Raw genomic sequence first — 260316 nt, forward strand, 5'->3', positions numbered from 1 at the left:
GGGAATTTCCGATATTGACGTCTAAAAAACACTAGTTTAGGTTATATATGGGGTCTATAAGAAAGGGGCTCCTTGTGGAACATTTTCGACATCGAAGTTCGGAAAAAGCAATTGCAGATGCTTTTGGGTAGCGTTAAGAGTATGCGCTAACCGCATATTAAAAAGTCAAGTCAGGCGGCTCTTCTCCAATAGTTTTCAAAAATGTCCAAAAAATGCGATTTTCGGTAAGTTACCGCCCTATAGCCAGGGCTTTTGTTTGGTAAAGTGAGGGGAAATTGGAACAAGAATATTGTGGCTCCTCGTAAAATTTATTTCTAACCTGACTGAGCCAATTTTTAACTACTTGTGCAAAGGAAGGAATCTGGGGCTGTCCTGCGGGGGTTGATAAACAATTAGATTTTGTTCTTTTTCTATTCTAATTTTAAGAACATTTCCCCGAGCAAAATAATCATAAGATGGACGAATAAATGACCAAGTTATCATAATGTGGAACCGTAACGTGGGCAAGCCAATTGGCGAGAAATTCATAATGCATTATTTGTAACTATACAGGGGAACCAAAATACCTTTTAATTTTCTACTACGGGCAAAGCCATGCGGGTGCCACTAGTCATAAATACAAGTGCCTGACCAAGAGATAAGAAATAACCAAATTTTTTTTAATACTCGCATTTACTACTCTGCTTCTGTATGTACATTGAAACTATGACTTTTGTATATATTTATCCAAGAACATTCTTCACACTTATTTTTGCCTGTTTCACGTATTAACTAGTTATGCACGCAGAACTATTAATGCGGATTCCGTAGCATAATATTCCACATAATGCGAAATGCAAATTCCATTAAGTTGAGCAAAGCTAAACCAACGCTGTTTGATACAAACAATATAACTACCAGATATCAAGACGCGAATTTAAATACGAAAAAAAAAAAAATTGCCCGAGGTTTTTTTGCCCCAAGAAAAAAATTTTTCCCCAAAGAATTCCCCTCAAAACCCATTTCCCCAAAATTTCCCCAGAGAGCACCAGATTTCCCCAAAATGGGGAAATTTCCCCCAATCTGGCAACACTGCAAAAGGCTCACACATCGCATATTTGTAACTGAAAGAAACTTGGTATATTTCTATTTAGATTCATGTGTGACTTATTGCAATATGTACAGTAGTTTTGAAAACATAATTTTTTTCGAAATCGGTTCAAGATTTGTGCTTACCCTGTATACTGCCATGGACAGGTAAAGAGCACTAACTGCAATTTTTTTATTTTTTTATTTTTTTTTTTTGCATTTTTGTTCATCTATTATGCGTTTAGCTTTATTATATACAAGCTTGCTCATTTGGTTTTCGCTAAAAAAAAAAAGAAAGAACGAAAAGAACAGTGAAATTTCAACATTTCCCAATTGTTAGTTTTGAGCCCAAAATGCGTTTCTTCAAATACCTCGAATATTCATTTCTGTAGATACTGCCGTTTACCAGTCCAAGGCAGAATTGTTTTCACTTGATCGTAGTTGATGCGCTATCCTTATTAAGATCCACCGGTCTCTGCTCGAGGGTGCTCATCCAGGGTGAGGGGGGGTGGAATCTTAGTCCATGTCTCAATGTCTCACGAAACAGACTTTGTACCCGACTCTCACGACTTTATACAATCCTCTTTAGACAGAAACAGCATTCAACACACAACATCTGGTATCCATCCCCCGACATTAATTTGAATTTTGACGTCTGGAATTCAAATTATGTTTTTCGAGTTATGATTGCGGTAGGAGCCATTTGTTAAAACAAGAAACCCAACGAGTAGGGCTCGATCACAGTTCGTGATTTCGAAAAACATAATTTGAATTCAAGAAGTCAGAATTCAAATTAGTGCTTGCTGCTTGGGGATGGATGCTTAAGGCTGAATACTACAAGAATTGTAAATTAAATAGTGGCAACTTAACTTTGAAACATGCAGAAGGGCGGGTATGCGCAAATAGGATATGGGGAGCGGTGAGTTGGCGATGTTATCGATGTGTAGAGTGCAAAAAACAGTCGATCTGCTTAGAAATGTAGTTGTTGTTGTGTGGCGTTAAAATGAGGAGTTTCGTTTCCATTACTCTAAAGCATGTTTTCAATGCCTATGAGCCTGAATTAAAGCGTCAATCAAATGAATGGTATCACCGAAGTTCGCCACGTCCACAGAAATTTCGACAATTATTGACAGGATCCCAGTCATATGATGGTTATGCTGATTGTAGCATACGACTGGGATGGTGTTATTTTTACACACGCTGACATGCTGTACCTGAAGGACAAACTGTCAACGCAGATTACTACTGCCGATTTCTACAGCACCATTTGCGTCCGGCTATGCGGCGCAAACGTCCACGTTTATTGCACAACAATCCCCCTATCGGATTGCATGACAACGCTCGTTACCATGTCGCAAAGTCATCCTCCTGTTGCGACGGTGGCAGTGAGAAATCCTGGAACACTCTCCCTACTCACCCGACATGAGTCCTTGTGACTTCGATTTGTTTCCGAAGTTAAAGGAACACCTCCAAGGTCACCGATTTCATGACGCACTCCAAGCAGTAGGGCGTTCGGTTGCTCACATCAACAATCAACACCTTGCCACTGGTCTACAATGACTTCCCGACATTTGGCAAAAGGTTATAAGCTTTGCTGGTGATTACATAGAAGGAATGTTATGCAATTGTACTTGTAAGTTCATGAAAAATTGATTTATACCTATGTTGCCAATACTTAATTTACAACCCACGTAGATGCTGTGTGCTCGATGTTTTTGTTTTTGTTTTAATTTAATCAATTTTATTGTTATTTTTTTCACTGATAAATGTACATCGATTTTATTTAAAGCAAATTTGAAGCTCTGCGAAAATTATGTGAGGGGAAAAAATGCTGATGGGAAAGAAAAAAATATTTTGAAGCTCGGCTCATGCTCAAAATCTAGCATTTTTCAAAAATTACGGTATATCCTTACAATGGGTGTGTGGTGGGAAGGTGGGCGGGGGTAAATTTATTTGCAACAAATGAGTTAAAGCCGTTCCTCGCACCCTCGCAGTTTGATAGCAAATCCTCCCAATCATTGGATCCAAGTCAGCAAATCTTGTTGAAACTAGCGACAAATCCTTAACAGGTAAAGAGAAATACAAAATGCAAAACTATTACATGAAAAAAAAAATAATCCTATCCTAACGAATAATCCTAACGAAACGATACTGAATTCTTTCTTTAACTACCTTTAGAAGTCAAGAACATAGAATCCAGCCAAGCATATCAGATTATGCATTGGATGAATAATATTCTGACTTTCAATGGCTGATGGAAAGCTGCGCAAAACCACCTCCTTACAAAAGACTATTCCTCCTCGTAACCCAATTTCTGAACACCTGATCTTTCAAATGCTTTCTTCTCCTTTCCCCAATGTTATTGATCAGCAAATGTAACGCACCTAAATCTGCAAGAAAAAGGTGCATATTTGACAGCGAATGCCAATCTAGAAAAGCGGGTCGTTGCTGTTTGATCAGACCTTCTGTAGATGAGCTCAGCTGATGAAAAGTGGTTCTCAGAAGCTTATTTTTCCGTCAAAAGTGCAATAACTCGGTTATTTCTTTTTTTGTAATGTGCTGTGGCTTCTCCAAGCTAAGCAGCTGACATGTAGTCAAATTGACTGATAGAACTTAAAGTTATGTATTTTCTTGGAATGTGATTACAGCTTAACTGTGAGTAACTTCAGACGCTTCCAAAATTAGACCTTGATCGCATAATTAATTGAACTTTCGTTCAATATATAACAACAAAGATGTTCGTCCACAGCCAAAATAGCCCAAGTTCCTGTATGCCAACATTGACTGTGTAACATAAGCTCTTTCTCTCTCAGTCTCTCTCTCTCTCTTTCTCTTTCTCTCTCTCTCTCTCTCTTTCGTTTATCTTAGACCCCACCAGGTCCCGATTTAGAACAATATTAAAAAAATTTTTAGAACAAACAAAAATTTTGGAACAGTAGGCTAGACAAATCTTTACAGGGGCGAGCGCAGAAATTTTGGGGCCCGTCACAAATGACTTTTCCGGGCCCCTCTCTACATTGTTTACTCCCATTTTTTCACCCCGAGTTTTAAAAATATTGGGTCCCCTACAGGTTCTTTCCGGGCCAACAGGTTACAATCTAACAAAGTGTGCTGAAGACATGCAACTGCACAACATTTATGTCACTACATATATAGGGAAGCTCTTAGGGGAAAGGGACCCATTCCCCTAAGAGTGATGGTGAACGCTTAATTACTACAGACCTTCCCCCCTCCAAAAAAAAAAAAAAAGGAAAACGAGAAGCCCTCGAAAAAAAAAAAACCCTAAAAACACCCGGCATATGCTACATGGCATATGCTACAAATTAGGGTACTCTGAAGGTGTAAACTGCCTCCTAAGTAAAATACTAGACGGCTAAAAAAAGCGTTGTTTTGATTTAAAAGCCATATCGTTGTGCTCTTTATGTATCAGTTTTGGTTTTAAACATCATAAAAAACAAATTAAAATAATAGTTTCTTTTAATTTCTACATTTTTCATGGTCTATAATTCTGTCCCTACGCCCCATCCCAAGGTGAAGATCACTAGGCAGGCTCTGGACTTCACATTGATTTAAATATTCCTTTTAAACTGTTAAAACAATTATTTCCCCCGTTCCTAATTAGTCGTTACATTTAGATCGAAAGTTTTACCCTAAATTAATTGCGTTGAACACTTTTGTACAAAATATTAAAACTGATGACCTTAACGATTTTATTAAAGCCATTTTCAGAGATTGCAGTGTGCTATGCTATATGAATCGACAACATGCAGTTACCAAGCATTCCCTCCTTTTAAATCAGTGCTAAATTAAATTCATAAAAATATGTTCGATATGCTTCGAACAGTAATCGCACAAAAACAACCTTCTAGCTATTGAATCGTGAATTCATTAGATCGAAACTGATATTTCTGATATATACAGTAGGACTTTTTTTTTATTCGAATCAATTGGAACTGAAACCCATTTGGACAATAAAAAAATCGGATAGTTTGATTTTGTCCGAAAAAAGGGTAATAAATTAAACATTGAAAGTATGTTGAAAATGAGAGAAAAAAAATCTTTTTTTTTTTAAAGAAAGAAGTTTTGATTAATCAAATGAAAAGGCAACAGTTTTACTAGTTAAGCGTACTTAAAAGTACTGTACATTAGTACAGTATGTACACACACACACCGTACTTTAAATGAAAGTCATTGCTTGCTGAATATCTCTATCAAAGTAAACTGTTTGACCAGTTTCACGGAGAGATAGTGCGTAGGCAGAATCATTATTTTGCGAATCGTAATTCTGAAAACGATTCGGATAATAGGAGTTCGGATTTGGTGCTCTACTGTATTAGCGGACGAATCGTTACAAAATGGAGGCATGTCTTAAATGTGTGAACTCTGGATTTATGAAACTGATATATCGCTGATTTAAGGAGGAAAGCAGGGAATGTTTGGGAAGGAAATGTGGTTACTTGACAACGTAGCATACTGAAATCTATACGGAAATTTTCAAACAAAATCACAAAATTATCAGAATCAATAACCACGAGAAGAGTATTCAAATGTAATATCTGATTTGAGACCCAAAGAATATTAGGGAAAAAGTTAAAGCTACTGCAGTACTCGGGTGGCTAAGTAATGATGCGTAAAGAAAACAAATGCATGATTAGTGCTTGAAAAACAATATATAACTTCAAAAAGTAGACTCTAATATGTGGAAAGTCTATCTTTGAATGTTAAAAAATAAAGGTGTTTTTGTTTTAAATCTTTTTTCTGAGCGTAGATGGAGAGAGATGTCAAGAAGTCACCAGAAGGTTGGCTTTATCATCACACCTAACCACTAGCGCAGCCAGGTATACCCTCTGGGAGGGGGGAGAGGGTGATCAAAAATACCCTCTGGAGAGTGTTTTTCGATGAAAAATACCTTCTGGAGGGGGATTTTTGATCAAAAATACTCCTGAGTTTTTTTTTTTTTTTTTTGATCAAAATAGTCCTTTCATATGATAAACTACTGTATTAGAATTTGCCTTTATGTTAAACCAATGGCTTTTTTTTGGGTGGGGGGGTTCACCTCCCCCCACCCCTCACTGCGCCACTGCACCCAACTGAACTTTCAAAAACGGTCCAGTTCCAGAACCACATCTTCAATTTTCTTTCTGGTTACCACAGTAGCCAGCAAACCCTTTCAATGATGCACTCTTCTAGCAGCAGATTAAAATCTAAAGCCAGTCGTTTCCATTGGAGCAGCCACTCACCGAGAGTGACTTTAAAAGCCCGCCCGCCCGCTTTGTGTGTGGGAAGATCCCCTCCGATCGGATCTGGAAGCGATGAAGGTTGCTGATAAGTTCCTCGAGACAATGGGAGGAAATCATCGGATTTCGGATTCGAACGATTTTTGCGTCTTGCATGGCTTCGAGGCTCTTTTTCGACGTTCCGACCACCCTTTTGTCGTCATACTTGTCGTCGGGATGCGCGTTTCTCTTGTCCTCTTTCATTTTTCCTCGTGTTTGATCGTTCGTAATTACGTCCAATTGTTTTTATTCTACGGTCTGGTTTGGAAATGAGCACGTGATGCATCGTGATAAGGTGTCGTGGGGTTCTATAAGTCTGTATGGAACAATTCATTGATCTCTGGATTTTTTTTTTTTTTTTTGCTACTTTATATTCTAGGAATGTCGATGACCAGCTTGAAGAATCACTCGAAATACTTAAATCCTGAAATTCGCAACTTTTTACATTGAGGCAAAAATTTTTTGCAACCCCGAAACACGTGTGTCACCATGTGCGAATACAAAGGATGGTAATATGGGCGATCGTCCCCTCCTTGAACCGAGATGCAAGAACTACGGCATATTTCCGATATTGAGATTCCTGAAACGAAACTGATCTTCGAGGAAGTTAAGAGAAAGGGGGCTCTCTACCGGAATTTTTACGGAATTGAAGTCTTGAAAACGTAATTATAGCCCGTTTTTTACTACTTTACGGATATTGATCCGAACTTGTTGCGGGGATATTTTTAAACTGAATTTTAAAAAGCGCAATTGCAGAAAATCTTTGAGGACATTAGGATAGGGTACACTCCTCTGGAGTTTCCAGCGGAAAACAAACGGAATTTTCATACAATCTGCCATGCAAGGGCGTTTAAAAGGGGAGGGTCGTCGGTCATGGCGGTCATACCCCCCCCCCTTAAAATGGTAGTGATTCGGGAATGTATAAAAGGGTAAGTAACAGAATTCCACCACCCCCTCCTTGAATATTTTCTGGATTCGCCCTTGGTTTGCACATCCATCTTGTGAATGTGAGGATGTGCACATTGAAACGTTGATCATTCTAAATTGTTTATACAGCAGCTAATCAGCTTCACATATATAGAGGGCCGCGTACAAACCGTCATTGCCTCCGAACAATCACAGGAAAGATTTACGACAGAAAGAGAAGGCAATAACTCTCAGAGCACCGGTGGGAATCGAACCCACGACCTCCACTTAAGCAAATTTTCTACCATAGAGACACGAAAAAACTTTGAACATTCTTATTTTTTGGCCAATGTTGCCAGAATGAAACTGGAATCCGCATCTCATTTTTGTCGCCCGATTTGCCTGGTAACAAAAACTTGGTGACCGAAAGCTTAGCGATGTATCGCCAAGCAGAAGCCAATTTAATAATGGCATTACGTTAGTTTGCGTTGAAACTAACATTGATTTGCCGAAAGTTCCTTTTTGGAACAACGGAACTTAGCCAAAAGGGAAAGACGTAGACACCGGTAAAATTAACTAACTTGAATATTTAGAGTGAGAAAAAATAATAGAAAATAAGGAGTGGATATTCGTTCATACTAAAAAAGCGAATTTACAATGACACGGTGTGGAAACTACCGCCTTCAGAGATGCTAAAGGTGTAAATGTCCACCCAGGAAGCCTTTTCTTAGAAGCCAACAAAGAAGCCGATGCTTATGTCCCACAATTTGCTTCTGAAAAATCTCATGTTGCTAGCAAATTGCTCGCGTTAACTCATAGGATATTTTCTGCTAGTGAAAAATTCACGTAATATCCGTTTTGTGTAAAGTAAATCGCAATGCAGAGCAAGAGCGCGGTATCTTCAAATAGAGGCCGTGGTAACCTGATCGGTAAAAGGCGTCGGATCCGTAACCGAAGTGTCCCGGGTTCGATTCCAGCCGGGCGAAGATCTTTCAGGTTAGTTAATAGTGACTGAGACACGTTAAAAAGTCGTGGTCACAAAGTCCCCCAAGTGAATTAACCTCTGGAGATGAGTTGCTCGGCTTCTGGTTTGGATCAAAAAAAAAAAAAAACAGAGCTGTCTTCAGGGTCCCACCCAACCAGTTAAACCACAAATAGTGTTAGTTACATAGGACCCTGGAGTGTGGTGTGTTGTTTCAGGGGTTTGTTCAGGATTTTTCACAGGCTCTTATTTTTGTAATTAAAAAAATATGTGAAAAATCAAATTTTTTGGGGGAATTTCAAAATGTAAACCAAAACTTATCCATCAATATAGATTAGATTTATGGTTTGCATACTCATTTATTAAAAAATTAGTCTTGAAAGGTCAGATTTGGAAAATTGAATTTTTTTGAAGGTTCCATTTGGTTGATCAGAAATTTGTGAAGGGTTCTTTTTAACTACAGTAGAACCTCGATTATCCGAGCTAATTGGGACCGCTAGAGCCTCGGATGTCGGAAATATCGGTTAGTAGAACCTTTGTATAAAAAATTGCCAGGATCGCAAATTTTATAACGTTTTAGTTAAAAATACAATAGAATATTTTTTAAAGATGAACTTATAAAAAACAATGTTTTAGTTAAAAAATTAAAATGAAAAGTAAATTGTAGTAAGTTTTAAAAAGTCAATTGAATTTTTTTTAACAGAACAAGTTACATATTGAAAGATGCATTAAAAAATACAAGTTTCTAGAAAATATTTTTATTTTCAAACTGAAAATTCATTTTATTAAATTTACATAATTAAAAAAAATATCCTTTATTATCGGCTCGGTTAATAGAAACCTCGGTTAATCGAAGCTCGGTACACCGAGGTTCTGCTGTAATTAGTTTCTTGTGAAGGATCCTTAAAAGGACCTACATTTCCTCTAGCCAGACCCTTGTGTTTCTTCAAATATGATTTGAAATCCAATGAATGGATTGTACAAAATTCTCGACGCTCTTCAGTAACTATAACTTCCGGTCATCCAAATAGAACAAAGCAATGCTCACACTTAAAATTCCCCTCATAAAATCTCAGCAATTTCAACGTTTTCATCAACCTGATGGCCCATTGCATAACTCTGCAACTCTTGCATCAATCATTAATTGGTTCACCGACGTGATAGCCCGCCATCCTACGATCATCAAAACCACCACACAAGACTCAGGATCAGATAAGAGACGAAGCACAGAGCCCTGGAATTATACTTTCTAATGCGGAGGGGGAGACATTGTTTCTGGGGGTAACAATGACTTAGAAATCGAGATTCCCTCGGATTTGTCCGAAGTGAAAGCGGGGTCGGCTTTTATCGCTCGCCACACTCTATTTATCAAGAGAAATGGATAGCCTTCCAAAGGAAATAAGGTCACTCGATGAAGCGGTATAGTGTCCGGTGAGAAGCACATGTTAACCTGGAGAATCGTTCAAGGGTTGACTAAATACAGTTAACATCGGATACAGCCATCGGATATCGCAGCGAAGGGGATTTAAGGGCAGGTGTGCCCACAGGTGGAGGGGGGGGGGGGGGTTATGGCAGAAGATTTTATGGCAAAGTATATGCCAAAATTTGAGGGGGGGATTTTTTAATTTTGTTTATTTATTTAAATTTATTTATTGATTTATTTTTTATTTAAATTATTTTTTTATTTTATTCTGTTTATATTTTATTTTATTTACTTATTTAGTTTGTGTGTGTCTGTGTGGTTGTGTATGTCATTGGCGTAGCACAGAACTTTTTTAATAAAATAATAATAATAATAATAATGGCAGTTAAAAATAAATAAATAAATAAAAAATATTTAAAAAAAACAAGAGATAAAAAAATAAACAATAAAAAAGAGAAAGAAAAACTGGGGGGGGGGGGTTGCACCGTTGAACTTGGGGGAGGGGTTGGGCACCCCTGATTAAGGGGGTTATACCTTTCCCCTATGAAGCATTAAAATTATACACACACACACACACGCACACACACAAAAGTTGGTTTTCACCTCTGGTATGCATATATGTAAGTACATGTGTCCCTCGTATAACACGGTTAATTCGTACCGTGAAGTATCGAAGCCGTCTTATACGAGACCTTTTTATAAATAAGTTTTTTACGAATTTGTTAAACTAATGAATCATGTACATAACTTAAATCAGTTAAATATGTATCGTGTTGTATCGAAACTTGTTTCGTGTTATACCGAAACCGTGTGACACGATACTTTGAAATAATGTATAACCAAGTCTTAAGGTGCAAATTAAAAAAATCGCTGAAATTTCGGTTCATTAAAACATACAAGCGAAAACTGGAAACCGAAACATACAACGGCCCCATTGATCCAAAATTAGATTTGCTACAAACGATCCAACTTAAAATTAAAACTATTATGCACAACAAGAAGATTTTCTTTACTAAGAACGAAACTCATATCATCAGAAGAAAATCTGATCTTTTCTGTAGCAATCAAGTTCGTCTGAGCCAGTGACGTCACTACGTACCGCAAGACTCGGCAACGCGGGGCGTCCAGAGGGAAGAGGCCCTAAAAATTTTTGAGCTTCAATTTTATTCTTTTAATAAGCTTTTCCATATTAGTCGTACTTAGTAATCCGTATTAGTAGTAAGTTCCGTAGACTTAATTCGAATGGTTAAATCTGCTTCTAAAGTTGCAAAAGTTTACACTGCTTGGCAGCCCGGCAGAAAAGGACAGCTAAGAGAAGTTTTTAGAATCTGCAGGATTGGGGTACCCAGATGTCAGTATTATGCCCCTGACTCCTACACCGTCGCGTATTATTAAGAAAAATATCACTACTCATTGAGAGATATATGCTCGGGAAATTTTGTCAATCTTATTAAAGGCCCGATTAACGAGTGATGATGCTCTAAATCTAGTAAAAGTAAAGTAAAATTAAGAGTGAATAGTTCCCCTCTTCCCGTATGTGTTTACTCGACAACACACCTAGTGCTAAAAAATTGATGTAATCTTTGATATGATTTCTACGATTTATTTCTATTGTCCTATAAAAAATTCAATACTGTTGAAGCTGTGTAAATGAAGTAGCTATCTACAGCTCCATTTCAAAAAGAAAATCAGTAAATATTTCGAAAAAAAAAAACTACTGGGTTCTGTGTAAAATGACATAGGAATGATGTGAAATTATATTAGACTTTTTATTCGAATTAAATCTCGCGTTATTTTAGTTTTACAAGAAAATTTCAAAGTATACGAACACTTTTAGGAGCCACTGTACGTAAGCTTTGTTCTACGAGCTTGCTCATTTGGTTGCCGCTGGAAAAAAAAAAAGGAAAGGAAAGAAAAATCGCAAAAGAAAAACGTCAAATCCAAACATTTCCCAATGGGATCGTTTCCGAAATTTTTCAAGTTTTTTTTTTTTTTTGAAAGAGCATGCTTAAAAACACAGGATTTTACTATTTAAAAATAATTTGACAAAGTTTACTATTTTTAAAAAAGTATTTTAATCGGTGCGCAGACTCAATTTTATTTTTTACGTTTCCGCGTATGACATCACAAATGATGAACTGCCATTCACTGTTGACATTAGCGTAGAGCGCAATATTTATTTCGCTTCTTTACTCATATCTACTGGCAACGATATGGTTGATAGCAAGCGCAGAGCGCAATATCTCATTCGCTTCTGAATTATCATAACCTGGAAACGCGGTAGATAGCAAGAGTACACTCAGCTCGCCAGTTAGTAACGCGCCAAAGGGCAACACTTGTAACGTCATAAAGACCACGCCTTGTTTGAAAAAACGGATATTTTAAAAAATAAATTAAAAAATTAAATGTGGGAAAATGAAAGTATTTTCTGGATAAATGTTATTTTTGTTTGCTCATTCTATCAACTTCAGTGAATAAAAGTAGTACTTTTGACTGATGGAAAGGACCATTGTTAGTATTGAATCCAAAACGTGTTTATTCAAATATCTTTAAAACTAATGTCTGCAAATACTGCCATTTACTTGTACACGACAGTATAAGGGAGGTTATTTCGAAAAACCCCACCCAGAAGGAAATTTCTCGCTGTGCTACTGCTTACATCTAGACTACCTAAAATTAATCCGAATTCAGTTCCTTAATTCTTTGTTTTCATGTGTTCTAGCAATGTATCCAAAACAATTTTTATGTGTTGTAATTCTAAATTTTGTGTAACTTCTTTCTTTTTTTCATTTGATAACCAGCTTTAGCAAGTCCCCATTTCCGATTTTCCTACTTAAATTGACCTCATATGGAAGTGGGAGGAAGGGGACAGGGTGTAGCTTGGCATCAATGTTCAAATGGGGGCGCATGGCCAGAAAGGTTAAGAACCCCAGTGCTAAAATACCATACAAGGGAAAAAACGTAAATAAAGCACAAATTCTAAAGCACTCTGTAAAAGTTGTTTTGCTGCTAGCGCAGTATCATTGCAGAGAAGAATCTTTTATAATTGCGAAAAACTGTTTGAAGGTAAAGATGAAAAACTGCAAATTTTTTTCATTTGTTAACATTTTTGTCCTCTAATGTACGAAAGCTTCATTGAAAATACTTGCTCATTCTGTTGAAAAAAGAAAGCTAAAAAAAAAAAAAAAAACCTTCTAATTTCAACATTTTTTTTCCCTATTGTTAGTACTGAATCCAAAGCGCGTTTCTTAAAACATCTCGAAAAGTTATTTCTGCAGATACTACCTTTTACCTGCCCGTGGCCAGGCCCCTTGTCAGTTTGGTCACCAGTCCTGCTAACGCAGTAAACTTCTACTCCGATCCGGGCCCCTTCAAGGGCCGGTCACCTAGTTTACTATTAGGCTGACCAGACCTCTCTTCGATAATGCCCACGGCAGTATGACTGTATGAAGCAAACCACATGAGGGAAGCAAACCACCAGGGCCCGACTAACTAGAAATGTGGCCCTGGGCCCGCAATAATTTGGAGGCCCCCTGAAGACCCTATAGCAGAAGTCAGTGGTTGATTTACATGTTTGGGGGCCCGTCAGAATGCATTTTGGGGGCTTCTTTGTCTATCACAGAATTTTGTATCAATCATTTATCATATGATTCTGAATCCCCTTCATGGCTCCTCATAATTGTGACACCCTGAATTCGTTTACTGGCAGATTGAATAAAACTTCTCCTTTAAGGAAGTTTTTTTTCCAGTTAACAAGTCATAATGTTTTATTATTATTTTGAAAATTCATGTATTTATCATATAATTGTAATGCTACGCATAATTCTTTAAGTAATTTGGGGCCTCTTAAGAAGATGGGGCTCCATGCTCAGGCCTAGTTGGCCTGCGCGTTAATCAGGCCTTGCAAACCACCCTTCTCCCATGAAAAGCTTCTTCCTACACCACTTTATACAGCTCCTAATCGGTTATCATGATTTTTACTTCCTTTTACAAAAAAGGAAGTATTGTATTCGCGAAAAAAATTTCACTCAAAAATCGGCCTTATTTTCCATTTTGCTCACCCCCGAATGAATGTTGAGTTTATTTTTGAACCCTACCACACGTAGATATATGCCTAGGAACGTACAGACACCCGAAATATCCATTTTGACGATCCCCGAGTTAATTACAACGAGTTTTCTCGTGACGTCAGTATGTACGTATGTATGTGCGTATGTGTGTATGTGTGTATGTATGTCACATAACTCGAGAACGGAATGTCTTAGAAAGTTGAAATTTGGTACTTAGACTCCTAGTGGGGTCTAGTTGTACACCACCCTTTTTGGTTGCATTCGGATGCTCCAAAGAGGGTCTTTTGCGCCTTTTTGGGTGGAAATCATTGTTAGTTTCGATGTAAACTCAAGTGGTGTTATAATTTGGAGGGGCCTAGGCGATATATCGCCAGTCTTTCGGTCGCCAACTTGGAGACAAATTTGGCGGATTTTTTTTTTAAATTTTTTTAAAAATCTGGTTTTAAGTTGGCCACTGTTGGTGGTATTTAGAGAATAAACTATTGGATCACATTAAAACTGCCAATAATGAGAAAATGACATTAAATTGGAGTAAAAGGAAGTCATGTGATGAACACATCAGCTCGTTTTCATACTACTTCGGTATGTAATTGAGGAGCTTACTTTCAAAACGGATTGTATCCACGTTTGGGGATTTTTTTTCCCGTTTCCACAATCTCTAATATAAGCCCTATCGACCCGTGAACTTCTTTCTTCTCGAAATGGTCTTATCTATTTTCAAAAATTAAGCTTACTCTGGTATCTAATTGCTATTTTGAAGTTTTTGGAGCTATTTATAAAAAAAAAATCAAAAAGATTCAATTAGTATTTTAATTTTTAGAAGATTTATTTTTAGATGAGTTCAACAATTCGTAATCCTCAAACACACTCACAAAACATATCGGATCGTTTTAGAATGGAATATTTTCTCCCATATATGTATGTTTTTTCCATCAGAATTTAAACGCAAATCAGAAGCATGAAAAAAAAAAATCGCTAAAACACTAACATAGATACCAAAACCCAAATTAAATGTGTATAACCGGAACTTCACGCGTTAATCTGTACCAATTTTACAATTATCAATAATAAGGATGCAGTCTTACGTGAATTTAGATTGCCTCATTCCAAATCTTCTCACTATACAACCATCCATCTTCGAAAGTATACTACAAACAAATTATTATTCTTTCCCGATCGTCTGCGTTTAAAAAATTAAAAAAAAACGTTAGGTTTTTTAATAGTGATGATAAACGGATCTTGTAAGTGACAAACTGATCAGTTTCGAACGCTTTCTTTGACACTTCTAAAAAATATGACACAGTGTTCTATTTCCGAAAGAGAATCTAAAACAGCGAGTGCCAGGGGCTTCCTTCGCGATGTAGGTTTGTATGCTGGAGAAAGGAAAAAACGCGCCTCACCCAAATCTCTTTTCATAATGAATTTTAAATTGCAATCTGGTTTTCTTGCGGTGGCAACAGCAGCTTGTTTATGGTTTTTATAATTATAGTCAATGATGTTAGCATGTAAGCAAGAAGTGATAAGATCTGGAAAAGATTTACAACTCTTCAGTAGTTCTGTAATGCGTTGAAAACTACTTCTCAGTGCTAATGAGTTTACCTCTGAAACTTGGATGTTTCAAACGGAGTTAAGTTCTTATATTTATCTACCTCATTACAGGAGGGAGGACATGTAAGACACACCCCTTTTATGCACGTTTTAAAATGGAAATAGAAACACAGAAACATACATTTTTTGCACGAACTTCAGCAAGGAAGTGCTGTACTCATGTATCACGTAACGTAGCAGTTTTAATTTTAGAGAACGAAATCGACACAAATGTAAAAACTAAATAGGGGAGTAAGAGCACGTTGGCTCATTTTTCTAGCTTTTTTTAAAATCTCATCAAAAAATAATTTAGCCTGATTTTTTTAAAAAAAAACCATAATACTAATCGCATATTTGTTATCATCCAAGCTCCCCGCTCCCCCCCCCCCCCCGCTCCTCCAATGTTCTGATTATAATCGTTTCTTATATTTTTATACATAAATGGCTACTTCTGTGCGTATGTATGTACAGTGCTGGCCAAATAATTAGACTAAAGAGTTTTTTTTTTTGTTTTTTGTACACTATTTGTACTAAAATACTATTTACTTTAATGTTAAAATACAATACATACTGTACACTGATTATTACGTTATTTTAGCATAATTTAATGTTTGCAGTTGACAGCATTGTCTGCTTTGTTTATGTTCTTTGTTTATATACCTACCATGAACATAACGTCAATCAGCTTAAACAGTCCACTAGTTCTTTTTATTAGTGTATTCTGTTATATTTAAAGTTAGTTTTAGGTAATTAGTGAGTATATGTATGTGAGTATATAGAATAGTGAGTATAAACAATTTTTTACCTCTTTTTTCAAAAAGTTAAGAAATGGTGTAAACCTTCTGAAAAGTATGTCAAAAAGACTTAAAATGCTCATCAAGAACAAGGGAATGCATACTAAATATTAGATAATTATTTCATTGCTCGTTAATGTGTCTATAGGTATGTAATCAATAAAGAATTTGCTTTTAAAACAGTCTTAGTCTAATAATTTGGCCAGCACTGTATGTATGTCCGGAGTAATCTTCAAAAGTACTGGACCGATTTTAACCATTTTTTCACCATAGATAGCTACATTATCAGGGAGCAACTTAGGCTATAATTTATTCCTAAAAAACTTAGTTTAAAAACATTATAATGGAAAACAGTAAATGTCATGTAATTTTCCCATTAATCTTTACTAATATTAAAGCTGAAAGTCTCTCTGTCCGCAGGATGTCTGTAGGATGTCTGGATGTCTGGATCTCTGTGACGCGCATAGCGCCTAGAATGTTCGGCCGATTTTCATGAAATTTGTCACAAAGTTAGTTTGTAGCATGGGGGTGTGCACCTCAAAGCGATTTTTCGAAAATTCGATGTGGTTCTTTTTCTATTCCAATTTTAAGAGCAAAAATATCATAAGATGGACGAGTAAATTGCGAAATTATCATAACGGGGAGTCTTAACGTGGGCACAAGCTAATTGGCGAGATACGAAATTATCATAACGTGGAACCGTAACATGGGTACAAGCCAATTTGCGAGAAGATTCACCATACATTACTTGTAAATATACAGGCGAACCAAATGACCTTTTAATTTTTCTATTACGGGCAAAGCCGTGCGGGTACCGCTAGTGATTAAATATAAAACCCATTGTTACGAAAATTCGTTGCCTTACAACAGCAATATTAAAAGTAATCATAATGAAAATTTTGAATCAAGGTTTCTCCGGAGCAAACATGAGTTTAAAGTCATTTAAACAGTTGGAAACTACTTTTTGCACACTTAGGAAAACATAGTAGAGAGCTTTTTTTTTTTTTCTTTGTGTGTGTGTGTACTATTTAATTAAATAAAGTGCGCGTTTTTTTAGTGATCTTTGTGTTTGTTAGTTCATATTTTGGAAATTCTTCAAATTTTTATATGCTTCAATTCGTGCTTTCGTTTCTAAATGAATACTTCGTTCGTTCTTTATACTTATAGCTATTTTACTTTTATGGGTAAGGAAGAAGCTCGATTTTTAATTACGTCAAAGCGGTGTGTTTTGAGTTCTTTCAGTTAAAACAGAAAAAGAAATAAAGTAGCGATTGTTTCTCACAATTATTACTGGTCCAGGCAACGCCGGGTATTTTTGCTAATTTATTTATAAAAAGAACCATTTAAAGGGAACCAAGGTGCCCCATGCTCGGGGTACGTTGGTCCACCCTTATGTACTATGGGGTACCTCAGTCTTCTTTATGCCGAACTTTTGTTTCTAAATTGCTAATAATACATACTGTTCAATATGGAAACTTTTAAAAGAGACATTAAACAACACTTACAAAAAGAAGAGCTTATCCATAATGGGATTTTCTCTCCTAAGAGGTCAAATTAATGTCCCAAGCCTATGTCTCGTTAGTTCATTTTTAAAATAAATTTAACAGGCATGCACAACATGATGTTTAGAAGGTATTTTGGTAGTTTTTATAATTCAGATACTTATAAAATAGTAATTTATACTGTAATTCAAATTAATCATTAGTCGCTTCCTTGTACTGTCCTTGCACAAGATTTCAACTTTTAAAATTAATTTCTGTAGTATTAAAATATGAATGTGTTATTTATTTTCAAATAATTTGGTTTTGCTTTCAAATGGGGACTAGAATATGAAATTCTTAATATTTTTATTAAAAATATTAACTTTAATATCACAATATTGAATGTTATTCCCAATTTCTTATGTCACTCCCAACCTGGCCTTTAAAAATGCCTCTAACTGCTACTAGAGGGCGTATGAAGGTAGTAGATGGAATGAGAATATTTGAGTAGCAGCACATTGAATAAAAAAAAGTAACTTGATTTTTAGTTCTATTGGTTTCAGAGGGAAATTTTGACAGAGAGTGAACTGAAAGTTTTTTTTTTTAATCTCATCAACCTATACTGAATACAGTAAAATATTAAAAATTTCTTGTTACTATTGATTTATAAGTATTTAAAGTCCACCAAGCCTAATATCATTTCAAATAATGGGGTCGTTTCCAAAATTTTAAAAGTATTTTTTTCTGAAAGAGCATGCTTAAAAACATAGGATGCGACCATTTTTTAAATAATTCATATAAGTTGAATATTTTTAAAAAAATTACTTAAATCGGTGCGCTTTTATTGCTTACGCTTCTGTCGTGTGACATCACAAATGATGAAATGCCCTTCAATGTTGCCATTGATAGAACAAAATATTTAATTCGCATCTTTACTCACGTGCATTGGCAACGATATGGTTGATAGCAAGCGTAGAGCGCAATTTTAATTCGCTACTTGATTATCATAACGTGGAAACGTAGTAGAAAGATGCGGTAAAGTGCATCATTTGTGACGTAATCAAGACCACGCCTTGTTTGAAAAATCGGACATTTAAAAAAATTAATTTAAAAAAACTGTTGGGAAAATGAAAGTATTTTCTGGGTAATTTTTTTTTCTCATTCTATCCATTTCAATGACTAAAAGTAGTACTTTTGACTGAAGGAAACCACCCCATTGTGAAAAATAAATGGCCATTTTCTAAGATTCATCACTCCCTCACAATCACTTTCTCACATTCTCACATAAGTGAGGGAGTGATGAATTTCAGTTATGGAATTAAAATTAAATTATTGCTGTTTTAAAATAAATTCTAATCAACAGAATCTTTTTTTGTTTTACCAACAAAATGATGCAAACAATAAAGATTATGATAGGCATCTCACTCTCTCACTTATCACTTTATATTAAAAAAAAAAGTAAGGTCAGAGAAATTCTGAAAGGAAGCCTGTGGCAGCACTGTTAAAAAAAATTCCTGAAAATAACGGAGAAAGTACCGGCAGCAAAGTTGCCGTAAATATTACGTTTACGTTCAATGACTTTCCGTGATTTAACAGAAGTTCCATTTCTTATTTCTCCGTAGTTGTACTTTTCCGTTTATAAATTTCCCGTGACTAAACGAAAATTCCATTTCTTATTTTTCCGTTCATTTCGATCTTTCTGTGTTTTAACAGAATTTAGGTTCCTTATTTTTTCATTGTGATATTTTTTCTATTTCTCACTTTCCCGTATTTAAGTAAAAAGATTTTATTTTCAAAAAAATATTTAAAAAGTTGTGTCAAGTATTGACTTTTCATTTCATCAAAAATTTAGTTCTTTAAAATGATATATAATACAGAAATAGTTAACTTTCTAAAATTATTACTTTTTTTTATTTGCATTTGTTACTCAAAGATTTTTTAAATTAACAACTGGACAGAGAACTTACCTAACACAATTTCTACTCCGAGCATCCGTGACCAAAACTTTTTATATCAACTTCAGATGAATCAAATTAATCAAATAGTACTAGCAGAAAAATTGATGGATTTAAATATGACACCAATTATCCCTGCTGATACTGTTCGATATTCCCTTCCTCGTACAGTGTCTGGGGTGGCATGGAAAAACATACATGAAAAATATGATATTTTTATTTGCAGAATATGTCAAATAAAATACTATTAAAAGCAGGTTGACGTTATCATTTAATAATATACCTGATAGAGAGTACCGCATATCTATTGTATTTAAAAACAGAATCATTGACATGCACGTGAAGAATTTTTGATTCAGATGCTGCATGCCTCCCCCCCCCCCCAACGATATCCCAATTTTTCACTCATTGGAATCGCAACATAGATTTTTAGTACATAATCATCATACTTAAGCATATCAATATCAATCAGTTCGTTTTACCTGAACTGTTTTTCCAAGAAACTTGCAATAATCTCAAATAAGTTGTTGGATAAGAGCCTAACAAATTGAATTAAGTACTTATTGTTGCCAAAACTTTCATTGTATTTTCAAAGATCATTAATACACCTTTATTTAGAGATTTAAAATAGTGACTTTCAGTATTCCAAACTGTGAAGCGAAAAAACTCCCCCCAAAAAACTAAGTGATTTTTCCTATCTTGCTCGCACACCTCTCCGGTAGATACGGCATTTAGCGTTAATGACTTTCAAGAATGCAATGCGTTAGAGCAATAAAAAATAACTTTATAATAGTTCTATAAATTCTAAATAAGCTAACATCGGAATTCTATCAAATGCATATTAACAAGAAAAATACATTTGTATATTAACATGTACAAAGATATTCAACAATACTTACATGTGACCAGCGGTGCTAAATTTAAGTATCTCCATTGCATCTGGATACAAGTAATCCAATAAATAGCCTTTATTTGAAATGGATAACACGAGATCCTAAAACTATTCTCACCGCTCTAGAACACACAATATGACTAACGAATAGAATTGTTCAAAGTAGTGAGCAAAATATTAAAACCACAAGGATATTCTAATCAGGGCTGTGGAGTCGGAGTCGGAGTCGAAGAGTCGGAGTCGGACTGATTTTGGGATAAAGGAGTCGGAGTCGTTAGAAAACATGCCGACTCCGACTCCGACTCCGGGCTTCTTTTTTCTTTCCTTTTCACTGACTCTCCTTGCATTTTTTAAAAACTGATTACCAATTGGTTCGATTACATTTATAAAAAGATACTAATGAGAAAATAACTGCCATTATGGCAATTAGCTAGCTTGAATGCTTACCGAACTTTCTGTAGCCGTCCCCTAGTTTGCTTGCTTTTTAACTTAACTAATAGCAACTGTCAGCAAACGGTTTTGTTGCCTAACATTTTCAAGTAATCACTTTCAAATAAAAATGAAATATAGTGTTTTGTTCGATCTCACTTATAAAATAGTAAAAGAAACGTAACAAATTAGTAAGTCGACACCCGTAGCTAAGGTTGAAACGTTTAAGTGTGATCGGCAAATTCAAAGAAGTTCTGGCGCGAAAGCACGAATCCAAAAGATTCGATGAAATAATCTAATGTTTTTTTCTTTATTAAGACTATTTCTGTAAGCTTGGTTCTCACTAAAAAGTATGGAACAAAATAAGTAAATGATTTCTTGATTACAACACTCAAGAATTGCAGTTAATCTTAAAATCTTCATATTTAGGTTAATTCTAAAGCAGCCAATAAAATTTAAATTAAAAATTTAGCGAAGAAGAAATATAGGTATAGTAAAAGTTATTCGTACAAATTTGTATACCGCCGCGTTTTATGTAAAATTAGCTCCTGACGTATATGTGCCCTATTTTCGTTGAAATTTTTTTGATGAAATATAATTTAAAATATATTCGTGAAAATTTTCAGAATTAAAGTATTTATATTTTTTATAAACTCTGAAATTAACTTTGGGTGTCATCTACCAGATGGGTGTCACCCGGGGCAAACCACCCCCTCTCAAGAACTTGGATTTAGAAAAAAAGTTTTTTTTTCTCTCAAGTTACAGCTTTCAAAAATTGAAAGCACACGATTTGATCAATATCTATTTGTTAAACATTAAAGGGGGAAAAATTACAGATAATCCTTTTTAAAATTTTTAAAAGGGAATTTTAAGTCATCTCACTTTTTAACTCGTAACTATTGGAAAGATTGATTTTTAAATTGAATTTCTAACGTTGTATGGCGTCTTGGGTTTACAGTAAAACACAAAATGCGAAATTTTCATAAAAAGGAATTAATATTTCAATCTGTGTTAAGAGGTTTTCCCCCTTCACTTGAATGGAGAGAAGGAGTTGAAAAAATACAATTAAAAAAATTTAAAAAAAATCGGAGTCGGAGTCGGGCGCTTCAAAATCCAGGAGTCGGAGTCGGGTCGGAGTCGGCCATTTTCTTTCCGACTCCGCAGCCCTGATTCTAATACTGACTCAGTAAAACCCACATCAAATCACCAAGACGATCAAAACACATCTGCCAGTCTAAAAATGGCGCCGACATTTTTCCAAACCTACAAAGCTCAAAAGCGTATAAACAATTTTGACATACGAGTACTATTACTCTCTAGACATGAAATAGCAAGCTATCTATTTTGTCTACAGCAACGGAGTTGTTATTCTAAATATGCTTTTAATTAGCAAAATGTAACAGTGCGAATTATAAGCACTATCAAAAGTGATGTTTATCATGACTTGAAGGCTAATCAGAGCGAAGTACAGCACAGCGGCAACCCTAGAGATGGAAAAATTCTGTTTTCGTTACTTCTTTTCGTGATGTTTCTGTTATTATAAGGAAAAAATACGTTTTGAAGCATTACGGAAATATTCTGTTAAAATCAGTCAGAAAACCATCTGAATTTTCAGTTTTTTTTAAACAGTGTAGAGCCCTGATGGTTTGCACCTGGGGTTTTGTTTTTTAAATTTCGAATTAGTTTTTTTTTAAATTAATTTTTTAAGCTCAAATTTCGCGTAGATTGCCTGTTAAACTGGTGAAAATTACTTGCACATATTAATATCATACATCGTTGGAAAGGGTGGAATTTTCCACGTTCGACGCAATTTGTTTCAATGCTCTAACTTAATTACGGCGGGAGTTATTTGCGTTTTTTGCTCGAATTTTTTTAGGCTTAGCTGAAATTTAGGCACTACTTTCTTCCTTAAATCTACCGGTAACAAGTGAAAGAATTGTCCCACAGTTTTCTTTTTGACATCACTGGAAAGAGCGGCTTTTGTTACTAAAGATCTATCTCGACTATGGTCGAAAAACTAAGCTTCTATCTCCAAAGGGGAAAAATGTTACAAGCTGTTTTAATAAAGTTCGAAAAATCTCATCTCTGTTCAAATTATTGATGTTTCATTTGGCGCTGCCATGCTTACGTCTTTTAGATTCGTTTGTTTCTTCTTTCTTATTCACAAATTTCAAGAGTTTCGATTTTAACGGAAAACCTTAGATTCAACTTAATTCAAGCCCCGAGCTAAAGAGCAAAATATAGTACTAGAGACCACGAATATGAAAGCGACTTTTCAAAAGTACAAAACTGCAGTTTTGCACAATGGTACAAGTTATTTTGAAACCCGGGGAAGGGGTGCTTTTTGTTCCAAAGGGAGCTCATAATGCGCTTTTAATCTGTTTCTTTTTAATTTACGATTTAAATCTTTGCGAATCAAATAAGATTGTGAAGCAAACTTCGGTGGTTGGTGACCGTTAGCGAACAGGGGGTAGAGCCCCCTAGAATTTAAAAAAAAAAAAAGAAAAGAAAAGAAAAAAAAAATGTGCAAAAAATAATATGATTGATCATGGTCAATATTTTTCTTACTACAAATGAGATCAGATTAACTCATAAAAAAAAATAAATCTTTGGGTTTTCACAAAGTTGAATTCTAATTTGGTCTATTTGGAAAGAATCCTCCAAATGATGTTTTTTTTTTTTCAACAAATTTGACCCCCTCTCCCACAAAGTCACACTTCACCTGATCCCCATCCCTTGTCACAAGCTGTTTTTCAAGAGCACACTGTAAAAAAAATCCGTAAAATTTACAGAAAAAAACTGTCAGCCCTGACGCCAGTTTTCTTCCGTTTATTTTACAGAAATCTTCCGTATTTTTATTATTTATTCAAGCTGATTTATTATTTTATGAAGATTAAAAAATGAAACTATACTTTCATAAATCCATTTCAATATTTATTATACTACTACGAAATACATGTATACAAAGGTAAATTTCCGAATATGCCTCTGTAACAGATGACAAAAAAACATAATAATAAAATATTGATTAGGATGCAATGAAATGGAAGTTGCAAACGATTTAAGACTTACTCGCTTTAAATAAATATAAGATCAAAAACTCGAGCACGAGAACCAAAATCCAAACACGCGGGCGAAATTTCGAAGATTCGAAGAAAAACAAAGTATAACCGGTTACAGATTCAAAAAAACAGAGAAATCCTGTATTTTATTACGAACAGTTTTTTTCTGTAAAAAATACGGATAACTTCTTCAAAATTTAGTTTTTTTTTACAGTGCATTTTCCAATAAGAAATGCATGATGTCGCTCTCCCTATTGCTCCCTCTCTTCCCCCGTCACCAACTGTCACAATTTCTTGACCCCCCACTCCCCCTTCATCGAGTAACATCATTTGTGTACGATGCCAAAGGTACATAAACTGTGTCAATGCTGCACAATTTCTTAGTTAGAAGATGACAGAACTCAAAAAGGGTATTTATTGATGGATTTTTATTCTTTACTAGTGGCAGCCGCACGGCTTAGCCCGTAGTAGAAAATTAAAAGGTCTTTTGGTTCGCCTGTATATTTACAAATAATGTATGATGCATTTCTCGCCAATTAGCTTGCCCAAGTTACGGTTCCACGTTATGATAACTTGGTTATTTACTCGTTCATCTTATGATAATTTTGCTCGGGAAGATGTTCTTAAAATTGGAATAGAAAAAGAATAAAATCGAATTTTCGAAAACTCGCTTCGAAGTGCACACCCCCATGCTACAAACTAATTTTGTACCAAATTTCATGAAACTCGGTCGAACGCTATGGGCGTCACAGAGATCCTGACAAACAGACAGAGATCCAGACTGAGAGACTTTCAGCTTTATTATTAGTAAAGATAAAGATGATAAAGTAAAACTAGAGAGAAAACTTAATTTTAATAATAACCAAGAAAAAAAAACAATAAAAGAAAGAATTTTTCTCTTTAAACATCCTTTAGAAATATAAGAAATCGATACATTTGACCTACTTTTTAAGAAATATTTGCCACATCTTTTGACATACATAATCCATGAAAAATACCACAATATGCGTCACAGAATGACAGGGGGAACCATTCTTTTTTTGCAATGGAGTACTAACTTGGGATCCGAAGATTCTGTTATTTATTGAACTATTGAGCATTTTCCCTCGTTCTTAGCGCATTCCAGCAAAACACTCCCTAACTAATAATTGCGTTTTACCAAAAGAATCTTATAGTTTTCGTTAAAAAAAAAAAAAAAAAAAAATTGGATAAGTAAAATTCTTTGTGGATACGCATAAGCATAACGTTTTGATACCTTCACAATTGCTGATTGTATTACAAATTTTTAAAATTCTCATGGCTAGTGAGACAGTAATACCAATAAAAACTCTTTTGAAAAGGCAGGAAGAAAAATCTTTAAATTGGAATTCACGTATTACTAAGGCATGAAGAAACGTGTATTCCAATTTAAAGTCAACTGCCTTTAAGATTTTTCTCCTGGCCTTTGTAAAAGAGTTTTTATTGGTATTATTGTCTTTAAAGCCATCAGAATTAAAAGAATTTGTAATGCAATCAAAGCCTTCTACCAAGAAATTTTTTTGCTTAGAAATAAGCTCATTTTAAATAGCTTTCCAATCAATCTCGTTAAAAAAATTATTTTTTAATACGGTAATAAACATTTTGCTTCTTTGGAGCCATTTAACTGAGAGATTGGGATACGGAGACCCTCTAACAGAAATTCCGAAGTCGGAATCGAAGTCAAAGTTGTTTTTTCCTAAGACCCCACAGCCCTGGTTCTGGTGCGTTCCGGCACAAATTCACCCCTCTGGTTCGCAGAAGCGATTCCTTTCGACATTTCGTTGCTTTGAAAATCATTTTGTAGGAGCTAATAAGTATTTAGGCGTTAGAGCCGTGACTAATTTTTAGGCTTCAGAATTCATCACAAAAAGATTCCCCCTTTTTTTTTTAGTTAAAAAAAATGATTCACACTATTACGACAGCAGAGCTCTTTTTAGTGCAAAATTAATTTCCCTTACAGTTAGTTTCCATCAATCTTCAACCGGTTTTCTTGAGCGATTAATATTATACCTTCAGTGATAAATTCACGGATTTTCAAGGAAAATATTATCGGTTATATGTAATCGGTTTCAAATAAAGAATCATCCTTTTTCACATGGAGTTTTCGACCTTTAGCTCCATCATTTACCTTTTGTAAGCAATAGTTTTCTGACACGTTTTCTTTCGCTTTTCTAATATTTCTCTTTGCTTGAAGATTATCATTCAAATTTACGCTACAAACACATTAATATCATCAACTCTGCAAAAACGGAACAAAACAATGCGGTTTTATTACATTTCTAACACCTCAACAATCTTGGGGGGGGGGGACTGAACTTGTGTCATTTTAAGATAATTTAAAAACTTAAGGTGTGTTGAAACTTAAAGTAAAAGGTGTTATCCCTTTTACTTTATATTACTCACTCCCCACTCAGAGGTGCCCGCCAAGAGCAAGGAAGCACCCCCCTTAAATTCCACAAAGACGCACACAAAAGCAAGCCCCATTAAAAAAAAATAAATACCCCCCCCCCTCCGCCCACAGGTTGGGAAATAATACAATGCGCTTTTATTACATTTCTATAACCTCAACAATCTTAGGTGTGGGGGGGGGGAGAAGACTGAACTTCTGTCATTTCAAAATAGTTTGAAAACTTAAGGTGTGTTGAAACTTAAAGTGAAAGGTGGTATCCCTTTTACTTTATATTACCCACAGTCAATCCCCACTCAGAAGTGCCCCCAAGAGCAAGGGAGCACCCCTCCCCCTTAAATTCCACAAGCACACATACAAGACCGAGCCCCCATTAAAAAAAAAAAATAAATAAAAACCTCCCCCACTAGGTCCCCCCCCCCCTCTCCCCACTGCACGCTCCCGGAAGTTTTCTGGAACCCGTCATGCACTCTGCAAGCAAACGAAACTAAAAGAAAACCAAAACCCGCTGTCAACCAAGAAACTGGAAACTCAACTCAACAAACATAAACAAACAAGAATAAAAAGCGTTCGCGGACGCCCCAAGTTCAAATTTCTGCACTTCACGGATTCACCGCAGTCGGAGTGGGATTGGTTCTTTTCCCTTTTGGATTGGAGTTTGCTTTCCGGTGCCCTCTTTCATTCTGCGACAGGTGGGGAACAACGCCATCTGGTGCACCGCTGGAACAGCTGGAAAGGACCGGACGTTGGGAGCGAGCCATCAAAACAGTTCGTGCCTCAGTGCAGCACACATGGATAACCTGAATAAGGAATTACTCCGTGCTGATTGTTATTGGTGAGTGAAAAGTTTTGTTATTTCAGCAAGTCGTGTGGTATTTCGTATTGAAAGTAATTGGGGTATCGAAATATTGTATGAAATGTCAATTTAATTAATTTTTTTTCAACATTAAATGACAAAGTTATAATTTTTTCCCCATTATTTTCATAGATTTTTTTTGTTTAAATGTTTACATTTCATATTTTTACGCTTTTTAAAGAATTATATGCTACAGTTTTATTTTAGAGTAACGAATGAGTTATACACGGATACTCTTCCCCTGTTCAAGAAATGACATATTAAAGAGCAATGGCGCAACCCCCTTCGGAATGAGAGTCCCCCAAAAAAGAATTTACTCCTAAAAACACCCCCTAAAATTTCTGCGCCGTGCACGCTCCTTCTCGTGAGCATCCCTGAATTACAGGGATGTATTCAAATACTTGTGGGACGAAGAAATACTTGTACATAAAAGTTACATGAACTTTTAAAAACACTGTACATCCTGTCATGTCCTACATACAAATACAGTATAGTGATATCATAAATTAGAGCATTTGCACAGCCAGAATTCTTCTTTGGCCAGAATTTTTAATAGGGGGGAGGTTTTAAAGAGCCAGAATTCTCGCTTGGGATTGGGAGGAGGGGGGGGGGCATTCACAGACCTTACATGTAAATATTAGGATTCTGGAGGGTTTAACCTTTAACAGACTCTTCTCCCGATGTTCCCTGGACCATAGCAAAAAAAAAAAAAAAACAATTGTATGAATATATATATATATATATATATATATATGAACTATATATATATATGAACTATATATATGTTCTATGAACTATATATATATATATAGTTCATAGTTAGATTTTTTGGTCTTTTGACCATATTTATTGAATCCTCCATTGCTGATGAGCTCTGGATTCATATATTGTCTTTTCCTATTAAATAGCTGTTTGCAATTTTCCTTTTCCTCAACTTTTTTTTTTAAATAATTTGTTTAATATTTGGTATTCGGCTTGCATATTTTATATTTACTTGGCTTTGTTGTTTTGCTGCGTTGCGCATCTATGGGCTTTTGGTGTGCTCTTTTCAATATTTTTCACTTTTATTATATATATATATATATATATATATATATATATATATATGTATGTATGTGTGTGTGTGTGTGTGTGTGTGTGTGTGTGTGTGTGTACATATATGGGGAGTATGTTAGGGTCTGTATGTGTAGTCTCCAGAACACGATGAACTTTTGACACTTTTCCAAAACCTGAGCTGTGATCAAGACCTTTGGAAAAATTTAATATCCATAGACATGAAAATAACAACAACACTGAAAATTCTATTTCTGTAAATAAGTTATCACCTTTCAATGATACGAATTTTATGTTTGAAACGAGTCAGAGAAAATATTAATGACATTATTTTTTTCTTTCGATATGACTTTTAGAAATGAGATTAAAGGGGATGCCCCCAAATTGATTTTAATGTTGTATTTGAAAAGAAAAAGAGAGAGAGGGAGAGAGAAAATTTTCGCAGTGCTAAAAGTAAAAAAAAAAAAAAAGGCAAACGCATCAAAATGACAACATGAATTATTTTCTGCACAAGTTTTATCAAAAATGCATTTTAAAAATATTTGTACCCTTCTATATAATATGTAATCTACGAATCTGTTAATTTAAATTTTAAAAATGAAAGAAAATTGGATCTTTACTTGAAATAGAGGATGAAAACGGAAAGAAAAACATAAAACGCGAAGTCGAAAGATACTATTATTCAAGCTGATTAATGTTTTTCAATTTCCTAGAATTGGAAGAATTAGCTTTATCCGACACAACTAATCTAAACGACTGGTTGCGCTCATTCATTACGTCAGAGTCTTAGTGAAGATAATGTCATCATGGATTTGGAACATGATATTTCAGCAAACGATATTGTCAAAATTATTCACAGACGACAGACTTGCAAAAATATTATATTTAAATTCATTTTAATAGTGTGTAAATGTAAAATTATTGAATTATTCTATATCTCATTATTTTTTCGATTTCGTTATTCTTTTTGAAAGAGAATTAACTTGGAAGGAAAAAGAGAAGAATCTGTTGTGTGTCAGATTAATAATATTTATTTGCATTTTTTAAATGAGAAGAAATATTTTTGTAGCTAACTTTGCTTATCAGTTTGTTTATTCTATAGCTTTTATTTATTTATTTTTTTCCTTTTATTATTATTATTATTATTATTTTAAAGATTTTTTTAATTTGCAATGTTTTGAATACATTTTCCTGATTGTATCAGAGAGAATTATTTTGTGTACTAAACTGTTCGGTAGCAAGATTTCAAGACTTGAAATGCTGTCAGTAGTGATCGAATATTGATGTTTCTTTCTCATTCTTTCTTTCATTCTTTGTTTATTTTTGTCTTGAGAGAGAAAAGATGAAAGCTCTCAAATGATTAGAAGTGAAAATAACTTGTTCCGCATTGTTAGAAGTCGTTTTAGGATACATTACTTAATGTTTTTTTCTTAAATGACAGGTATTGATGTTTATATATGGTAGAAATCGCTAAACAATCATGTGCTAAAAATATAAGAAAATGAGAGTTGAGTTGTGATTGTGCTTCTGTCAATGAGACTGAAATTCCACTTGATTTATGTAATAATTTATATCATTTTGCGGCCTCGCGTTTTCTTGTTTTTTTCTCAGTTGTTGTTAGGATATAGTTGAGATGTAATTCAATAACCAAAATATTTTTTTTCAATCCCTCGCATACATTTTGCATTTAATCTTTCGAGTGCTAATAGTTTTAGCTATTCATAATTCTTTTAACAATTTTTATCTCTATTAACAGCAGAAAATGTTCCCAAGCTACATAAAATGATTTTATCTATTATGCTTTTTATTACGAATACTGTTTTATAGCATGGTTCTGACAAGTTGACTTTCAATCCGCTGAAGCTTAAACGATTCCATTTGCTGAAATTGGGATGAGGAAAGCTTTTTTGCGTTGCGATAACGATTATTGGTGGTTGCGTCAATCTATAAAATTTCTCCTCTTTCATGAAAAACATAAATAAGCTCGTCCAAGATCAAGCTACCAGAGCCACACTATGCGTCTAGTTGAAGTCTACCTCATTTAAGTCACCAGTAACAGATCATTGATGCCATTTAAAGCGGCATAAGCGGATGATCGATGTCATCATTTATATTAAAATAGTAAATTAATATTGTTGTTCAAGCGACTCGTTTTCAAAGTCGAATTTTTTTTTCTGGATATTAGATTTTTGATACATTTCTCAATACTAGGGTTTAATTATAAAAGAGAATAGTGACAATACATCATAAAACCAGGTAGTAAGAATCTATTTCTATTAGGTACTTGCTCAATCCTTTCCTGATTTTCAGGGAAATATTTGGAAAATGTCAAAATCCTTACTTTAGTCCGAACGTATACCAATAAAACGTTTTCTATTTTACCCTAAGTTCTCGTAGAAGGATAATCTTCATATATATATATATATATATATATATATATATATATATATATATATATATATATATATATATATATATATATATATAGCCAATGATCGAGTAACGCGCGTGTTTCAGCAATGAAACTCGCGCCACGGCATGATAATTGGATAATGTGTTTTGGTAATGTTTAACATGCAGGGACAGGCTTTATTGTGACAAGGCTTAACTCGATCCGGTCACTTAACTGTTTTACTGTCAAGACTGTGTCATTTCAGGGAAATGAAGAAACGAAAAAGCGGTCAACTATAAACGCTACCTACTGGAGTATATGGTTCATCCACTGGAGTTACGGTTACAATTCCAACTATCAAAATATCACCAAACAGGCAATTGCTTTGTTAAAATGTAGAAAAAGAGAAGCAATTTTCACCCGTCATACCTTGACTGGAGACTAGTTTATTAAGAAAATCAGTTGATTATAATAGTTTAAACATAGTTAAAAACATAGTTATTTTGCTAATACAAATTTTTCATTCCAGAGACAAAATTTCCTGACTGATGCAGGGGAAGAAAGTGTCCTAATTTTTCTAAAATTCCTCATTTTTTAAGAATTGTCCCAAAGTTTCAGATTACAAATTTCCAATGCTTTTTTTCAATTTAAGTCATCAGTTAAAAAGCATTTCTAAAATCTTTTTACTTGTCCCCTTATACAGTCGCTCCCGTTTATAGCGAAGCCGCATATAGTATATATGTGGCTATAACGTCAAAAAACTTCAATTTCCGTCCTGCTTTGCTGTGTATTATTGAACTTTTTTAACGAAACTACGGCTATATCGAAATTTTTACTTGAGAACTTCGATTTCGCAATAAACGGACTTGTTTTTTTTTTTTTCCTTCCTCGGGTAGTTCGACGGTTGCAGCAGAAGGAAACGAACTTCTCACATTTAACTTGATTTTGGAATGAATTTTGATAGAGCTCGATATTTAAAACATGTTAATATCATAAATTTACATCTCAAAAATTTCCCTGAAATTTCCAAACACAGTTGAACTTGCTTATAACGAACCCTGATTTAACAAGAACCTGGATTTAGCAAGGAAATTATAAATATTTGCTTAGTACAGTGTGAAATCTACGGAACCATATTTCGCTTTTAACGAGCAAATCCGTAAAAGCGAGTAATATTTTTTCTGATTCATGAAATTTCTATTAATTCGTCCCAGCTCAGCGTATCCTTTTTTGAAAAAAAAAAAAAAAAATCCTTCATTATTCTGTAATCAACGGAAAATTAGTGATTAGTAATAAATCCTGAAAAAAAAATAATGACGCTTTTTTTTTAATTGGTTGATTAGAGAAGTCTTTGAAAATTATAGGGAGGGTGGCCCAAAGCGGGTAGGGCTTCGGATGCCCTTCCCCCTCTCTGGTCTGTAAGCGGCGATGCATACGTATGTCGTGTTTAAAAAACACACACACACACACACAAAACAAAATGATACATTTCTTTTTAAAAATAAAGTTTTGTAACTTGTGATTAGTCGAAGACCAGTTTATTTTTTTGACTGTCAATAATATTACGTTAGTCTGACACCATCCACCTACAAATTACGATAGTCACTTCAATTGCACCTTTTTTTAATTGAAGGTTATAATTATTGAAACAAAAAACTTGCCTTCGGGCAAAGCGGGTATAGGATTTAATCATATATATATATATATAATTCCTTGACTCGTGTGTTGACTTAGATTTTCTATTTCAATAGGATGAGTATAACTTTAAAAAGTTATTTTTTAGGATGGCAATTAATTAGTCTATTAATTTTTTCAGTTTATTTTTTATGTTTTATAAACAAATGTGCTGACTTTAAATTGGATAAGAACAATTTTTTTATATATTTTTTTTATAATGGCAGGTGGTAGCTGGTCAATTATTTTAATCATTTATAACTTCATATTTGATTGGCAAATATACCAAATCACAATTAGTTAAGCTTACCCTCTTTGAGCTCCCTGGTAGGGCAAAGCGTGTTTTTCAAATGTTTGTAAAGTTTGATAATAAATAAATATGGAGCTTGAAATATTGCAAAAATCACTTTTTATTTTGAAGTTCAAGAACACTGCTGGGAAATAAAACCGAAATTGTTGTGATTAAAAACCAAAAACTACAATTTTCGAGCGTTCTTCGAAAACCTACCCGCTTTGGGCCACCCTCCCCTGTATTTGTTTACTCTAATGTTATCACTTCCGAGGACAGGACATTGTAGCGCGAACTCAATCAATAGCAGGTGGAAAAAGAAGAAAATTCATTTGAATTTTGACGTTTTGAATTCAAATTATGGTTTCGCAATCACGGATTACGATAGGACCCTACTCGTCGAGTTTCTTGTTTCTACAAATGGACTGGAAAGGAAATGGAGAAGAAATTCACACCTGCCATATTATTACTGGTGATTTTCTAAATTAGGTAATACGAGGCATATCTATAAAAAAAGAAATGGTTACTATTAGGATGCGATAATAAATATCTGACTATTATGGAAAATTTGCACCCGTATACTCATCATAAAGATTGAATTTTCAGTGTGAAAATACCTTTGTGGTATTTTTGTTTTCATCAATTTTAAATGATTGAGATTTGTAATCTGAAATTTTTGTATTTAGAGAAAATTTCGCTTTTTACGTTCATCTATGTTGATGTTTTTCCTGAAAAAAATGTGATTTACATCTCCCTTTCCCCATTTTGAAAGTAAAATCTGCTTAATTTACGCTTTGAGTGAATGCAAACGATTAGTAACCATGGCAACGAAAATGTGTCCTCTTAATAAATGCTAAAACAACGACCTAGACTTATTCTCGGCATCATAATAATCTGAAAAATCAGAACAACATCAACCTCGGTCGAGAATACAATAAGCAATCCGTTTAAAAAAACAAGCATGTATGATTTTTTTACAAACTCTCTTTTCGCGCGCAGTTCGTTATAACGAGGAAATATCCCTTCTCGTTCGTTATAAGCGAGTTCGACTGTAAGACTTTCTCTCTTACTTTTGCTTGCGCAGCAGCAGAGTTCCCCTTTTTTGCGGAGAACATGTTTCTCATTCAAAATCAGAATGTTCTCTCTCTCTCTCTCTCTCTTTTTTTTTGTTTTTTTTTGTTTTTGTTTTTGTGGGTTAGAAACGTTACGGAAAAAATGGAATCTAGTCCCAATTCACAGCAATAAAACATGAGAAGTGAACCATAATTAAAATTAGCCTTTCCTCTCAGAAAAGTTCACTTTGCCGCTTTCCCTCTGGTTATCGAAACATTCTTAGATTACAACCGTAATTGAGGTTTATAATGTCTAACTGTTTTTCCTCTGCAGTGTAATATTAACTGCAAACAACAACAACACATCAGCTCGCAAACGATTTCCTGGGGGCAAATTATGGTTAAATACTTGTAACTATTTATTGGCAACATGTAAGCATGTTCTGAATGCACAATGATCAGCCACGCTTCATTTAAAAACAATTCCTCTCGTTCTACTTTTACACTTGGGTTGGGGAGACGATAAATTTTATCTTTATTTTCTACCGCGATTTCAGTGACCCCCTTTTTTCGTCGTGAAATCAAGGTCATGTGGCCCAATCAAGTTAGAGAAAAACTTATCTGGTTCATCTTGGTGTCTTAAAACTTTTCCAGCGGTTTTCAGCCATTTGACATACATTTGGAACGATGTGATTTTTAGTCATTGACGGAGTGAAGAATTATTGTTGCTAATAGCGTTTTCCTGTAACAAGAGAGTTATATTTATCTATTTATTCCGCTGTTGAGAACTGGTTTCGCTTCGGCAAAAGGAAAAGACACTATTTTTGAAAATAAAATTTTAAATGTTTTTCATATGAAATAGTCTGTTGTATGCATTTTAATGACTTCATTTGAATATCTTCTTGAAATTTAGTATTTATTTTTAGTAACAGCTAAGCTTTCATTTTTCTTTGGATGGTGGAGGGCGGGGGGGGGGGGATAATTTATACACATAGAGATGATCATTTTTAGGAGGTATATTTCATTGTTAAAAGGAAGCTTTTGTTTTTACTGAAACATTTTTCTTTTTTTTTTCATTTTACACGGATATTAAAGTTCGTGTACTTAAATATTAAGACTCTAAAAATAAAATACTCATGCATGTTTGTGTTAAATGTAGCCTTTGGGTTTTTAAGCTTATAAAAACAAAGCATATTTACTTGAAAGATTTTTTAAATGAATTTATGTTATTTTTACGTGTTCAAAAATGAGGCCCTTTTTAATTCAGAATTCCTCTTTTGTTGCGTCAATTCAAGTCAAAAAATTCTCTTATAACGGAGTTGATGATAAGAAACTCTACGTGCATATATATTACCACGCTTGGCTTGGCAATGAAGAATGTAGCTCAAAATATTTTTCTATTTGTATGGTCCATGAATAGGTACCGGACTCAAACTCCTGTGTATGAGGGAGGGGGATAGAGACAGAGCCCCCGCTCACCCCCCATCATTCTTCTCTGGTTAAACTTTTTTTTTTTTTGTGCATTCGATAAGTTGTTGTAAATAATCATGCAAATCCGTAGTAGAAGTTGCATTAATTACTTTTTGCATAAAATTATTTCATGAATTTCTGCAAGGTCACTGGACCTAAGAAACAAAGTTATTTTTCGTTCACTATAAGAAATGCCGCAGAAGTTTCTTAAATCATTTTTTAACGGACAAAATATTATCAAAACTAACAAAAAATACTCATGTCACCTATCGACTCCTTGCAGAGGTGCCCACGGCCCATGGCAAACTGCGCCATTAAAATTTTTAGGGGGTTTATTTTACAGGGTTTTAGATCTCATTTGGGAGGCTCTTGATCTAGGGTGAGGGATGCTCCGTAGCATTTCAGGGGGTATAAAATCGCCCTTGTAGTAATGGGTCTCCTTGGCTACTTGTAATTAGGTCTTTTTTTTGGACTTCTCTTACGGAGTCGAAATTGAAAACAAAATGCACCAAAAATCAAAATAAATAAATAATTAGTAAAAATGATACTCTTAACGACAATAATAAAATAATAATAATGTTAATACAATAATATTTAATGCAACAACAACAACAATAATTGTTTTCATAATAATATAAATAATAATAATTATTTACATAATAATAGAAAAAATTATTATTATTATTTTCATAATAATAGAAATGATAATAATTATTATTTTCATACTAATAAAAATAATAATTATTATTATTTTCATTATTTTCATAATAATTGAAATAATAATATAAAATAATTGTAATAATAATTGAAATAATAATAATAATAATAATTTTAATAGTAATTGAAATAATAATGATAATAATAATTTTAATAATAATTGAAATAATAATAATTGTAATAGTAATTGTAATAATAATAATAATAATTTTAATAATAATCGAAATAATAATAAAAATAATTGTAATAATAATAATAATAATAATAATAATAATAATAATTGAAATAATTGTAATAATAATTGAAATAATAATAATTGTAATAGTAATTGTAATAATAATAATAATATTAATAATAATAATAATTGTAATAATAATTGAAATAATTGTAATAATAATTGAAATAATAATTGAAATATAATTAATAATAATTGAAATAATAATAATTGTAATAAAAAATTGAAATAACAATAATAATAATTGTAATAAAAAATTGAAATAACAATAATGATAATTGTAATGATAGTAGAAATTTCAATATTAATAATCCTCATAAAAATAATAACCAACTCACTGATTGAGTAGCAATGACGTCATCAACAATGAAACTTGTACTATAGCATGATAATTTGAAAAACAAATTCTGGCAATGTTTGACATGCGGGGAAATGTTTTATTTGGACAAGGCTAAACTGGATCCGGTAATTTAACTGTTTTACTGGTAAGACTGTTATTTTAGGAGAATGTAAAAACGAAAAAGTGGTCAACAATGAACGCTATCTACTGGAGTTTAGAGTTAATCTACTGCAGTTAGGGTTAAAATTTCAACTATCAAAAATCCCTAAACGGGCAATTGCTTTGTTCAAATGTAGAAGCAATTTTCACCCGTCTTCCTTGACGGGCGATTTTCTAGTGAAAATAATAAAAGTGAATAGATTAAAATAATAACAATGAAAGCAACAATTAAGACCACTATTATGTGTTCTAGTCCTTCTTAATGATACTTAACCAATGAATCACCACACTTTTTGGCTTCAAAAGAAGCCATTCTCCCCGTTATTCCGTCTCTTCCTCGTCAGAACAATTGTGGAGTACAGTGGAGACAACCAGCAATTGCACCATTTTCTCCAAGGCCGAGCGAAGCGGGGTAAATTGTTTTAATCGAACGCATTCCAGGCCAGGGCGCGTGTTGGCGTTCCTTCACTTCCTGAGAGGTGGACCCTCGGCGTGGGCGCCCTCACTCGGGCCAAGTCCAAATAGAGAGTTCTCAGCGTGAGAGGGGGAAGTTGGAATCGACAAGTTCAACTTCACCTCCAGAGAAGAGAGATTGGAGGAGTCAAGGCGAGTTCGAAGATATATTGGAAGGCGAGGGGGGGGGGGGTATCCAAATATCGGGACAACTCTTTTTGGAGTAAATCAAAGATTTAAGAAATAAATAGACACAAAATGGAATGGATGAGATTTTTAATTATTTTTATTGAGACAATCAAGATTGCTCATTAATTTTACTATGCCGAAATTTGGTTGGTTCTCTTATTCGCCTTGTGATTTGTAGAGAGCGACTAATGTGTTCTATTGCTTTATGTGATGAGTGGACCTTAAGTAAGGCGATGTCGTGTCGCGGGGGTGGAATTTAATTCCTTTTATTAAACTTTGAATGCTTAGATACGTTAGTTATGGATGAATAGTATTTAAACCATACCTAACTTAAGAAAAAGGGGAAAATGAGAGAATTTACTGAGAATGTTTTTTTATGTCCATTTTTTCTGCGTTAAAATGAATCGGTGCTTTTTTCCCAAAGTATCTTTTCTTTAATATTAGATTTGTGCACATTCTTTGCTACAAAGATAATTTATTTTTTGATGATTGTATTATAGTACAACTTTTAAAATACTACAATTTATAAGGGTACCTTTTATGTATTAGGTATGATTAAAAATTTCGAGAACTAGATTGAAAATACATTAAAAAATTTAACTTTTAAAACACGATAGCAATTAACTATAGAGCATGGAAATTCGAAAGGAAAAACAAAGGAATGTTTCAAAAGAAAGAAGGGTAGGAAAAAACAATTTTTCGAAGAATTCTAATGCTTGAGGACAAAATCCTACCGACAGAGGAAAACTTTCATGAGAGTAGAAAAAACTTAAATAATTTAAGAGAATTTTTGATGAATAAGTTAATAAGTCAACAGAAAATAAGTCAAAAAAGGACTAAAGAAGTTGTAATGACCTAGTGAAAAATCACAATGGCTGAAGAATTAAGCCGTATGCAGGTAAAGGGCAGTTACTGCAAAATTTTCATTTTGCATTTTTGTCATCTATTGTACTTCAGCTGTATTGTACACTAGTGGTACCCGCACGGCTTTGCCCGTAATAGAAAATTAAAAGGTCATTTGGTTCGCCTGTATATTTACAAATAATGTATGGTGAATTTTCTCGCCAATTGGCTTGTGCCCATGTTGCGGTTCCACGTTATGATAATTTCGTAATTTACTCGTCCATCATAAGATAAATTTGTTCTTAAAATTGGAATAGAAAAAGAACCACATCGAATTTTCGAAAAATCGCTTCGATGTGCACACCCCCATGCTACAAACTAACTTCGTGCCAAATTTCATGAAAATCGGCCGAACGGTCTAGGCGCTATGCGCGTCACAGAGATCCTGACAGACAGAGGGACTTTCAGCTTTATTATTAGTAAAGAAAAGAAGCTCGCTTATTTGGCTTCGGGTGGGGGGGGGGGGGAAACCCCGTCTAATTCCAACATTTTCGTATTGTTAGTATTGAATCCAAAACGCGTTTCTTCAAATATCCCGAAAAGTCATTTCTGCAGATACTGCCTTTTACCTGCCCACGGTCGAATTCTTAGGGAAAAAGCTAATGTCTGAGAGGAAAACTTAAAAGATTGTGAGCTTAATTCAAATGAATAAGGGAAAATCCTAGTCACAGTGAAATGAGAAAGAAGTTAATGTGACAGAAAAAATACTTGGGGAAAATTTCTTGTCTGAGGGAAAATCCTTATGAGTGAGAGATCAAGATCCCAAAAACGATAAATTTTATTTTATAATTTTTGATTTTTTTTTTACCAATTAGACTAAAATTTTTCACAAATACTTAGAAAATATGGGTGAGGTGTCAGTAACAGGGATTCTAAATCGCTGATGGCTTGCAGACTGGCACCTGCTCGAAGAAAAAATTAATGATCCATAGAGATTATTACCTGTCCACTTTAAAAAAGATTTTTTTTTTCTTCATAAAATAATGATACTATTTGATACCATATTTTTTACTTTAAATTTTGTGGTAACGTTTTATTATTTTCTATGATTTTTCTTTAAGGTTTATATACTTATGAATAACTAGAAAATCGCCCGTCAAGATATGACGGGGGTGAAAATTGCTTCTACATTTGAACGAATCAATTGCCTGTTTGGTGATATTTTGACAGTTGAAATTGTAACCCTAACTCCAGTGGATGAACCCTAAACTCCAGTAGATGACGTTCATTGTTGACCCCCTTTTCGTTTCTACATTATTCAAAAATTAGTCTTACAAGTAATGCAGTTCAGTTACCGAATCCAGTTCAGCCTTGTCAGAATAAAGCAATTTTCTGAATGTCAAACATTACCAAAAATTATTATCAAATTTTCATGCCGTGGCGCGAGTTTCATTATTGATGATATCGGCGTTACTCGATCATTGGCTATTATATATATATATATATATATATATATATATATATATATATATATATATATATATATATATATATATATATATATATATATATATATATATAAGGATAATTGTTATCAATACCGAACTTTAGTTTTAAAACTATATCATCGGAAGTAAATCGTTTTTTTCCCCTTCACATTTTTATCGGACTGCTGGAGAAAAGGGGTTAAGAAATTCTGTTCCGTAAAAGAATTATTACACTCTCACAGCTTGAAACTGCGATTTGAGAAATGTGTGAATAAGTGGTGGTCGCTTTTGTGGAATAAACCTACTTTTGCTTGAATGTTTCAGAAATATGTGACGAAATTTCTTAAAATTGCATCTTCGAGGAAGAAATAGCTTTTTATAAATAAATAATTTTATCGGAAAGGCTCATTGTCTGAAAAATACAATAACATATTTGCATGTAATTGAGCCTCCCACATAATTCACTCAGTTTTTGAACTGTTGCGACAGCCGTGATGTTTGTTCTTAGAGCCTCCTTCGCGCTTTGAAGAATTCGACATTATTCGCATTCTGAAAGCATTGAAATTTGCACAAATAATATTTTTATGCGATATGGCAAATACGAGAGTTCTGTGCGGTATAAACTGCGTGGAGAGTTGAGAAAAGATTGAGTTTGTCTAAGGGGTTGTTCATAAATGTTGTCTCTCTCTCTCTCTCTTTTTCCCCCAACATATTTGACCCCTTTCAATTTTTGTCACTAAGTGTTGCACTTCCCAATAAAGTTCCGATGCACAAATGTGCGATGTGTCAGCACATTGTGCACAATGTTCGATTACAAATGAGGCAGGAAGAAGCAAAGGGATGTAAATGACACAGTGAAGGGGGGGGGGTGAAAACACCCCTCAGAGGCATTGGTTTTAACATAAATGCAAATTATAACACAGTAGTTTATTCATATGAAAGGGCTTTTTTTAATAATAATAAAAAAAAAAAACCTTCAGAAGGTTTTTGATTAAAAAATCCTCTTTAGAAGGTATTTTTAATCACCCCACCCCCATGGAAGGTTTTTCGATCAAAAAACCCCTCCAGAAGGTTTTTTGATTTAAAAAAACCCTCCAGAAGGTATTGTTTGATAAAAAAAAAAACCCTCCAGAAGGCATTTCTGGCTGCGCTGGTGAAGTGACAAAATTAAAAATTTGGAGATAACCAGTACAAGTGGTAGTTGAACCTCTCTTCTGTCTTGGGGCAAGAGATAATACAAGCAGCCCTGGTAGGTTCTGTTATACAGCATGATTTAGAAAACAAATTCAATGAAAGCCTACCCAGGACCTTATCTTCAAACGTGTTTTACTTAAATCTTGAAAATGTCCATACATCCCTTTGCTTCTCACTGCCTCAAATGTTCTATGCTGGAGTCTTCTGTTACACGACATTATCTAAATCTATACTGTTAAAATCTGTTCGCATGTGTGTGTGATCTTATCTCCTCCGGAGTGGCTACGTCTAGCTGGTCAATACTGTTACCGTTGGACACAGGATATCCAGGGGAAGCCATTCCGCCCTGTCTCACCTCTCTGAACCTAAAAGGACAGGACATCCAGTGCTAAGGATATTCTGAGGACATACTCACTCCTGAATGTTTCGAGGATATCCAGGGGTAAAGCATCAAAATCATCAATTGTCATCCGCTGTAAGTAGCTAAAGGGGGTTGGCAGGGGGCGAAGCACCATAGTCTGTAATCATGGTTCACACTTTTTTTTTAAGGTTTCACGTTGTCAACAGTTCTTATTATTGTATAAATGTGTTCTTAAAGATTTTGTTATGTTTTCGACATTGGGAATTGATAAACAGTACTTTTGACCATAAAAAGAAATCACAAGGCGTGTGGCACGAAATGGATGACAGATTAGACGTTTGTCTTGTAACAAAAGGCTCACACATCGCACATTTGTAACTGAAAGAAACTTGGCATATTTCAGTTTAGGTAGTTTTGAAAACATGATGTTTTTGAAAATCGGGTCCAACATTTGTGCTCACCCTGTATACAGCCGTGGTCAGGTAAAGGGCAGTAACTGCAAATGTTTCTTTTCTTTTTTTTTTTTTTTTTTTTTTTGCATTTTTGTCATATATCATACGTTAGTCTTTTTTACAAGCTTGCTCATTTGGTTCCCGCTTAAAAGAAAGCACGAAAAAAAGGTGAAATTCTAACATTTCCTTTCTGTTAGTATTGAATCCAAAACGAGTTCCTTTTAGGGGAGTCGGTACCTCCTATACCGTCAATGTTAATTTGCACAGGTTCATGTACCTTTTTCTGAAAATCTATTAAAGATACAATTATGAATTTTTTTCTGTAATTTAAGCAGACTCTTTTCTCTATACTGAAATAATATTTTTCAGAAAAAAAGCTTAGTTTTTTTTAAAAATTCTAATGTGTAAGTCACTGTATTTTTTTTCAAAAAATGCTATTTTTCAACACGAAATCAAGTTTGAAAAAAAAATATTTGGATTATGAGAAAAATTTTACGTTAGCACATGCAATTAGATGTATAAAATTGGTGGTAAAAATTTCAAAGCCTAATACTGTTTAGTTTCTGAGAAAAAGAAACATTTAGGTTCAAAAATACCATTTCGAGATATATTGCAATTTAAAGGGGGAAAATCGTACCTCATCAAAATAGGTTTACATTTCTTAAAGCTTGTTTTTACTTACTTCTAATATGAGCACCATCAAGAAGTTTGTATAGTTAAAAAGGTATTGAAATGGAGTTTCAAAATATATCAAAATCAAAAAATTGAATTTTTGAAAGGATTTAGGGTTTCTAATTTCCCTCAAATACCTCAAAAACTCATTTCAGCAGATACTGCCGTTTACCTTTCTACTGCAGTATAACACCTCCGTCTTCATCAGTAACACAAAAAGGTAATTTTTGTGTATAGTGCATACAATGTATATTATTGTTGCTTGCCTATAAACGATCTTTCCTTTTGTCCTATATTTGCTCAAAAAATGTCCTATATTTTTTGAATAGGTTTTTTTGAGCCCTATGTAGCTTAAAACCTTTCACGTGACAAACTGAAACTGAGGTCATTTTAGGACTCGGAGGCCATAGGTCAGTCAAAAGCAAGTCACAGAGGACTCGGAGGCCATAGGTTAATCAAAATAAAGTCATAGATCTATGACAAACCAAATCGCTGTTTCCCGGTGTAATTAGCATTCGAGAAACCAACGGAAATATGTCGATGCAATTTTGTACCCGTGTGAATTCAGTCGAGAACAATAGGCTTGATATTATCTCTCTTGTTTCGTATTTGCTCCAGTTTAAGATTGGTTTGCTGAAGCAATTACAAGATAATTGCACTAAAAAACATTTTTACTTTCTGTTATAATACAAACATTGAAAATATTTGTAAAATATTCGCTTTCTCTATCATAACTCTCCGGAACCCATCGATTCCAAGCAGTATTGCTGAAAGTACGTTTGGTTGGAAATAGTGAAACCTGTGTAAGTTGACCACTTGCAGTGCACCACTTTAGTGGTCAATTTAAGCAGGTGGTCAATTTATAGAGGTTGAATTATATGATACAGTAAAACCTGTAAAGTTGACCACCTTTGTAAGTTGACCACCTGTCTAAGTTGACCGCTATTTTAAGGCACAGAATTAGGTATACAGTGAAACAAACCTGTGTAAGTTGACCACTTGCGGTGCACTACTTTAGTGATCAACTTAAACAGGTGGTCAACTTACAGAGGTTGATTTATATGATTAGGAGCTAATTCCGTGCTTGAAAAAAGCGGTCAACTTAGACAGGTGTTCAACTTCACAGGTTTTACTGTAATTCATATAATTCAACCTCTATAAGTTGACCACCTGTTTAAGTTGACCACTAAAGTTGGGCACCGCAAGTGGTCAACTTACACAAGTTTCACTCTAAGATATAATTCTGTGCCTGAAAATAGCGGTAAACTTAGACAGGTGGTCAACTTACAAGGGTGGTCAACTCTACAGGTTTGACAAAACAAATAAACGAATAAAAGATTAAAAAACTTCTGAATTTTATACATTCGTTTGTCAGTTGTGCATCGAATTAATGCGTAATAGTTTTCAAAACACAATTATTTCAAATTTGTGTGGCTAACTTACATCGCGCAGGAACATTTATTCAGAATTATGACAACAATTACAATCGAATTCGCTTATAGGAAAAGCGATATTTTCTCGTTATAACCGAGTGCTTGTAAAAAGCGAGTTCGTGAAAAAAAAACATAAAAATTCATCATATTTATGCTTTTTTTCTTCTTTTTAATCACTACGCAGTTCCAAATAAGTTGGTTACTTTGCTTTTAACTGTTTGAATGTATCTTTCTTATGTCATTGTTTTCCGATATACACATACAGTAAACTCTCGATCATCCGCGAGCGGTTTATCCGCGGGTCGGATTATTCGCACGTCAAACAACAATCAGGAACGTTCATTTTCGAACAAATAAACTTATACCAATACTGGCTTTTTTTTTTTTTTTTTTGCCGAAAAATTATATAAACTCAATTGTTTTCGCTTTATTTATTTGTCTGCTTATTTATTTATTTATTGCGCTTTCTTCTTCGCACGTACAATTCTTCTTTATTGAAGTTAAATTCTGAAAGTGCAAAAATACAAAACATTTTTACTGTATGTATTTTCATTGTTTGTTAGAAGTATTTTGTATCAATACAGCCAAGTTTTTGAGGAAGAATAATTTTTACCTTATTAGTCCTTCACTTACCTTTTTTGCAGTTTATCCGTGATTTTTATTATCCGCGGCACTTGTGCCACCCAATTCCGCGGATAATCGGGAGTTGACTGTATGTACACACATATAAAATTTTTGAATGGTTCTTTACTCCACAAATGAAAAAAAAAGTGCTGTCATGGCTTGTTCTAAGGATTTATGATTTTTCAAACTTTGGTTGACTTAAGGAATGTCAAAGAAAATTTACCAAAAAAAAAGGATAAGCTGAGCTAGAAGTCAACAGAAATTTTACGAATCACAAAAATATTGCTCGCTTTAAGCGGGGTTTTCTCGTTAAAAGCGAGTTATGCTCCCATAGCCTTAACATTGCACCAACCTAGTATTTCTGATTTCCTCGCTAAATCCGGGTTCTCATTAAAACAGGGCTCATTATAAGTGAGTTCGACTGTACTACAACTCGATTAAGTGAAAAATTTGCAAAGGGAAAAAATGGAAAAAATTCATACGCATGTTATTACGAGGTGCATATTCTTCAATGCAAAATATATCGATAGATCCAAACATAACAATTTGTGAAGCTATTTCTTCTTGCTCTTTTATAAGCTTACAGCTTGGTTTTGGATGCAACGTCAAGTTTACAAATACACTTGTCTTAACTGTGATGTGGTACTTGTATACCCGATTTTCAATCCGTGAAATATACTTACAAAAGCACTTAAAATATCTCTTTATCTTTATCTGTTCTATAAATTAAACGCTTGAAGTTAGTAACAATTTTTTAAAAATTTTTCAGCTTGTTTATTTTATGTGAAGCGCAGATCCAGAGCAGGTGGGGGGGGGGGGGTCCAGTTTGAGGGACTTTTATTTCGAAAAATTCGCCCCAGACTCCCTATATGTGCCTAAAATTTACATTTTAACACCCCCTTCTGATAATAACCCCCTTCCCAGAAACACCAAGGGCCAAGAGCGGACCTAACACCAGAAGTTGGATCTGCTCTTGGCTAAAGTATTGGTTCTTAAAACATACTTGCAGGAGCTCTTACAAAAAAAAAAAGAAAGAAAAAAAGAAAAAACAATGCGAGGATCGTATTAGAAGGATACATCATATCACACCCGAGGGTCCCCTGTTCCAATCACAGTAGTGACTTGCCCAGATTAGGGACCCTCGGGAAATTGCAACCTTTTTTTATTGAATTTCAATGTAACAAAACAGAGAACTTAGAAAACAGTAACAGAACACGGAATAGAAATAACATAATACAGAATACAAATAACAGAATACAGAATTTTGAACATTTTCAAATTCTAACATAAAATATAAAATACAATAAATATAACCTAAATAACAAGTTGTCAATACACTATGAAATGAATACCAGGAAAAAGGGCCTACGTGGTACTCTGGAATAAAAATCCTTCTGAAGACAATAATTTGAAAATTTCATTCATTCTCCGCGTGCTGTGTGGGTGAGTGATTGCTTGTTTAATTCTTTGCTGTCTTGAGATATTTGTGGGACATCGTAAATGCAGGCGATCTGTCAGTGTACAATCGAATAAATAATGATATTATTGGAAGGATACAGTGAGGAAATAAGGCACGATGCCTTTTTTTTAGTAATGATTTTAATTTCCAAATGAATGTATTGAGATCTCCATACTTGAAATTCAGAGCTTGTTTGTTTCGCGGAGCGTTCGTTCAAGTTCGTGCAAGCAACAAGATGATTAGATATGCAGCATAACTAACAAACATGCTCTAAAAACAATTGACAGCTTTTGACTAAGTACCGGAGATTACTTGATTTATTTGTCACGTTGATTTTGGCATTGGAATACTTAAGTGTAATTAATAAATTGATACACACTCGAGGAAGAAATGAAGGAAAATAAATAAGTAAACCGCTTAAATAAATAATTAATTAATAAATAATTAATTTTTCACATAGAGATTTCGCTGAGAGATGATTCGTTGATTGTTCCACACTAATTATTTTCTATTCTCAACCTTACAATGACAGATCTGTTGTTTTACGACTATTGGTTGGTAATTTGCGAACTTCATGTGTCTTAGTTTTTTTTCCTTTTGTTACATAAAAGAATTTCTAAATGAATCGCTTACTCGTGTTGTTATGAGCGTTTGGTTATTTACCGGACATCATACATGTTGTACTTATTCATTCGGGCATTGAAAGGATTTTCGACTTGTTTCTTTTTTTTTGTGAGGTAGAAATTTGTAAAACGAAAAAGAAAAAAAAAAACGAGCTGATGTGTGCATCACGTGACTTCATTTTACGCCAATTTAATGATAATAGTAGTGCCTTGGAGTAAGCAAAGAAACACTCTAAATGTTTTTGCCCCAAGTTTGTTGCGAACTGAAGCAAAAAAAACCGTTTTATACGGATTAATTTTCCCAATATAGGGCATTTTAATGTGATTCAATCTTTAACTCTCTAAATATCGTCAATAGTAGCCAAAAAAGAAACAAATAAAATTTTTTAAAAAAAGGAACGCCAAATTCGTCGCCAAGTTGGCGAAAAAACTTGACTACCAAAAGTTTGGCAATATGTTGCCAAGTGTTTGCCAAATTGTAAGGCCACTTGAGTTTGCATTGATATCAATGATTTCCCCACAAAATGGTGTATAAGACCCCATTAGGAACATCCGAATGCAACCAAAGGGAGAGGTGCACACTGCACAACTAGACCCCACTAGGACTGATACGTACCAAATTTCAACTTTCTAGGACAAACCATTTTTGAGTTATGCGAGATACATAGGCACATTATGTGCGGCACATACATACGTGCATGCAGACGTTACGAGAAAACTCGTTGTAATTAATTCGGGGATCATCAAAATGGATATTTCGGGTGTCTATACTTTCTTAGACATATATCCACGTGTGGTCGGGCTGAAAAAAAAAATTAATTTGAATTCTGAAATTTTGAACTCAAATTATGTTTTTCGCAATCACGAACTGAGACAGGACCCTACTCATTGGAGTTATTGTTTCTAGAAACGGCTCCTGTCCCCCCCAAGCCTGCCTCTCCTCCTGGGCGGTTACTTGTGCATAGTTGTGTGTGTGCGTAGACCTGTGTGTATGCACGTAGGTATGTGAAGACTGTGTGTGTATGTGTGTGTGTGTGTGAACGTGCGTGTGTGTAGGACATGGACGCCTCCGACCAGGAGAAGCGGATAGCTCAAAACCGGAGCAGCCGCGCCGCCAGCAGAGGACGGTGGGCGGTGGTGCTGCAAAGGCTTCTGGTCCAAGTTGAAAAAGGCACGGACACCAAAAACGGTCAAATGAGAACAATAAGCAATCGTGATTGCTCAAAAAACTCAACATTCATTCGGGGGCGAGCAAAATGGAAATTAAGGCCTATTTTTGGGTCAAAATTTTTTCGCAAATACAATACTTCTTTTACTTCGTAAAAGGAAATAAAAAGAAGGAAAAATAAGCACTGTACTTATGAGTACAAGAAGAAAAAAGAAGATAAATTCCAGAGAATGGATTTCATTAGCCAAGCTGCAATGGATCACGTGACTGACTCGCTAGCTACTTTTCACAAAGACAGCAAATTTTTAAAAACCGTCAGGTCTTGGGAAAAGTGACAGAATCTTGATTGCTCAAAATAAATAAATAAATGACCACCGACGACCAATGTTCTTCACCAAGACGACCTGAGTTATATCTTCGACGTGGAACATGGGAATGAAGTCATTAGCAGCTCTCTTGTCCTACCTGGTAATTCTGAGGCTTCATGCCGAAAGGTGGAGAGTTGGTAGGATCATCTTACTAGAGCTGTACTATGCACTTTATGTAGGCCGATCATGTTCATGTTCACTAGAAGGACCTTTGTCATCCGTGTACTTTTTGGTAGAGTGTTCGTGTGTTCAGTAAGTTACCGCCCTATAGCCAGGGCTAAGGCAGAAATACATGAAATACACCGCCAGCTCAGTCAATTCCAGCGGAGGACTGCAGTTTCGTGCATATTAGCACTCATCAGCCCGGCATAGGATTAACTGAGCTGGAGGTGAAAAACCTCTTAAGGAAGCCAAGAGTGCCAAACAAACTGGTAGCTAATATAGAATTAGCATTGACCAGACGAGTGACCGAAACAATGGTTCGGTTCAACTCGAATATTGCAGGCAAGGCAGGTATATTCAGTAAATTTCCGCCCTATAGCCAGGGCTAAGACAGAAATACATGAAATAACCCGCCAGCTCAGTCAATTCCAGCCGAGGACTGCAGTTTCGTGCTTATTAGCACTCATCAGCCCGGCATGGGATTAACTGAGCTGGAAGTCGAAAACCTCTTTAGGAAGCCAAGAGTGCCAAACAAACTGGTAGCTGTAACTTACTGAATATACCTGCCTTGCCTGCAATATTCGAGTTGAACCGAACCATTGTTTCGGTCACTCGTCTGGTCAGTGCTAATTCTATATTAGCTACCAGTTTGTTTGGCACTCTTGGCTTCCTTAAAAGGTTTTCCATCTCCAGCTCAGTCACTTTCCTATGCCGGGCTGATGAGTGCTAATAAGCACGAAACTGCAGTCCTCGGCTAGAATTGACTGAGGTGGCGGTGTATTTCATGTGTTTCAGTGTTCGTGTGGTTGAATTTTGTTTGCGTTCACCAGTTTATTAAGTCGGCGCAGGGCTTGCTTCCTTGTCAGGGCTTGACTGTTACTCATTTGCGTTTTCGATACTGGAAAATTTATGAATTCTCCCCCGATACAGGACAGTGCTTTGGCCATGGGAGGGGGTGGAGGGTGGAAGAGGTATTTGTTCGTGCAAGATGGACCATCTCTTCCGTATAGTATCTTGTAGATGACGATTTAATTTGTGACGGGATTACTCAAGTTCAGTGGCGAATTCACCATGTCGCAAGTCTGCAAGATTAACTGATATTAGTTCAATCGTTAAATCTAACCGAGCAACAATAAATGTTCAAAAGTTAGTTGTCAAACTTGAAAAATGCACGAGTTCATGTGTAGAAAAAAAAAGGCATTTTTGCCTCTTTTTCCCCCAACATTTTGCCAACATTTTTGTTGTGAGTTTGGCACACTTCGAATTATTTTTTTTCAATCTTGTGTGTATATATAGAGAGAGAAAGGAAGCGGGTTGAGTTTCTGATTCAGAAAGGGATCATTACTTGAATATGAGCACATTAATCAAGAGATTTCGTCAATTTTCCCCAAAAATAGTCTGCAAGATTATCTAATGTTAGTTTAATCGTTAAATTTAACCAAGTAACGATAAATGTTTAAAAGTAAGTTATCAAACTTGAAAAATGCAAGAGCTCATGTGAAGGAAAAAAAAAGGGCATTTTTACTTTGAATGTAATAAGCAAAAACTGCAGGTAAAGATAAGAGTAGTTCTAGTTTCCCTATTATATCTTCTTTTTCAAGACGTGAAAATGCTTGGTACAGTTTCTTTAGTAGTCCATATCCCACGATGCTGAATGTTTGTCGTAAATACAAAGAAGAAAGTACGATTGATTAAAATTTTTGAGTCTTTTTTTTTCCTCTGATTTTTATTGGAGCGGCGGGGACGTGAAATACGCGTTTGTAGACACGATAAAAATGAAACGCACCTGTTGGCGGCGTCTCATAATTATAGGGATTCACTCACCGATCTGTTCTGTGGTAGACGAAATATGATTTCAAATCTTTGCTGCTCGTGGATTAAAAGAAAAAAAGGGGGGGGGGGGAGGGAATAGTACTCTGGTCTCGGGATGTTTCAGCAGAACAATGACAATAAAGTGTTGCTGGGTTATTCTGGTTACTCTCCGCCCACGGTATCCTGCTCTCTAGATCCAAGAAATCAAATAATTCTAATGACGTTATTTTATTCTTTATAAAAAAAAAATGTTGAAGACTTTTCCAGGAATCCTAAAAAATAAAAGCAGGTGAAGGGAAATTGTTTTTCAGAAACTCATCAACGTTGAATGCAAAACCTGTGCAACTATTGAAGCTGCAAGGAAAAATAAAAACGCATTCATGAGAGCAATTTTTTACTCTTTGATTTTGCTACGAAGTTAATAGCTTTTGAGATAGAATTGAAGCAGTGAAAAAAAAAAAAAAAAGTATACCTAAAATCTAAGTTGATGGCGTGTTTCCTTTTGGTGTCGAACTGAAATTCCTAAGAGCTATGGGGGGGGGGGGGGAATCATGGATAGGAAGGAGAGGTGAGGGCGATCCCCACCCCGAAGGGAATTGATAAAACTGGGAGCAGAATTTTTTTAGCAGTCTGCTACGTAAATTAAAAAAAACCCAAAATAGTCAGCAAAATGAACCGACATTAGATTAATTGTAAAATCTAATTCAGCACCGTACAATGCTTAAAAATAAGAAGTTAATATTAAGAGCAACTAGATCATGTTACCAGTGCATTATACCTTAGACAAAACGTAGAAATCTTCGCTCGCTGAAATATTAGATAATTTTAATCAATAAACTTCCTTTTTTTTTGCCCCATCTAAGAAATAGTCTGCAAACTTTCTCAAGAATCGGTGTACGTCGCAGCATCACTCTTTCTGCAACTGGCTGTAAAAATATTAAATTTTCAATGCTAGGGGTTACAATTCACCCCCCTGATCACGCTAAATCAGTGCTTCTCAACCTTTTTTACTTTGCGGCACACTTAAGAAATTTCTAGATCAACGGGGCACACTGAAGTTAATTTCGCAATGGTAATATAGAAATGTTTTTATCATTCACTGGTAAAAAGACGGGGGGGGGGGACACCTTTTTCATATGAATGAAACAATTATAACAAACGTAGTGTATTTAAACTTATTTAGAAAGCAGAAATCTTTCGAATGTATTGAGGATGATAATGAACAACAAAACTATAGCTATTTACAGAAAATTATGCTTCATATGTTTCAAAGCATTTCTGTCAAACATGTCATAAAAGTGCAAAAATTGAACAATTTATCAAATAATGTTTCAAGAAAGAAGCAAGTAAGAAATTAAAACCAAGCTCCTAACTTTTGCAAAGACGTTTGATGTTCGCTCTCTATGCTGGAAAGAGCTACACGAAGTTCTTGATCCAGGCTCTTAAGAGATGATCTCTTACTGTTTTTTATAAGTGTGAGGGCTGAGAGGCTGAGTTCGCAAAGATATGTAGTTGAAAATGGTAGCAGCACATCAATAGCAAGACAAGAGATAGTGGGATACTCATTTTTAACCAGCAACTGAAATTCGTCCAGAGGCACTTCGCTCAGCTTAAGTTTTAGAGTACGGTCGCTCTTGAGGTTCATAAATTATTCTCGCTCCTTCAAAGAAAGGTCTTTAACTGATACATCCGTAGATGAAGAGAATGGATCGCGAATCCAGTTATACTGTTCCCTGTTACTATTCTTGAAATAGTGCTGTAACTTCTAGTGAAGTATGACTAAATGTTCTGCCACCACATTCAGCAACTTCTCTTCTATGCCATTTTCTTCACATACCATGTTGCGGTCCGTTTGAACATGTCCGATGAGCCACGAACTACTTCTTCTCTCCACAGCTGATTTTTTTTTTTTTTGAATTCGTTTGGCTTGTCTATACATGCAACCCAAATTCTCTCCTTGTCCTTGCATTTTCCGATTCAATTCGTTAAGATTTTCAAAAATGTCAGACATGTACGCTAGTTTTGCCAGCCAATATTTGTCTTGCAACAAACTGACGTACTACATTTCGTTTTTTGAAATCAAAACGTACCTCGTCCCTCAATTCGAAAATTCTTGATAATACCTCACTACATGTAAGCCAACGAATCTCTGTATGAAGAAGTAGAGAATGGTAATCTGCCCCCATTTCTTCACAAAGTACGGAGAACAGGCGAGAATTACGTGGCCTTGATTTTATGAAATTCACGACTTCAGCCAAAGCTGACTTCAGCTCATCTGGTAAGTTCTGCCATGAGAACTTCACGATGGAGGAAACAGTGTATGGTTTTAATTTCTATTTTACTAAGTCTCAGGATCGAACTTTGAGAAACTACGATAAAAGGAAATTAGTTTCGGAACTGGTAAAGAGGAAAACAAAGGCTAAAGCTGGGGCTGAAATTCCTGAGAGAGGGGGCAATACTCCCGTTTGCAAAAGATTAAGAAAAAATTCTGTATAATTAGTTGATTTCCTGGAAATTAAAATCCGTTTTTAAAAAACTGAAAATAATAGGATCACAAGAAGTTTAAAAGAGGTGGGGCTGCAAATCCCGCCTCTCCCCTTGTTGGGTATGTCTTATTGCACATGATCGACTGGGTGCATTGAGAAGTTACAGAACAATACAAACGCTATTTGGTCGTAACTTTAAAATAAAATACGTCAAGGCTCTTTCTTTTCATATAACTACGAAAATACCGCGGCACACCGGGTTCCTTGTCGCGGCGCACCAGTGTGCCGCGGCACACCGGTTGCGAAGCCCTGCGCTAAATGACGGGTCTGCTTACATATGAGGAGAAAAAAAATTAACAGTATGACATAACTTTTGGCAAATTGCTGTAAACGCTTCATTTTCGATTGCTTTTTGTACATCAAAGAAGGACCATCGCTTGTAATAGTTCAGCAGCATTTGGTGAGCATTAACTCAGCCCAATGCCCCTGATATCTGCGTTCCATTGTTAAGATATTTTGGTGAAACCTTTCCTCATGCTCATCTTTCTTAGCTTCAGTTTTTAAGCAAAATGTACTAGAGCAAGTGAACAAAATAGAGTTTCAGAGACATATCATTCATCAATGGCCACAGAACTTCCGTAGGGATTTTTTGACCAACTGTTCTTAGTTCTCATCTTCTCTGCTGCTTAAAAATACTTGTAATACACTCTCAATAGCTTCCGAGATGTTTTTTTCTTCCTTTTCAATTTTTTTTAAAACTGATTTTCATAATTACTCGTATTTGAAGGGCCGTTAAAAATTCTCTCCTTAACCTTAGCTTCAATACATCTTCGAAATTTCCCTCTAAGGTATTAGAAACCCGTCTTTATTAATAGTTTTCAAAAAGTTCTTCATTATTCCGAGCAGAATGAGCGTGGGGTTTAAGCAGAAAGTGGGTAGAACTACTAGAGGCTTATTTTACACATTTTTCTTTCCAGAATTTAAATTTCCTGAAGTCCATTTCGATTTTATGTAGTGATATTTTCTATCCCAATCTGGAGTCAAAGTTTAGCAGACAGTCAGTCACATGAGGGGGGGGGGTTCTTTCTGCCAAGAAAAAAGAGCATTAGTGACAATTCACTATTCTAGTTGGCTCTGTATCTTGAAAACTAGAGCTAATCTCAACTTTTTATGGTGATTTTCGTGTTTAGCTAGGCAAAATACTTCGGACATAGCTATTTTTGAGCCGGATGCATTTTTTGTGTTGAGTAGTGTTTCTTTAGAACTACTTTTGGAGTTTTCACTGCATTTTTTAGAATCTCTCTCTTTCTCTCCATTTTAATTTCTATTTGAAACAAATTTTGGCTACCTATGTTTTTTCTGCAGTTTGCTGTGCTTTTTTTTTTTTATGATATTGTGAACTTTGAAGCATTTAAAATCTTAGCATTCCGGCTGCCGCTGTAAAGCTATCATGTTTATTTATCGATTCGGTTTTTCAGACTGAAGCTTAACATGGGTTTGAATAATGTAGCGATTATTTTTGCTTTCGTTAAATCAATTTGTCGCATACATTTCGGCAATCTTTTGTTAGGTAATCTTAATAAAACAGATCCTCAGATATCTTATATAATTAAAACCTGAGCTTATGTATCTATGTATGTACCTATGTATCTATGTAGTTATCTATGTCCAAGTTTCTTCACCCGAACGACAGTGGACTGACCATCGAACCAGGTATCGATGGATTCGTAATCTTCCAGTCTTTATGTTTGGCTATTTAACATAATCCTCCGATAATAATTAGCGGAGATATCAATTGAAAACTGTTAATTATGACACTTAGATTTCGACATAAAACCCCAATTTTTCGAGGGCTTTCCTCCATTCAGATTATTATTCAGTGCTTTCATCTCAATTTTCCGCAACAATGCTTTCATTAAAATTTATAGCGTGAAGAAAAATCATTGAGACGAAAGATCTGTTGCCACTTTGTGTCTCGAATATGAACAAATAAAATTCTGGGTTTTGTTTTAAAGGCTTCTCCTGTAATCGGAGGATTTAAAATGTTTACTTTTTGGTAATTTTTCCGACATCTGCCGCAAAATTTTACTGTTTTTTTTTCCCCAAGCCTGATTGTTGAACACGCGTCACTCGACATAACTTTTATTTTCGAGGTGGACCGTGCAAAGCTGGGCGACGTAGCTAGTTTCTTAGTAATATTTTAAAAATTCAGATCTTTTTTAACTTTACAGAAAAAAAAATCGTATTTTTTTCTTCATTTATTCATTTAATTTCCCCTCCCCCCCACCCTTTTTTTTTTTTTCAAATTTTATCTCTGTGAAGATCTTTCCACTCTTTTTTGCACCAATAAAATCGAATTTGCGGCCCTTGACAAAATTTCACGAGCATATCGTCACCTCAGAGCAACAGTACGATATCTAAGCCTGAAAATAACAGTAAGATATCCTACTGAGCTTTGAGGTGACGATATATCTTTCAATGAGTCGTGTTATTCTAAAAAATACGTGAGGTGTAGGAGTCGGTGGCATTATACTGGGGCACACCAATCAATCCTACATCCTACAGATTCTTCCTTAAAATGCCTTTTATGGTTGTCCGTTTCTGCAGTCATAAACATTCGAACTAAGTCTGATGTCGGAAAAGTTTAATAAAAGTAATAAACATAAAGCTCAAAAATTTTCGAGTCCCTTCGACTCCAGATCCCCCGCGTTGCTGGGTCTTGCGGTACGTAGTTACGCCACTGGCGCCCTCCAGGCTATGCGCCCTTGCGCCATTAAGCCTGAACACCTTTTTTTATTTAAAACTAGTGGTGGTACCCGCTCGGCTGTGCCCGTGATAGAAAAATTAAAAGATCTTTTGGTTCGCCTGTATATTTACAAATAATGTGTGATGAATTTTCTCGCCAATTGGCTTGTACCCACGTTACGGTTTCACGTTATGATAAGTTTGTATTTTGCCAATTGGCTTGTGCCCATGTTACATTCCACGTAATGATAATTTCGTAATTTACTCGTCCATCTTATGATTTTTTTGTTCTTAAAATTGGAATAGAAATAGAACCACATCGAATTTTCGAAAAATCGCTTCGAGGTGCGCACCCTAATGCTACAAAATAACTTTGTGCCAAATTTCATGAAAATCGGCCGAACGGTCTAGGCGCTATGCGCGTCACTCCTGACAGAAAGAGATCCTGACAGACAGAGAGAGATCCGGAGAGAGAGACTTTCAGCTTTATTATTAGTACAGGAATGTATTTTTTAATTTTATTTTTTTGTACAAATTCCCCTGTTTTTTTTTTCCGCACACAAACTTGTGCGACTTTATAATTCGCTTTCTTTTTCTTTTCTTTAAATTCGTAAACCTGTGTACCATTGTTCCCCCCCCCCCTTTTGTGTTTTTTGGAAGCCAAGGTTGGCGCCCTCTTTCGAACCCAGTCCCCCCCCCCCCTGTTGCTCAGGCCCCAGACGTAATCGAATTGACTCTCCGCTAGCAGCGGTCTTCGAATTTTAAACATAGTAGCTGCCTTAAATAACTTCCTTTATTCAAAAATAAAATGAGAATTTCAAGAATTTTATCATACTTCAAAGAAAATTTTTTTTTTTAATTTTTCAATTTCGGAAATTCCTGAACCAAAAGCACTGAACTTGAACTCCATTCCAAGCTGACGCGTGTTCTAAAGAGAAAGAGAAGCACCTGTTATACTCGACGAGATTTTCTTTTTCCCTCTTCGTCTGCGGTCAAATGGACATTTTCGTAAAACTCGCATATGAAATTACACGTGTCCCAGCACGCTTCTGCAAGCGCATGGGCGCCCAAGTACGCCCTAAGGTCATGGAATAAACTCATTATTTACCACCAACCTGGCAAATTATTCAAAGCGGGGAGGTGAGTGAACGATGGGAAGCAATTAATTCGGCCCAAACGGGAAAAATTGCTCGTTCCGATTAGTTTTCGAATCGAAGTCCATGTCCTCTAATTTGTTTGCAGCCCACTCACAGGTAATTTTGTTCCTATCATTTCCTTTTTTTCCCTCTCTTTTTTCTTTTTAATGAAATTTTACGCAACGGAAACGGATTGCCATGTGGGGAGTCCAATGCTTCCAACTTAAAACAAATTTAGATTTTTTTCCCCGCTTTTCCGTTTTCATGGCATTTAGATGCGCCATGTATCAATTAAATGTATAGAAAAAAATATCAAGAACCCCAACGTTTTTTATTTATTAAGCTTCTTTATCGTTCTTTTTTAGAAATTAAACCAAAAAAACATCTACTCTATTTCTTTCTTTTTTTTTTTTTTGACTTCTCTTTCCTCCCCCCCCCCCTCTATCTCTCGACCTTTTTTTCTTTTCTTCGTCGCAGTATTTCTAACTTTTTCTTTCAAAAATTTATTTGCAAGACAAGTACTGTTTTATTGTTTGGTGAGTTTTTATAGCGCGAGCTAATATAAAATTGCGACAAAACTTACGGTCATGTTCACCTGACGATTCGATACTCGGTCAAACATCCGAGAGCCGCCGAATGGAGGCTTTTTGTTGATTGATGAAAGCTTCTATTGTCGGTTTGGTTGTCTGATTCAGAACGTATAAATAATTTTTCTTTAAAAAAAAACCTCTTTAATTATTTGATATATTAATGAAAACTTTATGGAGCTCACGACATCTTTTTACTGAAATAGTCTTAGTAGTCCTGAATCCGATATTTGAGAGATTTTCCCTTAAATTACACGTCTGATAGGGATAGTAGAGGGTTACTTAACAGCGATCAACATCAATTGGGTCTGTTTGAGTGTAACGTGATAAGACACCAAGCCGCCGAACTTCAATAGATTTACAATTATATTCATCGCCTTTTTTGAGCAATCACGATTGCTTATTGCTTTCATTTGACTGTTTTTGGCGTGCTATTATTTTTCCCACCGGCGCGACGCCACCCTCTGCCAGCACCACCCGTCGCGTCGGCCGGCCTAACGATGCTGCTCCTCTAGCGAAAACCGTCTCCAGGTTGCGTCCACGTCCCACACACACACACACACGCATACATACACGCACACACAAACACATACACACACATACACATACACACACATACACAAACACATACACACACGCATGCATACAGACACCTACACATACGCACAAATACACACAACTGCCCACACATTCATGCCTGCACACAGACACAAACACACATGCCTACACACATACACATACCCCCCCACACACAAATACAAACACACACTCGTGATTGCGAAAAACATAATTTGAATTCAAAATGACAAAATTCAAAAAAAAAAAAAAAAATTTTTTCTTTTTGTTAGAAATGTTTTGCACGACTTGAGTTACATTAATTAAACCAATACAGTAAAACTTCAATTTAAGGATGCCCGATTTAACGATTTCCTCAATTTAATGATACATTTCACTGGTCCGGATTTGACTGCATTTGTCTATGCTCCTCCATTTAACGGAATCCTTGATTTAACATTAACATTTTCCACTCCCTTGACAATCGGTAAGTCGGGGTTACGCTGTATTAGCATTTGGCCAAAGTGGTGCGGTTCGTATCATACTTCATGGCAGGGGTGCCCCCCCCTAAGAGCAAGGGCGCACCCCCCGCTGAAGATCGTAAAGATCCCCCCAAAACAAAAGAGTCCTCCCCAAAAAATGAGAAAAATACCGCTCAAAACAACCCCTAAAATTTTTTAATGGCAGACCTTGCGCCATGACCCCCCTCCCCTTCTAGGTCTGCATCCCCGCTTCATGGGGCTTCAGGTTCTCACATTAAGAGGTAAACTCCAAGCTGGGCTGACACCCAGTCTGAGATCTTCCCCGGCGCAACGTACCACGTTCGCAGACACCGTCGGCCTCCGTATCTTCGCAGACCTCTCGAGTGGTGCAACCTAAGGCTACACGTTAAAAGGTGGGGAGGAGTAGAGAAACATATCGGCTAATGATCGCCAATCGTACCAAGAGGAATGTGAAGATCTGTCACGTGTCAATGAAGAAAGCGTTGATCTTCGTGTAATATTTCTCGTGATTCCGAAAGAAGATTTTCTATATTAGTCATACTAATGTACTATTCTCCTGTTTTTCCAGAGCATAACCCTCGTTAATGCAAAGTTACTAACTTTTAACTTATTACTTTATTAAAGAAACTGCCTAGTTGTCGATGCCACGTTTTGGAAGTTGCTATTTTTTCCGAATCGTATTTCTTTATCATACTATAAGCTAGGTATTGTCTTTTTAGAATTATTTCTTTACCACCATGATTAGAAACTCAGTAAAAATCTTTTATGCATCCGTGGTTTTCCTCTTTTTTTCCACTTTTATCTCTTATTTCCGTGTATTTCTCAATCAATCTTCCTGTCTTCATTCCGATTTTCGTCAAATGACTTTCAGACCTGCAGCTATTCTCGGCACAATCATCTGTGATGTCTAAAATGACCAACTAAAAAATCGTGTTATCTTCCATTAGACACATCAATTAATAAAATTTCAATTGAATTCTAACCAAATCCTCAACAAACTACAATCGCTGAAAATAAGTAGTCTTTCGGAGTAACTTTGTGCCGCAGTTCCTCTTGTTTAAACTGCCCCTTTCATAATGCTTTCATTCAAGGACGGATCCAGAAATTTTTCAAGCAGGGGCTGTTAATTTTTTAACTTATCTACGTATTTAATTAAAACATGCGTGGGGGGGGGGAGAGAGAGGGGAGTCACAACATTTTTATCTACCAGGAGAAATCTCCACACTCCTTTTTCGTAACATCACCGAAAATTGTCTGATATTGTATCTCTGAAACTTCAACTCTGAAAAATTTACAAGAAGGAGGTTCTAATTCGAACCTCATTTATTTCCTTAACGTCGTCAAATATGGCCTTTATTTGCGTTTTAAGATTTCAATTCGGAAAATTTGCCGGTACGGGGTCCCTCAAGGGAGAGGCGATCGCCTCACTCTTGTATCCATCCTTGCTTTTATTGTATTTTAGTATAAAACGGAATAAACACTCCTAAAGTTATAGTATAGCTCACAAAAACCACGAAACATAAATACTTCTTTTATTTTTTTTAATCCATTAATAATTAGCCTAATGTAAAGTTATCCTGCCATTTACAAAAACTTTGAGAAATGTCAGAGATGATATGCAAAATAAATTATTTCAATGTTTTAATAAATTAGTTTAATAATATTCATCTATTTTGCTAATACCTATGTATTTATATCCATCTGTTGCTTTTTATTTGTCTACTAGAAAGTCGCCCGTCAAGGTGAAAATTACTTCTACATTTGAACGAAGCCATTGCCTGTTTGGTGATATTTTGATCATTGAAATTTTAACCCTAACTCCAGTGGATTAACCCTAAACTCCAGTAGATAGAGTTCATTGTTGACCCTTTTTTCGTTTCTTCATCCTCCTAAGATGACAGTCTTACCAGTAAAACAATTAAGTGACCAGATCGAGTTCTGCTTTGTCACAATAAAGCATTTACCTGCATGTCAAACATTACCAAAAAATATTATCAAATTATCATGTCGTGGCGTCAATTTCATTGTTCATGACGTCAGGAGCGTTACTCGATCATTCGCTATTATGAGGATTTATTTAACTATCTATTTATTTCGATTACTCAATCCAGCTCAAGTCAAAATTCAAAATTTCGGGAATAAATTGCAATCACATTCATAAAAATATCATACCCGTGCAAATAGATTGAGTACGATATATTCCTGTTTACATATCTGCGTGTCTGTAAAAATTAGTGATGGGCATAATCGAGTTCTCATAATCGAATCACTCGATTATCAAAGATCACTCGAGAACTCGATTATCCCGAGTTCTCGATTATCACAACTCGAGTTCTCGATTAACGTATCTCGAGTTCTCGATTAACGTATCTCGAGTTCTCGATTATCACATCTCGAGTTCTCGATTATCAGAGATCTCGAGTTCTCGATTATAACATCTCGAGTTCTCGTTTATAACATCTCGAGTTCTCGTTTATAACATCTCGAGTTCTCGTTATCCGTTCCCGAGTTCTCGAGCGATGACTGCTCGAGTGCTCGATTATCACTTTCCGAGTTCTCGAGCGATGGACTGCTCGAGTTCTCGCTTTGTGAACTTCTCAGGATGTTGATTTCTCGAGTTCTCGAGCGGTGGACAGCTCGAGTTCTCGCTTTGTGAACTTCTCGAGATGTTAATTTCTCGAGTTCTCCAAATGTCAATCACTCGAGCAGTGTACTTCTCGATCGATTTGATAATCGAATAAACCTCTCAATAGTTGACTTCTGAAGGGATTCAGTTACCGGGGCAGATCTGTCGTCATTTAGTGAGTCAGAGGGAGGGGTGCCCACCTAGGTGGGGGAAAGGGGTCATGGCGTAGGCTGCGCCATTGAAATTTTTAGGGGGCTTGTTTTGAGAGGTATTTCTTACTTTTTTGGGAGAGCTCTTGTTTTTTTTGGGGGGGGGGGGACTTTGCGAAATTTAGGAAGGGGGGTGCTCTTGCTCTTAAAGGGGTGGTCACTCCTGTCAGAGGGCTGGCTTTGAAAAATTAATGTTTTTATTGTTTTCCAAAAAAAATTATCCAGGGAGAGAAAGGGGGTCATGGCGCTCTTAAGGAGGGGGGGGGGTGTTTTTAAGAGGTGGCGCCAGCACACTTGAGGAATGGATAAGCCAGTGGTCTAAATGATTTTATGATGAAAGATTTGCCTCTGGAATATTTGTTGTAGAAGTTTGTGTGTTGTTCTTGCATTCGAATAGTGTTGTAATTAATTGCATGCATCATGCTGCCGAATGCCTGATTATCAAATGATTCTTTAGGATGATTTGGTAGCCCAATGATATGTTTTTGGGAGAATGGTGTTAACGAATGAACACATTGACGAGTCTATGGGTGACATGGGTTGTGTGTCCCGGTGGTGGAAGCAAAGGTCGGGGGACGTTAATAAAGCTCTAACTTGAGAGAGGCATTAAACTAAAATTAAATTTCATGCAAAAATTGGGAATACTTTAGTTAAAACCTGAGGAGACCTCTTCCCCCTTACGTCCACCTTCGACTACACCATTGGGTACTGAAACCCGAGACACGTGTCTGCAGCAATCTATATATTTGCGCTACAACAGTTGGTTATTTCCTGTTACTTCTTGGCACAAAGGTATTTATTTCTTAATGAAGCAAGTAGTCTAGTTCTCGTGTAATTCATTTGCAGGGCGTGACAACCAGGAGAGGGGGACGGGAGTTAAGACGCAAACTGCGGGATTGTAATTTTCAGGGGATTTTGTCTCTTTTCGGGGCAGCGCTCTTGGGGGAGAACTCCATACGTGAAGGGGCATGCACAGGGCGAGGGGCAGAAAAGGGACACCTGCAGGCCCAGACCTGAGCCTGAAGGGGGCCCGAGATTTTTAAAATGAGAGGTGAAATATATTAGGGACGTAGGGGTAAACAATATGGAGGGGCCCTGTCAAAGTTATTTGTGCAGAGCCCCAAAATTTCTGCGCACGCCCCTGCATATGTGGTGCGTCATCGCTCTTGGAATTGTTGGATTTGGAATGGTTTTAAAATCGAATGATTGCTTCTTGCGTGCTTTATTCTGATGGGGTTATAATTGAATGTTTGGTGTCGAATTTTCAATTATCGAGAGATCTCTTTATGATCGAATGATATATTTTCGAACGAAAATTATTAAGGAATTATCATATCAGCGGGTTAATAGGGGGCATGGGTTGTGTATTCCGTTGGTGAAATCTTGAAATGACAAATACAGAAATACTTTCCATATTGTTTTGCACTTGACAGTTATTTAGATCAAAAAAATAAATAAATAAATAAAAAAGTGGGGGATAATGATAATATGGACATGGGTTTGGGCAACACAAACAGGTTTGAACTTGAGAGTTGTTTAAATTGATAATACATTGAAATTAAAAAGTGGGAACAGTTTAGCTAAAAATCGGAGGGGACACCTTCCTCCAACGTTCCCCCCCCCCCTCGAAATAGACCCTGTGAAATTGAACGAACCTCTACGAGTGATTCATTCACAGAGGTTATCGCGAGGAGGAAGACGTTATTTCCCAAACCGGGTAATTGAAATTTTTGAGGGGTCTTTGCTCTTTTTGGGACCATCGTACTTGGAGGGGGAAGGTGATTGTCACAAGAGGGGTCCCATTGCTCACAAGAACGAACGGACATCCTAATTTTGAAATGAACAAGAGCTTCTCGGGTGCTTTTTTTAAATGGGGTTAACCAGATAGCACACTTCATTGAGTAAACTTTTTAAAACGGATGTTACTCTGTAACAACCATGTTAAAACGTGTATGAAACGTTTAAACGATGTGTGTTTATAATACCAGGGTGCCTATCTTCCTAAGGGTGAGGAAACCCACTACTCAAATTCGACGGAGAACGTCCAGAACAAGAGCCTCCTAAAGTAAGACCAAAGTCTTCTCAAGTAACCCCCTCCCCATTGAAACTTCATTGTGGCGCGGTCTGCACCATGGACTGCCCCCTACCCTCTCGTGGGCAACCCTATGTAATATATTGCTTGTTGTTGAAGTTCGTTATCGAGCGACGCTCTCGGATGATTTGAAAATCGAATAATCTGCTTTTTTAGAGCAACTTGTTAATCAGTTAACTCCTTTTGAGGACCAACGCAAGGAAAACGAAGTGCAGCCACGGGACCCAAAGTTTCGAAATGGACCGTTGCCAGCCCAAGCAGTTTCAGCAGTTTTTAAAAAATTATAAAATAAGCATCTCAATAAAATGACTCCAAATTTTTAAGTTGAGTAAATAATGTACTACTAATCAACATTTTAAAAGTATAGTGAATATAACATTATTAGAATATGCGCACGTGAAAATAAATGATACGCAAACAAGAATAGTTACAAATATACGTATGGAATGAAAAAAAAAAAAAAACTGAACAATAATAATCTGCATGTAATGTAATTTTAATTAAAAAATTCTGCCAAAGAATGTTAGCTAAAATTAATTCCACACGACAAGTATTAAAACTTCTTTATGTACTGAGAAACATCTCAAATTCACTCCCTGCACTCACTGGTTATTAGATTTTTCCCAAGTCAATAACTGAAAAATAAAAATAAAAAAGAGCGAATCATGAAAGAAGCAAAGTAATCGATTCCACTTGAAGTTGCACTATTAATGCGCCAGGAATCCCAATCCTCCGTAATGTCGAGAAATATTTTACCCTCCCTCCCTTCTCCTTTTTTTTTGTCAAGTACTAACCCTACTCTTAACAGCAACTGCAAAAAAAAAAAAAAAAAAAAGCTATAAACTAAAACAAATGAGTCCTTTTGCGCAGAGCTGCGATTTCTAGACTTGTTTACACTATCAACTTCTTGCTTAATAAGCGTCCGAAATCATTCGAAATAATCACGTGGTAGCTGAGATCATACATCCCCTGAAGGCCGCCGAAATCAAGTTCTCGTTGAATCTGCATCCCCCAAGAATTGAGATCCACAATGAAGACTATTAAATTTATCTATTAAATTTATCCCCTAAAACAGACTCAATAAAAAACAATGCAAAATTTATCGAAAACAACCAAAACTAGTTTCACTTGAATGTAAAATATAGAATTTTTCAAGGATGGGGGCGAGAGCAATTGAACCCCGTAAATTGAAGTTTCAGTGGCTACATATGCGTCATGACTCTCAGGCCCATAGTTTAAATTTTACACTTGAGGGGGGGGGGGGGGTTAAAGGGCATATAATCAATGCATAGTATTCCTACTAACAGCAAAAACTTCATATAAATGCAGATAATCATTTCTAAAAGCCAGGATGGATCACCCCTTCTAAATGGTACCCCTGTGTTAAAAAAAAAAAAAAAAAATTAATTTGAATTTTTGGCATCTTGAATTCAAATTATGTTTTTCGCAATCACGAGCGTGTGTGTTTGTGTAGGCGCATGTGTGTGGGTGCGTGGGTACGTAAGTGTATGTATGCATGTGTGTGAGTGAGTGTTGTGTACGTGCGTGTGCGTGTAGGTGTTCGTGTGTGTGTGTAGGCGTTCGTGTGTGTGTGTGTGTAGGCGTTCGTGTGTGCGTGTAGGTGTTCGTGTGTGTGTATAGGCGTTCGTGTGTGTGTGTGTGTGTGTAGGCGTTCGTGTGTGTGTGTGTGTGTGTAGGCGTTCGTGTGTGTGTGTAGGCGTTCGTGTGTATGTGTGTGTGTAGGCGTTCGTGTGTGTGTGTGTGTAGGCGTTCGTGTGTGTGTGTGTGTGTGTAGGCGTTCGTGTGTGCGGGACATGGACGCCACCGCCCAGCAAAAGTGGATTCCGGGGGACAGTGCTCAGGACCAGCCGCGCCGCCGCCGGTGGACGGTGGTGCTGCAGGCCTGGTCCAAGCTGAAAAAGGAACCGTAACGCCAAAAACGGTCAAGTGAGAACAATAAGCAATCGTGATTGCTCAAAAAAAAATCGATGTTATAAAAGTCGAGGGCGTCCCCCCCCCCGCCCCCAGGGCGATGGTGAACCCTCTCAAATGTTACGGAGCATCTGTGTAGGAAAAGAACGGGCGAACCCCCTCCCCTCCTCCGAAAATTGAGATAAAGTCTTAAAAACTACCCATAAAAATTTCAGTGGCGTAGGCTCGCAAAAGTTCAGCCCTATAACCCTCCCTTCTAAGGATTGAAACCCTTCTCCTTAGAAAGAGATAAAAAAAAACTGACCCCCATAAATAGGTCCATCCAGGGTGAAGCTTGGGGAAGAGGGGCGAAAGGTATGTACCCAGTGCAAAATTAACAGAAAAACTACAAAAAGCACGTTCCCGTACATTGAAAAGCATCAATTTTCAAAACCGGGAAGGCAATTGACCCCTCTGGTCAATTGTATCCCCAACGGGCCTGCTCCAAAGTTGCAGTGACAGAAGTACACGTCATGATACTCAGGCCCGTTACTTTAAATTTTCCAGGAGAGTGGGAGGGAATTGGATAAAAGAATATATGTACTCAGTGCTTATTATACAAATTAATGATAAACCCTACCCCCACATATGACAGTACAATTATTTTGAAAACCTGGGAGAGGGGGAGAAATTGCCCCTTCCAGACCCCTAAATTACGAGCTTGATGGTACCCCATCCCCTCGTGCGCAACCCTACAGAAACAATTCGAGAAGTCGATTAGAAGTCAGAGTTGCCCACTCCCCCGACCCCTCAAGAGCGATGTGGCGCACCCTCTCAAATATTATGGAGCAACTCCTAGGACAAAAGCTCCTCCCCCTCCCCGTCAAATTTTTATTAGCGTTGTGTGTGCCATGGACACTTTCAGCGGGCATCCCTGTAAAAGTAAACTTAATTCTGGAACTCAGGAAGTCTAGATACTGGTCAAAAATTCGATTCAAACATCTCGAGATCTCGAGTTAAAACATCTCGAGATCTCGATTCAAAAGATCTCGAGAAGTCACTTGCTTGAGTACTCGATTCAAAAGATCTCGAGAAGTCAATCGCTCGAGTTCTCGATTTCAAAAGATCTCGAGAAGTCAATCGCTCGAGTACTCGATTCGGAAGATCTCGAGAAGTCAATCGCTCGAGTTCTCGATTTCAAAAGATCTCGATTAACAATCGCTCGAGTTCTCGAATTAAAAAGATCTCGATTATCAATCACTCGATTATTCGAAGTACTTGATTCCCGAGATCTCGATTATCAAAAGATCTCGATTATGCCCATCATTAGTAAAAATGAGTGAAAATTCATTCAATGAAAAATGTATCCCTACGCCAGGCGAACATATTCAAAAATTTATGAAATGATAAACATTTTCTAAAATGGCGAATGCAAAGTACCAACTATTTAAACGACAGTGCAAATGCATCGTTCCCATTTAACAGGAAATTATATCCTTAAAGCTCAACAGATTCGATTATCTCAAATATCGATTGCCGTTGAATATTTCTTTGTTGCGTGAGAATGAGTTCAAACGATACAGGATGTTTAATATCCTGTAATATGTAAGTTACTTTGTACGGAAATATGCCCCGAAATAAATCTGGGAACGTTCCGCATTCGTTATTTATAGTTGTTATTCCAAGCTGCGTAACAAAAAACGGCACATGATGTTGTAGAATTATTTGATGAAAAGATATTTATGTATTTATTTTATGTCCGTTTATCTTGTTTTTTTTTTTTTCAATTTTGGAAAATATATTGCTTTATATACATCAAATGCTCCTATATCCATTTTACATCCTTAAAAGAGAAAAGGTTCTGTGAAAAATGAGTAGTTTTTGAAAAAGTGATATTTTGAAAAACCAGTTTCACTCATGTGTGTCATTCAGCTTTTATAAAACTTTGAGGGAAACGTAATTTTTAGATCAACGTAATGCATATTTCGTATTTTTTATCTCAAATGTGTTTCGCTACATTAACTATCTAAGTCAAGTAAAATTCTTTGCTCCGTTGTATTTTAGCACGTATAAAAGCAATAAATTACCGAATGACAGTAAAAATTGTTGATAGATTTCGAGGTTGTGGCTACTTTTCACGGAGAAATCTGGGAGGCCCTTACATGGCATAATTTAATGTAAATGATCATTTCGTGCGTTATTTCTTGTCAACTTTCTTGTGATGCACTTGGCTCAAAAAAAAAAAAAATAATAATAATAATAATAATAATAATAACAATAATAATAATAAATAAAAAGAGACCTGTAACCCACTTCCCCCAATTAACTCTAATTTGAATTCCGAAACTTTGAATTCAAATTATGTTTTTCGCAATTACGAGTTGCGACAAGACCCTACTGGTTAGAGTTATCGTTTCTAGAAATGGCTCCCCCCCCCAAGCATGTCCCTCTTCCTGGCTGGTTACGTGTGTATAGTTGTGTGTGTGTAGGCTTACGTGTGTGTACGTAGGCGAGTGTGCATGAGCATGCGTGTGTAGGACATGGACGCCACCGCCCAGCAAAAGTGGATTCCGGGGGACAGTGCTCAGGACCAGCCGCGCCGCCGGTGGACGGTGATGCTGCAGCCCTGGTCCAAGCTGAAAAAGGAACCGTAACGTCAAGGATGGTCAAGTGAGAACAATAAGCAATCGTGATTGCTCAAAAAGACACTTATAAATGGTACTATGGGAAAATAAATATAATGGGAAAATAAATTATCCATGCAGTTTGAAATGTGGGTCATCGCAATAAAAATGAAAGTCAAAAAACTAGTACATTTATTTTAAAAAAATTAAATACAGTAGGATCGTCTGTAAACTTCAGAAAAAAAACCCTGCAACTAACGTTTGCGGACCCCCCCCCCAAAAAAAAAAAAAAAGATTCAATACGATGCGAAACGATTTATTGTCAACAAAATAAATAGATTAATAAAAAATAAATAAAATGGATCAAATCCCATAGCTACGGCAGAACATGAATTTAAGGCCACACGCCACGTGAATCAATGGACCACGGGACTAGCTATCTACCAATCACAATTTTAATAACAGCCACGGCCAAGTAAAATCGATTAACTGAATGATCAAACTTAGAATAATTGCTTTTTTACTGTTTTGAATCCAAAAGTTTTTTCATGAAATTGACCGGTTAAAGATTTAAAAAAAAAAAAAAACGTCAGAAAGAAAGTACCTTTAGTGTCAAAACATAAATAAATAAATGCAATAAAAAATGCATTTTATCAGATGGCAACGGTAGAAACGCTTATTAAGAACCCAAATCATGACGTAAAAACTACCATTGCGTTAATTACCGCCTATGTAATGAGGAAGTAATGATTTTATTCTCGATTTAATTGACACCGAGTTAAGAAGGACATATTTTTCCTCCAGCGAGGTCAGTGAATGGGGACGGCTTTTTACTTTTTGTGGTCCTAACGGCAATATTGGATTACTTTTCGTTTTACAAAAACTTAAGAGGAAAGTTGGATATTTTTGCCATTGGGTATTATTGTTCGACTGCTTGTCTGAACTGTATTTGGAGAAGGTTTATTCACGTCTCAAGTTGACTAAGGTTGGAACGAAATAGATACAGAAAAAAAAAAAAAAAAAAAAAAATCTAACCGACGTCTAGAATCAAGGAAAACTTCGAAAACCTGGATTATTTGCACAATATCTGAAGTCTAAAATCCACAAATCTACGGTTGCTTAAGTTGAGCCTTGAAATTAATTTGGTAACTGTATTGACAATCATCTGTGTGAAATCTGTGTGGTGCAAAAAAAAAAAGTTACTGATTTGGTGTCGAATTTTCAATTATCGAGAGATTCCTTAATAATCGTACGATATATTTTCGAACGCAAATAATTAAGGAATTATCATATGAAGAAATTTATGTGGAGGAAGGGGAGGTTCTGGTGGTGAAATCTTGAAATAAAAGGTAGAGAAACGCTTACCATATCGTTTTGAGCTTGACAGTTATTAAGATCAAATATTTATTTTTTCATAAAAAAGTAGGGGATAAGGATAATTTGGGCTGGTCTTTGGGCGATATTAACAGATTTGAACTTGAGCTGTTTCAATTTAAAATATATTTCAACTAAAAAAGGGAAACACTTAACGCGTTAGAATCTTGTTTGTTACAATTTATTCTCCTACACAAAGGGGTGCGAATAAATTGTAACATACAAAAATAATAGTTTCATTTTCTTTGAGTAAAAATAGGGTTAGATTCCTTGTAACTCCAAAACGTTAGTTTCTTTTTCAAATGTGCGCCAAATCACTTCGGATTCTACAGTCCATACAGGATAGTTCGAATGACTTGGCTGATCAAACATAAAATTATTGCTTATTTACTGTTTTAAATATAAAAGTGTTTTCATTTAAATCGGCAATTAAAGATAAAGTTTAAAAAAAGAAAAGGAAATTATCTTCTGTGTTAGAACACAAATGAAGAAATGGAATGAAAAAAGGATACACAATGATAGTTATTTCAACATACATTCATTGTTGACATAAACTTGCATTGTTAACACATAATGTAGACCTAAAAGCTCAGGGGTGCCCCATCCCCCCAAGTTCAATAGTGCGAATCCCGCCCCCACCTCCCCCACCCAAAAAAATCTCAACCCTCTGTCCCTTTTTTATTTTTTAGCTCTCTTTTTTATTTTATTTATTTTTTTAAAAATATTTTTTATTTATTTTTAATTATTATTATTATTAATATGTTATTAAAAAAGTTCTGACTTTAAATGACACACACACCAACTAAATAAATAAATGAAATAAAATACAAACAGAATACAATAAAATTAATAATTTAAATTAAAAAAATTAATAAATAAATTTAAATAATTAAATTAAAAAAATAATAAATCCCCCCCCCCCCCCATTTTGATGGCGCAACTTGCGGCATAATCCCCCCTGTAGGCACCCCTGTAAAAGCTTTTAGTCTTGTTCAGACAAACAAATTTAGCAGTAGAACTTTCGCATTCGGCAAGTTGTCTAATTGGAGTTGGAGAAAATCAAAAAATAGCTCTTACATTTGTTTAAGAGGTACGATGCTTTCCTTATTATTTAATGGCGACTTTTATTAATATTTTCCTTATGTGTGAGGGAATCTTTTCCTCGTTTTCTTACACAATAACGTTCACATACCTTTAGTAACACGGTTAATAGGCCATCTTTTATGTTTATTTATGTGAAACAAAATTAACTTCGCATTTTTTTTTTTAAAGGTTACAGTTATAAAATGGAAGAATGAGAAAAAATGGGAGTATCAGTTACAGAAAGGTTTTATTTTTTCTATTTAAATTTAAATAAAAACCAAAGCTCGTTTGGCGGGGGAAAAAGGCAAAAGCGGGTCAATTAGCAATAACTGCTCTGCGTGCAATCTCAAGGAAGATAGAGGTTTCTGAGAAGCATATGAGTAACAAATCACGTTTTAGATAATCGTTGTGGAATGCATTTGAAAAGAAAAATATAAACACCAATTTATGCCTGCGGAATATTTCTGGATCACGAGAAATCAAAGTATCCCATTAAATTGTAATTAAGTAAATAAATGTATGATTAAATAACTTGTTTACAATAAAAAATCATTTCGATTTGTTATTTTGAGACATTTTTGATTGGATGAAAACAAGATTTTGTTGCAAAAACTGGCAACGCAAGATGATCATGCTATGTTGAATCGTGAAAAGAATTCTTAAGCGTTAATGACTCTACATTGGATTTAAGTTACGCGGTTAAATTCTTCCCTCATTTGTAGTCTTTAAAATTGCAATTATGAACTTTGATTTGTTAAGCAAATTGTATTGTAACGAGTTCGACCACTTCAAGAAATTCTTTAAATGATGACACAGTTCTTGAGAAAACACTGACTTATTTACAACTATGTACAAGAAATATCGTTAACTGCTAAATTAACCATAGCAATTACGCAAATATCAATCAACAACGTAAACTCAACGGTAGCACGCATATTTATATCAAAATACGCAAAAACACAGCGCAAAGACTTCACGATAACAGAGCATATACAAGCTCTCCAGCGCAACGACTGATACGATTAAAAACCGAACTATCTCTCCTCCCATTCACACGACGCCTGGCTATTTATAATCCCAGAGAAGTCTCCACAATATTCCACGCGATTCGATTTCTTTCTCGATGTTTTCTTTTTATTCCATTCACAAATTTTAGGAAGGTGACCATGTACTTCTATCGAATATTAGGGGGTTGTGTATTCATTATAAGAAACTATTTACAAGTTAAGTTACTGCGATAATTTTGGATGAAAATTAATGGAACATACGCCAAATTTAGCCAGATTACAACAAATTAATCATGAAAATAATTACTATTTACAGAATTTGTGACAGTATTTTCTATTTTTTCCAAATCCTGTTTTGCAATGTATATTTCTATTTGCACTGTTTTTTTTTTTTTTTCACCTGAACTTTTGCATTTTTTTAAAAATTTTTATTTATCATTTGTACCAGGAAAAAAATCATGGAATTCTGATGTACTGATGTGGAGCGATGGGTATAACGAATGCAAAAAAAAAAAAAAAATCCCTAGCTTAAATAAATGTAGATACTTTTTTGAGCCATCGGAATCGACTTCATTTATACCCAACCCTCTCGACTTTGTACAATCCTCTTTAGACTTCCAGCATCCAGCCCGTGCCATTGATTTGAATTTTGACATCGTGAATTCAAAGTAGGTTTTTCGTAATTATGATTGCGACAGGAGCCATTTGTAGAAACAAGAAACTCAACGAGTAGGGTTCTAAAACAATTCGTTCTTGCGAAAACCATAATTTGAATTCAAGATGTCAAAATTCAAATTAGTCATTTTCTGATTTGATTTTTTTTTCTCATGGTTGCATCGTAGCGGGTTATTGCCTTGAAGGAGGTCAGACAGAATCACTCAGAACCAGTGGTGCAGCGAAGGGAGGGGGTGAAAACACCCCGCAGAGCCATTGGGTTTTAACATAAATGCAAATTCTGATACAGTAGTTTATACATATAAAAGAGCTGTTTTGATCAAAAAACCCCTTCAAAACGTATTTTTGATGAAAAAATCCCCTTCAAAAGATAATTGTGATCACCCCCCCCCCCCTCCAGAAGATTTTTTTTATCAAAACAACTCTCCAGAGAATATTTTTGATGAAAAACCTTCTCCAGAAGTTATTTTTCATCAAAAAATCCCCTCAAGAAGATATTTTTCATCAAAAAAAAAAAAAAAAAAACTTTCTAGAAGGTATTTCTGGCTGCGCTAGTGCTCAGAACAAAGTCGTAAGCTGCTATAGTACTTCTCAGTCAAGTGCAATTTTGTTGCATTCCCATCTCACCTCAAAGTCTGGCACTTAATATTTCTGTGTAGCACCGAGAAACTTGAAACATTCCAGAGAGCGCATCGTGACAGAGGTTCTGGAAAATTTTCTGGCATCTAGGTTTTGTTGCAATTATCTCCAACACTTCCAAGAAAAAAAAATCTGCAAAAGAAAATGAAAAAGGTTGAAATATGCTTTGCGTTTAAATATGATTATTGAAATGGAAAAAATATGTAAATGAAGTACTAATTCTGTTCAAAGAAATCTGTAAAAGTTGTTTTGCTGTTAGTGTAGTGCCATTGCGGAGAAAGCAAAATGTCATTTATTTTTTGCGATACAATATTAAAATTTAACATTTCTCAGTAGGACACCTGTTGTGGGTACTTTTGTTAGCCTGTACATCCAGATGCCATGAGGAATGGTTGGTGTGAAGAATATTTCGACACACTTCTAGCATTAATGACCAACCAATTTTATTTTACTTTTTCAAAAAAATTTAAAAAAAAAAAGTCATTTTTGGCATACTATTATTTTTTCTTAACAAAATTAGAACACTCAAATGGAGTGCAACCATCAGAAATAAAATGAAATTTCCCCAAACAGCATTTGTTCAAACATTATTTTTTCTTTTTGCTTTACTTCTCAAAAGCATTTTATTTTGTTTCGTGCAAAGCTTTTTTTTAGTCCACAGGCATGACTCGGGATTAACTTGCTTTTTGTATTTATCATTTCATACAGAATCAAGGGCGGACACAAGGGGGGGCGATGGGGGCGATCGCCCCCTCCCCCCTTGAGCCAAGAGATAAATAACCGGGCACCTACCGAAATTAACCAAAAAAAAAAACTAAAAAATATCTGCAAAACAAAATATTCTTCAGAGGCAAAAGAACATTATTTCTTGCCTTTATAGGAATAAGAATTTATAACATTTTGTTCTTTGTTGGGATTGAATTTTGGCTTGAAAATATGATGAAACAGAAACCTCAAGATCTTCACCGAGAACGAAAAAGTCTAACGGGCTAAAATGCAAATCATAAAGGGGAAAGGGGGAAACATAACCTTCGCAATCAGACATTCAGAGCCGCCGATTTTTTGATGACGCCAGTCATTCTGTCTGTAGAGCCTCACTCTAGGAAACGGGGAAATGTCATCATCTAACTTCCAAAAGTTGACTATAAGTCCAAAAGAAAACAAATCAATTTATTAGGATTTTTCAAGAAAGAAGACGAAGATAAAACCCATGAAATTGGTGAGCTACCAGATGTTGTTAGACAAGGTACATTTATGTATTTTGTATTTTCTTTTCGTTTTTTCTTTTTCTGATTCGACAAGTTTTTGGTCTGTATGTGAGTGTGAATGCATACATATTTTTAACGCCTCATTAACACATTCATTAAAAATCGAAAAGGACGGCTCAAAAAATATTGTGAACTGTAATTGACGGTTTGTGTTTTAAGCCTTTGAAAACCTTGTTGTAGCCTTTGAAAACACAAAACCTAAGTTCCGGGATGATAATATTCATCAAAAATTTATTAAATTAGAAAAAACAAAATTGAAAATATTGACTAGGGCCACTCTAGCTTGGGTTTTATATTTTCTCTATGTATTAAAAAAAAGTAAGGTCAAAGAAATAATGAATGGAAGTCTGTGGCGGGCTTGCGTCCTGGAGACCCCATAGCACCTACAACCTTGAAATTTTGTACAAAATTACTTCGAGCCCCCTCCCCCCATTGTTTGCACCTGGGGTATTATGTTTTAAACTTCGAATGAGATTTTTTGTAATTTTAAGGCAGAAATTTCACATTAATTGCCTATTACCGGGATGAAAGATTTCCCATACCCCCTAGCATTCGATGTCGTTGGAAAGACATTTTTTTTTTCTGAATCAGATTCAGCTTGTTCCAATATTATCAATGAATTAAAACAACTCAATCAATTTTTATCACATTTGTATTTGTTTATATATATATATATATATATATATATATATATATATATATATATATATATATATATATATATATATATATATATATGGGGTAAATAATAAAAATCTATCGCCCCCCCCCCCCCCCTTGAGAAGTTTCTGGATCCGCCCTTGTACAGAATCTATGATTGTATGCATAGAATTTTTTATTGAAATTATGTCTTTTAAAGAAATGAGCAAATAATGGAAAACCTTTTTCAAAATCTGCATATGAAATCTCTTGAGCCCGAAATCTTTTGGGCTGACCAAGATTTTTATAATACGCTACTAGTGTCGTCGTGTTCAAATACTCTACAGTTCCAGATACCATATCCGTAACCTACCTAGCCTCCCAATAATATTGAAAATAGTATGGGAATGTGGGGAAAAGTGAAATAGTGGTGCATAGTGAAATGGTGAAATATTTACTCTGCTTTTTCGCGCCACCTATCTAGTAATATTTTAACTATGCAGTAACACATGTAGCCTTTTCAAGTCAAGAAAAAATTAACTCTGAAAATCATAAAATATGATAATACAAGCAATTTTTTAAAAATGATACTCATATTGTAATATTTTGTTGAAAGTCAAAAATTATTTATGGTATTATTAAATATTAAAGTTCTTGTAATTAACATTTGAAATATCAATTGAGATCTTCAAATATTCGGTGCAACATTTATTTTGTTAATATTAAGCATATTTGCATTTAAATTATTTTGTACCATTTGACAAGAACATGCGGGGCAAAGTAAAATAGTTAATTTCGTTAAATTATTCAATCATTTTTTGAATATCTTACGTATTTTTAAAAAATACTTTATTAACATACCGTAATTTAGTTATTCTCTTATTTATTTATTTATTCACTTATTTATTTATTTATTCACTTATTTTCTTATTCATTCACTCTTTTACTCACTCGTTTATTTGTCTTCATACGTGAATTAAATTATTTATTTAATTGTTCCTTTATTTTTTTCAGCATCTTTTCATTTAATCATTTTTCACTGATTCCCTTTATTTTTAATTTATTTACTGATTTATTTGATCAAAAATGTTTTTTTTATAATCGAATTGAAAACATTTCATAACAAAAATATTTCATTTTTCACTTTGCCCCATAAAAAAAATTAAGTGCATTTTTTTTAAAGCGAAAATTCACCTCCAAAAATAAAAAATACTATTTCGATGCACGTTTTATTATAAAATACAATGTTCTTTCTTTATGTACTGCAATTTTCAAAACAAGATCCAACTTTTTCATTTTGAAAAAGCTCAGTCATCTTAGCCATTTCTTAATCAATGACTTAAAGGGGAAGGGGGCAATTTCCCCTCGGTATCCATTTTTTTTTTTTAAATTATAATCTTTTTATGACATTTAAAGCTTTACTTACGACCAAACGGCACGACCTTGAGGGTCACGGATTAGAACAAAATTCTAGCTATAGGTCCATTCCCTCTTGGTATGAGCGCAGATAAAGCGGTTTGACTGCAACGAGGGTCCAAAGTTGCTAGTTTGGCCCCGGAAATGCAATGGCTTTTCCATTGGAATTTCAGACTTCGACACTATGTTCGATCTCCCAACAATTTTGGTATCTTTTGTTAGTAAATTGAGTATGAGGAGAATACGTATTTATTTATGGGCACTATCTAAGTTATTTGAAAAGTCGAAACGATCTTGTATTTTTTTGTGTGTGTATGTATGTGTGTGCCATGTGCAATAAATCAGTGCTTTTTCTCTTCTCCCATTTTTTGCTTATCAGTGTGAGATATCTTTGACAGCAGACGATAAATATCCAGTTAAAGTGAATGTTTTTATTAGCAAACGATAAATACTTTTTACTAGCAGACGATTAATATAAAGCGAAAATAATTAGTTTCATTTGCAAACGATAGATATTCTGTAACTATGTTATTTTAGCATTCAAGTTATTGAAATTAAAAGTAGCAGCAAATTAAAATTTGAGAACCGCTTATTAAAAATTAGTATCTAACATAATTAATTCAAAAGTAAGCATGCAAATAGCTCATATTGCAGTACAGTAGCAGAAAAGGGGATAAAAATGGTAATTTTAAAGGAAACTTCATTGCATATCCTGGGTACAAATTAACAACTTTGGACCCCTGTTGCAGCCGAACAAGGGCCTATGCAGTCAAACCGCTTTACCTGTGCTCATACCTAGTGGGAATTGACCTATACCTAGAATTTTGTCCAAATCCGTGACCCTCAAGGTCGTGCCGTTTGGTAGTTAGTTTTGCATATTACAACATTAATTCAAAAATATGGTTTCAGTGCAATCAATAATTATAACTGTTAATCGCATAAGCATCATCAACACTGTTACAGCACTGTTAGGCAATAAAAGCAGCGATGTTTTTAATGCAATGTAAAAATTAAAAAAAAAAAAAGTTTTTACGTTTGGAATAAAAAGGAAAGAAACAGCTCAGCTTTTTAAAAAAAAATTCGTTATTTTGATGATAAATGCGAATAGATTTTCGTCCTTGGGTTCAAGTGGCCTTGACAACAGAGATTCAGTTACACGAACGGATTCACAACAAAACGTCTAAAACTCATACTTCTGCGAAATAAGATATATATTTAAATCCCACGCATTCGTTATGGATTGTAGGTGTGTTTCGCGCTTGCATAAACACAAGAACACTATATTCATTCGGATGTTTCTATTTAATTGGTTGAAAATCGGCAAAGTTCTATTTTATTTTCTCGCTCGACTAAAACCTCATTTGACACTCATCGAGTCACGGGTTATTTAAAAATAGTCACTCCATTTACACAAATTTGTGATTAATGATTGTTATTAGGTAAACCATAGATGGCAAAAAAGAATTGATCGAAGAACGAAAATAGGTTTACATTGAAATGGATTTGTTTTTGAAACCCTGTGTAATTTTTGCTTCTAAATGTAGTCTCGCTCTCTTTCTCTCGTATTCTGTTATAAGTTATAAACAAGTAATAAATAATAAACATAACGTTCCTACATTCTATTTATTAGTTATTGCATATTTGTTTCTTTTGAAAGCTCCATAAAGCATCATTACATCATTTCGACACGTAGAAAAAAATATTCTTCAAGTAGTTTCATTTACTTACTAGAAAGTCGCCCGTCAAGGTATGACAAGTGAAAATTGCATCTACTCTTCTACATTTGAACGGAGAAATTGCCTGTTTGGTGATATTTTGATAGTTGAAATTGTAACCCTTACACCAGTGGATGAACCCTAAACTCCAGTAGGTAGTGTTCATTGTTTTCGTTTCTTCATTCCCCAGAAATGACTCAGTCTTACCAGTAAAACTGTTAAGTGACCGAATCGAGTTCAGCTTTGTCACAATAAAGCCTTTTCCCTGCATGTTAAGCATTACCAAAGCATATTATCAAATTATCATGCCGTGGCGCGAGTTTCAACGTTGAAACACGCGGGTTACTCTATCATCGGCTATTATTTACATGAGGATTTGATTGATATTTTAATTTTGAGACTTTTCTTTTCACAAGTTAAGTTTTGTACGCGTGTCCTTTAACTGCTTTTTGTTGATTTAAACCATAATTCATCATATTTTTCTTCTGACTTCGTTTTAGATTGAAGATCATTTTACGATGGTAGAAGTCACATTCTGAATTCCATAAACGTCTTTTGATGTCTCAAATTATTCTCTGATGTCAGAAACATAATTTAATGTCTAAAAATATTCTCTTTGACATCAATCGTCTGAAAAACCGCTTAAAAATTATCGTTTGCGATGTCCAGAAAAGTAAATTTTTTTAACCTTCTACCGATTAACAAATCGTTTAATCCAGGAGCACTCTTTTTTTCTCGCAGTATCCCTTCACTTATAAATAACCTATTTCATTCAGGCAGCAAACATTGGAAAATAAATAGTAAAAAAAAAAAAAAAAAAAATTCAATCTTTTTATTTCATTTATTTATGAATATTTTGATTATTTGCTAGATTTTTACTAGACTCATTGCAGTTGCGTTGAGCCAAAAATTTCGGGCTTAGAATGTACCTCGACAAAAATAAGCTTCACTGCTAGTCAAGTTCTTTTACTGCACTTTTCGAAGCTTCGGCTGGCCGCATGCAGTCCGTATACAGCAGATTAAAAAACTAACTGCTTAGCAGAAAATTAAATATTGAAAATTCTTAAGCAACACGTTCTTTATTAATCATTTTCAAATCTTCACAGAATCGCTGCAACCGCAACTGCGCTTTTGACCGAGAATGTTAACCCAGTTTGCGCGATATCATTGTTTATTAACGAGGCGCTATTGTGCGGCTGTCGTAACTGTCGCGCTTATAAACGCCAAACTTAGCGATGCTACATTTTTCACCGCTGTACAATATATAATGAAAATGTGACAAGTCTGATAAAAAAAAATCCTCCTACTGAATAATAATTTCACATTTAGTCGGACCCTGCTGTTTCTCATTTGGCGCAGGAGGGATCGTGCTTTCCAAAAAAAGAAAAAAGGACACGTCAGGAAATTTATGAGTTATTTAGAATCATGTGAGGGGTGTTTGTGAAGTGAAACCGAGATCACGTATTGTTGGAAATGGAGTTTTGAATTTCAGCTTCTCGGGTATCGGTATAAATGGAAAAAGGTTGTGCAATGCGATAAAGGAAATGTCTTTTTTATTGATTTTATTTTTTATTTCAATAAAAAGGTAACAGTATGTTTTCTGAAAAAGAAGGGCTTATTAATAATAATGGTGCTATTTTATGATGACGATTTTGATTTCTGAGCACGGATTGATGGAATGGTAGCAAAAGAAACATAAAGCTGTTTGATTTAATTTTATTACATTGGCTCTTGTGTGCTTCGAGACCACTGAGAATAAAAAATTAAGGTAATGATAAATAAATATAAAGTGTGATTGTTTTTGGATGAGCTTTGATCTTAATCCTTGGAATATCGTCTGCTTTTAAAAATTTGAAGTAAAAATAATAAAAAAATAATTGCATTAGAAAATGCTCAGACGGTCGGATCAGGATATCGTTAGCGCTTAAAAATAAATTGAAATAGATAAGGAACGAAATGATTGAAATAAAATGTCTTTTGCAGAAAAAAAATTGTAGAAGCGAGCGAAAGTTAATGTATAGTTATTTCTCACTTATTCGTCGAGGCGAGGGACAGGGGGAAAAAAAAGACTCATGAAAAGACATATAAATGTATTTCAACGTTGTCTTAAATCATATTAAGTCGAAAAATAAATTAATAACAGAAAAATATTAAAATGATAGGGGTTTCACAAAAATTAATGCGCTTGTCAAACACGATTTTACGGGATTTTTTTTAAAATACAATTCACATGATTTACATTTTTCAAAAGCATTTTAAAAGAGAAATTGTCTTTGTTTTTGCGCACTATTTAAATTTTGAAATCCCCATTTTCAATCATTCTAATGTTCATGAAGAAACACAAAGAATATGTTACCTAAAACTATTTTTGAAAAAGAGAAGTGGCTTTATTATCAGTGGCAGATTATTTCTGTATAGGAGACGTTTTGAAAATAAAAAAGAAGTACAGTGTGAAATTTTTAGAAAGCTAAATTACATTAATGCTTTGCATACTTTTTGGAAGGGCCGTTTGGAAATCAACGCGCAATTGCATAAAAGAGATTAAATATAAAAGAGAGGTTACTCTGCTCGAAATAACTCAGATTAGAGTTTTTCAACTTCTTTTGACCCTAGATCTGGGAAAATCTGTGAAAACATAAGTCAATCGATGACATAAAAAATTTTAAAAAAAACTACGTATTAAGGAACTATTACTCAAACAAATTGAAAAGGTTTTATTATGATGTACTTAATATAACATTTAAATGTAGAGAGAGGTAATTATTACTATGCGCAATTAAGTAAATAGCTGATAAAAATCACAAGAAATTGAGAACTGTATTCAAAAATTAATTTTTAAAAAAAGACCCCATAAATCATTATTACTATTACAAAAAAAAAAAAAAAAAAAACTTTTAATGCGGACAGGAAAAAAATATCAAAGGACAAGTTAAATTTTTCTACAATCCGGTACCAGTTTCCGGACCTGCAGTTGAAAAACCCTGACTCAGATGATTGTGCTGGAAAAATCGTCTGGGAATGGGAATTAATATACAAATTACTCAAAATACTCTGATGATTCTATCGGAATATGGTCTGTGATTAAAAATGAATTTATAAGCATTATGACTTTTCTCAAAATTTGACAGTAAAAATGACAATTTAAAATATCAATTCTTGTTGAAGTCTTTGCCATATGAATTTTTTTTTGGTCTCCATAGATCAGTGGTTTGACCACTGTCATCGAGCTTGTTTTAGATCCTATCAAGAGGACTACATTAAAAAGAGATGACGGAATTTGATTCAGAAAAGCGGGCAGAGGCGAAATTCAATGCTCAGTATCAATGATGCTGGGATCGTGATGTGAGAAACTCTGAGCTAAACGATAAATCGGATCGGACATTGTGACGAAAATAACAAAGGCAAAAACGATTATCAAAAAGTTTCCATTCTGTGTGAGTTTCCTGTTGAAAGTAAATCCATAATCCCTTCGTGACATTGAATTAAAGGGGACGATTTCTATTCAAGGCTTCCTTCAAATAGTTTCACGAACGACGCGTTTATTTGGAGATGGGGTTTTTGACATTTACATTACTGAGCATTGCGAACCTAATTTAAATTACAGCGAAACCTCTTTTCTACATTTACCTCTTGGTACAGTATCCCGCATGTTAGCTTTTTTGGTCATCAGATTGTTTTACTGTTGCTTTTTAACTTGGGCTTATATGGTTTTCTGCTTCGAAAGCGCATTTTAATGAAGCTTTTATTTTGTTTTTAGTTTACAAGGCAACTGATTTTGATTAAAATTCTTCATTGATTCAATGCTTCTATCATTTTTGGCTGCTCCTTTTTATTTCTCTTTGCAATTTTTTTCTTTATTTTTCTTTATTTTTTTTCTTTTTGTATATCCTTGAGCTTTTCCAATGATGCAGTAGGTATCCGCTCAATCATTGCAACTCTCCGTCCTGTCGTGGGTCTCTTTAGTTTTGGGAGCAGGAAAAAGTCTCAAGGGATATCCGGTGAATATAATGGCTGAGGTATGGGTGTGGTATTGTTTTTGGCTAAAGAACAATACACTGAAAGAAGTTTGAGAAGAAACTTCGGTGACACACTTCTCAATCAGAAAATATTCGTTAAAATTGCTCGGCACGAACCAAACGAGACGCCGACAGTCACAGTGATTCAACGATTCCCCTACACTATTTTCTTCTACTCTTCAACGTTTTCATCAGTTAATTTGGTAATCGGAGTGTAACCGGAGCTTCGTCATTCGAACATTTTCTCGGCCTTCTTAAATGATCTTGTGCCACTTATAAAAATTCTTTTTCACTCTCAGAGCATGGCTCATCGGGTACCACTGTAAACATTTCAAGTGTTTTGAAGCACTTAATTCCCTTTTTACCCAAAGTTTAATGCAAATTCTTCTGGAAATTGCTGAACACGCAAAGCACTTCTACTTCTAACCTTTATGCCTGTACACTGTAAAAAAAAAAAAAACTGCCAGTTTACTTTAAAATTTCATGGAAACTGGGAAGAAACCATAATCTATACTTGCTCTCACGGGAAACATAAACTAAACTAGATGTAAACAAAGAATTGCGTCATTTGGAGACCTCAGTCACGTGCTTGGCTTGGATAAGAGAAAGTTAGTACTAAGCAGAGGGCAAATGCGAATTCTATTGGCTATTTTTTTTTTAATTCTAGAAAGAACCCTAAAAGAGTGGCACAGCGGTAAAACTATTGGAAACCTTTTTGTTTACTTTCGGTCCAATGACAGTCGAGTCTCGACTTACGCGAGGGATGCGTTCCAAGACCCCTCGCGTTAGTGGAAATTTCGCGTTATGGAAAACGGTGTGTACATACGAATTTCTTGTCAACATACCTAGTTATTTTAGGCATTTGTAAACACTTCTCAAACTGTTTTAAACCATTTCTCAACTATATATATATATATATATTTGTTACATAAAGAAGTGATTTTTTACTGTATCTTAAAAAAAATCTGTATTATTCAACAAAAAATATTGCTAAAATGCTCAAAATAAATGATCAAGGGACAAAGAGTCACATAAATTATTTTTAAATGAAAAAAGAACCGACTTCAAAAAACAAAGAGGAACTTAAAAAAGAAAAAAATAATTGCTCATACTTGCATACGATTTCCTTCCCAAACCTATAAATCAAATTTATTTTACAATTACAGTACAAAAATCAACTAAACACCCAATTATAAAAGAAACACTGATTTTAATTACTACACGATGAATTATTTTAATACCTAACTAATAATACACGATCTCTTAATTTTTAATAACCTTTTGAAGTCGGGGCCTGCTATAAACTACTACTGAACGTAATTGAGTAGGTTTAGTTTTAAAGACTAATTTCGCGTTTAGTTAAATTAGTGTTTAACTCAGGATTCGGAGGTTGTTAGTTTTTATTAATATAGTACTTTATTAACTTCCTGCTTCAAACATTTTGACAAAAAAGCCTCTTTTTCTCCCCCCACCCTCACATCAGTCCGTTCTCTTTTCTGTTCTTCAGCTAAAACCAACTAGATACGCTATAACACTTTTGACTATAAATAACATGTGATCATTGCTGTAGTTTGGGGGCGAACGCATCACGGACATATTCGATTTTTTTATTGTAAAAATAATCCAAATGTTATAAGAATTCTTTTCAAACCACCTTTTTACTTTCTTCTATATCTAATATATAGAAGAAAGTATTGGATTCGTGCAAATTTTCGAATTTCGAATTTTGACGGATTCGAACGTTTTGAGGTGTGCTGAGTCCATTTCGACCATTTTTGGAAAATGTCTGTCTGTCTGTATGTGTGTGTGTATGTGTGTGTGTATGTGTGTCACGTCTGTGTGTGACCAGTTTTTTGTGGCCGCTCTACAACAAAAACTACCGCATGAAATCGAACGAAATTTGGTACACATATGTGCCCCTATGTGAACTTGTGCCCATTAGTTTTTGGCGCGAATTCCTCCAAGGGGGGTGGAGCAATGGGACGTTTTTCGAGTTACGCGTGCTTGCTATTACTCAGGAAGTAACTGACGGAATCAAACAAAATTTGGTCCATATGTTGGTATTAACAGGAACAGGTGCTGATTCAATTTTGGTGTCAATAACGCAAACGGGGGTTGAGCTATAGAACGTTTTTTGTCGTCAATTGTGACTGCTGTATCTCAAGAAATAATGAACGGAATGAAAGAAAAATTTATCGGCAAGTAGCCCTTAGTGGGTATAAGAACTGATTTTATTTTTGTGTCAACAGCTAAAAAGGGGGTAGCGCAATCACCCGTTCTTTTTTTCCATTTTGAGTGTCCTATCTCAAGAAGTAATGCTACGTTCTGGTTGAAATTTGGAATATATGTGAATCCATGTGTAAACAGGCTTTGGTTCAATTTTGACGCCGATCGCTCCAAGAGGTGTTGATTTTTTTTTTTTTTTTTTGCGAATAAAAATATTTTTATTAATGCAACAATAAGAAAGATAAATCGTAATAGATTGTCGTCTGCGTATTTCTCGTGATTTTAATTGTATGGAAATGATAGGAAATATTATCTCAATGATTTAAAATTTTTAACTGTTGCCATCTTATGTTTGTTAACAAATAAAATATTTGTAATTAATTCAAGCAAGGCTTTTAAAAAAACTTTCAATTTTCGCTCTTTGCTTTGCTTTTGCAATAATTCAGACATTGGGATAGTCGTCAAGTTTTTGCATGTGTAATTTTGTTTTTGTTGGGAATATTGCTTCCTCGTCAAGCATGGGGAGGGATCAGAAAAAAAAAAAAAAGAAAAATATAGAAGAAAGTTTCGTGATGGCCACAACATACTAGTTTATTTTGGCGAGTTCCCCCAAACAAATTGTTTCCATTTACTGATCAACATGCTTTTAAACTTGCATAGAAGCTCATTTGAGTCAATAAGAAGCAAAGGGATGTAAGTGACAAAATTAAAAATTTTGATGTAATCTGTACAAATGGTAGGAGAACCTCTCCTCTGCTTAGGGACAAGCGATAGACCTAGTATCCCTTATAGGTGCTGCTGTTCAGCTGGATTTAGGAAAAAACTCAATGAAAAACCAAGGATTTGAACTTCAAACGCGTTTTTCTTAAATCTTTAAATAATCCACTTACATCCGTTTGCTTCTCACTGCCATATTTCACGTTTAATTTTAAGTGGATCAGTGTAAGACTGTCTGCGTAGCAGTCACTTTTATAAAAGGTAGATTTTCCCTCTATTACACTAAATAACTTTGAAAATGAAGTTTGTAAAGAAAGAAACTTTTTTTTTAGTCTTTAAAGAATTTTATTTTCTGTTTCCTGGTTGACCTTGACTTATTTGAATGCATTCTTCAGCGTGCACCAATTATGGCGGACTCATCCACTTAAAAATAGGCATTTTAAATGATAACGTCCAATTCAAAGTAATAAAAGTCTGTCATCAGGGCATTTTGCGTGAATACTTGCTATAAAGGCAACGACGATGCTCAAGGCTGCTCAAAATAAATTGCGATTATTAGGACTCGGGGTAAACGCTTTTGAACCATTACGGGAACACGGAAGAATGCGTCCACGAAACAACAATAAAAAGGCACACAAACCTCCTGAAACAAACCCACAACCCCTCACAAAAACAATGCCGCTCGATGACAAAAGCGTTCGCAAAGGTATTGGGCGGAAAAAAACATTCCACGTTCCAATGATGGTTCATCAAAACGATTCCGGAATGCAGCGTTTACAGGGTTGCTTTTTATTTTCGATGAATTTTAATCATTTTGGCTTATGTTGAGAGATTATGAAAATGGGGTCGTTTCCGAAATTTTAAAAGTATTTTTTTCTGAAAGAGCATGCTTAAAAACATTGGATCTGACCATTTTTTTAAATAATTTGTCTAAGTTTAATATTTTTAAAACATTACTTTAATCGGTGTGCTTTTATTATTTACGCTTCTGCCGATGACATCACTAATGATAAAATGCCATTCACGGATGGCATTTGCAGAGCACAATATTTAATTCGCTTCTTTACTCGCATGTGTTGGCAACGATATGAATGATAGCAAGCGTAGAGCGCACTATTTAATTCTCTTCTTGTGTATCATAATGTAGAATCGCAGTAGACAGATGCGCCTAAGTACATCATTTAGGACATCATAAAGACCACGCCTTATTTTCAGAGTTGGACATTTTAAAAAATTAATTAAAAATTAAGCGCTAGAAAAATGAAAGTTTTCTCTCGCTCCATGTTATTATTATTATTATTATTATTATTTTGCTTATTCTATCAATTTCAGTGACTAAAAGTAGTACTTTTGACTGAAGGGAACAACCCCATTGCTTTTCGTAATTAGATTATTTAGGTGTTAAATATATTAGAATGTTTCCATTAAATAGTTGCTTGTTTCTTGATTTACTTTAGATCTTGCGGGTTACTCTTAAATGGCTCCAAAAAGAGTATTCGTTTCCTTCCGGTAATTTCGTTTATTTTTTCGCTATCTAAACCAGTATTTAAACACCTAAAACCAATTTAATTTTCAAAAAATTATATCATCGTTAATAACTATAGAATTTGGTACTTGAAATTGAAAAAAAAAATGTCGATAGGTGGAATTATTAGGAAAAAACAGAGTTTTTGTGGCTCTGCTTCGGCCTTTTTTTAGGGGAGGGGGGAGTTTAATCAATAAAAGTGTAGCAACCCAATAAATGAAGACGAATAGTCAGGAGACAAAATTAACTTATCGAACCAATTCCTTTTTAGAATTGTGTAAAAGAAAATTTGCTAATTTATTTTAGAAAAAACTTTTGAAACTTATTTTTTGAAAAAATAATTAAATAAATAAAAACAGCTTTTCATTCACTTGCTCGAAAATGCAGGGTTAATCGAGAACTCTATTTTAACGTTTCGATTTCGAACGATTCTTTGGATGATTTTATAAGTCAGTAATTATTTTCAATGATTTTTATAATCGAATGGGTTATCGAATGGTTCTCTTGCGATTAATTTTACAATCGAAAGAGTGGTTATGAGTGATTATTTCCAATGATTTTATAATCAAATAATTCTTACGCGAAAACTTGCCATTGCTCGACTGGTTAGTGAAACTTTATTTGAAATGATTGGTTAGCGTGTGATCCTAATACTAGAATGTTTTTCAATGAGGTGGTTTCCAAAATTTTAAAAGTATTTTTTTCTGAAAGAGCATGCTTAAAAACATAGAAACTGACCATCTTTTAAACATTTTAACTAAGTTTAATATTTTTAAAAACTTACTTTCATCGGTGCACTTTCATTCTTTACGCTTCTGTCCGATGACGCCACAAATGATGAAATGTCATTCAGTATTGCCATACACAGAGCAAAATATTTCATTCGCATCTTTACTCGCGTGTATTGGCAACGATATGGTTGATAGCAAGCGTAGAGCGCACTTTTAATTCGCTTCTTGATTATCCTTACGTGGAAACGCGAAAGAAAGATGCGCCAAAAAGCATCTTTATGACGTCATCAAGACCACGCTTTGTTTGAAAAATCGGACATTTAAAAAAAATTATTAAAAAATAGCTGTTGGGAAAATGAAAGTATTTTTTGGGTCCATGTTATTATTATTTATTTATTTATTTATTTATTTTTTGCTTATTCTATCAATTTCAGTGACAAAAAGAACTACTTTTGACGGATGGAAACAACCCCATTATGAAGTCATTTGAAAGAATCTTTCGATTATGCAGGATCGTTCAATAACTTGATTTTGAAATTCCAACTTCAAATGATTTTTCATAGTTTCATTATTAATTGTTTTTCAGATAATAGCATAATCGACTAGTGAGTTATCTAATGTTTTTTTCAAATGGTTTCATATTCGAAGAAAAGCTTACGGGTTCTTCTTCCCAATGATTGCTCAGTTGAATGATGGGTTATATAATAAGGATTCAATCAATTATTTTTAAAGCTGGAGGAACTCTTTCAAGTGATTTTCTCCAATGATTTCATAATCAAGGTTTTACAATCAAATGATCTGCTACTGAAAGATTCTTTCAAATGATTGGTTTTCGAGTGATTTTGGGGATGGTATGTTTGTCAATTCTAAAATCATTCGAAAGGACCATTCGATTATTTAATTCTGAAAATCTATCGATTATGTCCTCCACAATAAAATATAAATAAATAAATAAAAACAAACGCAGTAGGGTAACGGCGTCAGTAACAGACATGCTTACGACATCGCTTTCATGTTAACTCCATTTTCTGAGCCTTTTGATGTATTTAGACTTATAAAACTATTTCTTTCTCATGCAACTACATCTCATCTAATGTTCGGCTGCTTCTGGATCCTCTGAATGAGTTAATTCTATTTTTATTTGCTCAATTTCGGAAAAAGGTTCGAACCCTCGTAACAGATACCGAAAATTCCGATGCTACCCAGCAACACACAGGATGAGGAAAGGATGAGTAATGGACAAAATTCGCTATTTGTCTTCAAAATGTGCAAAAGTTCTTTATTTTTAGGTCTAAAACCTTATTAAATTCAAATGAACATGAACACCGGCAGACCTCGTGGTAGCTGTTCATAACCTTCTACCACTGTCTTTTAAATACCAACTGACTCATAAAATTCACTTTAATAACACTAGATGGCATGGGCGTCCACATGGAAAATTGTAAGGTGGGGGCTCAGATATATTCCCCATGGTTTCGCAGGATATTTTCCCCATAGAATCCGATTTCAGTAGATTAGAGTTATTTAAAAAAATGATTTTTAATAACTAATTCATTAATGACTGGAGAAGAAATGTTTTTACACTTTTGCAAAGAACAAAGCACTAAAAGCAAGGAAGATCTAACTAACAAGTGCGGAATTGAGCCCCCACTTGCCCCCCCCCCCCCATGTGGGCGCCTATGCTAGATGGTTGCAACGGATTCATGGGTCACAGCAGCATCACTTTTACCCGCCTAAAATTCTTATTATTTACATACAAATACAAATGTGACTACCAGCAACAGGCTCTGTGCCCAGCTAGGCTGATCCTAGTTAATTCATTAGTCCCCAATGAAGATCAATGGCCCTCTTAAAGCTATCCACCCCTTTGCTCTTTACCGCCTCTTCCGGTAAGCTGTTCCAAGTGCCCACAACCCTACTAAAGTAGTAGTTTTTCCTTATTTCCAGGTTAACCCGAGATTTGAATAGCTTAAAACAATGACCCCTCGTCCTGCTTTCCTGCAAAAATTTAATCCATTAACATCATTCATTTTGATAAATTTAAACAACTGAATCATGTCCCCTCTGATACTCCTTTGCTCATGTCTATACATATTAAGCCTATTAAGTCTGGTATCATAATCTAAATCTGAAAGTCCCCTTACTAGTCTAGTTACCCTTCTTTGAACTCATTCCAACACAGAAATATCTTTCTTCAGATAAGGCAACCAAAACTGAACAGCATACTCCAAATGGGATCTTACTAAACTCCTACGACTGTCTGTTGCTGGACCCTTGTCTGTTACTAGTGCCGTTACCGCAGACGACAAAAATGCAAAAAAAAAAAAAAAAAAAATGTAGTTACAGCCCTTTACCTGCCCACGGCAGTATTCTTGTAGTTACTGCTTTTTTTCTTCAGTGTACACGGCTGCGGCTGTACCTGTGACAGCTTAACCCCACCTTTTCGCTGCAAATGCCAATGTGGCAAACCCGCTGCTTGGCAGGTATCATTTTTCATAACCGGAAAGGCATTGAGTGGGACTGGGCCATGTTTCCGTTGTGAAAGTGAGCGCTCAATCATGGGCATCGACCTAGGGGAAGAGAGAGAAGTCGCGCTTTTTCCCGAACGCGTGTTCCCGCGAGCGAGGAATAATAATTCTCTTCCGTGCACTGACAATAAAATAGACACTGGCAAACCGACTTACAACAATTGATCCAAATCTATAAATAAGTGCTCGCCTAAACTAGTTGAGTGACAGCGCACGACACTATTCACCCACCTGTACTTGTCAATTCATTTATAACATAAAATATAGGTTTTTATTTTTATTTTTTAATTTTTTACTCTTAAAAGCTCCAATTTTTTAAAGCCTTTTTAAAGATATTCTTTGGGTTTTAGTTCTTGTTTAAATCAAAAGAAAATTGCATAAGTAAGAGCTGTACCGCCGCGGAAAGGTAAAAATGCAGTATCTGCAAATTTTTTATTTATTAATTATCAATATTATTATTACACTAGAAAATCGCCCGTCAAGGTATGACGCGTGAAAATTGTTTCTACATTTGAACGGAGCCATTGCTTGTTTGATGATGTTTTGATAGTTGAAATTTTAACCCTAACACCAGTGGATTAACCCTAAACAGTAGACAGCGTTAATTGTTTTGGTTTCTTCGTTTTCCTAAAATGAAAGTCTTACCAGTAAAACAGTTAAGTGACCGGAACAATTTCAGCCTTGTCACAATAAAGCCTTTCCCTGCATGTTAAACATTACCAAAACACATTATCAATTATCATGCCGTGGCGTCAGTTTCATTGTTGAAACACGTGCGTTACTCGATCATTGGTTATTATATATATCAAGATTTTTTTCTTTTTTTTGCTTTTATGTCATCAACGTTATTTTAGCTTTTTCTTCAAGTTACTTATTTAGTTTCCGCTAAAAATAAAGCACGAAAAAAAAAAATAATAAACGTCAAATTAAATCATTGTATTATTGTTAAATCTAAAACGCGTTTCTTCAAATATCTCGAAAATTTATTTTTGCAGATAGTGCTATTCACCTTTTACATCAAAAAAGTCATTTTGCAATATTGAACTTGAGCTAGAAAAACAAAACTTAACTCTGGGAAACTATTTATAACACATTTCTATTGAGTTTGGATTTTTTAGCTCCTTAGACTTGGCTTTATAGGCATGTTAAGTTCAAAATTGTAGTTCGTTTTCTTCTACAAAATAAACTGATTGAAATTAAGTGTTTCTTTCACAAAATATTATTACTATTTCTAGAACAAATTTTCATTCACTTTATTGTTACGGCAAAAAATTAAACGAAAAGTAAGGAATGTGTAATAAATCCGTTTCAATAAATTTCAGTAACACAAAAAAAGTATTTTGTGTGTGTGTTATGTGCGTAATTGTTGAGTCCTTAAAATTTTTTTTGCCTATATTTGTTTTCAAAAATGTACTATATTTTGTGAATTGATCGCTTTAAACCCCTCATGTAGCTTAAAAACTTGACAATATCGGGGTGCCTACCTAGGGGGGTTATGGCGCAGAGTACGCCATTGATTTTTTTTTTTTTTGGGAGGGGGGGGGGTTGAGGGATATTTCTCACTTTTGAGGGGGCTCTTGATTTGGCGGTGGCTTTGTGATATTTAGGGGGTGCGCCCTTGCTCTTAGGGGGTAGGTGGCACCCCTAACGATATAGGCTAAAATTCAGGTTTTTTTGGTCTCCGAGGACATAAGCTAGTCAAAAACTTATCAAAGATCTAAAACAACCAAATGGCTGCTCGCTAGTGTGTGAAATATCCTAAAACATTGGTGACTATTGTAAAAACAAAAAACACTTTACTCTTCGGGAGGTAAATTTTTATTCAAACAAAAAGTACCCAATATTTTCCTTCTTTTCTCTTTCGAATTTTTTTTCTTTCTTTTTACGGCGCTTGATTTTACCGTAAGTGCTTCGCGAAGTCAGTGGCATTTCTCCCTGTTCAAGTTTTTTTCGCACGGTGCTTGAACCCTTTGATCTCATCCACTTAGAAAGCTACTTTTTCGTATACGCGAAGCTTCACTTTCTGTTATTTCTTTAGGTATTACATTTCGCGATGGGCTCTATTAACAATGTACTTACCCTATTTGAATGTTTCAGTCATTTTTCTGTTGGTACCCATGAAAACCTCAGGGAAATTGCACCGAGAAAATCATACACACCCAAACCTGTTTTTGTGCAGTCTTTTTTTGTGCGATTTTTTTTAAGCGTTTTTTTTTTTTTTTTTTTTTTTTCATTTTTGTGCGGTACATGAAAGTTTCAATCAGATTGAACTCTATTGGTGACACTATTTTTAAACAAATGCGAGGTACTATCTTCAAGTGACGACCGGGGCATCCCGATGGGAAGTCACTGTGATCTCTCAAAAATTTCCTTATTCGGGAAATTCTGTCCGACTATTCGGCAAAATTATCACCACTTGGTTTACTTTGATTTCGTTGAAAGATAATTTTTTGGGGGTATTTTCTACATGAGACTTTTTTTGTGCGGTCCCTATCCACCGCATAAAAACAGGTTTGGATGAACGTTACCATTTATTTTAATCGTCGTATCAGGAAATACCCAATCCAAACATTTTTCAAAATGGCTTTCCTAAGTTTGGAAACTATAGAAAGTCAAGCAACTTCTGCCAAAGGTTTTCTGAAATGATTAGTGAAAATGTGGTGAATTCTTTAAATCGTGCCGAGAATCTGTCACAATTGAAAAATCCCCAAAATAAGTAACGAAATATGACGGGTTTATAAGTCACTATTTATTTTAACTCTGTTTGTGGTTCGATGACCATATGAAGAAGGTTGAGTGTGATGTTCCAGAAAAAAAAAACCCTTATTGGATAAGTATATAAGCTTAATTTTTTCATTCTGACAATTCTTCAATTTTGCATCAACTGCATTGTTGTAGTTTCATTTCTTAATTTATATTGTTCTTTATCAACTATAAAATCGCTCATCATGGTATGACGGGTTTAAACAGTTGCAACATTTGAGCGAAGCCGTTGCATGTTTAGTGATATTTTGATAGTTTACATTTTAACCCTAACACCAATGGATTAATCCTAAACTCCAGTAGGTAGCGTTCATTGTTTTGGTTTCTTCGTTTTTCTAAAATGACAGTCTTACCAGTAAAACAGTTAAGTGACCGGATCCAGCTCTGCCTTGTCACAATAAAGCCTTTTTCTACGTGTCAAATGTTACCAAAACATATTATCAAATTATCATGCCGTGGCGCGAGTTTCATTGTTGAAACTAGCGGGTTACTCGATCATCGGCTGTTATTTATATGAGGATACAGTTTTAGTTTTGTGGGCTGCAATAGAGCTTTGCAATCAGAGCTTAAGGAAAAAAATCAAGAGTCCTATAGTCATCAGATCATTTTTTGCACTTAAATAGGCTGAATTTCGTCTAAAATATTAAAATTTACATAAAACTGAAAATAAATGCAGAAGCTCAGCTCCTTTGAGCTCCCACGTAAATTAAACCCAGTTTTCAACCAACCAATTCAGTAAGATACGTTTCGAGTTATTTTTATTAAGAAAACAAATCTCGTACGTCCAGTGCAATACCGCCATTATTGCAAATTTTTAAGTTTTGATTTTATAGCGGTATTGCATTGCTAATGTGCTGTATTTTGAAATGAAATAGTCAACAGTGAGGAATTTTAATATAGTATATGCATCAAGTTTAAGTGTAATTCCTCCCAAACTCCAACACCAAAGTCCTTAAAATAAACTAGCATGTTGTAGCCACCACGAAACTTTCCAAAAATTTCTTCTACTTATGAATTCTTGCATCTAAGGTATAACCGCTCATGTAATCATTACTACAAAATTCTGCTATTTGCAAAAGCAGGAAGATTTCGATAATTGGGAAATTGGCGATCTTAATTCACTGTCGTTAAATTTTTGGAACCAGTGCCTCCGCGAGAAATATTTTTTCTTTCAATATGCAAACAAAGAATAGAGAAATATCTATTAGCATAGGGAATTGGCGCCAAAAACAAATAGGCACCATTTTACATGAGGGCACACATAAGTATACCAAATTTTGTTCGATTTCATGCAGTAGTTTTTCACTCTAGAGCCGCTTCATAAAACCGGTCACACACGTACAGGCACACAGACAGACATTTTCAAAGAAAGAGCAAAATGTCACCTCAAAATATGCAAATCCGTCAAAATTCAAATTTTTTTACGAATACGATACTTTTTCCTATGAGTTAGATGTAGAAGAGAGTAAAAATTATGAACTGGCACTTATCTTATAGCCGTATTGAACTAGATGTATGAAATAAATAATTACTGTTTTCACAATAATTAGGGTAACAGCACCAGCAACAGACATGCTTATTGCTTAAGACATCGCTCTCAGGTTAACTCAATTTTCTGAGCCTTTCAATGTATTTAGACTTCTTAAACTATTTTTCTCTCATGCAACTACATCTCATCGAACGTTTGGCTGTTTCTGGATCCTCTGAATGAGTTAATTCCGTTTTTATTTGCTCCATTTCGAAAAAAAATCCGACCCCCAGTAGCAGACACCGACGATCCCGATGATACCCAGTAACAGGTAGGATGGGGAAAGGGTGAGTAAATGGACAGAATGTCTCCTTTTTTATTCAAAATGTGCAAAAGTTCTTTATTTTTAGATCTGAAACCTTATTAAATTCAAATGAGCATGAAACACCGGCAGACCTCGTGGTAGCTGTTCATAAACTTCCACCACTGCCTTGTAAATACCAACTGGCTCATACAATTCACTCTGATAACACTAGATGGTTGCACCGTATTCATGGGTCGCAGCAACATTAGTTTTACCCGCCTGAAATCGTTTTTATTTAAATCCAAACTAATGACTACTGGACCCTTGTCTGTTACTGGTGCCGTTACCTACTGCCCAGCCAAAAAATGGCATTTTACTAGCACACACATGTGTGTGAACGCATAGTGTGTGTGTGTGTGAGTCTTATAGAAATCTGTTTCCTTTTTATTTGTTTGTTCGTTTATCTGATTCCAAATGTGAGTGAACTTTTTCGGGCATTGCTTATTTTATCACTGTGACCTGCAGTGACTCCAGGAAGGAAGCCGAATTTCTTCCAGACGTTCGATTTCGATTGATTTAGAAACAATAAAATGACAAATGCGAAAAAGTTTTTCCAGCTTTTGTGTTACGCTACATCGAGCTCCTTCTTTTTTCGCAGCACTGTGATCTATTGTGATAGATTTTTTTACTCTCCCATGATTGATTGGTTATGATTTTTTTTTTTTTTACTTTTTCCTGATCATAACTTTTCTTTTTTTACTTTCGGCAAAATTTTCTTCCTCAGCTCATAGTTTACCTGGCAAAATCATTAATCAGCATATTTTTTTTCCTTCCACTCTCTCCGTTCTTTCTCTTTCTCTTTGAGCAATCAAGAGTGCTGATTTATTTCGATTCGACTCTTATTTTATTCGCTTTGTGATTGGCCGAAAGCAAGTGACATGATCCTTTGCTCTATGTGGCGATTGCACCTTAGATAAGGCGATGTTATATCGTTTACCTTTGATATGAAGATGCGAAGTTTTATGCAAAATAATTATCCTGTGAATTATGCATAACTTAATAATTTCATAATTTCTTAACAGCTGTATAAAAGTAAATTCATTCAGTTTGTTTTTTAATTTTCATTTTGTCTGCTTAAAAAAAAAAAGTCCCCCCCCCAGTACATTGAATTTTTTTAATATTACAATTGTGCACATTTCTTAGCGCATAGATTATTTATTTTTTGATTAATGCTTCGTGTATTAGGATATAATTTTGAAAATATTGCGATAGTGTTTTTTTGTCTGATATATGTAGTAGGAATATAAAACCTTAAAAGATTGACTGAAGTTATAACTTTTAGAACACGAATCAATCAACTATAGAGTGTAGGAGTTCGAAAAGGGGGGGGGGATTTCTAAAACAGAAAAATCACCGTTACAAAACCTCAGTGCAAACTTTGACAGCGAAAATTTTAATCTGTCAGAAAGAAAATCCCTTTTTTCTCTCTCCCTTCCCTCCCCCAATCTTCTTCATTTCGGGTTTTGCATTTTTATCGCCTGGAGAGAATTTCAGAAACAGGAAACTGGAATTTCTTCCAAGAATAAGTTCTAGCCTAGAGCATTTTGCCGTTGGGATTAAAAAATGTATTTTCCTTTTCTATAATACTGTCGTGGAAAAAATGGGATTAAATTTATGTTTCGGCCTTTCGTAATTTAGATCTTGTAAATGCTCGAGGTGGTTTTATCTAATGCAGCTGCCATAAAATTGAGGTTTGAGTCTTGCGTTGTGCATTACTTACTTATTGGTACTTTTTATTTCATCATTAATCATTATTTTCATCCAGAGTAGCGTGATTTGCTGATTGCGCTAATGACGTCATTTTCAACCAATAAATTTCCGTTATTAACTTGATAACTCATAGCAACAGTATTACGGAAAACGTATTTTGTCACTGTCACAATAGGTTTGAATCCACCGAACTGGTTTTCAAAGTAATTTCCCTACCAATAATTAATGTTAAAAATTGCGCCAAAATAAGTTTACTTATTTAATTTTTAACCTTTGATTTCTAAAGTATGCAATCTTCTTTTATTGGAATAATCATTACTGTTATTTTGTTTTTACTACTGAGGACAAAAGATGTCATTGCAACAAAAGAATCGCAGGAGAATGTTTAACAAATGTAACAAAAACATATCCCGGATTTCAATTGAATTGGAAGGAGAAGCAAAAAAGAATATCGCATCTCATGTTCTTTTTGACACAAAATGAATTGTAGGATATTATTTAAAAAATATGTCGCTCGTAATATTCCTGTTTTTGAGTAGCAACAATTTTTAAAATGTAATCCAAGGTTGTGTGAATGTATTTTTAAAGGGAAATTGTTACCGAGACAAAATGAAAATTGATATCGCTTTTTTAATGGAGTTATTCCATAAATTAGTTGTAACAAATTGAATTAAATTGTATTTCGTATTATTTTCAATGCGGTAAGCAATGCGGATTCTTTTAAAAAATATATCCAAGTATTTTAATTTTAATCCTCAAAGAATTAAACTTTTAACTTTTATAACCGAATTTTCATTTAAAGAGAGTTAACTCTTAAATGCCCCATATTTAAAAACCTATTTTTAAAAGACCTTTGGGGTTTTATTTTTTGTTTAATTTATGGGGAACATACTTTAAAAAGTCATATTTTAATTTAAGTATGCGGCTTACGGTTAAAAAAAATGTTTAAGGAACATTGAGCTTAAACTGAAAACACAACTATTGCTTCACACCAAAATATCCTAAAATTTGAATAAACATTTAAAAACATATTTTATTTTTCAAGAAGTACATTTTCATTTGTCATGGAAAAAATAAGAAGTGGGCATTCTCACTAACTTCGGGTTCAAAGCTAAACAAAGCCCACATACGACAAATGGTGAAAAATTAAATGGAAAAATATTTTTATTTTCCACTAGCACTAGAGCTGCTTTATATGAGTAAAAAGTTGATTTAATAGCATCTTCAATGATTGTTTTATTGGACAGCGAGAAAGCTACAATTTTTGTACTTGTATTATTTTGGAAGGATAAACTGGGCACGTTACTAAACAGAAATACGCTGCATTTGAGGGTTGATGTTAGCGAACTGTTGTTTAGTACAACCTTGTGAACATTAATAAAATCAAGCCATTTTTTACAAAATCACCTTTATTCACATCATTTAATTATAAAATCAAAATCATCACTTAGTAAGCCGCCCCCCCCCCCCTTTTTTTTTGTCCAGCATCATTTTTACTCTACTGGGCATAGAGTCAACTAGAGTTTTGCACTTTTCTTTAAATTCTTGATCTCTAAACCATGTTTTTAGCAGAGCACAAATCATTTTTTCTTTTCTTGCGCAATCAGATTTTCACTCAATGTCACAATGGCCTGTCTCTCCCGTGGAGAAATATCCATGGCTAACAAAAAGATAAAAAGTGACCGAATTGACAAGAAACAGCAAAAATATGTAAAAATTTATAACACTTAAACAAAACACAATATTTATGACAAAAAAGTGAGGTTGTAGCGCCTAATCAACTGGTAGGCTGAACAACTGTTATAAACAAAGATTGAACAACATAAAAAAATCGAAAATTAAAAATTCCCAACTTGATTCCATTAATTCGCACAAGGTGTAGCACTAACAATAAAAAGTTTTTTTATTTTAATTTTGATTTTTCGAGTGAAAAAATAGAGAATCGTTTTCTTCATATCATGTTGAAGTCTATGAAGAAAAACATAATGTTCTTCTTCGCTTTTTGAAAACCTCTTGCTTGCATGCTGCACGTGTGCAATAAATTGTTCTCAGCAACATAACCACTGCTCCTCTGCAGTTGCGATGATGTAGTAATAGCCAATTTTTCAAAATCTCGGAGAACCTGTTTTCATGGAAGCTGATGACTCCCTGAAGACAAAAGAAATCCTCCGTTCTCCTAAAAGCGACCAGGTCTCGAGCACTTTGTTTCATATTCGTGAGTTTTAAGGGTTCCAAGTCAGTGCACCACGAAATTGCCACCTTTGACCTCTCGGGCAATATCGATATTCTTTCCGAGACCCCCCCCCCCCCCCGCACACACAAAAGACGTCACCCATCGCTGCTCACGACTCAAGGTTAGTGGCGAAAAAAGAGCTATTCTTACGCACAAACAGAAGGAAGATTTCGCTGGGTTGTGTTGGTTTTAATTTATTGGAGTGGCGTATGCTTTTTTAATGGTGCTCTAAGAAGTTTTGCAGACTTAGTAATTAAAAATTCGCTTCTTTCTTGGGCTTAGTTGCATTTACCATTGTTGTTTTTTAATGATGATTTTTTTAAAGCTAATTTCGGTTAATGGTCTGGTTCATTAAACATAATGAGGAAAGTGAAAGCAATTAGGTGGATTTTAATTTAATACAGCAATTGAATTTTTTGCTACATTCTCTCGCATCCCACTTCACGATCTTGAGTTCGCTTGATCAGGAGAACCGCTTTCTGTATGTATTTGTGTGTGTGTGTGTGTGTGTGCATGCATTGTAAAGGCAAGGGTCTGTCTGTGACAGGCCCGTGTCCAGGATTTCATAAAGGGAGGGGTTGAAACCTTTTCCCTTTGTAACTTACGTTGTCAAAGGAAAACTAACTACGCGTGTTGAATAGTTCATTTTAGTTCGATAACTAGGCTTTTTTTTTATATACGTTTTGCGTTTTTTTTTTTTTTTTAATGAAATCTTATTTGTACAGTTGAACATTTTGTAAAACACACATATTTCTTTTATGCCACCTCATTTTCCTTCTTTTTTTTTCTTTTGTTTTTCCATCAAATAACATTGAACAGGAATTGAATGAAAATAAAAATTTTATTTAAAAAAAAAATTGTTGTTTCGCATAGAAACATTTTTTACAGTGTGAAACGACTAATTCATCCAACACTAAAGGCGTACCATAAAAAAAACAAAAAGCAAAGTAACCATTTTCCCTGCCCCTAAGTTTTTTTTGTGGGGGGGGGGGTACGTCATTGTCTAATATTCTTTTAAATAATTTTCCCCTGCATGCTTACAGCATTGCCGGACCATTCCATTTTTTCAAGAACTTAGCAGCGAAGGTGCTTGGGAATCCTACACTTGAGGAAAATGTTAATTGTTAAAGTTGGGAAAATATTAAAGAGGGTGAATACTGTATCAGAGTGTAACTCTAAAATTAATTAAAACTTAAAATACGTTTTGGAAAATCGTTTAATGATTCATTGATTTTTTTTTCAATGGGAGGGGTTTAACCCCTAAAACCCTCCCCTTGGACACGGCTCTGGTCTGTGAATTTCATGAATAGAATAGCTTTCTGAAAAAAAAAAAAAAAAAAAAAAAAAAATACAAACTTTACAAAAAAAGGACCTTGGCAAAAATTTAAGATAGACCTCTGTATGTGTTTGTTTGGGCGTGAATACATTCTAAAAGCAAGGGTCTGTCTATGGATTTCATGAAAGGAAAAAGTTTCTTAAAAAAGAATACAAACTTTGCTAAAAAGGGACTCTGGCCAAAATTTAGGATAGACCTCCGTATGTATTTGTGTTTGTGGGGAGGGGGGGGGGGGGGTGCATGCATTTTCAATTACAGGTGTGTAAGACATTGTATAAAATGTATAACTTTCTAAAATATAACTTAAAATTCACGAAAATAGATAGTTTGACCAAAATTTGGAATATTCCTCTGTGTGTGCTGGTATACAGGGTGTTCCGTTTTAACCTACAAGACCTTTATTTTCGCAACCGTTAGTCCTAGGTGTATACTTCCGAGTGCAAAAATGTTCAAAATCAGATGCAGAGTTAAGAAGATTGAAGCAAAAATAAAAATGAGTCAAAAAATACAAAATTTAACTTTGTATACGGGTCCTAGGTCCCCTAACTAATATTTAGAGAAATGATCTTCATTGAAAACTATGACTGACACAAAAAACTTGACATTTGTGCGACCAAACCTCAAAGAGATATTCCAGTTCAAAGTTTTAAGGGACCATACAGAAGATGAGATTGGAACTTATCGCCCTTTCAAAAGAATGATAGGTCGTCAAAGTAAGAAAAACAAGGTATTATATTTGTCATTGCTATTCAAAAATAAATGCAAATGTTATGCCGTGATACGCAAAAACACACTGAAAAACCTCGAACAATTTGAAAAACCATACTCTATGAACATATGTAATTTTAAACACTTGTTAATCGCTATATTTCCCCCCAAAAGGTGTTATTGACGGCGAGTGAAAAGTGGTGTAAGTCACAATACGCTGCGTTTCACATCTCGGTGAATACTGGTCTTACTAATTTCAAACTTTTTGTGTTGGAATAATTTTTCATTGGAGATTATTTCCCTAAATATATTAGTTAGAAGACCTGAAACCCGTATGAAAAGTTAAATTTTGTATTTTTTGACATTTTAATTTTTACTTCAAACTTTCAGTGTAACTTTGCATCTGATTTTGAACATTTTTGCATTTGGAAATCTAGGACTAACGGTTTTAAAAGTAAACGTCTTGCAGGTTAAAACGGAACACCTTGTACATAACACATACATACATTAACACAGATTTTCTTTAATAAATTGCAGTTCTTATTCTATAACCATTAACTTATCTGATCGACTTTTACACTTTGAGAATAAAGTCAAGTATGTCTAACAGTTTATATTTAGGCTGCTATATATCTTAAGGAAATAAAAATTATTCTTAACACATTTGAGAATAATAGTGTGTGAACTAAAAAAATTTCGATTGGCTAAACCATTTTGTTTTTCCTTACAGTCATTGCTATGATCGATTACTTTCTGAGAATTATTTATTTAAATACGTTTTAATCTTTTGAAAACGAAATATCTTCCTTTTCCTCCTCATGTCAAACACGCTATTCGTGAAAAAAATTTCCTTTTCAATATCTTAAAGTAATATCTAAGTAATTTCCTATTTAATAAACCGGATTCGATTTGAAAACTGTCAGTTTAAAAGTTCCAACGCAGACGATTGAAGAAACAGTATTATTCTTTTGAATGTCTTTGATTTGATTTTGAATTTGTCCTCAATATGTTAAAAGAAACTGGTTTCTGCAATCAATACCAATAGTACCTAAAAAGGCTACTTTTCCGTTTCATTCAAGAATGATTAAACCGTGAACTCGATTATTAACTGTTAATCAATTTTAAAACTCTGTTTTACCTCAAAAACATTTATTGTCTGCAGCGTTGAAAGCAATCGATAAAAAATTAAGTTAAAAAAAAATGAATTTCAGAGGACAACACACAAGACTTGTAAAATAAATTGCATACACGTGATAAGGGTTTACAAAAAACTCTTTTACCTTTTCAACAAAAAAGCAGTAAACTTTGGAGTAACAGTTATTTGGGTGAAGTTATTCAAAATTCTAATGCACGTGGACGTGAATAAAAATTCTCTGCGTTACATCGTTCTCTCGTATTCTGTTTCTGCAAAACGGAAAAGTCTACTACTATCATAATGTAGTTTGTGAAAATTTTAACACTAAACATATCACACCATGGCATTTAAATTAAATATGTTGTATTACTTAAGTTGTTCTATTTGATAAAAACTTTTAAAAAAAGTGATTGCATATAGTAAAAAAAAGGGAAAGTTTAATGCAAAATTTACAAAACATCGCAGAAACGTGTTTTGGGGTTTCAAGAAACCTTTTCTTCATTGCAGAAAGGCGCGAATTAATGGATGTAAAGGCATCCGATAAAAGACTAGCCGACTATGGGTTTGTTGAATGACTTTATATCAATAAACTACACCTTTTTGCATGGAAATGGGGTTTCTTGACACCTCGAAACACATGTCTCTATTATAGCCAAACGTTTCTGTTGCATTAATAACAGCATGCTTCCCAATTTTAAAAAAAGGGGGGAGGGGGTTTCAATACAGGAATTTCTTTTTAGAAATTAATGTTTACGTTCATGGGTTAAATTTAGAAAAACATGATTTCTGGAACTTTTTCAATTTTTGAAGTATGTCTTCTCAAGATACAGGAAATACATTCCTATTTTTCGCAAGCTGATTTGATTGAACACTCAAAACATTTTGAAGTTCTTTGATTAAAAAAAAAAAAAAGACAGTCATGTTGCTGGCCGACAAAAGTTATGCTTTAATTGAATAACATAAGCTTATTTCAGTAATACAGTTAAATCGATCAATTCAACATTAGAACCAACTTCAATATTAGAAGCTTACGTTATTCAATAAAAACATAGCTTCTGCCTGCAGGCAAAAAAAGGCAATCGGCGATTGCCTTTTTTTTTTATATATATATATATTTTTATTGCTTTTTAGCATTTCTCCCCAATGCTTTTTACATTTAGCAAATTCTCCCTCTCCCTGGTGGGCTTGAGCGGCACGTCTCGTGAGGCACGTCTTTCGGTAAACAGCCGAAGCGCTAGCCGATTGCACCTCGGTGGCTTCGCTACAGATGAATTGTTAAACAATTTCATGTAAACAGAGCATTGCGCATGAGCGTCGGCAGGTGGAACGTTTTTTTATGTCGTTTTCTTTCGAATTCATTCCGGCCGCAGAACCTCCCATAAGAAGCATAGCTTTAAGATGTTTAACTTGGATTCATACTCCATGTTCATCCTGGGGTGGATATGAGGAGGGATTCATGATCCCCCCCCCCCTCTAAATCGTTGACAATCTCATCGATTCACACTGGGCTCAAATACCTTATGAATAAGATGTGAACGAGTGCAGTAATATTTTCAAATCTGTAACTATATTTAAAACTCTACTTCCTTTCATTGCTTGTAAAATTAATTTGTGTCGTTTATGGCCTACTAGATGCCTTATTCCTGACCGATTTGGTGCTTTTTATCGACATTCAATCAATTCAACAAATTTTTCACTCAAAACTCTAGATTATTCTCCAGCGTGATCTCCCCCCCCCCTTAAAATGGTAGTCTGTAAATCCACCACTGTGTTCAACCCGTCCCATCAGTCCGCTCTTAGTGAAGTAGCTACTCCGTTCAATGATCTGAACGAGCTATATATTTGGCATTGATACATTTTAATGACCAGTTTTACTGACTGAAGAGTTGCAGCTGATAACACAAAATGTATTTTTGGGCACAAACATTTAGAATATTTTTCACCGAGACATCCGCGTAGCCAATTTGAAAAGAGCCAACCGGGGCAGCCTCCAGGGAGTGGAACATATTCACAAAGGGGTGATGACCTAGACAAGTCCTCGCAGATCGCAACTTTTTCGCAGATTCGGCCAACTTCAGAAAACGGGTTAAAGCGAAAGCGTGCTCAATGTTTTTGATCCCAAAGGGCAACTGCCAGCATACTGGAAGAAGAATAATGACGGGCAACAAGAGAATGCAGGTCGTGGTGAAGACGGTTGGGATTGAGGTTTTGTTTTTAGTCTGCTAGAGGAGACCTTTATAGAGGGGTTGAGTCGACCCGGAAGTGACCTTGAAATCACTCTAACCCGGTTATCTAATGCTCGAGAAAACGGGGTAAAGCGAAACTCGATGAGTTGAAATTTAATCTGGAGGAAAAAGTGTTGTTCACTGGACCTCTACGGATGCAAATGGAGAGTTCGATGCTTGAAAGTTATAAACAAAGTAATTTGCTGGAATCGTCGGAAGAGAACGCATTTTTTAACTCGGATATTGCAAGTGGATTCAAATAGATTATTTTCATCAGAAGAAATAAGTACACAGTTAAATTTCCTGTGGGAAGGAATTAATAATCCAGGGAAAAATATTCTCTTGACATAAAAGCTGGTAGTAATGAATATGATCCGACATTTTTTGACGCATTAATTTGAGACTACCTACTAGAGAGCAAAGTAGCACACCAAAAATAGTTCGGTAGAGTCCCAAAAAGCAAAAACTAGGTTTAATGTGGACCAAAAGGATAACTGAGGGAGAAAAAATGCTTGGTTATCGGGGATATCGCGCAACAGGGTTAAGTTTGGGATTTTTTCGCCCTGCCTGGATGTGGCCGAGTTTTCGGTACTGAGGCTGGTTTATTAAGTACCGGCTTTTCAGTACTCTACTACAACAGAGCTCTGCTCCCAACCATAAAGGATCAGATTCGTCACTAGGGATACAGCTTTTTCTCGTTCAAGAAACTGGACTGTCCTAAGATAAACTTACACGTTTACGGCATACACACGAGAATTTTTATTTATTTTAAACTTACAACAGAATTGCAGATAATCGAGCGTTTAGTGCAATGCGAAATTGAACGTATTCGATAATCCCAATATTCGTCCTCAGAGTTACTTCATTATTTTCTTTTTAACAAAATATAGCCTTATAAAAAAGAGCTAGTAGTTGTACTCTAGAAGAGTTCGTTTTCCAGCAAAAGCAAACTCCTATCACTTGAAAAAGTAAAGTCTTATTCCTCCTACTTTTCCAAACAACTATTTAGCGTTTCCGCATTGTTTCATTAGCGTAGCGCCATTGAATGAGAGAGAAAAACGCGGGAAAGTGTTTTCACCTATCCTTTCAAAGCCTCTAATTAGCTTTCAGTTTTTGTTTATTCAAGATCTAATTCACAGATCCCCGAGTATCATCGACCCTGAGTTCTTTGGCGTCGGTTTTTCGAACCTTCAGATCGCCGTTACACTTCTCTTACTCGAGCGACCTTGCCTGGGTAGCCTTGTCCCAATAAATTGTGCTGTAAGAGGGAAGTGCAGACCACTCTAGGGTTTTAGTTGAATTTGAGGAAACGCCTATGTCACCACGTGCTTTCAATTTGCATGCGACGAGCTGCAGACATGGGTGCAAGTTTTAGGTGTGATTTTTTTTTCCTTCATGGAGCAGAGTTTGTAGTGAAAATACAAAAGTTATTTAAAAATTTTTAAATCTTCCTCGAATTCAATGATGCATCAATCCAGAATTCTGTCTTCCTTGGGATTACCATAATTTTAATTGAAGGGCGATAGCTCTGATCCGACCCCTTGTTATTATTTCCTGAGCCAATCGCTGGATGCCAGAGAAGCAGACAAGCCAATGAACCGAGTTTGATTTTCGAGTTTTGCTTGAATGTTAAGTAACTTTCTAGTGCGTTTTTAGGGAAGGAACAAAACTCGTTTTCTATTTTCAGGAAACTTAATGCAACTCTTTTTTTTCGCGTTATATTTTCATCCTTAAAATATTTTGCCAACATTGTAATGTTCCCAAAAAATGCATTGTTTTTGTTATCTTGTCCGTTTTTCACAAGAAGGCAATTGACTCCTCCCTCGCCACGTGGTATCCGATGTTTCTATTTCGCTGTTTTCGGCAGAAGGTATACTCGGGTCATAGCATTTTGTTGTAATAGCAGCAGTTTTTGAAATGTAAGAATAACTAAAATGACAACAGACAAGTGAAGCAAGTGATGTAAAGGACACTTAGACTTTTTTGCACATTAAAATGCATGCCCAAGTTAAGGGTGTCTGGTTGTCTCTTTCAGAAGCGCGTGGATTGTGTACCAATCACCCCCGCGTAAAATGGAACTCTGAGATCGAGGGGGTGTGGCGAAGTGCCTTCTCCTGAAAAACGGACAATACATTATTGCTACAGCAGTGCACAAACAGTGACATCTTTCCGGATTCGTTTCACGTCACAGAGCTATCAACAAATCATGATCCTCTGTATGAACACAAATTCTAATGATGGAATAAATGACAGCCAACTAGTAAGCCCGAGGGTGTGTTAAAAAAATTATGTAAGCCCAATGACGTACTTGAAAAGGTGGTCAGAGACTTCATCGTTCTCTGCATCAGTGTGAAAACATCATAGCTGTCAAAGTTCACCGTATTAGCAAAAATCTCACAGGATTTGCTTAATAATTTGCCTTTTTTTAAAAATAGTTATTTGACTTTTACTTATTTTTGGCATCAAAAGTTGTTTTAAACTATTTTGTAGCTGTAAGCATGAAGAGCATTACTCTTACATAAACATTCTTTTATATTAAAAGAATTAACTATTTCTGAAGAAGTTAAAGAAAATTAGTTCCAAAATCAAGAATAATAAGCAGATGAACTAGGAAAAGATTCAGAACTTAAACAAGACGGTAAGTTGGTGCATTTAGTTTTGCACCAACTCAACCCATATCATTTGTTCCGTTCTATCTCAACTACTAACAAATTCAAAACTAGTTTTATCCTCCCCCTCATTTTTAAAGCACAAACTGCTTTTAGATACGCAGCCGAGTTTCATGCAAATGTTTATTTTCTGAAAATGATTCACAGGTTAAAAAAATATGTTTGACCTTTTCTATGTCACATGTGGCCCAAACTATCGTGGGCATGAAATGACCTTGAATATCAACCTCCACAAATTTGACCGGAATGGCAGTGACATTTTTTAGCTCCTAACATCTTCCCAATCAGAGCTAAGTTTTTTTTTTTGAAAATCAATCAATTTCGATCACTAGGTTTTCTGCATTGCTGTTTTCGTCCTTGAAGGATTTGCGTAGGAAATGTACTTTGGAAGCAAAAATATTTTTGAGGACGACACATTTAAAAATCTTCAGAAGTATCTACCAGAAGAAAGGTAAATAAATAAAACACTAGTTCTGTAAATTAAGACATTTTTCAGAATGGGAAAATACTAGTGGCAGCGCGGTCGTGCAGTAATAAAAGTAATAAGCAGTGCAGTAATAAATCCAAGTTCAACTCGTGGCCTATCCGAACCGAAATTTTCTCAGGCTCTAACCACGGAGTTGCAGTCGTTTCTTTGAGAAATAAGGAGGTGAGGCGGTGATTGTAGCACATTGTCAAGATTTCATTGAGTTGCCTGATGGATGTTTCCTGATTTTCTATTATTTGCATGATGTGGGATAGGCACCATTGGAAGCTCTTCAGGATCGCAAGTTTCCTCCAAGGTTACTCTGCACCAAAAAAATCACGGAATAAATTTTGTCTGGAACAGACTGTTGCATGAGTTGGTTGGTGTATGCATATAATAGAGAAAGTGCCGGCTTGCTCTCCAGTCACCATTCACCAATAAGAAACAGGTTTTTGTTTGAGTGTCCTTTGACAGTCCTTCGTGCCGCCGCATTCTAATGTATGCATAATACTATTTATCGCTCCTTGACAAGAAATGCTTTGCATAACTCAATCTACCATAATTAAACCAATGTTTTGATCGCCAATGAATTATCACCAGTGCTGCCGACAGGGAAGAGGAAAAAGGTAAACTCGATCTCCTACTCTTTTGGAAAAGTACTGAAAAAGGAGGAGGATTTTGGGTATGGTTAGCTGGGAAGCTCGCATGTCAGTACCCGCATCCTCAGGCCCAGCTAAGCTCTTGGAGACCTTGACAATGAAGAAAATGGTTAGTTTTTCAAGAAGCTTTTTTCGTGATTCCAAAAAGGAATACTCTCTCTGCTGGCATGCTTTCAGTGAGAATTAAATATGACACAAGCAAACCCACACAAAAAGATTGTTTGTAACCCCCTCCCCCAACCAAAATAAGTTCTGGTTGGGTACCTGAGCTCCAAAAGAAAGCTTTACCCACGTACTCGGCAATGTGCGAATATCTATAGCACAAATAAATTCCTCTTGACGCGTAGTTTTGGATGTACGCGTGCCATTTCTTTTCTTCACGACTCCATGTGTGTGCGTTCTTGTCATTTTATTCCCTCCCATCACGAATCTCTGCCCATACATTGCGGGCCGTAATGGTGTTGACCCACCTGCAGAAGACAGCCCGAGTCCGCTTTATGACATATTACCGAGTACTATGGACGGTCTCTGAATCAACAGATTTCAGTCTTCCAAGAGACCCTTATCGAAGGATACAAAAATGTCTGCCGCTTTAAAACCACCTGTCTCGTATGAATTTATTTTATTAGGGTCCTTTGACGTAAACAAGAGGTGATGTTTCAAAGAGAACGTCTACCTTTCGTCAAAAAAAAAAAAAAAAAAAAAAAAAAAAAGCCAATTTGCTTGTTATTGTCACTGCTGTCAAACAAGGAATGTTTTGTGGTGGAGGTCTAGTGTCATGATGCTGTGATTGGTTGGTTTAAATGGTTTTAGTGGTAAAAGTCTTAAAGGTCTGTACTGCACTAAACAATGAATGTAGAATGAGAAAAGACAAGAGGTAGGAAAACGAATGAAAATGTTTAAAAAACGAGAGAAAAAAAATATTTCAAGAAAGGAAAAATTATCTAAATACAATTGAGGAAAATGTCTCAATAACTAGATAAAACGTCCGAATTCTGATAATTGAAGGAAAATATCCCAATGACTAAGTAAAAAGTTTTAAAGATTAAAAAATGAAGTATAATAACTGAAGCACAAATCCTAATATCTAAGTATAATATCTCAATAACTATAGACAAAACGTCCGAGTAGATAATGACAAATTCTGATAACTGAAGGAAAATATCCAAATAACCAAGTAAAATATTTTAACGATTAAAAAGTAAGATATAATAATTGAAGCGCAAATCCTAACATCTAAGTAAAATGTACCAATGACCAAATGAAAGATGGTAAAAACTACGGAAAAAACTGTTTGACAAGCATGAAAACTTGCGAAAGTTTTAATGACTACAAGGAAAATTTAAAAGCTTCTTTTTTCTTTTTTAAAATTTTTACGGTACATTTTTTACATTTAATTAACTAATTTATTTTTCTGTCTTTTTTTATTCTTTTGGCTCATTTTTTATACGAAATGCAAGATTCTACGAATGATTTTACTCTGTATTGCACTAAATTTTTTTTTTACATATTCCTTTCGTGAATCCTAAAAGATCGTACTCATAAAGATAAGTAAGGTTCTGAAGAACTAGAGTTTTCAAACGCAAAGAAAAAAAATCATCTTATCTTACAGGAGAGACTTCTGAAATTGGAAAAGAATAGTCAGTGCATGAGTCATTTTCTTTTAAATGTGGAACAATCATATCTGTAAATATCGAAGGAGCTTTTCGAGATATAAATATTTTCTTTCAAACTAGAGCCGTTCTTTCAGATATGAAATCATCAAAAAACATTTTTAAAATAATGTAATGAAACTGTGATCTTGCGTTTTTATGATGTTTTGAAATACATTAAAATTCACAGAAAAAGATTAAAGAGAAAGGTATCAATATATTTTTTAATTCTTCATCAGATCTTCTTATTGTTATTATTATTATCATTATTATTGTAACCATCATCATTATCATCGTTGTTATTACTATTACCATTTTACATTTGTTTTAAACTTTAATGTACATGCATTGCATCAATTTCTTTCAATGTATTATAATGCAATTACGATTTTCAAAAAAAAAAGTTTTGATTATTGTTCTTGCTTAATGGAGTCGTTTCGAAAATTTTAAAAGTATTTTTTTTTTTTTTTTGGGAAAGAGCATGCTTAAAAACATAGGATCTCACCATTTTTTAAATAATTTGTTTAAGTTTAATATTTTAAAAAAAATAATACTTAAATCGGAGCGCTTTTATTACTTTCTTCTATATCTAATATATAGAAGAAAGTATTGGATTCGTGCAAATTTTCGAATTTCGAATTTTGACGAATTCGAACGTTTTGAGGTGTGCTGAGTCCATTTCGACTATTTTTGGAAAATGTCTGTCTGTCTGTGTGTGTGTATGTATGTGTGTGTGTCACATCTGTGTGTGACCAGTTTTTTGTGGCCACTCTACAGCAAAAACTACCGCATGAAATCGAACGAAATTCGGTACACATATGCGCCGCTATGTGAACTTGTGCCCATTGGTTTTTGGCGCGAATCCCTCCAAGGGGGGTGGAGCAATGGGACGTTATTTGAGTTACGCGTGCTTGCTGTTCCTCAGGAAGTAACTGGCGGAATCAGGGAGGCTAAAAGGAAGGAGGCTCATCTCCTTTGGCAGCGGGGCGAAAAAGTGACCGGATTATTCCATCGCCACTGGTGGCGCTAGTGTTCAATCTCTCGCAGTTCGCTCGCCTGATTTAAAGGGAAAGGAGATTTCGCTTCACCGACCCCGAGTATTCGACTGGGTGGATGCCGGCAATTAGCTAGTTTGGGGCCATTGATGCGAAAAATTTGTTGGAACTCAATAATATCGCGCGGTCATCACGATGGACCTAAAATTACTTTCTTTCTTATATTTGTTCTAGAATTTAGACATTAATTCTGTGTTTTAGCCATTAGAATTATTTTTTTTTTTAATTTTATGAATTTCATTAAGTTAGATTTCACGTACCATACTTGCTTAGTTCTTTTACTCCAATTACTTTATTGTGTTACCTCGATCTTCTTTCTCCTTAGCTCTTTTACTCCAATAAATTTATTCTGTTACTTCGATCAATTTTCTCCCCCTCCCCATAAATTTTGCGTGATATAAGCTCATTTAAAATTAAATATTTCACAGTAATATGTGCAACAATATTTAGTTTCTTTTTCTGTTTACTTCTGCTGAAAAAGCCGTTTTTTTTCCTTTTTTCTGTTGGATTTATTTTTAAAAACGATAAGAAAAAAAAATCAGTAATACTTTGAACATTGAAAAAAACTGCTTTTTCGTTAGTTGATTGTGAACAATTAAAAAAGAATCTTACAAGAAAGTGCTATTCAATTCAAGCGCTAATCTAGTTTATTGCTTATATTTATCAAGCTAAGTTTCGTTTTCACTTACCATAATTACTTGGTTCTTTTATTCCAATATTTCGTTCTGTTTCACCGAGTTTCTTTATCCTGCACCTCCCCCCCCTCATACACACAAATTTCGTGCGATATTAGCTCATATAACTTAATATATTTCACTGTATTATGTACACCAATATTTAGTTTCGTTTTTGTTTAATTAATTACTTTTGCTGAAATAACCTTTTTTTTTTCTTTTTTATTTCGTTGGATTTATCTTTAAAAACGATTAGAAAAAATATTAATACTCCGTACATTGAAAAAAAAATTGTTTATCGTTAGTTATTAGTGAACAATTACAAATAATGTTACAAGAAAGTGCTATTTATTACAAGCGTTGATCTAGTTTATAGCTTATATTTATCACATTGTGTTTCGTTTTCACTTACCATAGTTACTTTCTTTCTCCTCCTCCCATACATAAATTTCGTGTGATATAAGCTTACATAAAACTTTATGTATTACATTTAGTTTGGAATTGTTGCTCTGCGCTCGATGTAAGTGAAATTTGAAGATAAAAAAAGCAAAACATAAATATTTTGAGGAAAATTATATGTTAAACAGTTCAATCTTAATTTCAATTGAATTCTCTACCATGAGTGCGTTCCTGAGTTTTTCTACTACAGTGGAGTTTCTATTATTCAAGTTAAGCATATGTGAATTTTAATAAATAAGAAGAAAAAGGACATGGAAATATAACTAGAAGAAAACAAAATTAGTGATTTAAATTCCAAAACTTTAGTTGTTCATTGCTACTCTCTTTCTATTTTTTTAAATGAATAACTTTAAAATCAAGTCCTCTCATTTACTCTTAAAATCAAATGCATAGTACTCAGAAAAATTACGAAAACCGGATCGTAATCTACGGGTTTTATTGGGAGAAAATGTTTTTAAAAGTCAGCTAAAATCATTTTTAGTTTCATGGCAAATGAGCAGAACAGCCATATCAAAAACAATATACAAAATAGAACACAAATTGCACAACACATAACAAGAATGAATGCTCGCTAAAGTCGTAGCAGAAACACAAATTAAACACATCGAATGCAAAATATGCCAAAAACCTAGGGTGGAGTAAAGTATTCTATGCTTCTCTGAACAGCTTTCATGGCGAAAGTAGTTTAATACTTCCAAATATACAGGTGACAGTTTTTAAAACACACTTGTTTACACTGCTTCGCTACGAGCGAAAAGATATAAACAGTGCGAGAGATGACACTGTAGCGGCCTCTGGCGGAAGTGGAATTTTGTTGCCAAACTGCTAACATGGAGATTCGTCTCCTTCCTTTTACTCCCTGGGCGGAATCAAACAAAATTTGGTCCATATGTTGCCATTAACAGGAACAGGTGCTGATTCAATTTTGGTGTCAATAACTCAAACGGGGGTTGAGTTATAGAACGTTTTTTGTCGTCAATTGTGACTGCTGTATCTCAAGAAATAACAAACGGAATCAAACAAAAATTTTTTGACAAGTAGCCCTTAGTGGGTATAAGAGCTGATTTTATTTTGGTGTTAACAGCTAAAAAGGGGGTAGCGCAATCGCCCGTTCTTTTTTTCCATTGTGAGTGCCCTATCTTAAGAAGTAATGCTACGTTCTGGTTGAAATTTGGAATATATGTGAATCCATACGTAAACAGGCTTTGGTTCAATTTTGACTCCAATCGCTCCAAGAGGTGTTGATTTTTTTTTTTTTTTTTTTTTTTTTTTGCGAATAAAAATAGTTTTATAAATGCAACAATAAGAAAGATAAATCATAATAGATTGTCGTCTGCGTATTTCTCGTGATTTTAATTGTATGGAAATGATCAGAAATATTATCTCAATGATTTAAAATTTTTAACTGTTGCCATCTTATGTTTGTTAATAAATAAAATATTTGTAATTAATTCAAGTAAGGCTTGTAAAGTAACTTTCAATTTTCGCTCTTTGTTTTGTTTTTACAATAATTCAGACATTGGGATGGTCGTCAAGTTTTTGCATGTGTAATTTTGTTTTTGTTAGGAATATTGCTTCCTCGTCAAGCATGGGGAGGGATCAGAAAAAGGAAAAATATAGAAGAAAGTTTCGTGATGGCCACAACATACTAGTTGTTTACGGCTTTTGCCGGTGACATCACAAATGATGAAATGCCATTCAGTATTGCCATTCACAGTGCAAAATATTTAATTCGCATCTTTACTTACGTGTATTGGCAACGATATGGTTGATAGCGAGCGTAGAGCGCAATATTTAATTCGCTTCTTGATTATCATAACGTGGAAAAGTAGTAGAGAGATGCGACAAAGTGCATCATTTGTGACGTCATCAAGACCACGCCTTGTTTGAAAAATCGGACATTTAAAAAAAATAATTAAAAAAAAAACTGTTGGGAAAATGAAAGTATTTTCTGGGTCTGTGTTATTTTTTTTTTTTTTTTTTTTGCTTATTCTATCCATTTCAATGACTAAAAGTAGTACTTTTGACTGAAGAAACCACCCCATATTACCATTTTTTAACTTTTAGTGCACTATTTCTTACTTTTCCGGTAATTTTTAAATATTAAAAAAAGAAAAAAAATCGTCGACATTTATACCCCAATAATAACCAAGGATCTCCTCTAAATTATTGCGGGAAAAGAAAAGTTGTCACGTGACAATGAAGCTAGTTACAGGTCTTCGCTGTGCTCTTCTTCCAATGCCAAAATAGATTTACTCTTTTTTCCGAATCCAAAACATTCCGAAAGATTTCAAGGCTATAGGTGCTGTGGGGTCTTCTGGAGGCAGGCCCACCGACGACCAGACTTACACAATTTCTTTGACGTTATTTTTTTTAATACATAGAGAAACTTGTACCGTGACGAAAAGAAAGTTAGAAATCACTGTAATAAACATTCAAAAAGCAATATTCAAATACTCTGTCTTTCTTCAACCATCATACATTTCAAAATTATAGATCTGAAAAGTGAGTTTGAACAAACGAAGGACGAAGCTCAACAGTTTCTTCTCCTGCAAATGAACTTTTTATGAACAACCAAATGTAATTGTCTTCACTCCAGGGCCCCCACTCAATTTTCGCAAACCATTTCGTGCTTCCTTGGTGTACCCTTTAAAATGGTTGATCAGTGAAGAGTGTCAGCTTCGCCAGATCATGAAACTGAATACTGAAAGCAAAATCCACCATTTTGGCACAAATGTTAAGGGTAAAATTAGCAGTCGCCACCGGCCACACGATAACTAAATGAAAAGAGGAGAAAAAAAAAAATGCCGATTAAAAATGAGTTCTTGATCGCGACGTCACAAAATAAATTAGAGATCTTAAAATGTACTGAAGGAGTTGTAATTGGTAAAATCTTTTATTAAAAATATACTACGTTGACCAGTGGCGTACCTCAGAAAAAACTCATTTTTATTGATATAGTATAACAAAAGTTTAAATTAAAAGAAAACTATGAAACCATTGTAAGTAAACTTTGCCCCTGACTAAATGTAACCACCCCTCCCTGTTGTATTGCGCTCCATTTGCCGTCAAAATTTGATAGATTAAATATAATTTAAGATATATTTAGAGAAAATTTCAGAATTGAAGTACTTATGTCTTTCATAAACTTTCGGATCAATTTTTGGGTGCCACCCCAGCAGGGTGTCACCAATGTGGCTTTTAGCATCAAAAACAGCTAATTTTGCTATCGAGCATGACGCTATAAGTAGTTTACAACCTCAGTACACATCAACCTGTACTAACCTGTAATAAAAGAAAGAGGGCGGTTGCATTTCCACAATATTTTCATCGATTATACTATTCTAGGGATGGGGGGGGGGGACAAGGGCGTGCACAGAAATTTCGGGGACCGTCACAAATTACTTTTCCGGGCCCTCTCCATATTGTTTATCCCTATATTTCACCCTTAGTTTTAAAAATATTGGGCCCCCTTCAGGCTCGGGCCAACAGGTGTTCCTTCTCTCCCCCTCCCATGCACGCCCCTGGTGGAAGGTTTTCTTAGAATATGTCGAACCTACTCTCTTAAAACTGTTAAATCGAGTTTTGTTACCTTCTATCGCGCAAATTGGTAGTGACTCAAAATGGCGGGTGGATGCAATTCTTTCTGCTCCCCATGCGAAGGGTCTGTAGAGCAGTGAAGTGTGTCAGCATCCATCTGGCAGCTCATGTCCACACCCGATTAACGGTCCGTGCAACCAACTAACGTCTTTTTTTTTCTCTCCTCTTTTGCAGAAACCTCCACGGTCCGCCATGTCTGTCATCTGCCAGACGTTTGTGCAGAATGCATGGCGCAGTGACCTCTGCTCCAACTGCTTCAAGTCCTTGGCGGACCACACCGACTCCGGAGGACGCACCACCACCTGCGACAGGCTGTCCACCCCCAGATATGTGCCCCAGGCCACCTCACTCTACCAGGTAATAGATCTTACCATTTTCCTCACCTGGAATCATTGGAATATGCAAAGGAGTTTCGACTCCGGACCGATAACCTTACCCTCTGCAATGTTATTAACCCCTCCATGCCTCTCGTTCGAGGCAATGATCCTTAACCTTATATAGCCAACAGCCCAAAACCAGCAACGGATTACTTCACGGCTCATGGGTTAACACTTGTCTGATTGTTTTGAAAGTAAAGAGACTTTTTCTGAACGTACCATGTAAACAAAAAGTTAGGTTTCCTAAATTAGCAATCTGGGTGGCTCAGTAGGATGATTTTTATCGTATGATCGAAACGTCAATATAGTGTAGTTTGACCAGGTAAAGGAATACGTAAGCTCAGAAATTCAGAACATTGTTTAAAATTGTAGAAATTTGTACAATTAAAAATATTTTTATTGATGTATATTGAAAAAAAAAAGAACAAAAAAGCGAACTTTCACGGTTCTACATTAGGGCGATTCTCGAAAAAATGTCCCGTGCGTAACGCTAAGTTTTTTATTTTATTCAAGTAACTATTAATTAAATATGGGATTAATTGTTATGCTTTGATAGGAAAGCATGTATTTTTTGCCCAACAGCATTATTTTTTAAAGGCTTTGGTTAGCTGTAAAAAATAAAAAACTTAGCTTTACGCACGGGACATTTTTTCGAGAATCGCCCATCAGATGTTTTTGAGTATTAAAATGAAAAGTGCAGCAGCAAACTAGTAAATGAAAATTAAATAGCCTCTCTAACTGTAATCTATAAGATGATTGAAAACAACGTCAAACTAGATTAAGGGTTTATGATGTTAGTTTGATCACAGACGAGAGTTGCTATTAGTTTGCTGAGATGCCAGTTTGCCGTTACAGATGTGTGTAGTGTGTTAGTCTCTAAATTAAGTAGAGTCTCGTTGAAATGAACGAAACACGCGCGTCAAAACTTTCCTAATCTCCTCATTCAGACAGAATCCTCCAAACTGGCTCCTTGCTTATTCATGAAAAGCGAGGTAGGGCAAGAGTTTTACAGGAGCTAAACTTTCCTGTCCTTTTCAGTTTTGTGTGACGGTTTCATGTCTGGCGATATTCGAACTATTTTAGTTTCAAAATATGCCCTAAAAAAACTAGGTTGCTTCCATATTCCTTTTCCATTTTTTGTTTCAAAGAAATTAATCTCCGATGTATGTTATAAACATTTTCTGACGATTTTTAAATGAGTGCCGAATGCCAAAGATATTCTCCTGCAGTTTAAATTGTTGCTCATGCTTTGTTGACTTAAAAGGGCCACAAGAATTCAATATCTTGTCGTTATTATTGCCTTCAACTTAGTTCCGCAAAATCCTAGGGTTCTCGCTGGAACTTTGACAAGGGATCCGCAAGGTATCACTCTTTCCTCAAATGGATCTGCTTTCATCGTTGATGCTTTCATCAATGAAAGCATCAAAACTTAGTAAATTTTAATTTTTACAAGAGATCGAACTCTTAAAGGTAATTTGCTAGCAAAAATAAATACTTGATTTGTTGCTTTTATCGATAGAATATACTTTAGAAAACCAACAAACTAACTCATTTACTAGCTTACGTTCCATTATCTTATTACGATGTTATAAATTAATTATCATAATAAAAGAAATATGCAAAAAAATTGTAAATTTGAGTAGGATAAAGTTTTGATATCCTATTTTTTCTGCCCTATGTTCAAAAGGTTCCTTCCGGAAAACGGCAAGATTAAAGTGTTCCTCAAAGTTTAAAAGGTCGAATACCCTTGCTCTAGACAATTTCTATGGCTTTAACACTCATCACCAAATCATACTTTTGTGTTTGAAAGTAATTACTAAGGTTGGAATAAATCACAGCCAATCAGCAAGCAAAGGGAAGTCAACGTTAATTAAAGTAATTAGAGTCAATGTGTGAAACAAACATTTCATCACTTAAAACCACCATTAAGTGGTTTTACAGGAAAATTAGTACTCTAGACGTTGAAAACTGACTGCAGATCTTAATGTCAAACGAAGTTTCGATTTCAAAACAAAAACAGGTGGCTCGACCTCTAATTTGCAACCCGTGAACGATTTCGATTAATCTCTTGGAAGCAGTGAAAGGCTTTTGTGGATGCTTAATGAGCCCGGCCTTCATTAGTGCAGAGATGGAACGGGTATTTAGCTTCCACAAAGAAAGCGTTTTGTTCCAAAGTGTAACCTCTTCAGGTCAAGTGGTATTGTTGAATTCAGAAAGTATAATGAATAACAGCATTTATATAGATCAATTGTTTCTATATAAACGCTGTTTGCCCTTCCTTACATACAATTTGCTTCCAGTGCATCTATTCTGTTCGCACAAAAGAACTTTATTTCTTTTCAGCGAATCTCGAAGTAACGAATCAACCCTTTATAATGCTTTTTTAGAGGAGAGATTTTCATGGAACATTATCCATGAAAGACTACCGATTATTCGTTGATCTTTTGAGCACACTTTATTGGTCTATTTGACATAAGTAATGTCATAACAGACACGTCCCTTGGTAACTACGGGGGGGGGGGGGCATTCGGATTTTTACATGTGTTTATGCTTGAGTAGGATATGGTAGACTGAGTCAAATATTTGTCAAAAGGAATGGAAGGAATTGAAAGATTATGAAGGGGTATATTGACTTAAAAACGGTACTGGAAAAGCAATAATAAGAATAGGGGAACCACAAATTAAAACATATAGAATTAAAAAATATTTTCTCTGAGCTTGAGAGCGTTTAAGGAAACTTCTTACTTACATTATTTATTGTTCTTCTTAACCAAAATTTTATGTTTTTATGAGACTTAGTTACGTTTTTTGATTTGTCCATACCTTTTTAAAGACTAATTAAAAGGGCAAAATAAAAAGATTTTTTTTTTAACTGGACATTTTCTGGTTCAAATGCATTATTATTGTTACATATGAGGCAGTGAAAAGCAAAGGGATGTAAGTACATATTTCCAATTTTTGAGTAAAATGCGTTTAAAGATAACTTCCTAGGTAGGCTTTCATTGAAATTTTTTCCTAAATCATGGTGTACAGCAGCACCTACCAGGGCTACTAGTACTATCTTTTGCCCCGAGAGAGAGGAGAGATTCACCTACCATTTGTTCTTGTTATCTCCAAATTTTTAATTTTGCCACTTACATCCCTTCGCTTCTCTCTCACTGCCTCATATATCTTCTCTCTTAATTTCAACGAAAAAAAGTGAACCAGGCCAAACCGGACAAAATGTAAAAGTAGTTTTTTCATTAATTTTAAATCTTTTGGGGCAGAGCCCCTTACTCGTTGTCGCTCGCCAACCCCCAGAACTACGTCCGATCATTTCACCGTCGGAACTCGTTTAACAGGGCATAGTAACGTGGTGCTTAGAAAGATGAACGTTAAATAATGGAGTTTTGGCGGATTATTTTACATTTTCATGTTACTGTTGATGTAATTCATGTGTGTGGGGGGGGGGAGGGTATTATTTTTTAGGGAACCACTTAAAGTTTTAATACAAATTTTAGTGACTTACTTTATTCATTTACTTGGCAAATTTTTCACATTTCAATGGAACATTTGAAATGGGGCTGTGGAGCTAATAGTTTTCAAAACTCGCCACTATCACATACGATAACGGTAATATTTTAGCTTATGCGTTTTTCCAAGAGCAGAAAGAATACATACTCAGCCAAAACTAATGTTTTTTCAACTTTTCTAAATTTCTTGTAACTTTTCAAAACTGAAAATCATAAATGGCGGCTGAAAGAGGTAAAACAAAAAATGCCGTTTCTTATAACCTGTTTTAAGCTTACAAAATGACAGTAATTTTTCATCATGTTTATAGGGATTTTTCTTTTCTATTCTTTTGATATTACACTACACCAAAAACTGTCAGAAGTCTGTATTTTACAACCAAGGAAAAACATGGTACGGAACGTTTTACCTCTTTCGGTAGTTTCTTAAATTGTCGCAAGGTAGCGTATTCAAGCTCTAGAATTGCGTATTTATAGAAATCAATATCACACTCTACCAAATCGTCTGCGCTAAAAAAAAATCATTTTAGTTAAAGTCTTAATTTGGCGACAAAAATGGTTCAGTCAAAAAAGCAATTCGCAACTCCAGAGCTCGAATACGCTACCTTGCGATGATTAACAATACAACTGAAAAAGGTAAAACATTCCGTTCCACGTTTTTTCTTTGGGGTAAATTAGAGGTTTCAAATAGTTTATGATGTAATGTAATTTCAATGGAATAGAAAATAAAGCTTCCCACAAACACAAAGAAAAATTACTGTCAGTCACTAAGTTTCAAAGTCAGTTATAAATTACGGCATTGGTTTGTTTTACCTTTTTCTTCCTCCATTAGACATTGGCTGCAGCGCCCCCTTTAGTTGATTGGAGCTGCTAATTATAATTTTCTTTTTCTGTAAAGGTTTTCTTATTCGTATTACACTTATAATCTCTCATGGCCAAAAAATTCGACATGTCAAAGACATTCATGCCTAGTTGAAAGTATTTATCTTTTTAGTCCAGAAATTGTTTTTACAATATCGTCTGCGCTACAGGAAAAAAAACATAACAGCTAAAATCATCTTTTTTGTGGCAATAAAAGTAATCAAGCCAGGAAGCCAATTTTCTTCTTTGGGAGATTAAGAAGTTCATTTCTACTCTTTTCAGGTAGGAGAACTGATAAATGTTTTTACCCTATCGCTTTTTGGTTAAAATTTCAATTTTTCTCAATGCGGCGATTAAATAATCGTGCTGAAAATCTTATTGTAATTCAAATTTTTCTGTGGGAGAGCTTTTATGTATCTCGTCTCATGTTATCTCAGTGGGCTAAACACTTTGGTCATTTTATTTTCATGTGTCTTTTTTATGTATATGTCTCATTTCTTTTTCCAGAGCCGGGGTATCTCAACGAGCTTAAAATGGCGACTGAGCGATTCCGTATATGAGAGGGTGTCAAGAAGGGATTTCGGTTCCCAGACGAAGATGAATCAGCTGCAAGAAACGTCCATTGACGGTGGGAATCGGGGAATCCTTGTTCTAAATACTGCAGAGAAAAAAGCACGCAGGTGAGTCAGGAGTGACGTGTTCTATCTTTTGCTGTACTTTTACTTATGATTTTTTGTGTTGGTTTGGTACGCAAGAATCTACTGAAGAGACCTGCTTCTGTCTTGAAGTTGATTAAGGCGAACAATCTCATGGATCTGATCGGATTCAGAACAGAGAGATAAGTAAGAAGAAAAAGAAGACTTACTTATATGATATGCCCTAGTGCAGTTAGAGTTTAACCTTCTGGGACAGGCGGCTATAACAATCTTTACTCGTATTTTACCCCAAGAGCTACTGCCATGATTATTTTGAAAAGGTTCTGCCGGACTAGGTGACCCTAAAGGGATCCTCACCTAAAAAGACTAGCACGTTAGAATTGGCAAAAGTGTTAAATACAAGGACTCTTCGGGGGTCCTCCTATCGCCACACGGAAGTAACTTTCTCATTTGGAAAGTATTCAGAGAATATGTTTGTCAAAAAAAGGGAAGAAATAGGGTGCTTTTTCATTATAGGTTTACCTCTAGAAACTTACCTTTGACGAATTTTAAATCTTGGCGGTGATTTTCATATTATTTATTGCTTTTCTGTTTGTTCAAAGTTAAACACAAATTATTTCTTGATGATTGGCAACATTTTACAACTGTGGGGAAACCCTAGTATTTCTCCCCCTGTTTAATCAAAGTTGCATGTAAAGACCTTGTTTGTCAACATTTTAAATTATTTTGCCCTTTCAATGTATTTTCAAACAAAATTAGTCATTAACATAACGTGAAAAGCTCTAATAGAATGGAAAACAATCCGCTAAATTAAAAGAATTAAACAGCACTTAAAACTCTAAAAAGAGTTGCAGAACGTTGCTTGGTGATACTTCATTATAATAATCACCAAAATTAAAAATGATAAGACAAAGATTGCCGTAAAATTTGAATGCGTTAGCACGGCTTGTCGCCTAGTGGAAATGTCGCCAACCCGGGGATTGTAAGTTAAAATTAGTTGCTAAAATTTGCTGCCACAAAAAATATTAATGCATAACATCAAACAACATTTTAGAGGGAATTATCATACCGTGGAATATGATAAATTGGCAAAAGAATTTCCCATCGCTGAAATAGCTGTTGCCGTTTTTGCTCCTCATAATTTAATTTTAGATTTGAAAAGAACTTTTCATATTAGTTAATGACTTATTTTTCCTTATTTGGAGGTTAATTTTATATTTTAATGGTTTATTTTAACTATTTGGCGGATTTTTTTTTTTTTAATGTAACTTTTTCTGTTATTTGGCTTGTTGAAAAATGAAACATAAAACTTTAAATTTCAGCAACATTGATTTTGGCAAGAAGCAGGTAAGCGTTTTGTTTTGATTAGTTTGGGGAAGAATTTCTGAAAACACGCCAAGTGTTCTACGTTTTGATAACTCCCTCACATTTTATAATTTTATCAAAAAATAATAAATTCGGTTTGACATAAGTTGACGTTACCAAGAGTCCCTATATGAAAACGTAGTTATTCATGTAAGGACTCGAACGTTCCAGCTCTCTTTAGCCGATAAACCAGAACACATATTGCGCGATTTCAAAAAATTTCGCCAAATTAGAAATTAAAAATTTAGTACTTATATTTTAGAACAAAACAAGACTAAAAGTTACATTACAACAGAAAAAAATCTATTAAATCATAAATTAAGCCATCAAAATATAAAATAATAAGTCAGATATTTGAAAAAAAAAAAGTCATAAATTGTTAATATATTTAAAAATTTCACGACATATTATTAAATAAAATGAGCAAAAATGGTAACAGCCATTTAAGCAATGGGAAATTTTTTCGTCAATTTGGCATGCTACTTGCTATGATAATTACCCCAACAAAACAATTACCAAAATCTGGAATTATCTATCATACAGCACTACATTTATTTCGTCAACTAGAAAACCACCCGTCAAGGTATGACGGGTGAAAATTGCTTCTACATTGACTGTAGGGTGATAGTTTGATAGTTGAAATTGTAACCCTAACTCTAGTGGATTAACGCTAAACTCCAGTAGGTAACGTTCATTGTTGACCATTTTTTCGTTTCTTCATTCCCCTGAAATGACACAGTCTTACTAGTAAAGCAGTTAAGTGACTGGATTCAGTTCAGCCTTTTCACAATAAAGCTTTTCCCTGCATGTTAAACATTACCAAAACACATTATCAAATTATCATGCCGTGGAGTGAGTTTCATTGTTGAAACACGTGGGTTACTCGATCATCGGCTATTATTTATATGAGGATGGCTTAATTGGAACGGCTTTCTTCTTACCGTGGATATGATGATATTATTGATACCACAGCGCTACAATCCTCAGTTAAAATCACACTTATTAGAATTCTTTGCTGTAATGACGTTGTTTCTTAACCATTTGTAACGTATTTTTGATAAAATCTTTTCTAGGAATCAGGTTTATAAAATATTGATTTGTTTTTCATCTGCATTCCTTTGATCAAACTTCAAATTAACGGGGGGGGGGGGGGGGGAGCGGAAGCTAAGTATTTGAATTGAAAACACAATTTAAGCATCAAGAATAAGAAAAGGCTGAGGGGTAAAGGCATTAAATAGATTATCGGAAATTCATACAACTCAAATTCGAATTAGAAGGAGATTATATTTCAATAGTATATAAGGATTGCTAAAAAATAAAACTCTCTCCTCTGGAGAGGGGAGAGTTCAGAGGTAGACCCCCTCCCCTGTTCTCCTTAAAGAACAAAACTCGGTATATTCTGACTTTTTTCACTTTCGAGAAAACAAGGTACGTAATTTTTTGTAACCTAATGAAACATAATTATATTAATACATTCATTGACGTACTTTAATGTGTTTGTATTATGCGCTGCCGGCTGTGTGATTCTTTTAACCTTGTCTCTTTCCTTTCTCAACCTTTTATTACATTCCTGTAACATAACCGTTTCTTCTCTTTCAGTCGTTCGAGCGTGGACTTTGCCTCGGAGGAAGCTCTGGTGATTGGATACGGCGGAAACGATTACGATTCAGATCACTCTCCTTGGGAAATGGGATCGGATGATGAGTCAATCGATCTGGATCTTCTAGACGACACCGACGAAGACAGGAAGATCTCGAAACTCACGAAAAACAACACAGAGTTCAACTCTTTCAACAAGAATCTCCTCTCCATCGACGAATCTTCGAGTCAAGCCAAGAAAGAGGAGGAAAAACTCAACAGCATCAACAACAACGCCAACAATCCCGTGAAGAACACAGACAAGGCTTTGAATATTCTCGGCTGCGTGACTTATAACGACATTCAGTCCGAAAAGCCTGAAAAGAAATTGAATCAGTATTATTTCCCGTCGAGTACAGAAGCTTTGAAGTCCTATCTGCATGGGAATAATAACATAATTCTGATTGAGGATTCGCTAACGAAGAACAATAACGAGCGGTCTGATTTAAGTGATAATTTAAAGACGGAAAGTTCTACGAAAGAGGTGACCAAGTGCAATGGCTCTAATATTCTACTGAATGAAGATTTTACTCCGCTGAATACGAGGACTTATTCTTTTGTGTCGGAATTGAATAAAAATACCACAAGCGCTGAGCAGAGTTCAGATTCTGATTACTCTACTTGTCGCCACACTGCTGGTGATTCCACGGATTCGGAATCTTTCCACGATGCCGAGGAAAGAATCGCTCCGTGCAATTCGTTTCTTCATGGATCCTTTTCCTCCGAGAATTCCCGAACCTTCACTGGACAAGAAATACGATGCTGGATCATCAACATCTGGGGATGTTTCAAATTTTTCGGATGATTCAGATACACATGAATCCAACGAGAGAGCTTACAAGTCACGAGCTGTAAGGAGCTCTAAATCATCGCCCACATATGATTGTGCTCGCTCAGTGCCTCAAAAAGAATCAGATAGTAAAAGCAATAATGATGTTCCGATGAAAGACAACAAACAGAAATCATCGGTAAAAGACGTTAACACGTCATCAGTCACACCCCAGAAAAATCGAAGCTCTACTACTGTTCAAGTAAACAGAAATAATGAACCAGTTTCTAATAATAACAGCAAAAAACAAGGTATAACCAGCAAATAACAGTTCAAAAAGAAAATCTAGCAACGTCATTAAAGGCTCAGTCTGACTCTAAACTTCAAAATGAGAGTGTTATCCACAGTCCACAAGCGTTTAACGCAGCAGTATCAGTAAATCAAAATACCCGAAGTTTAACTGAAATAAATAAAACTAATAATTCTGGGGCTTATCAAGGTAAAGTTTGTAAATTAGCAGAACCAGCAATGGATACAATTGAAGAAAATATTCAGAAATATAACGCTAAAGAATCGAAGGAACGAATTTATGATGAACAGAATTGCGGAGAATTACAATTTTCAAAACTGCGACCAGAATTTGGATTCTGGCTTTCGATCATCAGATGAATCTCGTCAGGAATACGACGAAAATATGGACTATAATAAATCTCCCGATGTCATTGTCGACAGGCAGTCCAAACTCGCTGCTTTAGCTTTAGAACTAGAGTTGGCCCGCAGAAATTCGGCGGTGAAATCCACAAAAGTGAATTCAGTTCCAGAAATACCATCAGTCCCGCCTGAAGTTAAAACGAGATGTATTCCACAAGCTACTTCTACGCCAACGAATGCTTCCGAAAATTATCCAACTATCAAAAAGAATACAACTATAACTTCCAGAATGTCTTCACTGCCAGATGTCTTGCAAGAAACACCGACAAAGCAGAAGAAGAATAAGTTCTCTCTGAAGAAGTTACTCAAGAGAAACAAAGACAGCGCCAATTTCTCACTCACGAGTAAAGATCTCAATCCAAAAGCTTGGAAAAAGCAGACCTTTGATCGTTCCAGGTTGAGCCTGGAAATAGTACACCCGATGGACATGACCAGCGATCCGCCCACCAGCACAGAAAGCACTCCATCAGAAGAGCATCGACAAATTGTATCGACCCACCCTCGGCGACTTGTCTTCAAGTCTTCAAGCCGTGCACGTAGTTTGTCTGCTTTGCCACAACTTTCCAATGAGTTCTCAGATGATTCTGGTTGTGCTCTGTTGGAATGCCGAAAAATGGATACAGTTCCTGCAAGGAAAGCCGGGACGGTGGCCGAACGAAAGAAGAACAGGGTAAGAGTACGCTTAGTATAAATTAACAATGGTGATAATGACTTTTATTTGAAGTGGGTGACAATCAAAAATTCAATTTCTAAATTTTAGGGCTGTCGTAGGTTTGTAGTTTCACCAATTGCTTTAAGCAATTTTTCTATTGTTACCAAGCTAGAAAGAAAACAAAGTCTCCAGATCAAGTGACTTATATTTAACGGAAAAGTACTGGAACGTTTATACCGTCACGAATTTGCTTCTCCCCTATTCGCACAAGTACACTATTTTTGCGCGAAAAAAATATAATTAATTAAGCATAGGGAAAATGAATATCTTCTTAGTTTTTTGCTTTGAGGAATAGAAAAAAAAATTGAGTTCAAAACGAAATTCATTTCTACGCATGCTTAATATTGAAGAAGACAAATAATTGATTAGACGATTTGATTCAGCAAATTTTAACAGTTGAAATAAAATTAACAGCTTAACTTAGATACAGAGGTAGCTAAAGTTACAAAATCGAAATTGGTACACAGATAGGGCTGCCGGGACTCTAGTTTTCGATTAGGCTGACATGACCTCTTGCCTGCCCATTCGGGAAAGTAAGGTCGTTTATTTTTGGACCATCTTGTTGTGTGTGTGTGTGTGTGTGTGTATATATATGGTGTTTTTTTTTTTTTAAAAGAACATTTCAAGCATTTTCCGTCAGAAATATTTCACAGAAACAATCAAGTCAAAATATGCAATTGTGAACAATATTTATAAGGAGTACTGCAATAAACTATCTGCGTTTAATATGAAAACGGCAAGTAATTGTAAGCAAATACCGCGTGTTTTATTGATAACTAGCGGTACCCGCACGGCTTTGCCCGTAATAGAAAATTAAATGGTCATTTGATTCCCCTGTATGTTTACAAATAATGGATAATGAATTTCTCACCAATATGCTATGTTATTTGCTCGTCCATAGGATGTTAACGTCCATGGTATGGTAATTTACTCGTCCATGTTATGATAATTCGCTCGGTAAAATAGGCTTAAAACCGGAATAGAAAAAGATCAAAGTCGAATTTTCGAAAAATCACTATGAGATGCTCATCTCTACCCTATGCTACGAATTAATTTTGTGCCAAATTTCATGAAAATCGGCCGAACGGTCTAGGCGCTATGCGCGTAACAGACATCCAGACTTTTAGCTTTATTATTAGTAAAGAATATTATTTAATTAACTTTTATAGTCCACAATGTTAGTTCTCAGTGGGACTTTTGCAAGAACTTACCTACGTACACTCCAAAATGTAATTTCTTTGAAATAACATTAATTGTCGAACAGTTATGCTAAAAAAAGAAAGAAAAAGTTACAAGAAAAATAAGCATAGCTGTGGTACATTGCATAGTAATTTTATTTATTTAAAGACGTTCTACTCACGTGCTAAAAAAGAACAGCAACAAAACTAATGAGAACAAGATACAAGGTTATTTTTAATAGATAAGCGATTAATTAAATTTAATACTTTACAAAGCAAAAAAAAAGGCGTTCTGTGCGGTGAATGTCTAATAAGTTACTTGTTCCGGTTCACTGAAAACTGTTACTACATTTTATTGGGGTAAGGAAACAGTAACAGTAGTGTCTCGGTCTAATTTAAAATCGTCTTCGAAGATCTAGTTTTCTAGCCGTCAAAACCAATGAATTGAGTTAACGATCCACCTTGGAAGAAGCAATATCAAGCAGAATTAAAAGGTTTTTTTTTTCTTTTTTGAGTATAACGTTACAGAATGAGCTCTCCAACGCAAATAACAAGGAGCTAATTTATGCAAAGCATTTTAATTAGGCGTTTTCTAAAGACTCATTCAACTCTAGTTCAATGATTTTTTAATATGATTTATAAGCGTTTGGTTGTTGCGCTTTTAACAAGAGAACATTTAATTATTATGAAAGGGCTTTAGAAGTTATATCCTTGTAAAGATTAGTAATATCCGGCAGAGCGTCAAAACTCTGGACTAATTGGGACTATTTGTAGTTCGGATTAGTTATCAAAATGGAAATTCAGAACAAATTTAAATTGGACACCTCAATGTTAGCGAAGGGAAAGGCATGGGAACGTCTTTGGAATAGTGGATCCACTGTTCGGGACCTCCCACGAAGTACTGATACCATTTTTCGTCTTATAATGGAACACGATGGCCTCAATGCCAATCTTTTTAAAATATGACTGAAGGACTCGCCGGCCTGCAGTCTATGGAATTATGGTCTCCAAATGGGTAGTTGCCATTTAGACACGTGCTGTGTACTTAAAAATTTTAATTGCATTGCTCAAAATAGAGTAAGAGCCCATGACAACCATACCTACGTCATAGTATAAAGGTCCAAAAATTTTCTGCGTAAGGACATCACTGCAGGTCAGAAAGGTTCGTTATTATTTAAGCTGAGTGGCGCTGGCTTTGGCAGGAAACAGCTAGTCAAGTTGCGTTAAAAGCTGAGTCATTCCATACCAAGTGACCTCGTCGTCTCCACCCGACCATTTCCGATTTGAACGAAATTTTACAAAGGTGCAGACATGCCTTTGAAAGTCACTTGTACAAATTTTCATCTTCCAAGACCCAAATCCTGAGGATCTAGGATCATTAAAAAAAAAGGGTTTCAAAATAACGGATCAGCTTTGTGAAACGAATTTCCATGTTTGGCACGGTTTCCCAATTAGAGGCGATTTTGGTGTCCACTTTTTTTTTTCCTTTTTAAGGTATCCTAGATGCTCATGATTTGTGTCTTGGAAGCAGAAAACTTGCATAGGTTAGTTTCAAAGGCATGTTTTCACCTTTTTAAAATGTCCTCTAAATCCGAGCTTGTTGGATGGGGACTACTGGGTCAAGCGACATGAAATGAACATGAATCCATGATGTTCGGCTTTTTGCAATCTTACGCACCTTTGCTACTTGTTTCCTGCCAAAGTCAGCGCGACTCAGCTAAAACAATAGCGGATCTTTCTCACCAGCCGTGATGTCCCTTACGCAGAAAAAAAATTGGGTCTTTATACTATGACGTAGGTCTGGCACTCATGGGTTCTTGGACTATAAGAACTGGGAAGCCAGAAGGCAAACGACTTAAGTATTTAAATCTGGCATTTGTATAAATGATCGTGAGTATTCTTAGCTTGTTCTGCCTAATCTATAGCCGGCGGGTCATATTGATCTCGGGAAGCTGATCCATGAAGCCTGTTGTTATTGCTTGAAAGGTGAGAGGATATCTCCGATTCCAAAGAAATCGAGGGGGATCTCAGCATCTCCGCTAAGATTCATTTGAGTCTGATATTTTTTAATTTGGTATTAGTTCTTGTTTTATATTCTCTATTGAATGATACTATTTTGTTTTCATTGTTTTCTGGTTCACTTTTCCAAAATTCTTTCTTAGAACCTATTTTTCTCCCCTTATTTTCCCCCCCTTTTTAAATTGCATAGAAGAAAGCTACTATTGCCAATACTTCCAAGAAAAAAACATTTGAAATCTTTTTTAAGTAGCTATTCGTAATTACTGTGTGTTAGTTCTCTCAGGTCGACTACGCTACATATTAACCAAAACTGGAGGGGGTATGTAATTCGTAGTAAGAGGCTGTCCACAAATGATGTCATGCTTTGAAGGCGGAGGGGGTTCGTAAAATTGTGACAAGGCGGAGGGAGGGGAAACAAGAAGTGTGACAGCATTCATTTTTCAGAGGAATAGGTTGATGAAAAATAGCTTGACATGTGACAGACGGAAGGAGGGATAAGGTGAAGTGGGACAAAGGGCGGAAAGGGTCGAAAATCGTGAAAAAAAAAATTAAATAAATAAAATAAAGAGCCTCATTTATGGACAGCCCCTGATTGCGGGATCGTATGCAGAGAGGGGATGTTTTTTTTCCCTCCTAAAGAATGAAGGAATAAAAACCTGGGGAATCGGAATGGAAAAAAAACCTAAAGTTTCACCACACACGATTTGTTATTGTTATACTTTTCGCCTATAGCGTCACAACGTGAGGTTATGAGGTCTGGTAAGCTTACTTCAGCAGAACGCTCATAGTGTGAACGGTATGTGTCACCTAGGCGTCAGGGCCCGAATGAAGGAAATTGGACCTAAACACCATCCGAATCGTGCTGACAGATGAGCAGTCGTGTCGCAACCTATGACGAATGACCCAGATCTGTCGGGATACGGAATTTACGATCGTGGAGACAAAATATCGTCTGCCAAAACCGCATGAACACGAACACGCGAGGTGGGTGCGCTCGATTGAAGCGTATTTGGCGGATCACTCAGTCGGCAAATGATGGAAATTATTGTAATTTGGGACCGGTTGGTTTTTTATCTGTAGACCTAGTTTGCTATCGTGTCGGAGATGAAAAATGTCGTGCATGAGTGTTTCTGGGATTAGAAAATAGATTTATATTGGTATTTGTTACGCGTTTTAAATTTAAGGATTTCGAATGGTCGGCCGTAAACAGAAAACGGCACTTTTGTTGTCATTGCTGAATTTAGATACCACCAATTCGTAATTATTTCACGGTTAGCAAAAACATTTTTTTCTTAATTCTATTTTTTTTTAAGTCCGAAGCCCAGGACTTTTTGGGTTTTTTCAAGAAAAATGTAAAAACCCAGTTGTTTTTTGTTGCTTTTTTTGGGGGGGGGGGGGGGGAGGTGGTTCAAAGAAAACTTTTTTTTTTTTTTTGGTTTCTTAAGGGAAAGGTAGGGGCATTTTTTAAGGAAAATACCAATAAGATTTTTTTTTCTGAAACATGTAGAGGAAAAGGCGTAAATATGGTCACCATCTCTTTTGACCATGGCTTTTAAACTCTTTCAATTCGAAAAAATTCTTCGTTCTAGATTTTTGTCTTTGATCAACAACTACAACATGTATGTGCTACAGCATAGAAACTAGAAGGCAAAACAATGATTAATGTCAAAGATTTCATTTCAAAAACGATGATTTACAAAAAACATTGAAAAAAGCCTCAGAAAAAAATGGGGTATAAATATGGGCCCCCTTCAAAAAAGTCACAAAAAATAATTTTAAAACTAAATAAAACTATGCAAAATGGTAGAGAGTTTATTTATTACATGATAAAAAATATTTACAGAAATCGCAAACATAACTGACTCTTTCAGGACCTGTACAATCTAAGTGTACCCACATTTGGCACATAAGACGTTTCAACAACACCTCTACCCGAGTGCCTTTAGAAAGTTTTCCATTGCGAAAGATGCAAGTTGCATTGCTTGAGAAATATTTCTGTTGTTTAAAAAAAAAAAAAAAAAAAAAAGAAATGGCACTGTTTGACCACGGATTGTATATAAAGGCAAACATCCGTTTTACAGGCGAAAATAGATGAATCTATTAGTTTTCAGGGATGTCAGCTTTTGGAGATGTAATTAAGCTGAGTCTCATTCAGATGAGCAGAACACGAGCATCAAATTTTTACTTTTCCTCCTCATTCAGATAGACTCATTTTAACTGAACGTTGGCCAATTCCATACAATCCATGGTTAGACAGTATAATTATAAGAAATTGTATCCGGGCTAACTGAGGGCTGAAGGCAAACTGATGAAAATCTGGATAATTCGAGTAATAAGCAAAAAAAAAAAAAAACACGTTCTAAAATAAATAAGCGGACTTCTCTTCTGAAACAGCTATAAATAATACTTCGCAACAAAATTACATAGGATTGTTTTGGGCAAACACTTTATTATTTGTCAGCTACCGTGCTGTAGGACTGACGTTTCAAGTACGCCAAGCTGTTTGTTAGATTATTATAATGTATTGTACGATCTATGCAAGAATTGTACATTTAAGCAAAATAAAAAGCGAAAGTCCGACGTACTTACAGTTCTGTATTTGCCACCATAATTTAAAATTATTATTTAAGTAAACATAAAACATTTCTAAAACTCTACAACTTTGATCCGGATTAACCGGAGATCCGGAAAAACGAGGTTCTACAGTATATTTTATTTATCTATTTATTGATGTTTTGCAACTTTATCCAGTGCTATAACAAAGTTTTTTTTATCCACAGCCATCTCTGGTGCGAACGCCATCTTGCTCAGCTCTCCCTAACAGGCCGGTGCTCGCCAGTCCTCCTCCGCACACGGAGAAGACACCGCCGCCCAAACCACCGCCACCACCCAAGGGTAAAGTCACGCAGCCGCCGCCACCACCGCCTCCGCATGTGATCCGGGCTCCCAAGTCCAGCCCGCCCCTTGTCACTCCGGCTCGACCACCTCCTCCAAAAGTAAGTAGATCCTTAAGGCCTGCCTATTTTTTGATTTTAACCCTTTTGTGCTAGCATGATTCCGAATGGAATAGTTTTCGATCGTGAATCACAACACCTTGCCAAATGTTAGGGTGTTCATACATCGTGTATTAAACATTTTGCCCCAATTTTAAACAGTAATATTTTTTAATAAGAAAGTATGACAGTAATAATGTTACAATGTTACCCCAGGGGTCCCTCGTACCTACAATTGGATGGTTTATCAGTTATGAAAGTAATAGAATAAGAGTAAAAAACTCACTGAGAACTCAAGTTTCACCAATAAATATTTTATGCATTGACCACGCAGCACAGACACACGCGTATAACATAAAGTTGAATTCGTCAACTCAACACTTACTGCAAAACATTAATAGATTGCCACTGTTTCTAATTACTTGTGTGAATTTTTCGGAGGAATTGCGTAACGGAACGTGTGATTTCCTGCACACATCAGTGAGCTAAAACGCGTACTAGAAGCAGTGGCTCTGTGGCATTACCTTGTAGTATGTAGAAGATATTGATAAATTTAACTCGTTTTGATGCTATGTGTGTGCCGACGGTAGTTACCTTAAAGATTTATAGTTCCACAGAAAGAGCTAAAATAGTGTGTTTAACAGTGTGATAATAGTGTGTGTGCTTGACTGTTTTTCACTTTGTTCTATTCCTTCCACTAAAAAAAAAATATTACGGGTTAAATCGGGTTATTTCAACTTTTCAACGGTATTATATTGTTTCTTATGACTGAACAAAAATTGAATTGCAAATAGAACAAGATCTACAGAAAATATCCCCAACATTACATTATCAACATGCTGATGGTTAAACATCTTAAAGCAAATCCTTATAACTCTTCATCTTAAACCAAATTTTTAATAAAAAGAAACCAGATACGATTCATATTTCAATGAATTTCAAAACATGAACACAATCTCCAATTAATGTCGATCTACGACTTTTCCGGAACGAGATAAAGAATTAAAACTACCACTTTTACCCATCTTTCTTCAAGTTTTATATCGTATTTTAACGAAAAAAAACACACACACACACACACACAAATAAGATGAATTAGCCACCCCCGAGAAATTGCCGCTCGGGGCAATTTCTGACTCCCGGCTTGCCCCCCCCCCCCAGACCCGGCACTGTGTCCACTAAAACAATTACAGTAGAATACCTTTATAATTCCGACCCACAAAACGCATAACTTTTCAGAAGTAAACACAGTTAATCAGTTTATTTATATATATTTTTTAAGTACTTTATTTTGCTTTGTAAATAAAGTTTTTAATAATAAATAGTATTTACAGAATAATTTTAAATAATAATTAGTATTTACAGAAAAAAGTACCGAATTGGTTTAGATTAGAAAATGCAGCTGTTATGCAAACCATTAAGCTAAGGAGGCGTTAGCTAACCTAAGTGAGGGCACCAAAGTACCCTTACCTTCTTCTGATTATGAAACATTTATTTGTGAATGATAATATGCATATTTAATTGCATAATTCGAAATTCAATACTTATTGAAGTACAAACTTATTCTCATGCGCAAATATATTCATATATTCTGAATATCATTTTCTAAATTTGTGAAATGATCTGTATAATGCCAAAAGCTATTTTACGCAAAACTTCTAGACTCAAAGTGCATGTGCATTAATTATAATGGTCAGACAGAACAGACAAAATGAATATCGTTATTTTAACTACTTACTTTTCTATATTTTTTTCGTATATTGGTATCAACTATATATAAAAATTATTTTCTCATTAGATTCCAGAACTGAAAGCTCGATCAACGCCATCTGGTGATTCTTCGAAGCAAGAATCGGTGGAGCAACACAAAGGAGACAAAGAGTATGCTAATTTGGGTAAGATTTTCGTTCCCTTTCAACTAACCTTGACAGAGTTAGTTGCGCATCAGCAGTGCTCGGCTGAATTCGTCTGAAAACGAAACTGGCGTTGAAATCGAACTTAAAGCAAGAATATAAACTTTTTGCCATCTATGTCCGTTGGTATACATCGAAAGGTGGGACTCTTATATTGAACAATAACTGGCAAAACCACCTAAAAATGGCTAACTTTTGGGCGCACCTACTTAATGAGCATCGAGCATATACTCTATATCGTATGTAATTGGCGGTCTCTATGGCCTCAGGCATCGAACCTGGGATCCTCCGATCAAGAGTATGACATTCTAACTACTAGGCTTTCCACGGCTCGAGCTGTAAACTATCTAAAAAAAATTCTAGATATCAACAAATGGCTGATATTGAAAACCACAGCTAATTACTAACCACAGACAAACCACTATGAAAAAAATTTCATACTGCTCTTAGTTTTAAATATTATAATAATAAAAATAAAACTATACTTTATTAACCGAAAACCATATTGAGTTCGAGCCTCGTATGATCGTATGTCTTATGGTAAATCAGGCACTAGAGATGTCCCTTGGTTCTTCAGCAAATAAGACGAAATCATGCTGTTTGAGTTCCCTAAATAGCTTTTATTTTTGTAACATGAACTAATGCAGCCATTTTCTCGTCGAATACTATGCTCAACTTGCAGTTGCTTTTGGCAGGAGACATCCGTTCCTTGTTGACCCCGAAGAAGCCCCAACGTCCATCCGCTGTCTCTGCCGTCAGAGAAAATGAGATGGAGACCAAGAAAAGTCCCGAGAGGATCTACGAGACCTTACAAGTCACAGAAGAAGAGGAGGACCATTACACTTACCTTGATGATACGGAGGTAAAAAAAAAGGAGGAAAAGCGGTAAAATTATTGTTTTGAAAAAAGTTCAAGCTCTGGGCAAAGATTCGCGAGTTCTCTTCATCAGTATTTTTACTGGGATAGCAAAGAATTGTCTACATAAGAAATAACACTTTCAAGGGTTGGTGTGAATAAAACCATAACTTCCTGGGTTTATATAGGAAATGGTCAGGGCCGCGCCGTCCCTATGTGCAAGGTCGTGCATCGCACGAGGGCGTTAGACTCAAAAAGGCGCCGAGCTCTGTTAGGTTTAAACTTATGATGTTGGGGTAAAATTTTAATTTCTTTTAAAAAGAAATCTTTGAACTAAAGTTTTTCATTAGTTATAGCTAATTCCTTTTCTAGTTCGCCTGATATGACTCCTCCGAATCTCTTTCCCACACCAAAAGCATTACCGAGCATCAGAAATTTTGTTTCCAGCTCTTTAATTATGCAAAATTAAAAGGAATCCCGAATACCAAACATAATCGCTTGAAACTGCGTTCAAAAATCACCTAGAATTGCGTTTTTAGAGCTTCAATTTCGAAAGATTGCCGGCTCTAATGTTACTAAATATGGTCGTCATACAATTGCTTTTTTTAGACTTCAATTTCAGGAAATATTCGGGCAAGGTCCTTCGACCCGCTTTCCTTTAACATTATAAAAAGCCTTTGAGAACCTCTCCTCCTAATATCATGAAATATTGCTTAGGACCTCAATTTTGGAAAAAAATCCAGGGGAGAGCTCCCCAATCCCCTTCCCGTAAAAATCTTCAAAGTTGTCTACAATTGCATTTTTGGAAGTTAAATTTCGAAAAGTTGAAGGGGAGAGGAGAAATTGATTTGTATCTATTTAAAAAAAAAGATCGGAGAGAGCCCCCGAGTTTCATCCCTTATTCTAAATTTAATAAATATATCCTACAATCGCGTTTTAAGACTTCAACTTCTACAAAATTCCACGGAGCACCTCGTACCTTTTCCCTCAATAGCACCACCACAGACTGTCTAAAATTGCGTTTTTAAAGCTAAAAGTTTCAAATTTTTTCCGGAGTTTTTTTTTTTTTTTTAATGCACCAAATAAAATATTTTCTAGTTGCATCACTGCTCCTGTTGTCATGTTTTTACAGTTATAAAAGTTTTTCAATTAGAGATAAGATAATATTCAAAGCGCCGTGCCGTTAACTTGATTTTTTTTTTTTTTTTTTCCAAAACGCATTATTTGGATATCAGTGGAACTGCTGAACTCGAAATAATTTCGAGATTTGAAGTAAAAATGTGCACCATATTCCAAATTTAAACATTCACACAGTATTTTCTGAATAAATTAAATGCCAAACGCATTCTTTTCCATTTTATATCTGTCTACAAAACCTCACTCCAGGTGCTTACTATATTTTTCCCAAACGCCAGTGCATAAGGGCGCTCAAAAGACATTGCACGACGGCGCCGATCAGGCTTGGTGCGGGCCTGGAAATGGTCCATCCTGGATGTTTCTAGTTAAAGTTTTAGCGACATATCCACGTTTCTTCTGAAAGCCTACACACAAGGAAAATTGCAGCACAATATATGTCCACAGGTTGAAATCTTTTTTTTTTTTTTTTTTCTGTACTAAGTTAACCAACAAGCAAAGGCGTGCATGAAAATGAAAACCTGATTTTTGTATTTATTTTTAAATGAAGCTCGCATGCTGAAAGCGAATAACATTTTTGCTCATTTAAGTCTTTCAAACAATCTACTTTTTAACTTTTTCCCATTGTCAGCAAAATTTCAGTTTTTTTTTATAGTTATTTTTTTTACGTTAGAACACTTTATCTTATTTTAATGGACTTTCGTTTTTATTCTTCTTTCAGCTCAAGACATCTAAGAAACTAGAAGCAGGAGCTAAAGAAACTACTACAAGTGTTAAAACGAATGGTGAAACTTTACCTAGTGGAAGACCATGGTTGGACCTGCAAACAAGTTATGAAGCTATTGCAGCAGCCAATTATGAGTCATTGGCAGAGCTTATTACGACGGTAAGTTCAAAACTCTTTCCTATACAAATCAATGACTTAGTCCAATTTAAGAGAGAATGCCATAGACTATTTACAAGGGGTGGATTTGGGCGTAAAACCCCCTTGAAAGTCAGAAATGTTCCTTTTTTGGCCATAGAAAAGAACTAAAATTAACCATATCTCTCTCCGAAATTTTTTCATGGCGACTGCTACTCAGTACAGTAGTGTAGCTACTGCTACGCAACTGTATTTAGCAACATAAGTTGGTAAATACAGTAGCGTAGCCATGACTGATTCTTTTCAGTAAGTTTGTTAAGGTTCAGGAGATGACATTCCCCCCCCCCCCCTTGTTTGAGGGAGGGGAGGACATATTGTCTCTGCTCATGAAGAGTGAGTAAGTTTTGTATTTGTAATGATACAATGAAAACAATCTTAGCCCCACTACTATAATCCGAGTCTTCTGGTATCCTACAAACTGAACATCCAGGGCCAGAGAAATACAGAAAGATTGAATACTTTAGCAGTAAATTGACGTCTTTAGCTATTTAAAAACCTCCAACCAATAAGCTCTAACAGTAAATTTTGCTGATTTGTAGCAAATTTATGAAATGTGACTGTGATTATGAAGTAAGTTAAATGTAGGCTGACTTAAAATTTTTTTTCATTGTTTTGCAGTCACTGACTGAAGGAATAGAATACTTCCAGAAAGCTGGTCGATCATTCAAATGGAATGATTTTGTCATGGAGGATGAAGAACCATCGCAAATCATCAGGGAGCGTTTTATTTACAATGGATTTTGTAAGAATGAATCTCAAGATAAAATCACTTTAATGGTAAGATTATTATAATTATTTCAGTACACTCACTGCTTTTCATTAACATTAATTCAAGACAATCAGGGGGATTCTTGAACCAGGTAAATTTCTGCCGATGCCATTTCCAACTAGCCACGTAAACGAAATCGCATCCCATTCACAAATCAGATGTGAAACTTACTATGTGACTGAGTTAAAAACAGCAGCAAAGTTGAAATAAAGGCATTCGAGAACTGAAGGTTACTATTCTATTAAGTTATAATAATAGAATCCAGAGGGTTCATTAAAAGTTTAGGGGGGAGGGGAAGGGAGGTTAAGAGGTTTTGTCTCATTTGGGGGTGGAAGGGGGGAGGTACTCCTTAACATTTAAAGGGCCGCGCCAGCTCTTTCTTGAAGTGATGGGCATCTGTAGAATCAGTCCAGGTTTCTACAGCGTGACTCCCACATGAGGCACAGGAGAGGGAGGGTTAAAATCCAAAAGACTTCAAATTCAAATTCTTCAAACGACAAACAAAAGTGCTCATACAAACAGGGCTTAATTTGCATGGGAGCCCACAAGAGTTCAATGCCTGTACTGGTTTTCTATTATATATGAATTTTTATACAGCGTGTCTCAGTTTAAACTGCAAAACCTATATTTTTTGCAAACGTTAGTCCTAGATGCATACTTCTAGTTGTAAAAATGGTCAAAATAAGGTTCAGAGTAAAGGTATTGAAACTTTGAAGCAAAAAAGAAAATTTGTGAAAAAATATGAAACTTAACTCTTACATGGTTCTTAAGTTTCCTACATTGCATTTAGGAAAATCACAGCATGAAAAAACTATTCAAACACAAAAAAATTGACATTAGTACAACCAATATTCACCGAGATATGAAATTATGCATTTTGGGTACTTACAGCACTTTACATAAGTAGTCAAGTACACCTAGGGTTTAAAACTATATGTATGTGTAGAGTGATTTTTCAGACTGTACAAGCTTTTGGAGTGTTTTAACGCATCACAGCATAACATTTGCATTTATTTTTCAATAGCAGTGAAAAATATTTTGACTTAAACAACGTGTCATTCTTCTTCTCTGAAAAGGGGGAACTATTCCACTCTCATCTTTTACACAGGCACTATAATTTTGTACTGACTTAAACTTTGGTTGCAAACATTTCAAATTTTTTGTGTTGCTATCATTTTTCAATCAAAAATATTTCTCTAAATGCAATGTAAGAGACTTGGGAACCATATAAAAAATTAGATTTTTTATTTTTTGACGTATCTTATTTTTTCAAAAAAAAAATCTAATGATGGCATTGCAGCAGACAATGAAAACGTTGAAATGCTATGACATAAAGAAATAGAGTTGAATTTCATAATATATCCACATTTAAAAGTTCAAGCAAAGGCTGAAATAGATCAGATGCTTTAGTTTGCAATATTTTAATGTACTTGAGAAGTATTATAAAACACATTTATTAAAAATGATATTTTTGCATTCATTCAACAAAATCATTTGAAGTTAAAGCAGGCGTTCACTGGTGGGGAATGTTTTGATATTTGAGATTTTGGCACAGTCAGCAAATTTAGGCTAATTATAGTTTCATTCTACCAAGATCAGAAAGCCAAAAAAAAAAAAAATAGAAGCCAGACTATACTATTATGAGCATACTGTATTGAACCCACAGGATTAATATAGTTAGTGTGTTAGTTGGGACATGACCCCCCCTCCCCCTATGGACCCGGGCCAGCCTCTAGTTATATAAAGAGAAAAAAGATGCTATTTCTGTCTTTTTAAAATTACAATAAACAAAAACAAACTAAAAAAGGAGCTCAGAACAAAATATAAATCTTTAAAAAAAGAGCTGGGAAAAATGTCTTGTGCCTCAGTTGCAAAAAAAAAAAAAAAAACATATTAACCAGAGTAGTTAGTCCTAAGTGGTAAACAGAGTGTCAAGAATTAAATAGCAGTTGGATAAAACATACAGTAAAAAATGTGAAAACATTACAAAAAGATAAACAAAAATACAGGAAATATACTGTCTGGCTTTCAGGATAAAAGCTCCCGCCGTCAAGTCTGAGCCTGTCTACTGCCATAGAAACGCACTTCGTTAATTTTCTGCAAGGCTTAGCAGGAAAGCTTTTTACCGCCATTTCGCCACTTGTCTGTTCGCCTTAGTGCAGTTGTATGAGTTTTTCTAACATTAAACTTCCCTTGGAAAAATGAGACGAGCCTCATTGCTATAACAGTAGACAGACGCAGACATTTTGGCGGGGGCTTTTCTCGTGATGGTCGGACAGTACACATGTTCAATAAAAATATAAGGTGTTGTCAAAAACAGTTTTGCATACTGAAAGTATAGCTTTGTACAGTAAAAACACTCCAGGAATAATACAACATTTTAAATCCTTTAAAATGGTAATTTTTTAACTCCCAAATGTCTGATGAATAACAGTTTGATCTGCTGCCATTCCTCATTTCCATTTTACTGATTCTTTTCTGACTCTTGTACAAGAGAGGTATATGAATGTATTAGGAATACTTTTCTTTCAACTGATGAAATAAAAATATTATATTTTTAGGTGGCATCTAGGAAACAAGTAACCACACCAGGCACCAGAGCTCACACCAGGTACCCTGTGTTGGCCAGTTTTTATGAAAGCATACCCAAGCACAACCCCAGCAAAGAACACAATGTGATACATGACACAGAAATGGCTTCTATTTATGTAATGCAAAGAGCTACCATAACAACTGTCAGAGAATTCGTAAAAAACACATCCATCGACAAAAGCAATCAACACATCCATTTAAGGAACTATTGTTTCGTTTTGTTGCAACTGATCCACACTCTAAAGAGTCTACAAGCGGAAGGAATCGAAGAAATTAACTACGACTTGGAGAGATTAATCCTCGTTGTGACGAACGAAGAAAAACCTCCCATCTTGGTTCTTTTCCCCGAAGACAAAATCTTCCTCACCTTATGTGATTCTGCTCATAACAGGAAAACACTATGCCAAGCTACATTAGAGACTCTGCACCACTTTCTACAAATCAGTGAGACAGACAACTTAAAGACTTGCGTTGTGAATGGAGAGCTTTTGACTGATCCCGTGGCAGATACTTTCAAAGCCATTGCTACGGTTTTGTACGAAGAAAAGGCGTCTTCACTTTCCCAAGCTAAAGGATTTTTAGAGTACATGCTTTGGGGGCCAGTCGATGTTAAGATATCACAGAAGGATGACGATGGTGTTGTTGATGTTATATTACAGAGATGGCTAGACCTGCAAAGAGCTCAAATGGTAAAGTCAACGATATCCTTACTGCAGTTGAAAAAGAATTCGTACACAGGGCTTCATGTGTATGAGGAATATCAACTGATATTTCTTCTCCAGGCTTCAGTGAAAAGTTTGAAAAATGTTATATCAAAGTTATAGTTTGAGGAGTTAGTTGTAAATGTTCACTAACATTTTGTAAATTTAATGCTTCTTAACAAAATTATGTAAAATAAAAAAAATGTTCTTTTACTGAATTTACAACCTTGTTTTTAGATTTGACAAAATATTTTAAGAAAAAATAATTTTTTTTTCAAAAGGGTTGATATAATCACTCTCTTAATATATAGTGTATTGTGTAGCCCCAATATAAAATATTTTACAAAATTGGAGATGGGATGTGAAAAAAATTCCAAAATAAATCATTTCTTGAAAACCAAAATTAACGACGAAATAATTCAATTGACACATGTTTACATGTAAGTTCATGTACAAAAACAAAATGATGTAAGAGTAGACACATTAGGTATCAAAATATTTATACAATAACAGGACATTAAAAATAATCTATAGTATTAAAAAATAGGATTTACATTTTTTTCAAAAAAGAGATATTTCTAAAAGTAAGTACATCATCATTTACACCATGGCTGTTTTAATTTTTAATAACATATAGAAACTAACATAACTAAAATGTTGAAATGTATGTTTTGAGAAAAAAGTAATCTTACAGTTCACTGCACAGTATTTACAGTTTATTACACAATGAAAAAATTTAGAAAGTGAATCAACAATAACATATTTATGTACAATCGTTTTTAGTTGATCAAATTCTAAATTGTACATATTCAAAAAATACACAAATGATTGGACATAAACATAGGATAACATTCCTGAATGCATATTGGTGTTGATGATTGTTACCGCATATTGACAGTGTTATCAACAGTGGTGTTCCTATAGGGTATACTACATATACATCGCATACTCTCAAACATTTTTAGACACATAGCGTATACCCTCAAGCTTCATAAATTGTCATATTATGACATACTATGTATATGATCACATACACAAGTTGTGCGTAATGAATTACTGGGAGTATAATCTCAGAAAAATTGAGAGCAACATCACTAGTTATCGATAACTACTCGTAACTTATCGTTATTAAATTGTTCAAACCATTGTGTTTGAAATAATTAGTATTAATTCCCACTAGTACTTATATTGTTTCCACAAAGCATAGGCGTGCGCACCAGAGGCACCGGGGTACCCCCATTAGCTGAAAGAAAAGGGAAAAAATAAATAAAAATGAAGAAAAAGTAAAAACCGAAGAAAGCAATAATTTAAGATGCAATAGCCTCATTGCGGGAGGAGAAGGAATTGAGTGGTAATTGCCCTCTCTCTGACTCCTATAAATGATGGGCCTGGATGCACTGGTCAAGACCAAAAGTGGTACCCCCATTACTGAAACTCTGTGCACGCCTCTGCCACAAAGTGAGAATTTCATAAAGTTTGTACATTTACATGATGTGGTTTTTATTTTTTTACAACTTGTAAAATTAATTTTTCTCACATGTTCAAATGTATTATTTAGGAAAAAAATAATGCCATGATTCACAGCTGTTTTGTTACACAATGAAAGCGTTCATAACGTGAATTAAACAAAAGATTTATTTATAACGTTTCCAGTTTTAGCAACTACTAGAAGTTTTAGTACATACTCCATAAACACGTAACAAGCCCAAGATGATTTTAATATTTCTTGTAGCATTTAACAGTGTTAGCAGTGACTAAAATTGCTCAATATCGCTCAATTAAGAGAAGAGTGCCACAATACAAAGAAATGAAATTTTACAGGAGAAGCGTTTGAAGTTGAACTCTTCAGGCAATTTGCATTAAGAAAAGTAAGTTTGCTGTGCTCTCCAGTGGTTAATATTTGAACAAAAAAAATCTGTCATTACTTTGTAAAGAAGATAACAGCCTTTGAAGGCCTATAAGCGAAAAAAAAAAAGAAAATTAAAAAGTTTGTATTGTGGCACACTTTTTCCAAACCAGTAATACGTGCAGCAGCAGTATTATTTGGGAAATTATCAATTTTATAGGAGTAGTATTTACATTTTATGACTGAAGGGAGAAATATCAAAATGTGATTACAGTACACTCCTGATTATCCGCGGAATTGGGTGGCATGGATACCGCGGATGCAGAAAATCGCTGCTCATCTGAAAAGTGCTTAAAATGTGCCTTAAATAAGATAAAAATCATCCTTATTAAAAAAAACGATTGTGTTTGACATAAAACGTGATGAAGTACAGTGAAAATATTTGCAGTAAGTTCATTCAAAATTAATTTGGTACATTAAAATTTTATGTACTAAAGCACATAAAAAACTAAAGAAAAAAACACTTATGATAACACTCAAGCTATTATTTTCACTAAATGGCACCCACTCTTCTATACGAAATGTAAAACAAAAGAAACAAACTTTAAAATTTGGGAATTTGCAGAAAAATCAGTCATTTATACTTGTTCCATACACAACTTCAAAAAAGACACTTCAACTGCACCTTGAAAATCTTCAGCTTTTGCTCCTTTTCTAAAAGCATCAAGACACGATGATTTTGAAGAGATTGCAAATCTTTAACTGTTGTTCCACTTTACTCAACAATGGAAGCCAGGTGAAGAGTCACTGGTTGCAGCTCTTTTGAAAGAGATGATATTTTTCCAAAATTGCCTATATGAGTTATAGTAATGAAAGGAAATTTTTTCAGTCTTTGTGACCTCACTGTAGAGTCCTGCTGCTTCAGACATTTCCTTTGTGCCATTTGATGAAAGATCCTCCAGGACATCAATTATGCTTTCATTAAAAAAACCCTGTGGCAGGACAGCCCGTAAGGGCCAAGGCCTACAGTGCCCAACTTAGTTTTCTTGACCCAGGGGCTCTGGGGTGCAAGGCAGATGTTCCAGTTAGCTGGTCAGCCTAACGAGGAACCCCCAGTGTTTGGTTCTCAAGTACCCTTGGTACTCATTTTATCGGCCCACTGAAGGGATGAACAGCTGAGTCAACCATGCCCGACCCAAGAATAGAACCCGGGCCTGTGGCATGGAAGCTCAAAGAGCTACCACTGAGCCACTGGGCTTCATTACACTTTGATAGCATAGAATAAATTTTTTAAAGGATAAATGCCAGTAAATCCAGCGTGTATCAATTAACCACTTTAGTTCTAAAATAGACAATTCTTTGGCTGTTTGACACTGAGCAAATTTTTTATCCCTTGGTAAACTCTCGGACAAAAAACAATGAACTTGCTGCAATATGGAAAACAATTTGACAATTGAACTGACACATCACAGCCTGGACTACAAGGTTCAGGCAATGGGCGGGACAATGGATGTAAACATCATGCGGAATTTTTTCCCTAATTTTCGCTTGCACATCAGAAAATTTACTGCTTACAATAAACTTTATTCGATGTTCTCAAACAACACCCCTGCTAAATCACTATGTTCAAAAGCCACATGCATTTCAAACGCAACTGGAAAACAGGACCACTCGGTTGATCAAAACATTTAATGAAGTAAACTCTGAACACAAAGCTCAAAAGAAGACCACTACACCAAAAAGCACACTTTTTTTAAAACAACCCATAGGTACAAAAACATGACTCCTGCCAAAAAATACCACCACTTTGGTTCTCACTAGCCACACACTTTGCTTCTTTTCTGCCAGCCGTACCCAATATATCAAGTTCAATGCCGTTGACCAAACGTTTATCCCAAAGTTCTCCTTTTGACAACGAAGGTCTTGGGCTTTGCCCTACATAACAGTAAAGGGTTCTTACACTCATGACAGCAGCCCTGTAGTAGCGTTGTACTAAACATTTTTCAAGTTGAAGATCTTGGCTTGCAATGATATTGATTATACTCTTTGCCAGACTAGCCGTACTAAGCTCTTTTACATGGTAGCAGCCACAATTTCTCCCAGGAATAGCTCTTTTCAGGAAGTTTCATCCACTAAAATTGAAAAGTACCTGTGCTAACACATTTTACTTAATATGGATTCCTTCACGGATTCAAGATCAATCATGTCATTTTTGCAGTGAGGCAATGTATAGTGCCCATAATGTCTTGACATTCAACGTGTGGGTTTTCAGAAGCGATTTCATTTACTAGCTCTATAAAATTCCCCTATTCCAGGAATTTGCACCTTCATCATTCCCTAGAAGTGACAGACCTAGTTTGCTGAGAAATCGTACAGCTTTCAACAGAGAGTAAATGAACTTGATTTTCTTCTGCTGGAATTCAAAATTTCTCCTATCCCTTCAGACCTGCTGCCTGGAACATTCTTGAAATCAAACAAAGATGTCATTGTCAGGCTTGAAATTAATCTAAGCCTGTGTTTTGAGGATTCTTAGTGTTATTTAAGCAATGATTTCAACTCCTTCCACTTACACCTTGATCCAAAAAATCTACAGAGGTAATAGTTTCTTAGGTTGCCCTATGGTTCCCCCTTTTAAATACGCCCTTGGTAACAATTAAATATTTATTTTGTAGCATAATAACACTATATATTATTTTGAAATGCTTTCCTAGCAAATGATGAAATAAGCATTTTTAATATTTAACTTTATTGAGTGTACTTTCTCTGCTGGTTTTAATCATTCCTTTTCAAAAACTTTTCCAATATAAGTTTTTCTAGTTCCTGGAAAACATTTTCTTCATTTCTACCTCTCAGATGATATGATGTAAATTATACAAAAATATTATCAAATAAGCAAAAAATCAACGTTTGTTAAATAATCTTCTAGATACTTACATGACATTCTTTTCAAATCGACAAACAGAATTATTTTTACAAGAGATTTATGTACAGCATATATTTTGCAGTCTCACTGTCAGGACTTGCGGCCAAATTCTATAATGATTGGTTTCTCTCGTAGCATGTAACCATTAGCATAATGAAGCGCTTTCTCAGAGACTTTAACATCTGTAAAGAAAAACACTGGTTTTACTTGTACAAAAATAATTGGTTGAATTCGCAAAAAAATTCATTGATATTGCTTTGTAGAGACACTTAACTCTATATTAACTCAAATTAGTGGCATGGAGATTCTGATTTTAAAGAAATGTTTATAAATGAAAGCAAAAGGGTGAAGGTTGAAATAGGAAGGGAGTCTTCACAAAACAATCATTAGCATTATTGTTTATTTGTAGTGGGGTCAAAATGCATTGGTATGATCCTTCAGGGTTTTTTTTTTTTTTTTAATTTTTGTAAACTGGAGTCGTGATCTGAAACTTTAACCTAAGCTGAAGCAAGTTTTTTTTTTCATACGGTCAGGTTTTGTGCAGGATAAAAGCAGAAAAAGGAAATGAACTAGGTAAAAATTACCAAGAATGGTAAAAAGTGAATTAACAATAAATTAAGAATAATTCAACTGAAGAATACGTTGTTCTATTTAAGTTTCTGAATGGGGACACAAAATTGCTACATTATATATATCTATATATTTCATAGCAAAATAAAAAGTATAAGCAAAATTCTTGACAAAATTTGTTTTTGACACTGGAACGAATTAAAAAATAAATGTTAAAACCCTCTTTCAACAATAATATGCATAAAAAAGTTGAAGCAAAAAATAAGTTCACAAAATAACTCCAGATTGTTACAAACGTAAAGGAAACATTTCCCACCATTGCCTTGAGTGATTTAAGAGCAATAGCAGAAAAATATAACCTTGGGAACGATGAGTTTCAAATCAAATTTTATTACAGCAAATACATAGATGAAGATGTAATCAATTTCATGCAACCAAATGAGAACAATCTCTTTATCTTTATACTTAAATCATTCTTTGTACATTATGTGCGATTAGTGATGTGGATCGGGTAAATACCCAGCGGGTAGGTAAATATTTTTTGGGTATTTACCCAAGGCCTGGGTAAATACCCAAAAACTGGGTATTTTATAAAAAATGCAAAAAAGTGAATGATAATTTTTTTTTTTAAATCTAGATATGAAATAATTGGTAAAACTGATATATACATATGTATTACACAGTTTATAATATTTTTTATTGAAAGACTTGATGAAATCATGAAAGAAACATATCGTGAACCAAAGAATCTTTCTTTTCAATGTCATAATTGGAGAAGTATAAGCAATTCATTATGAACTTCAGGATTTCAAAATCACAATCTAGGTTAGTCATATCCAAAATGAAAATAAAGGAAGCATGAGGGATGTTTGGAAGAATCAACTGAGAAGTTATTAAGACACTATGGTGTTATTTATTTTATTGATATTTAAGTGATAACATGGAAAATATAGAAACAGTTTTCACATTAATAAGCAAAAAAAAAAGCAAAATTTTCTTTTCTGTTGCTTTGCTCATTTGCATTTGCTCCCCTGTAGGGTGGGAAGGAAAATATTTTTTGGGGTATTTATCCTAAGGCAGGGTAAATCCCCTAGTAATTGCGCATTTTGCAAAAAAAATTTAGGTAGTATTAAAAGGTGACTATTTTTTTTTTTAAACATAAACTCTAAAATAAAAGATTAAAAATTTTAAATGAATTTTAAATGTTTATGTATATTATATGTGTGTGTACATATATATGTGTGTGTGTGATACAGAATACACCTGAACAATTGAACTAAGTTTGGAGGAAATTTCCGCATAAGATATAGGTAAATAAATAGTAAAATAAATTGAGCGATATTTCGTTACATTTTGATTTCATGCAGGGATATATTACTGGTTTATAAAAGACTAGGACCTTAAAAAACTGATGTTTGCTTTTTTTTGTAACCAATAGGGCTTTTTTCTTTTTGTAGAATGACTTTTTATATCTGAAATTTGGCTATCAACATTGATTAGGCATATCCAACACTTTTAACGTGAATATCATATTAGATTGCTAAGCTGTTTCACACAATAATTCTTTAAATATGTGATCAAAATACAATTTTTGGGCAAAACTTTGTTTTGTATATGATTGATTGTATATATTCATAATGGAATACATACAGAAAAATATTTTAGTTGAATATAAATTTTTGAAATAAATACCCGGGTATTTACCCATTTTGGATATTTACCCGGGTATTTACCCCTAAAAATAAATACCCGGGTATTTTACATCACTATGTGCGATAGATATCTCATTAAATAATCTGCTAGAATTTTCTTATTGAAGTCTTTTCTGACTTCAGAAATGCTGCATTAATAACAAGAATCTGCCAATGTTGAGCTATTGCTCTGTATGCCACTTAAAGCTCTTGAACCTGCTTTTAATAATATAAACATATCTTTAACATTACTATAAATATTATAGTCTCTAAAGACAATAATATTCAACTTAATTTCACTAGGGTGATTATTAATAATTTCAGTGCAGTAAACTCCTGATTATGAACGGAATAGGATGGCAAGTTAACCGGGGATAAGCAAATTAGGTAAAAATGAATCTGGTGTATGCAATAGCTAAAAAACCAATAACACTTACATACGTTTTTACTATAGCCAAAACGATAACAGTGTATGTAACAAGAAGTTCTTCTAGAACTATACGAGCCTATTTTCCCATATACTCATACTACTTTCTAGTTCCTGATCAATATTCTCAAAAATAGCTAAAATCGCAAATTGTTTCAAACATATTTTTTTGATATTTTAAGCTAATTTCTAGGAATGAAATATTCCTCTCTCATCTAAAAAAATTAGATGCGTAAAAAAAATTAAAAAAAAAAAAAACGAGCAAATAAAATAGTAGAAATTTTTAAACAAAGCAGCTAATACACTTTTTTTCCATTTAAAAAAAAATTCTTTAACAGCTTTCAAAACGAAAAAAAAAAATAATAATTAAAATTAATAAGCTCATTAAAATAAATACATCATATCAAAAAAAAAAATTTTTTTTCTTTTTCCCCTGTTGCCAAAAATAATTTTTTTAATGAATTAATGCACTTACCAAAATAAATAAAAAATCAATAAAATGTCAACTTAAAGAAATAATTTTCATTGTCAAAAAAAAAAATCGTCTGCACATATTTTTATGTAGAAATGACTTTGAGTTTATTCGCCGAAAACTAAATACCTAAATTAAAACCTTAGCGTGAAAATAAAAACAAATCATATCAAGAATAATTATTTCACAGTTATAACCATAGCTGTGGAGTCGGAGTCAATCTCATTTTGGGATAAAGGATTCGGAGACGAATATCCAAGAAACGGAGTCAGTCATTTGTCCTCTGTGTATAAATTTTTGCCAAAGCTACGAAGTCAGAGACGAAGTCAGGGAATCAGAGTCCGATTAATTCTCGGGCACAGGAGTCGGATTCGGAGTCAGGTGCCCCTAAATTCTTGGAGTCGGAGTCTGGAGTTTGGCGTCAAGAGCTATTTCCAACAAAATTTGTTTGAAAAAATCCGCCTACAAATACGGAATCTACATTGACTTTCAGTTTCTCCGTAGGCGCTAATGTTAAAGGATTTGAACTGTTCAAAATTGAATGGAAAATTGTTCAAATCAAAAAGATATTTTATATACAAGTTTTTCATCAAAATCTTTTTTCCTACAAAGTTTGTTTGAAGAAAATTCGCCTCACAGTTCGGAATTGCCTTGAATTTCCCCGTAGGTGCTAATGTTAAGTTTTTTTGAACTGTTCAAAATTGAACAAAAAATAGTTCAAATCAAAAAGTGAAATATGGGAATGAAGTGTTTTCGCCGAGATCTTTCGAACAAAAAAAAGTTTGTTCGAATCGGACTATTCATTCAAAAGTTATTAGGGGGGACAGACAGACAGATCGACAGACATTTTTTACCATCTCAATACCCTACTTTCCAATTTTTAATTTCTCGATATTTATTTAATTATTTTATTTATTTTTGCTTTTTTTTTTGTTTTTTTGCGATATTTTTAAGATGCATTAAGCCTTCATTCATGCTTTTTTCTCCTTTTTCTTACTTTTACTGGGAAAGCAGGCTAAAAATTGCATGCTAAGAAAGGAGCCATTATTGCAAACCGATTATAGTCTAACCACGAACAAATGACCCTTGTCAATCATTTGAGAAAACGCGTCCATTCCTTAAAATAGGTAGCAAAGGAAGAAAGGACATGTGCCAAATTTTGGAGTTTAGCAACATATTGGCGATATGGAAAAAAATTTATTTTTTGAATATTTTCTTTTAAGTGATTATTTAGAACTGAAAGATTTAAGTTGCAACAATAACTGCACTAAGTTGGCGAAAAAGTAAAAATGGCAAGCCTTGTATTCTTTATTGAAACCCTACTCAGATCAATTTTCAGTTGAAATTAATTATCAGGGGCATTGTTATCTCTGGCCAATGGCTGCTGGAAGAAGTAAAACCAAGTAACCCCACTTACATAGGATGTGACCTGTCCAATGAGACAACTGCCTTGACCCCACAAAATTAAAATGTTTTACCTCTTTGGCTATTTTCTTAAATTCCAAGGTGACATATTCAATCTATAGAATCAATGACGCACTTGCAAATTCCGTTCCAACTTTTTTTTCTCCATATCGCCCCTTCACGAAAATGAACAATTCTGAAATGGGGGGAGCAAAAGCTCAACTTTTCGTGGTCGGACTATAACACATTCGCAAGCAAATCACATAAACAGATTAACTGCAACAGATTAAGCTCAGTTACTTCAAAAAACATATAGGGGAGAGGAATTCTTCCAAGACTGGTCCAGTCACTCGTTTATGTGCGTACGTAGTGTAGATTTAAAAATCGGTAAATAGGGTAAATTTGAAGTAGTAAGAAGTGTTGATTTAAAAATAAGGTTTTTAAAAAATTTTGGTGACCTCGGTTTGATGTTATTAGAAAGGAGCGGGTAGAAGGAATAGGAATGGCTGAAAATAAATTTTGCAATTTTTAAGTTAAAATGTGTGCCTTTATCTACATTCAGTTAATCATCGCTGGATTTTTTAATATTTCTTTGAAATTCTGAAAGGCAGGGGATAAGAAACTCACAAATAATCTGGTATTTACTGTACAATGAATGTGGCTCTCAATAAAAATTTCTAAAGAAGTGATACGACTGTTCCAACTAGTGTAAGACGGCAACGGATTTCATATTATCACAACATTCAAACCAAGCAGCTGAAGCATTAGTGATTGTCAAAATAATTTTGGACTTTCATCACATATTTTCTAGCTGTTAGTGCAGTTATATCTCTCCCTAAAAAAAAAAAAAAATGTTGATGTATCATTTTTAATAAGTTAATTTACTATTTTACTAACTGAACTTGGGAATGCTTGGGAATGAATAAAACGTTTAGTTTTTAAAAAGTTTTTTTTTTTTTTTTTTAATAGTGATTAGAAACATTGTAAGTGTCGATTACCGATTGTCATAAATCATTGATGTTAAAAATGTCTAAAGTATTCAAAGAACTTTTAAGAATATAACACTCAAATTCGATGTTTTAAAAGATCAACCGATTAAAATAACTTTCATTCACCTAATCTTAGTTCTATAAACTTGCTTGTTTGTGAACATTGTAGCAGTATCCAATATACAGTATACTCTCAAATATCCGTTTGCGGATTATCCGTGCATCATTTCGGAATCACACTTTTCTAAAGCTTCGATGATGTTATCGATAATATCGATAACATCATTGAGGAAGTTAAAGAAATCGAAGGTTTCGAATCAGTTGACGCTGAAAATGTCGAAGAGTGGTTTAAAAGCGACGAATGTGAATCAGGATTTCAATGTCTAACTGATGAAAATATTATTGAACTAGTTACTGAATCAAACGCAAGTAATGATACCGAAAACGAAGATGAAGAACATGAAGATTATATAATTTCATTCTACTGCTCTAAAATCTGTGGAACATTTATTGGATTACATGAGTGAAAGAAGTTACGATTACGGGGAAATAATTGCAGTAAGAAAAATTCGTACGGACATACGCAACAATTTAAACAAACAAAGAAAACAAAAATGTATCACCGATTTTTTTAAAGCAATAAATTTCGAAGAAAAGTTCCTGGTTTGTGTGAACATTTAGTTTTTTATAATTTCCCCTTAAATAGTTACCCTGCATATTCCTTAAATGATTTTTTCGGATTATCCATGCTACGCCACCCGGTGATTAGCACGGATAATCGGAAGTATACTGTATTTGAATTAAGAATAGAATTGTGAAATTTAAGTTATTATTTTTTAAAACAATTTTTGACACTTATTTCGAACTATTTAACATCACTCAATCATTGATATATTATTCAATTAAAATGATATTATGAACTATTAATGTATCACCATTAACCGTTTACCCGCCAATGTTCCAAAAATGGAACATCATATTTGTTGAAAGGTTGTGTAAAGCAGAGATTCAGACAGCTGAACATAAACAAATACGTTTAATACGAAACATGGGGACACATATACAGCAAGACATAGAGAAAGTAGTGAAGAAGCCCTGATAAACAGACTGCGGCTCTTTAAATAGAATAGAGGGCAGATTTTCAGCATCCAATGATGTTTCTTAAATAGCAATAAGCTTTCTCCAAAGTCCGATGGTGGATTAAAGAAGAGATTTTGCGAACTCCGTGGAAAGCTGCAAATGTCTCTTCCAATAAGATGTAAGCACAGTTCTTTCTTTTAAACCAATGGAGAAAGCGATTACATTCAACAATATTTAAGTGAAAATTTTCCCAAGAAATAACGTTAAAATAAACAAGTTTTTTTTTAACACAGTTTAGTCTTATTTCAAAGTATTTTTTGATTTCCTGCTTGATTGTTTATTTGTTTCCAATTATTTATTGCGATTTTTCAAAGATGAGTGTTTTTTTAGCTTTTTGCAACTTTTTCTTATAAAATTTACCAAAAATTGGCTTTTTCAGAAAATGTGATGATATTTATTATAGTTGTGAAAAATACTTCAATGTATGATTTTAAAATGCTTGTAGAAAAGTACAATGATATTTCTGAAAGGTGTACCCCTTCAAAATAGCATGTTCCAATTTTGGAACATTGGCGCTTTTAGGGAGTCAAATTTCCAAGAAGTAAATCGTTCGACTTCCAAGGGGAAATTTCATTTTTCGTAATATATGTTTCTTTTTTTTCTCATTTTGAATGTACTCTGATGTAGATGTTGGCAAAACCAAGTAAGTTTATATTTTGAAAGGATATCACGTTTCGTTAGCAAAGAAAACAATAACAGTCTTCTGTTTGACTGACTATATGGCTCCGAATCCACACCTGCTCGGACAGCTACATTGTCACGTGATAATAAAAAATAATATTAGTGAGCGCTTTATTCTTCATATTTTAAATGCAGTTCAATAATTCGCTAGCTTTGTTTTCGAGCGAAACGAAATTCTGTTTGACGTATACCAACTGTTCATAAATGTTAAAAAATGTCTACAAGATTTCTTACTGTGGAACAAGCTGTGGCTTATTTAGAGACATTGTCAGATTCGGATTTGTCAGATGTAGATATATGCCAATTACCCCCTGATGAACTAGGCAATATCACTGAGGAAGAATAGATGTTAACAGAGATGAAATCCTACAATTTTTTGGTTTGTTGCTATTGGGTGGGTACCATTCTGTTCCTTCTGAAGATATGTATTGGAGCAGTGCAGAAGATACATCTGTGCCAATTGTATCAACAGTTATGCCTTAAAATCGTTTTCGAAAAATAAAAAACAACTTTCACTTGATGGACAACCATGAATTAAAACAAAATGACAAACTAAGAAACGTTTTCCCTATTTACGAAGAATTGTGTAAAAACCCTCAACAATTTGGTGTATTTCATGAAAAATTGAGCATAGATGAATCTATGGTTCCCTACTACGGTCGGCATTCATGTAAAATGTTTATTAGATGAAAACCAATAAGATTCGGCTTCAAAATTTGGATGCTGTGCTCTTCAAGTGGATATCCATATTCCATGGAGATTTATTCAGGCAAAAAAGAAGGATCCCCTGATGTGCAATTAGGATCCAGAGTTGTAAATGATCTATTATCAGTTTTGACTGACACGTCTAAGCATGAAGTATACTTTGATAACTTTTTTACATCATATGATTTAATTTCTCAACTATAAAAAAAAACTGCACGAGCAACAGGAACAATTCGTGAAAACCGAACTGGCCATTGTCCACTGAAATCCAAAAAAGCCCTTTCTAAAGAAGATCGAGGAAATTTTGACTATCGATCTGATGGATCAGTGTACATGTGCAGCTGGAATAATAATGCAGTGGTTACAGTAGCATCTAATTGTTATACACATGAGCCACTTGCATCTGTAAAATGTTACTCAAATGCGCAGAAATGCAAGATAGATGTGCCAGAACCTCATCTTATCAAGAGATACAATGAAGGGGGGGGGGGGTGGACGTCTTGGATAAACTTTTTGGGATCTACAGACCTCATTTGAGGAGTAAAAAATGGTGGTGGAATCTTTTTAGTAATGCTCTGAATATTTCAGTTGTAGCTAGTTGGTTACTTCATTGTGAGTTACACGAAGTCAAGATGAAGCATTTAGAGTTCTGAAGAGAAATAACAACTGTCCTCCTAAGAAGAAAAGTACGAGTAGAAAGTCATCCAGGGCCTCGTTGTCCTTTACATAAACGATCAAGAATGTCTGACGGACATTATATTGTATCTGCATCCCAAGGACGTTGCGCGGCGTGCAAAAAAATACGACTAAGAAATGTTTCCATTGCGAGAAACGACTTCACCAGCAATGCTTCCTTTCATATCATGGGCATTAGATATTTCTGTATTGGATTTTCTGAATTCTGATATGTACATAAATGCAATTTAAAATATTACTTTTTCCGCAATAAAGTATGCTAAGACAAAAACCGCATTCAAAACCTCTTAGTTTAAAAAAATTCTCTTTAAAAAAAAACTTCATGCAAAGCGCCAATGTTCCAAAAATGGAACACACTGAAAAACATAGTAAAAAATTTTTTTCTGGAAATTTTATTTTATTTCTGTATTTACTAGACATAAATAGACATAATTTCAAAAAATTACTCAAATTTGATCATCCGTCAATAGTTCGGCGGTTAAACGGTTAAAAATATCTTCCAAATGTTAAGTTAATGAATATTACTTTGAAAAGGATTTGAACTTTCTTTTATATAAAAGGAATTATTTTAAAGATATAAAAATTAATTTACATTAATCATTTTTGCTATTTTTCTTCCTCTAATTATATTTCTTCTGCTTTAATTTTAACACTCGCAATAGTAATGAGAAACAAGTGAATATACTTTACCTATTTCTTTGAGAAGAGAAAACGATTAAAACTGAATCTGTCCACAAAATAATGGTTAAAGCTGATTGTATTCAATGGGAAATGTAGCAGTATAAATGTGAGGTTTTTTAAAAATTATTTTAATGAAATATTGCGTGTTATAATTTCTCTATTGTCATACTATTTCATTAGCTGTATTTATTACAAAAAAAAAGTTTTAAAAAAATCAAGTTAATATTAACAAATAAAATAGCCTTAATATTTTTTGTTATTGCACATGCAGCCAAACAAATTAGGACAAAAAATGATATAACAGCCTTACCATTAAAATGTACAAAAGCCTGTCCTTTCATTCTACCACTACAAATTTTATAATTAATAGGAGATTTGTTTTCTTCTTCAAAACTGCTGAATACAGAACGCAATTCGTGAGCAGTGATTTTCGGATGCAGATTCTTCAGATAAAGTGTCTAAAAGAATAAAAAATAAAAACTTATTACATAAATAAAAGAAAAATACATCCATTATTTAAGTTAAGGTTACACACTTAAATTCATAAATGTTTTGGCATTTAGTATTTTTATAGAGTATTTGATCACATAAGCTACATTTTTGGGAAGAAAAACCTAATTAAACATGCCTTTTCAAAATGAGCTCTTGGTGTTCAAAAGTATAAATATTAATCGACTATGATTCCTGAGCTTTCAACTTCGTAAAAGAATCTGAGGCCAGGTAGCAAGAATATGCACAACTTGGAGACAGAAGATAGCAGAATAACAGAGACCGAAAGAAGAAAAGAAACTAGCTTAATGCATCAATTCTCTTGCATTTTTAACAACAAAAACCTGCACTAACAGGTTTTGGTAATAGCTACTGAAAAATGGTCATCTAATAAAAGTAGATAAATAAATAAAAAACTAAAATCCAAACATTTTTAAAAATAAATATGTGGTGTTCGGATGTGCACGCAGTGAGTGATGTGTTTGAAACACAGTCCTTTGTGATGCTAACTCAATACTTTAACTGCTGAGCCAAAAGGACCTCAAGACACAAAGGCAAAGTTGAGTTATGTGCTCTTTGTATGCCACAAATAAATATAATCATTTCAATTGCATTAATTTTTATGCAGTGTGGTTAAGTAAAAGTTGTTCTTCATATTATCTTAATTGTATACATCAGCAGAAGTATTGATAGCATGCCAGATGGACAATAAGACAATGAGAATTTAAGAATAAAATTTTTGAGTTGAATCTACTTTCTTCTTTCCTTTTTTTACTGACCCCACAAGATAATGCTGACTGAATTCTACTGCAATGGTAAACAAAAGCTGAAAAGTTAGTAACAGAATTGTTGCTTCACCTGCATGAAAGAAAAAAAAGCAAAAAAAAAAAAAAAAAAAACACCCCCCCCCCCCCCACACACACACACACACACACACACAATTTTTACTCTGGCCATTAGACATGTTTTGCATTTATTTATTTATTTATTTTTTTAAATTTTCAAACATTAAGATATATAACTCTCAAAAAAAAGACATTTTTAAAAAAAATTAAGTCATACTATTATAATTTTCTTGTTTTTCGTTTAAAATGTGGACATACATTCAAAATTTAAATCTTCTAATTACTTTTGGATTAAAAGTGATTTTTTGTAAATATAACAGATATCTATCAATGTAGATTTGACTTAGTAATTAGTTGATCCATAGAGAAACAAGAGTCACATTCAGAATTTTTTTTAATCATTACAGGTGCAAAAATAGTTCCAACAATTTTCTCCAAATGGAAATAAAATATTAGAGGTTATTATTTCATACACTTTCCTTCACTGGTTAGATGAACAGGTCATAAACTACCACAACTACTGAACACAAGCACTTGCTTCAAAAATAATATGTTTCATAAAACATACATGCAGCTTTAGGAACTTTCTGCTCTTGCAATAAATCTACATATTACACACATTTAACATCTCCCCCTCCCCCCACAGTTTATTGTATATCCCAAACAAACACGTAAAACCAGTAGCAATAATTTTTCATATTAAAAAAATAAAATAAAATTGGCAGTTAACTCAAAACGTCCACATACAAAAGTGACAAATACAAAAGTGCACATTAAAAAAAAGTTGCACATTAGTAATAATTCAAAACAATTCAGTCATTGACTGTAGGTGTTGAAATAATCATCATGAACACATTTTATGAACACAAATACAGGTTTCTAAATGTTCAGAGTGACTTATACTTGTGAATGATATTTAACAATTTGAGTTACATTTTAACCAATGGGACCGCTCTGCATGAAATGCCCTACATTTAATGAATGCTTAAGAGATTCAACTTACCTTACTAGGCGTTCCAATGCTATAATTCTCAAACCTCGGAATAGATTTTATCTCTTCAATGCTCAAGCGTTTTTTTGCAACTTCACTCTCTTCTAATGGAACTATCACATGATGGATATTGGGGTCATAGGAATTCTGGCCAATGTCGTCAGGCATGACCTCAACATTTAAATTTTCTGTTTCAATTGTATCAGTTATTTTTGATTTCTGTTTCTTCTTCTTCTTAAAATTTTCCAACAGTTTTTCAGACAGATTTTTTATATGGTTGAAAGCACTGTCTACTTCAGTCGGTAACACAGTATCTTCTACTACGACCAATGGGGCGAGTTTGCTTTTATCGGCACATCCAGCATACAATGTTTTTTCTAATTCCATTTCATGCCTAGTTAGTTTTTTGACATTAGTAAACAACTGGGGCTGCATTAACTCTTCATTGTGCTTTTTGATTCTGCTCTCTATCTGGTTCATATATTCATTCCAAACTGTGGGATTCATCATGGCACTTTTCTAAAAAGAAAAGGTTTTAGTTAGGTTACTTTTTAGTAAAATTTGCTTTTGTGCCGATGATAAGTTATAAATTTAACTATTTCAATAATCTAAATCTAATTTAAAATGATAGATAAAAAAGATGGGGAGAAAGAGAAGAAATCAAAAGTAAGATAAGAGGACTCCAACATATTTAAGAATAAATTTCCCTGACTTTTCCGAGTATTTTGTGAATGTTTGAAACCAATATCTTACGACTTTTTTAACATTGTAAGCATGAACTTAAATAAAACAAATGAAAGTACATATATCTTTAAGTTTTGTGTTGATGTTCTAAGCACTAATTATAAAAATTCTATAAGATAACTTGAAACACAAAACAAATTCAAAAAAAAAAAAAACAATATTTTTTTTATTTTTAAGTGAATGTTGTTTAGTAAGAGAAAAGAAAACTAAACACGTCCTCGAAGCAGAGTTGGAAATATAATGTTTTACAGGAATATTAAAGCAAATTCATATATGATTCTATAATAACAAACAGTTAAGACTAAATACAAAACCCAAGTCAACATAGAAACTTGCATACTCCTTTCTAAATGGTAGGATTTTAAAGGAGGAAGTTCCAACACATAACAAGCCGTACATACATCCCCCCCCCCCCCAAACAAAGCAAGTAAACATGAATTTTTATGATTTTTTGTTCAAACTCACTTTTGAATAAATATGGCACTCCTTTCGCACTGATTACAAGCAACTTTGACAGTATGCCATCTGCATTTTCTTTCCTAAAGTGCTGTTTTGCAGTACCGGTAGATGGCCAAAAAATAATCTAACAGTAATGATTACAGATTAACTAATTTATACTGTGTTCACAGAAAAGATAGACTAAATGCAATTAAAGTAATAGTCATTTGGCTGCATCAACTATGGGTTTCGCATGAAAAATAAAAAATCAGTGCCGAGCAGATGGCGAATAACAGCTTACTTTATTTCACTGCAGAGGAAATTTTAAACATATCAAAACTTCTGGCATCCTTTTTCTTTTCTTTTCTTTTCTTTTTTTTTTTTTTTTTTTTTTTTTTTGCTGAACAGAATATAATATTATTTTCAAAAGATCAAACAAAATAATTATTATTTCGGCATTTTGCTTTACATGTAGTATTGGGTCCCATTTGGAGACCACTTACAGTTACTTTATTTGCAACATTGAAAATCTAACACTGAATAAGTACAAAAAATATTAGTGCAATTTAATAAGAAATTACCTTTCCAGTTTTGAACTCAAGGTAATCTTTAATCTCTTCTTCAGATAAACCACACCTCTGCAGCTCTTGGTGTACTTCCTCATTCTTTTCGATCTCTTTAAATTTTTCCAGAGAACACTTCCCTTTTATCAGCTCTGTCAGAGAGTTATACGTACTTGGAGTGACAAATTTTTTGTGCTGAGCAAACTGGCTGTTGAAACATTTTCTCTATTACTATGTTTTATTACTTAAATATCACTTTTTGAATAAATGTATGCATTTTCAAACATGTACAACAAAAAGACAACATATGGAAAAAAGGGAGGGAGAATATTCTGGTGCTCTATACCAGGGGTCTCTAAACTATGGCCCGAGGTCAAAAAGTGGCCCCCAACGCTCTTAAATCTCTGGCCTGTGGTAGCGAGCCAGATTTTTGCTCCACAATAATTACCCAAGTCATAATTACTATAGGTTTAATCCCACTGGATTAGACTTTCTTATTATTTACATTTTGTGAGTTTCTAATTGAACATACAGTGAAATACGTTTAACACGAAAACGCTTAACATGAACTATCGGTTAACACAATGGCGATTAATTGCTATAGCAATCCGGACTGTATACTGAACACTTAAACATAAATCTTTTAACACAAAAATCATTTAACATGAATTTTTTTTCGATGCTTTCAGCTTCGTGTTAAATGTTTTTTACTATACAGTCCGATCCCGCTACAACGCGATCCGACTTGCGAGAAATGGCTATAACGTGAGTTTTTCAAGAGTAATGAGTTTTTTATAGCTGACGCGAATAGATCACCTGCAACATGAAATTTCTTGGAAAGGAGAGGCGGAGCGTTAGAATGGGCATTGTTGACACTAAATATTGGTTTCGTGAATGGACTTTCATCCCTTTAGAATCACTGAATGCGGAAGTTCACACACCGTATTAGTTTAAACAACGCTTTGCTTTAGTTTATACAAATAACCGCTCCGATTTTGAATTTTTTTTTTCCATTCTACATATGAGGCAGTGAGAAGCAAGGGGATGTAAGTGGACATTTTCAAGTTTTGAGTAAAACGCGTTTAAAGGTAACGTCCTAGGTAGGCTTTCATTTTTTTTTTTCCTAAATCATGCAGTATAGCAGCAACTACCAGGGCTACTAGTACCATCTCTTGTCCCGAGACAGAGGAGAGGTTCACCTACCATGTGTACTGGTTATCTCCGAAGTTTTAATTTCGTCATTTACATCCCTTTGCTTCTCACTGCCTCATATGAACGTTGATAAAATAGAATGGCTCCAAAACGAACTCTTTGATCCAAAGTTGGCAAAACTGGAAAGACAAAGAGAAAGTTTCTGACAATGCAAGAAAAGGTAAAGATTCTAAATAAGCTTGAACATAAAGTTTTCGAAGGTAGCACAACAATAAGGTACACGTACAATTAACATTCAAGAAAAGGAAATCCGTAAAAGCTCAGAACGCTCGCAGAGTAGTGTCTGAGCAAATTACAAACATGATTAAAATGGAAGCTGCCTTTTCATTGTGGCTTAAACGAGCCGGAAACAGGGGTATTCCCACACTGCACGAACCATCATCTTCATTATTTTAAAAATTATTAAGTTTACGTTTTACGATATCTACTGTCCTGTGCTATTATAATACAGTAATATACTTAATGTGAGTACCCTACTGTTTAAATTCCTGTATCTCATTGATCACTGATTTTGTGGTGTATAACAATAACTAGCAAAAATACCCGGAGGTGCCCGGATCAGTAATAATTTTGAGAAACAATCGCAACTATCGTTCGTTTTCTGTTTTAAATGAAAGAACTCAAAACACACCGCTTTGACGTGATTAAAAATAGAGCTTCTTCCTCACCCATAAAAGTAAAACAGCAAGGAGTATAAAGAACGAACGAGTATTCATTTCGAAACGTAAGCACGAATTGAAGCGTATAAAAATTTGAAGAATTTCCAAAATATGTACTAACAACAAAAAAGATCACAGAAAAAACCGTGCACTTTATTTAATTAAATAGTACACACACACATAAAAAAAAAACTTTCTCTACAATGTTTCCCTAAGTGTGCAAAAAGTAGAGTTTCCAAATGTTTAAATGACCTTAAACTCATGTTTTCTCCGGAGGATCCATGATTCAAAATTTTCATTATGATTACTTTTAATATTGCTGTTGTAAGGCAACAAATTTTCGTAAGAATGGGTTTTATATTAAATCATATAATGGGGAAATTACATGACATTTACTGTTTTCCATCATAACGTTTTTCAACTAAGTTTTTTAGGAATAAATTATAGCCTAAGTTGTTCCCTTATAATGTAGCTATCTATGGTGAAAAAATGGTTAAAATCGGTCCAGTAGTTTTGAAGGTTACCCCGGACATACATACATACACACACACACACAGAAGTAGCCATTTATCTATAAAGATTTATGTTAAATAGTAGCGCTTTTGCTATAATACAGAAAAAAGTCAGTTCTTTATAACAAATACGGTAATAAATAGTTAAGAAGTGGTTTGAAACAATTTGAGGGGTGTTGACGCATGTCTGAAACAATTGGCCGTGCTTATAAAAAAATTCTACACTACGTTGTTCTACAATGCGAAATTTTGACTTGCGCGAAGGGTCTTGGAACGCATCCCTCGCATAAGTCGGGACCCGACTGTATTAGGAACAAATTTCTACCTCAGAGCCAAAAGGATGTAAGTCACATTATGATAATTTTACAAGAGAGAGGAAAAACTTTTATCTGGCGCATGCAAAGGATGGGACGCATGCTCTTTTAATCCTGGTAAAAAAAATTTTTTTTTTTAAAGAATTACGTTCACATGGGTCGGCGCAGAGTAGGCTTCTGCATACAATGCACTAAAAAACGGAAAATCGCCATTTTTGGACTTTTGTCACTTTGGCTCTGAGGTACAGAAATGCAATATCAATCACTAAAATATTCAACACCATCATGTAATTCAGCTTCTGTATTCTCTCTTAATTTAACATTAAAAAAAAAATCATTATAGTTTTTGGACTTTGATTCATTAGAAATTAGGAATAGTATAGACTCCCATTAAAAAAAAATAGGTACTGGAGAAATATATTGGAGAATATTCTTAAGTCAATAGCGAAAGCAAGGTTACATAAAATGTTTCTAACTGGCAGTGAATTGAATTTTTTCATGAATAATAACTAATTATAAAAAATAAGAGATTTCAACATCATAGAGTTGATAGCTACTGAAATGGAAGAATTTGGTTCAATTTTTAACTAATCTTGTTTATTTAATATTTTAATCCAATTATTAATGAATGTTAGCCCTGACACTAAGAGAAGAAATTGTTTTAATTCTGATTGAATAATCCAACTTCTAGCGGATAAGAACTGAAGATTTTACTTAATATTTGAAACTTGTTTTTAAATTCTTGGGAGGTCATAACAATGTTCATTTAAAAATATAATAATTACACAAGTCAATTAGTTCTAATAAAAAAAATATCTTTTGAGTCTGAAATACATTTTATGTGCCAAACTGTCTCTATCTTGGTATTGGTCGGCTAATCTCCAGATATTCCCGAAAACGTTTGAAATCCATGTTCTATACAATGCAAACATTTGTAAAATATCATAAAAGTATAAAATTTGTAAAAAATAACAAAAAGTCTTCTTTTTTTTTATGTATATATTTTTGAGGAATGTTAAAAAAAGCTGAAGAAAAAGAAATTAATATGACTACTGTTATGATTAATGGGGGGAACCATATTGAAACTTCTTTTTTAAGGAACTTTGCTGTTTAGTTGAAAATTCGGGAGATGAGGGAGATCGGGAAGGGAAAATACACCAAAATTCGAGACTCTCTTGAACAAATCGGGAGAGATAGCAACTATGTTATCATTCAGAAACAATGTTGAGAAACAATGAAGTAAACAAGGTGTTAAGATTAACTAAAAATAGCAAATGTTTCTTACTCTTTGACAGATATCTTTGTATTTAGTTGCTTCTGAAGTAACACTTTCATTTGCTTCTCTGCCTCTGTTTCAATTCCAATGTCTTCAGGATCAATGTCATCATCATATATGCCTGAAGAGGGCCTTTTGAGTCCTTTGGAAGGTGGGGGAAATCTAAAGACACAAATTTTATTTTTACGACATGTATACATTACATAATCTACATGTTTTGGGCATACGTGTTGATATGTCATGGTCAAAACTGAAACATCACTTCAAAATCAAAATGTATAAATTTAGGTTTATTTAAGGCTTGAGTTTGAGAATCATTTAAAAAATTGGAAATGCAGTGCAAATTAAAAAAAGAAAATGAACAAAGTGCTTCTATAAAGCATAAATATGCATTTCAAAAGACAATATTAAAATAAAAACTATAATATTCAGGAAGCAGACAAAAAAGTAAATTGCATAATTCACTACAACAAAATAATTCATTTTACAAATGTGTCAGTAGCTTCTTTAAAAAGACTTCTTTTAAAAGAGACATTTGCCGGTATTACATAAAATTTAGAGCTCAAAGTTGTTTAACGATGGCACAGTTTTACTTTTAGATAAAGCAACTCCCTTTCCCTCCCCACATCGGCAAAAGTTTTAAGACTTTAATTTCGAAAAATTTTCGAAACCGCCTAATTCCCTAATTTTTAACTCTTCCAAAAATAGCCAAAATAGCATTTAAACACGTCAGCATAGAGGAAATTTTGGGGGAGCGCCCCCCCCCCCCCTCCGCCAAACTCCTTCCCTTGAATCCACTAAATAATTTCACTTAAACTTGGGGTTTTGTGATTCTAGTTTCAGAAATTTTTAAAAGAGTTGACCCCCCCCCCCCGTTTTGTGTGAAAACAATTAATGAGCAAATACAGTTCGATAGAAAATATTGCGAAACTATTACATGCACAAGTTTTTTTATTTTCTGCAATGAAATATTCGTTTATGCACCATATTAGCGTCATTTATGCATTAAAATGTAGTAAAACTACTTGGAATTTAACTACGTAAGAGTACATGTTTACTGATTTGATACAAGGTAATTTAAGTAAAAGTATTTGTGTTTTTAGAATAGCTTTCTTATTCAGTTTTGAACAAAGAAATATGTAAGAATAAAGTAAAAATAAGTGAGTGAGAAGCAAGTACCTTGCACCAAGCTTTTTGGATATCATATTTAAAAAAGATAAGAAGTAATAAAATGTGCAGTTTCTACGTTCTCAGCTTATTTATGATTTTGTATATTCGTGAAATTGGCGGACATTAATTACAGCTAAATCCTGGCGATTTTTACAGGGAAATTTACGGCAACCTTGACAGTTGGCGACGCAATGGTTTGGCGCGCGAACAAACGGTAGATACACGAGGGGGCCTGAGGATTTAGGTGATTGTGAGGTACGTTTTAATGATTAATTTGAATTTATGTTTCACAAAAACACAAATTAACTCTTGAAATTAGTAATGTTGCAAGTTTCATTTGTTATTTCAACGAATATTTATTCAAAAACTGCCTAATGACTTGCAAAATGGTTTCGCTCGATCTTAAATGTCATAAATGTGATTTGATGTCAATAACATGTTACAATGTATTTAATATTGAGCTATTGAGATGAAATGATTAATTTATGTATTTCTCTTTCTTCAAAGTGATCTCGTAATGGTTTGGCGCTCGTGAACATGAGAACAAAGAGGATTTTGCTTTGATTCATAAAGGAAACAAACAATGGTACAATTTTATTCATATTTTAATTAAAGCATAAGTAAACTTAGATAACGGCTTGTAATTCAGTGTAGATTTCATATTAAATCAACTAATTTCTAAAGAAATGCATCTTACTTACAAAACGGTTTCGCTCAATGATGAACGTCGTTATTATGGATATGAAGTAATAAGGATTTGATTTCAATAATTTCTTGCTATGAACTTAATACTTTGCTCGTTAGACGAAATGTGATTTCTCTGTTAACTAATAACTTTCTGCAATAGTTATTATATTTAGCTTCCTATATAGTGTATCTGTTTCATTTGAGTAAAATTGCAAAGTTACAGACAGGAGCAAAATATGGTATTTTCTAGAAGAAAAATAATTTATGCATTTTTCTTTTTCAAAATGCAGGTACCTATTGACCAAATTATGTTTTTAAACAGGAGTATATTCATCTGATGCAGATTCTTACCTTTTTGAATTATAAAACAGTTATCAAACAATCATTTTTTTCCTTCTAGCTTCTGCTATTTAATAGAATTCTGTGTAACGGAAATCTCAAATTAAATAATTCACTCATCATCCTTTAAAAGATCTGTCAATCATGGTTTTATTGCTGAATTGCTTCATGACTTTCAGAAAAATAACATGCAGATTTGATTTTCTTGCCAGTTCCAGATATTGTCACATGCTTAAGGATAAATACTGAAGTATTTAAATCAAAGTATCATGTGGGGTGCAGTAGCTGTGAGCAGCAACAAACGCTCCAGGTTAAAGTGCTTATATGTTGAGGATTTTTACTGCTTGATATTTGTTTTTATTCTTGAGATTTTTTCTCCATTCGCAGAAAGATGTCCAATCTATTTTGATTTATTACAGTTCTACTTTTTGAAACTATTCTATATTGTTTATCTGTGTAATTATTCCTATGCTGTTATGAAACTTGATCCTCAACTTGAATTGGTTTTGTATCATACTATAATTTGAGAATTTTCCTGTAATAAGCAGGTCGTGCATTCAATTCTTGAATAATACTTTTTATGAATTTGTCTTACTTCTATTCTTGATGTAATATTATGAAGCAATCATAGCTGAAGAATTTTTTTTTTTTTTATAATAGATGGTCACACCTTAGTGTAATATACAACAAAAAAAGAGTTAAAGAGAATAAGCTATTGATAACAGCTAGTTTACTATTGTACCTGTTGAAGAATATTTTAATTAATAACATGTTGAGAAGCAAAATATACTAATTATTTTCTGAATAGGATGGATACCTATTTAGAACTATTGTATGCCATTCCATTAGCATTGTTACAGTGTTGCATTCAAATTTTAAATTAAGTTTTTCCTCCCCAGAGTCTAAAAACTGTTTCTGGTGTCCAGTTGCAGAGGCTGAAAATTCCTGACTGAATGGCACATAGTAGAGGGAATTGGTTTTGTTTGCTGCCATTTCCTCTGCTTATGCTTTTCGGTTTTTTCCGAGCTTGAAGAGTAATTACTGAATCAACGGAAGTGTGGGTATGTTTGATCTTTAAAATTGTTACTTTCTTATGGATGCTATTCTCTATTGTTAATCTGTGTAATTGGAAACTTGGGTTACTCCCAGACTGTTATAAAACTTGATTCTCAACTTGAATTGGTTTTGTGCCATACTATATTTAGAGAATTTTCTTGTAATACACAGGCAATGCATTTAATTCTTGAATAATCTTTCGTATGAATGTGTCTTGCTTCTATTCTTGATATAATCTCTATTATGAAGCAATCATAGCTAAGTAAATTTTTTAAATAATACATGGTTACACCTTGGTGTAATAGATGACAAAAAAAGTAATAGCAAATAAGCTATTGATAACAGCTATTTTACTATTGTACCTATTGTCGAAATATTTTAATTACAAACATGTTGAGAAATAAAATATATTATTTTTCTGAACAGGATGAAAAACAGTATTGTGTCCATTAGCATTGTATAATATTGTTGCTTTTAAATTAAAATGTTTTTTCTTCCCAGAGTCCAAGAACTATTTCAGGTGTCCAGTTGCAGAGGCTGGAAATTCCCGACTGAATGGCACATTGTAGAGGGAATTGGCTTCATTTGCTGCCATTAACTCTGCTTGTGCTTTTCGGTTTTTTCCGAGCCTGAAGAGTAGCTACTGAATCAACTGAAGAATGGGATTCTCTCTCTCTCTCAACATTCCAGGGTCCCCATACTTACTACAACATGGAGATTAACCGGTTGGATGAGGCCTTGAAGACAGTTCTGGTTTTTTGATTCCGACCAGGAGCCAAGCAACCCCTGATCCAGCAGTCCCAAAAGTATCAGTTTGGCATGGGAACTTGTACTTTAACCATGGATATATTTAACAAGCCCTGGTCATCACTAACGATCACTGAGGTCTTCAATCGTCTGGAACAAATTCTGGAACACATTTTTTTATTTGTGTTATACAATCAACTCTCAATATCTCAAATATTCCTTGAGGGGCTGTGGCAACTTCCCATAACTTGAAGTTTGAACCAGTCTGAGATTTGAATGTATTATATATTTTCACTAAACATAATGAAGTGTATCCAAAAGTGTGGGGAATTAGTGTCATTGAACCCCTTAATTTCCAATGACTGGCACAACTAAACTTTTTTTTGTATGTATGTATGTGTGTGTGTGTGTGTGTTTTTTTTTTATAAATAAAGGTTTTTTTTTTTTTTTCTCATATCAATTCTTTAAAAACTTCTCTCTCTCACTTTACACAACCTTTATAGAAATGTATAAAGCAATTTTACTCCAGGTGTGGGAGCTTCTTTGAACATCCCATGCTTTGCTCAGTGAGTCATCATCACAAGTAATCCCTTTTCCTTGATACCTCATTGCTATTTTTTTCATGTCCTGATATCTTACCCAAGGGTGCCTCTAGGGTCAGGGACTCAGCTGCATTCCATGTAGTCTAGTAATCAAAGCTGATGTCATTAACCCACATAATCCCTGATCTGGGCCAAAGGGAAAACCGAAGATTTTTGTACTGCTACAGTGCCCGCCGCTTACTAAAATCACATTCGTTTTGAGGACATTTGATTTTATAAAGCGGCTGATTTTATAATCCGGCACTCATGCACTGAAAAAAATAAAAGGTTTTTAAGTATAAATACTCTAAAAAAAGAAATAAATTACGATTAGTTGTATTTTATTTTTAGTCTAGTTGTATTGTATTATTTTAGTTCAGTTGCAAAATACAGTTGACATTATAACTTACATAAGGTAGTTTTTAAAAATTTCACAAGGGTCTTAAAATATTGACTTATTGTTGTTTGAATAAGAGAATTTGAAAGTAAAGATTGAGAAATCCCTAATTTAATTGCATCATCACACTAACTACATTTAGGAAGTTTATCATACTTATTCAAAATTTCGAATTAATCTTTCACTCTCAAGTCGTCACGACTTGCGAGCTAACAATTTTAACTCAACTGTAAAAATGAACAGTCGACCCCTGTAGATAGCTGAATGAGCACGAACTGATTGACTCAGTGGTCAGTGAGCAGGGCTGCATGTCGAAACAGTTATGCAAAGTGGATACAGGCAGCACCAACTAAATATATGGCCCTGAAACAATTCTCTTGAGACTGCTTCATTCTTAATTTTTTTTCTTTCATTCAACTGCCCAAGAAAAGAAAAAACGTACAACTTTCACCTTATTTTTTCGTTTTTGTTTATGTGGAATTTGCTATTTTATTAGTGCTGCAATGTTTTAAATCCTTGAAAGAAAAAATAAAATCCTGGTTCTATTCAGAGAGGAATTAACATATGCTCTCCAAAAGTTTGATTTTATAAAACGGCGAGGATGATTTTAGTAAAGGATAAACCTAACATGTTTTGATATAGAAATGATTCTGTTCTTCCAGATTTGATTCTATAAAGCGGCTGATTTTATAATCCAGTGATTTTATTAGTGGCGGGCACTGTATATGGTTATCCTAAGGCTTCATGTTAAAAGTAAAGATGCTTTTGAAAAAAATAATGGCATCAACTGCACCACCTGCTTAGCAAGATTAAATCAACTTTATTAAAAGAGTTTTGTTTATAACCATGTATCAAATTTCTGTTTCATTAATCACAAAGTAAAGATTACATATTTTGAAATGGTGCCTATATTTTTTGTAGCTATAAATAAAATTCTTATATCCAAGTCTATGTGTCTGTATATTTAGTTTTTTCGACTAAATAGTTATATTTTTGCAAACCCTCAAATTTGCTACTTCTGTGTGATATCTTACAGGTGTGATAAAGTTACATCAATTTATAAACTTTATTTTTGCTATAAAGAAGAAGCCTGAAAGGGGAGGGGCCATTTTAATCAGGTGAAGTCTGGTTGCTAATGTAGCAGATAAGCATTAGTTCAGTTATGTTTGATTAAATATGAGTAGAAGAAATTGTCTCAGACATACAGTTCATCAATTGTTTGTATATTTATATATTACAGAGGATATGTTTCTCTTTTGAAAATGAACACTAATAAAAGGTATAATGAAATATTATTAGAGAAACTAAGCATTAGTTTCTGACTAATTGATGAGTGGGAGAAATTGTCTCAGTCAGGCAATGTTCATCAAGGACATGCTTATTTATATATTAGAGAGGATATGCTTTTCCCTTTTTTAAATCAATACACGAATTGTAAATAGAGCTCACTCATTTTCGCTTGCTCTGTTGTAATTTCTTAGTTTTCCAGATTTTGTTTATTTTCCAAACATTGGCAAGGTTTAATTTCAAATTAATACTTTAATTGATAAAGACAATGTATAGATTAAAATTAAAAACTGTTGTGTAACATTTGTTTATCACTTCAAATTTTCTGAAAAATTGAAAAAAGTAATATATTTTTATGGCTGTGCTAACAAAGGGCGTACCACAACTATGGAACCTGGGCCAAATTGAAAATATCAAAAAGAGATTAAAATTCATGATTGATATTTCTAAGTTCCACCAAAATGGAAGGGATCGGTGTAGTACATTCTGTCAAGAGGCCGCAAAATAAAGGATAAAGTATAATATAGTTAAATAGAAATGAAAGAGACTAATTAGTTAACAAATATTTTATTGGTTTCCTCCTCCATTTTGGGGATTTATATGTCGTGTATTTTATTCATTTTCTCCCTTATGGAGAGAAAAAATTTTAAATATAAGTTTTTATTTTATTTTTTTTTTTTTTCCTAATGACTCAAGAATTTAAATGGAATATCAACGTCATTTTTTTCCTGGTGCGGAGTAGAGATGCGACAATGCATTAGCATATCGGTCAGCGACCACTTTAATAATTTTTTTCTGCCGATTTTTACCGATTAATCCGCGAAAAGATGCCACGAAGTGCCCACGGTAACATTCGTACACATATATGATCAATAAAGACTGGGATGCCTCGAAAAATTATATTTCTTCTAAGGCTGCCGCGAATCGAAAAAGTTTGGGCACACCTGCGCTATGGGATAGAATCGAAACCAAAAGTGAAACTTTTCGGAAAACGATGGTCCACGTTTCTATTCCCTAGTTTTGAATATATGAAAAAGAAAAAAAGCTACATTTTAATTTAAAAATGTAGATTTCACATGTTAAGAGCATCTGTTAAATAAGTGGAGACAAAACCAGAAAGTTAGAAAATTTGAAGAGAATGATGAAATTTTTTCAACAAACACTACCTTTATGTTGGTATGATGAATATGATTTTTGAGACTTTGATACTAATTTATATACCTGAAATTATTTTCGTTAGTAAATATTGGGCAAAATTTGACTATATTTAAAATTAAGCTGCCTAGCCACCAGAAAAAATGTTAATGCTTTATTGAAGGTATTTAATAAACGCCCTTTCATAATAATCGAAGCTTTCTTTTTTATTACTAATTTAAAATGGAAATATTTTCTTAGTTACTCCGTAAAATTACACATACAAATGTCTATGTATGCAGGCAGTCGAGGAGGGGGGCGCGGGGGAGGGAATAACAGTTGCAATTTTGCCTTGAGCTCACAGATTGGTCCTGTAAACGAGATGCCTGTTCAAAATTTTGTTTTGCGATTTTTTTTCTTTTTTTTTTAACTATGGGATTTTAGGAGTTTACTAACGAAAATTTTTTTTTAGCATTTCATTTGCATTGGGCTGCGAAAAAACAAAGAAATAAATGCACCAAAAAAAAAAAAAAAAACTGATCTGATTAAAACAAAAAATTTATCTTCGTACTGAAATGAGAAATTTATATTAAACAAAGTATAGAATACGCAAATTTGCTATCCATTGCAAATTTTATTAAGGTACGGCTCCAGATGGGGACGGGTACCCCCCCCACTTGAGCTCAAGAAGAGCAATATGTGACACGACCCCTCCCCCCTTTTCTGAATAACCCCCTCTAAAAGCAGAAGTTGGATCGCCCTTGATTTATGCATGCTCTGACTGATTCGAGCACTTTATTATGTAAGCATATATGTAGGTTTGTAGCAATGAGTCTTTTGTCCCAAAGGCCCGCCATTTCAAATTTTCTGAATGGAGGGAGGGGGATAATGTCCCCCCTCCATTCTAGAAACTTACATTATAAGTGCTCGAATCAGTCAGATTGTGCGCAATGCATTTAATTAAAAAAAAAAAAACCCCACCAAATTCGTACAAAAATGCCCAATTTCAGAAACATTTCAAAAATCCAGGGGGAAAGGGCAATTGAATCCCTGATCACCCATATGACGTGCATGGTTGTACGTGTTTGGGGGGGGGGGGCATGGGACAGAACTGCGCTGTCATTAAAATTTTCTTTACAGGTATTTTGGGTTTCGTTCTTGGGGGGGGGGGGGGGGGGGGGAGGGGTATCACACTAGGAAAGGGCACCCCTGCAGATCATGGAACAAACTTTGCCGTTGATTTTTTTTCGGGGGGTTGAGGAGTATTTAAAGGAGTCTTTTTTCTTTCATTTATTGGTGTCTCTTTTTTTTGTTGGGGGGGGGGGGACTTTCTACAGATAGCTCCAATGAGTTATTAGAGTCCCTGTATGAAAAGTTTATGACCCTATATAACTCTACCATAAGTAATATTAATCAACTAACATATAACCAAATTTCACGGTGAAGTTATAATAAAACAAGTAACTGCATTTAAACTGTTTGTTTGTTTTTGGCTTATTAGTGCTTGCTTTTCAAACGTGGTACAATTCGATTTTTTTAAAAATAATTTTTCATATTTGCCTCTTATGTGACATTAAAAATATTTTTAAATTAATTAAAACGAATTGGATGAATAAAACACAATTTAGGAATGGTTCTTAAGTTCAATTATAAACTAATATATTTAAATCATTAAAAATAAAAAATTGTTTTTGTTAAATGTTTTTTTTCTTAACTGTAAACCATTAATGAAGTAACTTAACTTGATCCGTAACGATTGTATCAAAAGAATTGCTTCATTTTGCTTATTGCCAAATAGGGCGATAAACAAAAGAATCTAGCAACCTTTTTCAAATATGGCGGCTGGATTTAGCTGTATTTAACGGACGGTCGTGAAATTCCAAAACACAAGTTTTTTATTTCATTAGACTCATTCGCACAGTTTAGGTAGTAACTATGAGTTCTAAAGCCTCTCCTCTTTATTACTCATGAAATTCTCACCCCCCTCGTTTATAGCAAAGCCGTGTGTATCGAATTTATGGCTACAACGTAATAGCTTTAATTTCCCTTCACCTTTAATGTGTGTTATTTTGCTTTGTACAACGAAATTATGAAAAAAACCCTTTTATTCAGGATTCAGTGCTTACGTTCGACGAGTACGACCGGTAGCGACTAGTTAGTGAATCACGTGACAGCTAATGATCACTTGCTCCAATCAACCAATCAACAGCTTAAAATTGCAACCAATGTGGTAACCGGTGATCACAGAACGCTGTGGTTAGTAACCGGTTACTTACCAGTAGACTGGTGAGGTTCGACTAGAGTCCCTAGGTTCGTCGAACGCAAGGAGTGAGAGCTACGTACTCCTACTCCACTCCTTCGACATTAACATTTGACATGAATAGTGCTGCCCTCTAGTACAGAACTGACGAATGTTAAAACTTTTCATCGCAAAATTTAATTGTTCCGATATAAAGGAGAAAAAAATCAACTTGAATCCATGGGACCATGGGCGCCCATATGGAAAATTGTAGGGGGAGGGGGCTCAGATTTTTTAACCACGGTTTAGCATGATGTTTTCCCCATGAAAACCAATTTCAGGACAGATTTTAGTCATTAAAATTTGACATTTTTAATAATTTATTCATTAATGGCTGGAGAAGAAATATTTTTACATTTTTGCAAAGAAAAAAGTTCTAAAAGCAAGGAAGTTCTAATTTCTAAGGGGGTGGCTCGAGTAGTCTCTTGCCCCCCTATATGGACGCCTTTACTTTAATCATTAATTCTTTGACAGAAATGCCTACAAAAATATTTCTATAGAAACCTACAAAATATTTAGAATACGATCAAATTTTTTGAAACAGATTTTATTTATTTATTTATTTATTTATTTTTTGTTTTGATCATATCCAAAATAATCCGTACATTTTATAAGAGATTTTTTTTTTTTTCCTTTCCATTTTTAGTGAATTGTGATGAAAATGTTAAAATGCAAAAATCTTTACATTTTGTGTGTTTCCTAAAACGAGTTATGTGAAAAAATAAAACAGCTGGCAGTCAGTTTTTCTTTGATTCTAAAATTTTTACATAATATGTATAATATATATTTGCATTCTGATTTTTAGCTAATTTGTAAGTTTAAATATACTGACTTTTTGTCAGTTTTGTAGTTACATAGTAGGCTAAAGCTTGATCGGGAGTTTGTTTCACCACTTTATTTGTTAGTCCTTTTAAAAGCCATTTTAATTGTAGTAGCTCCTTTTGGAGCCACTTGTTGTAAGAGTTTTGCAGCATCTCGTGTTCCGGAAGAATGAAAACTGCTTATAACGGCAAAAACTAATTGAACTACTATCTTGAATAACAAATGCAACTTACCGTTTCTTAGTTTTAAAGGCTTTAATTTTTAAAAGTTTTTTGTAGGTCGACCGCGAGCTGCAAAATTTTGCTGTATTTTTGAAGATCCTGGAATCTTATATGACGGCTTCTCTAACAACTGTTTCCTGTTTCACCTTAAGGGACCCAGCGGCTCAAAAAATTGAAAAAAAAAAAAAAAAAAAAAAACTAACACGAAGACTTGTTTGATTTAAAGTTGCAAATATATTGTAACAAATTTTGTAAATAGTATTTGTTTGTATGATTAATTTGTTGCAATATGGCTAATTTTCGCATTTATTCCATTATTTTTCTTCAAAAAAATTGTCGTAGTAACTTAATCTATAAATAGTTTCTTGTAATAAATATACAACCCCCTTACATTTGGATGACGTATATGGTCCTCTGATAAGATTAGTGAATGGAATAAAAAGAAAATATGAGAAATTGGTAGAACGTAATAGGATTTTCTGGATATTTCTTTGCTGAGCATAAAAGCCGTGTGGGCATTTGAATGAGAGCTTAGTTTGCTTTTTAATCGTTTCAGCAGTTGCGGTGGAGAGCGTGTATTTAGGTCTATTATTGGGAAGCCATTACGCTGTGTTTTTTGCGTATTTTGATGTAAATACGTGTGCTACCGTTGAGTTTACGGTGTTAATTGGTACTTGCCTAATTGCTATGGTTAATTTAGCAGTTGTTAACTACACTTCTTGTACATAGCTGTAAATAAATCTCTTGTGTATTTCTCAAGAACTGTGTCGTCATAAAAGAATTTCTTGAAGTGGTAGGACTCGTAACAATACCATGCTGGCCTCTGGGGAGGGTGTGTTACAGATTTTGTTGCAGCGGGGCCCAAAGTTTATAGATCCGGTTCTAATTTTGAGCTTTTTTGGGGGGTACTTGTTTGCAATGTACCGCACAGCAAAAAAAAAAACCTCTCCCCCCTCCCGCCACACAACACTACACACTTCTCTGTGACCAATAAATATAAATGAATTATTAGACTCACTGTAGTGGCCAATAATAAATTTCTAAAAAAAGAAAGATGATCACCATTTTATTTAGTGACCATGTGTTATCGTTCGAAGTTGAAAATTACATACGGAAGTTACAGTAGATGGAAAATCAAAAATGAAATAAAATCCTAAAAGTGGCGTGTGACAGATCTAACCGATCATTTTGGGAGGGACCATACGAAATTTGACTCTCAGAAATTTTATTAAAACACAGTTGATTTAATCTTTCTTGAAGATGTTCTGAAATTTATTCGTGTGTGCGTGAGCTCCCCCTCCAAAACCCTCATTTAGAAGCTATCATCAGGATATTAACAAAAGGGGGGGGGGGGGCTTATTGGAAATTGTTTGTAATTGAAGCTCGCAAAGAGGCCATTTAAGCAGCTTTTAGCAAGTGACGGGCTGGGTAAGCTAATCTACGTTAAAAAAAAACCCAAGTTAAAGTCCTAAAATGCAATTTTTTGTTACCTTTCGTGGAATTTGTGGCGAAGCATGGGAAAAGGTGGCTCTCCCCCAGAAAAGCTTCGCAATTAAAGCTATAAAAACGGAAATTCAGGCTACCTTTGGTCTCGAGAGCAATAGGTGTACTCTGAGGACGGCAGCATTTAGAGATCTTCCAAGTGTCTAAAGTTGGAATCAAGAAATAATGTAAGCGATGGAACAAAATTTTGGAAATAATAATTTTGTTTCGAGGAGAGGGATACAATTTCTCTCCCGTAAGAACTAAATTTATTTTTAAGTAAAATACATATCTTAAATTTTGTTAACTTCGCATAAAATTTTCTTTCTTATTTTCCTTCTTAAAAAAATTCCTACAATCACAAGGTTTTGGGAGGGGCTATGGCCCCCTCTAGATCGGCCCCTGGCGTAACAGCATGGGGGCTCCCTCCCTCCCCAGAAGCTTTGATTTTAAGACGAATTATTGATCTTTGTATAAGATAAATACGGTATTATTTCACCTAAAGGATGTAAGGACCCCGCTCCCCACACACAGATGATGATAACAATAGCGATTTTCTCAGCTCGTAGAAGACAAGCATTCGTGAAAAGGAGAAGAGCATGGCACGATGACTAGACTATTTTGTGATTTCAATGCATAAAGACGAGTTTTCAAGCCTTTTCCCTTCTTTGCACTGCTCCTCATTAGAAGGTGAGGGTTCGTTTATAAAATGCTCAACAAGGTATGGAGCTGTTAGATAAAATAGCAAGCTTGTTCACTGCAAAAAAAAAAAAAAAAAAATGCATTCAACACTAGGCACAGCGCGAGCGCCCTCCCCTTGTTTTTCTTCTTTCGCTGTCCACCATTCCCATCCTATACGAGAAATTTCAGTCGTAGATATCCTTTTTTTTTTTTTTTTTTTTTGGTGCCGCGGGCCCAAGTCTTGTCTGCCCCTCTCTGGACGCGTCCCGTTGAGTACAGATTGCTAGGGACAAGACAATATGGGCTCGTTTCCAAAATTTTAAAAGAATCTTTTTCTTAAAGAGCATGCTTGAAAACAAAGGATCTGACCATTTTTTTTAAATAAATTGTTTAAGTTTAATATTTTAGAAAAATTACTTAAATCGGTGCGCTTTCCTTGTTTACATTTCTTGCCGATGACATCACAAATGATGAAATGCCATTCAGTGTTGCCATTCACAGACCACAATATTTAAATCGCATCTTTACTCACGTGTACTGGCAACGATATGGTTGATAGCAAGTGCAGAGCGCAATATTTGATTATCATAACGTGGAAACGTGGTACAAAGATGAGGCAAAGCGCATCATTTGTGACGTCATCAAGACCACGCCTTGTTTGAAAAATCGGACATTTAAAAAAATTAATTAAAAAATAACTGCAGGGAAAATGAAAGAATTTTCTGGGTCCATGTTATTATTATTATTTTATTTATTTATTTATTTATTTATTTATTTTATTTTTTTTTTTTGCCTATTCTATCAATTTCAGTGACTAAAAGTAGTACTTTTGAGTGAAGGAAACAAACCCATTAAATCCCTTCGCCAATTGTGAAGTGGGCGAGGCGGTTAGTTTTTTGCTGGAAAAAGAACCTTCCGTTGCTGAAATTCATCTTCAGTTACGTCTACATACACTATACTCCATACCTTACCCGTACCGATGGGACCCTGAAGAGAGCTCTGTATTTTGATCCAGACCAGGAGCCGAGTAACCGTTACCCCAGCACCCCCAGAGGTATTGATTTAAAATGGGAACTTAGAGACCACGGACATATTTAACTTGCTCCTGTCACCCTTAATGAACACTAAGGTTGTTCGATCGGCTGGCATCGTACCTGGGACCCTCCAGTTACGAGTCCGACGTAGGCTACGGATATGGACAAACAAGTACGCCCTAAAATATTGCTGTCAGAATCGAAGGGATGACTCCAGGTTATCTTTGGAAAATTTTTGATCACCTCTCATACAGTCCAGACCAATACAATACTTTCTTTACTTCTTATGAGGCAGTAAAATTTAAAATAGGTCATTAGGAGTTTGCGCTTGTTGAAAAATCTTTATGGTTTGCTTTTATGGTTACAAATTCGTATTTTGTAATGATATGAGTACAAAATACGAATTAAGTAAGGTTAAATAGGCAGATTCAAAATACGTCGCCTTCGCCTCTCGAACTTATTCTACTAATTCACTTCTTTGCTGTAAAAATATTTTAGTTTTGATGTGGATGAAAATAAATAAAATAATTTGATGAACAAGTGAACAGTAAAAACCTTTCATATAGAATATTAATATGTTTTCCAGTATTTTATATCAAGAATAGTAAAAATCGTCGTTGCAGCAATATTTGCCGCTTTAGGCTACTGCTTACTTTGCCTCTCAGAAATTCGGTCCGTTATAGGTGGGGTGGGGGTGGGGGTGGGGGGAGACTTTATCATCTTTTGGATATTAATATGTGGCAGAATATTTACAAGGGTGCCCACCTAAGAGAGGTCATGTCATGGTGCAAACTGTGAGATTGTGTTTTTTTTTTTGAGGGGGGGGGGAGTTTGAGGGGTATTTTTCACTTTTTGGGTGCGCGCTCTTGCTCTTAAGGGGGTTGGGCACCCCTGATATTCACATGGAAATTTCTGAAAATTTTCGAATATTATTTTCTGAATCAAGCGATTGTGAATCAGTTAATATTTAATAGAATAACCAAGGGTGCCCATCCTCCCAGGCACATCCCTTAAAATAAAAGTACTCCCCAAAAAGAGAAAAGAGTCTGCCCACCGAAAAAGAACGAGAAAATGCCCCTTAAAGCACTGTACCCTAAAAAATTCAATGCGCAGCCCCCCCCCCCTCCTCTCTCTTCCCGTAGGCAATTCTGGAATGACAGATTTGCAAAATTAAACATCGATAGCAAATTAAATAAAGATGTACGAAAGTTCATTATTACTTTGTTTTGTAGCCAATAGATGGCGACAAAAAACGAATCAAGAATCAAGCGAAGATGTTTGTTTACATACAAGTTCAAAGTGGCATGCTATTTAAATTCTCGAATTTCTTCTCTCTTTCTTTCATTTCTGTGATGCTTTGAAACTTTGAAATGGAACGTGTTTGTTGTATTATCGACATGGATGGTTTTCACCTTTCTTCAGACGGCGGATTCAATAAAAATAAATTCTACGTTCGAGAATTAGCCTATGTTCGCCTATCAAAAGAATACACATTTTTAGCTCGATCTTATAGGTTCGACCTTCGCGGACAATTCGACACGGACGGTCTGGACCCGAAACTAGAGCAAAGGTTACGACATCAAATCAATTTGACTGGATTAAGTATTTTCCCTCTAGAGGACGAACCTGTGATGAATTACGACGAACTCCCCAGTTTGATAACTGCCATCTATACCAGGTGCCGGACGGAAGACATGAATTTGATCGCATACAAAGGTGGAATCATCGAGAAGACACTTTTGAAAGAGTTGAAAATTCGGAGTTTGAATCTCGAGTCTTACGGATGTCCGAAATATGAGGAGCTTATCAATTCGAAATTTACGCTTTCAGCACGGAATTGTGGGTTTCACCGTGAAACGACCGCTTCTCTCCCTCATTGCCCCCTCGCCGAAGTTACAGCTTTCAGGGATTGGTTCCAACTGCGATGCAGATACAGGTAATGTATTTCAGATTAAAGGTAATTTTGTTTTCCAAATTTTTGTGCTAATGTCATCGAAGTCGTGTAGTTACAATGTTAAAATTTATTTTCGTTTGTAATTACACCAAAACCTGTTTTGTGCGGTGGATTGGGACAGCAAAAAAAAAAAAAAAATCGTTCGTTTTAAACATAACTTCGTCCGTTTTATCTATAAATTCATCAATGAAGTCCCAATCTGACTGAAATTTTCATGTAATGTAAAAAAAAGGACCGAACAAAAACAGGTTTGAGTGTATCGTCAATGTTTTTCAAATCGTTATTTTATGAAACATTTACTTGTTGAAAATCAATGGGGTGGGGGGGGGAGGTGTCTTCTTACAGGGTCACAGGAGGAAAAAAAACAACCATGAGGGGACAAAACAACTCACTTAGCGCAGAAAGTGCCATTGAAATGAGGGGGGGGGGGTAATACAAGCGCGTCCTTTTAATCTCATTTGGGGGAGCGGGAGCATTGCAGCATTTGAGTGATTACCCTTGGGGTGGGAGGGGGGAGCGCACCTGGCATAAGTGATACAACACCGGCCTCTTAGGCTCAAATTCTTTTGCTTTTAGAAAGTAGTCTGGTAAACGAAGGCTAAAATAAAGGTCAAAAAAACATGTAGTTTTGCAAATTGGCACACACGTACAGGAAGGGCTCCTGAACTGATGAACATACTAAAAGTCCCCGATGGTGGTGGGAGGGGGGTAGGAGGGGGGGAGCTCGCAGCGCCACCTAGGATTTTAGGTAAATTTTTTCAGTTTCCGTCTTATATCTCAAACACTATTTACTTGAGAACAAAATTGTTATTTGATGAATTAAAGAGCGTAAAATTATCTTTAAAAAGCTTTTTTTTTTTTAATTTTTATTATAGCTATAAGAGTTTTCGAGACATTCAATTTCAAAGTTTGTGAATTTTTGAAAAGCTCACCATTTTTTTTCGGCCTTTTCTATTTTTCTAGCTTCCTCATTGATTAATTTGATGTGATTCCTTTCTCTTTTCGATCTGAAGTAGTAAAGGTTATTAGGAGGATTTTATTTATTGAAATTAGAAGGCAGGTGGGGGAGGAAGGAGGCGAGTAATGCAAAAAGACATAAATATGTGCAGGTGCTCGTTTCTTTCTGTTTTTTTCCTTCCACGATAGTCCAGCAAACGAAGACCCATAATGAGGGTAAAAAATGAACGTTTAGTTATAAAAATTGGTATACATGTACAAAAAGGTCTCCTAACGAACATACTAAAAGTCCCCGGTGGTAGAGAGGTTTTGAGTGGAGTTCCTGCCACTATCTTAGAATTCCGTTTTTTCGGTTTATCTTGGAATTCCGTTTTTTCAGCTTTCGTCTTTTATCTCACAATCTTTTTTCTTGAGGGAAAAATCATCAATTGTTAAATAAAGATCCCAAAATTACCTTTAAAAATGTGTTTTTATTTTTGTTATAATTTTAATAGGTGCAGAGGACAATGTGTTTCCAAATTCGTGAGATTTTGAAATCTACTTTTTCCCCCTTTTTTAATTTTTGGGATTGTGCGAAATACATATTAATTACTTGTTTTTAAATAAATGGACTCTGTTATGTCATTTATGTCAACTCAGACCCAAAAAGACCTCTACGCATGGAAGAAATAAACGTGTACGGTAAGGATAAATGATAAAGTTTAATGATAAAAAAATTCAAACATGCGAAAAGGGCATCTTCTTCCTTAGCTTGTTAAGGCGATGTTATTTGGTGATAAACCGTTAAGGGGTCGGTTTTTTAAAAATCCTGACAGTTTATGCAAGCAACGCTACAGTTTACTCTTAATTTTTAGCAGCCACATTTTGTGCTACATCCTTTCATTATAAACGAAATATCTGGAGAGAATTATTGTTTTGCGAAGTTGTCGTAGATGAAGACTTGGATCTCGTTATGCTATTAATAGCTCTGACTCCTAGTGATAATAATATTCCTTTCGTGAAAACCAAGGAAAGGTAAAGTGGATACAAGATATTTTGCACACAAGAATTGCAAAACACTCGAGAGCTCAAAGATCAAATTCTTTTTACTCATGCTTTCTTCGTTTGCAACATGACGTCAACTACATAAAACAATGGTAAAACAAAATTCATAAAATTGTTGCAGAAAAATAAATTGTTGATCTTCATTCTGGATGCGTTCTGTAGCCCCCTTTCTACCTCAGAGCAAGTAGGGGAGGTAGACTAAACATTTTTAAATGCAACTTTTCTGGATGAACACAGGTTTATGTCTTTCCAGAGAGTAGCAAGGAGGGAAAAACCACATTTTGCATCCTTGCTTCCAGGCACGGGCGGATTCAGGGGAGGGTCAAAGTTTCAGCTGACCCCCCTGTGACAAGAATTTTATTATGATTATCACCAATCTTCAAATTTTCAGATCCGAAAAAGTACATGGAATCAATGTTAACCTATCTTTTGCTTCGTTCTGTAAGGTATTTCTTCTCAGCGCATCCCAGTTCAAAGGATGGACTGGGTTCGTTTAAATGGGTTATTGTTTTGTTTTTTTTTTTCAGTTGTTTTGTTCATTTTCAAAAGCACAATCATCTCTTATGAGCTTAATCATTAAAACATTTTAAGGAGGGGGGGGATTTGAATGGGTTTTATCTCATTTAGGAGGGGGGTGCACCTTTACCCTTAAAGGGATGGACACCCCTGCTTTAGAGAAGCTTTTTTATGTATTAGGTATTAAGCTGACCATTAAAACTTGACCCCCTTTACAAATACTTCTGGACCCGCCCCTGCTTCCAGGCGACGATGTCACAAAATGGCATACGTTAAGAGTATACCGACACGTCTAATAATAATAAAAGTGGTTCGGAAGACCACTACGAGCTGATCTTCAGGATGAAAAAAAGACGGCACATCGCGGAAACCCATAACACCTTCAAGTCGTTCTGCTCCTTACTCCATTCTCTCTGAATATTTCGTTCATAACGAAAGGATGTATCACAAGATATGGCTGCAGAAAATTAAGTGTTAACTGTAGCATTGTTTGCATTAACTGCTGGGATTTATCCTTAAAAAAATGACCTTAACGGTTTACAACAAAATAACACTGCGTTAACAATTTGAAGAAAAAGATGCCCTTTTTGCATGTTTGAGTTTTTTATCATTAATTTTATCATTTATCCCTACCGCGGTAGGGTACACGTTTATTTCTTACATGCGTTAAGGTCTTCTTGGGTCTTAGTTGACGTAAATGACATAACCGAGTATATTTAAAAAAATTTTCCTTTTTAGTTATTTTTCCACAATCAGATTTTTTTTCTACCAGGTCTTTGAACACGAGTTACTTGACATAACTTTTATTTTCAAGTTAGACCGTGCGAAGCCGAAACCGGGCGACGCAGCTAGCTTTATAACAATAATGAACCAATTTAGCCAATGAAGAAGAAACTATCGAAAGGAACCTTACAAAAAAGAAAATACCGATTTCTTCTAATTTTCCCCGTTCATTTTCACTTTTCTGAGTTGAATGTATCTTGCTTCGAGAATCGTCGTGAACGATGCCTTCAGCGTTCCAAAGTGACCCACATCGCCCCATTAGAAATTCTAACCGCGTTCGAGAGAAAAGAATTGTGGTGCATCTTTTAGCTGTAAATAATGAGTTTACTGTTCAAGGTCATTCAGTTTTAGGACATTGATGACCGCAATGACCTCTGATGAAGGAAAAAATCGCAACTGTGTTCCATACAGAGTAGGTGATGTAATTGGAGAACAGAAAAGAAGAGTAGACTGCAGTCAGATTCGTCATTTCGAGGTTTTCACAGGGGAGTGAGGGGGGAGACAATAAACAAAAAAAATATATTAATTTGAAGTTTTGGCATCTTGAATTCAAATTATGTTTTTCGCAATCACGAGCGTGTGTGTGTATGAGTGCATGCGCGTGTGTGTTTGTGTAGGCGCCTGTGTGTGTGTTTGTGTAGGCACATGTGTGTGGATGCGTGTGTGTGTGTGTATGTATGCATGTGTGTGCGTGTTGTGTATGCAGTGCTGTGTGTGTACGCGCGCGCGTGTGTAGGCGTTCGTGTGTGTGTATGTAAGTTTGTGTCTGTGTGCAGGCATGAGTGTGTGTATGTGTGTAGGAGTGTGTGTTTGTGTCTGTGCGCAGGCATGAGTGTGTGTATGTGTGTGCATGCGTGTGTGTGTAGGATATGAACGCAACCTGGAGACGGTTTTCGCAAGAGGAGCAGCATCGTGAGGCCGGTCGACGCGACGGTGGTGCTGGCAGACGGTGCTGGCGGGAAAATAAAATCACAGGAATTCAAAACAGTCAAGTGAGAACAATAAGCAATCGTGATTGCTCAAAAAGTCTAGAATTAGCACAAATCTAGAAATATATTCATGGCCCCGCCAGAAGCGCGCCGAACTTAAATTTTTTGGGAGAGCAGAAATTCTCAATTTGCCAAGTGGTACTCCAAATCGTGCCGAATGGTGATAATTTTGCCAAATGAAACTCCAAATTGTGCCGAATCGTCATACAAAAGTTGCCGATTGAGAGAATTTTTGGAAGGTCACAGTGACCTCCCATCGGGGCGCCCCTGGCCCTTGCGTGTATTGGGGTCTTAGGCTGAGACAACGTCGCAATCAGGTCCGACAAGAGGCCATGTAACGTCAGCCTAGTCGGAAACTAGGGGCCCGGGCCTTTGGGGGGGGGGGGGGGGCGGCGGCACTGGAGCAAAAAAAAAAAAAAGAAGGAAAAGAAAGAAAGAAAAAGAAAGGATAAAAGGGGGGGGGTGGACTCCGAAAAAGAGAAAACGTAAAGATTAAATAAAACTTACTCTTTTCTTATTTACTGTTGTGGCATTTAAAATAGAGTTAATTGTTTTCTAGGAAGCATTTTTGATTTTTTTTTCTTTTCACCCTTTTTTTCCTTTTTTTCCCCCTTTTCTTTACTTTCTCCCTTATTTTTTTTTTCTTTTTCCCCGTTTCTTTCCTTTTCTTCTTTTTCTCTTCGTTTTTCTTTTTTTTTTTGGGGGGGGGGGGGGGGGTCGGGAGGGGCCCGGCGACATAACTGACAAGGGGCCGGCCCGCCTTGCTTCTGCGGTCGTGGTCGCAATGGTAATAATTAGTTTTGTCTCCGCAAAAATGAAACTGAGACAATAAAAAAAAAACAGAAACCTTGCGCTACTTTCACTATTTGTATGCTGTGCGAAATGCGCAGAACGAACAGCATAACGCGGGCCCGATTCTGGGTATCAGGGGGCCCTAGGCCTAACGGCTTTTCCGGCCCCCTCTGTAGTCAATCCTTACAATTTTAACCTTTGACCAAAACAGTTTAGGCCAATTAGGGGCACTTTGAAAAGTGGGGGTTTTGGTCAAGGCCTTGTTGGTCTATTCAGTAATCAGGCCCTGATCATAACCACAGCTTGCATTCACTCTCGGGACACCCCGAACTCATAATTTTGGGGCGGAGAAAATTCTCAATTTGCCACATGAATCTTAAAAAAATTACCGAATGATAATATACAAACATGCACACATGAATTCGTATAATGAGGAAATATGTATGATAAGCATAGGAGGGGGAGGGGGACTAAAATTTTTTGTTTGGGTGAAAATTCTCAATTTAACGAGTGTAATTTCAAATTTACGAAATACGGCATGATAAAATACGAGCATGCACACTACATACTATACTAGAGACGTACCGAGTCGCACTTTGGCAGAGTACCGAGTTGCCGAGTACCAAGTTCCAATTATGTTTTAAGAAGAACCACCGACACATACGTGACAAATTTTGAACTCATTGGAATAGTAGTATAGACCTCCATGTCCAAATTATAGTGCCTAGAAAGAGGCTCTCTTTCTAGGCACTTATAGTCCAAATAATAGTTTTTAAAACAAAAATTCCAGCTGAAATTTAATTATGCATTATTTAAAAGATTTTGTTTGTGTCAATAATTTTACAAATAAGTTTTTTTTTAAATTAAACATTAAGAAATAAATTAAAGGTAGGATTAATCAAGTTGTAATTAAAATAAATTATATCAATCTATGTACTTCTAGTCCGCCAAAGATAAATAATTTTTAAAAGCGAATGAAGTAACGTTAAAAGTACAAATGGCACAGGAGCACTGCAGACACGTGTTTCTGCATTACAAGTAGTGTCTTTTTCATTGCATAAAACGTGAGCTAATGGATGTAAAAAAATCCGACTTTTGTCGAATTATTTAAATCTATAAGCTCACATTTTGTGCATTGAAAAAAGCATTCCTTGTAATGCCAAAACACGTGTCTGCAGTGTTCCTGCAAATTTGTGCTTTTAATGTTGTTTTATTTTTTAAGGAAAGGTATTTTTACGCTTCTAATAAATAATTTTGTTTGTGGCAAAAATCCATTTAATAATATAAAAATTTCATATTTTCTGTACTTGCCTTTTTTGCCCCATTTTTAATAAATAAGTTTCATTAACTTTGGGGCATTAAAATAAAGATTTACTCCATTGAAGCATAACAAACTTCATTATTCTCAAAATTTAAATTTGACTTGTAAATGATTGCAGTATATTATGTGCTTGAACTTTTTTATTTATTGTAAAATCTGCTTTGAGCAATATTCCATTTTTTACAACTACTCGATATTGGCCGAGGACCTGATCAAAATTTGGCCGAGTACCGAGTAGCTACCGAGTACTCGGTACGTCTCTACTACATACTTAGCATCTAATGAGAAGAAACATTCGTTATAATTAAAAAACAATTTAATTAAAAGAAAAAAGATTCTCAATATTGCAACATTGTATTCAATTTGCCGAATAATGATGGTTTTTTTTTGGGGGGGGGGTCTCAGTAACCTCCCATCGGGGTGTTATTGATAGAGGAAAAACGCAATTATGCACTAGTGTCTTCTAATTTACCGAATTGTCAGACAAAACGTGGCGAATAAAGAAAATTTTTGGGATATCGCAGTGACCTAATGTCGCTTCCCATCGGGGAGCTTCTGCGTTCACTGATCTTGAAAAATTTTATCAAATGCAAAGCTCATATAATTATTCAAATAAAACGTTTTCAATTTACCATGTTTTTAAAACGGACTATAAAGTAGGAAATAATTTCTTAAAGCATCTGGTGCATTTAAAGCACTACAGATTGTCTCGAATGTTTGTAGTTGTGAACTTTTAATAGCTGTTCAAATACTTGCAAGATTTAAGTAAAAAGAAAAACGTTTGGTTCATACCCCAGATAATTTGGTTGTTTCCTTCAATCAAATGTACTACTTTTAGTCACTGAAATTGATTTAAAAAAAAGCAAAAAGAATAATAATAATTAAATATAAAAAAATAAATAACATGGTGCGAGAAAAAACTTTCATTGGTTCACCCTTTCATTTTCCCAAAGCTTAATTTCCTTTTTTTTTCTATTGTCTGATTTTGAAAAGAAGGCTTGGTCTTTATGACGCCACAAATGATGTACTTTGGTGCAACTGTCTACCGCGTTTCCACGTTATGATAATCAAGAAGCGAATCAAATATTGCATTCTACGTTTGCTATCAACCATATCGTTGCTAACACATGTGAGTAAAGAAGCGAATTAAATATTGTGATCACTGAATGGCATTTCATAATTTGTGATGTCATCAGCAGAAGCGTAAACAATGAAAGCGCAACGATTAAAATATTTTTTAAAAATATTAAACTTAGTCAAATTATTTAAAAAATGGGCAGATCCTATGTTTTTAAGCATGCTCTTTCAGAAAGAAATACTTTTAAAATTTCGAAAACGACCCCAATTTGACCCAACTATAGTATTGCTTTTTTTTTTGTCGTCGATAAAAAATCGAAGTCCCCCCTCCCCCCCCCAATAAGTTTGCCATCAACCATATCGTTGCCAACACATGCGAGTAAAGAAGCGAATTTAATATTATGTTCTGTGAACGGCAATTCATCATTTGTGATGTCATCGGCAGAAGCATAAACAATGAAAGCGCTTCGATTAAAATAGTTTTTTAAAAACATTAAACTTAGTGAAATTATTTAAAAAAATTGGTCAGATCCAATGTTTTTATGCATGCGCTTTCAGAAAAAAATACTTTTAAAATTTCGGAAACGACCCCATTGGTACATTTAATAAATTTAACTAACAATTTTATTGCTCTACGAATTTTATAAATTGATGTGTAAGTTTTCTTACTGCCGTTCACACTTCTTATAGTTATACATTAGCATCATGTTTTTTCTCTTAAACCTTACAAGTACTTTGAAAGTCATTAAAAGTTCACTATCACAAATTTCCCTGACAATCTATTAGAAATTGTGAATGTGTACAGGGCTTTAAATGTGCATGAGGCTTTATTTCAATAATTTTATTTTTATTTAGTTTATTTCCCGATGCTTATGTGCAGGGCCCGACTAACTAAAAGTGAGGCCCTAGGCCCACAATAATTTGGAGGCTCCCTGAAGACTCTATAGCGGGATACGGTGGTTATGAGTCCCCGTCAGAATTCATTTTTGGGGCCTCTTTGTCTATCCCAAAATCTCTCTCACGTAAGTCATTAACCATGTGCATTTATGAATCCCTTCAGGGCCGCTCATAGTTGTGACTAGTGATGTGCCGGATCGTTAAAAAAGTAGATCCGCGGATACGGATACGGATCTCAAAATGTTTTTGCCCAATTCAACTATCCAAGTGTAAAATTTATTACGGAATGTATTCCCGTCACTATAATAACACTGTTTCTTCAAAAAATGTCATCTACGGCGAAAATATAATAAAGACTATGATTTACTCTTTGAAGAAATCTCCGTTAAAATTGATGGAGATTTGGATGGAATGGGGAGCGCAGCATCAATGCTCAGATAGAATGCGAAAAATTATTTTTAGCTTGCTCGGTAGATTAGGATACAGGAGCAAGAATGTAAAGCTGCTACTGGATAGGCTAGAAATAATTTTTCGCATTTTATTTCAGCATAAATGCAGCGCTGACCCATTCCACTCAAATTACTCCGACCGACGGAATAACAGAGCCGGGAATACCTTCACAAACAGTAAATAGAGACTTTTGTCTCACTTTGTTTTAAGGATGCCAGGAAGAACCAGATTATTAACCAGAAATTAAGAAAAACAGAAACCCCATATCAATAACAAAAACTAATATTAAACTAAAAATTAAAAAAAAAAAAAAAAAAAACATGTCTCAGAGGGCCGTTGGCTTCTGAAATGATACCTTATAATTTAAATAGGGAATAAAACCTAATTTTAACGGAATTTAAGTCTTTTATTCAAATATTTAAAAATTTTCACAACAGAAAAGATCTGTTTAAGATCCGTCAAAAAAGTAACAGATACAGATACGGATCTTTATTTTTCCTTGGATATCCGTGGATACGGATACGGATATCCGGAACATCACTAGTTGTGACATGGTAAATTTGCTAATAGCAGAATGAATAAAAATTCTCCTTTAAGGAAGCTTTTGGCGATTAATAAGTTATTATTTTTATTATTATTATGCATAATGCTTTAGGAAATTTGAGCCCCTTAGGAAGATGGAGCCCCAGGCCCAGGCCTAGTTGGCCTGTGCTATAATCAGGCCCTGCTTTTGAAGCTCTGTTTATGAAGAATTTATACTTTTTTTTTTACTTTTAAGGAGTTCTCAAGATGAAGGCAGTGATTCAGAATCATCGCATGAGGAATCTGATTCAGAAGATGAATATTGATTTATTGGTAAAGTATGTTTTGGGTTTCCATTGTGTTTTTATTACTTTGTTCCAAGAAAGGAGGTTTTCAAAACACTTTCCACTGAAATTTCAACCTAAATTTATAATTTTAATACGTTCGTGATCACATCGTGATAGGTTTTATACCGGTTGATAATTTTATGTCATTACTTCAGAACCGGTGAATTTGAAAAGAAAATACTTTTAAAAATTAAAATACTGAAATTTAGGTACTTCAACAGTGAAATAATGCTGTTTAGCATCTGGCATGCACACACAGCGCCTGATTACTAGGACAGGCCAACTAAGTCTGGATCTGGGCACCAAATGTTTAAAAAATTTATGCGTAGCATCGAAAAATCATGTATTTTTGTGAAAATAATTAAAATTTAATGATTTATTAAATTGAAAACAAACCTCTTTTGGCACTTTAATAGTATTTCTGTTATTTAATTAGTTTCATATGAGTAAGAAAGCTTATTGAGAAAATCATGCAATGTTAAGGGGTTACAGTACCTCAAAAATGATCAAACGATAAAAAAAAAAAAAAAAAAAAAAAAAAAAAATCCTTATTACAAAACTACAAATTATTCCGAACACAGGGAAAAAGTTTCATCGCTTTAGTTCAAATATTTAAAAAGTAATGAGTGGTTTTAGGTCATGCTCGCTATGTGCACTTATGCAAAAGAAAAACTTGAAATTGCTTTTTCTCGGTGATCTTTTTTTGTGTGTGTGTGTTTTCATGTCATTAGAATCCGTAAGGATTTTTTTCGTTCAAAGATACAGCTTTAAAGCAATACTTTTTGCAGTCAGGATAATATATTTAACAAAACTGTGCATTGGATAAGCATTTTATAAATTACTCAAATGTTTTGAGCATGTTATACCTTTAAAAACAGATTTAAAAAAAATACGATTTTTTACATAATCAATCACAGAAAATGTTCTAATGCATATATAAGCAAATTAGTGCACAGATTTTTAAAGATGATTATTGTAATTGCTTAGTAAAAATATTTTTGTAAATAAATGCAAAAACAAAAAAGCCTTAGGGATTTTAAAAAATTGAAAATTTTCTACATTTTTTGATTTTTTTTAAATGTGGGCAGTATTTTAAGATTTTGAAAATAAATTATTGATTGCGAAATAAATGTGCATGTTATGGTTTCAAAGAAGAACAAAATTTACATGAATTAAAAAAACATGTTCTGAAGGTACTGTGACCCCTTACCAGTATTTTTCTCACCTTTTTTTTTTTTTTTTGTGTGTGTGATAAGTACTGACTAATGAAGTTACAAAGCCACCTTGAGGAAAGAATTGTTTGGTAAATAGTTCTACTTTTTACTTTTGAATGTGTATGAAAGCGGCAACATGCTCTTCACCTATTTAATTGAACTAGGTGTGGGAAAAAAGTGCAATTCTATGTCGATCCGGTGGTTCAGTGATAGGTTCAAATTATCACGACTCGAAGTGAACTTAACATGTTTATTGAAGACTATGTACATATTTACATATTGGTGATTAAACCAAATCATTTATTCTAAACAGCGAATTACTCGCTTCAACGGAGCTTGCGCTTCGTGTTTCGAATTCTATTTCATTTCTTCCACTGTCCGTGTTGCCACTAAATTTTTCCATAATCTACTTAATTCAATAAGCGCTTGCAGCGCTCTCTATAGGAATAATAGGCGGGAAGGAGCATAGAACTTAGGTTTCTCTACACTAGGAAAGTGTTAAGTCATTAAAAGACGTATAAAAAAAAACAGTGGCGGTGTTAGGCATGTACAAAGAATGAAATTGCTGAGGGCCCCGCGGCGCCATGTACTAGGGGACTAGGGCTAGCTTCCTTCAAAGATTAAACATTATTTCGCGTTGACTTTAAAGAAATAGAACAGAGAAGGGGCCTCCAAAACATTGTGGGCCTTGGGCCTCACTTTTAGCTAGCCGGGCCCTGAGCTTATAGTGGAGTGAATTTTATTTTTGGTGAAATCAGAGCGATAGCAGATCATCGGTAGACATATGTAAAAACAATCAAGTGCCCATATTGGGGCAGTGGCAGTACATACCTTAACTTGGGACATCTTGATGGATTTTGTTTTGAGTGCTTGATACCTGTTAGTATTCTACCAATAAGAAATGATTGGTGTTACACGGAAATGAACTTTGCGGGAGTTAAATTTTGATGCTGCAGTTTTATGAGTAAGTTTACTTATTTTAAAAATTTCTACAAAATGTGCAATTTTTAACTACGAAAATAACTTTGGTTACCTCCTCTTCTTGAGCAAGCAGTATTAGTTTGAATTTTTTTCACACTGCTTTTCGGCTGTGCACTTGTGCACTATTCGTACACATTCATTTTCACTTAACAAATTCAGTTGAACTTATTTATTCATAAATTTAAGGAATTGCAAATACGCTCCAAACCTGGGACACGGTTTCAAAATTGGGTACAAGGACAGAAAAAGTGTCTACGAAGAAAATTGTATAATTTCCCGGAGAAAAAAATGCTTCTTATTTTTTTCTAATAACAAAGCGTTGCAGAACAGAAAATTTGTCATCGGTAAAAAATCGGAATATGTCGATGAACAAAAGACGTTTTTTTTCCAAAGTATTACAAATGTTAGTGCTACTGATGAAAATGATTCTTTAAGTCTGAATGAGACCGATTTATTTGTTGTTAATTTCTCGTTCAGTGAAGGAATGAAAATGTCGATTTTGTCGAAAAGGTTTAACAAAATGAGAAACGCGAACGGAAAGAATTAAGAATCATTTGCATGAGGAACTATTTGGGCTTACCAAACACTTTTATGGTGCTAAATGTGGAGGGGAGCTTCTCTTCATTTAGTTGTAGAATAATCTTCTTTAAATTTAAAATGATTATAGGTGTCTCCAGTTATCATTTATTGCTGCATACATGTTGAAAAAGTAATAAGTATCCCAAGTTAAAAAGGAGGATCCCTAATTTTAAAAAATTAATATTTTTATTCTTTTATTTTTTAAGGGGAATACCTACACTGTTAAAAATTCAGGAAGATTTTCTGGTAATTGTTACTGTAAAATGGCGGAGTTACAACATCGCTGATTTTTACGGTTATTTATACCGGAGAAATAAGCGATCCCAGCGCCAATTGGTTGCTGTGGCCTATCGAGGAAACCGTAAAATTTTACAGTAACATTTGATTTTTACGGTAATAGTTACTGGCAACATGGATGCCAGTAACAATTACCGTAAATTTTCCGGAAAATTTTTAACAGTGTATACATCTATACCTTTTCTCGAGGTAAAGTTCTAAGGCCCTTTCATAAAATGAGAATATTTCGTTCAAATTAAAACACATGATTAATATGCTACTAAAGGTAAAAGTTCAAAACTGTCCCTAGCATGGGCACTTGACTGTACAATTAATTATATTTTTTTTACTCAGTACTCTTCTTAGACACTTCTGTCTTTGTATTCAAACGTGGAACGGTGTTCCAAGTTCGGATTGTATTTGCAATTTCTTTAACTTTTGAATAAATGAATTAATTGAATTAATTAAATGAAAAATAATGTGCACAAATAATCACCCGTACATAGCCCAGAAGAAATGTGGAGAGAAAAAAATTTAACTAATGTTGCTCAGTTAACGTAGGAAACCAAAGTTACTTACTTAGAATCGCGTATTTTTTGAAATTTTCAAAATAATGAAACTTACCCATAAAGCTGAATCATCAAACATTAACCCACATTCCCTCACAACATAACTATTCATTTACGACGTAATAGAATTTCTTTTTACCCGACTGCGCGTGCGCGACGCAAAGGAGGGTAATGTGTTTGTCAATCTATGTATGTATGTCTGTTCCTATGTGGCGTTCTAGGGGCTAAATGGCTTGGTCAATTTTGGTAATTCTTACGTCAATCGATTTGTCTTAACCTTCGGAGTGTCATTAAACACATGACAGTAATCAAAATTCACCATATCAACAACCAGTTGCCATATTTTGTCAGTTCGGGATCGACGCACGTTTGGTGTTGTTCACTGTGCCGCACGCTACTTGCGTGCGACAAATGCAGGTAGTTTTCGCTGCCTGAATTTTTTTGTTTACTAAGTCTACTAATTGGGATCTCAGTGGCCGAGTGGTCTAAGCGATTGCTTCTCCCACTTGAGGCGGTGGGTCAAGACACCCTCGCTCCGGATGTACTTTCCCCTCTTTCTGATGTAAATTCTTTCATGTGTTCTTTATTTGAATTCTGTATTATAATAAAAAATATATTATGCGTAACGAAGGCAAGACACTCAGATTGTAGTCCTCATCAAAATAAACCCGTGCAATAAGCACCAAAAAAAGAAAGTCTACTAATTCGATTTTCATCTCTAACATGTTGCATTTGTTTTTGCCTTGATTCAAGGGAATGAGTTTCGCGACTTGTACTTTCTCGACAGGCTTTTTTAGTTTTGCGAGAAATATTTGACTGACGACGTTCCCGATTTCGCATCATCATGAGTTATACAGGCTGTTTATATAGCTGCGCTGTGGTTGACTTATGTTCGAACGTTTTTGCCGAAGGTCAAGCACATGTAGTTTTAAGCCGAGTTATGTCCCTAGAGGGACTAATTATCAGTAGTTCAGAAGACCGCAAGTTACTTAATAGACCTTACGATACAAACAAACCCTCTCAATGAAATGACAAGAGTGCGAAATGCACCGTATCATAATCATAATAACTAAGTCAATGAAAATTAACTAAAAAGTGTAAATAAAAAATTTTTTAAATAAAAACAAAAAACCCGACTGCGTAAAAACCAAAAAAACTAAAAAGAAAAATGTATAAGCCCCCAGTAGTTTAGAATGTTATTAAGTACTACTAATTAACTGCACCATTGAAATAGTTTTACAATCGTACACAGATAAGACAAGTCATAAAATTCAAAAGCAGAATAGAAGGATCAACAGTCGGGGTTCATTCAAATTTTACGAGGTTCCTTGAATCAGAAAGGAATGGGCCCCGATTGTTGATCCTTCTATTCTGCTTTTGAATTTATGATTTGTCTTACCTGTGTACGGTTATAAAACTATTTCAACGGTGTAGTTATTCAGTAGTACTTAATAACATTTTAAACTACTGGGCTTATACATTTTTCTTTTTAGTTTTTTTGGTTTTTACGCAGTCGGTTTTTTTTTTTTTTTTTTTTAAATATTTTTTTTTTAATTGGTGGAATACTGACAGGTGTACAGGCATTCAAAACTAGATTTATGAAATTTGTCCCAAGTTAGGGTACTGTCCATTGTAATTTTGTTGGGAATATCTCAGCTGTAGCAAAATTATTCCTAGACCCAAGAGGTTTAACAAGTGTGGGAAGTTGTATGCACTTCTTATATATTTCTGTGTGATTGAAATTGTATAAATTGCTTTGGTTGTACGTTGAATTTCGTGCACTTTTAAATCATCTATGAGTGTTATTTTGCAGTAATTTAACTTCTTAGTGTGTTTATAACAGTTGACTAATCAAATATTTTCTTTATTATCTTTTCAGGTTGCAATCCGAAAAAAACAAATGCCGTGATTTTCTCTTTATCGCAGATGAAATGTACCCCTAATGCTGGCCATTTTTATGCGCACAGAATTATTGTTTTGCTGTTATATGTTAAAAATATACTTTATAAAATTGTTGAATGTGCTGTATCTATGCAGTATTATTGTTCTCTTGTTCAATTTTTATTAAATAAATTTTGTGTGTTTCATACGTGCTTAGTGACAGTGTTAATATAGTATTAAGTCATGAATTATAAAATTTAAACAGCATTAAGAAGTCAAGCATTAAGTTTTGTGTCTTTAAATATGTTGTGCTACAAATCTTCGCGGCATGGTTATAACTTTAAGTATTAAAACGTCGGGAAGAAAGTGCAATTGTTGCACAGTCGGTTATTTTTGTCTATTTTCTTAACTTTTCGCGTGGTAACTTTGTTGCGACTAGGAGCGCTCTGAGTGTTCCCATATTATATATATATATATATATATATATATATATATATTAAAAATGACATTTTTGTAATACCACTTTCGAATCGAAACAGTAATCCGAACGAGGGTTTGGAACCCGGACGTCTGGTAATCTAACGTTTTACGAATACATACGTACTCGTTCATACATAGAGAACTGGACAAAAGTTTTGCTAGTTTGAGAAGTCTGAAAATTTTTTCAAGCATGGAGAATCCTCAAAATATCCCCCCCCCCCCAATTCAACTGATACATTTTTGAGTCAAAATGTTAAATTGATATAAAGACGCCGCTAATTTAATTTCATAAAAATTTAAATAAAATTTTCACGTTATCAAAAATTGGAATCCCTAATGTTCTTGAGTCGCCTCTTGTTTGATTACAGTCGGGGACGCGCCATTGAAATATTTGGGGGGAGGGAAGGGGATGGGTACCCCTTTTACAGCAGCTGCTCTTTCAGGCGCGGAATCTACGAGGTTTCGCAACAATTGTCTCGTTATTTTTTGGGGACGAACTTAACTTATTGTTTACTGGGGGGGGGGGAGGGGGAGCAACTGTTTCTCTACATTTGTACTTGAAAAAAATCAGTTTAATTTCAGAAATACCATTTATTGGTGACCTATCTTGAAAAAAGGATAGATTTCTCATATTTCCAATACTTTTAGCCAGTGATGTAGAAGCATAATATACAGAGAGTTTCTACAATCATAGGACATTTTTTAGGGGAGAGAGGGGGCAATAAGAAGCAGGAATCGAACAGGAACATTTGGTTGCAAACGCAATGCTGACGCGCTACATACACACAAGCCAAAAACTGATGGATGTGAAATGAAAACACACACGATTTTGCTCAACAGTTTAATCTTTCAAAAAAAATTTAAAGCAGTTGTTGAAATTTAATACATTGACCGTCGCAACGGCGAACCATTCTGAACAAGCTTTTTATCTATTGCTTTCTAGTTCATTCTTCAGCATGACAACCCCCTAAAATGGTAATCTCTCTCCACCCCGACTTGAAATCATTTTCAAGATCTTCTACGTGTCCTTGTCCTGACGCCTGGACGATATCACACCTGTAACCAAAACTCCTGCCGCACACATTGAAGCATGTACTCGCTCACGGAAGCAATTGCTGTAGCGATCCAATTTTTCAGTTCGTCAAGATTAACAGGTAAGGGGTATAAACATTATCTTTTCCTTCCCCGACAAGAGGAAATCACATGGTGTTATGTCTGGTGATCTAGGGAGGCCCGTCATAAAGTGCTAATTTGCCTCTCCCTTGATCACCATTCTGACAAACTGAATAACAAGTGGGACATACGTATATGATAACTCGCATAGACATCTTGATCTATCAGCTGTGTAGTCAATTGAAATTTGTGTGCAACTAGCTCTTTCTTTCAAACTTCACCAGAAAGCTGTAAGTCTAATATTATAAAATCCTTAGCCTAATGAAACCCCACCATTCCTTTCGATTCACCCTGTATAATTATTGCACAACTGGGTACCCTCAGAAGCGACCTGAACTCAATTTTTTTCGCAGGGGTGAGTTTCTCAATTTGCCGAATGAAGCTTCGAATCTACTGAAGGGTAAAATATGAGCCTGCACACATATCTAAACATAGTGAGAAGAAATATTAGGCATCTAAAAAAAGCAATATTGCCTCAGACAAAATTTTCCGAATAACAAAACGTTTGGGAAGTCACAATGACCTCCCGCGACCAGGGAGGTGCGCGGGAGGGGGGGGGCAGAAGGGACATCTGTTGGCCCGAGCCTGAAGGTGGTCCGAGATTTGTTAAAGGAAATGTGAAATATATGTAGAGGTAAACAATATGGAGGGGGCCCCAAAACTTTTTACGCAGGCCCCTGCCCACGACCTCTCATCAAGGCTCCTTTGCGTACCTTACTTGTTAACAAAAAAAAACTTCTTCTAATCAGATCTGTTGGTTTATTTTAATATGATTATTTTTAAAAGAATATTTAATCAAAGCAAAAGCTGAAATTAGAATGTGGAGTAACAGTTTCACGTTGTGATTTAAAACGGCCCTTTTCCCAGGGCAAAATTTACGTCTAAAAAACTATTAATAGCTTTCCCTCAAATGGTTCTCTCAAAAAGATATTTTAGGACAGCACAAAATACATTCGGGAGGTAAGATTAAGTAAAACGGGTAGTGGGAAGCTTCCGCAAAAAAACATGGCCGATTTAGCTTCAGGAAGCGAGAAGAAGCCACTGTGGTCGCCGAAGCGCGAAGCACTCCTCGATTAAGTGCTTCGCCTGATTACATTCTTATATATTTCTTTTTATTATCAGCAATCCGCATCATTCACATACGATATATTTTTTTCTCGAAGGTAAATATTCCCTTCCTTTGCTGGCGGAAGTCGTTCACTGTCGAATTCATTTATCCTCTCGCAACTTGATGAAAGTTGGAAGTTTTTAATTTCGAATAGGAGATGTATGAGGTGTGAAATCGGAAACGTTACACCAGAATGAGAACAAGAAAGACGAAATAGAGACATGGTTTTTGAGCAGCGCTGTAAACAAAATGTCACTGCGTGTGACACGCTTGATTTGTTCGCAGTGATGAGGCGTTGTTGAGTTTTCAATTTTACCATTCATTCAGTGACGGATGCACCTATTTTTTTTTTTTTTTTAAGAGACATACTGTCCAACCACGGATTGTATGGAATTTTCAAACGTCCAGATAAGACGAATCAATCTGAATGAGGGGGAAAAGAAAAAAATTTGATGCCGTTATTCCGCTCATTTGAATGAGATTCTGCTTCTGCAGAAGCTGGCATCGCTGAAAAATAATAGATTCGTCCATTTCCGGCTGTAAAACGGATGTTTGTCTTTCCATACAATCCGTGGTCAGACAGTATGTGGTCTCTTTACTATAGTACCACAGACAACATGAATGATAATAAAGAGCGAGGGATGCTGTATGATCAAGCGTTGGCACAACAAGTTTCTATTTTTTCGAGAACCGTCGTTTGTTCAGAATAAGAAATAAATTTCTACAGAAAACTCTTGCCAAACTCTTCGTTAATGCGTGATCAATCTATCTTCATTTGTTGATCACTTCCACTGCCCTCCGCAATCCCTACGAATTCGATGATTTTGTCCTTTCCAACAGCTCTGGGGCGAGTTTTTTCAGTGGTGGTCAGAATTATAAGGACACCAAGAAAGTTGCACAGAAAATAAATATCTGAAATAATTCAGTGAAATTTAAGTGCAAAATACCTTTTTAAGCTATAAATCGTTGTGGAATGCAGAACATTTAAAAATACAAAATGTAATTAATTTTCTGTGATTAATAAAAAAGTGTCGTTGTTAAAACTAGACAAAATTGTAAGGACTACGAGCGTTTTGCCCTGAAAAACCCTAGTAATCAATAATTATTCCCTTTTTTTTTTCAATCTCTTTTATCAGTCTTGATGTCATGCAAGTTGAAGAACGTGCTTGTCAATTTTTATCCTAGCTTTTTCGATGAAGAAAATGAGTTCTTGCTGGGTTTCAATATTGAATACCATTATTTCATATTTCGTGGGGCCAGAATGCCCCATGAAGCTTCCGTTAAACTTAGATCGAGCCTTTTGTCCGACCCAGGGTTCGAAAATATCCGATATTTTGATATATATCGGATACTTTGATATATATCCGATATTTTCAATCAGCACAAACTAATGTCTTCAAAATAGTAAATGCATCCTCAAATCGCTCGTTAATTATTATTATAAAATGTAGACTTAAAATTAAGGTTTCTTTCATTATTCATATCTAATATTTCATTTTACCTTTTTGTCAATTTTAATTCATTTAGTATTAGCTGTTTTATTCATGTCCTCTGTTAGCTACTTTTACACAGTTATATGATTCAGAAATAAACAATATGCAATAGGAAGGAGCACAGTCATAAGACATTTTCTTTTTTTTCCAACCAACGTTTAATACTTAATTAGGTACTTTTAATATGAATTAAAATTGTTACATTACTAATAATTTATGAATATAAAATTAAAAAAAATATATATTATTTTGTTTTATTAATGATGTATTAATACATCATAAAAACATAGTACATAACTTTTTGGTTATTTTTAAAATGAGCAATATTACTATGATTAATGTACTTTTCATATTAAAAATACCGTAGTTGAAAAAATAAATATCTAAATATCATGATATTTTCAAAATAAATATCGGATATATATAGTGATATATATATCATGATATATATCGGCGAACTCTAGTCCGACAAGTATAGTAATTTCACGAAAAAAAAAGCAAGCAATGATTTTGAGGTTTAGGAAACGTGTCATTAGGCATTATCTTGATGGAACAAATTGTTTAAGCTCGTTAATAACGGTGTTTTTGGTTTAAAAAAATACTGCTCAGTTCATCAACATTACTCTCAGAATTCATTCTGCCATGCCCAAAAAGTATTGGTATAGTTTCCGTCCATTGCGAAACTTCCTCAAACCCTTACTGAGCCGCCTCCAAACGTACGCCTTGACGTACTTTTTCCTTCACAGAGATCGTGCCTGAAGTAACAGAAACCATGTAGTGTACATCCTAATTAAACTTTTTCTCATCGAAAAAAAAAAATACATTATCCCATTTTTTTTCCCATACCAAACGCATTTTTTGGCACGCTCAACACTTGGTCTCTTATGAACTTTTTTAAGAGTCGGTCTTGACATTAGTTTCACATCATGAAACTTTTTCTCTTTTTGTAAAACATGTTGAACAGATCGGGAATTGCATCGTAACTTGAATTCCCATCTGATATAGCTTGATGATTGTTTTTTGCCATAATGTATTTAAAATTTATCGAATGAGGACATGTTTTGGGAGTTAAAGTCACCTCCCGTTGGAGCCTCCCCGTCTGAGTTGTATGACATTCTGATGAAATGAGTTACGCGCAAGGGGACCTGTAGAATGAAGAGACGTTTCTATCAATGAATAGTCAAGTTATGCAAAACTTTCTTCGCGTTCAAAACTCTATGTTAACGACGGATTTTTTATAAATATTGTGTAGTTAAATGTTGGTTTGACCTTCAGGGAGCAGTCTCTGATCGAGAACAACTTTCACACAACCATTTTTACTTCCTTTTACAAAAAAGGAAGTATTGTATTCGCGAAAAAATTTTCACTCAAAAATCGCCCTTAATTTCCATTTTGCTCACCCCCAAATGAATGTTGAGTTTTTTTTTCGATTCGACCACATGCGGAAAAGTGCCTAAGAATGTATAGACACGCGAAATATCCATTTTGACCATCACCGAGGTAATTACAACGACTTTTCTCGTGACGTCTGTATGTATGTGCGTATGTGTGTATGTGCGTATGTGCGTATGTGCGTATGTGCGTATGTATCTCGCATAACTCAAAAATGGTATGTCCTAGAAAGTTGAAATTTGGTACATAGACTCGTAGTGGGGTCTAGTTGTGCACCTCCTATTTTGGTTGCATTCGGGTGTTTCTAAAGGGGTCTTTTGCACCTTTTTGGGGGGAAATCATTGTTAATTTCGATGCAAACTCAAGTGGTGTTATAATTTGGCGGTCACTTGGCGATATATCGCCAGTCTTTTGGTTGCCAAGTTTTGTCGCCAACTTGGCGAAAAATTTGGCGATTTTTTTTTTTTTTAAAATCTGCTTTCAATGTGGCCATTGCTAGTGATGTTTAAAGAGTTAGAGAGAGAATCCCATTAAAATTGCAATAATAGGGAAATAGCATTAAATTGGTGTAAAAGGAAGTCATGTGATGCACACATCAGCTCGTTTACTTCCTTTTACAAAAAAGGAAGTATTGTATTCGCGAAAAAATTTTCACTCAAAAATCGCCCTTAATTTCCATTTTGCTCACCCCCAAATGAATGTTGAGTTTTTTTTTCGATTCGACCACATGCGAAAAAGTGCCTAAGAATGTATAGACACGCGAAATATCCATTTTGACCATCACCGAGGTAATTACAACGACTTTTCTCGTGACGTCTGTATGTATGTGCGTATGTGTGTATGTGCGTATGTGCGTATGTGCGTATGTGCGTATGTATCTCGCATAACTCAAAAATGGTATGTCCTAGAAAGTTGAAATTTGGTACATAGACTCGTAGTGGGGTCTAGTTGTGCACCTCCTATTTTGGTTGCATTCGGGTGTTTCTAAAGGGGTCTTTTGCACCTTTTTGGGGGGAAATCATTGTTAATTTCGATGCAAACTCAAGTGGTGTTATAATTTGGCGGTCACTTGGCGATATATCGCCAGTCTTTTGGTTGCCAAGTTTTGTCGCCAACTTGGCGAAAAATTTGGCGATTTTTTTTTTTTTTAAAATCTGCTTTCAATGTGGCCATTGCTAGTGATGTTTAAAGAGTTAGAGAGAGAATCCCATTAAAATTGCAATAATAGGGAAATAGCATTAAATTGGTGTAAAAGGAAGTCATGTGATGCACACATCAGCTCGTTTACTTCCTTTTACAAAAAAGGAAGTATTGTATTCGCGAAAAAATTTTCACTCAAAAATCGCCCTTAATTTCCATTTTGCTCACCCCCAAATGAATGTTGAGTTTTTTTTTCGATTCGACCACATGCGAAAAAGTGCCTAAGAATGTATAGACACGCGAAATATCCATTTTGACCATCACCGAGGTAATTACAACGACTTTTCTCGTGACGTCTGTATGTATGTGCGTATGTGTGTATGTGCGTATGTGCGTATGTATCTCGCATAACTCAAAAATGGTATGTCCTAGAAAGTTGAAATTTGGTACATAGACTCGTAGTGGGGTCTAGTTGTGCACCTCCCCTTTTGGTTGCTTTCGGATGTTCCTAAGGGGGTCTTTTGCCCCGTTATAGATCAACACCACACTAGAAACAGAGTATCTACAGTGATGTTGTATATATGAAAATCAAACTACTACTAAAGCAATGATACTAAATGAATTTCCTGTTTGCTTCAGAAGAGTCTTTGTTCAAAATTTGCGATCTGACTACTACTGATTAATACAGGGGAAATATTTAGGGAGGGAGGTACTCCCCCAAAGTAAAAGCCCCTCTAAAAAGGAAAAATACCCTTCGGATTAAGGTGCTCCCCTGATTAGTATTAATGTTTTATAGTACTTTCTTTAACTCTGAGTAAAGAAAGTACCTTTGTTTTACAGGGTCACTTTCTTTGACAATATGGATTTTACATTTAATCGTTTAATATTGAAATTAAATGAAGTTTATTGTTTTTTGCCCATAACTTTTTTTCTAAAGAACAAATATGGCGAAGCAAATTTGATGGCGCTAGTTGCGCCATCAAATGTTTTTTTTTTTGGGGGGGGGGAGGATTTTTTTAGTTGTTTAATTTAATTACTTAAACTCATTTATTGATTTATTTTTAATTTAAATTATGAATTTTATTTTTTTTTCTGTTTATATTTTATTTCATTTATTTATTTAATTTGTGTGTGCGTGTATGTCTGTATGTCATTAAAAGTTACAACTTTTCTTATAAAATGATAATAATAAATAAATAAATAAATAAATAATATTTTAAAAAATAAAAAAAATAAAAAAGATAGCTAAAAATGGGCACAGGGATGGGCACACCTGGATACTGAATGATGATCAGGGGTACCCCGAACTTAAATTTTAGGGCGGGCGGAAATTCTCAGTTTCCTGAATGGAACTCCAAATTTTTGCCGAATGATAAAATACGGACATGCATGCATACGTAGATCTAATGAAAAGTGACATTCAGGCATTTAAAAATTAGAATATTTCAATGGCATAATTTCAGAAGTTTTGAAAGTATTTTTTTCTGAAAGAGCATGTAAAAACATAGGATCTAACCATTTTTTAAATGATTTGACAAAATTTAATATTTTTTTAAAAAATACTTTAATCGGTGCGCATATTCAATTTCATTTTTTATGCTTCTACACATGACATCACAAGTAATGAAATGCCATTCACTGATGCCATTAGCGCAGATTTAATCCTCTAGTGATCGCAATACCGAATGTCGATATTCCGTGCTATTTTGAAATTTTGTAATACCGGATTTAGCTGAGACGAAATACCTGGTAATATCTGTAAATAATTAATAGTTTTTAATTAAAGAGCTTTAACTTTAACTTATTAGATATCTACTGGTATTTTAAATTTGAATTTCTTTTTCGATGACGGAGTATCGAAATCAATCTATTGATGTAGAAATTTGGCTTCAAGAACGCGAACTAATGGAATAACACTAATGGTTAGTGGAAAGAAAACAAAATGATATTTTCATCAATGATGTTGCGCTGAACCGCATTTTCCTGCATTTAAACGCACCATGTTTTTATTTCTTCAACTTCCTTGATCACTCACTTGCCCTTTTGATAAAAGTTAATTTCAAGTACTGTAATTATAAATGTATTAGTGCTATTAATACTTTATACCAGTGGTGACCAACCTTTTTTTTTATCTACGGGCCACACCTCATCCTCATGTTAAGATGAATCTCACGGGCAGGAACAAACATAAAATTTAATTATATTATTTAATTTTTTTCTATGTAGCGTGGGAAAACAAGGAAAATGAATTACAATTACACACCAAAAATTCCTGTCATCATTGGTACACGTTTCTTTTATTGATGTAACTTTGCATTTGTTTTTTACTTCCTTTTACAAAAAAGGAAGTATTGTATTCGCGAAAAATTTTCACTCAAAAATCGACCTTAATTTCTATTTTACTCACCTCCAAATGAATGTTAAATTTTTTTTCGACTCGACCACACGTGGATAAGTGCCTAAGAACGTATAGACACGCGAAATATCCATTTTTGCGATTCCAGAGTTAATTACAACGAGTTTCCTCGTGACGTCTGTATGTACGTATGTATGTGTGTGCGTATGTGCGGACGTGCATATGTATGTCGCATAACTCAAGAACAGTATGCCCTAGAAAGTTGAAATTTGATACGTAGACTCCTAGTGGGGTCTACTTGTGCACTTCCCCTTTTGGTTACATTCGGGGGTTTCTAAAGGGGTCTTTTGCCCCTTTTTGAGGGAAATAATTGTTAATTTCGATGTAAACTCAAGTGGTGTTATAATTTGGCGGACACTTTATTTTGATCGCCAAGTTTTGTCGCCAACTTGGCGATAAATTTGGCGGATTTTTTAAAAATTTTATTTTAAAAATCCGGTTTCAATTTGGCCACTGTTGGTGATATTTAGAGAGTAAACTATTGAATCCCATTAAAAATGCCAATAATGGGGAAATGACATTAAATTGGAGTAAAAGAAAGTCATGTGATATGCACACATCAGCTAATTAGAAACAAATTAACAACTACTTCTTTCAAATTTGCAACAGCCATTCATAATATCGAATGAAGATGACCAGTTGTTTTGGAAGGTTTCAGAATCAACTTTTCGTTCGTAATACATACGCCATATACTGTCGCATATCGTCTAAACCAGCGTTTCTTAGCCTTTTTTGACCCTTGGACCGGTGATGTTTCTTTTTTGTCCCTCTTCTTTTTTTGTTTTCAAGTAAATAAATAAATAAATAGAAATAAAAATAAATAAATTAATGAATAAAATAAAAAACCCTGCATTTGAAGACTTTTTTTTTTATTTTAAAGAGAATTTTATTGCGGGCTGGAGAGGTCCCCCCTTCCCCCTTCCTGCTTTTTTTTTCCCCTAGCAATATTGCTGAAAACTCTTAGAAAACTATGGAAATAAATCACAAAATTCGCATAAACAATGAAATGTAGGACATTGCTATAATAATCGCGTTTCCTTTATTTCTTTTTCTTTTTTTCGGTTTGAGTAGGAAATTTTTGCGACATGGAGGAGCAAAAATCTCTGTGGACCGCCACTTTTTGAGTATCGCTGCGCTGAATAGCACTGTGTGTACGTTTTATCTAACGGCGGAAGACCGAAATTGGAGAATGCTAAGATTCACCGGAAATATTCGGTCTTTCGCCAATGTCTCTGGTATGTGAATGTTGACATTCACTGATGAAAGTCGACGCATTTTTCTACTCGACTAAATAAGACAAACGAAGAATATTCATTCTTTTTGTTAATTAGACCTAACCTCGTTGCTTGTACTTCCCAAATGGGGTTTCCATGGTGCAATTTTCTTATTCATATACCAATTCGAATTTGTGTCAGACTTTCTGCAGACGATGTGGGTTGAATGGGGGGAGTTTCGGAGTGGTTTCAACACTGAAAAGAAAACGGTGTGTCCCGCGCTCCAGTGAATCCCGAGATGAGTGATAACGGGTCAGAGACTATTAAGTCGGAGTTAACGTGATTATTTATATCAATTATCATCTGTGCGTGACCTGAAATTGCTGCCTTCGTTGGATCGCGAGGATGGAGAAATTGGATAAGATAGATATCTTGAAAATGAAAGTGGTAGTTCCTTCACGGAAATTCTGACTGATTTTTTACACCCTGGTAAATTTTCTAAAATATTCTTCGTTTAGTTCATGTCGTTTTCATCGAAACTATTTGATCGACATATGAGGCAGAAGCAAAAGGGATGTAAGTGGCAAAATTAAATATTTGGAGATAAACAGTACGCATGGTAGGTGAACCTCTCCTCTGTCTTAGGGCAAGAGATGGTAATAGTAGCTCTGGTAGTTGCTGCTATACAGTAGGATTTAGAAAAAAAATTCAATGAAAGTCTGTCTACCTAGGATATTATCTTTAAACACGTTTAACTCAAAACTTGAAAATGTCCACTACCATCCCTTTGCTTCTCACTGCCTCAGATGAGCCGTTCAGAGCAAAAGTGATGTAAGTCAATAGAACAATATTTTGAGTTATTCACTGGTTTAGTAGCCACTTTTGCTTAAAAGGCGAAGGTAAAGTCATCATTTATGACAGTACTTCCTAATGTAGGGTTTATATGTATTTTCTTTATAAGTGCACTCGACATCCTCATATATATAATAGCCAATGATCGAGTAAGGCTTCTGACGTCATCAACATTGAAACTCGCGCCAGGGTATGATGATTTGATGATATGCTTTGGTAATGTTTAACATGCAGAGAAAGGCTATATTGTGACAAGGCTGAACTGGATCCGGTCACTTAACTGTTTTACTGGCAAGACTGTGTCATTTCAATTTCAGGGTAATGAAGAAACGAAAAAGCGGTCAACAGTGAACGCTATCTACTGGAGTTTAGGGTTAATCTACTGGGGTTAAAGATAACATTTCAAGTATCAAAGTATCACCAAACAGGCAATTGTTTCGTTCAAATGCAATTTTCATCTGTCACATTTGACGGGCGATTTTTTAGTTTGTACAGAATGCCAGAACTAGCTGTGTAAGAGTTGATGCTTTGTGTTGTTGTTGCTGTCGTCTTGTTGTGATCATAAAAAGTGGTCTTAGTTGCAATTGTGGAGGTTATAGATGTTTGCTTGTTTTACAGTGACGAACTTTTTTTTTTTATAAATCTACAGTAATCAGATTGCACCGTTCTAATACATTGAAAAGTATAATTTTATAAGTTAAATTTCTTCTGTGTCATCGCTTAGTAAATTTTTTTTTGTCTATTTCAAGCAGTAGCGTACGCAAGAAGGGGGGGGGGAGAAGGATTGGGATGTGAGTTCGTATGAAACAATTTACATTATCCAACATTATAAATTTTTCATATTTTGTAAATTTGTATTATATTAATAATATTAAATTAATAGCTTTCGCGCATGCGCATTGAGAAGTTGCTTTAAAAGTTCATATTTCATCAACTTTTCAAATTTTTTATTTTAAACTTTAGTTGATTGATTCTTTACTACGCTTTCAAGTTTTCTGGAAGTTTGGTAAGCCAGGACGGAAAACTTTGTGTGTGATGACTTATGAGCCAAATTCATGTGGACAAAATTGGTATTTTTTAATGAAATGTTTATAGCTTCGTCAATATAAGTGATATTTTCAGGAAAATCTTTATGAAAAAAAATGTACATAGTAAGTTAACTAATTGCTAAAATTTCCAGTTTATTGCCTGCTCTTTATGATGAAGGAGGATCAAAAAACGTTTTTAGTTTCTTCAATCTGTTGCTAGTCCCCTAAATACTTGGGTGATATAATTTTTATTGAAACTTGCCAGCTGAAGCATTCCTTTTTTCTGACAAAAGTTACAGAACAATTGGTCTCTTATTCCAGGGATGCCGAGTCGGTAAGAAAGATGACCAACTCCGGCTCCGACTCTGACTCTGGGAATTTTAGAGCCTTCAACTCCGACTCCGACTCTGCAAGTACTGGCAAAGTTGTGGACTTTAGTGAAAAAACTGATTCCGACTCTTGGAATTTTAAACCTTCAACTCCCAACTCCGACTCTTTCAACCCAAAATCAGTCCGACTCCACAGCCCTGCTTATTTCTCGAGAAATTCGTAAAATCTGAATTTTTGCAAGTGATGATGCGTTTTTGTCCGTCACTGTATCATGTATAGTGGGTCCTAAAATAATATAACATTTGCAGTCAGTTTTAAATAGGAGTTTAAGAATTCAATCAGTTTTTTTTTCACGGTAAGGCAGCTTATGCGTGAATATTTTAAAAATGACTCACATTTACCTAGCCTTTTCTAAATGGTCATAAAAATATTTAACCTTTCAACGCCAAGCTTTCTTGTTGGTTTACATTATTTGGCGATATTAGTTAAAGAACGCCAAATGCTTTGCAATATTTTGTAAGCATCGAAATCTAGTTGATAGTTTAAAAAATTCTGCTAACAGTGGAGATAAAATCTAGAACTTTTCGAGCTTGTTCCTTAGATCTACCACTTTTTTGCATCATGATCATAAACTGACTTAATAAAGTTTTGTTTCGCTAATATTAATTTGGCACAACTACAACTGGATCACTTTAACGAGTATCCAAACAAACACGGTTGCCCATTAACTCAACAGTCCACACAAATGGATCACAGGAATTCCGTTCATTATAATTGATGATAATTGTTGAATAAGAACATCCGACACACAAGTAAATTGGCAACTGTTCTCTCTCTAGCTCGCAAAAAAGTTACAGTGAAACGTTTTGATTTATGTCTTTCTTGTAATGTTTCAGATTTGTAAATGCAATTAAGAGCATTAGTGTTTTCTCTTCTGAAAAGCAGTTTGCGGACATTTTCGCTCTATATTTACAGTGAAGTGCCACACTGATCCCATTAGAAAAGCAAAATACTTTTTGAGTTTATTGATGTGTGACTAATTGAGAAAAAGGTGCAGAATGTAAACGGAGGATGTGTTTTATCCATCCCTTAAGTCGATTTTTCTGAAGCATTTTCGGGTGGGCTCTCGTTCTCGCGAAAAATTTCCTTATTTCTGGGAAAGAGTAAACTCTAGCAGTTAAATTTAGTGGTCCGAAAAGAACACTTTAGATTATTACTAAGCTGTTCAAAAATATGAAATGGCAAAAATTATTTCAAAGATTAAACCCCTTTATTTCAAGTAAAAATTATTAAACCTTGCCATCAGGATTGCCAGATGTCCCGGATTTCAAGAAACTGTCCCGCGACCCGGGGAATTTCCACACGGGACGGCTTAGGTCCCGTATTCTAGCTGATAACAATATTTTACAGAACGAGACATTATTTTACGGAAGAAAAATAAAGCAAAACAAGAAATGTGAAATGATGAGCAATAAGAAAATCATGTGGCAGCAAACGCAAAAATTATTTTCTTTTTGATTTGGTTTGTATGTTTTTGTTTTGGCGGCAGACCATGAGGAACCGGATGGTTGCTTCTTTTTGCTCTTTGACTCATGTTCGAAATATATCTCTGCGCATGCGTCGTCAAACGCAATGAAAACTATTTTTATCCTTTGATAGCGACATTTTGTGAGGTTTAATACTTTGTTGGCATGGAATTTTTCAGATTTATCATGAATAGGCGTCTCAAAAATATCCCCCTTCCCCCTTTTCAGACCAGAAGCCTGTCTCGTATTTACTGTTCTTAATTCTGGCAAACCTGCTTGCCATGGCGTTTATTATTTTAAAATATTCGCTGAACACATAATTCCATTAACGTTGACGAGACAGTGAAATTATTTCAATTTAATTCTTTTTCATCATTGATTTTTTTCCCCTGCATAATTATCACTCACTAGAAGAAGAAAATGGGACGATTTACAGAGGACAGCGTGATAGAAATAATTCATTTAACTGAGAAATTAGAAACCTATTCGGAACTCCAGCGCTCGAATACGCTACTTTGCGGTGATTTACAAAACTGCCGATGAAACTAAAACATTGCCACGTTGAGTTCCACGTGTGTCTGTTGACGTAAACACAGGCAGTTTGTTCTGAGTATTTATTAACACAATCGATGAGTCTTAGTTTGCTTTCAGCTACAGAAATTAATTCGCCCCTTAGTAGCATTCTCGAGCTTCTCAAAATAATGTTAGTTTTCCTTATTTCCTTCTAAAATATGAGTTGATTGAAAATAGTGAAAGCGAAAACTGGATGAACAAACTTGGATAACAATATACAAGGTAAAAAATTTTATTGTTTTGTATGAATTTGTAAGAATATGAGTTTTTTTTAATCTTAAATTAATTTAACTAACCATCTTTTACAGCAGCATTTAGTTGGAATGGACGGTATGCAAAATATTTTCTTGAATATATTATCGTAGAACAAAATGAAAAATGTTTCACCGAGAAAGAATTTACTTTATTCCTTTTATTCTCAGCTGAAAGGTTTCGCCAAATTTGTTTAGGGTTATAGTTTTAGTATTGTGCGAGCAAAGTAGCCTTGGCGAGATTTGGCGTTTTTAGTTAAACCATTTTTAATTTTTATCATGAGTGGAATAAAATGGTAGTAAGATTACAGAATTCGATAAGTAAAAAGGAATAATGGTCAATCAACTGAAAAGAAAACTACCACCATATATCCGTAAGAATTCTGTAGATGATTTGCATAACTTGACATAATTAAATCGTAACTCAGAAATTAGAAAAATCGAAACAGAAAAATTTTAAATTAACCGATTCGGGAATTCGAGAGAAATAACTCGGCAACAAATGCAAAACAATAAGCGCTAGCCAAGCAAGGCAAAGAAGTATCATCTTCTTTCGATAATAATTTGTAATGTCATATTGAATTTTCTAGCATTAATTGTTGTTTTTGTCAGGCCACAATTATTATTTAATTTTATCAAGAATTGATAAATATCGAATTCAACATCGTGGAAATAGCTGCTTAGAACTACTAACTACGTAGTTTGCATTAATCCTTGACGTTTAGTAATGCTTCTTGAATTCTCATTTCTTTCTACGTGGGCCAGAATATCCACAAGACTTTGAAAATTAATTTAAAAAGAATAAAGCGAAAAATATCATACATACGAACAAAAATCACAACACTTTTAGCATTTTCTTCGTTACCACATGCGTTTGTTTCAGTTTTTAAGTCGGCCATTAGACAGTGACTGCAGTGCCCCCTATAGTTCGTTGGAGTTGCGAATGAAATGGCGAGAGTTAAAATAAACCGATTCGACAATAATTATCGAAATTAAATTATTTAAGAAATAACTCAACTACAAAAGTAAAACAATTTACGCGAGCCAAACAAAACAAAGAAATATCATCTTCCTTTTTTGAGAATCAATCACATTGTCATAGAAATAAATTATCTAAAAGTTATTCTTGTCTGTCTTACGGTCATGCCAGTGCACAATGGAACAAAAATGTCATCATATACCGAAATGGTCGCGAAGCTGGACATAAAAAGTAACATTGTACGGAAAAAAGACTACTAAATGAAAATGTAGTGCGAACTCCATCAACAATTCATGAATTTCGAATTCATCTTCGCGGAAATAACAATTTACTATGTAATTTGCATTAATTTCTAACGTTTAGTAATTACTTCTTAATTTCTCATCTCTTTCTACATGAACCAGAATATCCACAAGGCTTAAAACATTCATTTCAGAAAAATAAAAAACTAAACAAAAACAAAAAAAAACGTACATACGAACAAAAATTACTGCCATTCCCTAAGATTAAACGTTACGGGATATGTTTGTTTTACCCTTTTCGGCTGCCATTAGTTAGCGCCCCCTATAATTTATTTTATTTGCGAATAAAGTAAGCCATTCAATGATTAAATCAACGATATTGAAACTATCGTCTGCAGATTTGATAAAAGTTTAGAGTTCTTAAAACAAACTATGACGTTTAATAAAAATCAACAGATGAAAAGTTATGTCAGACTGCAAATCGAAGCAGAATTAAGTTTCCGATAACCTGAAATAACCTACCAGTTTAAAAATGAACCTTTTATCTTTTCTTCGAGAGTCAAAAAAAGTGATTACTAAGGAATATCTTAGATTTTTGTCACGCGTAATAATGAATTCAAAGCGTGACTTTAAACTGAAAACATGAGGTAAATATTAAAGTAGTTGAAGTTGAGATTAAATGAATTCAGTTGGACTTTGTTAAGAACCAAGTAAGTTCTTTCCGAGCTTTTTAAAACGTTCAATTTAGTATTTTTAATAATTATATTACTTATTTTGTTTAATCAATACATTACACATTTCTTTCATTTAAACTACCAGTTGAAGCTTATTTCAATTTTTCAAATGAAGATTATAAAACTTTTTTTTTTAAATATTTAAACCGAACGATAGAATGTAGTGTTATGTTAAAAACTCATTTTGAATTATACATTGTAGAATTCTGGGGTAATTTCAAAATTTGTATTGAAATTTATTGATGTTATGTGTGTGTTTAGTCTTACATTTTTGTCATTAATATCTAAATTATCACACTATTTCCATTCATATTTACTTAAAAAATAACGTAATAACGTGATATTAGCAATACAGTTTAGTTGTCCAAATTTGAAAAATACTTCATAGACTTGCATTTAAATTTTATCAAACGGTATTCTTAAGGTGACTATACGAGACAATCCTGTTTTCAAATCGTCTGTCCCATTGTCCCAGCTAGAATGGTTTCAGCATTTTCAAATTCTATAGTTGAGTGATTTGAACTTTTTACATAATTATTTAAGATATTCTATGCTTGCTCAGCCCTGAATCACCAGTATTGAGTATATTTTCGCTTATGAAAAACTATGGACAAGCGAAAAAGCAAGATTGCCAATCGAAGCTCTTATAGCAATGTTGATTATAAAAGTAAATTGTAGGAAATCCTACAAACATTTCTAATTTAAAATCAGTACCAAATGTACTCAAGCAAATTTGTGCATTAAAAATATAATGCCACACTAATCATTATATTAAAGCATAAAGTGTGAGCAATTTACAATTTAATTTTTTACTTCCTTTTACAAAAACGGAAGTATTATATTCGCGAAAAAATTTTCACTCAAAAATCGACCTTGATTTCCATTTTACTCACCCCCAAATGAATAATGTTTTTTTTTTTGTTTTGTTTTTACTTTCTTCTATATCTAATATATAGAAGAAAGTATTGGATTCGTGCAAATTTTCGAATTTCGAAGGATTCGAACGTTTTGAGGTGTGCTGAGTTCATTTCGACTATTTTTGGAAAATGTCTGTCTGTCTGTGTGTGTGTGTATGTATGTATGTGTATATGTGTGTGTGTGTGTGTGTGTATGTGTGTCACGTCTGTGTGTGACCAGTTTTTTGTGGCCGCTCTACAGCAAAAACTACCGCATGAAATCGAACGAAATTTGGTACACATATGTGCCCGTATGTGAACTTGTGCCCATTGGTTTTTGGCGCGAATTCCTCCAAGGGGGGTGGAGCAATGGGACGTTTTTTGAGTTACGCGTGCTTGCTATTCCTCAGGAAGTAACTGGCGGAATCAAACAAAATTTGGTCCATATGTTGCCATTAACAGGAACAGGTGCTGATTCAATTTTGGTGTCAATAACTCAAACGGGGGTTGAGCTATAGAACGTTTTTCTGTCGTCAATTGTGACTGCTGTATCTCAAGAAATAATGAACGGAATGAAAGAAAAATTTATCGGCATGTAGCCCTTAGTGGGTATAAGAGCTGATTTTATTTTGGTGTCAACAGCTAAAAAGGGGGGGTAGCGCAATCGCCCGTTCTTTTTTTCCATTGTGAGTACCCTATCTCAAGAAGTAATGCTACGTTCTGGTTGAAATTTGGAATACATGTGAATCCATACGTAAACAGGCTTTGGTTCAATTTTGACGCCAATCGCTCCAAGAGGTGTTGATTTTTTTTTTTTTTTTTTTTTTTTTTTGCGAATAAAAATAGCTTTATTAATGCAACAATAAGAAAGATAAATCGTAATAGATTGTCGTCTGCGTATTTCTCGTGATTTTAATTGTATGGAAATGATCGGAAATATTATCTCAATGATTTAAAATTTTTAACTGTTGCCATCTTATGTTTGTTAACAAATAAAATATTTGTAATTAATTCAAGCAAGGCTTTTAAAATAACTTTCAATTTTCGCTCTTTGCTTTGCTTTTGCAATAATTCAGACATTGGGATGGTCGTCAAGTTTTTGCATGTGTAATTTTGTTTTTGTTGGGAATATTGCTTCCTCGTCAAGCATGGGGAGGGATCAGAAAAAAAAAAAAAGAAAAATATAGAAGAAAGTTTCGTGATGGCCACAACATACTAGTTTTTTTTTCGACTCGACCACACGTGGATAAATGTCTAAGAACGTATAGACCCGCGAAATATCCATTTTGACCATTCCCGAGTTAATTGTACAACGAGTTTTCTCGTGACGTCTGTATGTACGTACAGTGGCTCCCAAAAGTGTTCGTACACCTACGACTTTCAAAGAAATAGGTCCTTATCCATTGGTTAGAATTAATATTTCGGAACAGGTATTTTATTATAAGATATATGATCTATTTTTAACAAAACTACATGAAAATTTTAAATAAAACATTAAAACTTATTTTTTTTTAAAATCAAAAACCAAAAAGTGCCGGAAATTTTATCTCACAAAAGTCTTCGTACACTTTGAAAAAATGTCAAAAAATTAATAAATAATCTAACTTTTTACTAAGTTATTATTTAGTAGAATATCATGCAGTAACAACAACAGCTTTTAAACGTCTGGGAATAGATTTCATTGTTTTTTCTTTCTTTTTTTTGAGTAATTTCTGAGTAAGTGTTCGACCGCACTACGAGTCTTACTGTTTCTAGTTCGCTTTTCGTTTCAATGGTGTATTTTCGTAATCTAGCCACCAGATATCTCCAAATATGTTCCATTAAGTTTAAATCTGGCGATTGAGGAGATATTTCTAAGATAAAGGACAAATTTTGAGGCACCAAACGCGAACGTGTGCTTTTTATCGTTATCTTGATAAAAACAAAGTTGTTTCCGATTACCAAATTTTGGGCTAATAGTTTAAAATTGTGTTTTAAAATATTTAAATGAACAGCATTATGTATTATTTCACCAAAAAATTCCAAATTTCTAAGTCCTGATGCTGAGATGCACCCTCACACAAAAACATCTTCACCGTCCTCTGATCCAACTAAGTTCTTAAGATTAAATTCCAAATTTTTTTCTTCCACTTACAATTATACCACAATTTAACCCAAAATGTTGAATTTATTTTCATCTATAAGTAACACGTTGTTCCAAAACGTTTTGAGCTTATTTATCATTGATTTTACGATGGAAAGCGTATGCTTACTGTTTTTCGCACGAACAAGAAAATTTCTGCAGGAAGAGGTCCCATTTAATTCAGCTAATCAGAAACCTTGGCGAACAATTTTAGGTTAAAATTAAACGTAAAATGTTTCATTCAATTCTGCAGAATTTTTTTCAGTTCTGAAATGTATATTTTTCATTTTTTTTTTTAAACTGTAAACCTCTGGTCACGCTTTGTCTACTTTGCCAGTTGATCTTTTCTTACCTTATTTTCGATCCGATTCTTGTCTTTAAAGCATTTTATCAAGCACTTCACTATAGAATGGTGTAAATTAACCAATTTAGAGACATTTCAAACCAATTTACGGCTACTGTGAGGGAAAAAACTCTAATTTCGAATCATGTTTGTTGTTTTCTACGCACACCTGCCAATTTAAAATAATAAGCAGAATATAAGGGAATAAATACACAAAAAATGAAAGGCAAATGATTTTATAGTATCATTACAATGCGAAAATAATAAAAAAATCACATATGATAATTTTAATTATGAATTTATTCGAAAATATTTCAGTGTACGATGACTTTTGTGGCGTATCTTTTTTCTGTCTCTTCGTTTTTTGACAAATTTGAAAAATAAAATCTGGCAATATTTTGAAAAAAACTTCTGGGTTTTATTCAGAATGGCATAGGAATGGTGTGAAAAAAAAATTGGACTTCATATTCGAATTCAGTTTTGTGTTGTTTTGGTTTTATTACAAAATTTCAAGGTGTACGAGCACTTTTTGGAGCCACTGTATGTACGTGCGTATGTGCGAATGTGCGTATGTATGTCGCACAACTCAAGAGCGGTATGTCCTAGAAAGTTGAAATTTGGTACGTAGACTCCTAGTGGGGTCTAGTTGTGCACCTCCCCTTTGGGTGTTTTTAAAGGGGTCTTTTGCCCCTTTTTGGGGGGAAATCATTGTTAAGTTTGATGTGAAGTCAAGTGATGTAATAATTTGGCGGACACTTGGCAATATATCGCCAGTCTTTTGGTCGCCAAGTTTTGTCGCCAATTTAGCAAAAAATTTGGCGATTTTTTTTAAAAAATCTGATTTCAATTTCGCCACTGTTGGTGATATTTAGAGAGTAAACTATTGAATCACATTAAAATTTCCAGTAATGGTTAAATGACATTAAATTGGAGTAAAAGGAAGTAATGTGATGCACACATCAGCTCGTTTATACAATGCAATTGCTAAAAATTGTGAAACTGTCCCTTCAACAGCTTCTCTTGTAAAATTTCATTTCTTCGTATTGCGGCACTCTTCTTCCAATTGAGGACGATAAAACTTAATACATTTTTATGATTCTTCTTTTTCTCTTCTGCCTTTCTTTCTTTCTTTTTTTTTTTTTTTTGAAATTTCTTTTAAATTCGATACTTTTACTAAGGTACTCAATTTTCAATTTTTCGTAAATATGGCTTGCAAGTTATAAGATTTTTAGAATTTCCTTCTTTAAAGTTGTACAAATCAAATAATTTTGTGTTTTGAAAAGATAATAAAAATCTGGGCTGCAGTGTCGGAGAAAAAATGACCTACTCTGGCTTTAGGAATTTTAAACTATCGACTCCCGACTCTGGCTCTCACTCCATTGTCCAAAAACCTGTCTGACTCCGACTCCGACTCCGCAGCTCTGACAAAACACTATATATCAACTGAAAAATATTTGTTTACTTTGTAATTTTCATATTTATGTTGATACTTTTTGGATCATGAAGATAATTCTTACTATATTTTTATGTCTATTTAGATACAAACAAAATTAGGACTGATTTTAAATTTTAATTCGAATTTTTACTGAAAGAATGGTAGTTTATTACCAATAAAAGACAGGTTCTATTATACCCTTACGGTTCTACAACTTTTAAACGCTTCTTTATATCTTCCTTGCATTTTTTTCCCTCTCAGAGTAATGATTTAATTTTCTCCCTCAGGTTCTCAAGTATCTAATACCTGACATATCAAAGCCCTTGGTTTTCAAATCACTATAACATAGCTTATTTCTAAATCTAGAAGAGAAAACCATAGGAAAAACGGATTCCAGTTTTTTTTTTTTTTTTTTTTAAATAAGGTGCGCTAAGGGGCGGACGCTCCCCCATAAAAATTTCGAAGTTTTGTTAAAACGTGGTTTTGGACCACATTTGGTCATGTTAGCGTGAGAAGAGTTTCGAGGCCTGTCTTCACCAATTTTCCGAAATTAAAATTCCAGAAACGCAATTTTAGATGGCTGGTTGACCCACGTGAAGCATTTGCACTCAAAGGAGGAATTTTCTGATTTCAATGCAACCATGAGATGCTATAGACAAAACCAATGCGTAGTAAAGCAGCAAAATAAATTGAAATTTACGCTTTTACTTTGTTAAAATATTTTGAAAATTAAACTGCGATTGGCAGTGTTAAAATCAATGTTTTGCTTCCTGATTTTAACAACAACAGAACTGCTGCTTAGAATTCTGCTATGAGTATAATTTTGCATATCAATAGAAACTTGGTTAAGAATTTTGCTGAAGTAAAAGGCCCCATTAAAACGATATTTTTCGACCCAGATTTGAACACAAGTCCCCTTATTAGCACTAGCACGCTGCTTTATCCGACCGAGCCAATGTGTCTTCGCTCTCGGCTGTGAAGTAATGTGCAATAAAAATAGGAAAAATAACATTTTTTGACAAAAAGAAAAAAGAAGGCAATATTTAGACCGTGGATACCTTTTTCGTCATTAGTAGACACGATAAGCTTTAAAAGGAGTAGTAAATCATGGAATTTGATGAAGGAATAAATAAGATCTCGTGTAGCGACAGAAAAACAGGCAAGAGGAATCATACATAAGATGCTCAATGATATTATCAAGGTACATTCGGGGACTCTTCCCAGAAATATTATCATAATCCAAGCCATAAATTCGAAATTTTAGACAGTCCTTGGTGATATTAGAGGTAGGAAAGGTTCGGGGAACTTCGGAATTTTTACTCTAAGTCCTAAAAATAGAATTTTAGACGATGTTCAAGGATGGGGGAGGGCTGTTATTCGAGAGTTTGGGCAGGGGTCACTTCTAGATGCTTCTTGAAATCGAAGTCCTTACGCAATTTTAGACCATCTTTGATGGCGATTGGAGAAGACGTGGGGTTCGGAGACTTTTTCAAAGTCAAATTTCCAAAATTGCTCTTCTAGGCTAGGTTTGATTGCGTGAGTTGAAGGGATAGAGAGTTCGGGACCTCTCTCCCTCCTCTTTCTTTGGCAATGTCTCTATCTTTTTTATTTGATTAAATTATTGATAAAAATGTTCTGAAAACTCTCCATCAGTTTTTCTTTTCGAAAATTATTTGACTGCTTTGGTTTTTCATAATGAAATTTTCAATTTCCAGCCTTATATATTTTTATTTGTTTGAAATACAAGCGTTTGCAGCCACCGTCAAAAAACACTTTCAAGATTTAGAACTGATATGGTTCTTTTCAGCGATACCTTTTCACTTTCTTTTGTTTTAAATGTCATGCCTGCTGAATATCGATGTAGAATTCTTTTTTTCCCCCTCGCTTTTTATATTTAAACATTTAGAACTACTGGTGTGACATTTTAAAAATCTGGCTTACTCTGTTTCAACTTTTTTTCTATTTAAAATGTATTTTGGCGGCACATATATTTTTCTCCGTATTAACTGCGATTTCCACAATATTTTTATTTAAAAAAAAGGCAAAAGAAAAAAAAAAGATAGAAATGTAACAATGTCAGTTGCCCCTACGAAGTTATGTTTATTCACCAATTCAATTTTTATTTGACTGAAGCTTCGTTAAAAAAAATGTTGGAAACATTCGTTTCAGCGGCCCCCAGTTAGGTAAATCATAATGCAGAACCTTGGATGTTCTTAAATAATATTCAAAGATGGCATTTGCTTTCAGAATTTCGCCGAAAAAATACCCTTTATAAAACCTTTATTTTCTTAAGATCGCGAAGATTTCCTTTCTGAGTGTTTTTTTTTTCTTTTAAATCACGAAATTGGTGACTCGATTTCTGAAAAACTAGAGGAGGGGGGATAACGCTTTTCTTGGCGAAAGCCCTGGTGCCCCCCCCCCCAATTTTTGGTAACGCTACGCCTCTGTTAACAATAGATTGACTATTTCAAGATACATTAAAAAATGGAAACAAACGTAATAAGGGACCTATTAACTCCTTTACATTTTAGGGTTCTTGTTCTGCTCGAATCCAATCGTTTTTTATATCTATAAGTTTTTTAAAAATGAGTTATTTTTTGAATAAAATGTAACTTTTCGTTCAAACTTGAGCAACTTAAAATTTTTTACGATTAAAGGCCTATGGGGAAAGTGGAATTCTATATGAATAATAGTTCTAAAAGATTAATTTAATTCTAACAAAATTTAGAGAAGAGATTTTCTGACGTAGAACATGCACGGGAAAACCTTTTTCGAATTTGTTTTTATAAAGAGCATTTGTAAATGCTTATTTTAAAATTTACAACTTTTGTTAAAATTTTGAACATTTCGTACCTTTCTTGAAATTATGAATAAGATAAATAAGTTTTCACACGTTTCTAGAAATTATTCTGTGCCTCTCCCAAATGTCAACCCCAGAACCGCTCTTGCTGCTACATTACCGAAATTTGAAAAATGAATTATATGTACATGTAAAAATGAAACTGCATTCAGAAAAAAAGATATCTGAGGGTCCTGAATCTTCAAAAATTTAGAAGAAAATCTCTTCGTTTACAAATTTTGATATTTAAATTGGAATCAGGGCTTAATTTCTAATAAAAGAAATGCGGGAGCCTTACAGTCTTAATCACTTATTCTCATAAATAAATAGCCTACATTCCTTCAAAAATGCAAAAACTCACATAAATTAAAGAAACTTACACTCGAGCTTTGATCCTGTGAGCTCCCATACAAACTAAGCCCTGTTAGAAGTTATCTTAAAAAGTAAAAGACAATCCTCTAAGAATCTGAAAAGGTGCTTGAAATAGAAACGAAAAGTGAATGCGAACAAAAACATACATACATATTCTTCTAATGGGTATCATAAGCCTGAAGGCGTGTATGCGCTTAATCTTAGAAACTTTCTTTTGCGACCAATCCGATTATAAATGTTTTAACGATTCTCTTGCGAATCAAAACATCATTTTAAATATTATTAAATCCCAAAGGATTGTGGTTTACTTTCCACTTTTTGCAAATGTCTTTTTTTTACAGCTTTTCCATTTCCATTACTGGGTCGAAACGATCAAAGAAAATGGAACAAATTTGGTTTGAAAGAAATAATTGCAGCTTCCATTGTGTTGCCAAGTGATAAAGAAATTGTTTGTGGTATGATTAGAAAGGTCTAAATTATAGGTTTTAGTAAACTGCGGGAGGTAAACAGGAAAACTAAGCAATGAACGGGACGAATTTAGAGCATACTTTTGATATAAGAGAACTTTAAGAACCTCTTCAGTAAAATAATTTTTATCTTTAGCGAATACGAAGAGGTTATTTTTTAGTAAAAAAATACATATGCAATTAGACTTCAAGACTTCAACTTAGCTAGCGGGATTTAAAATTACATTTTAGGCCACATCTTTGAGACATTTAAACTTAAGCTATTGATTTAATGTTTACTGAATTCAGAGAATGTTTTTGATTTGTGATTGCTTTCAGTTTGTATGGATTGAATTTATGACTGTAATTAAAATTTTGTTATTTGAGGGAGTCTTTGAAATGCTAACTGCGACTTTTTTTAAATACAGCATCGTTATCAACCAATTTCAGAATGCATTACTTCTATAGTCCTATTCAAATTTCATCTGATTCTTTTGAGAGATTTACAATTTGCTTTCTTCAGCAGTATTCAACTTTTTAAGCTTTGGGGAACCTTTGAGCTTACCGGCCCCGAATTTAACTCCATGCCGCCCCTAGGCAGATTTGAAATCTGCCGCCCCCCCCTAAAAGAAGCAAAAACTCAAACAAGTGTTTCTGAAATTTAAACTGTCAAGCTTATGAAGAAATGATGACGTTTTACATTTTTGGGAGGTCACAGCGATCTTCCAAAAAATTGCCTCCGAGACTTGATATTAACAGAAAACAATTTGAAAATATTAATAATGTAAAAAATAAAATAAACGTCAATCACTCAAGAAACCAGTACTGAATAAATTTTAGTATAGTACTAAAAATCTTAGCCTAACTCAAATCTTGTTGCGATTTCTGGATAAACGCAACGACACTTTCTGAAATTGACATCCGCTTTTTATCTTTACTTACTATTTTAAGCTGATCAATTACCCTGATTGAAAAACATTTGATTTTGATGTGTGAAAGTAATTATTATTGAATTATAAGAAAAAAATTGAATCTGAAAAATGAAAGAAAGGGAATATTTTACTTTCAAGAATAAAAAAAACATTAAAAAAATGTGTGGTTAAAGCAAAATTTGCTGCCCCTGAAAATTTTGCCGCCTTAGGCAGCTGCCTACTCTGCATATTGGGAAATTGGACCCTGGAGCTTACCGTTTTCTTGAAGGAACATCTGGATCAAAGAGAAGCAAAAATAGGATATCTAAACTTTGTCTTACTCAAATTTACAATATGTATTGTTTATCTATCTTTATTTTATCTCTAGTGGTACCCGCACGGCTTTGCCTGTAATAAAAAATTAAAAGGTCATTTGGTCCGCCTGTATATTTACAAATAATGGATGATGAATTTCTCGTCAATTGGCTATGTTAATTTGCTCACCCAGTGTATGGTAATTTGCTCGTCCACGTTATGAGAGTTTACTCTTCCATATTATGAACATTTACTCGATAAAATGTTCTTAAAATTAGAATAGAAAAAGAACAAAATCGAATTTTCAGAAAATCGTTTCAAGGTGCTCATTCCTATGCTACGAACTAATTTTTTACCAAATTTCATGAAAATCGGCCGAACAGTTTAGGCGCTGGCTATGCGCGTAACAGACATCCAGAGATCCGGACATAGACTATCAACTTTATTATTAGTAAAGAAGACAATACAAGTATCCTATGTATAATAAAATATAGAACGGTAAGCCAGCAAATGGAGCGTTTACTTGGTTTTCTAAAATATATTCTATGAATAAACACCAAAAGCGACAAACAAAATATTTATATTTATGCTTATTTTTACAATCAAACCTCCTTTAAGAATTCGATCTTTTGTAAAAATTACAATTTACTAAACATTTAGTGATCAGTAGCGGAATCTCGTTGAAGTTTCAGAGAACCCACTGAACCTAGGTTGAGAATTTCTGGTTTACTCCAACGAAATTATTCCATTTGTCAGACCAACCGGACTGAAAAAGGTTTTTGGGCCTCTTTCAGCCACTGGGAATAACAGTAAAAAATATAAGAGTCAGTGCTTCGGAATAAAGGGTAAGCAAAATGCCATTGAAAAAAACCTGTTACTGTCTACTATACAGCATGCCTACGTTAGTCTTATTAGGCACAGTGAAATCCCATTACAACGAACTCCAAGGGACCGATGAAATTTTTCGTTGTAACGGATTGTTCGTTGTAACGGAATCGTCTTAAAACTTCCTTTATTTTCATAAATGTGTTAACTTTGCAAATCTCCACTCTAATATAATTAAATCTGCAACATTTACCATTATTAACGGTCTAAAATATAATTAAACATTATTTATTCCGAAAAAACAATGAAAAATATATTGAACTCTAACCCTTTTGTTCATTGGTTGTCTTCAAAAAAATGATTATTTTCTTTTGTACGAGATTTTTTCCCAGAGGGCATTATAAAAGATTAATTTATGACACTTCACTGACCACTAGGAAAGATATTGGCATTTGTTGTCATAAGTCAGTTTACGTTTCAGCGTGAACGGAATTCCACCTTGAATGGCTCTATTTCGAAAGTACAAACGGAGTTTTCACGTTACGACTTGTGAAAGTCGTTTTTTAATTTCCGAAAACAGCAATAAGTAAAAAATATTCAAACTGTTATTGAGAAAAACATTTCGCTGTAACAAATTTTTGAAAAAAAAAAAAAAAAATCATTTCGCTAAAACGAGATTTTTTTTAAACATTATCTTATCGGGTTTTAAAACGGGACCACATATTTTGTTCGTTGTAACGGATATTTCGTTATATCGGTATTCGTCGCTACGGGATTTCACAGTATTTTTATTGTTTCAAGTCTCCACGATTTGTTGGCTAAAGCCTGTGAAGAAATCTATTAGTTGACTAAGGCCTAGTCTCTCTACTGCGCAGTATAAGGTAACTGGAGCAACATCTGCCATAGAGTTTTCATCAAGAACTCATCCCCAGAAGTCGCGTTTATTCGGCAGACTAACTGGTGGAGATAACATTTGAGGCAGAAATAAGCAAAGGCATGTAAGTGGCAAAATTAAATATTTGGAGATAACCAGTACACATGTTAGGGGTGAACCTCTTCTCTGTTTTGGGGAAAGAGATGGTACTAGTCGCCCTGGTAGTTGCTGCTATACAGCATGATTTAGAAAAAAAAATAATGAAAGCCTACTTAGGATGTTATCTTTAAACGGGTTTTACTCAAAAGTTGAAAATGTCTACTTACATCCCTTTGCTTCTCACTGTCTCATTTAAACTTTAATTTTCTTTGGTGGTAAAATTTTGTTTTGCTTGTAGTTGCTTGACCATTGAACTTGTAACAGATAACAATGTATTTTTCCTGTATTTTTATGTAATTAAATAAAGTTCCTCAGAGACCCACTTGTTCAGATTTATCTGAGCATTTAAAACCGATAAACCAAGTAATTGGTAGGTGCGGGTGGTCTCTGAGGGTGTCAAGTGTCAAGTGAACATTGAACATGAAGAACTGAGTTACGATTTTTCACCTTTTTCGTGGTTTAACTATAGATATAGCTATAAAATAACTCAGTATTTAGTAATGACTAGAAATTTTTTTTTCTCCAGTCCAAAAGTTAACTGTTTTTTAAATGTTGACTTAGAAAAATTTCCTTGTTGTGATCATTGCTTCATATATGTCTCAGCTTTCTCACCTTTTTTTCCATTAAACAGAGAAACAAAGTTATCATATAATTTTTTTTTTAAATAAATTTGGGTCTTCCTTCTGACTCAGCCCCTGGGAATGTATGTGCCCTGCTTGCCCTTCGGGTAACCAGACACTCCCCCAAGCGAGCTCCTGTCGACCACCGACCACCTGCTGGGAACCAAAATTTTAAAGCGTGACCTAAAAATAATCTGTCACAATCTCAAACTGATTTGTAATTGCGAAAATATTTAACTTCAGCATTAGCATAAAATATTCATAAAACCAAATGAAAGACATTCATGAGAGTTGACAGTTGTGATTTAGAGGTGAAAGTTCTCCTGAAACACAGTATTTAATTATTCAAGTTGGAAAGAGAATGCATAATTACGTTTACTCTTTAAGGTCTTCGATTTTTTTGTTCTTCAAAAGTTTAATTTCCATTTTGAAGTCATAAATGTCTTTCTTTATGATGAGCGAATAGGTTTGAAAGATTTAGGAAAGAATACTAATGGATAGAACAGAATAGGTTTTTTTACCACAATCATGTTGACATTTCGACAAAGTAAAAAAAAAAGTGACTGAAAAAATATTTTTTTTTTCATTGCAACAAATGCGTGTTAATTACAGGGGCGGATACAAGGCAAGGGGGGCGCCACTCTTTTGAGAGATTTTCACGGGCAATTTCTTGAAATTGAAGTTGAAAAAGCGAAATTTTAGACGATTTCTTATGATTTTAAAGAGCCCCTCCCCCCTAGAAATATTTTGGAATTGAAGTAAGACATTTGTGATCAACATTTGTAAACCAATAAACGTAGTAAAGAGAATGTTATAAAAACACTGTTCCTCTCTCGAAAAGCTTCTGAATCCGTCCTTGATAAATTAAAGATGTCAATATTTCGTACTAAGTTCAAATTAAGTGAAGTGAAATTGAAAGGTTAAAAATTGCCCACTGGTTTGAGAAAACTGATGAAATAAAAGACAAAACTAAACAGGGCTAAATTTGCATGGGAGCTCAAGGGAGCTCAGTTCTTGCACTTTCTTTTCAATGATGTGTAAATTTTACCATGTTAAACGGAATTCAGACAATCACACATTGAAATAAGTCCTGAAGACTATAAAGCTCCCATAATTTTGCTAAAAATTAAGCACTGACTGTAAATTGTGTAACTTGAGCATTGGAAAGAGAATTGATTCATTTTTTTTTTAATCCTAAACCTCGAGACATACATTTTAAAAATGCAATTCGAATTCTACTGTTATATTATTTATCTACAAATCGTCTAAGATTGAAAAATAGTAAAAATAAAATTTGTACCATATCAATAATGCACATTGCCTATACGAGAACGAGGCAGTGAGAAGCAAAGGGGTGTAAATAAGCTTTGTATAGTTTTGAGCAAAACGCGTTTAAAGTTCACATTCTAGGTAGGCTTTCATTGATTTTTTTTTTTTTTTAAATCTTGCTGTACAGGGTTACCAGTATGCCATCTCTTGCCCCAAAACAGAAGAGAGATTTTCCTACTACTTGGACTGGTTACCCCAATTTTATTAATTTTAGCAATTACACCCCTTAGCTTATCACTGCCTCATATGACAGCACAGAGATGTCTATTAAAAAAAGGTTTCTCCAACGTTTTGAATCAGAGAAAATACGAAAGTATGTGAAGGACATTATAATAAACTTTTTTAAAATGAAAGCAAAATGTAGTAATTGTCGTTATAAATTGCAGACTTTTGTTTTACAAGTAACTATCTTATAAATTAATTTGAAAATAAAAGCGCATTTACTAATTTTATTTACCACCCCCTAGAAAAATTCCTGATGTTCGTTTATACGTTCTAGATTTGTTTCAGGGGTCGGACAAAGGAGAGACCCTATGTGCGTTGAACGGAGAAAGAATTTTCTGAAGTTTTTTGTCCTTACACTCTTGGGGGGGGGGGGGGGGAAACAGCTAAGCCAGCAGAAAGAAGAATGCAAAAAAAAAAAAAAAAAAATCACGCATCTTCATTTACGGTGGTATCTAGGAACGAGGGGGCCGGCCGTGAGGTTCCGATATTAGTTATGAGAAATAAACAACAATCAAAATAACTTCGAAAACCGGTCTTGTCCCTCGTGAAGGAAAAGCTGGGGAAAAAAAAAAAAAATCGTGGATCTTGGAAAGTAAAATTTCGTCTGTCTTTCCCCGGGGACCGGTTCGGCGCTGCTGTTCTCGTGACCCACTGAGATGGAGGCTGAGCGGGCTGCAATCAGATGTTCATCCGTGGCCTCCACGATCGGACTTTTCTATGATCTTCTCCGGATGCGCAGGTCAGTTTGATCTTTTTTCCTACCTCGTGTTTTACCCCTGGCTCTATGTATCGTCAGCGCGTTTCGGAATTCTGTTTTTATAGCTCTAAACACACTGCACCTGAAGTTTTTTCCTTTTTTACTCTACTTCTTTCGTTCTCTCTTTCTTTCGTTTTCTTCTCTCCTCGTGTAACAAAAGAAAACATTCGATCAGAACAATTATTTTCACTTAATATAGGTTACCTATCATTTATAGAATTGTTTAAATTTTTATTTTCTTCAACTTTTTTATAGCTTTAAATTTCACCAGGGGTTCTTCTTTTTTCACTCTACTTCTTTCATTCCTTCTTTCTTTTTCTTCCCTCCTCGTAGAATTAAAAAAAAAACATTCCGTAAGAACTATTATTTTCGTTTATTATTGGTTACATATTATTAATAGAATATATTACATTTTTAATTTCTTCATTTTTTAACAGCTTTAACTATCACCAGAGTTTTTTTCTTTTTTACTTTAATGCTTTTCTTTCTTTCGTTTTCTTCTCTCCTCGCATAATGAAAGAAAACATTCAATCAGAACAATTATTTTCACTTATTATTCATTACACTTTCTTTAACTTTTAATGCAACTTTCTGTCTTTATATTTGTATTCGTTTATTGCTCGTTGTATTGTGTCATTCATTGTAATTTTTCTAGCTGTCTACAAACCTGGCTAACCTGGAAAAGTCTAGGAAATTTCTGACACCTGGAAAAGTCTGGAAATTTTTTAGTTCGAGAGGAAACGAGGATAGAATTTTTTTCTGATTATGAAGCCAAAATTAAAGCTTTGCCTTTACTTTTTTTTAAAACTAGAGTACATAGATAATATTTTCCTTTCAAGTAAGCAACATCAATTGTTTTTTTTATAAAATTTTTTATATCGTTAAAAATACATATAACATAAAGATGGGGTATTGAAGCGTTTTTTTTTTTTGTTTTGCACAAAATAAATAAATAAATAAAATAAAAGCACGTGTTTAAATAGAAGTTTTTATTTCTTTATAATATCTAATACATTCAGAATGTACTTAATACATGTATTTCTATTTAATTCTTAAAAATGTTTTTCTTTACTCTCTATGAAGTTATGAATAAAATTATTCTCTTTGTTTATCTAGAAAAATATATGTATGGTGATTTCTATGTAAGTACTTTTTTTTGGTGTCAGTTGAATTTAAATACTATAAATATGAAAATAAAGTGAAATTTAAAAAAGTGAAAAAATTCAATACATAAGTAAAATGTATAATAAGTGACAAGTACTACAATATAAAACATAAGTGTACCGCACCTTTTTATTGTTTTAAAAACTCATTATTAGTTCGATGTCAGGAAATTTCATTTAGTCGGTATAGAAAAGACAAGGAAGTTTAATCCTTATCTGGTATAGCAATCCTGTTTTTTACATTTTAAATTTTGAAAACGATTTCGAACAATACATCTTAGAAGTGTGCTGATTTGTAAGTACGTCAATTTTTTTCTTTTACTCAAATGGTTCAACTTTGAACAAAAAATCAATTTTCTCTACATTGAAACATTATGTAACGCAAAGCAAGAGAGCAACAGATCGTTTAAATCTTATACCGATTGAAAAAAAAGGAGACATTTAAAACAAAAGAACGATTTGTTGCTTGCTAAAAGAAATTTAAGTTAAGAATATTAAATTTTAACAAAATTATTGATTCAGAAAACTAGACGATGAAATCTATTAACTTTTGTCATAGCTTTAATAGCATGTCGGCGGCTGAAATTTTTATATATTTCGTCTGCTATAGTTTTGCTCCTTTTCGAGAAACATTTTTTAAAACTAATTAGTGTATGTTTTCTGCGGGGTTTTTTTTTTTTAGTAACATTCATTTAATTTTTCCAAGTAATTCTCCATTGATCTTGATAATCTTTCTGAAAATATTGTTAGCAGTTGGAAATTTAGATGGCGTTTTTCAAGCGTTTGTTGGGAATGTTGAGAAGAAATTGCCGGAGTTATGTTAGACCTAATTTTCCCCTCATACCTAACATTTTCCGCAATTTTTCTCCTCTTTCTAATTTTTTTATATACTTACCGGTAAAAGTTAGAAAGAAAAGAATTTTAAAAAAATGAAGCTTAATATATATCTTTTTAAGAACAAAATAAACAGGGAAATAAATAAATAAATAATGATATAAATGAATAAATATCTAGTTCCATAAATGTTGAAGAAAAAAAAAACGAAAGTAGGTTTGTGACACTGTCGGTTTGCTCCTTCCTCTCTCCCAAATAACTTTTAAGGGCATAGTTCGATTCGAACGAAACATTACTGTACGAAAAATCTTCAAAGGACTCCAAAGGACAATTTCCGTGTTTCACTTCTTCATTTAAATATTTTTTCATTCAATTTTGAAAGCTTGAAAAAAACATTCCAAAGCGAAATTTAAATCCTACATAAATCCTGAACTGATAAATGATCTGTTGATTTTTTTTTTATTTTCTCGAAGAAATCAAGATTGCTTATTGATTTCCGATGCTTTTTATTCGCCTTGTAATGGATAGTTAGAATGCCACACAATCCATTGACCTTGCTTGAATTTTGCTTTCCAGAAATCGCATATCTGGTAACAAATATTATCGTCTGCTTTTCCGCACGCAAAAATACAGCGTCTTTTCTTTTTCTTGGCAATTTCTTTCAAAGTGGATATCCTTTGTACTATTTATTTTATCTCTACAAAACTTTGATATTATTAACTTTAAATGCTTAGATATAGTAGTTTCAATGAATGCTTACTCGTTCAATCATATCTAATTTAAAAATTTCTTATACCAAAGACTTTTTAATGGCCAACTGATATTAAACGGCACGAGACAAAAAATAATACTTCTTTTACTGGCAAATATCATCAGAAGTTGAAGGGACAGTTTCCTCTTTTGAAAAAACGGATCTAACTGGGGAAAACTTGAAGATATCTTGTGATTGATGTGGATACCAATTTCTATGCCGAAAATCGTTTTAATATAATATACCTACTGCCTTTTAATGACACAATTAAAAAATAGAATAGCCAATCACTTTTTTTACTCAAATGCGATCATTTTTTTCACTCTAAGTTAAAAAAAATTATTAGTAGGGGAACATGGGGCAAAGAGAAACAGTGAAATATTTACTCTGCTTTTAGCTCCACTTATCTGGTATTATTTTAACTATATAGAACTGTATGTAGTCTATTATGCGTTTGTGGAGAGTATAGGTTTTGGGCGCAATTGATATTGAAAACTTTTGGGGGGTTAGACTCCTAAGAGCAGCTGAATACCTCCTCCTCTTAAGTGCTACTTAATAATCTCAGTATCCATGTTCGACAAGTTTGCATTTTTTTCTGCATTAATTTTCAACAAAACTTGATAAAAAAATATAACAAACGAAAATGATTTACTGTTCGCGCTAAGAGTAAAATCCGTTTCAGAATTTTTGGAAAAAAATTTTCTGCTGTTTATTTAATTATTTAAAAAACTATATACTGCGTAAAATAAGAAATAACAACGTCATAAAGCACAAATTACAGATTATTGCATACACGTTAATGCCGAAACACGTGTTCTGCAATTTGCGCTTTTTGACGTTGCTATTTCTTATTTTACTTTTTAGCACAAAGGTGTTTATTTGTTATGTTATCTTACATACTGCGCATTGTATAAATACTTCTTCTGCATAAAAACTAATAATCAGAATGCCTCCAAATTAGTAGATTTTAAAAACTAAAGAGAGAAATGAGTTAAATTTTATTTAAAATCGATCATTTTTCATATGCTACTTCACAGCAAAAAGCTACATTATGGCATATCATTTTTTTGTATCAAATGTTATGCAATTTGTTTTTAATTCCCCTGCCTACTTAGTTGATTACTTAAGCAAATCTAAAGATTAGTTACGCTGATCTGTAGATTACGCAATCGGAGTTAAGGAGGAGGGTCATGACTTTTTTTAATTATGACTAATCGATTTTGAAGTGTTTTCAACACAATTTTATACTATGTGCAATATAAACGTATCTTTTTTCTTTACTTTTTATGGCGCCAACATACACTGTTTCTTTTCCCCCCCTTTTTTTTACTTCCTTTTACAAAAAAGGAAGTATTGTATTCACGAAAAATTTTTCACTCAAAAATCGACCTTAATTTCCATTTTACACACCCCTGGATGAATAATGAGTTTTTTTTTTTCGACTCGACCACATGTGGATAAGTGCCTAAGAATGTATAGACACGCGAATTATCCATTTTGACGATTCCCGAGTTAATTACATCGAGTTTTCTCGTGACGTCTGTAAGTACGTATGTGAGGATGTGCGTATGTATGTCGCATAACTCAAGAACTGTATGTCCTAGAAAGTTGAAATTTGGTACGTAGACTTCTAGTGGAGTCTAGTTGTGCACCTCTCCTTTTGTTTGCATTCGGATGTTTCTAAAGGGGTCTTTTGCCCCTTTTTGTGGGGAAATCATTGTTGATTTCGATGTAAGCTCAAGTGGCGTTATAATTTGGCGGACACTTAGCGATATATCGCCACTCTTTAGGTCGCCAAATTTTGTCTCCAACTTGGCGACAAATTTGGCGATTTTTTTTTTAATTTTTTAATCTGTTTTCAATTTGGCTACTTTTGGTGATATTTAGAGAGTAAACTGTTGAATCACATTAAAATTGCCACTAGAGGAGAAATGACATTAACTTGGGGTAAAAGGAAGTCAAGTAATGTTTTTTTTTTTTTTTTTTTTTTTGTATTGGTAGTTCGACATTGAAGGACAGTTAAGTGATATTGAGTGAGCTTAATACTGAGACGGATTATGTAATTTTAAGCGCTTTTTATTAGTGTTTGTAAATTTTAATCTTGAACTGAGGCTCTTAATTATCCAAATTTACAAAGAAATAAATGAAATACAAGGTACAATCTCGCTCGTAGAGTGTAACAAAGGAAGAACCCAGCGTCATATGTGACTCTGGGTTCTTACTAGTAATATACGTATTACATGCTTTTAGCCTCAAACATATTGCGTTTTGTAATTAAACGTAGCTGTTAAAATTTTTTTTTGAAATACTGAACGAAAAATTACAATTTTTAAATGTTTAAATAATTTACTTATTTTAATTGTCTCAAACTTTCCTCTAATAAACGAGTGATGAGAAACTACTGATATGACATGGTGAAATATGCGTTCTCGATAACGTACTAATTTCATAAAAGTATTAGTTAATTGAAAAGTAAATCCCAAAGTTCGAATTTATTGGGCTGAACACCTAGGCAGAGCAGTAGTTTCAATTTTAGTCCTAAACAGGTCCTTTGATTCCATTTTTTTACAAGGAGGGGAAGCAAAAAAGAAATATCTTCAAGATATATTATATTTAAAAATCAATATCAGCCACCTGACAGGGGGTCTCCCTCTTCGGCGTTTCCCTTCAATGTTGGAAAAGGTGACTTTTTTTGTGGGGAACGCATTTGCATATCAAAATATGTGGCCCAGCCACCTAATGTGAGACGCCTTTATAGCCTTTAAGATGTTAGGTTCACCGTACTTTTTGTTAAATTTCATGGTTATAAGCTCTTCTTCACAGTTATCTTGTTATAATGATCCAAAAATCATTCTTAAAATTTTACTCTCAAAAATCAATAAAAGGTCTTCTTCTGCCCTGTTGAGAGCCCAACATTCACTCCCATACAGGACAACAGGTCTTATCAATGTTTTATATAGACTTATTTTAGTTTTAATGCTGATGTAATTTGCGTTTAATTGGTTTTTACGGCCATAGAAGCACCTATTACCCATGGATAGTCTGTTTTTAATCTGCGGGAATGCCGCCATTAAAAAAAATTATTTTAATTTTGACGTCTTGAGTTCAAATTGTGTTTTTCGCAATCACGAATTTCAATAGGACCCTACTCGCTGGGCTTCTTGTTTCTATAAATGGAATGGAATGGAAATGGCCAAGAAATTTGTCCTCGTCACATTATGACTGGTGATTTTATAGAATAGGTAATACCAGGCATATCCATAAAAAAGAAATGGTGATTAAGATGCGGTAATAAAGTTACTACTTTATGTTTGTATACTTAGAGGAATTTTTTGCTGTTTCAGTTCTTTTATAAAGGTGTTTTTTACTGAAAAAAACACATTTTTTCAGGATGTCCGCTTGTGTTAAGAACTGAGAAAAATATGAATAAAATTATACGATTTGTGGCCATGACGACGAAAATTTCTCTCTCTCTCTCTCTCTAAATAATAAAAACAACCGTTTTCATGGTAATCTGAAAAATCAGAGCAGAATCAACTTTGGTCAAGTGAGAATAATAAGCAATTCATGATTGCTCCAAAAAAAAAAAAAAAAAACGACTTTGCAAGATACAATACAAAGATACATTCGGCGTAAGGCCGAAAGTCGAACCTGTCACCCATTCTGACTAGCATTCAATCACCGAGGCAAAGATCACCGATGTCCCAAGTACAAGACATATCTCAAAAGCGAGAGGGTGGGAGGAGGTTCTTACTCTTCTGAGATGGCTTCTCCTTGTATTACTACTACTGAAAGTAAGGTCCTGTGACCATTTCAAATTTGTCTTAATTTGTTAGCATTTTCCATTGATCCGCACTGTTTTTCAATAAGTAATTAGAAGTTCTCACAGTATTTTGTTTTCTTATTGAAGCCATTGTAAATTTTCTGTTAATTATTGAGTTTTCCCCCTGAAACAAATTAGAATCTTTCAATTAATCATCTGGATTTCTGCACTTCTGTCACAGGAATTTTATGTTAAACACATTAGAATTTCTCTTCTTACTCATTCGAATTTTTCCCTTAATCATTTTAGTGTTTACTTAAGTCATTAGAATGTTTCAATTAATCATCTGGATTTTTACATAAGTTTTTTTAAATAGTTATTTTAATCTTTCGTTAGTTTCAGGATTGCACCAATTTTATAGTTTTAAAAATTACAGTTCAACCCTACTGCTTTGCCCCCTACCCTACTGCTGCCCCCCTGTGCTTTAAAGCACATATCCTTGTACTTCAAAAAATTAAACAGACGGACTTTAGATCATATAATCAGTAATTTTTCAAGTCAAATTAAAATGGTGTTCTAGTGAAGCTCAATTAATAGCGAGAAAAAACTTATTTGAAAAGCTACAGCTTTTTTTAAGTATCGCTACTGAAAAAGGAGCAGCTGTGTCGTTACTAGAAAAGTTTATTTAATCCCAATTTCCTAGAGATTTTCCAGTAAACGGACAGTTTTGTTTTCTTTTTTACTGTGTAGAGAGACTACCGCTTCAGAAAACTCGATCTCGCAGGAAACTACATTCTTTTTAGATCCCATCTCCTCAGTTTTCATAAATTAATTTGAATATCTATCAAGGGAGCTAAAAATAAATGTTTATACAGATTTTCAATTCCTATCTATCAAATAAACGTGTTCGTAATATGTTGTAGCAAAGTCAAAGGGATGTATCGTAAGGCTTTGGTGACAAGACGTCTGACCTTAGATGAGTTCATTTCTGCTTGAGGAGAAATTTTTAAATTTGCGCAAGTCCTATAACAGCTACTAGCTAAGCAAACCACCCTCCCTTACCCTTCTTTTAGCAAAATGAAACTGCTCAATCCTCCGTTCATCGGAGTTCATCTTATCAGCGTCCAGCTATGAGGATAAAGTACTTTCGAAAATCATAATCTATATAAATAAAGTAGAGAATGTATGTACATGAATGTTCCTTTTGCAAATCCACAGTTTACGTCGTATATCGACCAAATTTGGCAGAGAGGTACTTGAGCACATGAGAAGAAACGTGTGTTGGGGGGGGAGGGGGTTGAAGGACAAAAAAGTACCAATCCAATCGGTTCAATTTTAGTCTCATTCGAAAGCCCGCAAAAAATACTCACTTTTCAATGTTGTTTTCCCGCCGGAAATGAAACCATTAAGTCCATAAAGCTCCAACAGAAAAGTTTTAAACATTTTTAGTAAGGGGAAATCAACTTTGAACTGGAAATGTATCATCTGCCACGAGCTCAGTTTTAATTAACGTCGATAAAATCATTGAGAAGAATGATCCGTTGCCATTTTTCTTCTGACTCTGAACAAATAAAATTTTTGCTTTTGTTTTGGGGCATTTCCTGTAATTGGGTGGGGGGGGGAGGTAAATGCTTCCTTTTTGGTTATTTTTCCGCGATCTGTCCCGAAATTTTAAAGTTTTTCTCTATTTGAAGCCTGACTGTTAAACACGCGTCACTTCACGTAACTTTTATTTTCGTGGTAGGCCCTGCAAAGCCGGTCGACGCAGCTAGTGAAACATAAAACAATTGGCAAAAAATGTTTCTGTAAAAAAAAATAATAATAAAAATTAAAAAAAAAAAACAAGGAGATATTGGCATCTTAATTTTGGATATGTGCCCTTTTGAAAGAAAACCTGAATGTTGAAAATTCCAGTTTCACCAAAACTCTAATATTTCACCCTCTCATATTCTCTTATCGGAGTACATGAACCTAAAAGTAGTGGATTAAAATTTGAGGATTTTGGACATGTGTTCCTTCTGATCTAAAAGTCTCTACAGATTCTTTCAGGATATGTCCCCTTTTGTTCAAAATAAAACATGCAGAGGACGGATTTGTTACCTTTTGGTCAAAAAGCCACACTTTACCCTTAAATAAAATAGGATTTTCCACGTTGTAACTTCTTGAGAGTAAGTGATTTGATAAAAGTCATCTGAAAGATTTAGAAAATGTCATAAATGAATTTTTCTAAAAAATAGATGTTCCCTTTTGATAAATTACTCCTCATTTACCAGACGAAGTTGTAAGTCCAGTCTATAAAGAACAATAATATTATTCGGTGCATTACATGCAGCTGTTTCTTGGCTACTTTGAAAAGTTCCTTCAAATTAAATAAAGAGTTACTAATGAACATTTTCTTTGTTAGTAATTCCCTAATTTCAGTATTAATGTTGAGCACTGAAGATGCTTAATAGCTTAGAAACAGCTGTTTGCTGGTGTACATTTATTTACGTGACCTGAACTGAGATTTCATTATATGGATTGCATACAAATCTTATTCGTACTTTATAAAACTGGTATATGTTAGAGAACGAACTTTGGGTGGAAAGATGGCTCTCAACACTTGTGATTTGTGTGCCTTTATTTGTGGCAAAATACCGCCTTCATTCAGGTAGTTCAGAGAATTCAGTTCTCGAGAATTCTGATAATTCATTATTTTTTCTGATATTTGTATGTATACGTAAAAAGGATACGTACGTAATATTTTTTTTTAATATCGAAACAGGATAGAGTTATAATTTTTTTAAATGAGTAGCAATAGAAACAATTGAAACAGCATAGTCAAACATGTTTCCGGATGCGTAAATTATTTTCCCTCGTGTCCCCGTTATCGAAATATAAGTTCTTAAAGTATGTCAAAATTTTAAGAAAAGCAGCCAAATTTAGCGAGTTTCGATGAGTAATAAAAGACATCTTTCACACGCTTTGCAGGTGGATGTCTTCTCACATGCAAAACGTAAAATCGCGTGGTACTTTCAATATTTCACAAAGCCGTAAAATTTGGCTCTTTTCTTAACGTTCCGGCAAACTTTAAAACCCTATATCGCGATAATGGGGGTATAAGGGTAAATCATTTTTGCGTAAAAAATGTCTCAATATGCTCTTTTGATGCTACTTTTTTGAAGTTTTCAAAAAGTTATTCTTTTCGTGAGGTTCTGTAGTTAGAAAAAAAGGAAGTAGGGGAACATTTGGCTAAGTGAAATGGTGAAATATTTACTCTGCTTTTAGCTCTACCTATCTGGTATTATTTCAACTATATAGTACCATATGCAATCCATTATAGTCAGGAAAAAAATATCGCCGAAGATTAAAGCATTTGGTAATGCAGGTCGCCGAAGATTAAAGCATTTGGTAATGCAGGTAGTTTAAAAAAATTGAAACTCATATTGTAAAATTTTGTTGTAAGTCAAAAATTATTTTTGTTACTATAAAATGATAAAGTTCTTGTTACTAACATTTTAAATATTAATTGAAATCTCCTAATATTCAATGCAGTAAAAATTTAGTTAATATTGAGCTTATTTGTACAAATAGTGAAATAAATACGGGGCAAAATGGATGGGGCAAAGTGAAATAGTTTCTTTCATTTACTCACTTAATCATTTAATATAAATCACTTACGTTTTTATTTATTAATTACTCCATTTACATTCCTTCGTTTAGTAATTCACTTATTTATTCATTCATTCGCTTACTTTCCGATTAATTCATTCTTTTACTCGCTCATTTATTTTTCTTTATGTATTAATTGATTTATTCATTTAATTATTAGTTTATTGTTTCATTATCTTTTCATTTATTCGTTCATCATTTTATTTACTGATGCTTTTGATCAAAAATACGTTTTAGAAAAATATGAATAGAAACTATGTCATGAAAAAAAAATACATTTTTCACTTTGCCCGCCAAAAAAAGGAAAAATTTTCCACTTTTTTTGAAGATTCAAATTTACTGCCAAAAATACAAAATACTGTTCCAACGCAAGTTTTATTATAAAACTAGAAAGTCGCCCGTCAAGGTATGACGGGTGAAAATTGCTTCTACATTTGAACGAAGCAATTGCCTGTTTGGTGATATTTTCATATTTGAAATTTTAACCCTGACTCCAGTGGATAACACTAAACTCCTGTGGATATAGCGTTAATTTTCAACCGCATCTTCGATTCTTCATTTCCCTAAAATGACTGTCTTACCAGTAAAACAGTTAAGTGACCGAATCGAGTTCAGTCTTGTCACAATAAAGCCTTTCCCTTGAATGTTAAACTTTACCAAAACATATCATCAAATTATCATGCCGTGGCGCAAATTTCGTTGTTGAAACTCGCGGGTTACTCGATAATTGGCAATTATTTATGTGAGGATATAACGTTCTTTCTTCATGCACTTTAATTTTCAAAACAAAATTCCAATTTGTTCATTTTGAAAAAACTTAGTAATCGTAACCATTTTACTTTGCCCCAGAATCCCCTACTATCAAAACAATGAGGGTTTCGTGTTTGGAATGAGTAGTAAAAATTTATATAACCTTACACGTGTAGTTTCAATTTTTTTTCCAGCTGCAATCAAAATGTTTGATGAAGAAAGACCATATTTTACATCTATACTTTTCAGAGAAAATGAAATACTACTGACATGTCAGAAACGAATACTTGATAAAAATTCCGTTTTCGTACAACCGTGAACAGCACTCCTTGATGTTGATGAATTTATTTCCAGCACATTATGAAATATTCACTTACTATGCTCACCGCATGATTCGCTATTGTTATTAATCATATGAGATCAAGGATAATTGTGCACATGTGTTTTAAAATATTATAGAGTAAAAAAGAAGACGTTCTCGAATTTCAAGTGCTTACCTCGAGCACAATTTACTTTGTTTTGTGTCTTAAGTTTCTTCATTGTGTTAGTAATTTTCAGTTCTTATTACGAAAAGAAATCAAGGTTCTAAAAAATGGGGGAAGAGACATGTTTCCTAAAATTGGAGGAAAAGAAGCAGATCGTAATTTTAATGGGTTTAGAAAAACAGTTTCATTATACATGAATGTGTGAGTTTGTGTCTGTTCCTTATATAAAATACAGTTTATGTCGAAGTGAAGCCAAATTTGGCACAGAGGTCCTTTAATGCTCAGGAATTCAAATAAGGGGTTTTACCAAAAAATCCGTAAAATGGGATGTTTACGCTTTTTAATAACAATGACTTGATTTTTGAAATTAAAAAAAGATCCAAAGAGTTTGAATTTAAATTTTGAGTCATAAAACTGCTCTTTCCTTCACGTTGTTTTTACACTACCCCCCCCCCCCCCCCCCTCCTTCATGGAAGTCTGATTGTTAGGCACGTGTCACTTGACACAACTTTTACTTCGAGGTAGACCGTTCAACGTCAGGCAACGCAGGTAGTATTCCATAAAATATTTAAAAAGGAACTGCAATAGGATTTGCATTGGTTTTTTATTAGAAGCAAACATTATTCAGATTATTATGAAAAATCTGAACTGTGTTTGTATCATTATAGGTATTTGGAACAAGAACGGGAGAAGAGCAATTAATGATGCATTACATTTTGTTAAAATGTCATTGAAATTTGTTTCGTAGAGGCATATTCCAACATAATCTTTACTAATAATAAAGCTCAATGTCTCTCTGTCTAGATGTCTGTAGGATGTCTGGGTCTCTGTGACGCGCATAGCGCCTAGACCGTTCGGCCGACTTTCATGAAATTTGGTACAAAGTTCATTTGTAGCATGAGGGTGTGCACCTCGAAGCGATTTTTCGAAATTTCGATTTTGTTCTTTTCTATTTCAATTTTAAGATCATTTTCCGGAGCAAAATTATCATAAGATGGACGAGTAAATTACGAAATTAGCATGACGTGGAATGGGAGAGCGAATGAACATAGCCAATTGGCGAGAAATTCGTCATCCATTTTTTGTAAATATACAGGCGAACCGAATGACCTTTTAATTTTCAACTACGGGCAAAGCCGTGCGGGTACCACTAGATTTAAATATAGAGGAAATTCCAAAAAAATGAATTTTTTAAACTTTTTCTTGTGATTCCTGAAAGTTTTTAAAAGGTGGAGCTGTTTCCCATCTCTTTATGTACCGAGATTCTCAATTTAGCCCCGTTTTCGCAACAGCACGCAGCATTACGAATAATGGCCGCTCGATCCGTACCAACGAACGCGAATCCGATGCGTATTTTTTTTTGTTTTCTCCCTCCGTTTCCACGCTTCGTGAAAAATTGTAGTCTACTTTTACTATTAAATCACAAGAAGTATTTGTTTCGGGCATTACGGTGATGAAACAGCTCTTTGTTTCGGAAAATCAACTTATTTGTAATATTGCTTCCCGAGTGCGAATTGTTTGTATGGGAATGTGTGACAAAGTAATTGCTCCTCCCAGCGATCCGTGACTGTCAAAGGTCAGGATGACGCAATGTTCACCATCAGCGAGTTTCCTGGCCCCAGAAGATGTCAGTTGTCTGGCAGTGAAGCTCGCTTGTTCTAGTTTTTAAATTTTGTTCTTTTCTATCAAAAAAAAAAAAGAAGCTAGGATAAAGTTATTTCTTTTAAAAATGTCTGTGACGTTTATTCATTGTTTAAATGCGCGCAAGTTTTATAAATATAATGCTGATAAACAAGTGCAGTACACAACCTTTATAGCACTCTTGTTATAGCGTGCAGTGCATATCAAAGTAAGGAGATATGCTTCTTTTAGTTTTGGCAAAACTCTTGGTATATAGTGTGCAGTACACATCAAAGTAAGGGGTTATGCTTCTTTTATCTACAGGCAAAACCCTTGTTATAGTGTGTAATGCATAGCAAAGCAAGGAATTATGCTTCTTTTATTTATCTGGAAAAAAAAAGAATTTAAATCTGATTGCAGTTCTGAAACTTTTTTAAAGAAACATTTACATCTTCAATTTAAATATATTCTTTACGAAAATCTAAATGTATTTCAAATTTTCTCGAAAACACTTTAAAATATTTTTATTAAAAAACGCGAGGGACTATTCATAAGTGGTGTCACACTTTTAAACAACATATTTGGCCCCCTCTCTCCTTAGTCACAAAATGCCACACTTCTTATCCCCTCTCCTCACATTGCCACATAGCACGCTCTATTGTTTAAATACTTTGTAAAAGAAATAGATTTTTATTTTAAAAAACCAAAATGTGTGCTGTCACTTCTTATTAGCCCCTTCCTTCCCTTTGAACCAAACTGTTGCAATTTTATGAACTTTCCTTCCTCTCAAAGTGTGACAACATTAAGGGACGCTCTAATGTGAAATTATGGATTCTTCATTACATTTTAATGTTTTTTCAGAAAAATCGAAACGTCCTTTGAAGAAAACTTAAAAATACGCTTAGGTTTTTCTGAAAAAAATTCGTAAAGTATACTGAAATGCTATGCATGATCTCATTACGCATTTATTTACAAAGATTTTAAAGTATTTGTACGTAAATTTCAAGTCCCTTGCAAAAAAACATTTTATTTTACATACTTTTGACAAAAATCTAAACGTACGCTTGGAAACTTGCTTGAATATGCGTTTAGAGTTTTGCAGCATGAAATGTAATGAAGCATGCGTAACTTCATTTTGCATATTCTTTTCAGAAAAAAACTTAACGTATTTTAAATTTCATTGAAAAATAAATATAGTAGAAAACAAGTTTTATTACTTGCGTGACATCAAGGTTATGCACTGGACTTCAACCGAGAAGAGAATGAGCTAACCAAACTTCCTCGAGACAAGCAATATTGAATTTTAAACTTGCACAATATTAATAAAACTAACGTCCACTCGAGGAGATATCGGTGACAGAAGTTAGATTATAAAGTATAATATCTCAAAAGGCAACTATAAAATTCACAAATCACTAATAAATTATGAATAGGAGGAAACAGGTGCATCTCAGCGGATGCGTATGAGAAGAGGAAGAAATTGGAACATGAAACGAAAAAAATAAAGAATACCTCGGGCCATAAATCTGTTGGAAAAAGAAACCAGAGGAAAGTTTCTTTTTATCTTATACGGAAGAGCAAAGGCCCGTTAGAATCGCACGCTTTTCTAATTTCTCATTTTTGTTAATTTCATGGGGTAAAAAAAGTACATCCTTGTAACATTTCATCACGATTCTCATTCTTTTGGTTCACGTTCAGTCGCTATTGCACTGCCGTTTGAAGGTAAAGCGCAGCATCTGTAGAAATGAGTTTTTCCGATATTTCAAGAAAAGCGTTTTGGATTCTATACTAATAATAGAGAAATATTGGAACTAGGCGCTTTTTTCCTGATTTGTTTTTAGCGGAAACCAACTAAGCAAGCCTGTACAATAAAGCTAAAGTACAATACTGCCGCGAGGGCAGACAACCGGCAGTATCTTCAGAAATAAGTTTTCGAGATATTTGAAGAAACGCGCTTTAGATTCAGTACTAACAATGGATAAATGTTGGAATTTGTAACCAAATAAGCAAGTTTGTACAATAAAGCTATAGTGCAATAGATGACAAAAATGCAAAAAAACTGAAAAATGAAATTTTTACGGACACTGCATTTTGCCTTCCCACAGCAGTGCAAGTCTAATTTTGCTATTGTGATTGATTATTTCATAAACAAAGCATTTTGTTTAAACCTGAGGCATTCGAGCATTAAAACATATCGACTCACTTGTCAAAAATCTAAAAATCCAAGCAATGACGATAATAATTTCATAAGCAATGCATTTATTTAGACACGAGACAGGGCCGGATTTATCTATAAGCTAAACAAGCTTTAACTTAGGTTACCCCTCTGTTAAGAGGCTCCAACTCCCGAAAATTACATGATTCTTTCCTAAAAAAAAAGATGAAGAAAAAAAAAAATCTTGAAAAAAAAAATCATTTTCATTTGCTTGAAAACCTTGAACTTTTGAGGTAGTGAGAAGTAAAGGGATGTAAGTGGACATTTTCAAGTTTTGAGTAAAACGCGTATAAGGATAACTTCCTAGGTAAGCTTTCATTGATTTTTTTTTTTTTTTTTCCAAATCGGGCTGTACAGCAGCACCTACCAGGTCTACTGGTACTAACTCTCGCCCCAAGACAGAGGAGATGTTCACCTACCATTTGTACTGGTTATCTCCAATTTTTTTAATTTTGCCACTTACATCCCTTTGCTTCTTACTGCCTCATTTGGAAAAGTGTGGCAACACAAACCTTGCATTTAACAATTTCCAACAAATGGGAGGGGATAGAGGCGAAGCAGCAATCAAAGCGATTCTCGTACCGACTGAACTTTTCTCAATGTCGTTTTCGACCTGTCACGTGAACAAAATCACTTCCGAATCCCCAATCTGATGTCAAATTCATTTTGAGTCGTAAGCGTTAGCGAAGTCCATCCGAGGAGCACGAGCTGAATATCGGATTGTGAGTTTATTTAGATTTATGAATATTCAGGTTATAAACAATCATCTGCATTTTAGTGAGAAATTTTAATTATTAAATAAAAAGAATGAAGTTTTTAGATTATTAGTAGAACCCGAGTTCTATGCCCTAAAAACCAGTAAAATATGCATTAAAAGCTAAAAAATATGCCCTAACAATTGTTTCCCTTACACAGGAAAAATTTGTTATAATCTGTAGTAAAAATTGATCGCCTTATCTACTCCTGGATTTGTAAGAAAGCGAGAAAACATATTGAAACAATTATTTTTACAGAAACTGGTTTGCACACTAATTGATTTTACTGCAATAAATCACAATTTGTTGTTCATTATTTTCTCGAACTAGCCATCACTTTTTATCATTTAATATCATTTGTAAAGATTTTCTTTATTTTCTTACTGGTTACCAGTAGAGTCAGTATTTATTTCTATGAAATTCTTTCATTGGTCATCTGATATTTTTCTTCTTTGGGAAGAACAAAATGTTCGTTTTTGTTAATTTTCTTAAAATTGAAGAAAAATCTCAAATCAAGTGAAAAACGCAGTCAGTAATATGCTTTTATTTTTTAAAAGTTCCATTTTTATGCATTTATAAGCAGCAACATCAAAAGAGCAAAAATATGCAATTGCATATGCACAAATGCATTTGCATATAATCCAGGCTTTAACTATTGTGTATTATTTTTATTTATTGTATTTTGAGACATTGATTGTCACCGATTTTGAGATTTTTGTGTTTGATTATCACCGAAAGTGCTTTTATTTTTTTTTACTAATCCCTAAAAAGTCGGCTGTCTCCCCCCCCCTCCCCCCGAGTTTTGTAAAATTCTTTGATTGTAGCCGATTATACAACGGATGTTGAGGAAAACCCCGATTTTTTTAACCAATTGCTCTCAGAATCTTTATTTTGCTTTTGTAATATTGTAAGTTAACTAGAGCAGATACATAGTTTGAAAGTATGCTACATATTATATGGAAGTGATATTTATTGGAAACAACTTTACCTTGTTTTTTTTTTTTTTTTTTTTTTTGTAACTTTTCAATAATTTGCAACCAAAGTAATCTGAGTCTCGTTACGTATGAACTATGATATCATAATATTCATGTAAGTCTAAATTACGTTTATACAGCTGTAATTTGATGTATTTTCTATAACGAAATGGAATTCATAGTATTCAGTAAAAGGACCAAAGAGACTACTGAGCCGAACGAAGAAAAACCCATTATGCCCCACCATGTTTTGTTTTTATTTTATAGATTATTAACAAATGTTCTTATTTATTTGATATCACACGAAATTGTCAGAAAGATGAAACAGCGGGATGATTAGTCTATGCATTTGCTTGTATAAGCTAAATAGAGAACTTTAAGGCCTCAAACAACTCTTGAATAAAAATGAACTCTAAAACGCTATTAAAAGGAAATAAGAGAAAAGGAAGTAAAGATAAATATATGAGAGATAAGGAAAAGCGTGAGTGTGTGTGAGAGAGAGAGAGAGAGATAGAAATGCTTCATCCGCCGTTACCCTGCCAGCATCCAATTTCTAATTGAGCATTACCAATAGTTTTATAAACGTCTGCAACATTTTAATAATTTTATGAACCTATGATAGAGTGCCAGCTTTTTTTTTTTTTTTTTTTTTCAGTAAGTATTAATTCAGAAACATCAGCTTTATAAATACAGTTATAGCGTTCGAGCTAATGAAATAATTTTAGAGTTCCAATTTCATTTGACGGACCCAGCGGATCGAATTTGATCTACGGGCCACAAATCGATTTTGTTGGTGCAGAATTTCTAACTTTTCTGAGCGAATTGTGCATAATACGGTTGTCTATCTACATCATCCTCATGTTGAAATAAATACTGTCAACCTCTGGCAAGGTGAGTTCCCCTTCGATTAAACGATTCCATTTGTTGAAAGGCTTAAGAACTTGCGGATTTAGTTTGCAGTCTTATTGCCAGTTTTGTTGATTAATATAATTCAGAGAAGGAGTAGCAAGCGGTACAGGATTTCCTCGCCAATAAAACTGTTGCACAGGTAGCCCAACTCAGCGCCTAACACTGATTGATCTTCCTTGAAAGAAATAGACTTGCTCAAGGCCATAGCTCAACTTCTCAGAGGTGAACTGTAAAGTGTTTCCATTTATCATATAGTTTATGGGGTGGAAGGAAGCCTCATTTCATTCACTAGTAAATAGTCACAAAGTCATATTTTTCATACCCAGTTAGAGCGTAGTTATGAACACAATTTGATGTTTCAATTCATCCAAAAGAAATTAAAGGACGTTATCTGTACTTCAGAGCCAGACTGACGTAAATCCAAAAATTGCGATTTTCCATTTATTAGTGAAGTGTATGTAGAAGCCTATTCCGCATCGAGCCATGTGAACGTAATTCTTAAAACAAAATCCCTTTCAATTTTTTACCAGGGTTAAAAGAGCGCACGTCCCATCCTTTGCATGCGCCAGATAAAAGTTTTTCCTCTCTCCTGTAAAATTATCAAAATGTAAATTACGTCTTTCTGGCTCTGAGGTACAGTTATGTTAACACACTTAAATTCTGTTTCCCTGTACCCCAACTGACCCTACTTTTGTTAATGAATTTTAAAATTTGTTTAGGAGGATGCCTCAAAATTCTTATGCAATGTGTTTTGTGGTGCCTTACACTTTCGCTATTGCCATATTTGAATAATAATATGTAAAAATATTTTTTGCCAAGATGAGGAGGAAGTGATATTGTTACGATGCGTGCTTTTTATTACCTTTCATTCCCTCCATTTATTTTTTTAAATTTCATTTACTTTTGCTTATTTTGTTATTCTTCTTCATTTATATAGTGCTTGATTATTATTTCTTGTAATAAATTTTCTTAAAAAATTATTTAACCAAAAAAAAAAAAAGAAACTTATTCTCAAATTTCTAAAAAATATCTCCCGGTCTGTGTATGTTCCCCTTCTTCTGATGTCTTTCTAAAAGATGTTCTTCCGCATTTCTTCAAGCGTGTTACACCGATATCGTGCCATTGAAATGCCGTTTAAATCAAGGGCTTAGTGTCAAACACATGTGCTTGTTTATCCAAGCTTTTAACTACATCAGTAGCAAAAATCTACTTGCAGTGGAAAAAATGTTTCCTTCATTATTAAATTGTATATTAGATAATGTATCAGGATTATTACCACAGCGAATTCAAAAACATCCGCTTTGGGGCTATCCACAAATGATGTCTCGCTTTGAGGGGAGGAGGGGGTTGCTAAAATTGTTTCAGTTTTTAATAAGGTTGGTAACAAAAAGTGTGAGATCCCGCATTTCATTTAAGACTATTTTTATGAAAAACAGCTTGATTTTTGACAAAGGGGTAAAGTGAAGCGTAACACTTTGAAAAAGGGATAACTAAATAACGAATAAATGCCTTTGTGCTTGAAAATTAAATGAATGAATTACCAACATTTTAATTTGCATTTTTTGTGCATTATAACATTGGTAATTTATTCATTTAAAGAGAGAACAATTTCGAAAATGGCGGGAAAACGTGTGACATAATTTATGGATATGGATACAGGGGCGGGCACAGAGGGAGGGGAGAAGGGACACCTGTTGGCCCGGGCCCGAGCCTGAAGGGGGCCTAATATTTTTAAAATTAGGAGTGAAATATAGGAGTAAACAATATTGAGGGGCCCCGGAAAAGTCATTTGTGACGGGTCCCAAAATTTCTGTGCCCTCCCCTATATGAATAGCCCCTTATTAGTGGCTTCGTCAAACAAAAGCGCCACAAAACAATTTCTGTCTTGAACCTTTCAAGGAAAAAAAGTTCTTCCCTCAAAATCTTTTTCTCTTGTTGGAACGTTTAACTACCTCATAAAACAAATCATTCCCTGAAAGAAACAGAACTTCCCAGTAAAGTTTAAAAGTCTGAAGGACGGGTTTGTAGAGTGGCTGCATTTTATGAGAATGTGCGAAGAATTTTATGTATTTTCTCCAAGGATACTAAATATACGTTTATATTCAGTACTAAACTGGACACGCATCCAGATTTATGAACTAAGAAGCAGGGTGACGTTGTCTTATTGCCTCTTTAAAGGCTCGTTTCGGGAAACTAAGGTATAAAGAAAATACAAATTCGGTGATTTTGTTTCTAAAAGCACCAGAAAAGAGTAAGAGGCAGCAGTAGTTTACATAGTTTTGTTTCCTTTTCCCTCCAATGGATGATAATGCCATCCACAGCATTTGAATGTGTAATGTTCGGAAAGGTATAAAAAGTCTGAGAAGCACGCATGACTTTATGATGTTACTCTTTTATATAGTTAAGATTAAGAAACATATGCTTGCTCAAAACAATGACCTACAACAGTGTTTCTAAACTTTTTCTGTCCCTCAAACCAGTCAAATTTATGAAATCATTTCACAGACCAGTGTGTTTTCCTGCTTTAAAAAACAGAGGTAACTTTACAAGGTTACCAAGTACGTATTTAACCGTGTCTAAAACGGGCGAAAATTACCGGTAAATTTGTACTTGCCGGTCTCTCGCACGGGCATCTTGTATCTTGTATCACGCGTTGTTTTATTTCTAATGCTCGTCTGAGATCTTTTCTGGTAAGAATGGATAGGGTAGATTGTAATCAAACTTATTTACCATTAATGGCACCACTTACGTGATATTTTTCTTGGTAAACCTCTTAGTGCATTTTGATGATTAGTCCTAAGTTTGTTAGATATTCTTTGTTATAAAACAGTTGCTTGCATGGTGTGGAAAGGTAATGTATCCACTTGTATTGAATTTCTGCCACTCTCATGCTTAAAGGTATGAAAATTTGTTTTTGGTATATTGAAATTCAAAATAAATATGTACTGTTCGTTTTCCTTAGCCGAGACTTAGCGTCAATTTGCGCATGCGTGAGGTCTACTCTGATTTTATCAAAATAGGGAGGGAAACCCGGAAATAAAAGGTGCAAAATAACGTGTTCAGCAGTTCTTCCAATGTAGCGTCGAAAGAGACAAAGATAGCAAGTGCGAGCGGTAAGTGCCCATCCTTAACCTATCGCCCCTTTTTGAAATGGAATCTGTCCTAAGTGGTAGGCTTCACTTTCGAGAATGAACAGTAATCAAATCGGTTACACTTTGCAAAATATTTTTTAAAGTACTTTTACTCACACCAACTCACCCCTCGCTTCCTAATAGCCTTCCTCCCTCACACAACAGAAATTGCAAAATATAATTTACACTATACCTATATATTTATTTTCTGTCAAAATAAATTCGATCATTTTTTGCCAGTTTTTCTGAAAACAAATCGTGCCTTAAAAGGCCAAAGAAGTGCTACCAAAGCTAATTGTAACATTTTGTCGTAGTATTTATATTCAATGATATTAAAGTCTAAGGATAAATGATTGCAATATTTATTATGTTTTAGCAAATAAATCTTTGGGGAAAATCTCAGTAAATGAAACTTAAAAAGAGAAGAAAATAGAGAAAGAAAAAACGAAAAAGAAAAATGACAAAAGAAAAACAATTGATTTAACGGGTGACACTTGTAAGTCGACTTTTAGTGTTGCCAACTTCAAAGGCAAGACTATGGATTCTAGAGCGTAAAATTATTACAATAACGTAAAAAATATCGTGCAAAGTTTTATAACTATTATAACGTTTCTCTTTTTCAGTTGAAACTTTTTTTTTCACATAAGCGGGTGAAATTTTCTAAGGACTATTCAAAATTTTCCGCGGACCAATCGCGATCCCTTGGACTAGCGGTTGAGTATACCTTACCTACAGAGTGGTCTAAACTAAAATACTCAATTGCAATGAATTCGAACGCTAGTATTGTATTTTGCAATTAACTAAGCTTTGTACGCATACAAAGCAAAAAAAGACACTTTTTTTCATTAACCAAAACAGATTGTTTTTCGGACGTAACGGTGTAATGTGGCTCTGAGGCTCTGATAATTTGATCCTTGACCTCGGACGAACTCAGTTGCGTTTTGGTATAAAGAGGAGAAATTCTTGGATTCGCGCATAGCGGCAATAATGGTTAACGTGGATCCCCCCCCCCTTCAATTTGTAATACTCTATTTTTTTATGTGAAAGAAATAGTGTAAATAATATTTTATATTGACTTTACATTTCAACACGATTGAAAAGTACATTTTAACTTCTAATAATTTCAAACTGGGACTCTGAGTATTCCCCTTCTTGTTGCAAATTCCCTTCATAAATTACTTATGTAATTTAAATATGTAAATGAATATATGTAAAAAAAATAAATAATGTAATGGTTATTACTTCATAACATTGATGACTACACAGTTACGCATAGCAACAAACAATTAAACATGTTAAACATAAAATCAATAAACATATGATGAATTGGTGGTAATTATTAAAATTGATTAAAAAATTCAAAAGTGTCAGACATGATTTGTATTACTTTCGTAAAAATGACGCATTTACAGTGCATCACGAAATCAAAGTCATAATTTGCAAAATCAGTTTAAAATATCAAATTCCTTTGCAATGTATTATATTAAAATCTCGAAATCTCACTGAAAATGAGACATATTTTGAAATCCTTTCGAAAAACAAAATAAAAAAATTCCTAATGCTTTTTAAAAATAATTTACAATACAGTGCATGGCCCATATACCACCAGTCCTTTTTTTAACACACAAGCAAACCCAAATTAAAGCGGGTCCAGCAGTTCGCAAATTCTCCATCATCAAACCATCAAAAAATTATTTACAGATCCATCAACTTAAGTAGCAAAGTAAAGCTTTTACCTTCTTAATTCACTGAAATTGCTACATAGATTGCGGTAAGAGCAATTTTCGGGGAAAAAAACTTTCGAAAAAGGCGTTTTGCTCTACATTTTCCTAAAATTGAGTGAAATCGTTACGTAGATGAGCGCACTAGCAGCTACCGCCGAAGCTGTTTCGACTAAATTGGATCATCATTTGCTTAGCAGTATTGAGTAACAATTTAGTCGTTCTTTTGTCACGGTCTGCTGGAGGTGATTTGGGAAGCTAAAATGTTGAGGTTTATGCAACTAGATCATCTGCTTTTCATTGTTCGATTGTTGGATAGAGATATGTAATCTAGAGAATGACGACTTGAGTCCGTTAAATGCGTGTAGCATTCTTGTTCGGCTCTGAATGATGAACGAGTTTTCCATTCCTTATGTTCAAATTCTAAAAATATTATACAAAGGCTTTAAAAGTAAGGATTAAACGTTTGACTCTTTAAAGCTCTTTTGTTATCACACGTCCATCCAGGAAGGCCGCGTAAATGCTTCTGAGAAATTCAAAAATGTTATTCGGATTAACATATATTTTTTAAATCACAAATTTAATTTTAAAAAAAGTAACATTTATTTATTTATTTATTTTTTGATTACTTTTTTTATGTTGCTCATCTTTTTGGTGAGACTAACAAACCGTTAATAATATGTAATATATTTTAAGAAAAACAAGAGTTGTTGAACAACGACATAACGGCTTTATTTCAGACAAAACAGACGATTCTTTAACCAAACGAAGTCAAGTTTGAATTTTTAGTCACATGTATTGATTTTTCACGTTTTTGCGTTCAGAATATACTATTTAGCTGCTTTCCGTGCATTTTTCTCCTTTATTTGGCAAAAGGCTATACGCGGATGTTAGCAGGCAGTTTTGATTTATCTTGAATCCTTTTGTATCGATTTAAATTTGCTATATTATATGTATTATCGTTAAACAAGAAGCAATGAAAATGTTATTGCGAAAAGATTTTTTTTTCTAAAACAAAACGATTAGGTTGAGGCCCCGGGGCACCCGATGAATGGTCACGGAAGGACCCTGCGAACATCCAAACAGTTTCCATAATCGGCAAATCTTGTCTGACAATTCGGCAAATTTGAGAACATAGTTGGAATGCTGCAGTTTTAAACGCTCGAATGTCCCTTTTCATTGGATGTACCGTGGGTCTCGGATGTACTTATGTGTGCTTATCCATATTTTATGATTCGGCAAAACTTGGAGTTCCATTCGGGAATTGAGAATTCCCGTCCTCCCAAAGATTTTGATTCAGGGTGCCCCTGTTGAGGCCATTACGAAATGTAATGCTATATTTTTCGTATAACAACACTAATCTTAAAATTATCAAGGGGATGTTTATTTCATTTCCATTTTGAACAACGATTGGTTTTAAAAAGATATTAAGCATCGAATCCGGGTCTATTTACCCAGAAATTTTCGTTTGATTCCTCGTAAGTCTTTTTCATCTGTAGCAGAGCTCTGAGGTGGAGTATGGGGACGTAGGAGAACGTCTCCTCCTCTAAATATTGTTTTTTTTTTTACTGTAAAAATATTGCAAATGTAACGTAAAATGGTTTCAAACGATTGTTTTGTTAGCTCATTTCTCCCAAACCCCAACGTGAATTTCCCAAGCAGTTTTTTCGAACTACCAGTACCGGCTGTAGCAACTGTTTTTTGCGGAAAAAATGCTCGATTACCCAAATCTCCATAGCGCAATTGGCGCCAAAACCTAATAAAAACATGTTTCATTCCGGTTTCAGGAATCAGGCTTCTATCTGAAAACCAATTTAAATTTAATTTTTTGCATTTAAAAATGTCAAATTTTAATAACTGTTATCTGTACTAAAAACGGTTTCAATGGGGCAACAAATAATATCCTGCAAAACCATAGGGAAAGTATCTGAGCCCTCCCCCCTTGATATTTTGCTTATGGGCACCCATGCTTCTTGAGTGCCAAAAACAAATCACCACGTATTCTTATCCAGATCCATATGTATGTTAAATTTCCTTGTACTCGCTGCATTACTTTTTTTAGTTAAAGCCTCCCCAAAAAGTTTGTTCTCATTTCAATCCAGGTAAAGACGCACAAAGACAGGGGACAAACATGGCATTTGAAGACTAAAACCCACCGAAATATTTGATTTTCAGTCGAATTGTCTGTGCTAGTATGTACAGCGCATGCAAGGACTATTATAAACACCCTTTCTTCTGAAGAAAGTTCCGCCACTAGTCCCCTAGTTCCGCCACTATATACAGAGATAGACATTTTCCCAAAAAATGGTCAAATCGTGATCTGCACCTATTACAGCTTATAAATCTGAAATGAAAATTTTCATTGATGCAATACTTTTGCTTTACCCATGGCAGGGCCTCACAATAATCCGTGGGTCAAGTCGCTAAATATTATAACGGCCCCCCTCACGATGCCCCCAACCCCCCCCCCCCCCTTATCAATGTTTGGGCTTACATTTTTAATTTTGAAATTTTTATTCGTTTAATCTGAAAGTACACTTTGCTTTGCAATATTAATTTGCAGTTAGCAAGATATTTAGCTAAAAAAAAACTGAACCAACATCTGAAACGTAAATGTTAAAGCGCTACCAATTTGCAGATCACTGGAAATAAATATCTATTGCCTGTTTGGTGATATTTTGATAATTGACATTTTAACCCTAACTCCAGTCGATTAACCCTAAACTCTAGTAGATAGCGTTCATTGTTGACCATTTTTTCGTTTCTTCATTCCCCTGAAATGACTCAGTCTTACGAGTAAAACATTAAGTCCAGCTCAGCCTTGTCACAAAAAAGCCTTTGCTTTTCCCTTCATGTTAATCACTACCAAAACATATTATCAAATTATCATGCCGTGGTGCGAATTTCATTGTTGATGACGTCAGGAGCGTTACTCGATCATTGGCTATTATACATGAGGATTCTACTACCTTCATCTATAACTTCTCCAAAGTCGATGGGGTAAGGTACCTGTTCGGGGTACGATACAATACAGCAAAACAGTTGAGCCGTTCTGTCCTGCAAGCATTTATAAAGCAAAAGCTCATATTTTATAGTTTAACACCACTATTGAGTAAAAATGACAACAACGTGTATAAAGTACAAATAAAGTAGTATAAAAGAGTTAAAAAGAGTTAACTCTTTTATACTACTTTATTTGTACTTTATACACGTTGTTGTCATTTTTACTCATTCCATAGTACAAAGTTTTCGACTGCTTTTTTACAATAACACCACTATTACTTTAAGAAATAAAATCTACAAATATATACCACTAATAAAATGTCCGTTAAACCAAATTCCTCGGTGCAAATTCATATGTAATTAGATTTGGGGCATCGAGTTTTCAGAACGGTGGGCCTCAAAAACGTGCTCTTTAAGGCACATTTATTTTTACAGTTGCAGTTATGACCTCCTTTAAGGATCGACTATCGTTTTCGCCTCCTATTTTCGCCCCGATATAATGGTTTCATATCAGCAAAATAGCGCCAAAAAATGCCCACAGCATCATTTTGTCATTTGGAGGGACAAAAGGTTGAAAGTGAACCGAGAAGAAATATATTTTGAAGAAAAGTGTAAGTGCCGGGAATTGCGTGAATCTGGAACCATATCTTTATGTCATCTTTATGGATCAAAAACAGTTTTTTTTTTTTTTTTTGGCATACTTATTTTTCTTTTCAGAAAGAAAAAGAAAGATATATAATATTCGGGAGCCAGTGAAAACGTATAATTAATTGCTTGTACTATAAAGATTAATTTATCACGTGGTGAAGAAAATCAAGGGGGGAGGGTTTGCTTTAAGTTCGGGATTTATATTTGCTTTAAATTTCCCCGCAGACGTTTCTGTTAAGTTTTTTAAAGTGTTAAAAATTGAACCGAAAATTGTTGAAATAAAAGAGTGGAATATGAGATTTAGGTGTCCTCGCCGAGATCTTTCGAACAAGAAAAGTCCATTCAAATTGTTGCCGTTTGGTTTTAGTATGAGTTATAGTTAAAGTTATTGCCTTTGGCGAGGTAAATTTCATGTTGTCTTGGCACACAAAAGTGACATATACCGCGTTTTTTTTTTTTTTGTGTGACTGAGATGGAATGATTTAGATGATTCTGGATTAGTTAAATTGGTTTAAAATGTCAGCTTGTGGGGAGCATTTAATTAGGGTGGAATGCTTTCACTGTAACCTTTGTCTATCACTAGTACCATAGCTTCTTTCTTGTCTGTTTCACAAAATTTCCAAGTAAGCTTATCTGATTTCCTGTTTCTAGGCGTGTTGAAAATTTTAAATGTGGATATATATTATTACATTTTGCATATTGAAATGAAACAATCAGAAAAAACTATTTTAAAGAGAATAAGTATGAAATGAAAATATTTACGTGATATTATAAAGCTACAACGTCATAATTCCATTCAAACATCCTCATTTTGCTAGTGTAAGGTTTTAAACGTATTTTATTATTATATGCATCAATAGGCTAGTTGTAAGTAAATTTAATTCAATACATAATTTCTCCTCTCTTGATACAAAAGCACCATGGAAGCAGTGAGACGCGAATTAATGGAGTCTCACTGTTCTCATCCTTTAAATGTGAAATCAGTCATGGTAATATATTGGTATTTGATTAGTTTACTGATTTGCCAGATCTATCAAATTCTTTTGCAACAACTCCGAAATAATGTAGCATTTCAGACTTGGCACATTTGTCTGTAATCCATGGGTGTTGTGAGCATTTTTTTCGCTTATTATCCGCTTTCAGGGTTGGGTTCCAGCATATAGAGTGTTCAGTAAAGGACTCCTTGATTTCAAAATTAAATATCTCGAAAACAAAGGCCGATATTGGAATAAAATAAATGGTATGTTTATTGTGAAACCCATAAAAATCATGTACAGAAACTTGGAAATTAGTAACAAAAATTGCCAACAGGGGCGCTGCACGCTGTAATTGCAATAGAAATCCCTATAAATAGTGCTGCGAAGGGGTTAGGCGCTTCAGCAGTAGTTTTGCTTCTCAGAGATACATTTACGCTAGAAATTATCGTCCAACCCCTTTGCAGTGCTATTTATGGGGACTTCTATTGCAATTACAGCGTGCAGGACCCCTGTTGGCAATTTTGGTAACTAATTTCCAAGTTTCTGTACATGATTTTTATGGGTTTCACGATAAACATACCATTTACAGGGTGTCCTGCAAAAGAGTGACTGTTTTCAAAAATGTATAACAGGAAAATGGTAAATGATAAAAAAAATAATTCTTGCAGAAAATTCATGTGGTGGGCCATAAATTTTCTCCCCCGGAGTTCCAAATTTTAGTTGAAAAATTTTCCAATAGTTGGCGCTGCAGATAGTAAGCCCTTAAATAAAAAAAAGGATAAGAAATTACATCAAAATTTTTCGCAAAAAGTGAACAAAAGAACAAAACAACATTTTCAAACAATCGTCGGCTGTAATCCCATATCGCAATCGGAGGAAAAATTGGTAAATTTCAATTCTTCTTTTTTGCCTTACAGTTTTACTATGTGCAGTGGCATCTATTGAAACAGTTTTGAACTAAAATTTGGAACTCTGAGGGAAAAAATTTAACGTCCACTACATGAGGTTTCTGCAAGAATTCGTTTTTTATCTTTAACCGTTCTCCTGCTAAAAATTTTTGGAAACAGTCAGTCTTTTTCAGGACACCCTGTATTTTATTCCAATATTGGCCTTTGTTTTCGAGATTTTTAATTTTGAAATTAGGGAGCTCTTTCCTGGACACCCTGTGAACACACTTTATCAAAATCGTCACAAATAGCACTGCCATAAAAAAAAAGTTCGAAAGTCGTCGAAACTTACTCATCGAAACTGACAACTTGCAAACCGAAATCTATGCCAAGTAGTTACTCTGTATATATCTTACTTCCACTTTGTAGTCAGAAACAATGCTCATGTGGGAGTTATTCGAATGAAAGAAAAAAAAAGAAGGTCGGTTCTAAAAGGACTAAAAAAGAACAACCACTTGGTGCGTCATCCTTGAAACAAGAGTTCGATCCCGAGTTCCGCGTTATCTGTTCTTTTTAATTAGAACGATGTCGCCGAACTGCATGAATGCCCGGAGATTTGTAAATAATAACAGTTCCGTTGTCACAGCGCAACAATGACAGAGCGGGAATGGTTGTAATGATCCATGTTCTGTTTTAACCTTTTTTTGTGGTCCGATATGTAATATATCTGCAACAGTTTTGTTCGAAAACGAAACAAAAAACAGTTATGTATTATTTACGTTGAAGGTGCCGGTGTATTGACCTTACATTCACTCTCACCGTATTAGAAGTGAAATGCGGTTGATGGTGATTCCGTGAACTAGAATAGATTTGCTCCCATTTTTTTTCTCTCTCCTGGATAAACGTAATAGAATTTGGTGTTTTCGAAAAGTGGACCCGAAACTTAGAGAAACAGGAACACTTCTTTTGACATGGAAAGTACTTGAGATCTTTTTTTTATGCAAACTCATAGGCTCTCAAACTTGTTAAATTCAAAGTTTGCACTTGAAATGCACTTTTATGGTTTAAACTGATGCAGGAAAATAATTTTATTGATTATAATCATGTACATTTTTACTAAATAGGATAGATGTAGTTCTAATAAGTTAAAAATGTTCCGCTCTTAAGCATGCAAAACATTTCATTATAATGTTCATAAATTTTACTTTGGACATCAGCAAACGTTTACAACAAAGTACCAGACAAAAAAAAAAGTAGCACGTGGCAGTTTGACGTTTACTTAAAGTTTCAGTTTAGCCGTTAGTATTCGTAAGCAGTATATGTACAGGAGCCTCTGACAAATATTTCAGTTAATTTTTCAGTTTTCGTTCAGACCAGTACAGTTTAAGCTTTAATTCAAATCATTTCAGTTTAAGTTTCAGCTCGAATCAGTTCAAGTTCAGTTTTTGTTAAAATCATCTCAGTTTCAGATTGTAATCAAATTAATTCAGTTTCAGTTTCAGTTCAAATCAGCTCGGTTACTATTTCAGTTTAAATCAGCTCAGTTTCGATTTCAGTTTGAATCAGTTCAGTTTCAGTTACATTTCAGTTTGCTGTAAACCCAGTCCCCAGTAAACAATTTAAAACATACCACTGCTACATTTATCTGCAATAAGAGTAAACAATTTCCTATTTCAGCACGCATATGAAGCACATTCTATCGTAATTGCTGTTAGAGTAATTTTAGCATTGCTTTTATGTTGTAAGACTTTTGTATACAGCTGGTTGAAATCTTTTGATTGTATTAGATTCAGTATTCTTTAGGCTTCAGTTGTTTCGATTGCATCTCGATTTCAATTAAAGAGAACCAAAACCATGCTTGTTATACTCGATTTTTCTTTTGGCTTCTGAGCATTTTGAAAGAACGTACGTTCAAAAAATAGTCGTACAGTTGATCGAGTATAAATTAAGTATACCAATAACCATCTGCTCTGATTACACATTTAGTTACTCTAAGTCAAATTTTCTGCATTTTATGATAAAATTTATCTTTTTCAATGAACTTTATATACTAGACTTTTTTTTCCTACAAACATTAGTAGTTACATATTTAGTTACTACTAACAACCATTATTCAATTGTTCTACATTTTTTGTGAAAATGTTTATCCTTTTCACAGAAATTGATGTGTGTAGTGCTAGGTTTTTTTGTTCTCCAAACGTTAGTGCTTAAATAGAGCTATAAGCCATTATTCAAATTTGCTACTTTTTGTGTGTTTTGATCCTTTACTACAGTGAATTTTATGTGTAAAGTGCTGGATTCTTTTTCCTCTCTAAATATTAGTGCTTAAATATACAGTGAGTTTATCACAGTGAAATACCTGAGGTAAAATTAAGAAAAACTATTGCTTCACTGGAAAGAAAATTTATCGTTTCTTCATTCAAAAATGTTCTTGCTAAATATATAGATAAAAAACAATATATATACCGACTTTTTTTTTTAACACGATAATCTCTGGATTGTTTTTAGAAAAAATTCGCAACAATGACCTTTTCCGGGACTTTGCAGTGATTGAATATTCTCAAAATGAAATTTATTTTCCCATTTTCAGTAAAGAGCTTCGTATTTTCTCTCGAACCGTATTCGGAATCTCTTTCAATACATCAGGCGCGTGACAAATACCATTGAATCCCTGCTTCATTTGAATGCATACTGAAAAATTATTCCGTTTGCTCTCTTTTGTTTCCTACCGACAATAAAACTATCCATTTTGAGAGCTGTTAAGAAAATGTTTTGAAATTTTGTCGCACAATGTGACAAGCGCTTTAGTATGCTGAAAAATTGCAACCTGTTCTGCTTCAAAACATATGAATGACTGACATTGGGAAGCGAGGAATTTATTTACATTTAATTTCCGTTTCTTTTGACGATTTTTATTTTACGCCATTCATTTATTTACTTACTAGCTGCGTTGCCCGGCTTTGCCCGATCTACCTTGAAAATCAAAATTGTGTCAAGAGACGTATATTCAACAATCAGGCGTAAAAAATAAATAAAAAAACATCATGATTTCCCTTCCAAACGATGACGACAGATATTAAAATACTTTTAGGGAAATTAAATCCAGAAAGATAGATTTAAAATGCGTAACCATGGAAACACAAAATAAAATAAGATTAAGAAATTAAAATGCAAAAGAAAATGGTTCACAATTTGAATGGAATCGTGATTTCTTAAACTTGATTTAAAAAGGCTAGTAACTTTTTTTCCTCTCGAGATAAAAGCTTATTTTTCGACCATAAGTCGAGTTAGATCTGGAGTAAAAAAGGTCACTTTTTCCAATGGCGTCAAAAAGAAAACTGTGGGACAATTCCTTCACTTTTTATTGATTTATTTAATGAAGAAAGTACTGCCTAAATTTCAGCTAAGCCTAAAAATATTCGAGCTAAAAACGCAAATAACTCCCTCCGTAATAAAGTGAGAACACTGAAACAAATTACGTAGAACGCGGAAAATTCTACCCTTTCTAACAATATGTAATATTAATATATGCAAGTAATTTTTCACCCCCATATTTGAGAATTTATGTGAAAATTGGACGTAAATTGAAATAAAAAAAGAACTATTCGACCAAGTTCGAGACCAGTTCGAATTTTATTCGAACTGGTCTGCAAACCTTTCAGGACTTTAAGGCACAAACTGGGAAAATTTCAGTGCAATCGGACGGGTAGTTCTCGAGTTTTGCGAGTTCAAACACACAGACGCTTTTTGGGGACTTCATTTTATACTATGTAGAGATTTGCATCCCTAAAATTTCATAAAGAAAAAGTATGATCTCTCTCTTTGACGGAAATCCCTCCCTTCCCCTTGTAAGTATATGCTACAATATTTTGACATTTAAAAATTCTTGAGAAAAAAAAGAAATAAAGGGGAAAAGAAAAAAGAATAACGTAAAAAGCAGTATTTTTTAAGCTTTATTTTTAAAAAAATATTAATACTTCAGAAATATACTTATATTATATCACTAGTGATACCCGCACGGCTTTGCCCGCAATAGAAAAATCAAAAGGTCTTTTGGTTCGCCTGCATATTTACAAATAATGTATGGTGAATTTTCTCGCCAGTTGGCATGTACCCATCTTACGGTTCCACGTTATGATAATTTCGTATCTCGCCAATTGACTTGTGCCCATGTTACGGTTCCACGTTATGATAATTTCGTAATTTACTCGTCCATCTTATGATATTTTTTTTCTTAAAATTGGAATAGAAAAAGAACCACATCGAATTTTCGAAAAAATCGCTTCGAGGTGCACACCCCCATGCTACATACTAACTTAGTGCCAAATTTCATGAAAATCGGCCGAACGGTTTAGGCGCTATGCGCGTCACAGACATCCTACAGACATCCAGACATCCTACAGACATCTAGACATCCAGAATCCTCCGGACAGAGAGACTTTCAGCTTTATGATTAGTAAAGATTAAAGATCTTGATCGTTAACACTAATGAAGTTTTTATTTAAGTAATTACAAAAAAAAAAATGTGTTCAGAAAAAAAAAATGTTTTTTTTTTTTGCAAATGATTTTAATTTCTTTTATGTACTTAAACGACTTATAATACCCATAATGAATTTAAGGAATCCATTAATTACCTCCAATTAGATTAATAATCTACGAAATTTATTCTCATTAAGTGTTGGTTTCGAATATTTTGAATATAAATTAAAGTCACTTCATGTTTTGAATGCTCTTGCAATACATGAAGGTCAATTTTGATTTTTTTGCGATCTTGAAAATGTAACTGAAAAAAATCGAAATATGAGAGCTTCTGTATTTCCACCTCTTCTCCCATACCTCTCATTCAATTAGGTCAGCGGTTCCCAACCTTTTTCACTTTGCGAACCCCTTGGAACAGACAAAAAAGTTCGCGAACCCCCTGATGTTGAAATTAGTAACATGTAAGAAACAATAAAAAAAACAGCATGTTTGCTTTCCATTTTTTGCAGCATTTGATCGCAATAAACAAAAATATAATTGTAAACTATCATTAAGTGCAAACATGAATAAAAAGTTAAAACTACATCTACAAGAAAAATTATAAACAAGAAGTTTTATAAACCAACTATTTTTTTTTAAGCATACTTTAAATTGGGGAAAAAATCCTTAATGCGATATTTGTGGCTGTTTGACGGAACAAAGAAACTGAAAGTTTGGTTCAATGTCTGACAGTTTGAGTCTTAAATCAGGCTCTGCATTCAATCTGCTTCGGTATTTATCTTTGAGATAAGTATAGGAGGAAAATCCTTTCTCGCACAGATATGTTGTACAAAATGGTAATAAAATTCGAATTGCTTTTTTAGACAAAACGGTATAGTCATTTCTTACACTGAGCCAGAAGTCAATTAACGAGAGCTCTTTAAAGGTAGTTTTCAATGAATTATCACAGGATAACTCGATGAGCATTTCCTTTTCAGGTAATGTCAGGGTGTTCTCTAAGCATGGATTTCCTTCAAAAGGATTGCGTATCCAGTTGTTTGAGAGAGGGACGTTACGCCTATTAGGAAAATACTCGTCAAAAGTTAGTTCAAGATGTTGCAGATGTTCACATACATTTCTTTTAATGCTTTCATCAAGTTTCATTGAGTTTTCTGATAAAAAACTACTAAGAGAAGTGAAACAAGAAAACTCACCCATTTCCAGGCATTGGATCCAGAAATTCAATTTTTTTACCATAACTTCAATTTTATCATATACAACGAAAATATTAACAACTGCACCTTGCAAGGATAGATTTAATTCATTTAATTTTGAAAAGATGTCAGCTAAATATGCAAGCCTTTGCATCCAAAGAGGATCGAATATGCAAGTGGACAAGTGAAATGGATGATCAACAAAAAATGCTTGGACTTCTGACTTCAATTCAAATGAGCGTGTCAAAATTTTGCCACGGGAAAGCCATCTAACTTCTGTGTGAAGAAGTAAAGTAATATGAAGGCTTCTCAATTCCTCACAAAGCGAGTGAAATAGACGGCAGTTTGTGGCACTTGATTTTATGAAATTTACAATTTTCACCGCATCATTCAAAGTAGCGGATAATTCCGCGAGAATACGCTTACATGCTAAAGCTTGTCTATGAATGCAGCAATGAGTCCATTCAATTTTCTCGTTGATCTTCTTTACTCGCACCACAAAGCCAACAAATTTTCCTGTCATTGATTTTGCACCATCTGTGCACACACCCACACACAAAGACCAATCTATTCCATTTTCTTCAAAGTAACTGTTGATCAGTTCGAAAATTGCTTCTCCAGTTTTGTTGGTATTCAAAGGTTTTGCAAATAGTACATCTTCTTTAATTGTATCGTTAAAAATATACCTAACATAGACAAGTAATATTGCAGCGTTTGCTACATCAGTCGACTCATCAAGCTGGATAGCAAAATTATTCTCTTTTATTCTATTCACAAGTTCTTTCTCCACATTACTTGCCAAATCAGTAATTCTGCGTGATACTGTGTTGTTTGATAGCGGAACCAGGTCAATTTTTTTTGCTGACTTTTCTCCCAGCATACACTTAACAATATCTTTATCACACGGTCCAATTAAATTTTCTGCAATTGTATGTGGCTGTCCAGATCTTGCAATTCTATAACTGACTCGATATGAAGCTTCAAGGGCCATTTTACTATCTTCGTTGGATTCTAACAGGAACGTAGAGACGCTACACTTTTTATTATATTCCAATTTTCTTTTAAAATATTCGATAGGTTTGTCCTTGTGTGTCGGATGTTTCGAGGGTGTCTTCTCAGAAGTGACGGTTTCAAACTGCTTGTTCGCTAGAACTTCGTTGCAGAGAAGACAAAGCGGTCTAGGTTCAGACTCTTCTCCAGTAAAATAAAAGCCCATTTGTAAATAGTCACTGTCATATTTTCGCTTTTTTCCTTTTTTCTCCCCTAGTTCACTTTTCTCTTTAGTCGGGGGAGGCGGCAGTTCATTACAGCTATCTATTTCAATATCCTGTGTTGATTCGAAAGTTACTGCTGATGTTGAGGGTTGATCGATTGACTGCTTGTCCATTTGTCGCTCAACCAAACTACCAGTTTTCAACCATCGATCCATAACAGCAGAAAGTTATTAAATCATAAAAATTACCAACACGATTATAACTTCACAAACAGAGTAGCAAGTTCACGTAGCAAAACCAATTGCAAACAAAATCACTTGTTTTCAAGCATCTCTAAATACGTCAGTTAACAACTATTTTCCCAGAACTATGAGCATGCTGATGTTATATATTTTTGAAAACGAACAGATGGGTAAAATTCAGTAATAAATTTTAAGTTTGGAGCCTTTTGCTGTCATGTCTGCTATTCGATGACTGAATTCGACGGAAATTCCCGAGTTATATTTCAACCAGATTAGAAATAACACCCCTATGATGCATTGTTTGAGAATTCTTTATTTTTTTTCGACATATGTATATTATGTATATTGTTTGATTGACTCCACGCGATGGCGCCTTTTTAAGGTCATCGTGATCCCCGCCACAGCTTAATACAACGTTTCTGCATGGC

At 34.5% G+C, this 260316-nt stretch overlaps 3 protein-coding genes across 3 annotated transcripts in view; 2 read left to right on the forward strand and 1 right to left on the reverse strand.

Moving 5' to 3' along the window:
• Positions 1-26806: 26806 nt before the first annotated feature.
• On the forward strand, positions 26807-139978 carry LOC129223253 (uncharacterized). The gene is given in 13 exon segments (XM_054857819.1): positions 26807-27185; positions 114271-114453; positions 119351-119523; positions 122464-123240; positions 123242-123582; positions 123702-123706; positions 123798-124652; positions 130672-130887; positions 132683-132779; positions 133493-133659; positions 135508-135672; positions 136327-136485; positions 139039-139978. Coding segments are annotated over 12 exon segments (3975 nt in total). The 5' UTR covers positions 26807-27185; positions 114271-114288; the 3' UTR covers positions 139894-139978.
• A 4651-nt stretch (positions 139979-144629) lies between these two features.
• Positions 144630-163243, reverse strand: LOC129223254 (RNA-binding protein 41-like). Its single transcript, XM_054857820.1, has 6 exons — positions 163218-163243; positions 162048-162200; positions 158084-158273; positions 156333-156839; positions 154306-154453; positions 144630-144721 (listed from the first exon to the last, which is right to left on the reverse strand). The coding sequence occupies exons 1-6, from the start codon at positions 163241-163243 to the stop codon at positions 144630-144632; spliced, it is 1116 nt and encodes a 371-aa protein (XP_054713795.1).
• A 61148-nt stretch (positions 163244-224391) lies between these two features.
• Positions 224392-260316, forward strand: part of LOC129222048 (prolyl 4-hydroxylase subunit alpha-1-like) — a 106135-nt gene continuing 70210 nt past the window's right edge. The window contains exon 1 of the mRNA XM_054856466.1: positions 224392-224505. Within this exon, the coding sequence (XP_054712441.1) occupies positions 224423-224505 (83 nt within the window). The 5' untranslated portion in view covers positions 224392-224422. The remainder of the gene's footprint in view (positions 224506-260316) is intronic.

This window comes from Uloborus diversus, chromosome 5, assembly GCF_026930045.1.
Source record: "Uloborus diversus isolate 005 chromosome 5, Udiv.v.3.1, whole genome shotgun sequence".
Lineage (NCBI taxonomy): Eukaryota > Metazoa > Arthropoda > Arachnida > Araneae > Uloboridae > Uloborus > Uloborus diversus.

Excerpts from the sequence above, each read along its gene's own strand:
- LOC129223254 (XM_054857820.1), bottom strand. The coding sequence starts at position 163,243 with ATGATATCCAAAAAGCTTGGTGCAAG. Across the intron at positions 158,274-162,047 it reads ACAAAGATATCTGTCAAAGA|CCAGTTTGCTCAGCACAAAA; the intron begins GTAAGAAACATT and ends ATGTTTCAACAG. Across the intron at positions 156,840-158,083 it reads TTGAGTTCAAAACTGGAAAG|AAAAGTGCCATGATGAATCC; the intron begins GTAATTTCTTAT and ends TTTTCTTTTTAG.